Raw genomic sequence first — 288,358 nt, forward strand, 5'->3', positions numbered from 1 at the left:
CACAATGTCATCTGCAAATCGTAAATTGTTTAAGAACACTCCATTCACACTGACTCCTTTCTGCCACCAGTCTAATCTTTTGAAAGCTTCCTCAAGGGCCGTTGTAAACAACGTCGGAGATATTTCGTCTCCTTGAAGAACTCTCCCGAGTCTGTAGCCAGCACTTTAGCATTAGCATTAGCATTAAAATTAGCAAAGGCGCATGATGCAAGAAAGCGATCTTATATAGAATCAGCCAAAAAAAAAAAAAAAAAAAAAACACCTTATTTCACCCATCCACTCGCTCCAAATGTTTGTCAAGTTCTGCCTTAAATCTATTTAAGCAATCAACTTATACAACGACAGATGGAAGTTTCTTCCAGCAATCAACCACTCTCTGGCTAAAGGCAAAGTTCCACAAATCTATCCTACAACCATGTGCAACAGTATCAAAGGCTTTTCTAAGATCCAAATATATGATATCAAAGTTATTCTTTGCATCCAGTTCCTTTGTGACTACATCATAGTATCCAATCAAATTAGTCAGAAAAGCCTTCCCCTTAAGAAACCCATGCAGTGTCTATAACTAAAGTCTTGTCTAGATGATCCTGGAATGCTTCTTTAACCAGTGCCTTCATTAATTTCCCTGGAACAGAAGTTAAACTAACAGGTCTGTAATTACCTGTGTCTCCCTTTGATCCTCCTTTGTGGATTGTGGTCACATTTGCACATCTCCAGTCCATGCGTGCCTCCCCTGAGTCAGGGAAGGTCTCGTAATTATGGCTAAGGGTTTGCTTACTTCCTTTGCCGCCTCCTTTAATATAGATTCCATCCACCCCAGGTGAATTTCTTATGTTTATCTTCAACAATTTCTCCTACACTTTACTCTCAGTTATTAAAAGATTATCTAGCTTACTGCCAGAGTTAAATACACCTCTGGCATTCCCCTCCCTTGTGAATGTCGATGCAAATATTCATTTAGTTTGTTAGCTACCTGAGCAGAATCATCAACAGTTGGACCATCGATATCAAGTGGACCAATCTGATTCTTTCTCTTCCTTCTAGAGTTTACATGAGTAAAGAACTCCTTGCTGTTTTTCTTTCCATCCCTTGCCAAAGATTTGTCGTAATCTGCCTTCGCCTGCCCAACCTCCTTTGTAACTTGGTTACAGACCAACTTATATCTATCATAGGCTACTGTGTCACATGTTAATTTATATGTATCACATGCATTTCTCTTCTCTGTCACATGTCTAATCAGTTTATCTGACATCTATTTAGGCCTAAATTTTGAACAATATTTCTTTGTTGGCATGAAAATTCTAATAGCTTCCAAAATTAATTCTTTGAATGCTTCCCATTTTGAATTTGCTGTTGGCAACATCATTTGTTGGTTCCACTCTATAGAATTTAAATACTCTCTCAGACCACCGTAGTCACCTTTTTTACTAAAGCAACAACCCTTCCTTTGAGTAAATCCCTCTTCAACATATTGTGATGAATGCAACCTAGTGGTTCCTTTATCTGAAGATTCTTTATGCATGAAGAATCACTACTGATAATCAGATCAAGAGTATTACTCCCTCTAGTTGCCTTCCAAACATGCTGATGTAGAAAACAATCATCCAATAAATCGCATCCACAAAAGCCTTGCCAGTGTGTGCGAGTTTCGTGATGACGCGCATCCGACAGTTTCGTGAGGAGGCGCGTGCGAGAATTTCGTGAGACCGCGCATCCAAAAGTTTCTTGAGGAGGCGCGTGCGAGAATTCGTGACGACGCGCATGCGACAATTTCGAGCGGACGCGCGTGCGAGAATTTCGTGAGGACGCGCGTCAGACAATTTCGTAAGGACGGGCATCCGACAGTTTCGTGAGGAAGCGCGTGCGACAATTCGTCACGACGCGCGTGCGAGAATTTCGTGAGGGCGCGCATCCGACAGTTTCGTGACGACGCGCGTGCGAGAATTTCGTGAGGACGCGCGTTAGACAACTGTCGGATGCCCGTCCTCACGAAATTCGTGAGGACGGGCATCCGACAGTTTCGTGACGACGGCGATCCGACAGTTTCTTTAGGAGGTGCGTGCGAGAATTTCGTGAGGACGCGCGTCAGACAATTTGTCTGACGCGCGTCCTCACGAAATTGTCACGAAATGGTTACTGTGCCTTTTGGCGTATTCCACCTGGTTTGCCAGATTTTTTCACACTTATCATCTGCAGTGCGAGAATTTCGTGAGGACGCGCGTCCTCACGAAATTCTCGCACGCACCTCCTCACGAAACTGTTGGATGGGCGTTCGTCACGAAACTGTCGGATGCGCGTCGTCACGAAATTCTCGCACGCGGTCCTCACGAAATTCTCGCACGCGCGTCGTCACGAAACTGTCGGATGCGCGTCCTCACGAAATTCTCGCACGCGCGTCGTCACGAAACTGTCGAATGCGCGTCCTCACGAAATTCTCGCACGCGCGTCCTCTCGAAATTGTTGCATGCGAGTCGTCACGAATTCTCGCACGCGCCTCCTCACGAAACTGTCGGATGCGCGTCGTTACGAAACTCGCACACACTAGCAAGGCTTTTGTGGATGCGATTTATTGGATAATTGTTTTCTACATCCGAAGTCATCAGTGGAGAGATTAACAATACCTCGGAAATAGGGTGGAAGGGGACAGATAGACCTGGTAGAGCAACAGAAAACAACGATAGTTAACCTGAAGGATTACTTCGAGAACAACAGAACACCACTCCACCAGCCATAAGGTAGATAGATAAGTGGTATGCCCCACTCAACCTAAGTGAGGAACTTCTTCTTTGGATTTCTTTTTCCGAATAGGTTTCTTGGGCTTTATCACTTTTAGAAAGTTGTAATATTCCTCGTCCATATCTTGGTCCTGAGCAGTCTGCAGAACCTCAAACTTGTTCTTAAGTTCTAGTACATACTTCTTTTTCTCCTCTTCTGTTTTCTCAAAGATTTTCGTATTATTTACTCAAGTCAGTTTTTTTCCTTTCTTTTCTGACATTTATGCGAAATGTGCATCTTACCATTCTGTGATCACTTCCAACATTTACCTTGTTCAGGACGGTTACATCATTCACGATATATATTCTGTTAGTGAGGATGAAGTCTATTTCATTGCAGGAATTCCCCGACTTACGTAAGGGTTGCGTTCCGCCGAATGCTACGTAAGTCGGAATTTACCCTATGCTTGTGCAGCACTCGCAACTGTGCTCGCTGAATTGATTGAATCAGAAAACGAAATGTTCGACGAATATGTAAATATAATTATTTATTGTATTTATTAAATTTTTTATCTCATGCGCAGGAAAAATTACAAAATCGTGCAATTTAAAAAAATTTCAAAATTATAAAATTACAAAAAAAAAACAGAGGAGACAGGCATAACGTCAGTAAGTTTTACCTCTCGAGCATCGTTGCCAGATTCGACGTCTTCAGCTGATAAGTACGCGGCTGCGGAGGTTGAGGGCTGTGGAGATTTAGAAGGGGTCGGCCGCTCAACCTACGAAAGAACATTTTAATGGATGACTGGACGGTGGCTTTTTTTTTTTAATCCTATATTTCTTTGTAGCAAGCAAGCATATCATTCACTCCTCTGTTAACTTTTAAGAATCGTTCGCTGTCAGGATCCATCTTCTCAAACCCCGCCATTGCCGATGCAATTTCACGAAATGCCATTGCCATCTCTCTGGTGACGAAGCGTCTCGACTCCTCATTTGGTTCATCTTGAGCTTCGTCAGCATTTTCTTCTTTCACTATCGCTGCCTGCAAGTCAATAATTTTTTCGTTAGATAATTCCTTGTCTTCTTCCGCTGTTAACGTCTTCGGCATCAACCTCCAACTGAAGTAGCTCTGCAACCTTTACAATCTTATCTGTAACCTCTTCATATGATTCGTCTTTTTTAAATCCTTCGAAGCCTTTTACGTGCCGTGGGCATATTTTCTTCCATTCGCCATTTAAACAACTTTTTGTAATTTTAAGAGGGCGTGATAAATATTGTAAGATTTCCAAACGTCTCTTAACGTAAAATTTTTCTCACCGTCTACTGCAGACAATGCCTGAGCAAATTTTGTGGGTAAATAGTATGCGCTTAAATTAGAAATAACACCCTGATCCATAAGGTTGGATGAGTGAAGTCGTGTTTGGCGGTAGAAATATGACTCTCACGTTCGAATTTTGTACAAGCTGTTCCAGAACTACTTTTCAAAGCGCTCTGTAGTAGTAAAATCAAAATTTCTTCAGATCACAAGGGCTGTCTACTGGGGTTGTCCTCAGTGCTCTGTCCTGGGGCCCTTGGTCTGGAACATGATACGCATGCGCGTGTCGTGGTGAACATGTGCTCGAAGGTACTCCAGAAATTTAAATGGTTTTGTAAAGCTATTCAATGGTGATTTTTCGTCTACCAGGGACTAAACTCACAGAGGATCTCCAGGACACCTCATCCGACGTAATTTCGAAAATGGAATTCGGCTTCAGTATGATGAAAGCGAACCTCGCAGAACTGCATGATAACGTCACATTTCTGCACCAATGTAACAAGGACATCAAGCTTATTCTTCTAGACACCTACAATAAAATTGAACTGAATAAGTCCGAGGATTCTAGAGAGCTTGCCAACCTTCTCAACACAGAGGACCTTATTAAGATTTATAAAAATTATGAAAAGACCAATATCGTGTTAATTTTTCCTGAGTGTAAAACGAAATCTAGTCACGTTCCTTCCGCTACAAATCCCAGAAGAAGCGACTCCGCTGAGGCATCGATCGACATCCCTTATCAGGCCGAATCCATTGGTCTCCAACAGCCCCCTTCAGAAGGCAAGAACGAAAAGTGTTCTTCCCAAGTAAAAAATCATTCACCATCACAGGAAAAGACAACTGATGAATATCAACCCCCACTGAGGATCAATAGCAAGCCATTCAAGGAACAAACATTAGGAGCGAATAAGAGTTTTCAACGCAATGAACGATTTCCGCCTCCTGGAGTACCAGCGTCTGAACTCCAATCCACCTCCTACCCCTCCTCACATAAATCACATAAGGACAACACCATCTATTCTCTCCCGTCTCGGGTACAAAACTATTCTGTCCAAGACTCAAAAGTAAGCCAATGTGCTACATTTGCAGATGTCCTTAAATCTAATCATTGAACCGTCCGGACACTTTGGAAGAATGCCCCCAGTTTACGGGTCAGGCCGCGCGCATCGGAGGAAGAGGAGCAACTAGTTCCAAGCGTGCAAAGTCTATCTGAGGCACCGGAGCCTCTCTATCAACCAAATCGCACCCGGAAATTTCTGCACCACCGCAAATCATCTCGAAATTATACATTTCACCCCCACATCGAAGAAACAACCAAACTAAGACACCCAAAATTTCCTAAGAAGATGACACCGTGCAAAGGGAAGCAGAAATCTACCAAAACCAAGTAACTGCACCAGAAAAACCAAATTACAACATGAAGCCCACAGTCGGGACTGATAACTCAACGAAAATGCCTGCAATTCCGCTAAAAATCTCTTCACATGAAAAATCAATTTTTGCCTCCAGATATTCTCCACACACAACTGTTGAACAGATGTTGTCTTATTTGAATGAAGACTTAGGTATAGAACAGACGTTACCAGGCTCACGGCCAAACAACCATACTATGCATCATTCAAAATCACTACAGCAGAATCAAACTACAAACTACTCAGCCTTGCACTTCTTGGCCTGCAGGGGCACTAGTGAAACACTTCTGCATTACAAAGTTTACCTCTACCTGGATGCGGCATCCCCAACGGATTGAAACCACAAATAATGAAAGGAAAGCCTGACTCAGATCCGCCATTAAGTGTAAGTTTGGGGAGGAATATTCGTTATACTGAACAGGACCATCTTAAAGGTTCAAACACCTCACAGAAGTTTGCCAGCGACATGATCACCCACCACTAACGCCTGAGGGAAGATATATGAAGATTGAGGTGAGAACTACCTCCCGAACGAACCATAGACGATTGATGAAGGCCATCAGAGCTCCAACAAGGGCATACATCCAAACCTCTTTAATGTGCAGAATTTTCTACCAAAATACTAGAAGTCTGAGAAATAATTATAATATTTTATTCTCTCTGATACAAATGATGTATGACATCATTTGTATCACAGAGAATAAAATAACTTTACCTGATGACTTTTTCAGAAGCTGATACACTCATTTTGGAGACTAAATTCCTCTTCCTGATCATACCAAATACCACTGTTATTAACTGTTCAGACCATTAAATTAAGACCAAATTAGTAGAGAACTTTTTCATCTCGACTGACTCTCTCGAGAATGTCTGTAGAATCTCTCATTCTACAGACAGGACACACATAAATAGTCTCTCACGTGACGCATGTGAGAGAATTTCGTGAGGACCCGCGTACGAAAAATTCCTTTTGGAGGCGCATCCGACATTTTGTGACGACGAGCGTGCAAGAATTTCGTGAAGACGCGCATCCGACAGTTTCGTGAGGAGGTGCGTGCGAGAATTTCGTGAGGACGCGCATCCGATAGTTTCGTGAGGAGGTGCGTGCGAGAATTTCGTGACGACGCGCGTGCGAGAATTTCGTGAGGACGCGCGTGCGAGAGATTCGTGAGGAGGTGCGTGCGAGTATTTCGTGAGGACGCGCGTGCGAGAGTTTCGTGAGGGCGCGCATGCGAGAATTTACTACCCACGTACTCGTGAATTTCATCCATCCATCCCCGCCGTTGTCTTCCAGGTTTTCTTCTAGCTCCTCTTCGGTACCATTCTGTTATTTTCTTAGTACATCTATCATCATGTCTACGAGCTATGTGCCCTGCCCAAGTCCATTTTAGTCGTTTAGTTTTGACAAGAATGTCCTTTACTTGAGTTTTCTGCCTAATCCAAGTCTTCCCTTCTTATCTAACAGTCTGATTCCCAATATAATTCGTCCCATTCTTCATTGTGTAGTTCTTAGCTTCTCTTCCATTCTTTTGGTGACTGCCCAAGTTTCACATCCATAAGTCATCGTGGGGATGACTTATGGAAGTGAAAACATTGATATATTATTGTACGTTTCAGACAATTTGGGATATTGCTCCTCAATATGTAACTATATTTCCTGAATGCTGTCCATCCAAAGTTAATGCTTCTCATGCCTTCCAGCCATTTATAATTATTACAGCTAATGACTTGTCCCACATAATTATATGACTCCATCTTTACAGTTACTGCTCCTTCAATTACTGCTCCTTCAGTAGCATATGCCGATGACATTTCCATTCTAATCACTGATAAAGACCTTAACCAACTTCAATGCAAGATCTCTGCCCTGCTCTCTGAAATGCATAGTTGGCTTCAAAAGAATCAGCTGAAACTAAACCCAGAAAAATCCAAATATATGGTGTTTAGGACGAAAAATAAACCATTAAATATTGATTTCGAAATAACATACAAAGGAAAACAACTGGAAAGGGTGAATGATACCAAGTTTCAAGGAATCTGGCTAGATGACAAGCTGAGTTGGGATAAACCAATGATCACCTTACGAAAGAAAACTTCGTCACTAGCAGGAATACTCGCCCAAGTCTCTGCCTAGGTACCTCCTTCCCTTCTAAGACTAGTATTCCTTTCCTTAATACAGCCTCACTTCACATATGGAATCATCTCATGGGGTACGACCAGTCAATGTAACCTTACGAGAATCAATTCAATTGTCAATCGATGTGTTCGTTCAATTTTGGGCCTTCCCTGGAATGCATCGGTGAGTTCGAGATATAAGGAAGCGAGACTCTTAAGCATCTACCAACTGATACAAAAAGCTGAGGCGATCTTTGTCTACAATGCTTTGAAAACACCAAACTTTCCTCCTCTCTTCAGATCATTTTTTATAACAATAGAAACAGAAGGAATAAGATATAATTTAAGAAATGAAGCGAACCTGAAGGTTCCGCTTTTCAGAAAAGCCATAGGCCAGAAAAATATAAAATACAGAGGCGCAAAAACCTGGAATAATCTTCCTGAAAACATTAAAAATACCATTTCACTAAACAAGTTCAAGAAGCTCCTGACTGCACCCTCACCAGGAATGTCTGATCTAAATCACCTTCCACTCAACTCCTGAACTTTCCACAATGCATACCAGTTGGGAAATTGTGTAAACAAGTTGAAGGAATAGCTGTCAAAAAGCTTGTAACACTCTACGCAATTATTTCATATTTTTTTCTTTCATACTTGTTATTGTAAACGTACTCACAATGTAATTATAGGTACTGTTGTTAACCACGCGACATGTGTGGTTGGTTTACGTAGTCTCTGTAATAGAATGTAGAAACATGTCCGATTCATGATGTATCTGTTTTTATTGTTATCTTTTTCAAAGGGAACACCCCCTAAAAACCTCTTGCTTATGTGTTCTCCCTCCCTTCTTGCTGTTATCTCCCAACAATTGTAACACAAAATAGGGATAAATAAATTATCAAATTATCAATCATTATATCCCATTCTGTGGTTATTTGTTCATCACTACTTTTATTTTAACCATATTCATCTTCAGATAAAATCCTTACTAACACTGCATAATTCATTAAGATCTTCCTCTAATTCTTTAGGATCGTGGCTTATCACCACAATGTCATCTGCAAATCGTAAATGGTTTAAGAACACTCCATCCACACTGACTCCTTTCTGCCACAAGTATAATCTTCTGAAAGCTTCCTCAAGGGCCGCTGTAAACAACTTCGGAGATATTTTGTCTCCTTGAAGAACTCTCCGGAGTCTGTAGCCAGCACTTTAGCATTAGCATTAAAATTAGCAAAGGCGCATGATGCAAGAAAGCGAGCTTATATAGAATCAGCCAAAAAAAAAAAAAAAAAACACCTTATTTCACCCATCCACTCGCTCCAAATGTTTGTCAAGTTCTGCCTTAAATCTATTTAAGCTATCAACTTCTACAACGACAGATGGAAGTTTCTTCCAGCAACCAACCACTCTCTGGCTAAAGGCAAAGTTCCACAAATCTATCCTACAACCGTCTTTCCTCAATTTGAATTTATGCCCTCTCAGGTGATTATTCTCAGCAAGAAGAATAATCCCACCGACATTGACCATGCTCAAACCATTCAAGGCCTTATACTCCTCAATCAAATCACTTCGCAGGTGCCTAGTCTCCAGACACTGTAATTTACAAAACGTAAGCCTTTCTTCGTAAGAGCAACCCTTTATTCAATTCATTAATCTTGTTGCCCTTCTCTGTACTCGTTCCAACAGCTGTACATCCTTCTTAAATGAGGCCTCCAGACCTGTATACAGTACTCAAGGTGTGACATGACCATTGCCTTATACAAGGGGATAATCACCTCCTTATCCCTGCTAGAAATATTCCTATATATCATTAAACATCATGAGATAAAACACCATGAGCTACTCTTGCAGACCGTCTGGACTGCTCAGAAAACTTCTTATCTGTCTGCACAATTACACCCAGGTCCTTTTCATTCTCTGCCACTGTCAGTGTAGTGCCACCGAGTTGATACGGTAGTCTGGAATTACTGCTTCCCATATGTAGTATTTACATTTGTCAATGTTAAACTTCATTTGCCACCTCTCAGCCCATTTGTTCAACTTTTCAAGATCCTGTTGCAGAAGTGCACTGTCATTAGTGTCATTAACAACCCTACCAACCGTCGTATCGTCGGCAAACTTGGACATTAAGCGTGAAATACCATCATCAATATCATTTCTAAATACAGAAAACAATAATGGATCCAACGCTGAACCCTGAGTGACTCCACTAATAGCATTAGACCACAAAGAGCAGTGTCCATTGATTACAACGCTCTGTCTTCTCCCACTCAACCATCCCTTTATCCATAGCAGCAATTTGCCTCCAATGCCACACTGCTCCAATTTGTGCAGCAGTCTTCCATGTGCAACAGTATCAAAAGCTTTTCTCAGATCCAAATATATGATATCAAAGTTATTCTTTGCATCCAGTTCCTTTGTGACTACATGATAGTATCCAATCAAATTAGTCAGAAAAGCCTTCCCCTTAACAAACCCATGCAGTGTCCGAGCTATAACTAAAGTCATGTCTAGATGATCCTGGAATGCTTCTTTAACCAGTGCCTTCATTAAATTCACTGGAACAGAAGTTAAACTAACAGGTCTGTAATTACCTATGTCTCCCTTTGATCCTCCTTTGTGGATTGTGGTCACATTTGCACATCTCCAGGCCATGCGTGCCTCCCCTGAGTCAGGGAAGGTCTCGTAATTATGGCTAAGGGTTTGCTTACTTCCTTTGCCGCCTCCTTTAATATAACTGGATAGATTCCATCCACCCCAGATGAATTTCCTATGTTTATCTTCAGCAATTTCTCCTCCACTTTACTCTCAGTTATTAAAAGATTATCTAGCTTACTGCCAGAGTTAAATACACCTCTGGCATTCCCCTCCCTTATAACTACTCACGTGTGAATGTCGATGCAAATAATCATTTAGTTTGTTAGCTACCTGAGCAGAATCATCAACAGTTGAACCATCGATATCAAGTGGACCAATCTGATTCTTTCTCTTCCTTCTAGAGTTTACATAAGTAAAGAACTCCTTGCTGTTTTTCTTTCCATCCCTTGCCAAAGATTTGTCGTAATCTGCCTTCGCCTGCCTAACCTCCTTTGCCTAACCTCCTTTGATCTACTCAGCAGTGAAGGAGACTACCGATTCTCAACAACTTCAATGTGCTCTCAATAAATTCTCTCTGTGGCTATCTCTGAATGGCTTGTCTGCTAACCCCTCGAAGTGCAAAGTTATCTCTTTCTCATCTTGCTGATCTCCACAACTAATGAATACGGAGTATGGTATTAACTCTGTGATCATCGAAAGGTGTGACCAAGTTAACGACTTAGGGATTCTCTTTTCCAGCAGTGCAAAATTCGATGCCCATGTCCTTAAAATCACCAGCAAAGCATTCAAAACACTGGGATTCATCAAACGGAACACATACAAGTTCAAAAACTACAGATATGCGGTTATCCTTTATAAAACTATTGTACTGCCAATCCTTGAATTCAGTTCACCCATCTGGAATCCTCACACAAAGACTTTAACTAACAAAATTGAAGCAGTCCAAAAAAAACTTTATCCGTTACCTTACGTACCGCAATCCTGTATTCTATCACTCAGTGTATTATGAATCGCTGTGTGATTACTTTCATCTAAGGCCTCTGTGCACTAGAAGAGTTACTGCTGACATCGCCCTCCTAGCCAAAGTAATCACTGGAATTTATGAAGCATCTGATATCCTGAGTAAAGTAAACTTCAATGCTCCCTGTAGACAAGTCAGGAACCTTACACCGTTTCGCCTTGACTCTGCCAACACGGACTTAATGAAGTTCAGTCCACTGAACAGAATCAGCAAATCAGCAAATGACTCTCGCATTGACTTCTTTGACAACTCCCAATCACTGATGAACTCCATCCACAAGTTTGCCTCTTCACTTAAACTGCAAAGTGACTAGCTCACATCTAATTATTGTAGCTTTTTATTTGTTATATTATTTTTCTATTCTCTAACGGATTAATTATTGCTTGTTTTACCGGTAACTTAACTTAATACAATCCTCTTTTGTACATATGCTTTATTGTTTGAATTTGTATCAATGTTTATCGTCCTGTAGGATTTCACATTATTGTTATTATGTTTATTGATCTGATCTCAGATACACTGTTAATGGTTACCTGTTGTGTATCTTTTTATTAATAAAATAAAATAAAAATAAAAATAAAATAAAAGTAACTTGGTTACAGACCAGCTTATATCTATCATAGGCTACTGTGTCACATGTTAATTTATATGTATCCCATGCATTTCTCTTCTCTGTCACATGTCTAACCAGTTTATCTGATTAGACATGTGACAGAGAAGTCTAATCAGTTTATCTGATTAGACATCCATTTAGGCCTAAATTTTGAACAATATTTCTTTGTTGGCATGAAAATTCTAATAGCTTCCAAAATTAATTCTTTGAATGCTTCCCATTTTGAATTTGCTGTTGGTAACATCATTTGTTGGTTCCACCCTATAGAATTTAAATACTCTCTCAAACCACCGTAGTCACCTTTTTTACTAAAGCAACAACCCTTCCCTATACCCTTGGTGGTAGTTACATCTTTGAGTAAATCCCACTTCAACATATTGTGATGAATGCAACCTAGTGGTTCCTTTATCTCAAGATTCTTTATGCATGAAGAATCACTATTGATAATGAGATCAAGAATATTACTCCCTCTAGTTGCCTTCCAAACATGCTGATGTAGAAAACAATCATCCAATAAATCCACAAAAGCCTTGCTAGTGCGTGAGAGTTTCGTGACGACGCGCATTCGACAGTTTCGTGAGGAGGCGCGTGCGAGAATTCGTGACGACGTGCGTGCGAGAATTCGTGACGACGCGCGTGCGAAAATTCGTGACGACGCGCGTGCGAGAATTCGTGACGACGCGCGTGCGAGAATTCGTGAGGACGCGCATCCAAAGTTTCGTGAGGAGGCGCGTGCGAGAATTCGTGACGACGCGCATGCGACAATTTCGTGACGACGCGCATCCGACAGTTTCGTGAGGAGGTGCGTGCGAGAATTTCGTGAGGACGCGCATCCGATAGTTTCGTGAGGAGGTGCGTGCGAGAATTTCGTGACGACGCGCGTGCGAGAATTTCGTGAGGACGCGCGTGCGAGAGATTCGTGAGGAGGTGCGTGCGAGTATTTCGTGAGGACGCGCGTGCGAGAGTTTCGTGAGGGCGCGCATGCGAGAATTTACTACCCACGTACTCGTGAATTTCATCCATCCATCCCCGCCGTTGTCTTCCAGGTTTTCTTCTAGCTCCTCTTCGGTACCATTCTGTTATTTTCTTAGTACATCTATCATCATGTCTACGAGCTATGTGCCCTGCCCAAGTCCATTTTAGTCGTTTAGTTTTGACAAGAATGTCCTTTACTTGAGTTTTCTGCCTAATCCAAGTCTTCCCTTCTTATCTAACAGTCTGATTCCCAATATAATTCGTCCCATTCTTCATTGTGTAGTTCTTAGCTTCTCTTCCATTCTTTTGGTGACTGCCCAAGTTTCACATCCATAAGTCATCGTGGGGATGACTTATGGAAGTGAAAACATTGATATATTATTGTACGTTTCAGACAATTTGGGATATTGCTCCTCAATATGTAACTATATTTCCTGAATGCTGTCCATCCAAAGTTAATGCTTCTCATGCCTTCCAGCCATTTATAATTATTACAGCTAATGACTTGTCCCACATAATTATATGACTCCATCTTTACAGTTACTGCTCCTTCAATTACTGCTCCTTCAGTAGCATATGCCGATGACATTTCCATTCTAATCACTGATAAAGACCTTAACCAACTTCAATGCAAGATCTCTGCCCTGCTCTCTGAAATGCATAGTTGGCTTCAAAAGAATCAGCTGAAACTAAACCCAGAAAAATCCAAATATATGGTGTTTAGGACGAAAAATAAACCATTAAATATTGATTTCGAAATAACATACAAAGGAAAACAACTGGAAAGGGTGAATGATACCAAGTTTCAAGGAATCTGGCTAGATGACAAGCTGAGTTGGGATAAACCAATGATCACCTTACGAAAGAAAACTTCGTCACTAGCAGGAATACTCGCCCAAGTCTCTGCCTAGGTACCTCCTTCCCTTCTAAGACTAGTATTCCTTTCCTTAATACAGCCTCACTTCACATATGGAATCATCTCATGGGGTACGACCAGTCAATGTAACCTTACGAGAATCAATTCAATTGTCAATCGATGTGTTCGTTCAATTTTGGGCCTTCCCTGGAATGCATCGGTGAGTTCGAGATATAAGGAAGCGAGACTCTTAAGCATCTACCAACTGATACAAAAAGCTGAGGCGATCTTTGTCTACAATGCTTTGAAAACACCAAACTTTCCTCCTCTCTTCAGATCATTTTTTATAACAATAGAAACAGAAGGAATAAGATATAATTTAAGAAATGAAGCGAACCTGAAGGTTCCGCTTTTCAGAAAAGCCATAGGCCAGAAAAATATAAAATACAGAGGCGCAAAAACCTGGAATAATCTTCCTGAAAACATTAAAAATACCATTTCACTAAACAAGTTCAAGAAGCTCCTGACTGCACCCTCACCAGGAATGTCTGATCTAAATCACCTTCCACTCAACTCCTGAACTTTCCACAATGCATACCAGTTGGGAAATTGTGTAAACAAGTTGAAGGAATAGCTGTCAAAAAGCTTGTAACACTCTACGCAATTATTTCATATTTTTTTCTTTCATACTTGTTATTGTAAACGTACTCACAATGTAATTATAGGTACTGTTGTTAACCACGCGACATGTGTGGTTGGTTTACGTAGTCTCTGTAATAGAATGTAGAAACATGTCCGATTCATGATGTATCTGTTTTTATTGTTATCTTTTTCAAAGGGAACACCCCCTAAAAACCTCTTGCTTATGTGTTCTCCCTCCCTTCTTGCTGTTATCTCCCAACAATTGTAACACAAAATAGGGATAAATAAATTATCAAATTATCAATCATTATATCCCATTCTGTGGTTATTTGTTCATCACTACTTTTATTTTAACCATATTCATCTTCAGATAAAATCCTTACTAACACTGCATAATTCATTAAGATCTTCCTCTAATTCTTTAGGATCGTGGCTTATCACCACAATGTCATCTGCAAATCGTAAATGGTTTAAGAACACTCCATCCACACTGACTCCTTTCTGCCACAAGTATAATCTTCTGAAAGCTTCCTCAAGGGCCGCTGTAAACAACTTCGGAGATATTTTGTCTCCTTGAAGAACTCTCCGGAGTCTGTAGCCAGCACTTTAGCATTAGCATTAAAATTAGCAAAGGCGCATGATGCAAGAAAGCGAGCTTATATAGAATCAGCCAAAAAAAAAAAAAAAAAACACCTTATTTCACCCATCCACTCGCTCCAAATGTTTGTCAAGTTCTGCCTTAAATCTATTTAAGCTATCAACTTCTACAACGACAGATGGAAGTTTCTTCCAGCAACCAACCACTCTCTGGCTAAAGGCAAAGTTCCACAAATCTATCCTACAACCGTCTTTCCTCAATTTGAATTTATGCCCTCTCAGGTGATTATTCTCAGCAAGAAGAATAATCCCACCGACATTGACCATGCTCAAACCATTCAAGGCCTTATACTCCTCAATCAAATCACTTCGCAGGTGCCTAGTCTCCAGACACTGTAATTTACAAAACGTAAGCCTTTCTTCGTAAGAGCAACCCTTTATTCAATTCATTAATCTTGTTGCCCTTCTCTGTACTCGTTCCAACAGCTGTACATCCTTCTTAAATGAGGCCTCCAGACCTGTATACAGTACTCAAGGTGTGACATGACCATTGCCTTATACAAGGGGATAATCACCTCCTTATCCCTGCTAGAAATATTCCTATATATCATTAAACATCATGAGATAAAACACCATGAGCTACTCTTGCAGACCGTCTGGACTGCTCAGAAAACTTCTTATCTGTCTGCACAATTACACCCAGGTCCTTTTCATTCTCTGCCACTGTCAGTGTAGTGCCACCGAGTTGATACGGTAGTCTGGAATTACTGCTTCCCATATGTAGTATTTACATTTGTCAATGTTAAACTTCATTTGCCACCTCTCAGCCCATTTGTTCAACTTTTCAAGATCCTGTTGCAGAAGTGCACTGTCATTAGTGTCATTAACAACCCTACCAACCGTCGTATCGTCGGCAAACTTGGACATTAAGCGTGAAATACCATCATCAATATCATTTCTAAATACAGAAAACAATAATGGATCCAACGCTGAACCCTGAGTGACTCCACTAATAGCATTAGACCACAAAGAGCAGTGTCCATTGATTACAACGCTCTGTCTTCTCCCACTCAACCATCCCTTTATCCATAGCAGCAATTTGCCTCCAATGCCACACTGCTCCAATTTGTGCAGCAGTCTTCCATGTGCAACAGTATCAAAAGCTTTTCTCAGATCCAAATATATGATATCAAAGTTATTCTTTGCATCCAGTTCCTTTGTGACTACATGATAGTATCCAATCAAATTAGTCAGAAAAGCCTTCCCCTTAACAAACCCATGCAGTGTCCGAGCTATAACTAAAGTCATGTCTAGATGATCCTGGAATGCTTCTTTAACCAGTGCCTTCATTAAATTCACTGGAACAGAAGTTAAACTAACAGGTCTGTAATTACCTATGTCTCCCTTTGATCCTCCTTTGTGGATTGTGGTCACATTTGCACATCTCCAGGCCATGCGTGCCTCCCCTGAGTCAGGGAAGGTCTCGTAATTATGGCTAAGGGTTTGCTTACTTCCTTTGCCGCCTCCTTTAATATAACTGGATAGATTCCATCCACCCCAGATGAATTTCCTATGTTTATCTTCAGCAATTTCTCCTCCACTTTACTCTCAGTTATTAAAAGATTATCTAGCTTACTGCCAGAGTTAAATACACCTCTGGCATTCCCCTCCCTTATAACTACTCACGTGTGAATGTCGATGCAAATAATCATTTAGTTTGTTAGCTACCTGAGCAGAATCATCAACAGTTGAACCATCGATATCAAGTGGACCAATCTGATTCTTTCTCTTCCTTCTAGAGTTTACATAAGTAAAGAACTCCTTGCTGTTTTTCTTTCCATCCCTTGCCAAAGATTTGTCGTAATCTGCCTTCGCCTGCCTAACCTCCTTTGCCTAACCTCCTTTGATCTACTCAGCAGTGAAGGAGACTACCGATTCTCAACAACTTCAATGTGCTCTCAATAAATTCTCTCTGTGGCTATCTCTGAATGGCTTGTCTGCTAACCCCTCGAAGTGCAAAGTTATCTCTTTCTCATCTTGCTGATCTCCACAACTAATGAATACGGAGTATGGTATTAACTCTGTGATCATCGAAAGGTGTGACCAAGTTAACGACTTAGGGATTCTCTTTTCCAGCAGTGCAAAATTCGATGCCCATGTCCTTAAAATCACCAGCAAAGCATTCAAAACACTGGGATTCATCAAACGGAACACATACAAGTTCAAAAACTACAGATATGCGGTTATCCTTTATAAAACTATTGTACTGCCAATCCTTGAATTCAGTTCACCCATCTGGAATCCTCACACAAAGACTTTAACTAACAAAATTGAAGCAGTCCAAAAAAAACTTTATCCGTTACCTTACGTACCGCAATCCTGTATTCTATCACTCAGTGTATTATGAATCGCTGTGTGATTACTTTCATCTAAGGCCTCTGTGCACTAGAAGAGTTACTGCTGACATCGCCCTCCTAGCCAAAGTAATCACTGGAATTTATGAAGCATCTGATATCCTGAGTAAAGTAAACTTCAATGCTCCCTGTAGACAAGTCAGGAACCTTACACCGTTTCGCCTTGACTCTGCCAACACGGACTTAATGAAGTTCAGTCCACTGAACAGAATCAGCAAATCAGCAAATGACTCTCGCATTGACTTCTTTGACAACTCCCAATCACTGATGAACTCCATCCACAAGTTTGCCTCTTCACTTAAACTGCAAAGTGACTAGCTCACATCTAATTATTGTAGCTTTTTATTTGTTATATTATTTTTCTATTCTCTAACGGATTAATTATTGCTTGTTTTACCGGTAACTTAACTTAATACAATCCTCTTTTGTACATATGCTTTATTGTTTGAATTTGTATCAATGTTTATCGTCCTGTAGGATTTCACATTATTGTTATTATGTTTATTGATCTGATCTCAGATACACTGTTAATGGTTACCTGTTGTGTATCTTTTTATTAATAAAATAAAATAAAAATAAAAATAAAATAAAAGTAACTTGGTTACAGACCAGCTTATATCTATCATAGGCTACTGTGTCACATGTTAATTTATATGTATCCCATGCATTTCTCTTCTCTGTCACATGTCTAACCAGTTTATCTGATTAGACATGTGACAGAGAAGTCTAATCAGTTTATCTGATTAGACATCCATTTAGGCCTAAATTTTGAACAATATTTCTTTGTTGGCATGAAAATTCTAATAGCTTCCAAAATTAATTCTTTGAATGCTTCCCATTTTGAATTTGCTGTTGGTAACATCATTTGTTGGTTCCACCCTATAGAATTTAAATACTCTCTCAAACCACCGTAGTCACCTTTTTTACTAAAGCAACAACCCTTCCCTATACCCTTGGTGGTAGTTACATCTTTGAGTAAATCCCACTTCAACATATTGTGATGAATGCAACCTAGTGGTTCCTTTATCTCAAGATTCTTTATGCATGAAGAATCACTATTGATAATGAGATCAAGAATATTACTCCCTCTAGTTGCCTTCCAAACATGCTGATGTAGAAAACAATCATCCAATAAATCCACAAAAGCCTTGCTAGTGCGTGAGAGTTTCGTGACGACGCGCATTCGACAGTTTCGTGAGGAGGCGCGTGCGAGAATTCGTGACGACGTGCGTGCGAGAATTCGTGACGACGCGCGTGCGAAAATTCGTGACGACGCGCGTGCGAGAATTCGTGACGACGCGCGTGCGAGAATTCGTGAGGACGCGCATCCAAAGTTTCGTGAGGAGGCGCGTGCGAGAATTCGTGACGACGCGCATGCGACAATTTCGTGACGACGCGCATCCGACAGTTTCCTGACGAATCGCATCCGACAGTTTTGTGAGGAGGTGCGTGCGAGAATTTCGCGAGGACGCGCGTCCTCACGAAATTCTCGAACTGCAGATGATAAGTGTGAAAAAATCTGGCAAACAAGGTGGAATACGCCAAAATCCACCGCTAGGGGGATGATTGTGTCCGGCTGTCTGTATGATATGCTCCGTAAACGTTTCTTGTTTTGTGTGTTTTTTATTTAAAGTATTAAGTTCCTATTAGTGCCACCACCTATTAGTGCCACCACATAAGGATAGGCCAGGTGCAAGTACTGTATTATTTGAACGGACAACAGATAAGTATTAAATGAATTTCTGCATGTTCATTCTGCTACTCTATACAAGCGCTTTCAGCCATTATCTTGTAGTTCAACTTATACATGTGTCCAACAGACACTTGACCTTGACCAGGCATTAGAGTATTGCCTAGCCGCTCTGTTCTTCCCTCCCTACTTAGACCCCTGCTCCCTGTGGATTTCACTGCAGGGCAACTAAGGCGACCGGCAGGTCACAGTGCCAATTGCTTGCTAAACCACAACTGTGGTGATATTAAATTATCTAGTAACACTACAGCAACTGAATTCAATATGACAAATACTACCTCTTGTCAAAATTCTAGCGTCTGCACCATCTGTGGGACCAGCTCTGACCCCATTGTCCAATGTATTGAGTGCAAAAAATTAATATGCAATGACTGTACCCATTCTGACCTGAAAAAATTAAATAAAATTCGGCGGAAATCATTCTGTTGTGATAGATGTCGACTCAGAAATTCTCAGAAAAGCCCTATAACTGTTGCAACGCCAAACAGCACGGAACCTGAGTCACTTTCCTCCTCTTCCGCTAACAAAGTTGAAATGCCGTACTCTAGTACATTTGAGACAAATATCATGCCAATAACTAGAAATACCAACTCTGAATCGTACATGGATGAAGCCTCTAATCCTTCTTTGTTGTCTTTGGGGTCGCATCAAATATCAGATGCATCAACTCAAACACATATATCTTTGCTGTCAGAAGATCTCAGCGCTAACTCCTTCCCTACGGAAACTCTGAATCCAACCTTTGGTATTCTGCAATCAACTGAATTCCAGGAACTACTCTTTAACACTATGCAGAAAATCCTCATTCAAACTCATCTAATCAGCGCACCTCATACTGCAAACTCTGAAATTCTCCTGGATTCTAATACACTCAATGAAGGAAACAGCGAGCTATACACGGAGATCTGTGGTATAAAAACAATATTAACTAATCAACAGGCCGAAATTTCTGACATTAACGCCCAAATTAAAAATCTCACATCAATTATGTCTTGCCACTTAAGGGAAGCTAGGAAGAATTCTGAACCTACTCTCGAAACCAATGGGCTCAAAGTGAATACGAATTCTTCATTAACTGACGATGCCCTCAGTATTGAGACCAGATCTTCACCTTCCACCGGCCTCAATACTTCTACTGCTGCAAATATTAATTTGCCCAAGCCTGCTAACATTCATGACTCAAGTCATTCAACTGAGCAATTTATTGCCAAACAGACTCTGTTAGATGATTCTTCCGATGTAAATAGAACCACTCCTCCCACCTACTCTCCTCTGCGGAACAGTTCTGTCTGTACCTCTATTTCACAAGCTCAGAGTCACCAAGCGCAATCCTCTTCAACATCAGTTAAGGCAACATATGCAAAAATAACTGCTGCCACATCTAATGAGGTCTGCAAACCTGTCTATAGATCTGCCGCCACAGCGAGTAAACCTGTTTCTAATTGCCAGTCTCAAATATCACACCAAAGATCAAAACAGAACAAACCGTCAGAAAATATTAAAGCATCTATATCTCAAGATACTTTCTCCAAGCTTCCAGCCATAACTCATCAAACACAGAATGTAACTACTGCAGAAAAATCTCAGTTACTCAAACACAAGTATAATATCACAATTATTCCCACAAAAGACCGAATTTTTCTTTCTAGACTTGGACCCGCCACTAAATCTGAAGATCTTATCAACCTAATTAAAGAAGAATATGGTTTCGGAGTAGATGTCCGTTCTCTGAAGACACGGTGTCCCGCCTACTCATCTTTTATAATAACATGCCTTCCATCACAAACAGAAAAAGTGCTGAATCTAAGATCCCTCTTATCAGGGGCTCTAGTAAAACGCTTCACGGACAGACCATCAAGGGAGTCCAAAATCTCCTCTCCACCGGCATAGCAATCAGATACCCTGCTATCTACACATACTATGTTCTCCTCTCGTCATAGAATCCCCAGATCCCTACTGTTCAGTGTTTACCTTCAGAATTGCAGGAGTATAATTAGCAACCTAAACCACTTCAGAGCAATCCAAGGCTCACATATATATGACATTTACCTGCTCACTGAAACCTGGCTCTCCATTGATATTGATGATCGGGAGATTATAGATGGACAATATACAATCCATAGAAAGGACAGAGGATCTCGTGGAGGCGGAGTAGCTATTATACACTCTAACCATATACTCTGTGAAACTGCATCAAATTTCACAAATATTGAATCAGTACACTGCCTTCTTCATCTTGGCAAGTTAAAGGTTTTAATAGTATTGCTTTATTTTCCACCTCCCCTAACTAATATAGACCTCCAGTACTTAGAAAGCTCGCTGGAATCAATCTTCCCACTAATTCAATCTGCCGACATAGCAATGGTTTTGGGTGACTTTAACTGTCAAATGGCCAATTTAGGATCTTCTTCTCCATCACTGCAGACTAGGGCTCTCTTTAATATGCTTCACAGCTATGGTCTGGAACAAATTTGCAACTTTCCAACCAGAGAAAATGCCTACCTCGACCTAATATTTTCCTCTACTCATATAGATGTTCACACCGACAACCCCATATTTCACTCGGATCATTCACCAATTACTTTTGACATCACAGTGACTTCTCATAACTTCAAATGCAGCCCCCGTACTCCTCGATTCAATTTCAGAAAGGCTGACTGGCCTCTGCTCAACCTAGCTCTAAGAAATGTAGACAAGCAGCTCGCTGACACTATGGATGACATCGATGTGCTCACCAACAACCTGATTAACTGTGTCCATTCAGTTATATCTGACATTGTTCCTCAATCCCATCTTACCGCACGCTCTACCTACCCGCACTGGTATAACAGTGAACTAATACGTAAAATTAAATCCAAAGAATTCTACAGAAACAAGTATAAGCAAACAGGTGACAGTCAATACTATGAAATATTCAGCCAACTCCGCAAAGAAGTGAAAACTCTCATATTAAACTCCTACAACATGTATACAGAGTCAGTTCAGGATAGTCTGCTTACTCACAGAGATATCAAACCATTCTGGAATTTCATGAAGCATAAGAACATAACCAGTAGAAAGTTACAACTCCGTAACGCAGATGGAATTCTCTTATCTGACGAATTCAGTATTGCTCAAGAGTTTGCCAAACACTTTTCCAGAATTCAAACAAATGGTACATTGAGACCTGTCTCATTTCCTGACTTCACACCTGTTAAAGATGATATCCTCATTAATCTCTTTATCACTGATGAAGATTTAAATTCGGCATTAAAAAGCATGAGAAATGACTATGCTAGAGGCCCAGATAACATCCCAGGCTTATTTTGGAAAAGGACTGTCACTACATTGAAACCCCTCATACTACGGATCTTCAACCTGTCTCTCAGGCTGGGGAAGTATCCTAAGCACTTTAAGCAGGTCAATATAGTTCCTATTTTCAAAAAAGGTGATAAAAATGACGTATCTGATTACAGACCCATAACCTTGCAAAACAGCCTGGCTAAACTCTTCGACACAGCAGTGCACAAACATCTCTTCGAATTCTTCAAGCCTTTTATTGATCAGAATCAACATGGTTTCTGCAGTGGCAAGTCAGTAGTCACAAATTTACTTCCTTTCTGGCAATACACCTCGGAAGCTCTTGATAATCACCTACAAGTTGATGCAGTCTACACAGACATATCCAAGGCATTTGATAAAGTCCCGCACGAACAACTTCTGGAAAAACTTAAGCTATATGGTATCCGTGACCCTTTGCTCTCATGGCTACGCAGCTATATTACGCATCGTTCCTTGAGCGTTATCATAGATCAAGTGAACTCAGACTGTTTTATACCACTAAGCGGAGTACCACAAGGCTCTCCCTTAGGTCCTCTTCTCTTCATTGTTTTCGTGAATGATCTTCCTTCTTTCATGTACAGCTCCAATGTTCAAGTTGCTCTCTATGCAGATGATCTTAAGATCTACTCAGCAGTGAAGGAGACTACCGATTCTCAACAGCTTCAATGTGCTCTCAATAAATTCTCTCTGTGGCTATCTCTAAATGGTTTGTCTGTTAACCCCTCGAAGTGCAAAGTAATCTCTTTCTCATCTTGCAGATCTCCACAACTAATGAATACGGAGTATAGTATTAACTCTGTAATCATCAAAAGGTGTGACCAAGTTAACGACTTAGGGATTCTCTTTTCCAGCAGTGCTAAATTCGATGCCCACGTCCTTAAAAAAAAAACACCAGCAAAGCATTCAAAACACTGGGATTCATCAAACGGAACACATACAAGTTCAAAAGCTACAGATATGCGGTTATCCTCTATAAAACTATTGTTCTGCCAATCCTTGAATTCAGTTCACCCATCTGGAATCCTCACACAAAGACTTTAACTAACAAAATTGAAGCAGTCCAAAAAAACTTTGTCCGTTACCTTACGTACCGCAATCCTCTATTCTATCACTCAGTGTATTATGAATCGCTGTGTGATTACTTTAATCTGAGGCCTCTGTGCACTAGAAGAATTACTGCTGACATCGCCCTTCTAGCCAAAGTAATCACTGGAATTTACGAAGCATCTGATATCCTGAGTAAAATAAACTTCAGTGCTCCTTGTAGACAAGTCAGGAACCTTACATCGTTTCGCCTTGACTCTGCCAACACGGACTTAATGAAGTTCAGTCCACTGAACAGAATCAGCAAATCAGCAAATGACTCTCGCATTGACTTCTTTGACAACTCCCAATCACTGATGAACTCCATCCACAAGTTTGCCTCTTCACTTAAACTGCAAAGTGACTAGCTCACATCTAATTATTGTAGCTTTTTATTTGTTATATTATTTTTCTATTCTCTAACGGATTAATTATTACTTGTTGTACCGGTAACTTAACTTAATACAATCCTCTTTTGTACATATGCTTTTATTGTTTGAATCTATATCAATGTTTATCGTCCTGTTGGATTTCATATTATTGTTATTATGTTTATTGATCTGATCTCAGATACACTGTTAATGGTTACCTGTTGTGTATCTTGTTATTAATAAAATAAAATAAAATAAAATAAAAGGCACAGTAACCATTCACACAATTTCGTGAGGACGCGCGTCAGACAATTTCCTGAGGACCCGCATCCGACAGTTTCGTAAGGAGGCGCATGCGAGAATTTGTGACGACGCGCTTGCGGGAATTTCGTGAGGACGCGCGTCCTCACGAAATTCTCGCACTGCAGATGATAAGTGTGAAAAAATCTGGCAAACCAGGTGGAATACGCCAAAAGGCACAGTAACCATTCAGACAATTTCGTGAGGACGCGCGTCAGACAATTTCGTGAGGACGCGCGTCAGACAATTTCGTGAGGTCGCGCGTCCTCACGAAATTCTCGCACGCACCTCCTAACGAAACTGTCGGATGCGCGTCGTCACGAAACTGTCGGATGCGCGTCCTCACGAAATTGTCTAACGCGCGTCCTCACGAAATTCTCGCACGCGCATCCTCTCGAAATTCGCGCATGCGCGTCGTTACGAATTCTCGCACGCGCCTCCTCACGACACTGTCGAATGCGCGTAGTCACGAAACTTTTGGATGCGCGCCGTCACGAAATTGTCTGAGCGCGTCCTCCCGAATTCTCACTTACTAGCTCAGCCACTCTAAAAAACAGAACAGTTTGAAGCTGCAAGAGCTTCACTTAGCACTCCAGGCCACAGACTTGACGTGTGCACAGTCTACATCCCCCATCCCACAGTAAAGAACACTTTACAAGAGATCTCCAATTGGATAATTAATCAATACCACCCTAAAGCAACATTACTTGTGTGTGGAGACTTTAATATTAGCTCAGGCCAACACAGTCTTCTAATCTGGCTGCAGTAGGTCTGACCCTCTAGAATTTTACCCCTACCAGAGGCGCTAACCTGTTAGACCTAATATTTGCAACAGACACCCTCACCTTTGACAGCCAACCTGAAACAGCCTTCATGTCAGACCATCTACCAGTAGCCCTCATTCTTCCAATCACTCCCAGGACATCCCGGCAACATCAGGCACCATTTAAGAAGACAGTGATTAGCCCCTCTCTCCTCAATCCAGAGAAATGCTGCTTTGCAGCATGCATGTTTCCTTGGGAAGCCCTAAACCAATGTCATGCACAGCATGGGCTGCACTTTCTTACCTGCTGGCTGCAGTCTATTGTTCAAACTGCATCGTCAAAAACAGTTTTGATCTCCTGTCGAAGCAAAACAGGGTGAACCCAAGATCTCAGCCTTAAATTTCAGAATAAACAAAGGCACATGCAAAATGGAAAGCAAAATCAGACCCACTAGACAGAATTGCATACTCAAGAGCCCGTGCCCAGTTTAATAGAAGCAAAACTGAAGCCATTAAAGCCTACATCGACAAAACAATCAAGATCGGGAAGGCACAGTTTAAGGCAAGGCATGAAGAATTCCCTCAACAACTTAATCCAATCGAATGGCTAGACTACATCACAAGATTTAAGCCAAAATCAGCGTCAGACCTAAAGAGCATTAACAACAGTTGTCAGCGAGATGTCCTCGCTTCCATCGTCATCACAAAAAGAGAGCTTATCCAGGCCATCAATTATATCCCACCAAAGTCTTGCACTGGATATGACGGAGTCCCACAATTCATTCTTAAGAGCGTTAGGGTTTTCATCATTGATGCACTGGTAGGTATCTTTAATGGAATCCTCACAACGCAAAGTTTCCCAACAGCCTGGAATCAATATATTGTCGGACCAATCCTCAAACCACAAGGAGCAACATCAATTTCACAATTCAGGCCAGTAATGAAAGCCTCATGTCTCCTCAAAGTGATGGAAAAGTGCCTTCTCCCCATCCTAACCACCCAGGTTCTGCTATGTGAATCACCATACATTCTCTATGTCTTGAAACGCAGGTCCACCATTACCAACCTACTACAAACCACCAACACCATTCAGACAGAACACACATAAATAGTCTCTGACGTGATGCATGTGAGAGAATTTCTAAAGGACGCGCATCCGAGAATTTCGTGAAGATGCGCACGCGAGAATTTCGTGAGGACGCGCGTACGAAAAATTCGTTAGGAGGCGCATCCGACATTTTGTGACGACGAGCCTGCAAGAATTTCGTGAGGACGCGGTACGAGAATTTCGTGACGACGCGCGTGCGTGACTTTCGTGAGGATGCGAATCAGACAGTTTCGTGACGACGCGCATCCGACAATTTCATGACGACGCGCGTCAGACAATTTCTTGAGGACGCACAACCGACAGTTTCGTGCGGGAATTTCGTGAGGACGCGCGTGCGAGAATTTCTTAACGACGCGCTTGCGAGAATTTCGTGAGGACGCGCGTCAGACAATTTCGTGAGGATGCACATCCGACAGTTTCGTGCGGGAATTTCGTGAGGACGCGCGTACGAGAATATCTTGACGACGCGCGTGCGAGAATTTGGCACAAGTGCGCTTGCGCGAGTTGATGTACGTCGTGTTTGGTTATGCTCTTCATAGATAGCATGTTTTAGTTACTTATCCTTGACCGTACAGCATGATTCAAGTACCAATAGATTCCTCTTCTTCCGCCCAACACGGATGAGCCATCATCTCCATCATCAAACAAACAGGTACTTCATGTTTTATACTTTTTTATGCTATTGCTTCCATTATATTAGCTCTGACCCGTATACAGCCAGCAAACACTAGTGCCCTAAAGGCATATGACGACATCGTGGTCAACCTTGAGAAGTCACAAAGCCCTGCACTGCTGAACCCCCAGGGTACGTTAAACTCTCCTATTCTTTCAACTTTAAAAACTCCCCTCTCAGCAGAAATACAGTGGATGTATCGATACTAATCCTCAGAAGTGAACATAAAGGCACTGTATAACCCGTCTTATTCCGACCCCCCCACAGGCAAACCGTCGTGAAGAGAACACCTAAAATACAAGCGGTTTTAATCCTTCGCAGAAAAGTAATTAGTCGGACAAATTTCAACCTAAAGGCAAAGTATGGCAGAATCAGAAACTTCGACAAGCACTCCCACGTGCTTCCGTTGTAAAGTAGATCCTCAGGAAGCAGTAATCCAATGTACGTCATGTCGGCAATTTTACTGCGCGACCTGTACCAAATCCGATATCAAGCGGTTCAACAAGCAGCGACGTCAAAAGTACATCTGCCCATTCTGCAAAGAAAGTAAAGAACAAATGACAAATGCAACGGAATATGTGGATATCCAGAATGACACGCAGATCGAAAATAAACAAACAAACGTCCAAACATCAAATTTTAGTCAGACTCACGCTGCAAGTCAAACTGACTCAGTAGCAGTTAACCCGGAGTGTGAAATGGACTCAGATGTCTGCATTCAACAACCAATCATCGCGACACAACCAACAAAGCCAAGGGGAAAGTGCCCTCCTTAATGATGAGCAAAACAGGTTCCTGAAAAACATTAATGGCATCTGTACAGAATACATGAAATTGTACCACATGCAAATTGCAGAATTTCTGGAAAACATAATGTGGAAACTGACATCAATTTCTGACAGTCTGCAGAATTTATCTGAAGAGAACCGGCAGCTTCGTGCACAGAACAATGACATGAAACAAGAAATAGGTCTCCTAACCAATAAAGTGTGTCAACTAGCAACCTTATTTATGCCAAATGAAAACAGTATATCCAACGTCCCACACAACATGGCTCAGGGAACCTCGGAAAACAAGCCACAAGAAGTAGAATTGATACACGATTCCAACGCTAAAAGGAATTATACTCCCCAATTTATGTATAATGCAATGCCTCATATGCTTGTCACCCATAGCCCAATGGCAGCCGTTACACAAGGAGATAAGAATCAGCTTAATAGCGGAGATGCAGGGCTGAATGACTGTAACTCACCCAAACCTGCATCTAATAACACTGGGGGGTAGCCACTCAAAGACCTCGCAGGTGGCCCTCTCCACAATACCGACCCAAAATACTACTAAACCTAAAAGGTTAAAGGAGACAATCAATACTGGAAAGGGTGCATCAAGACCCACATTTGCAGAAGTAGTCACCGGCAAAAAAGATGTTGAGAATAACCAAAAGATCCTACCAGCAGGGCTCATAGGCAGCCTCCACTCCCTAGCATCTCTCACCGACCAACAGGTTCACTCAAAAGAAACCCGGATGACACATTCAACATATCAGAACATGGAACATGAAAGACAACATGGCAATAGAGATGCCACAGAACTCTCCTCGAAGGGCACTCTTGCTAATTCGTACAATATCACAGCAGTTCAGACTCGTGGTCGAATCTTTATATCTCGACTGGAACCGACTACTAAACCAGACAGCATTAAGGCCATGTTTACAGAAGTACATGGGATGAATATTGATGTGAGACAGAGAAGAACCAAGTATCCAACCTACGCCTCTTTCATCCTTACCTGCCACCCAGAGAAGATGAGCTTCGTACTGGATCCAAGGCTATGGCCCCCTGGAACCCTAGTCAAACCCTTCCTAGATCAGAAGCCAAGAACCGCAATAAACCTCCGACATCAACATCAAACGCAATAGCAATTAAAGCTACCAAGCTCCCAAGCCAACAAAACGCATGAGAAATCAGATAACTTCACTGAGAACAAACTTACCATAGGAAACAAACTGTCCACATATCATTCACTCCAACTCTCAGCAGATTATAATGAAAATCCAGAGGGCTTCAGACCTGTAAAGAATATCCCCGTACACATCGCAACGCGCAGTAAAACAGTGCGAAGCTTAAAAAGAGACTTGCCACTTGTTCGAACTCCAGTTACTATGGCTACCACCATTCGAATTGTCTATCAAAATGCAAGGAGTATTTGTAACAAGCTAGACACTGTCGAATAGCTTCTCCTCTCTAAAATCTTTGATATTCTCTGCATTGCCGAAACGTGGCTTGGGAATGGGCGGGACTCCCTTGCCTGTGCTCCTCAGGCTGGGTACCAGATGCTCAGTTCCTCCAGAGAGGATCGTAGAGGGGGGGGGGGGGAGTCGCAATATTCTATAATACCACTATCTTCTCATTGGCACATTCTGTGGTAACCAAATCCCTTGCATTTGAAGCTGCTATGGTGTCCCTCAAGCTCAATGCCAACCTGATAGACATAGCAACAGTATACATTCCACCAGGCCCAAACAGTGACATCATTGAAGATGTGATCCACTGGCTGGTAAATCACCTCCATGCCTCTGCTAAGCACGTTATTTGTGGAGACTTCAATCTTCCACCTACTCTCACACATCTTAGTAGGAAACTCATTAGAAGTATGAATTCATTGGGTATCGGCCTACTTAATTGCCACCCCCACGAGAGGATCTAATCTCTTGGATCTGATATTCTCGTCAGCACCATGCGACCTCGAAGACAGTCCTCAAAACCTATTTCAATCCGATCACGAACCCATTGCCTTACTCCTGCACTTAGCCGCACCTAACTTTGATATCCAAGGCCCAAAAAAGAAAAAAGACATCACAGCACCCAAATTCATTGATCCACCACGATGTCTCGAAGCTGCTTCCTCGATACCTTGGGAGGCTCTCAATAATTGTGATCTCGAGCTAGCTGTGGACCTCATGACTAGATGGATTCGAACCATTGCAAGTTATGGTGCTACAAAGACTGTCTGCATCACTCCCCGTTCGAGAGCTTGGTGGACACCAGCACTGAACACAGCTTTCAACGAAAACAAAATCTGCATAAGAGATGGAAAGAATCAGGCGCTATACAAGATCGTATTGCCTTCTCCAGAGCCCGAGCAGTTTTCAACCGTCAGAAAATATTTGCAATTAAAAAGCATTTAAATTCAACCCTACGAAAAGGCAAATCGTTTTATGACTCCCAGTACACAGGAATTCCTAAGACATTGGACCTTGAACTGTGGATGGACCACGTTGCACGGTTCTCAAACACTGTGGCCCCGATGCACCTAGGCAACTTGCCCATCAACAACGTCCCTACTGATATGCTCGCCACCGTTCGCATCACCAGGAAGCAGCTTATAACTGCTATAAATGGATTGCCACCCACTGCAACTGCAGGCCCCGATCTTGTGCCACAATTCATGATTAAATGCCTTAGCTCGTTTATCATCGATCCGCTACTATCAATTTATAACCGTGTGTTAACGCAGCACTACTTTCCCCCTCTCTGGAACAGATATGCTGTGAGGCCACACCCTAAGTGCCAATCTGCAACCCTCATTAAACAGTTCAGGTCAATCTCTCATTCTTCCAGCCTCTTGAAGCTCATGGAGAAGACATTACTCTCCACCATCACCAATCAAATCATGCCTCACAAACCCCCATAGATTCACTATGGCATTCCAGGTAGATCCACAGTCACCAATTTAACATCGATAACCAACACCATTCTCAGTGCTCTAGAAGCTAAAGCAGAGCTTTCTGTCACCTACATCGACCTGGAAGCTGCTTTCGACTCCATCAGTATCCCCTCACTTGTTCACCTCCTAGAAAACTACTTCTACATAAAAGGTGACATGTTGTGGTTTATCACAGCCCTGCTCTCTGACAAAACCATTCTTCTTAAAGCGGATCAACACACAATCTGGAGAAAGATCACTGCAGGAGTTCCCCAAGGCGGAGTTCTCTCCGGAGCATTATTCACCGCAGTTATTCTTCCGTTTGTGCAACAGAGAGAAGACATACTCTGCTATGCCGATGATATTAAGATATATACTCAGATTAACCCCGGCGAACATCTCTCAAACATCAATAAAAAGATCTGTGAAAAATTACATAACTTAGGATCCTATCTCCATCAATTTGGCCTCCTCATTAACCCTGCCAAATCAGCACAAATTGTCTTTTCTCTGAAGCGCCAACCCACTGAAATCCAAGCCTCTCTAGACGGCATTCCCTTCCCAGTGGTCAAGATGCATACAGACTTGGGAGTCGTCTTCGACTATAAACTGAGCTTCAACCCCCACATTGACAAGCTCACAGCAAAATTCTGTCAAATGCGCTGGACCACAAAACAACAACTGCTCCACGTTAGGGATCTGGATGTGACTCGTCGGTACGTATACACCTCAGTATACTCCGTCGTACTGTATGCCTCGGAAATTTGGGGGTCCGCGGCCCCTACAACATCAAGCGCGTGTACTCCGCCGAATACTGACTCCTTCGTTGGATCACGCAAAAACATCGTCGTCCACCCCAGCAAAGGACAACTGCGATGGCGACGTCACTTCACTTTGCCCGCCTTCCAGATCTTGTATTTGAAAAACGCCTTGTTCTCACTGTCAAGATGACAACCGGAATGGTCTCGGAGCCAAGCATCTGGGAACTGTGTGGCTGGAGGATCCCTCTACCCGGACTGAGGTCAGATCCCACGCTCACAGCTCACTATAACAGACTATCGCTCAGTGACCGCTTTCTCCCCAAAGAGATGCTCCCCACAATCGTTTCAATTGACGGCGACCTCTGTAGGTTTGTGAAGGATCGGAGGTACCGAAGACAGATCCTTAAGAGCCTGACCTTGGCCAGGCAAAGTGCACATTGATAATGGCAGCATAATAATGCCCAATATATTGTAAATAATATTGAAAGCACGATGTCTTTATGAATGTGTTGTAAATAAAGTCAACAAAATCTTTATGAATATAAATAACATAATTTAAATATGAATATCTTTATTATTTCATTGTAAATACTGTCAAAAGTATATATGCTGTAAATAATCTGACACTGATTCCATTTTATTGTTGGCTCTGGGGGATGAGCCCGAACTTCGATGTGGGCCCCGTTCCCCCAAGGCTATTGTCCACCAACCAATGTAAAACCCCTGGCATTGCCGCTGTGAAGGGTCTATTGTATATACCATGTTCGTATACAATAAAGATTATATATATATATATACTCAAGGTGTGACATGACCATTGCCTTATACAAGGGGATAATCACCTCCTTATCCCTGCTAGAAAAATTCCTGTATATCATTAAACATCATGAGATAAAACACCATGAGCTACTTTTGCAGACCGTCTGGACTGCTCAGAAAACTTCATATCTGTCTGCACAATTACCCCTAGGTCCTTTTCATTCTCTGCCACTGTCAGTGTAGTGCCACCGAGTTGATACGGTAGTCTGGAATTACTGCTTCCCATATGTAGTACTTTACATTTGTCAATGTTAAACTTCATTTGCCACCTCTCAGCCCATTTGTTCAACTTTTCAAGATCCTGTTGCAGCAGTGCACTGTCATTAGTGTCATTAACAACCCTACCAACCTTCGTATCGTCGGCAAACTTGGACATTAAGCATGAAATACCATCATCAATATCATTTCTAAATACAGAAAACAACGATGGATCCAACTCTGAACCCTGAGTGACTCCGCTAATAGCATTAGACCACAAAGAGTAGTGTCCATTGATTACAACGCTCTGTCTTCTCCCACTCAACCATCCCTTTATCCATAGCAGCAATTTGCCTCCAATGTCACACTGCTCCAATTTGTGCAGCAGTCTTCCATGTGCGACAGTATCAAAGGCTTTTCTAAGATACAAATGTCACATGTTAATTTGTATGTATTCCATGCATTTTTCTTCTCTGTCACATGTCTAATCAGTTTATCTGACATCCATTTATGCCTAAATTTTGAACAATATTTCTTTGTTGGCATGAAAATTCTAATAGCTTCCAAAATTAATTCTTTGAATGCTTCCCATTTTGAATTTGCTGTTGGTAACATCATTTGTTGGTTCCACCCTATAGAATTTAAATACTCTCTCACACCACCGTAGTCACCTTTTTTTACTAAAGCTACAACCCTTCCCTATACCCTTGGTGGTAGTTACATCTTTGAGTAAATCCCACTTCAACATATTGTGATGAATGCAACCTAGTGGTTCCTTTATCTGAAGATTCTTTATGCATGAAGAATCACTATTGATAATGAGATCAAGAGTATTCCTCCCTCTAGTTGCCTTCCAAACATGCTGATGTAGAAAACAATCATCAAATAAATCCACAAAAGCCTTGCTAGTCTGTGAGAGTTTCGTAACGACGCGCATCCATAAGATTTCTTCTTCTTCTTCATCCGACAGTTTCTTGAGGCGCGTGCGAGAATTCGTGACGACGCGCGGGCGAGAATTTCGTGAGGACGCGCATCCAAAAGTTTCGTGAGGAAGCGCGTGCGACAATTCGTGACGACGCGCATGCGACAATTTCGAGAGGACGCGCGTGTGAGAATTTCTTGAGGACGCGCGTCAGACAATTTCGTGAGGACGCGCATCCGACAGTTTCGTAAGGAGGCGCATGCGAGAATTCGTGACGACGCGCTTGCGGGAATTTCGTGAGGACGCGCGTCCTCACGAAATTCTCGCACTGCAGATGATAAGTGTGAAAAAATCTGGCAAACCAGGTGGAATACGCCAAAAGGCACAGTAACCATTCAGACAATTTCGTGAGGACGCGCGTCAGACAATTTCGTGAGGACGCGCGTCAGACAATTTCGTGAGGTCGCGCGTCCTCACGAAATTCTCGCACGCACCTCCTAACGAAACTGTCGGATGCGCGTCGTCACGAAACTGTCGGATGCGCGTCCTCACGAAATTGTCTAACTTGCGTCCTCACGAAATTCTCGCACGCGCATCTCTCGAAATTCGCGCATGCGCGTCGTCACGAATTCTCGCACGCGCCTCCTCACGAAACTGTCGTATGCGCGTAGTCACGAAACTTTTGGATGCGCGCCGTCACGAAATTGTCTGAGCGCGTCCTCACGAATTCTCATTTACTAGCTCAGCCATTCTAAAAAACAGAACAGTTTGAAGCTGCAAGAGCTTCACTTAGCACTCCAGGCCACAGACTTGACGTGTGCACAGTCTACATCCCCCATCCCACAGTAAAGAACACTTTACAAGAGATCTCCAATTGGATAATTAATCAATACCACCCTAAAGCAAAATTACTTGTGTGTGGAGACTTTAATATTAGCTCAGGCCAACACAGTCTTCTAATCTGGCTGCAGTAGGTCTGACCCTCTAGAATTTTACCCCTACCAGAGGCGCTAACCTGTTAGACCTAATATTTGCAACAGACACCCTCACCTTTGACAGCCAACCTGAAACAGCCTTCATGTCAGACCATCTACCAGTAGCCCTCATTCTTCCAATCACTCCCAGGACATCCCGGCAACATCAGGCACCATTTAAGAAGACAGTGATTAGCCCCTCTCTCCTCAATCCAGAGAAATGCTGCTTTGCAGCATGCATGTTTCCTTGGGAAGCCCTAAACCAATGTCATGCACAGCATGGGCTGCACTTTCTTACCTGCTGGCTGCAGTCTATTGTTCAAACTGCATCGTCAAAAACAGTTTTGATCTCCTGTCGAAGCAAAACAGGGTGAACCCAAGATCTCAGCCTTAAATTTCAGAATAAACAAAGGCACATGCAAAATGGAAAGCAAAATCAGACCCACTAGACAGAATTGCATACTCAAGAGCCCGTGCCCAGTTTAATAGAAGCAAAACTGAAGCCATTAAAGCCTACATCGACAAAACAATCAAGATCGGGAAGGCACAGTTTAAGGCAAGGCATGAAGAATTCCCTCAACAACTTAATCCAATCGAATGGCTAGACTACATCACAAGATTTAAGCCAAAATCAGCGTCAGACCTAAAGAGCATTCACAACAGTTGTCAGCGAGATGTCCTCGCTTCCATCGTCATCACAAAAAGAGAGCTTATCCAGGCCATCAATTATATCCTACCAAAGTCTTGCACTGGATATGACGGAGTCCCACAATTCATTCTTAAGAGCGTTAGGGTTTTCATCATTGATGCACTGGTAGGTATCTTTAATGGAATCCTCACAACGCAAAGTTTCCCAACAGCCTGGAATCAATATATTGTCGGACCAATCCTCAAACCACAAGGAGCAACATCAATTTCACAATTCAGGCCAGTAATGAAAGCCTCATGTCTCCTCAAAGTGATGGAAAAGTGCCTTCTCCCCATCCTAACCACCCAGGTTCTGCTATGTGAATCACCATACATTCGCTATGTCTTGAAACGCAGGTCCACCATTACCAACCTACTACAAACCACCAACACCATTCAGACAGAACACACATAAATAGTCTCTGACGTGATGCATGTGAGAGAATTTCGTAAGGACGCGCATCCGAGAATTTCGTGAAGATGCGCACGCGAGAATTTCGTGAGGACACGCGTACGAAAAATTCGTTAGGAGGCGCATCCGACATTTTGTGACGACGAGCCTGCAAGAATTTCGTGAGGACGCGGTACGAGAATTTCGTGACGACGCGCGTGCGAGACTTTCGTGAGGATGCGAATCAGACAGTTTCGTGACGACGCGCATCCGACAATTTCATGACGACGCGCGTCAGACAATTTCGTGAGGACGCACAACCGACAGTTTCGTGCGGGAATTTCGTGAGGACGCGCGTACGAGAATTTCTTGACGACGCGCGTACGAGAATTTCGTGAGAAGCCCGTGCGCGGATTTCGTGAGGATGCGCGTCAGACAATTTCGTGAGGACGCGCATCCGACAATTTCGTGAGGAGGTGCGTGCGGTAGCCTAGTGGTCAGGCGCTCGGGTGCATAAGTACACGTGCCTTGAGTGACCGGGTTCAAACCCGTGACTGCTGAATATGGTGCTGTTTCTTGTATTCTGTCTATCTTGTGAACTCCTCTGACCGTTTGGTCGTCCCGGAGTATAAACAGAAAATTTATTTATTTATTTCGTGAGGACGCGCGTATGAGAATTTCTTGACGACGCACGTCAGACAATTTCGTGAGGACGCGCATCCGACAGTTTCGTGGAGGTGGGTGCGAGAATTTCGTTAGGACGCGCGTACGAGAATTTCGTGACGACGCGCGTGCGAGAATTTCGTGAGGACGCGCATCCGACAATTTCGTGACGACGCACGTCAGACAATTTCCTGAGACGCGCATCCGACAGTTTCGTGAGGAGGCGCGTGCGAGAATTCGTGACGACGCGCATGCGAGAATTTCGAGAGGACGCGCGTACGAGAATTTCGTGACGACGCGCGTGCGAGAATTTCGTGAGGGCACGCGTACGACAGTCTCCCGAGGATGTGCGTTCGACAGGTTCCTTCAGGTTTCTGTATTCCTTCAGTATTTTTGAGTAAATTTAATAGGTTAATTTACGTACCAGAGCTTTTTTTTTTTTTTTTTTTTTTTTATGCTGGCTCCCATGTTTGGGCAACCTAGGAGCGGGATTGCTGGCGCCCACCGGTATTGCACTGTCTCTGGTGGGTGCTAGATTTCGTGCATTTCAGCACTACAGGTGATAGTGGACCAAACTTTGGGCTGACACACGAGTGCGAACATTTTTTCGGGCCCGCTCTGCAGAGGTTCTGCACCAACACAGATGAACAAGGTGAAAATGGGCAAATACCTAGGAGCCACCAGCGCTACCATACACACACAGTATCCTTCAGGCCATTCATAACAGAATGACTTGATGACAGATCTCCACGTCAGTACTTCTTCGCAAACTGAATGCGTCAGTACCTCACATGCACTCCATACTCAGTAGTTTGTCATTTGACAGATTACTCTTTTCGACACAGATATTCAAGTTAGAGTTTTATTATTATTATTATTAAATCTGTTTATTGCTCTGCCAAAGAGCCACCCCCTGGACAGCAAAAAGCTTAGGGGGGTGATATTTACACACAGAGGTTAAGACAGGAACATGTGCTTGGCGGTTACATGGGGCCCATGTATGCTTAACCCGACAGGTACAGAACTTAGTGTTTATTATTTTACATAATTGAAAGAATTAAAGGATATTATTTTCTCAAAATTGCTATAAATTACATAAGCATGAGGGAAATATACAAAATATAGAGAAATGAGGCAGTCCTTCACCAGTTGTTACACATGGTTCTTCAATTCTTCAATCTTGAACGTAATATTGCAGCCAGGCGTCTTTGGAGTAGTAGATTCTAAGGAAGAGAGGACCAGTGATGGCTTCACTTTATTTTCCTTTTCGCCTATCTTTAACGGGATGCATTGTGGTGGAATTTTCCTTCTGGTGGCGTCTCATAAGTGTATGTTTGCATATGTGTCCTTTAGCTTCTGACGTCTGTATGAATGCTGCTCGCAGAATCTATCCAGGTCGATGGCTAAATTGTTCATCATATCTACCGTGTTTCCTGGGAACATGCGTCTGAATCCTTTTAGGTTGTTCAAACTGATTGTGAGTGGGAGCCTTGGGTCCATTTGATTCCTTCCGGCAATGCGTGGAGTTTTTATTAAATCCGTAATGTCAGGGGCGTCGAGCCGTCTTGTGATTAGTCTGGCAAGTGTTAGAAGGTTTGCTGCCACAATCTGTTGTTTCCATGGGGTGACTTCCAGATTTATGTAGAACTGAGCCCTAGAAATGGTGTGTTGGTTGCCAGTCCGCCAGTTGAGCCATTTCAGGAGCCAGTATTCCAGGCTGAGGAACTTGTTGAAGTGTGTTGTGGGAGCAGAGGACCAAATGGTTGCGGCATAGAGAGGTATGGGATAGACACATCGGACAACATATTTCTTTATCAGGTCGGCGTCATGAATTCCCGTTAGTTCCTGGCGGATCGCCCACATAGCGGAGTACATTTTGGTTTTTGTGTTCAGGAGGTGAGCCTGGAATGACAGCCCATCATCCCACACCAATTCGAGATCTTTGTGCGTTTTAACTTTCTGAATGGGCGATCCATTGATGGTAAGATGAATGTCATTGCGTGACTTCTTCCAGGTGAAGGACATCTGAGCTGTCTTTGTTTGGTTAATCTGTAGTCCGATGGAAGCCAAATATTGTTGAAGGTTATGTATGGTTTTACTTGCCTGCAAGGTAGTGCTACGAACCTGAGTTTGGTCAGAGGATGTAATATAAAGTTTCAGGTCATCAGCGTATGATTGGAAGTCCGTTTGGGATGCCAGGAAGGGCTCCAGGGCTGCGGAAAATAGGGTTGGTGATAGGACTCCCCCTTGTGGGACACCCCTATTAGTAATGCAAGTTGTCTGAAATCTGCGATGTGATATGATGAGATGTCTATGTTCCAGGATTGATTTAATGATACTGAGAGTCCTTCCAGTGATGTTAAAGTACTGCTGGAGAATGGTGATTATAGCTGTTATATCTATTTTGTCATAGGCCGCTTTTATGTCAAAGAAAATAACATCAAGCTGTGTCCTGTTGTTGAGGGCTTTCTGGATTCTGGTAAGGGTGTCTAGGAGGTTGCTGTTAGTAGATCTCCCCTTAATCACAGTGTGGAGGTACGGAGGCCTGTGATTGAAACAGTGGTCTGCAATGGTGGACTGGATTGCTTTTTCAAATATCTTTAGGAACCCACAGCCGATGGCAATAGGCCTGAAATCTTGAGACCGCTTGGGGTCCCTGCATTTAGGGACTGGCCGCACAAAGTATGTGTTCCAGATATTTGGAATCTCACCACTTTCTAAGATTTTATTAAAAATATGGACTAGTGGATCTATAATATATGTACTGCAGATTTTGATTAGAAACAGAGGAAACCGGTCGGGACCCACAACAGTTTTCAGTGGAAGTTTTTTGATGATCTCCATCAGATGGTTTCGGGTTATGGTTATGAGTGATATTGGAGGTTTGAAGGGAGGGCCAAAAAGTGTAACAGGGGGTGGAACATGTGACTGGTCGGTCTGTTGAAAAGTAAGCTCAGTCCATTCTTTAAATATTTCTTCCTTCATATTGATTTGCTTATGGCTCTGTTTCTGGAGTCTTTTAGATATTTTCAGCTTATCCAGGGCAACCTGGTTGCAGACAAGTCGTTTTTGTCTTAAGAAGAGAGCCCTTGCCTTTTTATAGGCGCTGAAGTTTTCGGCGTCAGCTGATTTTCTCCATCGTCTGTAAGCCTTTTGTTTCTGGAGAAAAGTCTGCTTGATTGTTTGATTAAACCATACAGAGGTTCTGGAGGTGATGCGTATTTCTTTTGCAGCTCCCTCTTTGGCTATTCCATAAAGCTCTTCGGCTAGGTGGCTTAGGGCTACATCAGGAGGGACAGTGAATAGGTGTGTCCAGTTGAATTCTCTGAGACGTCTGAGGATGATTTCTGGTTTCAGGAATTTAGTAGAAAAGGTGAGTTCTCTCTCAGGTTGGTTTTCTTTTCTGGGCAAGTGATGATTGTGATTTTTTTGTAAGGCGATTTCACATGTGATAGGATTGTGGTCAGAGTAGAATTTAAAAGAAGAGGTGATCATAGATATGCTGTCAAGATTATGGAATACGAGGTCGAGTGTGCTATTACCTCTAGTTGGGCTGGTAATACTTTGTACGAGGCCCAGGGCAACAAATATGGCGTCCAGTTCTTTCTTGGCTTCTTCATGGCGTGGTGTAGGCATGTTGAAGTCACCGGTCACTATGGTTTTGATGTTTGTTTCTAAGTTTGTAGCTATCCAGTTGTGTAGCTCCACTCTTGAATCTTCAGTATGATCTGGGGGAAAATATATTACACAGACTTGAATCTGGGTTTTGACCCATTTCTAGGAACCAACCAAAACATGACACATTCATAGTTTCGTGAAAACTCATTTATGGGAATTTCGACAGTTTCGTGACGATTTGCGTGCGAGAATTTCGTGAGGACGCGCGTGCGTGAATTTAGTGAGTACGCAGTATCTGTAGTCAGTATCTCCCACCACCAAGGCCAAAATTTCATGCATTAAGGCTGAACATTTAAGCAGATTTTTAGCCTTAATGCACGAAAGAGGACATCTGCACCATCAAAATGATCGCTGGGAGAATCTCAGCTTCGTGTGTTGTCGGATCCATCAAGCAGCTCTCCACTCCATTCCCAATATTTTTGCTTTTCTTTCGAGGCTTACATTTTAAAGATCGCTTTCTCCCTTATCAGAAGCCCCATCTAGATCAATCCTTGGATGGGTAAAAACATGTGTAAAATTGTAGATGACAAAAAGTATGGACGTCTCATCTTAGATCTGCATGTTGTTTCCACAATCACCAACTGATTTGAGATCGGTCCGGCTCAATAAGTCTCACGGAAAACACAACTCAAGGAAACCATCTTGTGTTATGTTAATTTATTTTATTATTATTATTATTATTATAATATTTTGTTAATTTTATATATTATTATTACTTTTTTAAAGTTAATTATGTTATTAATACATAATATTCCTTTAATTTAATGGTATTAAAGCTTATGGTATTAATGGTATTATAATTCTGGCGAGATGGTATCTTTGCCACTAGTTAACCCCTGGATTAGTGCCGTGAAGGGTTTTGTAAAGTTAGAGTACCTTCGTGTACCTTTGCACCTTACAATGAAGATCATATTTATTTATTCAGTCGAGAGGTGAGATTATGATCTCTAACTGAATAATAAATAAAGTGGTAAGAAATCCAGCGCTTGAGCATTTCACGTCCCTTCCATCCAGCCTTAGCCATCACGAGTGCCTCACAACATACCGACTTGCTAATTCACCAGTCCATTCATTCAGACGCAGTTGTGGTACACCACCAACGCCCCAACCCTAAATACTATGCCATTACTACTAGTCCATTCATTCGAGAGGAAGTGTCATGGTTGTAGTGTGTGTGTGTGTGCGTGTTAGCTGCTGTAATTCTGTGCTCTTAGTTTTTGCTTTGAAAATGTGATTTTATTTGCAGTTTGTTTTATAATTTTGTGAGATATCTCTAGTTCACAACAAGGTCTACCAGAATTGAGTGTTTTTTTTTTTTTTCTTTTTTTAACCAGCAATAGGTAATGTCTGGATAGTTATAGATTTAAAATCGTTTTGACAGTTGGACGTTTCTGGTTCTGCCATATTGCAATTCCCAATGGGGAACTGCAATATGGATCAGACAGTGCTGTTGGGGAGAAACAGGAAATAGAAAGGGTTCCAAATTTGAATATTTTAGAAGATTAAAGTTACAATTACCAATATTACAAATACAGCTACCAGTACTGCAATTATGATTCAAAAGTATTAAACTTTGAATTGCCGTTACAATAGAAAAGAGGAAATCTAACGTAAATACAAAGAGATTAAATTCTTACTTGCTGACAGACTCATCTTGCCGATACTCCGAGAACCCGATGTGCATTCAGGCAAGAAGCGCTGCCAGCAGTTGAGGGAGTTAATTGATGATTTTTCTCCACTCATGGAGACCGCTTCATCATTTAGGGTCATTCTGGATACACAAAACAAGCAACCGTGGGACAGAATGCTAGATCTAGCAACATCCTGTCCTCTCTGTGCCGAAGGTCTACAGCAATTCAATTGGAGAAGATCCCTGCAGAGAATCTTCTCATTCTGTGGAATCTTCTGCAGGGATCTTCCCTGCAGAAGATATTTCAAATTTCCCTTCTATATACGACATTACCTCCCACTTAAAACGAGAATTAATCATGTATTTCACGCAGGATTCCAACAAGGTAAACGAAGGCTGCAATGCGTTTTGTGCTAGAAAAGCGATCTGAACTGGAAACGGTCACCACGACCCTTCTCATTGAAAATGAGAAGCTTAAGGTTAGGTCAGATGAGCTGCACAAGAGAATCGAGGCTTCTGATCGTTACATTGATATTCTTTCTGATCATATCTCCAAATCTACAAGGCCGTCTTATGCACAAGCTATAAAGACTGGCCATAGGTCCAGGAATTAGCATTAGCATTAGCATTAGTAGAGGCATTTGATGCAAGAAAGCAAGCTTATGCAGCATCAGCCAAAAAAAAAAAACCCACTTCCACTTCACCCCTCTGTTCGTTCATAATACCTGTCCAGCTGAGCCTTAAACTTATTTAGGCTATCAACCTCCACTACAAGGGATGGAAGTCTGTTCCACCAACCAACCACCCGCTGGCTAAAGGCAAATTTCCACACGTCTATCCTACATCTGTCTTTCCTCAATTTGAATTTATGCCCTCTCAGGTGATTATTCTAAGCTAGAGGAAGAATCCCATCAGCATTGAGCATGCTCAAACCATTCAAGGCTTTATACACCTCTATCAGATCACCTCGCTGGTGCCTAGTCTCCAGACACTGTAATTTGCAAAACCTAAGCCTTTCTTCGTAAGAGCAACCCTTTGTTCCATTCACTAATCTTGTTGCCCTTCTCTGTATTCATTCCAGCATCTCTACATCCTTCTTGAAATGAGGCCTCCAGACCTGTATACAGAACTCTAGGTGTGGCCTGACCATTGCCTTATACAAGGGAATAATCACCTCCTTATCCCTGCTGAAAAATTCCTGTATATCATTGACAATACTCCATGAGCTACTCTTGCAGCCCGTCTGCACTGCTCAGAGAACTTCATATCTGCCTGCACAACCACCCCCAAGTCCCTTTCATTCTCTACCACTGTCAGTGTAGTACCACAGAGTTGATACGTTGCTTTGGGGTTGCTGTTTCCCATGTGTAGTACTTTACATTTGTCAATGTTAAACTTCATTTGCCACCTCTCAGCCCATCTTCTCAACCTTTCCAGATCCTGTTGCAGCAGCATAGTGTCAGTAGTGTCCTTGACAACACTGCCAACCTTTGTATCGTCTGCAAACTTGGACATTAAGCTTGATATACCATCATCAATATCATTTATAAATACAGAAAAGAATAATGGACCCAACACTGAGCCCTGAGGGACTCCACTAATAACATTAGTCCACGATGAGCAGTGTCCATTGATTACAACTCTCTGTCTTCTCCCCCTCAACCACCCCTTTATCCATAGCAGCAATTTGCCTCCAATGCCACACTGCTCCAATTTGTGCAGCAGTCTTCCATGTGCAACAGTATCAAAAGCCTTTCTAAGATCCAAGTATATAATATCAAAGTTATTCCCTGCATCCAGTTCTTTTGTGACTGCATCATAGTATTCAATCAAGTTGGTCAGGCAAGACTTCCCCTTAACAAAACCATGCTGTGTCCGAGCTATAACTGAAGTCTTGTGTAAATGATCCTGCAGTGCTTCTTTAACCAGTGCCTCCATTAATTTTCCTGGAACAGAAGTTAAACTCACAGGTCTATAATTACTTGTAGTAGTAGTAGTAGTAGTAGTAGTAGTAGTGGCACATGATGCAAGAAAGCAAGTGTAGGAGCTTATGCAGCATCAGCCAAAAAAAAAAAAAAATCACACCATTCCCTCCAAATGCCTGTCCAGTTCCTCCTTAAATTTATTTAACCTATCAACTTCTACAACGACAGATGGAAGTTTGTTCCAGCAATTAACCACCCGCTGGCTAAAGGCAAATTTCCGCACATCTATTCTACATCTGTCCTTTCTTAATTTGAACTTATGTCCCCGTAGGTTGGTAATCTGAACAAGTGGAAGGATCCCATCAGAATTCAGCGTGCTCAACCCATTCAAGGCCTTATAGACCTCAATCAGATCACCGCGCAGGTGCCTAGTCTCCAGCCACTGCAATTTGCAGAACTTAAGCCTCTCTTGGTAAGAGAATCCCTTCATTCCCCTCACCAATCGTGTTGCTCTTCTCTGTACACGCTCAAGCAAATCTACATCCTTCCTAAAATGAGGCCTCCAGACCTGTACGCAGTACTCAAGGCGTGGCCTGACCATTGCCTTATACAGAGGGACAATCACCTCCTTTTCCCTGCTAGCAAAATTCCTATATATCATTGACAAAACCCCATGACCCGCCCTAGCAGCCTGTCTGCCCTGCTCAGAAAACTTCATATCTGACTGCACAATTACTCCCAGGTCTTTTTCATTTTCTACCACCTTAAGTGTAGTACCACACAGTTGGTACGTTTCTCTGGGGTTATTTCTACCCATATGCAGTACTTTGCATTTGTCAAGGTTGAACTTCAGTTGCCACTTCTTAGCCCATCTGCCCAAATTATCTAGATCCTGTTGCAGTAGCACACTGCCATTACTGTCATTAACAACCCTGCCAACCTTTGTGTCATCTGCAAACTTCGACATTAAGCCTGATATACCTTCATCAATATCATTGATAAATACACAAAACAACAGTGGACCCAACACCGAACCCTGTGGGACTCCACTAATAACATTAGTCCACGAAGAGCAGCACCCATTGATTACCACCCTCTGTCTTCTCCCACTTAACCATCCTTTTATCCATTGTAGCAACTTACCCTTAATACCATTCTGCTCCAATTTGTACAGTAGTCTTCCATGCGCAACAGTGTCAAAAGCTTTCCTGAAATCCAAGTATATGATATCAAAATTATTTTTTGCATCCAGTTCCTTTGTGACCACATCATAATAACCAATCAAATTTGTCAGACAAGACTTTCCCTTAACAAACCCATGCTGTGTTTGAGTTATCGCTGCAGTCTTGTCTAGATGATCCTGCAATGCATCTTTAACCAGCGACTCCATCATTTTACCCGGAACAGAAGTTAAACTAACTGGTCTGTAATTACTCGTGTCACCCTTCGATCCACCTTTGTGAATTGGGGATACATTTGCACATCTCCAGTCCATGGGGACCTCCCCTGAGTTCAAGGATGCTCTCATAATTATGGCTAAGGGTTTGCTTATTTCCTTTGCCGCCTCCTTTAATATAACTGGATAGATCCTATCCACCCCAGGTGCCTTTCTTATGTTTAACTTCAACAATTTCTCCTCCACTTTGCTCTCAGTTATTACAAAATCATTAAGCACAATGCTACAATTTGATAACCTTCTTCCATTTTCAAATTGTAATAATTCCTCACGTGTGAATGTAGATGCAAAATACTCATTCAGTTTGTTTGCTATCTGAGCAGGATCATCAACAGTCGAACCATCGATGTCAAGTGGCCCAATCATATTCATCCCCTTCCTTTTAGAGTTTATATAAGTAAAGAAATCCTTGCTGTTTTTCTTAGCATCTTTTGCCAAAGATTTCTCGTAATCCGCCTTCGCCTGCCGAACCTCCTTTGTGACCTGATTACAGACTAGCTTATATCTGCCACAGGCTTTGTGTCAGCCTTTGATCCTCCTTTGTGAATTGGGGTCACATTTGCACATTTCCAGTCTACGGGTACCTCCCCTGAGTCCAAGGAAGCTCTCATAATTATGGCTAAGGGTCTGCTTACTTCCTTTGCTGCCTCCTTTAATATAACTGGATAGATCCCATCCACCCCGGGTGCCTTTCTTGTGTTTATCTTCAACAGTTTCTCGTCCACTTTACTCCCAGTTATTTCAAGATTCTCTAGCTTACTGCTAGAGTTGAATACACCTCTGGCATTCCCTTCGCTGAATAACTCCTCATGTGTGAATGTCGATGCAAAATATTCATTTAGTTTGTTAGCTACCTGAGCAGGATCATCAACAGTTGACCCATCAATATCAAGTGGACCAATCTGATTCATCCCCTTCCTTCTAGAGTTTACATAAGTAAAGAACTCTTTGCTGTTTTTCTTTGCATCCCTTGCCAAGGATTTCTCGTAATCTGCCTTCCCCTGCCTAACCTCCTTTGTAACTTAGTTGCATATCAACTTGTATCTATCATAGGCTTCTGTGTCACGTGTTAATTTGTAAGTATCCCATGCATTTTTCTTCTCTGCCATATGCCTCATTAGTTCATCTGACATCCACTTAGGCCTAAACCTTGAACAATATTTCTTAATAAATAAATATCTTTTATTGCAGGCAGTGATTGGATACATGCTTGCCTGATGCAATGTTACCCACAACAGCGACAATGCTAGGGGTTTCACATTAAATAACTAATACAGGTAAAATTACATAAGACAATAAACGTATAATTACGTATTTTACATTTAAAATTGATATTAACATGGGAAATGAAAACATATGAAAAGACGATGGCAGTCACTCGGTTGAAGACGAAAGCTGGTCCCTGATGATGCGTCTTCTATACGATTTGTCCTTTATGAACTTTTTGTAGTCCACATCTATCTCCTGGATGTTGTGGAGCATCTCCATGGGCAGGAATCTATCCCCTATTCTCAGCCTCCACGCCACAGACTGCAGAGAGGGGAGGGCTCTTAAGGGTTTAGGGCTCTTAGTTGGTATGTAAAGCCTAGTAGCTTCCAAGATAAGTTCTTTGAATGCTTCCCATTTTGAATTTGCTGTTGGTAACATCATCAGTTGGTCCCACTGTATACAATTTAAATACTGTCTCAGTCCATCGTAGTCGCCTTTACGGAAGCAATAACCCTTCCCTTTACCCCTAATGGTAGTTACCTCTTTGAGTAAATCCCACTTCAGAACACTGTGATCACTGCCACCTAGTGGTTCATTTACCTGTAGATTCTTAATGCATGAAGAATCACTGCTGATAATCAAATCAAGAGTATTACTCCCTTTAGTTTCCTCCCGAACATGCTGATGTAGAAAACAATCATCCAATAAATCCACAAAAGCCCTGCTAGTGTGTGAGTGACCAGCCCCCAAATTCCAGTCAATATCTGGGAAATTAAAATCTCCCATTATAAGACTCTCTGATTTACTGGCCCACTCCATTTCCCTGTACAGTATCTTATTATACTCATCAGAGTCATTAGGCCTATAGCACACTCCTACTCTCAATTTTGATCTCCCAATGCTTATGTCACACCAAACTGACTCAACACTGCACTGTCCAGCGATGTCGACTGGCTTCACTTCCTTGGTTTTTATGTGTTTCGTAACTAATAGCATAACCCCTCCCCCCTTCCTATCCTGTCTATCCTTTCTGTAGACGTTGTACTCCCCAAATTGCAGTTCTGCATCCCTTATATCTGTGTGACACCACGTCTCTGATATCCCAACAATATCTGCCTTTGATGTTTTGAGCAATACCTCAAATTCAACAAATTTATTTACTAAACTCCTGGCATTGGTGTACACGCAAGTATACCTGCACCTGTTTCTATTCTTAGCTACCCTAACACAACCCATGTGTTTACTTGTACCGCAATGGCTCCCAGCAGTCTCTGAAATACCATGCATCTTGTTTTTCAGGCTTCTGCTCATTCTAATAGAAGCAGTGCAAGAATCTCTTTCACCTCTGCCAGTGGCTACTGTCAATCTATTGGTCTTTGTCTCCCCCCAAGCTAGCAGTTTTCCGACCCACCTAATACTGCCTCGATAGCATCAGCAAATATTCTTGCACCCTTTCTATTTAAGTGTATCCCATCCCTGTAGAAGCAATCTCTCCTGTTAACAAGTACATTCCAGGCTGAAAAAAATTCTACCCCTTGAGCCTTGCACAATCCCTCCAGGGCCGAATTGATCGACAAGGCTCTCATCATATACTCCCTCCTATCGTGTCTGGGCAGAATTGCAGACACTTTCAAATTCAACCCTAATTCTCGGCTTTTGTTCAACAGTGACCTGTACTTGTTAAGTAATTCTGCCGGTCTCCTACTCTTAATATCATTAATTCTTCATGCCTTCGTTAAAGGATTTTTACATTTTGACAATTCAAGACAATATTTTGATAAAATGCCAATCCACAACCTGCTCTTAGTCAACACGTTCTTATTTTAAGAGCAGCTGCAGACAGTACAATGGAAACAAGTACCGCGATGCTGATCCCGTTCTGCAAGGGTAGGGATTGGTGTCTGCACTTACGCAGATGACATTAAAATTCTAACGACCATCCAACCGTCCATGACTAATAGTGCATTGTGTAACAAGATAAATCATAAGCTTCTGGAATTATTTATGTATTTAGATAGATTTGGCTTGGCCCTAAATCCACAGAAGACTGTAATGATACTGTACTCTCTAAAAAAATCACCTACACTTGTACAATCAAAACTAAATGGCATAACTATTCCACTTGTCAAAACTCATAGAGATCTCGGTATAATATTTGATACTAGACTTACGTTCACGTTGCATATTGACATGCTTGTAAATAGAATGAACTTCTTACGATGGACAACCAAACAGCACCTTTTGCACGTGAAACAAACTACAACTGCGCGATATTTAAGAACCACAGTGTATTCGGCCATATTGTATGATGCTGAATTGTGTGCGCCAGCCACCCACACCCACATTAGGAAAATACATGCGACCGAATTCTGGCTGCTGAAGTTGGGCCAACAATAAACACCGTCTCCCCCCCCATCAGTTAAGGACCAAGCAGCTTGCTGAACAGCTTAAATTACAGCGTTTACCAGACTTCATTGCCTGGAAACGATTGCTAACCACAATAAAGATGATGATGGGCGTGATCTCTTCACCTTGCTTCTGGCAGCTATTGAGTGGCACATCCCATCATCTGCCTTAAGAGGCACGAAATCCCTGATGATGATAGCCAACAGACTGAAGATGGCCGACAGGTTCTTACCTGCTAAAGCATTGCAGTCAATTCACGGCTTATCACATATGGGAATTGGCTTTGATAAGCTTGTAGATCAAAAATATAGAAGACTTAACTGCGGTGTGATTCGCTGAGGCTACTGTTGCTTAGCAGTTTTGTGTATTTCTGTCAACAATTGTGTACGCAATTGTGTGTAATTATTTGAAAAAGTGTATATCTCGCATTTCAGTAGATGTGATGTTAAGCTGAACTTTTTACTACAACTGTCAGGACTCTAGACAGAAATGTAGACAGATTGTAGATCTTATCTCTAGACAGAGATAAGATCAGTTGTTTCTGATAATTCTTACGATATTGTGTTTACAGGAACCTTATTTTGTACGGAATCATGTGGGGGCAGCATTCAAGAATTTTTTGTTTTCCTACGAGTTACGAGTAATCTGCTCTCTGGTGGACTCTTCCAAAAACAGGCATCATCATTTTCAACCCGAATCTTGATGTCGTAGTTATGAACTCCCCTCTGCTCAAAGAATGCTACTTTTGTATGTGTCACTTCTGTCATAAGCACAAAAGTTTATGGTTGGTAATTAATAGTCATATGGACGTAAAAGTTGTAATTAAGTAATAAGATCAGACAATAAGTACCATCCAACTGGATGGTATCTGAATAAAACGAAAAACAAATAGACTTATGAACATCCTCAGACTCCTTAGTACTTTCTATGAATTTTTGTTTCTGACTTTGAATGTGTTCTTAAGAGGTAGCGCATATAATTTGAGGGTCGGCCATTTCGTTTCAAGATGGTAGATTGAAAATAAAACCAAAAGTACTCTAAATTTAGGGCGGACCTTCAACGCAAAAGTTATTAAAGAGACATAATGGCGATTCTCTGCCAATCTGCGAAATTATCGTGTTGCCAAGTCAGCCATGGCGCTGGGGACGTTCGAGAATCTTGCGGTGGGCTCCATAATTTTTAGTTTTGCTTCTGATTTCAGGCCTATTTCCATTTTTCTAAATTAGCTAATGAAATTAAAATTCAGAACTACTGTACTGTAAAATCCTAGTTGATCGGTTGTGTTGATCCACACAACTAGTTGATCCTAGTTGTTTTTTGTTCCACTGTTTGTTATCACATCACTTCAGATATTGCAGAAACTTTGTGCACACTTTCTCTTGGGCAAAGGTATTCATTGTTTACACATCATCGTTATATCCACACAAATGTTTTGTCAATAGGGCAAATGAAGTCGTGTCTGTCAGAAACAAACATTAAATGAACCCGAAGAAATGGAAAACTTGTATTGATAACTTTTTATCGATGTTAGAAAGTGTTATAGATTGATCAGAATTGTCTTTGGGATTTCAAGTTTGTTTTATTCCACCTGGTAAGGAAATGGATTTTTGCTCTCACCAGGCACTGCTGAGAAAGCAGACTCTCTCTTTGCTTTTTCTTCTCCTCTCTACCTTTTCCAATGGATTTGATTGATCACTCCCTGCTAAGTGGTATTTTAATGTTTGAAATTCCAGTTTGACAGTCCACTAGTTGTTTTTTAATTAAAAGTTCTAAAAACAGAAGTACTCACTATATAAAAGTCTTTATTAAAATTTTTACAAGTGTTAACGGTACTTTCTTAAAGGAATGAATCCCGATGGATTTTTGCCTTGCAATTTCACAGCAAATTGTCTCAGAAAGGCGTCTCCTGGAACTTTATTTTCATCTTACTTTCTTCTTAGGATTCTATGACCCTTTATCTTTTTTTTTTGTTGGTTTTATGTACACGGATGGCTATGGGACAGATTATTATCAATGACCGAGTGAGAAACCGACTATTTCATCGATTTTCTTAGGCCTCGATTCTTCAAGTCGTCTTCGACCAACGCTCCCAACATTTTTGCGAGTTTCTCCGTATAGGCCTGGAGTTCTATCACCTGAAACACAAAAGATTTATTATAAAGGAATTCTAAAAAAAATTGGGATAATTACTGTAATTATCTTAATTTAAATAGTTGCCGCTTTTTTTTCATAATTGGCATACAGTGTGTCCCATAATAAAGTACACCGAAAAAAAGAAATACTCTTTAGCAATCAATGCGACAAATTTCTAAAACAAAAAAATAGAAAAATTCGACCTTGACAGCGGTTAACCCTACAGCCATATAGTCCAAAATAATGGTTGGTTGTTTTACTTTACGTTCTTTTCTTTGTATTTTTATAGTTACTTTTGGCAAGGCTACCGCAGGCAGCCAAATTGAGTTAATATCCTCAGCTGAATTTCATATTACTCCAAAGAGAGTTTCCATTTACCCAGTCTTCTCCATTCATGCACCCTTCTTTCTATTTTGTTTATGTACGTTTACATGCCTGGTACACTGTCCAGGACTGCTGTTCTGGAAAAAGGAGTGCGAAATTTTAAACAAATTAACACAAAGTTTTGTTTTCAATTGGAGAGCGAAAATAAAAGTATGTGTCCATGGACACATACTTTTAGTTTTCTGTCGATGGGTTTATCCGACTGATTTATCGATTGGGACACACTGTGTACAATATAAACTAACATGAAGTATTTATTGAAGTAGAATTCTAAAGGAAAGTCTATTATTAAACCAATTTATTAAATTTGGTCTCATTATAATTTAAATTACAATTCACAAAGAGTTTGTTGCAAAATCGGAAAAATTCGAGATTACGGATATACACTAAAAAGAAGTTAAAAAGAAATAGCACCGTATTTATTAGTCAAGCTGACTTGAACCACAGTCAATGAAGACAAGGCTATTTAGACACCCTAGCGTGCTGCTCCGTGTATATTATCTGTAAATTGCGTGTCTGTGGTCGATTTTCTGCTTGCTGGACAAAAAACTCGTCGAGTTTCCAGAGGAAAAAAACATTGCTGTCCTCGCCTAGACCGACTAACTCGGCCACGTTGTGAAAAAGGTCCATAAAAATTCCTCCTCGTCATCGACGGGACTCGAACTCAGGTCTTTTCCACTCGGGTGGAGGTGCTGGCGATCCGATCGAAGCAGAATCATTCCAATTATGGGTGAATTCCAAATGAGTGAATTGAAACTCCTGATTAGAAACAACTAACGTTCATATACAGGGCAGTTGGAAACGTGGTGTCATCAGGAAATGAGGGGGAGGGACGATAAATTGCACTATGATATGTACAACGATATAGAGAGGATACGGAAGAGAAGAGGTAGTGGAGTATTGCTTTTTATCAAAAGTAGCTTTAGAAGTTACGTACGCCGGTATACTATCAATGCGAGTTAGTTGGAAGCAAAAGTATAATGAGATTGGGAATAATCTACAGACCAGAAGAGTGTGAAGATTATGACGACGGCCTATAAATGTAGATGGGCAAGCAAGCGCTAATATCTAATTATGTGCGATTTGAATTTGTAATAAAATTTAGTGGAGCAAGTGGGAGCTCAAATTACCATGGGAAACTAAATTTTTAAATCGAATAGATTATTTTTATTTGCATTAGCATGTCAGGGAAAATATTAGGAGTAAGAATATTCTACATCTGATTATCACCCACGAACAACATGGGGGGTAACAGTATAGAAACAAATAGCAAGAAGTGATCGCGCAATTCTACTTGGAACATAAAGGCAGAGATTGCATTTGTTAATGGTAAAGGCATGGATTTTAATTTCAGGAAAGGGTACTCCACAATTTAAGGTGCCATACGGCCGCTATCAACTGGACAGACAGTACACGCACGGGACCACATAACAATTATAGAATATATTTATAGAAATAATCACAAAAGCCATGAATGCACATGCGTATAGCAAGAAGGGGATTCAGAGATCAATGAGTACCAAGCTGGCTAGTCTAATAGGGCAGAAAAAATGACATGAGCATCTTGTAGTGGTTTTGGCTTCAGTACTTTTCATCGTGTCATTTTTGACACGATGAAAAGTACAAGAAAAAAACTCAAGTTGATCTGTAACACTACCACAGAAAATCCTAAGCTAGCAAAAAGTATGAAAAATCATTGCTTAAGAGGGGACTTTTCATGTGAATGCAAAGAAGAAGTAAACGAATCAGATTGGACCCTTGCATAATCAGTTTGGAAAAGCATTAGATCACCCAGATGATGCTGCGAATGAAATGAAGAAGTACTTTGTATCAATATTTATAGATTAAAGATCTTCATGGTGAAGAGAAACTGAAAAATGCTAGCGACATCAAAATTACTGAAGATTGTTAATTAAAAAAACTTTTACGCCTAAAAGCAAGTAACCTGAAGTCGATGTCATATACCCAGTAATTTTGAGAGAGCCAACTAGAGAGTGTATTGAACCATTGGTAAATTGTGAGGGCATCATTGGGCTCGTGAGAGATTCCTCTGGAGCACTCACAATTAACCAATGGTTCAATAGACTCTTTTGTATTGGCGATACGTTGGGGAAGTCCAATGTATCGCCAATACGTAAAGGTAATTCTTAGAGCTAAGTTGTAACTACAGACCGGTCAGCCTGAGTTCAGTGTTAGGGACATTATGAAGGCAGAGATAAAGAGAGAAATACAGTGTGTAAGTTGTCTCACGGCACCAGGGATTTCCCCCATCTCCGCTAAGAGAGCAATACAGTGACATTTAGATAAATATGGAATTCTGAAGGGCACACAACACGGTTTTTTTTAAGGGAAAATCATGTTTAACTAACTTGATTAGCACTTTGGCTCTGAGTGGACGTGATTAACGGTTATTTATATTGGGATAATGTAAAAAGCAATGTCCCACCCAAAGATCGGTACTGGGATTACCGGTTTCTGAATTTCATAAATGACATCGATGAATGGATAGAGGGCGTGACGTAAAAGTTGGTAGATGATATGAAGATTGGGAGAGAGTGGTAAATTATAACTGAGCAGCGCTCCTTCAGGATGACCTGGACAAGCTTTAAGTATGGTCAGATCAGGAAAGACGCACTTGTGGGACTGAATTAAAATTTAACGAAAGCAGATGAAGAAAGATATTTGCGGTTTACAATACGAGAGGGCATGAAAGTCTCCGTGCAATCAGTGGAGACAGGTGGCTAGGAGCGACATAACTCCACTGATTGCACGGAGACTTTCATGCCCTCTCGTATTGTAAACCGCAAATATCTTTCTTCATCTGCTTTCGTTAAATTTTAATTCAGTCCCACAAGTGCGTCTTTCCTGATCTGACCATACTTAAAGCTTGTCCAGGTTGGAATCACAAGGAAGATGCTTAGACAGTTACTCTTCATTGATCTCTTGAGACTTGGCTGATAAGAATCCAATGAAAGTTGACGTAAGACATTTTTTCTTCTTGTATTTAACTGTCAAGGCCAAGTATTGATCATCTTTCGATGTTGTTCACTATACCCTTCACTTACATATTTCAGTCACATGGAATTATAATTTTGCGGCGTGTGGTAAGTCCATCTCCTTTCTTCTAACAGCTCTCCATTTCTGTAAGCCTCCAGATATTATCTCCTTTCAGGTGTGTGAAATTTGTTTGTTACTGGTTATTTATTTGAATTTCCAAAAAAGGGCGAAAATTTATGCAGTATAAGTTTCTCCAGTTTTAAACATGGATACCTCTTAAATAGTGCGGAACGCGCAACTTTCTTAAATTCTGCACATGATTGTGAAAAAAAAAAATTCCCACTGGTAAGTGGTAGTATAGGTCGGACACAATACTTACCACGCAGATGTAATTCCACCTCTGAAGAATCAGAGTCCGTACTGTTAGCTTTCCGTAATCTCGAACGTAACGATGGTAGAATTCCATTTCTGTGTGGTTCTCTGTTCTGGCTCTAGAAAGGGAGAGAGAGGGAGAAAAAAGATGTTCATATATTTCATTTCTTTGTAGTTTCCATGCACTGTATTTTGTATTGCAGAATTAAAAGGTATCATGGAAGTTCTAAGTTAAAATTTAAAAAAAAGTGTTCATTATTGATTCATTAAGTTAAAGAAAAATAATTTATTCTGATCACAATGGGTCAAGACATCTAAGAGGTATCATTAACATTATTCCTCTTTAAAATAATGCCCCTTTAGCGCGTTATCCAAGAAAGAGTTAACATTATATTAGCATTTAGTTTAATCAATCCATTCAAAGCCTTAAACATTTCAGTCGGGACTTCTTGCAATACTCAGTCTCCAGGCACTACAATTTGCAGAACTTTCTTTGTAAGAGTACCCGCCTGTGCCCCTAATTAATTCTGTTGCTTTTCTTTGCACCTGAATTGCCTTCTCAAAACAAGGCTTCCAGATCTATTCTATGCAGTATTCAAAAGATGCTGCCTAACCATTGTCTTATACAACGGGATAATCACCTGCTGGAGATATTTCTATATATATTATTGATAGAATGCCATGAACTGTCCTCATGAGCAGACAAACTGCTCATGAGGACAGTTCTCTTTTGTATTGGCAATACGCTGTCCTAGTAGTACGTCTCCTCAGGGAACTTCATATCGGACTGTAAAATCATCCCTATGTCATTTTTGTTCGTCACTAATTTGAGCGTAACACTATCCAATTATGGAATTACTCCTTCCCATACGTAATACCTTGTGTATTCCTCTCATTAACCACCCCGCCAACCCTTCCTATCATCTAAAAACTTGGGACATTAAATTTGATATGCCTTCATCAATATTATAAATAAATATAGAAAATAATAGGTCTAGCACTGAATCCTAGGGAACTCCACTAATAAGAAGACAAGAAGTGCGGTGCCCATTGATAACCATCCTCTCTCCGTGGAAGTAACTTGCCCAGGCCCCACTGATAAAATTTGTACAGCAGTCTTCCATTAGGAACCAAGCCAAAAGTTTAATGAAACCTAAGTACAGGATGTCAAAATAATTTTTCGTTCTGTTCATGAAAATCGCTATGATCCTCCATTATAGATGCTGATCATACCGGTTAGACAAGAACACCTATTAACAAATCTGTACAGTGGTTGTCGTATAACTACAAGATTCTTAAGATGATCTTGCATGACTTCTTTAACCACTGACTTCATTATTTTCCCGAAAAACCGAAGTCAAGCTTTATTGCTCACTTCGCCTTTTGATCCTCCACTCTTTGCGAATGGGACGAACTTTGTACAACTCCACTCCGGAACCTGAAATGAATCCAAGAATACTTTCATAATTATGGCTTAGGGTTTGCTACCTCTTTTTTTGCTTCTTTTGATATAATTGGATAACTTTCGTCAGCCCCCCGATGCCTTATTTACTTTTAGCTTGAACAGTTTCTGATCCATTTTCCTATTAGTTATCACAAACTCATTTAGCAGCCAGTTATAACTTGGCATATTTCTAATATCCACATCCCTAAAAAATTCCTCATGTGAACACAAAAGCAAAATATTCATTGTGTGTTTCCAACCTAAACAGGATCATTAATAGTTTGCCATTCATGTCCAGTGGACAAATTGATTCATTTTTTTATGTTTAGTACTAAATGTAAGGAAAAAATTATTTTCTTCCCATTCATTTTCAAAGAATTCTAATGTTTTACGAGAATTGTTCTCGTAATCTGCCCTAGTTGTTGCTGTTGTTGTTGTGCAGCTTTAGGCGTATCAGAAATTTAGGCCTTATTGCGCCGTATATATGTCTGTAAATTACGTATGTTCTGATAGAATGGACGAAAAACCTGAGTTTCCGGAAAGCCTGCTACCCTCGCCTGAGATCAACTAACTGAGCCACATTGTGAAAAGACCCATAAAAATTCCTCACATCTTTGACGAGATTCGAAATCAAGTCTTTTCCACCCGGTATGGGAATGATGGTGATTATACAAACTGTGATAACCATGATTTGGCTGCATACTTGTTTATACTTATAGGCATCTGTAACCCCTGATAATTTATAATCATCTTGTGCATTTTCTCCCACTAGGCTCATCAATTCTTGAAAGAACTGATATTAGCTGGTCCCTTCTTCTTCTTTAATGCTGCCGAATGGCGTTTGCGACTTCGTTTTGATATTGTTCTCTGTCTAGCGCTGCGTGTAGAATTTGTGCTGTTGTCATGTGAAGCCAGGTGTTGATGTTATCTAGCCATGCCATTTTCGGTCTGCCTGGGCGTTTCTTGCCTTCGATAGCTGGTCCCACTGAAAGGAATTTAAAAGTAAGAATATTGTAGTTACTTTTACTAAAGTACCATCCCTGTCCTTTCCCTTTACGTTTGATGGTGCTCTCGTGGGTAGCACAGTTGGTAGGATCGCCGTGCTCCCCACACCGGATGGAAAAGACCTGAGTTCGAGTTCGGGAGGAATTTTAATGGGCCTCTTACACAACGTGGCTAAGTTAATCGGTCGCAGGAGAGGGTAGAATGGTTTTCTCTCCAGAAACACGGGTTTTTCATCCAGAAAACAGAAAATCGACCTAAAAACACACGCAATTCACATACTATATACACGGAGGAATACCTAAAAACCTTACAACAATCATCTTTTCACATTGATTGGAAAAGGCATAGGTTGGAACATCGTGATGACTCATTGAATTTTTATAGGGTGGTTTCGCAACGTGGTCGAGTTAGTCGGTGTCGGCGATTTTGCATGGGTTTTCTTCATAGAAATTCGGGTTCTCGTCCAGCAAACACTTTAAGTATACAAGCAAATACATGTGCCGATTTGTGTCATGTGTAATGTTAAGAAACAAAAAAACCCTTAAGAATTCCTCACGTCATTCACGGGATTCACACTCAGGCTGTTTCCAGTCAGAAGCGGGAGAGCGGTGATTACAACCACTGCAGTACTCACGAGAGTATGAGTGTATCACTACGCTGACACTTCAGCATTAATTGCTTTGGCTCTTAGGTACCAAATTTGTGGATTTGGGATGCTATTCTTCCATACGAAATGGAAAGGCCTGGGTTAGATTCCTATCAGGGCAGAACTTCTTAAATAACACCTGTTTAAATACTGGACTGGAAAACGGTATTATTTGGGACGAGATGCGGTCTAGTCAATTCTTGGATTCTTCTAGGACTCAGTCTCCTGTCTACTCCGGCATAATGGAGGCCCGAACCAATAAAGGTATTATTGATTAGGCATTTCGAAGGATGACCTGACTGACCAAGGTAAGCTTGTCTTCACGATTACCAGTTGGTCGACTGCATACTAAAAATATTGATCGTACTTATTCAAAGCCCCCTCTATAAAGTAACATGTGATTTATCTATGGACCACATAGAACTATGGTAGCTACTTAAGTGTTCTAACATGCTACAATGGTAACAAAGCACTGAGCAATACTTACGTTTCTCCTTGCCATTGAGCCTCGTCTCCTTAGAAAGTTATTCGGAGTAGGAGTTTGATGATTGACGTAATTCTGGTTTAGCATGTTATTGGGACTGTGGAAATACGAAACATTTAATTAAAAAATCTAAATAGAAAAGATAATACAGATCAAATCTCCCCTTTGAAAGTTAAGGGGATGTCAGTTTTTTTTACATGCAATTCTAAAAACTAATTATAAACTTTAATTTCATTGCAAATTGTAATAATATTTTATTTACTTATCTTAATAATTCTAATTTTATTTTGATTGCTAACTGGTAATAACTGGAGGGTAGAGAATAACGGGAACTCAAAAGTTCCCGTAATCCCCTACCCTCCATTAGAGATTCATCATTTACGTTTATTACATTTTTTTATATTTATGGATAAGAAAAACTTTCCAAACATCCAGCACAGGCTGTTTCTTTTCTTCTAATTCTTTCCTTCAGAGAACTGAACCAACGATATGGCAGTCACAGGATGACAGATCACAAATATAGGCTGGCTATTGCAGCACTTAGTATCTACGCTGCTCGACAAAATTAACAGAACACGTAGAAAACGTAGTGTAACTCGTGCAATTTTGTTGTACACAAAATTTGATATTGTGTACAACAGAATAACGATGAAATGAGAAGACAGCGAGAAACTTCGGACAGGTACAAGGGACATTTACAGGAGTTGTATAATTACCAAAAAGGTCACATTACAGAAGTAGATACAAGGTGCTCGAAAATATGATCATATGACTTCAATACAGCGTATGATCCCCAACAGCTAAGCAGGGGTGACAGTGAATTATGCTCGGTATAAGGATGTGTACAAGATTCTGTGATATAAATCTCATTCTTCCACCAGCGCAGACCTCACCAAGATACTGAGAATTTGGCTGTCGGAATACAATGCGACATCCAATGGCTTGCCATGGCCAGCTGGTGATCATGCTGGCCACGGTAATCGTTGGATATTTTCAGTTTCAAGATATTCCTCCTCCACTTGTGCTATACAGTATATGCAGTGGTATTTTCATACATAAAAAGAAAATCTGGACCAATCGCACTCCTAAAACGTCGCACATAGAGTTCGAGGATCTGTTCTTGGCACCTCTTGCGCAGTAACGGTACTCCTATCAAAAACATGAACAAGAGTGCGGCCGTTAATCATTATTCTGCCCCGCACGAGAACACTGCGTCGAACACCGTAAGTGTCTCTTTATCTGATATTGGAGGGGTGGTATCGCATTCCTGGTTGTTTCCAGATTAAATAACGTCTAGAATCTGTTTGTAGGCTAAAACGGGACTCATCAGAGAACAGAACTGTACCCAATTGTGTCCCGCTTCATCGAAAGCTGCATGTGTTGCATCACATTTTCTACGCGATCTGTTAATTTTGTCGAGCAGTGTATATAGTGGAACAAGTAAATACGTGGGCTCTGTTAGGGCAACTAAGAGTAGAAACAGGTGCATGTATACTTGCATGTACACCAAAGCTAGGAGTATAGTTAATAAATTTGATGAGCTTGAAGTGCTAGTCAAGACAGCAAAGGCAGATATTGTTGGGATATCAGAGACGTGGTGTCACACATATAATCAGTGCAGAATTGAAATCTGGGGAGTGCAACGTGTACAGAAAGGATAGACAGGGCAGGAAGAGAGGAGGGGTTATGCTGTTAGTTAAGAAGCACATAAAATCAAAGGAAGTGCATCCAATTCCAATTGCTGTTGATGGACAATACAATGTTGAGTCTGTTTGGTGTGACATAAGCACTGGGAAAGGAAAAATGAGAGTAGGTGTGTGTGTGTTATAGGCCTAATGAATCTGATGAGTATAATGAGCAATTGTGCAGAGAAATAGAGTGGGCCAGTAAATCAGAATGTCTTATAATGGGGGATTTTAACTTCCCAGAGATTGACTGGAATTTGTGGGTTGGTCACTCACACACACTAGCAAGGCTTTTGTGGATTTATTGGATGATTATTTTCTACAACAGCATGTTCGGGAGGCAACGAGAGGGAGTAATACTCTTGACCTGAATATCAGTAGTGATTCTTCATGTATTAAGAATCTGCAGATAAAGGAACCACTAGGTGGCAGTGATCACAGTGTGCTGAAGTGGGATTTACTCAAAGAGGTAACTACCATTAGGGGTAAAGGGAAGGGTTATTGCTTTCGTAAAGGTGACTACGGTGGTCTGAGACAGTATTTAAATTCTATACAGTGGGACCAACTGATGATGTTACCAACAGCAAATTCAAAATGAGAAGCATTCAAAGAAATAATCTTGGAAGCTACTAGTCTTTTCATACCAACAAAGAAATATTGTTCAAGGTTCAGGCCTAAATGGATGTCAGATGAACTAATTGGACATGTGGCAGAGAAGAAAAATGCATGGGATACAAACAAATTAACATGTGACACAGAAGCCTATGATAGATATAGGCTTGGGATAAATATAAATTAACAAGTGACACAGAAGCCTATCGCAGATATAAACTAGTCTGTAATCAAGTCACAAAGGAGGTTAGGTAGGCAAAGGCAGATTACGAGAAATCTTTCAAAGGATGGAAAGAAAAACATCAAAGAGTTCTTTACTTATGTAAACTCTAGAAAGAAGGGAATGAATCATATTGGTCCACTTGATATCAATGGTTCAAATGTTGATGATTCTGCTCAGGAGCTAACAAACTAAATGAATATTTTGCATCTACATTCACACATGAGGAGTTATTCACGGATGGGAATGCCAGAGGTGTATTAAACTCTGGCAGTAAGCTAGATAATCTTGTATTAACTGACAGTAAAGTAGAGGAGAAATTGTTGAAGATAAATACAAGAAAGGCACCCGGAGTGGATGGGATCTATCCAGTTATATTAAAGGAGGAAGCAAAGGAAGTAAGCAAACCGGTAGCCTTAATTATGACAGCTTTCTTGGACTCAGGGGAGGTACCCATGGGCTGGAGATGATCAGATGTGACCCCAATCCACAAAGGAGGATCACCGGTATTTACGGACCTCTTAGTTTAACTTCTTTTCCAGGGTAATTAATGAAGGCACTGGTTAAAGAAGCATTGCAGAATCATCTAGACAAGACTTCAGATATAGCGCGGACTCAGCATGGGTTTGTTAAGGGGAAGTCTTGTCTGATCAATTTGATTGGATACTATGATGTAGTCATAAAGGAACAGGATGCAAAGAATAATTTTGATATCATATATTTGGATCTTAGAAAGGGTTTTGATATTGTTGCACATGGAAGACTGCTGCACAAATTGGAGCAGTGTGGCATTGGAGGCAAATTTCTACTAAGGATAAAGGGATGGTTGAGTGGGAGAAGACAGAGAGTGTGTAATCAATGGACACTGCTCTTCATGGACTAATGTTATTAGTGGAGTTCCCCAGGATTCAGTGTTGGGTCCATTGTCGTTTTCTGTATTTATAAATGATATTTATGATGGTATATCAAGCTTAATGTCCGAGTTTTCAGACGATATGAAGGTCGGCAGGGTTGTTAATGACAGTACGCTGCTGCAACAGAATCTAGAAAAGTTGGGCACATGGGCTGAGAGGTGGCAAATGAAGTTTAACATTGACAAATGTAAAGTACTGCATATGGGAAGCAGTAACCCCAGAGTAACCTATCAACTCTGTGGTACTACACTGACAGTGGTAGAGAATGACCTGGGGGTAATTGTGCAGACAGATATGAAGTTTTCTGAGCAGTGTAGGTGGTCTGCAAGAGTAGCTCATAGTCAATGATATACAGGAATTTTTCTAGCAGGGATAAGGAGGTGATTAGCCCCTTGTATAAGGCAATGGTCAGGCTACATCTTGAGTACTGTATACAGGCCTGTAGGCTTCATTTTTAAGAAGGATGTAGAGCTGTTGGAACGAGTACAGAGAAGGCAAGATTAGTGAATGGAACGAAGGGTTTCTCTTACGAAGAAAGGCTTAAATTTTGTAAATTACAGTGTCTGGAGACTCGGAACCTGCGAGGTGACATGGTTGAGGTGTATACAGCCTTTAATGGTGTGAGCATGCTTAATGCTGATGGGATTCTTCCTCTTGCTCAGAATAACCGCCTGTGAGGGCAAAAATTCAAATTGAGGAAAGACAGTTGTAGGATAGATGTGCGGAAATTTGCCTTTAGCCAGCGGGTGGTTGAATGCTGGAACAAACTTCCATCTGTCGTTGTGGAATATCAATAGCTTAAACAAATTCCAGGCATAACTAGACAAACAATTATAGCAAGTGGATGGGTAAATGGGAAGGGTGTGTTTTTTTTTTTTTTTTTTTTTTGGCTGATGCTATATAAGCTTGCTTTATTGCGTCATGTGCCCTTGCTAATGCTAATGCTAATATGCTGCGGCTGAGTCTGAATGTTAAACAGCATGTGGTTTTACGATATTGAGGAAGTAAGTCACGCATAAGCTGCCTAGCAGCCTCCACCACGTGTCCTGCTTTAACTCTCGCGCTGTTTCTCTGTAGAAATGGATACTGATGGCCATGGAGCAACAGTAAAAGATCTATCAGTAGCGGTTGATGAAAAAAATAATATTAATATTATTAATAAGGTAAGAGCCACTTTTCTCTGCGTAATAAGTTCGTTTATAGGATCAAAAAGATAACAGGTTTACAAAAAGCAACTCCTAAATCACTTCAAAATACGTACTAAATTAACTGGTTAAGTTTCAGAATTCTCTGGGTGTAAGAGAAACCCCCAAAGTTATTTGTGTTATAAATTGGTTTACAGATACAAGTGAGGTGAAGAGCTACTTAGATATTCCTGTTATGCTGATTTTGATCAGCATAACAGGTGTAGCACGTCTGATATGTATGCATGATGTTCAAAGTACCCAACTTAAGCAATCATTATCGATGTTATTCTATATACAACACCTATACTTGTTCAGTACAAGCTTCGAATATTATATTCATTATGAGAGACACTGAGAGTGGCATTTGCATTATATGCAGGAATATCGAGAGTTAGCACAGGTACAATGGCAAATGCCTCAGTTGCTCTTCATTTCGCTCCAGTTCTTCGCTCTTCAGATAAGGGTCCGCTACATGATGTACGGCCCTAAGAAGCTAACTGGCCTGGTCTCTTCCTCGACTCTCCTGGTTATGTGTGTGTAGTGCATAACCTAAAGGTTTATTCCAAAAGACAGTTTCACTTGAAATGGCTTTTCATGATTCTTATACAAGATTACATATTTATCACGTAACCCATCGTAACCCTTCAGTACACACCCATTATGGGTGTGTACTGAAGTAACTATGGAAAATTAACATATAATGTTATTGGATATGGAATGACATATTTTTAGACAGGTGGCAGAAGGCAGTTTCAGTGTGTTGACAGCGGTATTTGAGGAGCAATATATTATTAGTGCCGTGCATAAATGGATTTTCCCGAGAAGAATGTGGCGGCTTCCAGAAACATTTTCACTTGAGTTCAATGTCATATTTGTAATTCTAAGAGCCAATCATAATAAATATCTAAAGAAGCGGTACCAAATAAGACAGGTGCTTTAACTTTGTTTTTCCGTATTTAATGAAGTACTCTTCAATCACTCTTACCTGGACCTGGGTCTTAAGTGGGACGACAAACTCACCTTTGCTCACCACTTCGCTCACATGAAAACAAAAATATATACTGCTTTATGGGCTGCTAGACAAGAGCTTGTAGGAATTAGGGGCTACCAAGTATGTTTTAAAGTGTATCCTTCCGATTGCAATGAATGCCTGTCAATTTTGGTTCTCTGCTCCTGATTCGCATTATAAGGCCATCCTTGGGATAGAGTATTGGCTGTTGAGATGGTTAACAGAGTTTCTGGTCACCCTTTTACTATCTCAAGGGCCATTATTTACTCAAACGTACCCTACTATATAATTAGCATCCTACAAGTATTTAGCCATCCCGGGGTGGTTCCTTTTGTGGAATAAACAAATAATAATAATAATAATAATAATAATAATAATAATAATAATAAACCACCCTCTGTTGGAACCCCCTAATCAGGGAGAAATAATAATAATAATTTCCATATGGTTGACTGCCGGCGACTACTTTTTCACTCCACCTCGCATATTCCGTTATTTCTAATCTAGAATTCCTGAGATCCTTTCAACACTTGCTGCCTTTTGGTCACACGCAAAAAATCGTGGGATTATGTTTCCATAGTTTGACTTTCGTTTTGGTATCGATGTCATCCAGGAACATTATCTGTCGCCCTCAACAATTCTACTCTAATTTGCTATTCTAGCGAAGTTTATGTTGTAAATCTCACCTATTGAACCTATGTTGGTCCACTCTACTGTCAGGACTCCGTTTGTCACGTTCGTTGAGCCATCCCACTCTTTTTCGTGGTGGTGCTAAGTCTCTTCGGTCTACCCGGTTACGAAGGGGTGGGAATCGGACGCTGTCCCTGTCCGAAGGTGAGGCAGGTACGGAGCTAAAGTTGCTCTGAAGACTCGCGTGGCTATCCGTACGAGGTTCTCGATCACTGGCTGGTCGGGGCCTTTGAGAGAACAGACGATCCTCACGATCACTAGAGAAGAAACAAAAAGCATCACTACAAATGCCATATGCACCACCTCCCTGTCCCACTTATGGCACCTTTAACGCTGTATTGGTACTTCTCGTGACTATCTTGAATGTGTACTAATGGGCAAACTGGGTAGTGTTTTTCTTTAATTTCAGGTGTCGTAGTTTAAATGTTTCAATTAAGGGCCATTCGAAGTTCCTTATGTGACAATAGTTGACGGTCTGCAAAGAAAAAGTCAAATAAAAAAGGTGGATGTTATCGAAATTTTAGAGAAAGAATTTTGGTAAATTATTTCTGTCCATTATATCCCGTTTTAAGTGGGGCATCGATTACACTAGCCAATACGATTTTTACCTCCAAGAACTGAAATGCTGTTTTAAACCAATTTTTATGCAGAGATTTCGAAAATCACCATGATAGTTTCACATCACGTCACAGCTATTAAATATAGAGGGAGTTACGTTTTACCAAAATATGCGCGTAACTACCCAGTAATATATGACATACTGATTTATTTTAGCAGATACGAGGGGTTATCAAAAAGTTCGTACCCTGACCTAGATAAAATAACAGTAAGAAGATGCCGTTTTTAATATAAGTTGTGTACATATTCAATAGTAATATGTGAAATTTCATTCCCGTAGGTAATCCTACACCAGAGGTGGAGCCTGGAATCTGAGGAAGGACGCTATGGTTGACAAAGTGGAGTATCGAGCAGTGATCAAGTTCTTGCATTTGCAGGGCAAGAACGTTCAAGAAATTGGCGAAAAAATGAAAGCTGCGTATGAGCAGAATTGTACATCCTATGACAGTGTAAAAAAGTGGAAACGAGAGTTCATGTGCGGTCTTTAACGAGCCAAGAGAAGGAAGGCCATCAACATCCACAGACAGTGAGACGGTTGCAAAGGTTAAGCAGCTGGTGCTGAGTGACAGACGTGTGACAATTCATTTCATCGTAAATGCAGTGGGAATTAATTATGGGTCTGCCCACTGTGATCATCTGCACATGTCTAAGGTCCGAGATTCTGAAGAAACCATTGCGTGGACGCCGCTTTGATTCGTCTCAGGAAGTCAATGAAGTGGAATCGTGGTTTCAGGCAAAAAGTGCGGACTTCTATGATCAAGGCATTAAACAACTGATCAACAGATGGGAGAAATGTGTTACTAGACATGGAGGGTACATAGAAAAGGATTAAAGTTCCTGTGAAGTTTCACTTTTCTAGGGCTATTATTTCTAGGTAAGGGTACGAACTTTTCGATACCCCCTCGTATAAGCTAATTCTCTTAATTTTAGCAATCGATTCTGGCCTCGGTTTTCTGGTGGTAAACATAATCAGACTTCTACCTACGGTTCAAATTTCGATGCAACAATTTACAATTTGAAGAGAGCACACAGTGTTTTTGGTGAGGACTTTTGTAGGCTGTGGTAAGGTTTTCCAAGTATTAACTGATTGTGACATGTTCTCAGATTGTAAATCTATTCTCCAAACATAAATAGCTCCTCGAGAGTAGGAGGGTACGGCCTGCAACCCTTGGGGTAGCAGTAAAATAATTTCTGGCTCTACCTGTCGATTCGTAAATATTTTTCCTTTCAGTGTTTTCACATGAGTAGAACTAATAAGTTGCCACGTCAGTGTACTCTGTAGTGATAAAAAATGAATTTGTGTTGTTTTTATATTGTAGTGTTCAAAACTGAATTTACGTTTTCAGAAATTCATTTAGTGCTACAATGAATAAGCAGACACATAGGAAGTGTATCAATCATCCAGACAATTTTTGTTGTTTGTGGACGGTTTACCACAAAGACTCAAAGTAAAAATAGCTGTGAAACTACAAAACTTTCGTATTATTTTTATTTCGGATGTAAAATTGGTGAACAGGACAAACCTTGGATACCTCACAAGTGTTGTATTACCTGTACGACAAACCTTAGGAAGTGGTTACATGGAAAACTCAAAGCGTTACCTTTTGCAGTCACTATGGTTTGGCGAGAACTATCTAACCACATTAATAATTGCTATTTCTGTATGACAGATACATCTGGTATGTCTATAAAAAGCAAGCACGCTATAATACATTCAAATATACCTTCTGCAAAAGGTAACGCTTTGAGTTTTCCATGTAACCACTTCCTGACGATTTGCCAGCACCAGTGCCCCCCAAAACTTGGGATAACAGTAGCGGGAAAGATAATAGTGATCAAGTTCAAGTTGAGGATTCCCCTGAAGCCTCTACTTCACAAGATGTCGACTATCAGCCAGTAAGATCAGTTAGTGGGGTACATTTAATCAAACAAGATGAGTTGAATGATTTGGTTCGACTTAAAGTTGTTGAAAGAACAAGCTGAACTGTTAGGTTTTAGGATACAGCAGGGGAATATACTCGCAGTAGGAACAAAGATTTCAGTGTTTCGAAATATTTTGCTACGGAGGACAGTAGATGGTTTTGCAAAGACAAAATTGGACTTCTGAAAGAGAACTAGATGTTGTGAGTAAGTCAGATGTATGGCGTTTATTCAAAGATGCCTCAAAATTAAGTTTAAACGCAATTTTTCTTCATAATGGCAACGAATTTCCATCAGTTCCTGTGTTTCATTCAGTTGGACTTAAAGAAAGTCAGGAAAGTATGTCTAAGGTTCTGCATACTATAAAATTCCAGGATTATGTTGGAACATATGCAGTGATCTTAAGGTCGGTTTGCTTGTTGGTTTGCAGGGGGGGTTTTCACAAAATATTGTTGTCTTTAGTGTTTATGGGAAAGCCGTGCGACAGAAGAACATTATGTTGTGCAACACTGCGACAAGCAGGACGAGTTCATACCAGGACATGTATGTAAAATATACTCCTTTAGTGCAATCAAACAAGGTTCTTCTTCCACCCCTGCACATCAAACTTGGATTGACGAAAAATTTCGTGAAGGGACTAGATAAAGAAGGTAACGGATTTGCATACTTGAGAAGTATGTTTCCTAATTTAACATATGCCAAACTTAAGGAAGGAATTTTCGTAGGACCCTAAATTAGGAAACTCCTGCAAGACGATGTGTTTGAAACCCAGTTAAAGGAGGTTGAATTGGCAGCCTGGCGATCATTTAAGGCGGTAGTGCATGGTTTTTTGGGTAATAGGAAAGAAGAAAACTATGAAACGTTGGTGTCTAATTTACTCGAATGCTACAAAAACTTGGGCTGTCGGATGTCGTTGAAAATTCATTTCCTTCATTCCCATCTCGAATTTTTTCCAGAAAATCTGGGAGATGTGAATGATGAACAAGGGGAGCGGTTTCATCAAGATATTTCCACGATGGAAAAGCGGTCGCTGGGATCCTGTAATGATGGGGATTGCTGCTGTTTCCTTGTGAGGGAAAGTAAGCAGGAATACAAGAGAAAATGCCTTAGTAGCAAACATTTTTAAGGACAATTACAGGTATGCTGATTATATATTATTGAAATATAACTATTTCGCTATGATTTATGACATTTTTTCCGAAGTTAAATAAGTTATAGAGAACGTATAATTTTTTTACACTTGTATTACAAACTTGAGTTATACGTATATATTCCTTTATTTTAATATTAAACGTTGGTACATCTTTTGATGTAGATGCGAGAGAGACTTTTTATGGTGATTTTCGGAATCAGCGCGTTTATTTCCCCCAGAATCACATATTTTCGTTGCGGTGGTATGGCAAAAAAAAATTTTGTTGACTAGACACATTCATAATACAACCAATGTAGATAGTGTTCCTTACGTTCTCTGTGCATATCAGTTTATTTTTCGTCAGTTAAAACAAAACAAGTCGAATGTCTCCTTCCGCAAAATTCGATGATGAAATATGCAGTTCTCTGTCAGTATGTTAACAGTAAATCAAACTTAAGTTAAGTTTTTTTTATCAATATTGAGACAAAACCCAAATGTGAAATATTTTTATTCTCTTTTAAGACTAGTGATATACAGGTGCCATCGTATGGGCTGCACATATGCAATGCATGTACTGTGTTGTAATCCAGGCCCACCTGATAACAGCCCAACTGAGTCGTCTTCGCAATTGAAGGAAATTCTTCAGGGATATTTTTCAAATCGAAATCAGCTACACAGTGTACCAAATCGATTACCTGTAACATCTTACAACTAGCTAAATACTAAACCCGGAAAGTATTATGAGTTGCTGTGATATATGAGGGGTGATCGTTTACTTCGCGGACTGGTGCAAGATCTTATCTTAATTGTCATCATCATCTGAATCTTCTGTGTATTTCTCCTTCTCGAAATCAGCATTAGCATTAGTAGAGGTATATGATGCCAGAAAGTGGGGCTTATATAGCATCAGCGGGAAAAAAAACCCTTCCCATTTCACCCATCCATCCACTCCAAATTTTTGTCTAGTTCTGCCTTGAAATTACTTAAAGTTGTTTAAGTTCCAACACTGCAACAGATGGAAGTTTGTTCCAACTATCAACCACCCGCTGACTAAAGGCAAATATCTGCACATATATTCTACAATGTCTTCTCTCAATTTGAATGTATGCCCCCTCAGGAGAGTAATTTGAGCAAGAGGAAAAATCCCATCAGCATTCAGCTTGCTCAAACCATTCAAAGCCTTATACACCTCAATCAGATCACCTCGCAGGTGCCTAGTCTCCAGGCGTTGCAATTTTCAGAACTCAAGCCTTTCTTGGTAACAGCAACCCTTTGTTCCACTCACCAGTCTTTTTGCCCTTCTCTGTACTCGTTCCAGCAGCTTCACATCCTTGCTAAAATGAGGCCTCCAGACCTATATGCAGTGCTCAAGGAGTAGAAAGACCATTGCCTTATACAAGGGGACAATCACCTCCTTATTCCTGCTAGTAAAATTCCTGTATATTATTGACAAGGCACCATGAGCTACCCTTGCTGCCTGTCTGCACTGCTCAGAAAACTTCATATCTGACTGCACAATTACCCGTCCTTTTCATTCTCCACTACCCTGAGTGTATGACGGATATACCCCGAGACGATATACCCTGAGTGTATATCGCCTGTTCAATCCATATGTAGTACCACCTAGTTGGTACTTTACTCCGGGGTTACTGCTACCCATATGCAGTATTTTACATTTGTTGATGTTGATCTTCAGTTGCCAACTCTCAGCGTATCTCCTCAACTTTTCTAGATCCTGTTGCAGTAGCGTACTATCATTACTGTCATTAACAACCCTGCCAACCTTCGTATTGTCTGCAAACTTAGACATTAACCCTGATATACCTTCATTAATATCATTGATAAATACCGAAAACAACAATGGGTCCAGCACCGAATCCTGGGGCCCTACACTAATAACATTAGTCCACTAAGAGCAGTGTCCACTGAGTACCACTCTCTGCCCACTCAACCATCCTTTATCCATTGTAGCAACTTGCCCTTAACATCATACCGCTACAATTTATACAGCAGTCTTCCATGTGCAACAGTATCAAAAGCTTTCCTGAAATCCAAGTACATGATATCAAAATTATTTTTTGCATCCCATCCAGTTCCTTTGTAACCATATCATAGTATCCAATCAAATTTTTCAGACAGGACTTTCCCTTAACTTGTGTCTGAACTTAACTGCAGTCTGGTTTAGATGACCTGCATTACCTCTTTAACCAGTAACTCCATTATTTTCTCTGGAACAGAAGTTATACTAACAGGACTGTAATTACTCGTGGTCACTCTGATCCCCCTTTGTGAATTGGGGACACATTCGCACATCTCCAGTCCATGGGGACCTCCCCTGAGTCCAGGGAAGCTTTCATAATTATGGCTAAAATACTCTCCCTTGAACTTTACTCGCTTTCGCTACCCTAGTACCCACGCATTAAATGCTTCTTGCAAACATTTTTTCGAAAGACTGCGAAGTGCTTCCGTTGTGGCTCTGCAATTATCGTTATATCAGATGCCTTTCAGAGCTTTATTCAGACGTGGAAACAGGAAAAACTCATACGGGGCTATGTCCGATGCATAAGGGGGATGTGGCAGAACCTCGGCACCTATGGCAGTGATCACTGCCTGTGCAATATTACTCGTATGACATTGTCTTGATGGAAAAACCGTCACACAAGAAAGTTCGGCCTCACCGGAATATGGCCATCCTACCAAGACGCTCATTGCCATACGCTTCATTCATCTCTTTAACTGTTTCCGATGCATTTAAGCTCCGTCTGACACAATAACGAATCACATATCGCCTGTTCAATCCATATGTCTGACACGATAATTGCTTCAAAACGATCATCAGTAACACGCGGCTAAAAGAAAAAAACTCTTCATGCAACAGTAGCTCGACAATTACTGGCACGCGCACACAGAGTCTGCTCAGTAGTGATCAGGGAGAGCCCTTATAGAGGCAGTTATGGAAAGTTCGTGTAGTAAACATAAAACCTTGCACTAATCCTCGAATTAAATGATCACCCCTCGTAGATAAGCAATGCTACTTGATCATGGCATTTTTCATTCAATGCTTGTATGCAGTTTCGAAAATTTAATTTTGTTTGTCAGTAGGTGGAAAAAGCAGAATGAATATCTAGCAAATCGAACATCGTTCAGTAGTCAAATATTTGATCCAAGAGGGCAAAGATTCTAAACAAATCCATGAAAGAGTGATTAGAGTGTTTGGGGATGAATCACCCAGTTATGCTACTGTTGCAAGATATTCGGCAAAGTTCAAAGGAGAATGGGAGTCATTAAGAATGATCTGAAGCAATCTATTCTGAAACAGTTGCCTTTGTTGAAGAAAAAAAAATAGAAAGTAGAAGAATTAAAGTGTTTGAGCTTGAAAAAGTACTTAATATTTCCAATGGAAGCATTTTAACAATAATACATGAGCATTTGGGAATGTCTCCATTTTGTGTAAGATGGCTTCTCAGAAACCTTTCCGTCTATGGGTGGATGGAGTCATCAAAAGGAAACTTAAAATTAATTCTTGCTAATCCAGAGAGATTTTTATTCAATTTAGTTGGTGATGAAAATTGGCTACATTTTTATGATCCTGAATCCATAGAAACCCTGCAGTGGAAGCAAAAGGGTACCCTGCCCCGAAAAAGTTTCGAATTCAACAAACAAATGGAAAAGTTCTGGTCACAATTTTTTGGAAAAAGGGTTGTTTAGTTAATAACCTTACACCTAAAACTTGGGTCATCCGAATTTTCTTCTCCATGACAATGCATTCGAGCACAAAACCCGGGTTGCACAGGTAAAATTCATGAATGTGGATTTGAACAATTAAACCACTCCCCATAAAGACAAGATCTGACCAAAAGTGACTATTATCAGTTCAGAAACCTCAAGTCTCATATTTGTGGAATTCATTTTAAAGATGATGAAGAGCTAAAAGCAGCAGCTGTGGAAGCCAGGTTCGATGCCCAACCTGAAGAATTTTTGGGGGAGAGGGGAATTAAACTCTTTGCTGATTAAACGTAATAAGTGTAGTGAACTTTGGGGTGAATACATAAAAAAAAAATAAATTGTATCTATCTTTTATACTCCGTTCTCCGAACTTTTGAATTTTGCTATAAGAGATGGTGGTTGATATGATGAGTGAGGGACGTTAAAAATCAGAGTATTGTATAGCAAGAAATTAAAAGAGCACCTAAAAGTGTTTTCAGAAGGTCATCCTTCATTCTCAATATCATTGAAAGTCACAGGACATGCTCCTATGGCAATTGAAGACATTTCTTCAGTTATGAGCATCGCCTGCAGTAAATCTGTGACAATCAGTGTATGCATTTTTAAAATTTTGTCTTTTGTACGAATAATTATTTTACCATTGCTTACCTAAAAAGATCTTACCTACTTATGGGAGGCAAACTGTCAGAACTTTTATTCCTTCCAAGGTTGTTGAGCTCCATCATACTTTCACTGGATCCTAGAGGTCTCAACCCTAGCACAGAGCTTGGCTAAAAGAGTAAATACAAAATATCGCTTCTTTTAACTACTGATTACATTAAGTTAAAATACATAAAGTTAAAATAGCAAAATTAGGGATTGACCTAGAAAAGTATAAGGTTATTACATTTTTGAATTGAATTGATTGTGGTAAATCTTTTGTCTACTCCATTTTCTTAACCAAGGTAGCAGTAATTAACGTAGGGGGAAAGCATGTTCATATTCACTATCATAATAACAACAAAGTAAAATATAAAAACATTCAGGCGGAGAAGTGTTTAAACCCTTTTTTAAAAATGCTTCCATGAGATTCTAAGTAATATTACCATCCTTGAATTAAAGAAATAACACCTACACGGTATGGATTGATGGTCAGATGTCTGGTCACCGATTCACGGCCACTGTTAAGGTCTTGCATTTCTTGTTGGTAGATACGGTACAATTCGGACAGCTCCTTCCTTGTTGGAGCTAATAAAATGAAGACCAAAGTAAATCCGTTATTACAATTCAGTAAAGATGTAATTTATCGTTAATGAGGAAATCATGATTAGTCAGATAAAAACGGTGGCTTAATCTAATACTTACATTGTTTTCCTTTTCCTGATACCAAAGCTAGAAAAGGCAAAAACAAATTCATTATGCATTTATATTTTGATTTAGAAAACTTAAAAAGAATGACCCATAATATACCTAATTAGTATAAAAGCTTACCATCAATCAGTGCTCTCTGCTTCGTAATGATTTCGTCACACAGCTGCCTCTGTCTGTCATACCTGATGATCATTAAATCTCTCTGTCGAAGTTCGTGATCTCGTAGCAACTGATCGGCCTGCATCTCCATTTCTGGAACGGTTATTAAGGAAAATACAATTTCAGATTACTCCAGGTAAAATCCCTGGTACAGAAATGATTCTTTTAAGGAGCCTGATATACTATTGAAAATAAAATTCTTGCAACGAGGGCCACTGAAAAGTAAGCCTATTAGATCATACCTAAAAGGTTACAACTAGCTTCTTCGTGTAGCTGATAATCCAAAAAAACAGGAGACAGTCCAAATAAGTAATTTTTCCAAAAACACCTCCAAAGATTCATAATCCAAGACATTCATAGTCCAAGCATCACAAAACGGTACACCCTTCACAGTGAGAAGCAGTGAGAGTGAGATTGAGTAGTACGAAATTAATGATACTGTAATTCAGCTTGTTTATTAGAAAAAGTTTTGAAGTTTTAAAGAGTTCAAAGATCTCACTGCTTAGTGAGATCTATAAAAGGGCAGCCGCATGAGAAAAGACCTCGAATACGTAGGCTCCAAAGCTTGGCCACCAGACATCTTAGAGGGGGAACTGATTGAGGTGTATTATAACATTCTAAAGAAGGATTATTAAAATGAAGATGAAATTTTCACTGTTATACACGATCCTAGAACTAGGGGCCATAAATTCAAATTAGAGGAAGAAGTTCACAATGAATCGTAGGAAGCTTTCTTTCAATCAGTGAGTATTTTACATTCTCTGGTATTGAAACTGAAACACCTTGAAGGAAGAGGAATACAGAGATTATGCTTAGAGTAACTACAGTAGAGAGTTAAGGAACGTACGATAAAAGTTGCAGATGCTAATGTGTGTGTGTGTGTGTGTGTGTGTGTGTGTGTGTGTGTGTGTGTGTGTGTGTGTGTGTGTGTAAGACATTTCATGATACAAAATGATGATTTCAATGGACAGATTGATCTCCATTATAATACAATGAGCTAAGAGTCTCGGAATGAGTCGGTGTCGATTAGCCTCCTGTAGTATTTCCCATCAAACTGATTGCACCTGGTACTGCAGAATATCTGTGTCCTGTGCTGGCTCTTTTATTATTTTTATTATTATTATCTGTTTATTTCTCTTACGAGACACCCATGGACAGCACGTGGCTAGAGGGTGTGGTTACATTATATCAGTATTTACAAGCATATTTACATGAACTTATTTACAATATTTGGAGATGAGAAAACACAGAATATGTGTTAATGGATTAATTGCGAATGGTTGTTAAATGCTAAATATTATTATATAAATTATCAAATTAGTCTTCCTATTATATTTGTACCTGCAGGTACACATTACCAAAGATTTCTGTCCTATACATTTTGTCTGTACATAGTTTCTCTGCATCTATATTTAAATTATTAATATAATTCACAGTATTTGCTGGGAAAAATCTCCCCAGAGAGTCCAATTGAGTCAGTTGGCACATGAGACTTGGTTCTTCTCTGTTTATTCTCGGTCGTGTCATCCGAGGGCGAGTGATCACGTTTCCCACTTTCGGCGCATCTGTTCTCTCCGTTAGTAGCTTTGCCAGAGTTAAGATGTTTCTGGTTGTGATGATATACTTCCAGGGTGTGATATCCAGATTGGCAGACAAGACCGCTCTTGAGATGGTAAACGGTTTCCCGGCGATCTTGTTTAGCCATCTCAGGAGCCAGTATTCTACTCCTAAGAAGGCCTTGATGTTGTTCTCGGGGGCCGATGACCAGATAGTCGATGCGTACAACGGAATCGGTGTAACGCATTTAAGGATGTATTGAATCATGAGATGAGGGCTTCAGAGACCGGTGAGTTCTTGTCTAGTGCTCCAGAGTGCTGCGTATGTCTTTTTCCTAATGCTCTGCAGATGGCGTTCAATCATAGCCCACACGTGCTCGATGGAGGTGAAACCCGAGGACCTGGGCTAGTCAAGGCAGTATGCACATACAAGGAAAACATTCAGACGAAACCGCTATGGTGGGCGTTGTATTTAATAAATGATGTTAGGCACCCCAGTAAGAAAGGAGAGAGCGGCGGATCCCAGAATCTCGGCGACAGAGTGGCGAGAAGTCAGACTGCCGCAGGGCGTACAGTATGGCTTTCATCAGTGGCGCTAGGATGATTCATTCACCACCTCATCGACACCGGTATCGTCACCGTCCTCCCCACACCGGGTGGAAAAGGCCTGGGTTCGAATCCCGTCGATGACGCGAGGAACTTTAATGGGCTTTTTTCACTCCGTGGCTGAGTTAGTTGGTCTCAGGCGTAGATAGCAAGGTTTCTCTCCCCAGTAACTGGGGTTTTTTTCGTCCAGCAAAACAGGCAAATCAACCATAGAGCATACGCAATTTACAGACACAAATACGGGTTAATGTATTTAATTACGGGAAACCCTACAATAATAATTTGATTTTTTTGTATGTGTCTGTCGTTGAGCCCTAAGCAGAAGCGGTATTCATCGCTGATGATCACTTGATGCCATTCTATATTCCAGGTGACCCCTTCAAGATGAGCAAAGGTCGAAGATAATCAACGCAATGGCTGGCATGCACGATCCCCTTCTGCCAGCCGGTGCAATGGTGAGAAGGGTGATAGGATGACAGCCAGCTGATACGTCTGAGCTAGTAACACAGTGACATAGTCACTGTCCTTCCACACCAAGTGGAAAAGGCCCGGGTTCGAATTCTGTCAATAATGCCAGGAGCTTTATTTATTTTTTAACATATATACACAACAGGCATGCGCCCAGTTAACGTGTAATAACAGAACAAAATTCACAAAACATAAAAATAAATAGTAGAATAATACACTTTGTACAATGATTGTTCATTCAAACGGGTAAAGTCCAATTCACTGAAATAAAAAAGGTATTCATGACGTCAAGTCCAGCGCCATGAAAAATCGCAGACAGCAGATTGCTGCAGGAGACATCATCACACACACACACACACACACACACACACACACACACACACACACACACACACACACACACACACACACACACACACACGAATTAATGAGGACAGCTTTAGCCCAGAATTCATCCGTCAACCAGTCAACCTACTCCAAATAGTTCTGTGAAACTGTTTCTTGTTCACAGCCATATCCAAGTCAAACTTGTTCATGAGTGCCAATGTTCTTTTGAAGAAGGAGTTCCTGGATATCTCCAATCTAGAATTACCGATGTGGAATGTAATCTTCTGTCTAGCAGCCACCGCTGGAGCGTGAAGGTCAATATAGTACAGAAGCTCCGGCAGGTAGGTTGAACCAGCGAAGATGTGGTACAACAGTTTTAAATCAAGAACAGTTCGCCGAGTTTCCAGAGATTGAAGCTTGAAGTAGGAACAGAGATTCCGGTAGAAGATTCTGTGGTAAAACATGGGGTTACGTCTGGAAAGATAGTGGATAAATTTCATCTGGAGCGATTCTATTTGCTGTATCAAGTATGCATAGTGTGGGTTACATATAGGAGAAGCAAACTCCAGTATAGGGAGTACAGTTGTTTTGAATAGGAGCACAGAGAACTGAGGATCTTGAAATCTGTACGTCTGCCGTTTAATGAAGCCAATTTGTTTTTTCGCTTGGTTTAATATATTCCAAACATGTTTATTAAACCCACATGCAGCGGTAAAAGTAACTCCCAGAACCCTAACTTCGTTAACTCTGGAAATCGGCATCTCCTTAATGAATATTGATTAACTAAAGCCTTAGTTTTCCTGGAAGCTGCAAAGGAAATAGAGCTGCATTTGCTAGGATTAACTCCAGACCATGGGGCTTTTTTTTCTTTTTTTTTTTTTGCTCCGTGGGGCGGCACCTGGAACGTCTGTTCAACTTCGCCTCGTGTCTCTGTAAAATGGCCAGAAATCTGATTGGTGTAGATTTGTGTGAGTAGTGTGATGTTCTGTTGTTGTGTTCTGGCTACTTGGCTACCCAGAAGCATCAGTCACCTGGAGAGATGATTCTGGGTACTCCTCCACACCACTCGCTCCATGGCTAAGTTAGTCGGTCTCAGGCGTAGATAGAACCCCCCCCCCCCTCCAAATCGGGTTTTTTGGTTGGGTAAGGGCATTGCCGAGGCCGCGTTATGTCACGGAGTTGGATATATTCTTACTGTGTGTACGCCATATGCATTTCATTACTTCATACATGTCTCCAGCTCGCCTTTTTACTTTACTACTGAATACAAATACGACTAGTCAAACTAATAGAACTAACTTAACTGCGAAAAGGTCTAAACTTCCCAAAAAGTTCCCCATTCAGTTCACAAATATACATGCAACTTCAGAAGTTCATATCAATCATGACAAATAAATGTAAACAAGAGATACGAGTCAAGAATTAAGAGAAGTGACACATTTTTACAATTTGGCGTCGTGACACATGAACCATGTCTCACAGAAAAAAAAAAGTTTTTAGATTTGACGACTTGGTCTAAATTATTTTTCAAATTATGTGGTAATAAGAATTTTTCTTAATAGCTAACGAAGCAGCAATGGCTCAATACGTTCTACGTTATAAGTAAATTAATTTAGAAATTGAAGATTTACCTCTATGATGTCTTGTAGAACACCTCACTACAAGACATAGAGGTAAATCTTCCATTTCTAAACTAAGAATTTTTTTATGATCATACATATCAGTATACTTTAATGAAAAGGATACTCTCCACCTCCAGCTCGTGTACCCTCGTTAACAGGTTTAATAATTCACGCTGCTCTTCGCTACTGGCTCTTTCTGGAAGCGACTGGAAGAAAAAATTATAACTGTACTGAAAATACTATTAAGTTGACATTGAAGCAATAATTAACGACCTCGAGATATCTACTGTTCCTTTAGTCTTCCTCGTCACTTAAAGAATTAAGGAAAGGGCACAGATGGGGAAGGAGCATTAAAAAATATCACAGTCCATTTCGATTCTATACTGCACTGTTAAATTTATTTCTGATAAATTAATTTATAAATAATAAGAAACCTAGTCCCTTTCGCATTCTCTTAATTTCACTCCACCCCCGTTGTAAGTAGTAAAGCGTTAGATTATTTATTTTGAACACGTTTTAGCTCTCTTAACGACAAATTGCACACAATTATTTTATACCAAAATATTTTTACACAACCAATTCTTAATGAAATTATTACAAAGTCCATCCTCATTATCTATCTGTCTTGTGATTTTGTGTGTCTTACCTCCGTCAATAAGAATGTCCTCTCCTTACATTCTTTGTACACTGCTTCAGCGTCTTCTCTCAGCATTAAGTACTTTTGGTGTTCATCTTGAACGTATTGCATGTCTTCCCACGCCTGTCTCACGTGTTCGGGCTGATTCTCATCGGGTTGACGAGCAACTCTGTCCCATCGGCGATCTGAATGGTTCATACAACGAATCAAAGATTATAACAGTGTTACCAGTTCATTTCCCATCTAGGAACAAAGAGAGTTACCAGAGGGCCATAAACACCAACAGATCGAACAGAAAAAGGGCCGATAATGTCATTGATAATGTTGTATCTTATCGCTTGTATCAATATTCCTCCGCACTTAAAAGTTTTCATTTTTGTTTTTAAACTCAAGGCGAAATGTTGAAATATTCATTTATAGCTGGTGCTATGGGACTGCTATTGCAGGACTACACCTGAACAAGTCCCAGCCTGCATTATCACACTGTCGTCATCCTAAATAATGGTTCACTGGACCAGTCCACGATCAGCGCCATTGAACAAATAAGTTTTATCATTTTTCTATCTTTAGATTTTGTGGATAGGCCGATGTTTGTTGTCTTTGGACCTCAGGCAAAATTTATTTTCGAGAAACTAATTTAATTAAAAATGTAAAAAAGGTAATTTTTTAAAAATGGAATCGATGAATAAAAACAAAAATATGATGGGCAAATAAATTGAAATATCTTTCTAGAAAAAAAAAGGCCAACTTAAACTATATATTTCAAATATCAATAAGTAATAATAAACACAAATTTCTGTTCACGGATCTTCCAAATTACAAGCCCAAGGGCATTTCTTATCTGGTTAACTACGATAGGCTCTTGTGATGCAGACAGACTCGTAAAAATCTTTGAAGTTCATCGTAGAGAAGTCCAAAGAAATCTATGCGCCAGATGGTGTTCATCGATTTTTTTCATTGGCCATATATTTCTTCTATTCCAAGAAAAAAACATTTGGTGCATAAAAAGTTGAAGTTTCTTTTTAATCGTGCCTTATAAAGAAAGGTTTTAGAAGAAATAAATCCAAAAGCAGCATACCTATATCTCTGCTTTCCACTTCCTTCTTGGCTTTCTCAGTCTCCCATCTGAAAGAGCGTTAATTAAATAAATTCTTATTAATTACTGGAAACACCAAATTCAAAAGTAAAGTAATTACCACTTGGTGATGTCTAATATTTAAACAGCTTGTTTTTAATTATTATACAGTATTGCGCAATAATTATAGTTTATTGTAAATAAAATTTTATTTATTTAGAGTCTACTATACATAAATTGCCGTTTACAAGTATGGTACATATCTGAAATTTTAGTTTTACTATTATTATCTATATTGATTTTTTCCTAGGTTGATGGGATGTTCAGATAATCGGAATGCCTTATCTTCTGAAATTCTTGAAGCAAATTTTACTTCCAATATACACAGCACGTCCTCAGTAGATGTTATGCCATCCTTCCAAAAAAACGGGTTTTACTCCAAACCACCGAAAAGATTATAGGTAAATCTGAAAATATTCATATACAATGGAATTCGAGATTCCATTAGGGAGCGTCCTATCAAATTCATCCATCCATTTTCAATCATTCAGTCACTTTATACTAACAGAGATGAAATTACCTATGGTGATAAGACCATTCAGCAAAGAGACAGAGCTATAGTAGCTATGAGCGTTAACTAACGTCCATAAAAGGTATCGTATTCTTCAACAGTTATCAATGGCAATAAACTCGAGTACATCAAATTGCGTGGCCGGCCTTTTCACATAAGCTAAAATCCAGTTATAAATCCGGAGGCGGGGGAGGGGTACAAAATTATCACTCGTTTGGAAAGGTCTGGATTTGAATACCATCGGAGAGTGAAAGAATTCTTAAAGATTTCTTCAAACCGATTGCAGGCGATCTCTGAAAATCCTATACTACTCTAGTAGCATGGAATGACAGGAGATTTGGAAAATGGAAGAAATCACTGACACAGAAATCGAATAGGTATATAGAATTGTCTGTCCGCCTGTGAACCTTGGAACCTTTCTCTATATGTTTTATTCTGAAAATTTCAACTTACAGCAATTTAAGTCCAACGCGTGAGCAAGTTTCTTGTGTCATAAACCTCCTTCATCCCACCTATGGATTTTCTTAAAGGGATCACTATAAAAGAAAAAAAAAAAGAACTGTATAACGCGGTGGACTGTAAACCGAGCTGGCTTTTTCCAACTTTCACTTTCACTGTCCCTACAATTCCCCGTCCCCACATTTTTACATTTCACGTCTTATTTTTATTTTTTATTTCTATCTATCTATTTATTTCATCTTTGTTTTATTCTTTATTTTTATTTTTATTTGTTTATTATTATGTTTTTTTGCTGGCCTCCTTACCCTTCGCTCGAGGCGGATTTTGCTATGGCCTGGGTTTGTGCTCCCTAGGTATGGAATCGTGGTATCCTCTGGTCTTGCACTCCACCAGTGGATGCAGGATGTTTTTTTCTTTTTTCTTTTTTACTTTTTGAATGATCCCAAACTCGTTTTGTGCATTCGATATGAGTTAGTCGAGGTCTGCTACAGTACATGCGTAGTTATGGCCCACCTTCCCCTGGGGTAGACGGACACTGGGCAGGCTTTCCAGGTGATCTTAGTGACAAAGTGGCCAGAAACAACTAAACAACACATAGACACTGTAGAAACATAACATTACACACATTTCTGGCCTTTTACAGAGTTCTGTATTCATCACAGTGTACCAAGGCGGAGTTGAACTCAGGCGAAGCCCTACATAAGATACCATACATGTGGAACCAAATCCAAAAACATGGCAACTATTTCTCAAAAGACCTGTCCGAAAACTAGAGAACATACTGCGGAGTTTACGATGGAACGAGTTTTGAAGAAGCTTAATCTCACAAAATGCCCTGGAATTGATTTAGTCGAGAATATATTTATAACGAGGTTCTATAAAACGTTACCTAATATCCTTTTATTAATGTATAACAAATGTCTAACAGAAGGGCTGTTTCCAACGCAGTGGAAGATTGCATTATTTAAGTTAGTGAGAAAACCTGGGAAGCCACCTATCTGAACCTAAATCATATCGCCCTATCGATCTTTTGGCAAACCTTGGTAAAATCCTTGAAAGGTTAATGGCATTATGGGTAACCGACCTACTAGTGCAGCAGGATATGATATTGCCTCAGCAATATGGGTTCATTCCTGGGAAATCCTGTGAAGATTGTCTAGTGGCACTTCGAATGCATATTGGGAATTCTACAGCCAAATATGAATTAGCAATGTACGTTGATTTCGAAGGGGCATTTGATACTGTTTGGTGGGAGGCAGCGATGGCTCAGTTAAGAAACGTTGATTGTTCCAAGGAATTATATATGCTTTTCAACAGTTACTTTTCAAATAGATATGTGCTAGTGAAGTCCAAGCACTTTGAGCTACGAAAACAGGTTGTGAGAGGGTGTTCTCAAGGCTCCGTCTTGGGACCCCTTATTTGGAACCTAGTCTTACAGAATTGGTTGGTTCGCACATTCCCTGGTTGTAAGGTGCTGGCATTTGCAGATGATCTGACAATTATAATTGCAGGACGATCTCGCTCACTCTTAGAACAGAGAGCTAGTAGTGTGCTGACAGACTTAAGTTCTTGGGCTCAAAGCTTTCAGCTTGCTATTAGTCCTTACAAAATTAAAATGATGTTATTTAAAACAGCTTTAGATATAAATCGACCTCCTCAGATCAAGTTGAATGGTGTACAGTTACCTATGGTCCTTGATACCAAATACCTGGGAATTATTGTGGACAGTAAGTTATCATTTCACCGGCACTTATTATATTTAAGCAATAAAATCAGGAAATTTTCTGGTGCTATCATTAGAATTTCAAAGTCTGACTGGGGCCTATCACACAAAACACGGTTTCTCTATTACAAGACAGTATTCCTCCCTATAACTACGTACGCTGCAGGAGCCTGGTTCCATAGAGTTAAAATAGCTACGTTTCGGGCTAAACTAAATTCCATACAACGCATCATGCTTCTTGGTATTCTAAGAGTGTGCAGAACGGTGTCCACTGCCGCGCTGCAGGTGTTGGCCGGAGCGCTACCCTTGGATCTACATTTGTTGTATCGTGGTTTTTGCTACCGTATTAAGAGGGAAATTCCTACAGAACTTTTTGATATAGAGATCAATATTCGCTCTGACTGTAGAGGCGAAAAGAAAAGATGTATGAATGAAATAATCAATTTATGGCAGACAAGATGGGATACCATAACTACTGGAAGAGTGACCAACTTGTTTATCCCGAACGTGACTTTTCTGAATGATAAAAAAAGTTCGCAATTGGTTTACACCTAGTTTACAGTCGTCATTTTTGTTAACAGGGCACGGGTCAATGAATGAGAAATTATATGCATTAGGACTAAGTAACACGGACCTTTGTTTTTGCGGGGCCAGGGAAGGCTAGCGGCACATACTATATGATTGTCGAATATATGACAATGCCAGGACAGCGATACGTGAAATTCTTGAGAGTACAGTATAGCTCCAGGAGAAGAAGCTATATTTTTAAGAGACTGTAGTAAGTTTCAGATGCTCCAGGTATTTGCTAAAGAAGTATTTGAACTAAGGAAAAGTATGATTCCAGTGATACAAGGCTGATCAAATCCATCTGGCTGGAGGCATCGAAGTGTTTTTATGCTGCCGTTCTTAATGGTTTTCTTTCTTTCTTCTCTCTCTCTCTCTCTCTCTCTCTCTCTCTCTCTCTCTCTCTCTCTCTCTCTCTCTCTCTCTCTTCCCTCCTTCGGTTTTATCCCCTTTCGCTTTTGGTATATGCGTATGTATGATTGTGTATATATGCTAAAAACCAATATATATATATACTTAGTATATATATTTATTTATTTTTATTTTATTTTATTTTTTGTTATCTTAGTTAAAGTTAATTATTATTATTCTTTTCCTTCTCTTCCTTTCGGGTTCCCCCCCCCCCTCTGGAGTGGGCCCCAGAGAAGGAATTTTTTTTTCTTGTTGTCTCATACTCTGAGACCATAGGTGTCCCATCTACTGGAACTGGCCCACCTTCCCATGGTGTGGACGAGTACCCAGAATCATCTGTCCAGGTGACTGATGCTTCTGCGTAGCCAAGTGGCCAGACACAACAACAGAACACACACAGAATACACACAAACCTCCGTCACACACATATCTGGCCCATTTGTAGTGATACTGTTCTTCACAGAGATAAGAGGCGGAGTTGAACTGACGTTCTAGGAGCCGCCCCTTACATAAACACATGTCCACACGTGTCCGAAAACATCCTTGTGTCATCTCTAAGCAAGATGACCATTATGGGCTCCCAACCGCAAGGCTTCGCAGCATGGAACTTGCTGGATATACCCGGACATACAGAACAATTCACTGATAACAAACTTAAGAATGGACCCCGCTTCTTTATTAAGAAAAAGAAAGGGACTAAAAGGCAAATATATCTATCAATATAAAGGTAGAGTGTACAACTTTTTACTTGTAAGAAATATATGTTGAATTTTGCAAACAGCATAAGTCATTGAGGTTAAAAGAGAATATACGGAACAAAATGAACATCCAACCAATGTCTTGATTATTTTGGAAAACTTTTTACCACGTTCAATAAATTTTGATAGAAAACATGTCCGATTAAAACTCTCCTAATATTCTCCCGAGTGTCTGTAATTGTTATACAAGAAACGCAGTCTCCAGAGACGAATCAATAACCCAGATAATGATGTTCCATTTCGCCAGCAGTGCGTAATAATGCCCATAATACAGTTTAATAATCGAGTCAGAATTTCGATTCGGTACTTGGGGTGTAGTAATAGTAGTTTGGCAGAGAGAGAGACAGCGAAATAGTCGGAATATTTCCCATTCGTATATTGTAACTAAAAATCGAATAAACGCAAATAAAACCATGACTTGGCTCGATACTCACTCATTCATGACTATGTTAAGCCTGTCAAATTCTATTGTCTGAGCCAAAAGGACATTGTCGATCTCCATCAGCCTTCGTCTGAAAAAGAACGAATATGTGAGTTACCATGGTTACTAGCTATCTAGCTGACATAAAACACTTTTTTTCATTTCGGTACTGTTACTGCGTGCTTTCTGGAAGTAGGATGGGGGAAAGTGTTTATCATTGATTAGCCACCCACCTGATTTTCATCTGTGCGTTAAACGAAGATATCAGTTCCCGTTTCAGCAGCCTCATGTCGTCTTCACTGAGCATCTTATCTGTAAAAAGAAAACATTCTTAGTCCTTCGCCTGTCGTTTACTCCAAAGCTATATAACATGTCAGAAAAAAGCTGCGACTCTCGCTGACCCTTCCTCGCTTTTAAAATCATCTGCAAATCCACATGTATGCTACTTTTTAAATAGAGTTGACAAGTATTTCACTTACTGTTCCCTGCTCTTGTATTTCTGTGGGCTTCAGACCCTACTGGGTCTTGCTTTTTGATTTTTTGATTCAGCCGCTGAATTTCCTGCCTGAGCTCAGAGATGATAGTTTGATATTGAGCTATATGGAAGGAGACATCGGCAATGTTGCTCCTCACCTGATTCACAAAGAGATAAAAAATTTTCCCTGTTACATATTAATCAATTTAACTAACTTCTTAATTATTCTATCACCAGCTCACAAAATCGTGGTGTGAGATTCGTCTTTGTTGTGAAAATAAGGAAAACTCTTAAATGATTATACTTGTAAAGCTGCTGATATCTTACGCTAGTTAACTATAACTTAATTTTTTTTTCGTATGCTGATCTTAACTTAAAATCCTTGAACTTAAAAATCGAATTCAGCGGTAAGAAAAATCTTAGAGGCAGTGATTAAGAGTGAAATCCAGGGACATTTAGATAGATATGGCATTCTGAAGGGCACACAACATAGCTTTGTTAAGGGTAAATCATGCTTAACTAACTTAGTAGACTATTTTGACACAGTTGCTCGTGAGTTGGATTTAGGGAATTATTTCAACATATTTTATTTGAATTTTAGCAAAGCATTTGACTTGGTCCCTCATAAGAGGTTACTGTATAAGCTTGAGCAGGTTGGAATTACTAAAAAGATTCTAAGATGGATTGCTGGGTGGCCGCTGGGCAGAAGGCAGAGGGTTGTGATTAGTGGATATTCTTCCGATTGGTGTAACGTCAGGAGTGGGGTTCCTCAAGGATCGTTCTTGGACCATTGTTGTTTCTCATTTTCATAAATGACATCGACGAAGGGATAGAAGGCGTAATGTCAAAATTTGCAGATGACGTAAAGATTGGAAGAGTCATCAATGATCAATGCCAAGCAGGATGACTTTAAAAGACTTCAAGGATGGTCAGAGAAGTGGCAACTATGTTTGAATTCTGCTAAATGCATGGTCTTACACCTGAGGAACAGCAACCCACAAATAAATTAGTGAGGTTAAACTAAAATTTGGAACGTAGAACTTGGTGGGGTTGAATTAAAAACAGTGGAGGAGGAAAGGGATCTGGGAGTTACAATACAGGCAGATATGAACTTTTCTGAGAAGTGTAAACAGGCAGCCAGAAAAGCCCACGGTGTCTTATCGATGATATATTGAACGCTATCCTGAGCTGGGGAGGTCATAATCCCATTATATAAGGCAATTGCAAGACCATTTGGAATACTGTACTGTGTTGAAGTATGCGGACCTCATCTGAAATAGACATCGAACTTCTTGAAAGGTTCCGAAGCTGGTCAACTCTGTGAGATCGGCAGTAGGGCGACCGTATGAGGGAAGACTCCAATTATGTTTGAAGAAATTTAAAGAGCAACTGGATACTTATCTGTGTGAGGATTTGTATTTTCTTATCTATTTCGTTTTATTTTTTTAACTCCTAAGTACAATGCCTCAACAGAATTCTAAATACGAAACTACAAAAGGGCAGTTTCATGATTTCAGTTTCAAATCGAAATCATGATTTTCATGATTTCGATTTGGCATCCCATCTTCAGACTAAGTGGTTAAGTTAACATTAACAGCTACAGCTGACCATTTACAGAGAACGCCAATCTTAGAGGGAAAGGAAGTGTCTTTATTTTTTATTTCTATTAGACCCTTTCTAATTAGCGTGGGCAATAACAAGAGCCTTAAAAACTGACACAGTTTCGAAGCAGAAAGTGCTTGCTTGTTTGTGAAAGAGTGAATGCAGACTTCACCCACCTTGTTGGTGATATTTTTGGCACGGTCGGCATATACGAGAGTGTTACGGGACTCTTCAAAGTGGATGTCAGCAGGACTAATGTGAGCGATCATCACAGTCTGGCAGTTACCGGAAAGGGGTTCTTTTAGTAGTCGAGTTAATTTGCTGTCCCTGAAGTTTACGTATCGGGAACTTCCTTCAGCTGTAAAAAGAATAAAATTAGTATTGCATTATACGATACCTCAGTGAGTAAAATAATGACAACTCAAAAAACTTCAACTAGTCAAAGGTCATGCTGGATTAAAGTGGACTTACACAGGGCATTTATGCAGTTTCCAAGCGCTAACAGGGACTTGTTGATGTGAGCACCTTCAACCAGCCTCTTTCCAGTGTTCTGAAAAACAGCATTAAAGATGGTTGTTTAAAAAGTATCGCTAATAATGTTAATTTTATCCAATTTCTTAGTGACATCAAATAAGGCACAATAGCTCCTATGTTCCAATAAATTTAATTTTTTAAGTTTAATTTTTAAGTAAGAAAGGAGAGTTAAAAAATAATAAGATCAATTCTGCTTAACAGATGCGCATGATGAGTAATACCTGTGTTTGAGCAGCCCTCTCCGAACCAGCCAAATCCACCATGTACAGTTTACCATCTCGAATTTCTTGTACTTCATCTCGCACGTGGCTTTTCCTTTTCACGTGCACCATTAACAGCGCATGCGAACGAGATGAGGCTTTGTTCGCTCCTGTTGGCTCTTGAGTGCGCTGTTTGTTGCCTTTTGTAAGCAGCTTCATTACCTATGAAAAAAGAAAGTCAATTTATGTGGAACATAATACATAATTCAACAACAAAAGTTTCAGAGTGGTTTCACTACAAAAAAAGAGGAACTTTAGAATTTTGAGTTGACTTACGTCTTCAGATGACGTTGTGGATATTTCCGACAGTCCCACTACTTGGTGATTACCCTTCGCATCTTCTCGCAGCTCCAAATGACCGGATGGTGGATTGAGGAGGTCCCTGATGTTCTCATTGTAAATCTAGAGAAAATATGAAATGCCAAGAAGAATGCTGGTATCGAGGTAATACGAATGTAAACAAGTTTGCCATACAATCAACACACCATCTTCAGAATCAAACATTGCAACATTGCTAGACTCAAGTTTCTGAATTTCAGATTCTTTTATCGTGGAAATATACTGATCATGTGATACCTACCTCCAAGTAAGACATGGTGACTTCGTAATTCTTATTGTCCTTATTCCTATCCACCACTCGGAACAAGTCTTTTAAGGCTCTCACCATGATTCCAGGATCGTCGTCTGTCCCTACCATTGTATAGGTCTTCCCAGATCCTGGAAGAAACAAGAAAGATTAATGGAAATGGAATATTCAAGGTAACTTACATTTTCCTATTGGAACCAAACTATATTTGCATAATAATTACTGATTGGGATAAGATATAACAACAGCATAAATGGTGTCTTCCATTTACCATGCACATGAACTCATCCACGGGCAAGTTCGAGCCAGGGTTTAATCCTACAATTTATTTCACAATCGTACTCCAATAAATATAAACATATAAAACAACAGTATCCACTCTGAATATTGTTTATAACATAAAATATAAAACGCGTAAAAGGAAGTTATTTACCTGTTGCTCCATAAGCAAATACAGTACCATTGTAGCCATTAAGAACATTTTCAACTAATTTCAGGGAGGTTTTTTCGTAAACTTCTGCCTATAAACAGAAAAAAATGGATAAACTTATCCATGTGCCTTCTATCTATGTCCAATTTTATAAATTTTTATCAATCTTTTGTCATTTTGATTCTTTTCAGAAACAAATTTAATTCGAAATAAATAAGTTTTCAACTCTTTGAGTTAATCTAATTTCTTTAATATTAAATATATTGCGCGATAAAACGCAAGAAAAATAGAAAACATAATTTTCCCAAACTAATTTTAATCTTCAATGTCCTTCTATAGATATATCTTCCTTCGCAGGTTTTTGTAGACATAATAAAATAAAGGTGTAAATATAGGTCAAAGTTTTGATATATCTTCGTTCAATACCTCATAGATTTTCTTTATTTTGCATATTTGAATAAATATTTTAAAAATATTGCATGGATAATAATCCTAATAAAATATCTGAAGCCCTCGTGAACGCTGGATCTCAAAGCGAGAGCACTTTTTGTCTTTTCTTTCTGTTCCCGCTCCATACTGAAGGCATGCGCCAATCTAAAAGTCCCAAGAGGAAATGCGTTTGCAAAGCTGTTCCACTTCTGTCTAAATATTAATGATATTTAAGACATCGATCAAAGAATAGATAATTAATTCTTTACGATCTGCTATTGTCATATATTCAAATAGATCATTCCAAACAAAGCAGCATCTGAAACCCATTGTCCTGTTCCATTATTCATGATCTTTAATAAAAATAGCTTCTGCGAAAGATATTGATTATTTGACCTTCAGTATTACTCTACGTAGACAAGAGTGTCCAGGGTTTGCCTAGCAAAAGGTTTGGAGTAAGGTAAAAAGTAATGGTGTCTGAACACTTTCAGACACCATTACTTTTACATTACAGTAAAAGGGAATGGAACACTTCCCTTCCAGAAGTCCATGCGCCATACAGGGAATTCAATTGGAACAGCACTTGAGTCTATCTCGTTTATTTTCAGGGTTAGACTCTTTGTTTTTTGACCTTTTTTTTCTCAGTGGGAAAGTTGTTCTCGATCTTGAGTATACTTTTGAAAAATGTAACTGATTTTATTTGAAAAAAAAACCAAAAATAAAGGAAAAAGGATTCTATTTATGATTACTTGACACTTGAAAACTCGCACGAGTCGATTTATTTGACCATTTTCGTTTACAGAGTTCATTTTAGTTCCTTCGGTTGGAGAGTGTGGCCAGAATTTTTTCTGAAGAGGGAATCACCTACGTTGTGATGGCCAGGGTTTGCCTAGCAAAAGGTTTGGAGTAAGGTAAAAAGTAATGGTGTCTGAACACTTTCAGACACCATTACTTTTACATTACAGTAAAAGGGAATGGAACACTTCCCTTCCAGAAGTCCATGCGCCATACAGGGAATTCAATTGGAACAGCACTTGAGTCTATCTCGTTTATTTTCAGGGTTAGACTCTTTGTTTTTTGACCTTTTTGTCGTATTTGGGGGAAAGCTTTGAATATTAAAATTAAACTAATTATCACTGTTCAGATTTTACGATTTATAATTTTTAAATTCTGTCTAATCAACTGCTTTTTTTTCTCAGTGGGAAAGTTGTTCTCGATCTTGAGTATACTTTTGAAAAATGTAACTGATTTTATTTGAAAAAAAAACCAAAAAAAAAAAAAAGATTAATATAAATTCAAAAAAAAAAATTTAAACCCAAATACAACAAAAAATCACACAACAGTCTACACCTAAAAATTAAGGAAACAGAACCGTAATTTTAAAGAAAAATATTGTGTGTATATACAAGGTGCAGCTAAAAAGAAACGAGAAATATTTTTAAAATCATTTATTATTTTAAATACAACAATTTCAATGTTTACCCCCTTCAAGGTACTCTCTAGCCGTGCTTATGCAGCTCTCCATTCGTGATTTCCAAGGTTTAAAACAGAAGCAGAAGTTCTCAGAGATACTACCTTTAATTGCTGCATTGTGTTCTTCTGAATGTCTGCTAAGTCCTCAAATTGTTTTCGTTTGAGTTTTAATTTTTGGGAACAGAAAAAAGTCGCCCGGGGCCAGATCTAGCGTTATTCGTCAGATCTGGATGCTCCAATGTTGTGATCTTGTTTTTAGTTAAAAACTCTCACTGCTGCAGAGGAATGGCATGGCGCATTGTCATGATGAAAAACCATGTGTCAAAATTGTTCTTATACACGATCTCTCGAATTTTTCAACATTCTCGTCTGTCGTTAAAATTGGAAGTCTTCTTGGACATCTTCCTGTCCCTCTCTGAACCATTTGTGCCATTCTGAATCATTTTTACCGAGTTTCACTAAAAATTTCATAACAATTCTTTGCTCTAAATTACGATCACTCATTTTCTCGCCGAAGAGTCAAAACATTGATTTACTTAAAGTGGAATAGTTCAGTCAAAACTTAAACGATTGAAACGAAACAAAAACTGATCTGTACAGGAAAAGAACAAGCTAAACGCGATATGAATGTTGTTGACAAGAGCAGTAGTAAGACGTTGGTAAGCAACGATTCTCTTTTCATTTTAGCCACATGTTCTATATATATATATTCAGATTAAATCATCATATTAGATCCAATAGATGGCCCAGATTTTTTTAGGAACTTCGAAAACAGTAAATAGTAATCCAATAAAAAGGTCTCTGCAGTTCTAATCCCAGATTTTAAATTATTCAACAGGGTTAATCAGAGAGGAGGTAGTAAACCTTTTCCACTGGAACCTCTGATTTTTAATTAAAATATATTCTGTTTATGTGATTTGAGTTCGAGTTGAATTCGAAGGTACAGTGATATAATACGCAATATAAAGACTCTCTAGTAGATTGCCCACCAGATCTCGATGATATACCGTTGGTGTTACAGACAACGGTATTAAGATTGAATATTCATCATTTCGGCTAACTTATATCTGTTTGGCAAATAAATAATAATCTTAGTATTCAGAAGTAAAAACTATAAAAAAATGATATATACCCTGAGCGGACAGAAATTATGTGTTACCTATCTAGTAACGGGTAGACCCACTTTTCGGCGAGGCATTGAGTGCACTAGTTCACGAAAGCGTTCCATAGGTATTTCCATCCACTCTTGCTGTGCCCCGCTGTCCATAATTCCGTCGCATACCTAGGTGGAGAATCCAAAACTCGAATGGACCTTCCCACAGCATAACAAAGATGCTTCACAGGGTTCATGCCCGGTGAACGGGGAGGCCATTCCATGGTGGTAAAATCTGCAGAATGCTCTTCCAACCTTGTTCTAGTCGCCACGGCTCTGTGGGGATACGCAATGTCCTGCTGTAAGAGTCTATTGCCATGTGGGTGCACGATGACCATGAAGGAATGCAGGTGATCTGTAAGGATGGACACATAACCTGGACCGTTCAGAGATGCATCTAGACGTACCAGAGATCTCAACGTGTGCCAGTTGCACACGCTCCAGACGATTACCGACCGTTCACCTGCCTAACTAGTTCCTTGTTGGCATGATGTGTGCTTAGCTTTGTACGGTTTCTGTCACCTCCCTCGTTGAAGTCGCGGTGATTTGTGCCACTGTCGCTCTCCGGTTGGCTAAAACAATGTGAGACAGATGGCCACGTTCGTCCACTGCCTTTCTTTGCCCACGATGAGATATTATTCCGGAAATGGCGTATTTTCGATACACTATTGATACTGTCAAACGGAGACAGTGCAATTTCTGTACCTCCTCCGCGATAGAGTGACCCATGCGTCGGGTACCCACTATCATCCACCTTTCAAAGTCAGTTAGCTCACGACGTTTATTCATTCTGACATTGAAATACCGTGTACGTGAATGCAGTGAAGCAGCACCTATATACCTGCCAAGGGATGGGTGCGTGCACTAGCGAGGGGGGTGACAGCGTCGCGTTGCTAGGAACCAGGTATCCCACGAATTCTGTCCTTTCAGTGTATGTTCTCATTAAAGCTGTTCATAAAATATAAAGAAGGCCTTCCAGTAGCCGAGTGCTCAAGAACGAGAGTGCAGAAGTTTACGCATTGGGAGTTTTTGAGTAACCAATTAGCAGTCACACGATTTTCAATCGTGTGACTACTAAACGATAGAATATTGTCGTGTTCTCTCCATCTTGTGAACATCTCTGATCGTCTTAGAGAATAAACAGAATTATTTATTTATTTTTTTTAGAAATGCTACCATTAGCTGTTAATCTTGAATTTTTGTTTCTTAATTATCATGTATGAAGTAGAGAACGGATAATATAAAATGTTTACTGATATAAAATATTTATTAATATTAGGCGGGGTGGATTCCGCCCTCGGTCCCCTCAATAGCAGCGATACAGTCAATGTCCCTTTGATGTGTTTGTGCGTGAAAAAAAGTCTGGAAATCCCGTTCAATTCCCATTAAGTGTGTGAGATGTATTTTTCGAGCAGGGCTTAATAGGAGGAAAATGGATGCCGCCTATGAATTGTTTAGCAAGGTAATCAAGTATGTCAGCAGATGCAGAGAAAACATGATGCAGAAAACACGATGATCAAATATCAAGGATAAAAAAAAAAGTATCGATTGAATGTTTGCCTGATGTAGCCTCGTCACCGAGTTTCTTTGAAATACCTGCCACAAGTGCCAATCTGTTACGAACATCGTCGTTCATCTGTAATTTCGCTGAAATCAACTCCGTTGGTGTCACCATACCATTGATTGACGTGTGGCATCCCATTGACCATGAAACTACAGACACCGCGTCAAAGGAATTCCCAGAAACCGCAGCAGTGTTAAAAAACTGCGCGTAACCGAGCCTTTTTATGTTCAGCATAAAGGACCTCTTTACTTTTCTTACTTCGTTTTTATGATACATGTTGCATGAGTTTGGTCTGTTCGTCTATGCGATTTCAAAGAAACTATTTAACGGTTAGGAAATGAATCCACTTTTTATCTTATTTATCTTGATAAGATATTAAAAGTAAGGAATATAAACGAGCCAGTTATAAGGAGGATTAATCCATTCTAATCATTGCAATTCGAAATTTTAATTTTGCCTTAAAAAATAAATACACATACTATACTATGAACTAATATCGAATGTCTCGAAAAATGAATTATTTTTAAAGATTTTTCTCAAGGATCCAAATATGCTTTGTAAAGGTTTTTTATTCAGTCAATCGTGATATGTTTGTGCATCCATTAGATTGCATTATGGTGTTGGTACATCTTTAATATTATGGATAACTAATTTAATTTTACTCTCCTTTAGAATTTGACTTGTCGCATTATATTGCTTTTTATGGCGCATGAGCAGCTCAGGCTGCTCATGCCCATAAAAAAAGCAAAACCAAACCTTCAGAATAAACGCAAATATGTGGCGGTTAAAATCAGTGGTCTTAAACATGATGTCCTAAGCCAACTCCATAGCCTTTCTAATAATTTTTCCAAAATTCATTAAATTTATTCAAAATTCCACAACACTAGGTTTGAACTGCTGCGGAAGTATAAATACATTTATATTGTGTTCCTCGACATTAAGGCGGCCTTTGACAATCTGTCCACCCATGCACTGTGTAACTACTTCAAAATCTCTGGCCACATTCTAGTTCTCCTTAGGAAACTCCTTCAGTCCAGGACCCTATGCATCAGAAACCAGAATCATAATCGCCGCATTCTCTGCTCCAGAGGGCTGCCCCAAGGGGGGGTGTTCTCTCCGCCGCATCTTTAGAACCCTTCCTAGCAAATCACGCTAATTTTACCACTTACGCAGATGATATTAAGTTCTTCATCATCACAAAATGCCCCCAGTCTCTCCAGCCGACTGAACTCCAACCGACAGCTACATGAACTGGAAAATTACTTTCATGCGATTGGGCTCTCCATTAACAAAGAGAAAACTTCACAACTCTCTATCACCAAGAAGAAAAACACCAGCGATGTGAACATCATTATAGCGAACTCCCCAGTTAAAAAAGTCACCGAACATAAGGATTTGGGTGTCACCTGGGACAAAGACCTTACCTTCTTGCCTCACTTTAATGCCACTCGAATGAAAACATATTCAGCTTTATGGGCAGTAAAACAGGAGATATCCAACTTCCATAACCCGCACCTTATCATCAAATTCATTCTTCGATGCATAATCCCGTTTCCTTTATATGACTCAACTATATGGTCCTCAGCGACCTCATCATACCAAGCCAGATTCCTTTCCCTGGAATACTGGATTTTGAAATGGCTAAATAGGGTTGCCGGGCTAACACCTACAATCTCAAAATCTGTTCTAGTCACCAATTTTAATACGATTCCCTGGAGGTATCACATCATCTCTAGGAACCTTCTTACCCTCTATCAGCTTCTATCTGGAAAACTGAGCTCACCTGATATATGGGATATCATCGCCAGACCGTCAGACAGGAGAAAATGCCGGACAAATACATTCCCATACAGATCGAAGCTGCGCAGCCTCCCTGGACAACATGTTTCCACATAACTCCTTCCAAATATTGAATAGATTAGCCATAGACGTTGAGAAGCTCTGCAAGGACAGAACCTACAGATCTTCCATTCTTGCAGACATGTATGCCTTAGTCATGCTCCAGGTGGACTCTCCGAGATTCCGCGCTATCCACGCTCTTTGTATCTGTATGTACTTTTATATGTTGTATATTTATGTTTATGTATCTTCTACAGAGGCTGTTTAAGGCCGTGTATTGTATCTGGACTCTGTACACAATGCATTTATCTGTCATTTATATTTAATCTCAGTATGTAACTCGTGTCCTCTAGCTGCATAGCTGTAAAGGGACATTTCTTCGGAAATAAATTGATATAATAATAATAATAATAATAATTTATCCAGCAACTATCCTTTCGCCAATTTTAAGTTATGTTCCATTGTGTATGTCATCTGAGAAAGAGTAAGGATGCCATCAGCATTTAGCTTGCTTAAACCCTTTTAAGACTTCAATTCGGCCACCACAAGTTTCTAAAGATTTAAATTTATATAACCGTAGTATTTCTCAATAAGAAATACTGGGGTTCTATAAACCTTCAGTATTCTATATATAAAAATCTTCAGTATTCTTCAGTGCCCCCAAATGCACTTCTTCATATCCAGTTCAACTGATTTATGTCCTTCCTAAAATGATATTTCTAAACATGTACATGTATAGCATTCCTAATGGGATAATCACCTTTTCATCCCTGTTGGCAAAGTTTGTTCACAGAACGCCATGAGCTGGCTAACAGCTTGTAATCTCAATGTTCAAAGTCTTCTTTCCTGGTAAACTAATTACCTTGAGTTTTGGGCTGTCCAAATGGTACGTTATTCTAGGATTACTGCTACACAAATGCATTTCTTTCTTCTCTAGGTGTCATGTCTTAACGAAGGTCGGCGGCCACCATGGCAAATATCTCTCTGTCTCTGGTAGCTTTGAACAGCTGCTCGGTGTTCAGTCCTGTCCAATTCTTAATTCGTTCAAGCCACGATGTACGTCTTCTCCAAGGCTTTCTTCTTCTTCTTCTTCTCATTCTTTCCATTCTCCCCTCAATAATTAGCCATGGAATTGCGTATTTGTTGTTCCTCATCGGGTGTCTAAGATACGCCGTTTTTCTTTTCTTTATGCCCTTCAGCAATTCTTGGGTTTTTCCAATTTTCTGCAGGACACTCTCACTGGTCACTCCTCTTGCTATCCATGGTATCTTTAAAAAATGCATTTATTTACCTTGAATTTATCGATGTTAAACTTAAACTACCATTTTTCACCCCACTAGGTCTTGTTGGAGTAGCATATCCCGAGTAATGTTATTAACCACTCTGCTCCACCATAAATTATCAACAAAAGATTAGACATTAAATTTAATGTGCATTCATTAATACTGTATCGTAAATGAATATTGAAAACAGCAAGGGGCCCGACACCAATCCTTAGAATTTGAATGTAAAAAGTAACACAATTGTACGAGATCGCATATCAGTTTTTGGCAGGATTTTTTTAATAAATAGGGTAGACCGTGCTTCCATCTCCTTTCCTTCGTCTCAACACACACACACACACACACACACACACACACACACACACACACACACACACACACACACACAGCTTGATTTGATGGGTACTCTTTTTTGTTAAACCCTACCATGCCACCCTCGCGGTAGCACAGTGGTTATAATCTTCGTTCTCCCACACGAAGTGGGAAAAAAGGCCTGAATTCGAATCCGTCAACGTTGAGAAATTTTATGTTCCCCCCCCCAAGGTGGCTGATTAATTCAATTTCAAGGGACAGTTGTATGGTTTTCTTTTTTCTCCTGTAAACACCGGGTTTTCAGGAAACAGCAAATCGACTGAAGAATGCATGCAATCACAGACATAATAGTTACTTAAGAGGCACCTGCCATAACATACATGCCTCAGACATAGCTGCTTTGCCGCTTAACACTGAATAACATGCATCTAGCACATACATAACACTCCTACATGCCTGGGACTTGCTAACTCTTGTGTGCTGAAACAGAAAAACCTCATCAAGTTAATGATTACATCAAGCCAACTCTCCCATAAGAAATCACCCAACACTATTCGACATTACTGATCATATTTTTTCTAACGCTGTTATTAATGTCAAGGGTTTTGAAAAGGTCTTTCAGCTTCGCTGTCAGCTCAGAAAGAGAAATCTTGCTAAAAGCAAGTCTGCAACCTGTTTTACACTCCAAAAATACATCCACTTTGTTACTAAAGCGAATTTTAAGTTACATCATACATGCAGTTAATATCTGTGTTGTGATCCATATCAAACAACCACCTGTTTGATTTCTAAGTCATACACCAGAAATAATCCACTTGAGGTACAAAGTGGGAGAATTACAACTGATATGATATTTACTCAACACTCCACAGGTGTAGTACGTAGACGGAGATCACGACAGAGAGATCTGGCGTGATCTTTATTCACCATGGCAACCGATACTGTATATTCATTTGAATCATAAGGCAACTGCTTGGATTTAGTAACGATGTTAACGCTAACAAAGGTCAGCCAGCGTTACCAGACCCCTGGAAACTTCATCCACATATTATTCTTCATTAATTTAAGTTACCATAGAAGTTCCTAAAATGCTTTATGACCATCAGAAAGAACAAAATCTTTCAGATTAATGGCGACTGATATTGGTGTTTTAAAATAACATCCATCTTGGAGAAGGACGGTTGGGGAGAGAGAAATTTCGAAACAGAGACGGCGAAGTCATTCTCCTGCAAAGTCAGAACCGCTCCCATTCCTTTACGGTGATTAATACCTGTACGACACTGTACTACCTCGTGCTCTCCTTTCCATAGATGGATCGCATGCAACGATGACTCTGTGACCTTGGGAGAAGGCACGCCCACATTCACTATACTCACACGCGCCGGTATAATGTTCAATGTAATTCTCAAATGATTATTCAGTGGAATTAATGAAGAACCGAAACAGCTCGCCACAAAAATTATTAATTGTGTAATGCAATCCGAACGTTTCGACGTAAATATAATAATTCTTCGTCAGTGAGCAAACAGAAACCAGACAAGGTAAGTTAAAAGTTCAAAAGTCGGGTAAGCCGAAAAACACGAGATGAATGATGACATAATCACGTTATATGTGTGGCATCTGGCGCAACTGTAGAACACGTAAAGGAAATTGTGGAAGTGAAGTATTGCTGGCAGCAGAGGTGCGAATTTCTATGAAGCTAAATACACGCACTGGCCAAAAAAATACGAACTTTTATTCAGTATCGAATCGGGCCACCTCTTTTTTTTTTTCGAATAACAGTGTGTGGCGCAGAATGGATTCTATACGATGTTTTAGTGCGTTCTGGTCTAATTGCAACCATTCTTACAGCAAAATACCGGTAGCTCAGACAAAGTTGACAAAGAGGACTTCTTTGCCGAATAGCTCTCTCCAGCATACCTCATTATTCTCGATAGGACTGAAACCAGGTGAATGTGGGGGCCATGGAAGATGGTGGATATTCGTGTCGTGTTCTGCGAACCATTCTTGCACGATGCGCTGTTGCATTGCCATCCATGCAGTGACCATCAACCTGGGGATAAAAGTGTAATATTGCAGGGCGCAGTAGATCTGATACAAAATTCAGGAACTCCTGGACGACACTCGACCTTACACCGCTTTGTATACTGCGAGCTATGTGGCATAGTCCATTACGGATTGAGTCATGATTCAGTGATCACTGATCAACAGTTGGTAGGATCGCCGTCTTCCCCACATCGGGTGGAAAAACCTAAATTCGAGTCCCGTGGATGACGAAAGGAACTTTTATGATGCTTTTTCACAACGTTGCTGAGTTAGTCGATCTCAGACGAGGGTAGCATGGTTTTTTCTCCCGGAAACTCGGGTTTTCATCCAGGAAGCAGAAAATCGACCACAGGCTATATACACGGAGCAATATGGCCTTAGTCGCTGATGCTCCTAAAACCCTACTACAATAACCTATATCCTGCCAATGAAACTGCCAGGGCACTGCCGCTTGACACTCGTTTAGAGTGGCTTCGGTTCGATTCTGGCTGCTACAGCCCCGACTGAAGAGACTTTAAAGCCTCTTCAATGGGGCTGGGTTTCGGGCATATGGTGCAGGTTCTCCATGAGTTATTTCAGGATTTTCAACCGCACAACATGCAAATTGAACAGATAAAATACAGGGCAGGTATTAGGATTAATCAACTAATATGGGAGGGGAGGGTAAAGTAGAGAGTTGACTACAAAACTAAACGGATGCTTCCCTACCCACAGTTGCGGTTATGAAGTAATCATGTCAAGTAAATTTATAAATACCCTGTACATATCGTATATGTTTTATCAGTTCTGAATGACAATATTCGTATGTGCATACGTAAGCACAGAAAGGTTGATGCCCTTTTAGTTTAGTAGGGCATCAACCTTATGGTAACAGTCGGCGCTGCGTATTCAACTGAGATACGGACTTCTGTTAAATAAATACGAATACAATGTTCTACTTTTAGATTTAGTGCATCTTTTAGCGGAGTCTATTTAGCAACAGCTGTTGCCCTTCTTTAGTTGGCGGGGGCTCTGTGGATGTTCAATGAAATTTGCTGTTGCTAAATCCATTCTCATGCTGATGGCATACAACAGCGTCTCTTTGTTCTTTCAGTCGGGAGAGTTAGTGACCTTTCAAGAATAAATGAGCTGTTGTTAACTTGGTGCTAATTACTAAGCACGTGCGTTTCATGGTCGCTGCCATGGCACGGATCTTGGTTAGCACGCAACCCTCTCATCACCAAAAAACTACAAGTTCCGTTTTTTTTTTTATCTTCCTTAAATTCACATGGAATGAGACTCCAAACACCACTCTTTGCCTTAAAATTACAGTAACCACGGTGTCACGCTAAAATGCAGTTTAGGAATAATATAATTCCACAGTTACCACTAGAGGCTGAAATTGTTGCTGATATTCATTTTTCATTAAATAGTTTGGATGCGATGCCCTCTGGTCTAGTCCAGTGGTCTCCAACTAGAGTTCCTTAGAAAGTCCTGTGACTGCTCAAAGATTACGCCAAATTTAGTACTGTAAATCAAAAAGTTTAAAAACTTTAAAAAAAAATCTAATATCATACAGATAGAATACTTAACCATTAAACTATGTTTATAAATGTTTCACAGAAAATTCGACAAAAAAACAACTTAGGAATTTTCTATTTATGAAACATTTTATTCATTATTCATATTTAATTTCATTGCATTAATTTTTTACTTCCTATTTATATAAAAGCTTTCTATTATTAATATTTATTTTAATTTAATCACTGGCATGATTTTTCCAAAAAAATTAGGTGCCATCATGGAATATACTAGAATACATTATTTGCATTTCGATAAATGGAGTTGTCTTAAAGAAACATTAAAGTTAGAAGATGATTTATTTAGAGATAAAAATTCTTACCTGACCAGAACTTCCATCGAATGCCCAGTCGAACACATACTTCTTTTCCTGGGGTCTCTTTGCTCGTAGGACATCAGCGGTATTGCCAGCATGTGGATCAAGTAGTACGATCATCTTAAATGTGCACGAAAGAAAAGAGAAAAACTGATATTAGCAAGGTAAAACAATTCTGGACTTCGAGCAGGAGAAATCAGGAGATTGCAAGAAATATTTCACACGAAAGCACAGCTCCAAGTGGAGGTTAGTAAACTCATAAAATCACCTACAGATGTACAAAGATGATCTGCGACGTGGCATCACAAACCCTCACACTGCATGCATGCCACATAATACGCCCTTGAACTGCACGCAGGAAGTCACTCGTCAGTTAGCCCCAAACAAGACCGAACCACTACCAGGCCTGCCACCAACTTGGTGCTGGGTGCCAAACCGGGGAATGTCCAGATTACCAAGTGCGAGACCGTCAGTCGAAACAGTTCGAATAGGAAGAAAAACACTTGGACGGCCACCGCACTAGTCTCGAAGCTTCAGCCTTTCAAACTGGTTGATTCATCTCCCAGACTTCCCCCCAGCAAGTTGTTTGTCTCGCGTTCGACCCCGGACACGCCAGCAAAACTGGTCACTGATGTACTGTTTGAGGAACTCCAGTTGGATTTAAAGATTCAGAGACTGAACACTCATAGCACATCTTATGTTTCTTTTCGTATCTATTTTGACAGAAGCCAGTTCGAAAGGATTGGAACGTGCACCAAATGACCCCTCAGCACCATCATCAGGCCATTTTATGAAGCACGAAGCAAAAAAAAAAAAAAAGCGATACCCTCAAATACCCCTGAGAGGTGTCCACAACTCTCCAGACTCTGACTAAAAAAAATAACTAAACTATTATATTTAGGCCACCCGAATAATTAAATTCATCTGCCGTGCTGTGTGTTATGTCTGTTAATTGCGTGTGTTCTATGGTCGATTTGTCTGTTTGATGTTCGAAAAAACGCAGTTTCGGCTGAAAAACCTTGCTATCTACGCCTGAGACCGACTAACTCAGCCACGGAGTGAAAAAAGCTCATTAAAGTTCCTCGTGTCATCGACGGGATTCGAACCCGGGCCTTTCCACACCGGGTGGAAGAGGCTGACTCTTTTCAGAAACTTTTAGAACAGTGTAACAAGTGTATTCAATCAAAATGGTGTTTACCTTGAATAACACAAACCATTTTTGAGTTCCTCCAATTTCTGTTCATTTTATCGCCCCAGTCCGGGACTTTATCGCCCCATCTCGTATATACATAAAACAATATACAAAATAGCTATCGTTGCATACTTTCAGTTTGGGTAACTTTATTAAGAGTCAACAACTCAGACTGAGAGGAAAAATAACGATACGGGGTTCTTTGTTTCTGTGATAATCAATCAATATGCAGTATGGCGTTACCAATATATTGATGGGGCCTGAAGGTTAAATACTAGTATAAGGTTTTAATTTCATAAAAAAATTATTAATAAGTACATTGGTGTGCAAAACTTAAGGACCAGTCAGGTTTACACCTGTAGCTTCTCATAGGAGTGGCCGGGATTTGGGAAAAGCATACCAAAGGAACCTCGTGAGGTACAGAAACGATGAAGGAAACAAACCGACACAACAACGGAAACAAAACGGTGCAGAGGGATTTTATTCAAAAATGGCAACATAGCACTGGCTGCCATGATACAGACGCATCACTGCCAAAGGTGGAACAAAGGGAAGAAGTGGTCCTCGGTAGGAGATATGGCCACTCCTAATGTCGATGCACGATTTGCACCGCCTGTCCATACTTAGAACAATGTTGTTGATAAGTTCTTGCAATAACATCGACCATTCCTCTGTCGGTGCCATCTTCAGCTGGTGGACATTTTCTGATAGGTGTGAACGTGCCGCTAGGCGTCTCCCCAAAGCATACCATATGTGTTCTATAGGATTTAGATCGACGGAACGGGCAAGCCAATCCATACGAACAATGTTCTCACTTTTCAAAAGCATATCAACAGCTACAGTGCGATGGGGTGTGGCGTTATCATCCATAAACACGAACTCGGGATCAATGGCACCTCGGAACAGACGCACATGGGGAAGGATTACCTCAGTACAGTAGCGCACACCGGTTACAGTACCGCCTTCCAGTATCTGGAGTTGTGTACAGCCATCGAAGATAGCGCATCCTCAGACGAGAACACCTCGACCGCCATATCGATCCCTTTCAGTGATGTTTGCGGGGTGATACCGTGTGCCAACCTGTCGTCAGATTAGCTGACGTCCAGAATCGCTTCTGAGACTGAATCTACTCTCATCAGTAAATAGTGCCTTACCCCATTGCGCTGCTGTCCAGTCCTTGTGTTCGATGCAGCACTGTAAACGGTGTTTCCGATGGCATAAATAAATAAGTTTTCTGTTTATACTCCGTCACGACAACCAAGTCAGCAGAGTTTACAATAAATCGTCAATGCAAATATTTGTCGTATTTAGTAATCACGGGATTGAATCCTGGCCCGCTCAAGGAACACGTGCTATGCACTCTCGCTACAGCAGGCCTAAAGGGACACAACGTACTGGCTGTCGGGCAAACAGTCCACCGTTGTGAAGTCGCCTTGCAACAGTAAATCACGATATCCTGCGTCCTGTCTCACTATCTGGTGTCGGTCCCTCTTGGCCTATAGGAGTATGAGGGGTCATCATTGGGCGACCACCACTGGTCCTTCGAACAGCCGTATCTGTCGTTCTGAAGGCCGACCACGTACATTAGCAAGGACACATGACGCAAGAAAGCAAGCTTACATAGCATCAGCCGAAAAAAAAAAAAAAAAAAAAAACCCACCCTTATTCCACCCATCCACTCGCTCCAAATGTTTGTCAAGTTCTGCCTTGAATCTCTTTAAGCTATCAACTTCTACAACGACAGATGGAAGTTTCTATCAGCAATCAACCACCCGCTGGATAAAGGCAAACTTCCGCACGTCTATCCTACAACCGTCTTTCCTCAATTTGAATTTATGCCCTCTCAGGTGATTGTTCTGAGCAAGAGGAAGAATCCCATCAGCATTGAGCATGCTCAAACCATTCAGGGCTTTATACACTTCAATCAGATCACCTCGCAGTCTCCAGACACTGTAATTTGCAAAACTTAAGCCTTTCTTTGTAAGAGAAACCCTTTGTTACATTCACTATCCGTGTTGCCCTTCTCTGTACTCGTTCCAGCAGCTCTACATCCTTCTTGAAATGAGGCCTCCAGACCTGTATACAGTACTCAAGGTGTGGCCTGACCATTGGCTTATACAAGAGGATAATCACCTCCGTATCCTTACTAGAAAAATCCCTGTATATCATTGACAAGACACCATGAGCTACTCTTGCAGACCGTCTGCATCTCAGAAAACTTCATATCTGCCTGCACAATTACCCCCAGGTCCTTTTCATTCTCTACCACTGTCAGTGTAGTACCACAGAGTTGATACATTGCTCTAGGGTTGCTGTTTCCCATATGTAGTACTTTACATTTGTCAATGTTAAACTTCATTTGCCACCTCTCAGTCCATCTGCTCAACTTTTCTAGATCCTGTTGCAGCAGTGTACTGTCATTAGTGTCATTAACAACCCTGCCAACCTTCGTATCATCTGTAAACTTGGAAATTAAGCCTGATATACCATCATCAATATGATTTATAATTATAGAAAACAACAATGGACCCAACACTGAACCCTGAGGGACTCCACTGATACCATTAGTCCACGAAGAGCAGTGGCCATTGATTACCACTCTCTGTCTTCTCCCACCCAACCATCCCTTTATCCATAGCAGCAATTTGCCTCCAATGCCACACTGTTCCAAATTGTGCAGCAGTCTTCCATGTGCAACAGTATCAAAGGCTTTTCTTAGATCCAAATATATGATATCAAAGTTATTCTTTGCATCCAGTTCCTTTGTGACTACATCATAGTATCCAATCAAATTAGCCAGACAAGACTTCCCCTTAACAAACCCATGCTGGGTCCGAGCTATAACTGAAGTCTTGTCTACATGAGACGATGCTATGGGCGATACGGAACTCTGCAGCCACACTCCTCACACTTCCACCTTCCTCGAGCCCCCAATTATTCGACCCCGGGTAAAGTCATCCAGATGTCGTCTACTGGCCATTTCGTTGTCTGTAGCACTGTATGAAACCAATCGAAGGTCTGTAACAATCGTGCTCACCATTCAGTAATTAGCACATAACTGCTGAACTGCTGCTTTTATCTGTTTATGTGAGCCCTCTCATCACTACTCAAATTTTTGCATGTGCACCAGCTTTCTACTGAACAGCCACAGGCTGTTTTGTTTGATTTTGTGGTTGCAACCTTTAGAAATAATGTTGGTCCTTAAATTTTGCAAACTAGTGTGCAAGAACAGCAAGGCTCAGTATGCTTTACATTATAAATTAATTAAAAAATGAATAAGAGGGTTACCTTAGTAATTTCGTTTATAACGCTCCAATTGATCGTTTTACAAGAAATTACAGGTAATCTTAGTTCTGTTCTGGTTGTTAGTTGGTATATACTTATTTATTGAAAACCTTGATGCACGAGGGTGGTTCAAATTTGATCCAGAGTTTTGAAAATAGCCTGTCAATAAACAGAATGACCCGTTCATATTAGGGAGCCTTCTATACAACAACGCAATCTTCTTGACATCTCGAAGTTTAATTCTTCTAAATTCAAGGTTTTGCCTTGGGGAAACAAAAATTTAGGAGTTACTTATAGGTGGAGTGGAGTTAAAAATAGTTCAGGTAGTAAACGCTTTAAGGGGTTATGGTATAGATATGAAATTTGTCACACAGTGTAAACAGGCAGCTAGAAAGGTACACTGTGTCCTGTTTATAATACAAGAACCTTCCTTTGTAATTAGGGAAAAGGATATCACATTGTCCCTTTATATAAGTAAGTTGCATTTACAATATTGTAATGAGGTCTATAGGCCATACCTGAAGAAAGACGACTCTAGAAAATGTTCAAAGAAGGGAAACCAGATTGGTGACAGGTGCTATTCGATGTCTACAGTATATGAAGAACGGCTTAAAAGGTGCTAGCTCAAAGTTTGTCGAATGCATATGGGGGGGGGTCTCTGACTGAGGTATATAAGGCCACGAACGTGGGAGATATATTTTCATATTTTCATTCGTAGAGGAGAGAAGAATCGCTTGGGGAGTAACAGAAGGGTGGATCTCGTGAAGTTTACTTTCTGGAAACGTGTTGCAGATCACTGCTTGCTTTTGTGGTTGAGGTGGAGAGTTGGGTAAACTTCAAGGTGGAATTGGATAGTAACTTTTTTTTGTGATTGGGACAATGTGAATGAATCGAAATTTTTTGTTTTTGTTGCCAGATGCAGAAAAATCCGTTTCTGTGTATCATTCAGCTATTATAATACTAATACATATTCCTTCCCCCAAATCTCTGTCCCAACAATATGGATATGAGTGATAGTACTATTCCTAGAATTCTTTAGGGCATGTTCATATGTCATCCCCGGTAACATTGCCATGCTACTGGGGGTGACAAAATTCTAACGATCCCACGAATTACGCATCTGAAGGGTATAGATGTGTATGTTTAGCCAATATTTGTGGAGGGGGGGAGTTACTTCTTTCAACCCATGTCCATGAATTCCATAAAATATATAGGAGGGTGCAGCTTGTACAGCTTTTGTCATTTATAGTGTTCCAAGCACGTGTAGTGGAGCTTGAGTCTTGGAATGGTATCTGTGGTAGGGAATTGCTGCACTTAGACAGTGGTAAGAATTCTGTTGGGTTAGATAATTTCTCTCCTTTTAAAGACTGCTTCGGCAAAGATGATGAAGGGTGGAAGAGCAGTTATTTTTGCGAGAATGACAGCCAGAGAAAGAAAGTTGTTTTTTTGGTGCATTACTCGCCAAAGCAATAACGTTACGAGGTGTCAGTATATTATGTCTGTAATGGCGTGAATTCATCAGCCGTTTTTTTGTTTTCTTTCTGGACGAAAAACCAGTTTTTCAAAAAAAAGTCCAATCAACTCAACCCTGAGACCTGCTCACTCGATAACGTTTTAAAAAAAAAGAACGCGATGAAAGCTTCTCCCAGAAGGTATTCTAGCCCAGGTCTTTCCCACATTGTGGAAGGTAGCAGTAGTAGGGTTTTAGGAGCATCAGAGACCAAACGCTATATCGCTCCGTGTATATTGTGTAAATTGTATATGTTCCGAAGTTGATTTTCTGTTTGCTGAAAGAAAAATTCGAGTTTCCAGGAGGTAAAAATCATGCTACCCTCGCCTGAGACCGACTAACTCAGCCACGTTGCAAAAAACGGCCCATAAAAATTCCTTCTGTCATCGACGGGACTCGAATTCAGGACTTTACCACCCAGTGTAAGGAGAACGGCGATCCACGTGCTACCCACGAGGGGCATTGTGGAAGGGGGTCAATTGCAACCTCAATGCTAATCAAGGGGGAGGGGGGAAGCAAACGCCGATAGAAAATTTGAGTTGCTCAATAAAGTCATTGTTGTATAAAGTAAATTTCTTTTGCATTTCTATCCTGGGAAGGGGTTACAATTAAGAAAATTATGTGGAAGTAAGAGTATATCGATATTAGTAATTGATATACAAAAATATCCATACCAAACAGCAATAAAATTCCTCTTTATGTTTAAAGTGTAAATCAAACTATAATTGAACGTGTCTAACACTACTCAATGGGGCTTAGAGGGGAACAGGAATTCTGGGTGTTATCACACACTCAGTCTAAAACACTGATGGATCCTATCTTTCTATTTTAGAAGATTTAGGAGAAGTCCGATTAGCCTGCTTCCCTAAAATCCACTCATGCACACCTTCTCGATGGTAAGCCCTGTTACGTCACTTTGGTGGCAACGAACACGTAGAATGATTCACTTCAAGACGCCTGGTCAGCGTGAAGAGGAAAAGACCAAACCCTTCAGCACATGACAACACGACGCACAAAACCGAAGGAATTGTAAAGTTGCTGGAGAGGCCTTCATCCTGCAGTGGATTGAAAATGGCTGATGATGATGAACACTACTCAATTAAAATTAACCCTTGTAATTCGTAACTATTACGTACGGGCAGTCGCATATTTCAACCAAACGAAATTTTCAGATGAGAGTTTTAAATGTTTCGAAATATAGCCAATCTATTTGCCTGATTTTGACAGTAATAATAAAATAAATAACACGTAATAAAATTCTTTTAGCAGCTATTACTATTACCACAGGGGATCAGAAATTTCATAAAAGTTTTAAAATATAACATCTCGCATATACATAACAATCTTGATCGCGCCTTATTGCCGCGTGGTGTCGCCCTGATGGTAAAAAAATAAGATATGTTCATAAATTATTAGATTTTTGTAGGAATAAATGAGAAATTAGTAAAGTATTTTGTCCCTCTTTATTTACGACATCGAATCATGATTGAAGTTCCATTAGATAATCAAAACCGCAACTACTAGTAATGTCGTTATATGAATCTGACTAATGTTCTTTTCCTATTGATTACGAAATAAGTATTTGGTTAGTTTTACAATACTAAGGACGAAACTCAAAGCACCTTGACAACCTTTGCTGGGATTAAAAACATTTCGAGAAACAGAGATTTAGCCACACGAAGAGAGTAGGGCTTCTGAATTTGTTTATGAACTTAGTAGGGCGTTGCGATTCGAATGATATAATGAATCTCAATTCCATTATGTTTGAATAATAGATTGGCTCACGAATTTTCGAATTTCTTTGTGTGTTCGAAAACTATTCTTAGACCATCTCTGCTGAAGATTTTGCGAAATATTTATTTAATTTTTTTTATGATATAAAGTCTAAATTACCGAGCATTCCCATTTTTTCCTTCTTATTTTTTTCGTTTCGCCGCCATCCAAGTGAGATGAATGAAAGAAAAAGGGTCACGACGCCGGTAGTACTTCCCTGGATCTGTTTACCGGTGGTGTAATAGGCAAACACGTGGGACATCCTAGATGCTATGTAGGAGCTGCTGTATGTGCACGCTACCATGTAGGATCAATATTGTCATGGGAGCAAATAAACAGCGGTAAATAGCACCAGTTGTTTCTTATCCGATCGAAGTGTAGGTCTCATTACACGTACTTCCGTTATCAGGGAAATTTTTATTGAATTTTTTTTCTTCTGTTCCATAGCAACATTACACCAACTTGAACTTGTTTCTTCTTCATTCTTTCTTTTTGAATACATCTTTCTCTTCCTAGAGCAATTCTTCTCCTTCCCCGTCTCTTCATCTACCTCTACACCAAATTTTCTTGATCTCTGCCCATACTCTTTCCCTAGCTCATTTTCTCCCACCCATTCTCTCTATCTCACATATCGTTTTCTCCATTTTCTCTCTCTCTACTTTTCTCTGCCTTTCTTGCTATTTCTCTTTTACGCTCGCATTTCACAGTGCTTCCTCCATCACTTTTTACAATCAATTTTTTCTCATCCCCATTTCTCTGTCTCTCTCTCTCTTCTAGCCTCACTTTTCTCTTATCTTTGTTTTCTTTTTTTCTTCTGCCCATCGCAGTGGTTATAATCACCGTTCTTGCGCAGTGTCTGAAAAAGGTATAAGTTGGAATCTTATCTAGATGGGAGTATATTTTATTATCTTTTTACACAAATGACCAAGTTAACCGGCCTTCCGTGGTTTAATACAGTTTTCCTCTAGCAAAAAGGAAAACCGACCGAAGAATATATGCTACTAAATAAATACTCTTTTTTTATTGTACAACGAGAATAATGAACACAATTATATTACAAGACCTTCACAGCCAGAAGACCAAGGGTAATACAGACAGTGTTCCTTAGCAAAATCGAAGTTATACATAGACAGACATAGAAAGAGAGTCAAAATAGGTAATGATGCTCTTCCCATTTGCTAGATGAGAATTATATCAGGTTAATATTTTTTTTTTTTTGCCTACGTGGGTAGCACAGTTGTTATAATCACCGTCCTGTCGACATTAGATTGAAAATACCGTCGGTCTCAGGCAAGGGTAGCTTGGTTCCCTCTCCAGGAAACTCGGGATTTTTGTCCACCAAACAGCAATTCTACCACAGAAAACACACCATTTACAGACGTATTATATATGGCTCAATTTGGTCTAAGTTGCTTGTGCGTTTAAAAACTCTACAAAAAAAAAAACAATTGTACTTACTTCTACTCTTTCTAGAGTAATAGAGAAATAAATTAACCGCCAACTTCTAAACTATCTAGAAACCTCCTATCTGATCAGTGTCGATGGTGATATTCTGGCTATGTTACCCATCTATGGACAAATTGATTGGAAAATTTGGTGAAACTCAAGCAGTTGCTCTTGATATTTCAGAGGCTTTTTATCATGTTTGGCATAAAGGTCTTCTAAATAAGACTCCATCTTATTATTTGCCAACTGTTTTTTTTTTTATAATTGGGTATCCAGCTTTCTCTCTGACCTATGTTACCTATATTCACTGTGGGCGATGGTGGATGACTGTCTCTCTTCTAACTTCTCCACTAATGCTGGTGTTCCCCAGGTTCAGTTCTTTCTAAGAAGTCCCACCCTTTTCTCCTTGTATATTAATGACCTTCCATTCACCGGAAATCCTATCCATAGTTTTGCTGATGATAGTACATTGCATTTACCTTCCAGTTTAAGAAACTTTGCCCTGTACGAACAGCTTCAACCTCGAATATCCGCTACCAATTTCTTAAATGCTGATCTCCAGGTAATTCTCCAGTGGAGAAAAGATAACTTAGCTGATTTCGTCCTTCTAAAACTCAGCCCTGTCTTATAACTTTCAAAAATGATTCTTCTGCTTTTATGCGTATCCTCGATGACATTCAATCTCTAGGTAAGGTCATCTATTTGTATTGTCACCTCTCCTTTACTGAAAATTCTATTCCTCTTCTGATCCAACTAAAATCTTCCAAAAAAGTCAATAATTTTACTTCTATGTTGTCCGATACATTCCTACAGGACTGAGGATTAAATATTAAGATACTTTCGTTACTGGCGTATAACTTTCCAGAGCTTCCTTAATTAATGTCCAATCAGAAATGATCTCCATCTAAAAATGCTTTTTCAGCTCTCCCACACATTTTGCGTACTAATGTTTCCCAACTGTACACGCAATTGCTGAATTTTAACCCCCTTTGAATTAAAATTTCATCTTGGGAAAGTTATGTTTCTATATTCAACGTGGCATTCCTTTTGTATTATCAAGATATAGTATAAACGTTTGTGCTTACCCTAAGTCTGAAAAAAGCCAGATGGAATAGCTCATACATTCGCTGGCAGAAAAGGTGGTCTAAATCTAATGAAGGGCTTTTATTACAAGGAAATGTATACCGAACTTTTACTTTTGCCAAAGGAGTTGGAAAACGGTTCTCTCCTGGACTTTACACGTCATTTGTATTGACAGGACTAAATACTATTTCAATTTAAACTATCTAATTGCATTTCCTCTTTTGTGGCAACCCGCAAGGTTAGAGAAGAAACTAAGTTATGATCTGAGATGCCTAGAGGACCACTTACCTCGACCGTGTACTTGAAAGAGTTGTTAGCGAGACAAAGATCAAGAGTGTCCGGTGTGTGATTAGGATTGTCTGGTATTCTGGTAGGGAAATTAGCAATCTGTGTGAGGTTATCAGCAATGGCAAAAGCTCCAACGTCGCGAACAGTCGGTCCATGTGGCTATAAAACGGAAGCCAGCTGAAGTTATGAACATTAAAAATCGCCAAGGAAAATTAACTCACCGTTAGGAAGTTTGGACTGGAAAAAGTTAAGTTTCAAAGAAACGAAGTCAAAGGGTTCAAAGTGATTAGTGGAGTTAGGAGAACGATAGAGGCAACAGCTGAATTTGACAGACAGAATGGGACAGGGAGATTTTAAACCAGAGAAGATCGAAAAGAGGAGATTCCAGGTGTCGGGATTTCACATTTTCGCAACTCTCACGAGATCAATTCCTACAGTATTAAGCGGCACGTGAACTTCCGTTCCATTTCACGCGATGCGCACCTTCTTAAAGCTTAACGTCACGATCATAAAAAAAAATGGGCTCCAAGAAAAAGTACGTGGGAAAACTTAAGCTCAAAAGTATCAAATATAGTACTGTAAGGGTCCGCTAACGATGCGTCCCTCGTGCATTCATCTCATCCGTTCCACCTTCAGTGCGCTTTCCTTGACACCGTTGTCATGACCACAATTTTCAAACATTCACTTGCGCTGACATCACGAATATGTTCAGATAAAAATTTCACTCTCCAGTAGAATTATTAATTAAGCTTTTCTCTTTCTTGTAAACTCACTGCGAGTCTGTGATGAGAAGAAGAATTATTTCCTGTTGTCCTACTGACCTCCTGACATAATGCGATCGCTTTTATAGAATTCTAAGATTTGGTGGAGAATAGTAGTCAAGATCTCCAAACATCAAAAGCATAAAAAAAAACGGTTAACATAAGAATTGTCTCTATACAGATGAAAAATAGAACATCTTTGCATATAATATAATTATGCTAACTTTTTTCATATCTATGTATACTTATAATTATTCGTTAATAACATGAGACAAAGATGAATGATGCTGACCAAACATACAGTAAAATGGCTTTATTATTCACGGAGGTCATCAAGTGGTTAAAAAAGGTTAATTTTAATTACAGAGGCCATCACTAAGGTAATTAAGTTAAAAGAATAATCTCGATACCAGCCTTGTAACTTGGTGACTTTTCTATGGAGCGTGCTAGGCCGACAGTAAGACAATCTATATTGAGGCCAAGGGAAAGGGTGTGTCAGAATAACGAATCTCTCCCTAATTTACAACTGTGTATATCACGCAAACTGGAATGTTGTCTTGTATCACGCCACCCTTCCCTAAGCTACAGAGATGGGTGTGAATCTAGGTAGACCACTGAGGTCATGGCTTTATCAAGAACTACCCCTGTGTTCAACTGAAACTAAACCCACTTTCAGAGTTTTGTATTTTTAAACAAGAAGTTCTAACTAATGGAGCCTATTTTCCATCTATTTTCATATGGTGAAAATGGAAGAAGAAGAATTAACGAGGCCTGTTTCTGTGTTGCTTCAAGGTCTAAGGATATCCTGACAGTGATACTTCATGTTCTATTCTCGTTCAGATACCCTTAGACTGCCTCCTGCATAGAGTAAATTTATTGTGGCTGGAACTGCAAAGCTAGTAACAGTGGGACGTAAATTGTAACATGTTGTTGCAAGATAGCCGATCGAATTGAAGGTACCTAACCCTCAATCAGGATATCCTACGACCACGCACCCTACTGTAAATTTATTTTGGACTAGACTGCAAAAGAAAGTGATATGACAGAGCATCTGTGGTCGGGTATCTGAATTTCTAATTTTATTAAAATATGATTGCATCTAAATGCAGGTATCGATATCATTCAAGAAAATCAGAAACAAGACTGTTCCCGAACTTTCTATATATGAACATTAAAGCTGATAAAATTACAGATATTAATGATAAAATAACATTTCTCTGTCTGCTTAATAAAAGCTATTATTTTACTAGTATTAATGACTCTAAAAGTATACATCGCATTTATACTTAGCATTTGCCCATAAATATAGTTGAAAGATACTTATCAGTGAGGTACATTAAGTACACTAGTTGATGGCAGCTTCACTGACATGAAAAGCTATTTAAGCATAAAACAGAGGTAAAAAAGTACACTCTCATTTGGAATTAAAATTATTTTTGTAAAGGAAATGTTGCGTTTATTAAATTAGAATTGTGCTTAATATTCAATGGATGAATTAACTCGCTAGATAAGACCTCCCTAGAGTATCAATGAAAAATAATGGCTTCTTTTTCGGATTTTTATCAAGAGTGTCCTATATATCTATGGTCATTTCCCAAATCATATATCCTGTTATCAAGTTAAAGTATCTACTCTTTCATGAATGATATATTGTATTAACCTCTGTTGTGTCCTGTAATCTTATCGAGTGGATGACTATTTAAGGAATTCATTCTCCAAAGGCACGAGAACATTATCAGTTGTAAATTACCAAGAAGAGACGTTATTCTTAATGACTTCTTCTCAATTTAGTTCAAATCTGGAAACATTTTATATGCTAATGAAATTTATAAATGGCATTTATTAACAAGATTTTTAAATTTGCCAAAAAAAGTTAGAGGAATATCGCACAATGTTAAGAGATAAATATGATTAATTGACAAATATGAGTAAATGCAATTTCAATATTTTAGTTGTGCACTGTACACGTTATTTAAATTTTTATGTTCAAATTTATGTTCAAAAAATCACTGTGCAAAATGAGCCCTTGAACGGAGCAAAACAGACATACCAACATCCACATGGATATTATTATTAAACTACATGAATCAAACCAATTATCCAGCGTGGAAGAGTTCCTTATAACTGTGTCATCGTGATTGTTACTTGGGTTTCAGGTTGGAGGATGATGGCCTCGTTGTTTATAGTCATTTATTAAACTCATATTAAGGGAGCCAATACGATCTGTGTACTTTTGCCGAGTTACTTGATACGGTTTTAATTTATGGTGAGGTTCGTACGTAAGAATTCTGTAGATGGTGTTCGCAGATACGTCGAAAAATTCTCAACTCGATGAGTTCCAAATCAAAAAACATCTCTGCTGAGTACAGACGACAGTGAACCCGGGCGATTAAACGCTGGTTGAGATTTCGACAAACTGCAAATGTTAAACAGCAAATACTTTGAGCTGTATCTTCTGATACAAATACCAGAAGATTGTTAGATCGCGTAAACGTTCCATCTGCAAGCGTGTAGAGCATATTACATGAACAGAATTTGTATTCATTTCACAATACGGCTATACCAGAATTGTTGCCACAAGATATGAATAAATTTAGAAATTTTTGTGGGGGGCACATTTTGTGATGCACGTGATTTTTAATTTCTTAGACATGTTCTGGTTGCAGATGAATCATCTTTTAAGAGATGGAATTCTCAGCTCTCGAAACACTCATACCTGGGCCGATGAAAATCCATATAGCATTGTCAGTACTCATTATCAGCATATCTTTAAGGTTTTACGTGGTGTTCTTGGGGACAGTCTTATTGGTCCTCATTTTTTAACAGCAAAGCTTTCAGAAATGGCATAGCTGAAATTGTGTTCCCACAGTTTCAGGTATTGTACAACGGCACAATTTGTGGGAACTATTGGAAAAAATACCCTTTGAAAATGCAACCGATGGACTCTCTAAACGACACTGTATGAAACACCATATTGAACCTTGCATCATCTGGCTTCATTCCCCTAGATTACTTGGTGCGGGTATCGCATGAAATTCATGGTTTATTATATGCGCATCATTACACAAGACGAATATAAATCACACTTTGCAATTGCTTTTTGTTTTAAAATTTATGATTAATGTTTAATATCTGGAGATAAAAAATTTTGAGACAAACGTATGGTGACCAAGCTACTTGACACTTTTTTGCTTGTTTGCCATGCTTTTAATCTAAATGGGCATCTGGATTTAGTAAAACATTATATTTTTACTCTGTATTGGATCTTTTTCTTCGAGATTAGACTCTCTACTGGATACTTTCTTCGATATTAAAGAGGGTACAGTAACCGATGGATTCTATATGAGATATATTTCCTTTTTCTATTTCTATCTTAAATCGCACACTGGTTCTCTCGTGATTTAAATCTTAAATTTTCATTGCTCTCCAAATTAATTAGTGCATAATGTATAATTTCTTTCTATAAAGTGTATCTTCATGAATGGCTATGCGTGCCTCTGTCTGGCCAGTAACGGCCTAGTATATCCCACCAAAAAACAACAGGCATAAACTCAGAGAAAGAAATTATAGAAATTAGTATGCCCATAAACTAAAAAGAAATTACCATGCCCTAAACCCTTCTAGCCCCTTTCCGTTTAGGGCATACTGCATACAGTGGAAGTATCCTATGTACCTATCACTTATATCACAAACAGATATATTGGAACTTTTTTTTCTTATTTTTAGCTATAGAATATAATCATACCCCGTACAATTTTGAAAAATGCCAGGACAATATGAAAACATATACATATATACAAACAAAATAAAGAGAATAGAATTACTTTTACCTTGCTGTCAAACTTGTGTGCAATGGGAGTAATGTCCCTATGGAGTTCATGAGGGAACACTGGTCTTATCCGTAACGCCACCTAACAGAACAGGAAAATTAAAAATAGGTTACAAAAAAAATTTCATCTATATAATTTCTATTCGTTCTCTACCACTGTATAAAGTAATGATCTCGGGATACTCACTATGAAAGAAAAAAAATCATTTTTAATAAATATGACTTTAAATTACAGCTTCATCAATGTAAATTCATGAAGGTACTTTATGTTTTTCACTAGTAAAAAGTCCCACCTTCATTCTCATGGTGTGTATGTGTGACAGTTTGGTTTGAGAATAATCCTATATATGAATCAACAAGCTCAGTGCCTCCATGTGTACGCAGTACGCAACAGACCCACTGTGGGCCGTTGTTATTGTTATTATAATAGGGTTTTAGGAGCATCGGCAACTAATACCATATTGCTCCGTGTATACAGTCTGTAAATTGAGTGTTCTGTGGTCGATTTTCTGTTTTCTGGACAAAAAACTCGAGTTACAGGGAGAAAAAAACCACGCTATCCTGAAACAGAATAACTCAGCTACGTTGTGAAAAAGGCCCATAATTATTCCTCACGTCATCGACGGGACTCGAACTCAGGTCTTTTCCACCCGGTGTGGGAAGAACGTCGATTCTTCCAACTGTGCTATCCACGAGGGCTTGCGGGCCGTAAAAGAAAACAATTTAATTAAAACAATCCTTTTTCAGAGGATTGAAAAAAGGTAATGCTCTGATTTCGATGGATATTTTATATTGCATCAGTATCTGGTAGAAAGCACCACAGAGCATACCGACCACAGTATATCACCAGAATGACAATTAATTATTTACAAAGAGAACTATTTGGACATGCCATTAGTTCTAAAAAATTCACTACTGTAATGTCCACAGTGTCCATCAACCCATGAGAGCAATGTTCTTAATGAAACAGTCTGTCGACACACATCAGTTAGCTCGAGGGCGATCATCATCGTGACCTTCCTGAAGTATCGAAATGTCCTAGTTTGGCGAATACGATTTCATGGTCTATGTATCAGACGTTGCTTCTGAACGTGTTTGCTATTATACCTCTATAAGTGAAAAAATGTCTTTTTCTCTCGCTTCTGCACAAGAGAAGCCAAATCGAAATTGGCGAACAATATTTCTTAAAAGTTTGGAATGTACAATGAGTAAAACGCTGTTGTTATAGAAGAAAAATCCAATTAAACAAAAACTGAAACGTATTGAGTTCGTAAGAGCACTGGCTATGATGTACGAAGGTTGGTCAAAAAGTTCTGAGAATGGAGTATAAAAGGCATAGGTAAAAAATTCTGCGTAATCTATGTCTTTCTGTTTTTGATTTTCAGTGTTCACCCCGAATTTCAATGCGCTTAATCTATTTAATCTGCAACCATGTTAGGCATTAAACCAGGCTTCCAGCTGATGGTTGTGTTCGAAACTTTTTCGGGGAAGGAAATCGTTCTGTTTCCATTGCATGCTTTCTATTTGGATTCATGACCATAAAAATGTAGCTACATTTTGACACCAGTCACCAGACAGAATAAAAATCTTTCTGAATTAGCAAGAATTAATTTTAAACTTTGATTGCACTTTCTGATTTTTGTCACGAATGGAAAGATTTCAGGGATCCGATCTTGCACAAACAATCCCAAATGTTCATGTATTATTGTTACAATTTTTCTGTGGGAAAATATTAAATACACTTTCAAGTTCATACACTAATTCTTCTGTTTTATAAAATTATTTTCTTCGACAATGCCAACTGTTTCAGTCTTGACTGCTTCAGATGGCCGACCAGACCTTCGATCATCCTCAAATCACTCTCATCCTCTTCTGAACTCCACCAACCACCTTGCAACAGTAGCATAACTCGGCGTACTTTTATCTCCAAACTCTAGTCATTCTTTCATGGATTTCTTTAGCATTTCTGCCCTCTTTGGTCAAAAATTTTGATTACTGAGCAGTATTCGATTTGCTAGGTATTCATTCTTCTTCCACCAACCAACATATAAAAATAAAGTTTAGAAACTGCATAAGAATATTCCTGAACATACTATAAGAACATTAACATACAATTTTTTCATGTTATTTTATAACGCATTACATTATCAAAACAGCCTATTCCATAATTTAATACATTTTTCGTTTGCAAAACTTTTTGACAACACTTCGTACTTCCCATTTCAGAACAAATTAGGTAATGTACGTATTGAATTACATTTGCAATAGCGCTGGCATATCAAATAATGTGCCTAAAATCTTTTATACTGTTTCAAGAAGTATTTATCAAAACCTCACCCTATGATGTTTACTACCTGTTGGGTAGCTGTGAGATGAGATTTATATAGTGGCCCCTACATTATATTTAGCGCAAAGGCTCAAAGGAATATTGTAAAAAAAGTCTTGAAATTTGTAAAAAGATCAAAGCTGCTGTTAGAAACTTATTGCAATGATTCTGTGGAGGATATCGGATTAGGAAATCAGAATTGGATGTAATGCTCTCCCATAGTCCATCAAAACGTAAGCTGTCGACGATCCGACTTGTTTAGTAATGCCTAACCATCCCCAGTGGATTATATAACCCTCAGATTAATGAAAATATTGAAAATTAATTCTTTGTTCGATATAACGCTAAGCAAAGGAAAAAATACCACCACTTTCCATTTCGCTGTCTGGGTGAAGCTTAGAGTAAAGACTTTTCTGAATGTCAGCCAAGTATTGAATTTAAAGTTAAACGTATTTTTAGATTTTTTAAGCTTCGGAGCCTTTACATTCGCACTCAGTTGTGGAGAAGGTGTCAGTACATTTTTAAATAACACTCAGTAGACAGAAAAGGTTGCAATAAAGGAAATGCTTTTGTGGGTATTGTGCAGGTTTGGGTGGAATGAGAGAAGGCAGTCGTCAAGAAAAGATCGATAAGCAAAACGCTACTTTAGCTTAATGAACACCTCGGAGTTATTTAAAGAATGGAAAGAAAACAGAAATGTTGATTTGATGTTATAATGTATCCGGTCACGTACGAATATGCTTAATGCACTCCAAAGTATGAACAGTTAGTGCATATTACAAATATCACAAACTTTACAGCATTTTATATGATCGATGCTTTTTTTTCTTTATTAAAAGGAAAATTGGCATGTTCCAACCACACTAAACGTACTGTAACCCAATATAGTGTTTAAATTTGTCTCAGTACACTTGATGTCCACAAGAGCACGTTCTGGATTTAATATGAAAATTGTTTTTACATTTTGGATTAACTTCGTGGTTTTCTGTTCAACGGCTAATTATACTTTTTTTTTGCTTTCGAATACTCAAACTTGGCTGTCTAAGTTTGATATTTAGTCATCTGTGCGTCAACTGTCCCATATAAAAGAGACAACAGATGACATGGGTCAGGATAATACTACTATAGGATTTAAGGTGATATTTCAATGCAGTTGATGAAATGAAATAAAATATCTAAGCTCTACACTTGATTTTCGATGGAGATTTTAAACAGTCGCAGTTTCCTATTTATAATTCATATACCTTGTGGATTATACCATTCATTTTCTCTGGTTGCTTTTTTAGCGAGAATGTGAGATTAGTTGAATTGGGGGCTTTTGTGTCATTTAACCAGTTTTGCAACTGATGTTTGCCTCTTAAGACATTATCAAGGTCCTAGGAGGAATGTGATCACAACTTGACTGAGAGTTAATCGGTCGCTGGGAGGGCTACTTGGTTGTATCTCTTGAAAACTGTTTTCTTTCCTGCAAACAGACCAATCGACTATGGAATACAAGCAATTTATAGACACAGTACACTGTTGCTTCATAGCCTTAGTTTGCTTTGGAGCTTAACACACAACTAATTTAAAGTTCTGCATTTGTGGGAGCTAATGATTATTGTCGCTCTCGTGGGTAGCAGAGTTGGTAGGATCACCGTCCTCCCCACACCGGGTGGAAAAGACCTCAGTTCGAATCCCGTTGATGACGGGAGAAACTTTTATGCGTCTTTTTCACAATGTGGCTGAACTAGTCGGTCTCAGGCCAGAGTAGTACGGTTTTTTCTCCCGGAAACTCAGGTTTTTTGTCCATCAAATAGAAAATCGGCCACAGTCTGTGTATTTATGTACCCTAGCGCTGACCACTCGGCTGCCCACAACTTTGCAAGTTGATTAATAAAAAAAAAAAAAAAAAGAGCCCCATGTGTCAATTTGAATGTAAGCGCAAAACAAATTAGTGACTTTAATTTAGCAGCGACCAGTGGTCTCGCGGTTGTGACGGGCCATCACATCCCCACCACGGGTCACCGTCTCCACAACGAGGAGGTTGGTGTCTACTATGTACAAACTGCTTCTACGCCGAAAAACGGTTCTAATAAACCAGCAAACTAGTTAAATTAAATCCATTACATTCCGACTATCAAGGAGTTGCGACACCGTATCATCATACAGAGTGAGAGTCCCTCGTTCAAGCTGAACCATCAAGTCCGGACAATAGAACACAATGTGGAGGCCAATCTCCTGCTCGCCACACGAACACAGGTCTGAAGGAACTAAGCCCAGCTAGAAAAGCCTAGGTCTCAAGCCATATCCGGTGAGGAAGCAACAGGCCGACAGCCCAAAATGCAGCCATGGCCAAAGCTTCTGGCTGACAGTGAGAAGGGAGGGGAGGAAAGCATACAAATGTATTCCCTTCTCAGAATAAGTCCATTGATTCTGCCAAATGATGTCTAACTCACGGACCCGTCTCCGCTCAGATGGCCTGATGACAACATCTGAGAAGGTATCTCCTCACACGAGATACAGACCCTTCCTAAGCTACCGCCGCATATGTCACGATCAGGGGAAAGATGTTATCGTAAAGAAGATGGAGGGCGCTCCTCTTTATGCCTAATCGGTGGGGATCACTCTCCGGAGCTTGCTGTAGAGCCTATTTACCTTCTCTCCAATGTATTTCACTTGAGCAATGAAGCTCAATCGCTCATCTAGGCACACACCAAGATAATCAGTCCGCCTGACTGTCCTCAGCGAGAACTCTCCCCCCCCCCTCCAGAACGAACAATTTGTGATCTCATCACACTGAGCCGCCCTTTCAGCAGCATAGCAGAGGACGTATGCGCCGAATCTTCTAGCTCATGCAGGCTGAACCTAACAGGCCTTATTTTTTATTGTGTAGGACAACCCCCCTTGTGGGAGTTGCTCTCCACAAGGAAATCAAGATCATCCGCATAAGCTACACCACCCACATTATGCGAAGTCAACAATCGTCCAATGTTCCAAAGCACAGTCCCACGACGTACCCCTGAAGGCACCATGCTCAAGCGTCCGCCGATCTTCTGAGAACACCGTCCTAAATAACCTGTTGATCACATAAGTAATCTCTAAGAGGGCGATAGAGATCACCCGGCCAAAGGGACACTCTAACCCCGCAGAGAACTCTCTCCCTATAGGATGTCTAACGCCCTCTTAAAGTTCTCGAACAAGCCTAGGACATATTGACTGGGATGTTCTCTAACCTGAAGTGACTAAGATGTTAATGGCATCCTCAGCCAAGGACCCCTTTTTGCAGCCAAAATGGCTATGAGGCCGATCTCTGGGCACCATAATACTTCATGGTATTATACATACGGTACATTGCTACTTTCCAAAAATCAAACACAGTGAAGCACTTCGCATCTCTTCTCACATGTACACTGTTATTTGCATAGCCAGTTTTCAAACAAGTTCGCCGGAAAGTGATCAGTGCTGCCACCCATACTTTTATTAAGTATGTCCATTATATCATGGACATACTTAAAACTTTTGTTTTAAGTATGTCCATGATATAATGGACATACTTAAAAAAAAATTGTTTTTTTTGAACGTTCAACTTATATTTCAGGAATCTTCATGCTAAAAAGGACTGGGTCCGAAGGGACTGGGTTGGTGGCTTGAAAAGTATTCAATAGCACTGCGGAACACAAGGAATTTCATTAACATTATCCAATATTAATGAAATTCCTTATTTAGATAGTCAGAGACAGCAGTATAAAAATGTGGAGATGCGCCATCCTATAAAAAACCACGATCGTGTCTGATAACCTGCTTCGGATATTGGATACTGCATAATTCCCCAGCAATACTACCACTGAACGGTATGGTCCGATAATCTTACCATAGGAGATTCCCATCACCACAGTTGCATCCTCAAAAGGGCCGATTCCACCATTTTTATGACATTACCACTCACAAAATTGTGTTCGTCAATATGTAGTGTGCACGTAATTTTGATTCTCCATGTATTTGCTAGATAAAATACCTTTATACCACGATTAAATTTTAAACCACCTTAATATAGATACGCTTAGCATAAAATTGGCAAAATTTCCAGATTCCAATGAATCGGTTCTTCAGGCCTATAAAAGGATCGCAAGTTTAGGTAGTATTGGAAATTAAAGCTTTTATAGGCTTGTGGAATCTTGAAATGCTGCCAAATTTTACTAAGCATGTGTACTGAGGTGGTTTCAGTTTTCTTGTAACATTTCTATAGATGTCTTCGACATAATATGATACATACAGTAAGATTTTCTTATTTCACAATATACTATTTAAGACGTTCCACTGTAAAAGGTCCTAATGAAAATGTTGTAAAATCTAACCAAACCAAAATGAGCTATGAAGAATGTGTGCATCCAAGATAGCAAACGAAAATAAAAGTATCCAGCCCTTAAAGTATCCGTCTTTCCCTTTCTATGAACTGGTTTTGATCGGTCTGTAAATACAAAAGTTATTGAGTCATATATACTAGCACACAGACATGGTGAGTTCAAATTGAGCCTGCATTTTGGGTATGAGGCTAAAAATGGTAAATCTTACGAAAATACTTCTATTTTAATCTTGAGAAAATAAATTTCAGATAGTACAAACCCGTATATAACATATACGTCATAAATTGTGGACATGGAATTACAAATTCAGATTCTTTTAATTGATTATTCGATACGTAAAAGTTGGACTTTTAGGATTGCAGCGCCATTATGATATACGATGACAAAACTGTTTATTCCTACTCAGCTTTAAAATATGGCATATCGACTGTAATATTGATGATTTTTATTGACTTGTGTTGGTTACAGTTTTCACAACACAACTGACGAATAAGAAACCTTGATGTTATTCTGGGGAGGTCGTTTAACTCCATTTTTGTGAATGTTGTACTATTTCAGCCACAACACCTGCGTACTATTAGATTATTAAGTCATTTACTAGATGAGAAATTCTCAGAAGCTATTTGCACACAATTTGTTTTACTGTGAAACGTTGAAGCTATTCAGTGAAGTCAGATAATCAGGGATCATCCGATTTCAAAATCCTGACAATTTCATACATTTTTCATTATTTCGCATATCTTAAGCTTTATATTTATCAGTAAAAATGACAAATAATTCAAATAATTTTAATAATATATGAATAACATTAATTAAACCACGTGAGTTCTAATCAAGCGAATTTTATTGTACCAAAAGTAACATTAAGTAAGCTAAATCGCCATACAACAGAATTTCTCAGCTGGAGACATTTCTGCATTCCACGTTGAATCCTGTCATAATGCCTAATCAGGAAAGATTGAATGTCAAGACTAACGTTAGAGGGTAGCTGCCTACCAGTCTTCTGTGTTAATTATTAAGTAATTTCTATTAGTCTTATTTACAATTCACATTACAATTTATTATGAAAGACATCCTAATATCATTCCCTCAGCATATCGACAAATAGTTTCTTGTTAATGAACCCAAACCCTTATTAATGAACCGAAGCCCTTAGACTACACTGTTATAGTCTTTGGAGTTCAATAGATGCTGTAAAATATTTAAAGTACTGTTTTAAAAAAAATTAAATCGCATACAAGATATGCAAATTAATAATTTCTTTTAGGATCATTATAATTAAGAATAATAATCACATGCACTGACCGTCAAGTTCTGCTGCTTTCCGTTTTCAACTTTGCCCTTTGCTGCCATAGAATCCCAAGGCAACCCACCAGCTAAAACACTTCCATCTCCAGGCTTTCTCTCACGAACACGAGCTCTGAGAGCACACACACATGTATATTCGAGCAAGACAGACACCGATGTGACAGGCACAACAAGAGTCAACGTGGTGGCGACCACATGTACCAGCTGGGTTGTGTTATTCCGCCGCAGAATATAGTTCAAGGTTATTGAGTCACGTGTCTACGTCCCTTCCAACTCCGATCCTACACCGATTCAAAAAGAACTAACTATTTCGTTTCCACTGCGAGTTGAGAAGTCCTCGCGGAGAACAATTGTGGTGTGCCTCGTCAGCGATATCAGTATCTGCAAGTCTGTTCGCTTGTTCTGCGTTTTGTGGTGTCGCGTGCGGAATGAATACTAATACACCTATTGCATGGCGTCCCATATATATTATACCTGAACGCTGGTAGCTTAGCGACGTCTCTTGACATTTGTACGAAAATTAAACAAAGTACATGATCACAGGATGCTAAAGATAACAGTAGCTGGTGTTTTTAACTAACAGAATCGACCCCCTTCCAGTTGAAGATGAGTTAATCGTCAATGTGCAATCATAGCTGAATCCCCTGACACTCCCCTGAATCCCCTGACGCTCATTTTAAATCCATTAAAACTGACTGTTTTTATGGAGGCAAGAATATAGGTACGATGTTGGAAAAAATATTAAGCTGCACCATGGTTTGCCAATATTTTAATTATAATGACGAATTAGAAAGTGAAAGTATGTTACTAACTTCAACTCCTCTAAATGTATAATTTATTTTGGTTTTATTATTTACCAAAGGTAAACCTGCATTTTGAAAGGTTAATTTACATAGTTACCACGTATCTGGCCACCTCTGAAGGCTGTCTAAATAATCCTGAAGGGGTTTCTGTTTAGCGTTGGTTATTAACCATTCTTCCAATCTTCATATCACTGCAAATTTTGACATCACGCCATGTCAATGTCATGTAAGAAAATCAGAAACAGCAACGCTCCAAGCATCAACCCCTGGGAGGGCTTCCGCTTCTAATCATAGCTGGAATACTGAGTGACATCACACCACAGCACCTGTGTCATGCAAAGGTTGATTTTTTGGGAGAAATTACCTCATGCTCCGAATTAACTCTTTTCCTAACATCTAATTTAGGATAATTTTTCACAGTTTACATCAATCTTTTCCATCAAAATATCGGATGCCTATTTTTTTTAATTATAGGTTTTTAAAAGATTAATAACATCATTTAAATTTATATACCTATATGAGGAGCTCTCTCTCCTGTTGCACATGGAAGACCTAAGTTGGAGCAGGATGGCATTTAGGGCAAGTTGCTACAATGGATAAAAGGGTAGTCGAGTGGGAGAAGACAGAGAGCGGTAATCAAATGGATAATATAAGGCCTTGAATGGGTTGAGCAGGCTTAATGCTGATGGAATTCTTCCTCTTGCTCAGATTACAGACCTGAGGGGGCATAAACTGAAATTGAGGAAAGACAGTTGTCGAATAGATGTGCGGAAATTTGCTTTTAGCCAGCGGGTAGTTGATTGCTGTAACAACTTTCATCTGTCGTTATGGAAGCTGACAGCTTAAATAAATTCAAAGAAGAACTGGACAAACTTTTTGAGCAAAATGGATGTGTTAAATGTTTTTTTTTTTTTTTTTTTTGGCTGATGCTATATAAGCTTGCTTTCTTGTATCGTATGCCTTTTACCGATGCTAATGCTATTTGACACATGCAAAGTACTACATATGGGCAGAAGTAACCCCAGAGAAACGTACCAACTGTGTGGTGCTACACTTAGGGCGGTAGAAAATGAAAAAGACCTGGGAATAATTGTGCAGTCATATATGAAATTTTCTGAGCAGGCAGACAGGCTGCCAGAGCCAGTCATCGGGTATTGTCAATGATATACAGGAATTTTGCTAGTAGGGAAAAGGTGGTGATTATTCTTTTGTATAAAGCAATGGTCAGTCAACGCCTTAAGTACTGCGTACAGGCCTGGAGACCTCATTTTAGGAAAGATGTAGAGTTGCTTGAGCAAGTACAGAGAAGGGCAACAAGATTGGTGAGGGGAACGAAAGGGTTGTCTTACGAAGAAAGGCTTAAGTTCTGAAAATTGCAGCGTCTGGAGACTAGGCACCTGCGAGGTGATCTGATTGAGGTGTATAAGGCCTTGAATGGGTTGAGCAGGATCAATTCTGATGGGATTCTTCCTCTTGCTCAGATTACGAACCTGAGGGGGCATAAATTCAAATTGAGGAAAGACAATTATAGAACAGATGTGCGGAAATTTGTCTTTAGCCAGTGTGTAGTTGATTGCTGGAAAACACTTCTGTCATCTTCAGATGACAGCTTAAATAAGCTGAAGGAGGAACTGGACAAACGTTTAGAGGGAATGCGTTTGTTCAATTAAATGTTTTTTTGGCTGGTGCTACATAAGTTTGCTTTCTTGCATCACATGCCTCGATTACTACTACTACTATTACTATTTAGGTTTGAAAGTTCTCAAGTTCTATTACTTTCATCATATTTTATTATATTTTAGCAATAAGATAAGATTGAAGCAATTCGAAAATTTATGCTTGTAATACACAGAAATAAATAGTTTTTACAGGCATAGTTAATATTTATCCCCATGACGCCAGAACCTAATATTCCATTATCGTAGTCCATACTAGCCGCTGGGGGCTTGTCCTCAGTCTTAATAATAAAATAATTATTGTTTTAAAAAATAAAATAAAATTTTAGGTTCGTATAAAAAATTAAATGTTAATATGAATGACCCGTTGTCATGGGTAAACATTTACGTGATGTCAGTAGTTGGGAAAGTCATGACTGCCCTAAGCGCCCCTATGTTTTTTTGCGTACATTTAACCGCCATAAAAAGCCTCCAGTATAAAAACTGACCTTTTCTCTGGCCCGCATAATCGTTCTTCTACATCAGTTTATGATTGCTTCTCAGCAGTTTAACTATAAATTAAGAAGATTATGACTGTTATAACTGCAGCTGACGCATCCTTCCACGCTAGGAGCATTAAGCAAAGGCCATTCTTGTTGTCTATCTCGTTCTTGGTAACTCCTCTCTGACTCTATTGTGACACACAAATAAAATGTTACCATATACGTATATATATAAACCTTCATACCAGCATGAATGGACTCTACCTTTCCCCCCCCCCCCAGAAATTGCGTAGAATGTGCGCGGAGGTACGAGACCTTTCGGCCCAACCCATTTCCATTTTTTTTTTTTGATAAATGGATGTCAAATTATGAAAGAGCATATCTTTTTACGTTATGAAATCTGTTTCAACAGAGAAAACCAAGGGAAATGCATTGATATGTTGGCGACGTTAGAAGAACAGCGTCCATATTATTCAACAATCAAATGCTGGGTTGAAAAAAAAAACATTTTTTTTGACACCGAAGACGCAGAGAGGACAGGGAGATCAGTTTCTGTAATAGTGTCTAAATGTGTTAGTGCCATTCACACCATGGTGCTGTCTGATGGACGAATTTCAGCTAAACGGGTAGTTGAGTTTCTAGGCAAGTCCAGGGAACGTGTTGAATTTGTTATTCGTGATATTTTGGACGTGCGGGTGATTTTTGGCAAATGGGTTCCCAAATATCCCAGTGCTGATCAAAAGCGACATCGTCTGCCGTTCTTCACCATTTTGGGAAAGGTGCCAATGATTTTTTGGCGCTAATTATGACCATACATGAAACGTAGTTGTTTCATTATGATACGGAGACCAAAGAACAGTCGATTAGTGGAGGCACGGGTGGTGGTGGTAGTAGCAGTAGTAATGCAAATGATGAAAGAAAGCAAGTTTACATAGCATCAGCCAAAAAAAAAAGAACTAAAAAAAAAAAAAAGAATAATATGATCTGGTACTAATTTGGCCTTTCAGAGGAAACCAGCCAGACCTTCCTCCCCAAACTGCAAAAACACCAGTGCTACAACTTTCCCAGCCAAGGGATTGACTTTTAGTCTTCTTTTGCTTCTTTCTTCTTTCGTGGTTCCCACTTCCAAAGAAGTTCCGAAGCCAGAAGATTGCTGGGAAGGTCACGGCTTCTGTCTTTTGGCACAAGAATGGGATTTTGTTTATTGACCTGGAAAACGGAAAAACGATAATTGCTGAGCATTATTCATTACCTTTGAACAAACTGGAGGAGGAATTAAAGACGAAACACAGGAGAAACCCCCCCCCCCTCCCCTTCAAGAGTGCTGTTTTTCCAGAACAATGCTCCGGCACGTGCATGCGCACGCACACAGCACATCAAGCATGCCAAATTGGCCGAACTCGGCTTTCGGCTTCTTCATCATCTCCCATTTTCACCAGATCTAGCACTCTGAGACTACCTTTTCCCAAATCTAAAAAAAAAAAAAAAAAAAAAAGGGTATAAAATTTGCATAAAATTATGACGTCATACAAGCAATTGAATTCTAGTTTGGGGAGCAACCTTTCGAGTTCTATCTGCGAGATGGTTTACAAATTTGCATAACTGTGGCCGTTCAGTAGAAAGCTGGTGCACATGCAAAACTTTGAATCGTGATGAGAGGGCTCACATAAACAGATAAAAGCAGCAGTTCACATCCTTCCTAAAATGAAGCCTACAGACCTGTACGCAGTACTCAAGGCGTGGCCTGACCGTTGCCTTATACAGAGGGACAATCACCTCCTTTTTCCTGCTAGCAAAATTCCTATATATCATTGACAAAACTCAATGACCTGCCCTGGCAGCCTGTCTGCATTGCTCAGAAAACTTCATATCTGACTGCATAATTACTCCCAGGTCTTTTTCATTTTCTACCACCTTAAGTGTAGTACCACACAGTTGGTACGTTTCTCTGGGTTTCCCAGATGCCTTCTACCCATATGCAGTACTTTGCATTTATCAAGGTTAAACTTCAGTTGCCACTTCTCAGCCCATCTGCCCAAATTTTCTAGATCTTGTTGCAGTAGTTATTACTGTCATTAACAACCCTGCCAACCTTTGTATCATCTGCAAACTTCGACACTAAGCCTGATATACCTTCATCAATATCATTGATAAATATACAAAACAACAGTGGACCCAACACCGAACCTTGTGGGACTCCACTAATAACATTAGTCCACGAAGAGCAGCACCCATTGATTACCACCCTCTGTCTTCTCCCACTCAACCATCCTTTTATCCATTATAGCAATTCACCCTTAATACCATTCTGCTCCAATTTGTAGAGTAGTCTTCCATGCGCAACAGTGTCAAAAGCTTTCCTGAAATCCAAATATATGATATCAAAATTATTTTTTGCATCCAGTTCCTTTGTAACCACATCATAATAACCAATCGAATTTGTCAGACAAGACTTTCCCTTAACAAACCCATGCTGTGTCTGAACTATTGCAGCAGCCTTGTCTAGATGATCCTGCAATGCATCTTTAACCATTGACTCCATTATTTTACCCGGAACAGAAGTTAAACTAACTGGTCTGTAATTACTCGTGTCATCCTTCGATTCCCCTTTGTGAACTGGGGATACATTTGCACATCTCCAGTCCATGGGGACCTCCCCTGAGTTCAAGGATGCTCTCATAATTATGGCTAAGGGTTTGCTTATTTCCTTTGCCGCCTCCTTTAATATAACTGGATAGATCCTATCCACCCCAGGTGCCTTTCTTATGTTTAACTTCAACAATTTCTCCTCCAATTTGCTCTCAGTTATTCTAAAATTATTAAGCACCCTGCTACAATTTGATAACCTTCTGCCATTTCCAAACCTTAACAACTCTTTATGTGTGAATGTAGATGCAAAATACTCATTCAGTTTGTTTACTATCTGAGCAGGATCATCAACAGTCGAACCATCGATATCAAGTGAACCAATCAGATTCATCCCCTTCCTTTTAGAGTTTATATAAGTAAAACAATCCTCTTCCTTGGTCGAGGAAGAGGATTGTTTACTGTGGTTTTCGCGGTTTACTGTGGTCAGGCGACTTCACAAAGGTGGACTGTTTGCCCGACGTTCAGTGCCCCGTCAATTTAACACCTGCCTATCGGAGACATCGTTTACAGTGGTGCATCGAACACAAGGACTGGGCAGCAGTGCAATGGGGTAAGGTACTCTTTACTGATGAGAGTAGATTCAGTCTCAGAAGCGATTCTGGACGGTCAGCTAATCTGGCGAGAGGTTGGCACACGGTATCACCCCGTAAACATCACTGAAAGGGATCAATACGGCGGTCGAGGTGTTCTCGTCTGTGGAGGCGTTACCTTGGGTGGACGTACGCAACTTCAGATGCTGGAAGGCGGTACTGTAACCAGTGCACGCTACTGTAGTGAGGTAATCCTTCCCCATGTGCGTCTGTTCCGAGATGTCATTTGCCCCGAGTTCGTGTAGCACCGCAGCTGTTGATATGCTTTTGGAAAGTGAGGATATTGTTTGTATCGATAGGCCTGCCCATTCCACCGATCTAAATCCCACGGAACACATATAGGACGCTCTTGGGAGACGCCTAGCGGCAAGTCCACACCCACCAGAAAATGTTCACCAGCTGAAGATGGCGCTGATAAAGGAATGGACGATGTTACCTCAAGAACTTATCAACAACATTGTTCTAAGTAAGGACAGGTGGTGCAAAGCCTGCATCGACATTAGGGGTGTCCATATCTTCTACTGAGAGCCACCTCTTCCCTTTGTTCCATCTCTGGCAGTGATGCATCTGTATCATGGCAGCCAATGCTATGTTGCCATTTTTGAATAAAGTCCCTCTGTACCGTTTTGTTTCCATTGTTGTGTCGGTGTTGTTTCCTTCATGATTTCTGTACCTCACGAGGTTTCTTTGGTACCCTTTTCCCATATCCAGGACACTCCTATGAGAAGCTAAAGGGGAAAACCTGACTGGTCCTTAAATTTTACACAGCAGTGTAACTGTGCTGTCCAAGAGGGCATTATGTATGTAATTGGGCTATCTTGTTTCTTTCTATTATAGGTCAAGAACTAATCAGCGTCCCATCGTATCTAAGGCCGTGTGGCGTTCACTATTATGTTTGCAAACTGTAAACTGCATAAGTTCTATGGTCGGTTTGCCTATTTTGCGAGATAAGAATCTCGTTTCTGGGGAAAAAAAAAATCATGCTATCCTCGTCCAGCTGTGTGCTACACTGACTGACTGCCATTGTGTGGCAGGAAAAAAAAAAAAAAAAAAAAAAACACTCAAAAGTTTCTTCATCAGTACTTTCTGTACTGATGAAGGCTGTGCGCAACTGCAGTGACGATATCTACTTTACTACCAGAGAGGAAAATTTTCGACGTTACTAACGGACTTCGAGACACACCGCCACTGTGACATTTTAAGAAGAACAGGGCATCTCATTGTTTCTTAACTCACTTACGAAGCAATTACACATTTTAGAGCGACTGTTGATTCTCTTAAACAAGCTGGTCTGTTAATAAAATTCTCGAGGTTTGCGATCCTCCCTTGAGGAAATTGTGTTTCGCATTCCCGACAAACGATTTTCGTAGAATCGATAACCTAAAGTATCAGTTTTCGTGTCATCGTTACAGAGCTCACCTCGCCTGCCTCGCTCGATAGTGCCTGTTCAACTATTTATTAGCGTGTCCTTTAATTAGAAGGACACTGAGACATCAGGCAGATAAATTGAATGTGGTAAAGGCTCATTCGTTACATCTGTGTCCAGTACAGGCATCGGGAAAAATAGGTGGAGAGGCCAAACTTCAATGAAGCGATAAACTGTAAATTGAACGTAGGTGAAGCAGTTTCCAAAGAAACACCACACGTAACTTTAATTGTATTTTGCCAATTTGTCCCGAAATTGAGTTGAACAGCGGACAATTTTCTCACGACCAAAGTAGTTAAGTTGGCATCGTTTTTAATTGTGCACTAACCTATACGACTGTTTATAGTACTGCAAACACTTGTTGACAACTGTGAGATGAGGCATTTGATAGGTGTTGAAAGAAACTGGGGTGGTGATGGAATTTAAATTCTGTTAACTCCCAAAATTAAGCTCTAGTGGACAGCACAGTTTTTATAATTAACATCCTCCTCAGTCGAGTGGAAAAGATGAGTTCGAATCGCGTAAATGATGCAAATCGCGTCAATGACGCCTATAAAAATTCCAACGTCGCTGAGTTAGTAGGTCTCAGACAAGGGTAGCATGATTTTTTTTTTGCAGGAAACTCGGGTTTTTCATACAGCTAACCGACTACAGAACACAAGCAATTTAGCGAGAACACAAGCATACGGCGAGATATGGCCTTATTGCCTAAGTTGCTGATTCGCTCAAACCCTACAACAACCAACCAATCAACGCAAAATTAAAATTCATCAATTTTACTCTAATCATGTCTTTAGTCTGCGCGGGTAGCGCAGACTAAAGACATGATTAGAGTAAAGTGGTATCGTCACCGTCCTCCCCACACCGGTTGGAAAACGCCTGGGTTCGAATCCCGTCGATGACGCGAGGAACTTTAATGGGCTTTTTTCACTCCGTGGCTGAGTTAGTTGGTCTCAGGCGTAGATAGCAAGGTTTTTCTCCCCAGTAACTGGGGTTTTTTCGTCCAGCAAAACAGGCAAATCAACCATAGAACATACGCAATTTACAGACACAAATACGGGTTAATGTATTTAATTACGGGCAACCCTAAAATAATAATTTGATTTTTAATCATGTCTTTAGTCTGCGCGTGTAGCACAGTGGTATCGTCACCATCCTCCCCACACCGAGTGAAAAAGGCCCAGGTTCGAATCCCGGCGAGGAACTTTAATGGACTTTTTCACTACGTGGCAGAGTTAGTCGGTCTCAGGCGTAGATAGCAAGGTCCTGTCCCCCAGAAATTGGGATTTTCCGTCCCCCAGAAATTGGGATTTTCCGTCCCCCAGAAATTGGGATTTTTCGTCCAGCAAAAACAGACAAATCAGCCATAGAACACACGCAATTAACACACATAAGACACACAGCACGGCAGATGAATTTAATCATTCGGGTGGCCTAAAAATAATATATATATATATATATATATTTTTTTTTTTTAATCATGTCTTTACATGAGAAGACATTTTTTTCTTCGAGTAATGTCCATCAAGGAATGAATTATTACAACAGTTTATTCATATTATTTTTATAAAATTTTTTATACATAATATAAAATATTATATATCATTATCTTTATATTTTATGCACTGTGCTGCCACTTTATTAGGTACACCCCGGCTGTGCACACAAATGGTTTGTCCAACAACGTTGCAAGTCACATGACCACAGTTGTGGATATAAATGAACAACCTTTCTAGTATCAGTTAAGCGTACAAACTGTAGCAAGAATGGGGAAAAGGAGTGATCTAACGGACTTCGAACGTGGCAAGGTAGTAGGTGCAAGACGTGCTGGACAAAGCATCTCTGAAACGACAGTTCTCCTGAACTTTTCACGCACCACAGTTTCAAGGGTGTATCGAGAATGGTGCAACGAACAGAAAACATCCTCTCAACGGCACTCCTCTGGAAGAAAATCGCTTGTTGATGAGAGAAGTCAGAGGAGGATGGCTAGAATTGTGCAAGCAAACAGAAGGGCCATAATGTCGCACACATCACGTCAGAACCTTGGTGCGCAGAATAAAATATCGCAACGGACCACTAATCGCACTTTGTCGCGAATGGGCTACAACAGCCGATGGCCACATCGCGTACCTTTGCTATCAATGAAGAACAAGAGAGCACGCCTGCTGTGTGCACAGCAACACCAGCACTGGACTATCGAGGATTGGAAAACAGTTGCTTGGTCTGACGAGTCGAAGTTCCTGGAGCATAATGTTGATGGAAGGCTCAGAATTTGGCGTAAACAACATGAATCCATGGACCCGTCATGTCTGACGACTACTGTGCAAGGTGGTGGGAGCAGTGTTATGGTGTGGGGAATGTTTTCTTGGCACACGTTGGGTCCATTGATACCCATAGATTCACGTCTGAATGCCACATCGTACCTAAATATCGTTGCTGCCCAAGTGCATCCGTTCATGTGGACAGTTTATCCTCAGTCAGATAGCCCAAAAAAAAAAAAAAATTTCACTAACATTTATTGCTAACACTAGTAATACCCCAAAATTATAACTGAATACCAAACGAATGATTAAGACTTAATTCAGTACCAGAATTAGGTAGTCCAGTTCCTTGGCGCATTTATTTTTGAATTTCTAAAATAAGATTGCAGGGCTCTTGACCAACAATAATTCATTGTTATTGGTCAAGAGTTTCCCAGAATGGAGGAGAGATACAATAAATAATTCAGTGTCACTACCAAGGTTAATAGACTTTGATTTGAGAAATGATTTAAAGATGGCTTCAAGTAAGATGTCCAAAATGAGTACTCCCATGTGTATTCTTCAGTTAAAGGTTCAAGAACCAAGACGGTCTACTGCTGAAGTTTATGGGATCAAAATAGTAAGTGTCGAATTGAGTAAGGAATCAGATACAACGAACGTCACAAGGATTAGGGAGAATTCGAGACCAGTTGTCTGCTGTAGCTAGAAAATAAATTTGTTATTTGTTTTATTTCTGTGTGTGACATTGTAGAAAGATCATGATGTTTTTTTTTTTTTTTTTTTTCTTCTGGCATTTGAGGCTCTGGAGAAATCCTGCCACTGTGCCTCAGTAAATTCAGGCCTAGATGTAATCGCCTAAAAAAGATCTGCTACCTGTAGAAATTTTTCAAAAATCTGGATTATTCTCTTTGCTCCGTGATCAACTTTCCCTAAACTTCCCCTTCGAATTTTGATTTGATTTCCACTACCGCGTTAAAGTCTATATTAAAATGAAGGTGTCGAGATTTTAAAGAATTCTCAGAAAATTACTCATTGTTATATACTGAATTGGTTTTGCATTAGCTAGGTCTACTAATACCTCGTGGGGCTACCTTTTGCCCAAAATACAGTCCGTACACATCTTGATATGGACTTCCACAAGGTAATGAGTTGTGTCTAACGGTAGTGTGCCCCAATGCATTTCACAATGTGTTCAGTAATGCCCCGCGCATTGTCAGGTGGATGGTCGTAACATAGAATATCCTTTTCCAGTAGGTTCCAAACATGCTCAATTGGGTTGAGATCGGTTGAGTTGCGTGGCCATGGAAGACGAGAATTCATTGTCATGTTCCTGAAACCATTTAACAACCTGCCGGGCCATGTGGCATGGCGCGTTGCCTTGTTGATAGATGCCGGAGTTGTGTGGACACCGTCACAGCGAAGAATGGAACGAATTATATTGGGAATCAGACTGTTAGATAAGAAGAGAAACACATGGATTAGGCAGCAAACTCAAGTAAAGGACATTCTTATCAAAACTAAAGAACTAAAATAGTCTCGGGAAGGACACATAGCTCGAAGACATGATGACAGATGGACTACGAAAATAACAGAATGGTAACCAAGAGGAGCTAGAAGAAAGCCTGGAAGACAATGACGGAGATGGACAAATGAAATTCACGAGTTCGTAGGTAGTAAATGGATGGCCATTGCACAAAACAGAAGGAACTGTAAAGTTGTTGGAGAGGCCTTCATCCTGCAGTGGATTGAAAATGGCTGATGATGACCGTCATCAAGAAGGGGTGTACTTCGTCGGCGACGATAAAAAGGTAGGCGTTCCCATCGAGTTCCCAAGTTCTCTGATCAAACCTTGATTAATGGTGACCAGAGAACCCAGGGCATGTCTCAGACTTTGGGACATAAACATGTCCGAAAGTCTGCGAGAGTAGCACAGAAGTATCGTCACCGTTCTTCCCACACCGGGTGGAAAAGGCTCAGTTTGAATCCTGTCAGTGGCGCGACGAAAATTTTCATGGTTTTTTTTTTTTTTTAACTCCATGGCTAAATTAGTCGGTCTCAGGAATAGATAGTATTGTTCCCCCCACGGAAACTTGGGTTTTTCTTCCAAAAACAACAAGGAAAAATCAACCTTAGACCACACTCAGTTCACGAATATAATACATTTGGGCAGATGAATCGATATTGCGGGTGGCCCTAGTGTGACATTTATTATTATGTTCCAAAGTCACAACGATGCCTCCTGCCTGCCGAACACCAACAGTGAATCTAGCGCCAGGAGGGCTGTGACACCTGGATGGGCGTATCATTTTCCTCCAGATGCGGATACATCCATCAGCACGATAGGGTTGGAAACGAGATTCATCAGACCTGGTGTCAGTTTTTCACATGTCGGCGGTCCAGTGCTGATACTGACGCGCCCATGCAAGGCGCAGCTTCTTGTCTCGCAGTGAGCATTGGTGATCATAATGGCTGTATACGAGTTAATAAAGAGACAAAAAAGTACCGTTGTATTGGGTGGTCAGCTGGGCCATTGTGCTGCATCCTCCTGTGTTACAAGAGGAGACACACTACGCTCACCACGGGCGTCGACCACAAGTGCACCCCCCATGTGAGAGACAGCCACGTGTTGTTTATTGGTCCGATTTTAATGAAATTTGGAAAGGCTTGACAAATCTCTTTAAAGGGAGCAAATATAAAATTATATGAAAATCCTTCCAATGAGAGTTGAGTTGTTACGTGCGGACGGACAAATGGACATGGTAAAGACAATAAGTGCGTTAGCATATATGCTATATTTAAAAATCACTCGGGAGGTAAACTTAATGAGCATTAAGTAAAAATTCAATAATGAAGGTGGATAAAAATGCCACTCGTTACATTAACGATAATTTAAAAGGGGTTACATTTTAATTGCGGACTAGCCACGTGTAATCATAAAAGCATTGTCGAGCCATCATTTCTCTGCAGAGCTACTTTAAAGTAAAGATAGAAAGCGGTTAGTAATGCACTTTAATCCCCGTAGAGGGCACGCAATTGTAGACAGGGGCATTACATTAAAAGTAATTAGCGCGAGGTAAAGCTGCGCTACAGGAGGGCCTAACTATTTCCGTTGTTAGGTGCCTGGTTGCTAAGCAACGATGATGTGTCGATGTAGTTGTTACCGAATATAAAACTTCGGTTTTTCTTAAAAAAAAAGAAAGAAAGAAAAAGGGGAAAAAACAAAGGAATTCAAGGAATGCTATGCAAAAGATGAAAGTCTGTGTCAGTGTTCAAAACAAGTTCAGTATATAACTTCAAAAAATATTTATAGCTGGACTTTTTTGTGAATAACAACTTGAATTCAAATAAACAAGAAAAAAAAGAGTTGTGTTTAACAGGTTTGCGTGCAAAGAATACTTAAATAATACGTGCCGACCTCCCGCTTTTCCCTAGTGGGAATCTGAATAACTACTGGTGTTACTTGTGGTTACCCATTCGAGAACCTACGTCTCCATGTAGTTCAAACTGTCCAGCGTTAACCAAAATATCTTTCCCTGGGGAAAAACTGGGCACGCCTTATGATATCACAACTGTCGTCATGCATGCGGCTTACCACAGGAAAATAATTTTATTTTTCTGTGGTAAATATTTTCGAAGGAACATCACTAAAATGAACTCTTAAAAGAACTCTCAGAAAATCAACTAATTAAAACCGAATGAATAAAGAATTAATGTGTGAATTAACTTGATAACTATCGTATATGTTAGTGCAATTGCTTCAGTTTAATTCGTAGCCATCTACCAAAGTAGTTAAGTTGGCATCGTTTTTAATTGTGCACTAACCTATACGCTAGTCATTCTATCAGTAGCATGAGGCTCTTGCCCTAAAATATTTTAGAGTATATACTACTGCACACCATCAGGTATCTATCATATCGTGGAGTTATACTTCATAATTGGATTGTCACTATTGCAACAACCAGGGTACCTGCCCACCCACCGATGAGCGGTCAATAATCTTCGATTCGGTGCCGTTTGGACCTTCTTCACTGGCGAAGTGTTACTTCGAGGTAGTGAAATACCATGGCATCTCGTTGTGAAGGTATTCACAATATGATATATAATTAAAAACGATGCCAACTACTTTGGTAGATGGCTACGAATTAAACTGATGCAATTGCACTAACCTATTAGCTAGTCATTCTACCACGTAGCATGAGGCATTTGCTCTAAAAGTACTTGATAACTATTAAAGTACCAAATAGATATAATGTAAATACATTTCTGGTACTATCTGTTTTTCTTGCTTGTGTGAAGCATTACAAATGTACGTATTTAAATTAATCCATTTAATCCGTTAATTTATAAAGGATAAACACTAGATAAGGATCCGTTATACTTTTACAAACAGAAAGACAAGTTAGTTAATATACACAATCCGTTACCTTTCAGGAGCAAATTATTATGCAAATAGTAATAAATCTTGATTTTTAACATAAATAAATGTTCAGTGCGCCATCTACAATATACGGCATATGGAGAGCCTGTGAGATATATATATTAAAAATGGTTAAAAAAAATAATAATAAATGCGAGAATTTCTATTGGTTCGATTTTAACGAAATTTGTAATGGCTAGACAAATATTTTTAAAAGGCATAAAATATAAATTTTTTTATAAAAATTGATCCATTGAAAGCGGATTAAAAGAAAGTAGAGGATTAAATCAGTTATTAGTGAATGCAATTACTGGTGTCTATTTTCAGTGCAGGTGCATTATCAGGGCCGACGCTAGCATTTCCAACCAGAATGCGTTGAAAAGGCTCAATTCAAATGGACTCTACGCAAGGATGCTAGTGGGCTGTACCCATTAACCCCAAACCACCACGGAGCTCATCGAAACTGGCGCCATGAACATGCGACTTGGATCCCTGACAATGAGGTACAGTTCTGTTCTCTGATTATTCCCGGTTTTTTCTAGACTTTGTTTCATTCGGAGACAACGAAGAATGCTGTACTATCCTTCCAACAACAGAGAAAAGGACACTTACGGTGGAGGCAGTGTTCTCGTGCAGAGCAGACCCCGGGGGCTCACATCTGGTGAGTATGGGCTTGGCAAACCCAGGGTCCTGAGCTGGATATCATCATTCTTCTCTTTCTTGGTGATGCCTCCTACTTCTCTCTCTCTCTCTCTCTCTCTCTCTCAGGAATTTGGGAATTCGGTAACTCGGGAATTTTTTTTTTTTTTTTTTTGGCTGGTGCAGCATAAGCCTCAGGCTTCCTTGTACCATATGGCTAATAATAATAATAATAATAATAATAATAATCAATGGCCGCATGACCTCTTTCTGTAATCGATAGGGTTACCGCAACTGCGCAGAGGTACCGAGAGCAGATCCTTAAACCCTATTTGCGGCTTCTTAGGGGTGCAGTTGGCAGAGATTTTATTTTCATGCACGACAACGCCATTGCACATACAATTCAAATGGTGGAGGAATATCTTGAAACCGAAGATATCCAACGACCGATGTGGCCAGCCCGATCACCACACCCTTGCCCACTTCGCTTTTATGATTACAGCTGGCTTTGGTCCCTTTAAGTGTGAGGGGAGCAGTTTCTTCAGAGTGGCTGCATAAGATATTTGGTAAGGTACGGCTAGATGGCGCTAGTTCTCTAACAGTCTTCTTCCTAGAGCCTGTCTTTGTGGGGGGGGGGGATAAGTCCTTAGGTGTAGTGTTGACTAACTTCGATAAGACAGCATTTTGTGTTTTGGGTCTTTATAAGATGCTCATTTTCAACGAGCATCTTATAAAACAGACACTTTCCATAGTTTCTAAACTCACTATTTTCAAGAAAGTTTCCTTAGTAGTTTTCCTTTACTCCTGCAAGAAAATTTTCAATTTTGTGGTGCAGAATGGCGCAATGCGGCCGTTACTAATACTAATACTAATGTCTAAAAACGATTTGCCATTGTCCGCATTGGGGAATCGCCAGCAGTGATATCCACCAATTTCTTTACCTGGGGTGGGACTTAATTTTATGTAGCTTCTTTACCACTCCTCTTATTCCCAATTTCTTCCTAGTGGGATGTGACACTAAGAATTTCCAGGCCCTTCAAACCCTCTGTAATGTTGTTTTTAGTCAAAAGAAAAATTTTCAACCTGTGTTAATGCAAACAATCAAAATTGTAAACACATTACATATATATAAATGCATCCTGTTGCCTCTTCTGTTGTATTAATGACCTCATGAACGAAACTTTTGCTGGTTTTTCAAGAACACACCAAGCAGGGTTTTAACAGCTGTATTTCAGTGACTCTTCCTTTATTGAGTACATCCGCAACTCAAACCTTGATGTAAGGAATTTTTATTGGCCTCGTTCACAATATGGCTGAGTTAGTCTGTCTCAGGCAAGGGTAAGTTTTTTTTTCAGAAATTTAAGTTTTTCGTCCAAAAAGAGAATATCGACCACAGAACAAACACAATTCACAGACAGTATACACAGAGCAATATCTTAGTCACCAATGCTCCTAAAACCCTACAACAAACAACTCAATTCTTCCTCTGCACAGTGACACCATCACCAATAAGTGCCTTCTGATACCACTCTGTACATTTACATTTTGAACTTGTTCCTGCTTTTGCTGGATGTGTTTTGCATATAACTTTACTACTGATGTTTAATGAAGACTTTTACCCTTTGTGGACTGCTTTGGATGCAATGTATAGAGATATTATATATAGGTAGTGCAGTATTCTTGGCATGAGGTTATGACTCATCTGCCAATAATGAACAGTACCACTGGTTGGGAAAAACAGGCAATCTTCATAGCATCACAATGGTCTTATAGTTGACTCAACAGATGGTGGATCACATCGCTGACATAGCTCTCATTCTGTAATTTATCATATACCTGGTAGAGTATATGATAAATTACTCCACTCCTCTTCATGGGTGATATAAGTGTTTCTAGGAGATATATGGATTTTAATTTCTTACCTGGAGTTTACACAGGATATTATAACCTTGAAGGGTTATGGCTTTACCCTGAGAAGTTCCAGGGTAAAAAGGGCAGGCAACACTGACAGGGCTTTTGCATGTGGAGAATTAACAGCTTGTAATGCAGTATTACTATAATGCACAGGGCCGGCACTAGGGGTGTGAAAGTGAGGCATCTGCCACAGGTGCTGCCTAAAATAGGCTCTAATAGATGCACTACTGCATATATATGCATGTTAAGATACAATATGAATTAGGTGCCATGACAAGGTTTTGCTTCAGGCACCACAAATGCTAGCGTCGGCCCTGATAATGCACCTGCACTGAAGATAGACACCAGTAATTGCATTCACTAATAACTGATTTAATCCTCTACTTTATTTTAGTCTGTTTCAACAGAGTGATGAGAGCACATCCTATTTATTTGTTCAGACAACAGTGCACTATTGGGAAAATGTACGAAATGAGTTATGGTTGGTGTGTTTGTCCTGCACAAGTAGGCTTGTATATGATTGTTAAATGTGAAGCAACCTTTTAAATCATAGCATCTAAATTAGAAGTGTGGGGTTTTTCCTGATTTTGAAAGTAAAATTCTGCTTTACTGTTGAGATGGCCCAAGAATGCCATCTTGTTGCACCTGTTAAAGTATGATGAATACATTTCTTCCATAGGGTAATGGGACAAGGAGTTTGTTGGATATCAGATTCAAAATCCTTCATGGCAAGGTTTGTCATATTGAGGATTAACATGTAAAAATCATGTTAATGTGTTTTACATCTGTAAAAAACATTATGGGACATCATGTAAAAAACATTATGGGAATCCTATAGTCTCGAAACTCCAATGAGACAGGTTGGGCAGTACTTCATTAGACATGTTGAGGATTAATGGGAGAGCCTATGGTTGAGCCATGGGATTGTGTTTTCAAAAATAAAGTTATTCAAGCATATATAGTGCTTCATAAATGTCTGCAGTAGTAAGGTTGGTCCTATTACTTAGGTTATGGCTGCTTTCCAGTCATTCATGAATTGAATACTGTTCAAAGGCACAGGTTATAGGGACAAAGGTATATAAGGAGGTGACATCATAGAGGATCAGGAGGGCTTGTTCTCAGATGTCGTTTTCTCAAAAGTTTTATAAAATCTTTGTATAAAATACAAACAGATACTTTAATTTATTGTATGGTCTTTCGACCAGAGACTTTATGATGGTAAGCATAAAATGTGCATGTTCATTGGTAGGGATTCCATTGCCGGATATAATTGGGCACAAGAAAACATCTGGTTTTCGGACTTTCTCAAATGACCCTAATCAAAGCCAGTATGAAGACTTCATTAATGCTTATTTTTACCTTGATTAAGCCACTTTCTAAGCAATGAATTAACCATATATTAGAAATGATTTATAGGTGGGAGATGAATGAATTTATATTATCACTAAGATGTTTTAAAGTTTTATTTCTGTAGTCATCCTTATCCATGTTAAGCCCTTTATCTGTGAGACAATTATTGCCAGGGTTATTCCTCAGCTCCATAAGATATTGTAACAGCTATTCATTAAAGTCTTTTATGCTGTTCTTAATAGGTTGACTATTTTAAAACATGCTTCTGTTGCAGTTTCTTCAGATAATTGTCAAACTTTCTTTAATCCCATATTGGAAATGATAAAAAATAAATGAGAAAACCTAGAAATTCACAAGATTCACATTAATAGAAAATGAGTAGGATTTCCCTTAACATTGTCTATTATAACAGGATGATAATTATTACCATCCTGTCAAGAATGTTTGAACTTCTAGAGTGGGTGCTTAAGTGCTTTCTTCAGTTTGTTTGTTTGAGTTTACTGGCATCAGTCAATAGCTGTGGCTATAGTCTGCATACTTTATCAGTGATTAAATCAGTGGCAAAAAATGTCCTTCCAATTCCAAACTAAATCTATATAAGCCAACTTCAAAGGCCAGTTCCTTTTTAGATACAAAAAGACAGTCTTTTATCTAAAAGGTATTCGCTTTAGTTTAGTTATTTAGGGGTGAAGGTCAAAGGGGAAATTCTATAGTGTGGTTAGGGGAACACTGCTTGGTTTGGTGTGCATGATCACAGGATGGGCAGTTCACTAGAATGTTATGGATGGTAAGTACTGTATTACATGCTTGACAGTAGAGGTTATTTGGCTTTGGGCAAGTGTGATATGAGTGAGTGACATGTATGCTCCTATCCATAACTGAGCTAGTCTGAATCCTTCTTGCTACTTGGTTTGAAGGCTACCTTTGGAGAACTGTTCTGATAAGCCATAGTTTGTTGTTAATTTGATTTTTCCAGCTACCTTGCCACCAATGTTTGTAGCTGTTTTTGGATTATAACTCCATAGTGAAAGAAGCAGCTTTAGAAATTTGAAAATTGACAACATTGTGTTACAATGTTGTCAAGTATCAAATTTAGGTTTATTGATAATTGTTGGAATTGAATTAAAAGCATTGAAAATAAGAATTGTAATTGAACATTTCAATTGGCTGATATTAAATAATATTGGCAAGTTGGGTAGTTCAGGTAGAGATCACATTTTCGATGCATATTACAATATTAGTTGTCTCCAGATGGAGCATGGTGGCTCATGTGCTTTAGCATATGAGCTATGAAAAGCTTTGCAACCCTGGAATGAAGATACAGGAGCAATGTATATAGGCATGAAGATACTTCAGCCCTGTCATGAAGATACAGGAGCAATGTCACTTGGGTTGCCAAGTGTAAGGTTAATATGGTTAATTTAAATTTTGCAAATTTCCTATTAACCAAGAGACACACTTTGGGATCAGGTATGCCATTTTATAACCTAAAAATTGGCATGAAAAAATTTTAAATTGTTCCCATTTTGATGCCACCATTTATTTGCAATCTATTATGAACACAGTTGTGAATAATACACTTTTATATTAAAAGTACATATTTTTAATTATTTTTTTAAAAAGAAAACCTCCTCTGCCATACTTTAGCCATTTTTTCACATTAAAAATGCCTATGTCTGGGTGTTACAGTTACTGGTGAATGAAACTAAAATCAAATATCCCACATGCTATCGTAAATGGTCCATCACCAAGAGATATAAACAACAGCTGAAGCAAGCCAATGCTTTCACTGAGAGTGCTGACTTGCTTCAGCTGGGAGATGCATGGATCATGGGAGATATGATGGTAGCATGGTTCAGTAACTGAATGTGAGAAAGATGCAGCTAATTTTAAATTCTTGTTTTTTTTTTTGTACATGGGATAATTAATATGCATGAACAGGCTGCTTAACAAAATGCTTGCTTTCATTTTTTTTTAGCCAAACTTCTTCCATAAAAAAATTATGAAGCAGATTGATTGAAAATACAATAAATGAGGAATCATAAATTGACATTATCACTCACACAGATTTTGTTTCAATTAGAAAAAATATCTCTGGCATAGTTTATTTGGTGTTCCCAATGGAGGGTTAACGAAAAAGATGTTTTCCTTTTTTTGGCTCTCTTCTTAGTTATTTTAAGAAATTAGAGCTACTTAAAAGAAAGCTTTTTTTACTGGAAGAGAAAAATTGAATTACAGTAAAAAATGCTCTATAAATTTGCAAAAACTGCTTGGCCATAGAAACACCTGACACTCAGGGCCACTTACTTCAGACAATGAATAAGCTTCAATCAGAGTTGCTGCTATCCCTGACATGAAAAAATTTATTTCAAGCTCAATCATCAATTTTTTTTTTAAAAATTAAAGTTAGCATATACTAATAAATACACACATTTTATGGACAAAATATGTTCAGAATTATGTTATTTTCAGCATTCTTTTTAAATACAGTTTTGTATTAAATTTAAGAAAATACCCATCCATTCATATTAGTTTTTAAACTAGAAAATAAGTTTCAAAAATCAAAATAACCACTAGTTTCTTGTCACTGAGCTTGTCTATAAAACTGTATCATATACACTATCAACTACACTGTATATTTAAATTTTACTTCATAGTACAGTAGCAGTTTTTCATAACATTGTAGTAGCTTGAACAAAATACATACCATATGTATTTTGATCAAGTTTAGCATACAAGGCCTTAAATTGAGGTTTTATAACGGAAAGTGGTAAATATGTGGATTTTGAGCACACACGTGTGTGTGTGTGTGTGTGTGTGTGTGTGTGTGTGTGTGTGTGTGTGTGTGTGTGTGTGTGTGTGTGTGTGTGTGTACGTGCACAGAATGCACACACAAAGATATGAGGTTATTATTAATGTAGAAGGGAACAGGCATTAAACTACACTAGTGCTAATATTTTTCCTTATAACAAGAGGTCCTTGTTTTTTTTGCAAAATTAAGCAAATGAAAAAACAAATTTTTATATTTTTATTTTTATTTTTTTATAAAGCTTGCTTTTTAGAATATACATAAAATACTAAAGTTACATTCGAAATCAGAAAATTGCTACCATCAGTCTCTGATATGAACACAACATCTGAAGAAAAAGGTTGATTGTGGTTCCACGCTTGATTCTCCTTATATAATTCAACAACAGCATGTTTCCATTGCCCTGAATATAAAAATTATGTCAATAAATAGTCAATATATCAATGTTAATGACAGAAATAACAACAAATGCACTCACAGGCACACACAAATTTTAATGTAGGAGTAATCAGTTCCCAGAAGATAACACATATTGAATAGAATAAAAGAGTGGAATAAAACACTAGTAGAATTTGAGGGAATGGACCCCAAGAAGATCTACACCATACTGAAGTAGAGACCCAACAGAATCCTGTGGCAAGTCACAGGCTACCTCAATAGGTGAATAATACTGGATTATTTCAACAACAACAAAGTAAAACTAGACATCATCCGCACAGCCATTTACTGTGCTGCTGTAGCAGCACAGTAAATGGCTGTGCAGATGGTGGCAGTGAAGTTAGCTATAAAGGCCATGCCCCCCTGGATAGATGAAGAAAAGAAGAAAACCAAGGGATGTACAAGGGATGACAGAATGGAAGATTTGGGAGGAAGAAATGCAACAGTCAACCAGGAAGTCCCACAACTGGCAAACCCCAAGAATAGATAACATCCCCAACTACTGGCACAAGAAGTTCAGCTGCACAAACAGGCACATAGCAGAGCAGTACACCCAGATAAAAGGCACTATGGCATAATTCCAGTCTCTAATTCAAGGAATCATCTATCTGAAGACAAAAGACACCACAAACCCAGCTAAGTACAGACCAATCACCAGTCCCCCAACAATGTACAAGATACTGACCAGCTGCACAACTAAGAAGATATCAGACTGCTTGGAGAGCCAGAACATCACGGCCAAGCAGCAAAAGGGATGTAAGCAGATGGGTAAAGGATGCAAGGAGCAATGATCATCGAACACTGCAGTTATGAAGCAAGTCTACAAGAAAAACTGCAACCTGTACATGGCCTACATCAACTACCACAAGGCCTTCAATATTGTGCCCCATAGCTGGCTGATAGAGACACTGAAGATCTACAAAGTCAACATGACACAAACACTTCCTAGAAGCAACACTGGCAAAATGGAAGACCACCAACATCATGACCAGACCAATCCCAATCAGAAGAGGAATCTTCCAGGGAGATGCTCTGAGCCCACTATGGTTCTGTTTAGCAAATGAAAATCAAGAGTAGCTATTGAAGTACCTGTACATCAGATGAGAGAGGGTGTACAGGTTCTTCCTTCCTTCTTTTGATCGCTGAAGAGTTTAGTACTGACATCAGGATGAAATTTGACCCAAACAAATGCAAGACCCATGGATTACAGGAAGGACATCTGGTTGGATAAAACTACCAGCTGAAGAGATTGAAGCCATGACAGAGGGAGAGACATACAAATATCAAGGCCTGCCTGACTGAGAAATATAACCTAAAATCAAAGCTGAATGGTGGGAATATGGTCATGGCCATAAACACTTACGCAGTCCCAGTACTAAAGTATTCCTTCAGGATTGTAGATTGGACCAACACTGAGCTGGAGGAGATTATGAGATCAACCAGGATAATGATGACCAAGAGCCACCAAGAGCACCCAAAGTCGGCCATCAAGAGACTGACCATAGTCTGTAAAAAAGGAGGGAGGGATTTGAAATTGACTGACCTCTTTGAACAAGAATGTTTTGAATAAAAACCTGTGTGATTACTTCTAGGAAAACACACAGCACCAATCTACCAAGCCATAATAAAGATAGAAAAATTGGACACAACACTCAACTTCAACAAAGAGAACTTACTCACAGACAGAAGAAACAAAGGCAGAAAGATGGGCAAAGAAAATACTCCATGGAAGACACTACAGAGACCTCCATGATGACTACACAGATAAGATGGCTTCCAATGCTTGCCTCATAAAAGGAAAGCTCTTCCTCGACGAGACCAAACGATTCATTCTCGCCATCTAAGATCTATAGAAAACACATCACAAGGATCCCATAGTAACAGATGACAAATGTCAACGCCACCTGGCTCCAGAAACAATCAGCACATCACCATAGGATGCAGGGTGATCACCCAGATACACTCACAGACACGACCAGGATAATACATCAGAAGCTAGAACAAAAATACCAGCTGATCAAGAAAAGTTTACTGTATTGCAAGTAAAAGCCTCAGGCCTCCACTCACAAGGACCATGCCATAATAATGGATAAGGCAATCCTACACAATAGACCAGACATAAACCTCATCAACATGAAGGAACTGGCTACCTACCTGATTGACATAGTGGTGCCCAACACCAGTAACCTCCAGAAAACATATGAGGAAAAGATCAGGAAGTATTCAGACTTAAGAGAGGAAGTCAAAGATAAAATGGCATATGGAACAAGTAATGACCATCCTGATCACAGTGTTAACCACCAGCATGGTGCCAAAGAGCCTCCATAAGAACCTAGTAGCAATAGGCCTCCCAGAGATGGAACTCCAAAAAGTTAGAATCCTTAACACCTGTAGGATAGTAAGAGAGTTCCTCAAATAATTATTATGATAATAATAATACTCCTAGCCTATCAGATGTATCTATTATAAACAATGTTAAAACAATAATAAAGATTATTTATTTATCACTTGGCTTAACAGCATGCTTTTTTATTTCAACACTTTATTTCTATAAAAATAATTGTGCAGTCCTTTCCATAATGTATTTTTTTAAAAAGTTATTTAGCTTATTATAAAACTTTTGTTTATATTATATATAGTAGAACCTCATAAGTTTGGCAAAACTAGGAGTTAACACCTGCATTTTTGAAATGTAATACTATATGGATCTACTGGTAATAAAGCAGACAGTTTATCATCAACTACTGTAATGAAAAAAGATTTCATAACATTCTGCAAGAAATTACTAAAATGCATATAAATTTTTAAAATGACCCCCCCCACTTCCAAGTAAATGTTCCTCAGAAAACTTTCCCACAACCATTAATCACTGTTCTGTCAGCAACTGAAAGCTTCTTGAGATGAGAAACATACTAACTGACAAGGATGCAAGGATGCACACTCAAGAAATTGAATGCACAAAAAAATTTATGATGCAGAATTATTATAAAAAAATAAATAAATAAAGAAGCAGATGTCAGTTAGTCAATTAGAGGCAACCAATGAGCAGCAAACATCACGATTTTATTCATTTCAGAAAAAGGTTACTTAAGAAAGCTGCCAAAGTCTAATTTACAGTAGCTGAATTATTTAGGTCATTTGAATTTGTTAAAGAAAGCACAATTTTATGTTCTAAAATAATCTTATAATTACTTAAACACTTCAGTGAAATATCAGTGATATTCACAATCAATAAAATACTACCGATTGTGAACTTTATAGCAGTGGTTTTCCACTTGTATTCTACAAAACACCGGGGTTCTGCAAAACAGTCTTAAGGATCCTTCAAATTCTCTGTAATTTTTTTATTATTTTTATTACTTTGTATACACATATTACTTTTTTTTTTTTTTTAAGATATTGGAATCCAATGAGTTTGTAAAATGGTTGTATGACTGTAAAAGGATGTTGCCTGGTTGCAGCATGTGTTCAGACTGCTTTGGAGGAGTGGGTGGGAATTACAGAAGCCAATTCAAAAGAACAGTATGCTCATGAAAAATCTATAGAAAAGGTATGCAGCAGAAACAGAACATCTAGGATACAGATTATGTATTATTTTCTGTGAAGTGGCAAAGCAGTTAGAAACATGGGCCTAAAAAGAAGTGTGCAGCGATTCATTTCCTCTAGGTGAAAAACATATCAGTTACTAAAATCCACTGGAGATTGGTAGAGGTTTATGGAAATGTGTTAATGGCATGCATCACATCAAGAGATAGCCAAGAATAGCCAATGAAAGATGGAATATTCATAATGAAGGCTGCAAAAGAAGGCCAGGCAATACAAAGCAGACCTGAACACTGTGCATAAAATAGTGCATAACATTGAGGAATAAGTTTGTGCTTGCTGGATCCCTAGACATTTGAATGACAATTAAAGCTCAGTATTTCAAAGTGGATCTCCCATCATATAAGCCTCTACCAGTTACTGGTAGATTTAATCCACTAATTTTTTTTGCTACAGGGAATGAATCACTGCATACATTTTTTCTTTTGTAAATTTTAGGCTGCTTGAAATGAAGGCAAGCAATGTTGGAAAGGAGACATACATTTTCACAAAACCTAAAAAAATTCAAGTCCTCTCGGCAAATATATGCATTCACCAGATACGACTTAACATGGTTAAGAAATAGTTCTTGAATGGTTAAAGGAGTTATTCTCCTGGAGGTCATAACCACACAGAACAATAATTAATGTTAATGTGTACAGCCAAATTTTAAGATGACTACAGGAAGCCATCAGGCATATATAATCTAGCCTTTTGAATCATCATATGATTCTTCAGCATGACACTGTACAGTGCATATCTCAGAGTTTGTTAAGCATTCAGTTGGGAAGTTCTCAGCCACCTGCCTACTGTCCAGATTTTGCCCCTTCCAAATATCACTTGTTTAGGCTGCTGAAGAAACAGCTAAGAGATCAAAAATAAAATTCAATGAAATGCTGAGATGGAAAATGCAGTTAATTTATGGCTCAATCAATAAGGCCTGATTTTTAAAGAAATGGAATCACATTTTTATAGACACTCATATCATATTGGAATAAGTACCTTAGCAGATATGATTCTTATGTGAAGAAATGTAGCCAAAATGTACTAAACTGAAACACCCCAAAATGCAAACATGCTTGTGAGAAAGCACAGGGAACCTTACTCTTTGATGATCCCTTATATTTTGCAATAGAGTAAAATTATTTAAATTTCTGTAAAAATAAATGCTGAAAACTCACCTATGTGTTCATTTCCATGTAATTGACATATAACTTTAAAATCTCCTTGCATTATTATTTCCTCTCGTTGGAAAATGTTTTTCCTTGAGTATCTGCTAGGATTTCTAATATAAGCAGTTCCATTTTCTTTTCTGTCACATGATGATTCTACCCTGAGTACTGAATATTTGTGTGTCAACGCAAGATAATCAAACAGGAGCATTCCCTGCAATAGAAAATTTCAGAATTTAACAACGTATCAATAAATATTACATCTGAGAAGAGATTAAGCAGAATTTCTGATTGGTATATTAAGTTAATAATGCAGAATAACAGTCTATAGAAATAAAAACAAGTTATCTCCCACCCCAAAGTTTCAGGCTTCCTGTACTGATAACTGCAAGCAATTCAAAAATCTGGAGTTGATAAAATACTACTTATTTTAATTCAATTATAAAAATCGCATTGTGCAATCAGTCTTTAAACATTAGCTTCATTGTGTTCAGTAACACACTGTATAGTCTATTTATGTCAGAATACTGCCATTAACATGGACATGTGTAGAGTGTGATTTATACCAACCAGGTAATCTATAACACATTAGTTGGTACTGCACAAAATCAAAAACTACATGTCAGATCGCATCAAGTGCTCTGATGTGATTTTTGGAACTAGAAAGAAAATTAATAACAAAGGAACTGGCAACCTATAATAACCATGCAAAGGGTGGTGCTTAGATCTTTCAAATCTGTTATCTTCAGTGGCGTACAGGTCACAAGCACCAACCAGCCCCTCTGAACTATCACTCTTCCATTTGATATTTTCCCTTTAGATTTTTAGCTATAGTAAGACTTTGTACCTCTAAATGGCTGTTTTATTCCAATGAATCAACATTCTTTTGGTCTTCCTCTAAGTTTATTATCATCACTTTTTGCTCTGAATATGTGTTTAGTTAATATCAGATTCTATATCTAAAAGATATTTCTTGGCTAAATGCCCAAGAGTATGAAGGAGTTTACTTATGCATGGGTAATGCACACACACACACACACACACACACACACACACACACACACACACACACACACACACACACACACACACACACACCATTAATATTTTGGATTATTCTTTTAGATTAAAACACACAGACCATCAGGCACATCTCATATTGTGGAGTTATACTTCATAACTGGGTTATCACTATTGCAACAACAGGGTACCTGCCCACCCACCAGTGAGGAGCCAATAAACTTCGTTGGCACACTACGGCCATAGATGTTGATGCGCCTAAAATTTTTTTTTTTTTTTTGATTTGGTAGTTGTTGGCGCATCGGCTTCTGTGGCCATATTGCACCTCCCAAGGTTTTTGCAGTACTTTGATCCAAGCCCGAGGCGGGAATCGAACCCGCGACCTTTGGGTTGCCGGGTAGGTACTTTACCCACTCGGCTAGCCCGGTCGGCGATGCGCCTAAAATATTCCCAAACAAACAAACATGCTTCAAAACGGTGCCGTCTGGGTGGTGGTGGTATCTGCTGAGAATAAGTAACATTAGTCTTTTCCATAGGTGAAGCGTTTACTTATTCAAGGTAGTGCAATACCATGGCAGCTCATTGTGAAAGTATTTACAATATGAGATATAATTGAAACAATGTATTAAAACTACCTTAGTAGTAGAAATGATGTGTGTGCATTACCCATGTATAAGTAAACTTCTTCATACTCTTAAGTATTTAGCCATGAAATACCTTTTAGATTAAACCACACACACCATTAGGCATTTCTCATATTGTGGAGTTATATTTTACAATTGGGTTGTCATTATTGCAACAGGGTACCTGCCCACCCACCGATGAGAAGCTGTTGTTGTTGTTATTTGATTTTTAGAAGCATTAGCAACTAAGGCCATATTGCTCCGGGGATATGTGGTGGTCATTCCCTGACCTTTCCGCATCCTCCATATTTGGTGGTCATATACTCGAACCCTGGTCTAATCAAGAAGCATGTGCTACGCACTGCTGCTCCTGTCCACCTGGTTACGGAGGCGCCCCGATGAGAAGCCAATAAGCTTCAAAATGGTGCCATCTGGGTGGTGGTGGAATCCACTGAGAATTAGTAACATTAGTCTTCTCCATAGGAGAAACATTACTTAATCGAGGTAGTGCGATAACATGGCAACTCATTGTGAAGATATTCACAATGAGATATAATTAAAATGATGCATTAAAAGTACCTTGGTAGTAGAAATGATGTGTGTGTGTGCGCGCGCATTACCCATGCATAAGTAAACTTCTTCATACTCTTAGGCATTAAGCCAAGAAATATCATTTAGATTAAACGATGCACACCATCAGGCTTCTCTCATATTGTGGAGTTATATTTCATGGGTGGGCGGGCAGGTTAGGCAATGTAGTTATTAAACAATCAAACACTGAAGCTGTTTCATTACAATATAATGCAATGGCATGATTGCAGCACCGGGGTGTCTACTTGCCGACCGATGATAGGCCAACTAGTCTTGAAACGGTGCCGTCTGGGTGGTGGTATCCCCTGAGAATAAGTAACAATAGTTTTCTCTATTGGGGAAGCATTACTTAGTCGAAGTAGTGCAATACACAGTAACTCGTTGTGAAGGAGTAGTCACAATATGAGATACAATTAAGTCAATACCATTTATACTACTTTCATAGTTTTTTCCATTATGGATAAATATATGGTGATATTTCACTGCTATCTTTATAGTATAATACAGAACTGATGCATTGCACTAACTTGTATGTCTAGTAAATTCCATGGTCTGAGGCTTTAGCCCTAAATTTAATGTAGTCTGAAACCTTGCAATTAATCTTAATCATTCAATCTCCCCCCCCCCTTCTCTTTAACATAACTAGGTACTCTACTAACTTTAATATAACTGGTAATCAGATAACCAGTTATCCAAATATCAGTTATCTAAAAATTTTTTTAGTTTTTTTGCTTTTATTTTTTCTCATAATTTCATTCAAAGAAATTGACATAATTCATATTTAACTGAAAGAAACAAACTATCACATGAATATACTACAATCAGATTCCATTTATGCAAAAGTATCATGAATGATTTGAAGAAGAGTAAATTTTATCTGTGCCACTCCTGTATAATACCAACTGCACAGATCTGATGCATTAAATTTAACTGTATTGAAAAAAGCTACAATTTCACCATTATATAAATGACTGCAAATAAAAGAAATAGGTAACAGCAATTTGCAGAAAATTTGTTTTCAGCAAAGTTTTTAGGCATCACATCAGTGCAGTTGGTATTACAGAGAAGTGGTTAATCTACCCAGCCTGTGTGGCAGGTTAATCATACCCTTCCTATTAACTATTCTATTCCTTTTGATCTATCATGGGATACCTCAATAGGAACAGAATACATACTAGCAATTATTAATTTCATTTTATATTCTAGTCATAAATTTTGAATTCTAAAAACCTTACTCTGAATTGTTGGCTAATTCTAAAAATCTTACTCTGAATTGTTGGCTAATTCTAAAAATCTTACTCTGAATTGTTGAGCTCTAAGTAATTCTGACAGAGAGTTATTCATTTGCAGATAAAGAGGTTGCTCAAAAGAGACCAAGTAGCTACTGTTTTTCCAAACAAATAAATGGACAGGATAGACCACTTTGCTGGGTACTGGAACTTCAATATGTTGTACATGGAGACTCTTTTTTAATTCTTCAGTTTGCTGTCTAAAGGAATATATATTAACATTATTTGCAATGGCATGGAAATTCATTTCTAGGAAAAAGAAATAAAAATTTAAAAGAAAATTATAATGTTAATTTTGTACCATCTAAATACTGATTACTTGCAACACACCACATCTGAATTTATTAAAATTTTACAAAAACCATATAGCTTCAAACTACGGTAGTAATCCCAGAGAAACGTACAACTGTGTGGTACTACACTTAGGGTGGTAGAAAATGAAAAAGACCAGGGAGTAATTGTGCAGTCAGATATGAAATTTTCTGAGCATTGCAAACAGGCTGCCAGAGCAGGTCATGGGGTATTGCCAATGATATACAGCAATTTTGCTAGTAGGGAAAAGGAGGTTATTATCCCTTTGTATAAGACAATGGTCAGGTCATGTCTTGAGTACTGTGTACAGGTCTGGAAGCCTCATTTTAGGAAGGATGTAGAGTTTCTCTAGCGAGTACAGAGAAGGGCAACAAGATTGGTGAGGGGGAACAAAAGGGTGGTATTATGAAGAAAGGCTTAGGTTTTGCAAATTACAGCTTCTGGAGACTAGGCACCTGTGAGATGATCTGATTGAGGCGTATAAGGCCTTGAATGGGTTGAGTAGGCTCAATTAGGATAGGATTCTTCCTCTTGCTCAGATTATGAACCTGAGGGGGCATAAATTCAAATTGAGGAACAACATTTATAGAATAGATGTGCAGAAATTTGCATTTAGCCTGTGGGTAGTTGATTGCTGGAACAAACTTCCATCTGTCGCTGTGGAAGTTGACAGCTTAAATAAATTCAAGAAGGAACTAGGCAAACATTTAGAGGGAATGCATGTGTGAAATGTTTTTTTTTTCTTTTTTTTTTTGGCTGATGCTATATAAGCTTGCTTTTTTGCATCACATGCCTTGATTACTATTACTATGGCAAATTTTCCAATTTTCTGCATAAAACAAGAAAAACATATCTTTAGTTCTCTTGAAAGAGCGAAGATAATTATTCACAAGACTTACTGGGTGCCGCCTGCTATCAGGGGCAGACTGGGAATTTTTTTCTACCATGCTCCAGTACAACTGGCTCCATACAACAGCCAAATTAAAAAAATTATGCACATATGTATTTTTTATTTTCATTATAATTATAAAGATTTGTATGTGTATAATAAATATTTTTACAATTATAATTTAATATTTTGGGTTAATTATGATGAAATGTAAAGAAGCCAGTGAAATTGTGATCATTATTATTTGGGCAATCGAAAAATCTTTCAATACTCTCTCTCTTTCAATTTCAGTAAATGTTTGTCCTTTGTTAGTTCTATTTTTCTGTATCTTTTGTTTTTGCAAGACTTGATTTTAATAATTTTTACTATTAAAATTTTCCATTTTATCAGATTCAGTGTTTTGTTTTTCTGACGAAGATGACTCTTCTTCAGCAATTTTTATTACCCCTAAATCTGTTTTTTTACTTGTCCAATATTTATATTTTATGGTGTCATAGATAAGTCTGAACCATATTTGTTAATTTCATACATTTACTTTCTTCAGTGCTACTTTTTTCCTTTTTTGATCATGCAATTTCTCTGCTCCTCCTTTTTATTTTTGTTTAATTTCCATGGCTCTGAAAGTATGATTTATTTTGTTATCCTTTATTAATAAATTATTATATATAATTATATAATAATAATATTACTTTTATATATGGATCATAAATTAAAAAACAATACTAACTATTCACTGCAAACTGCACTGACACACTGGGCACTGAAATAAAATGACAAAAACAATGTGCATATGTGTCATGCCACCTATTACAAAGTTATAATTGAGTCTTAATTGGTTGTATGCTTGCTGCTGCCACAAGTGCATGGTTTAATGCATGGAATTTATATATTTTCATAATTATGTTTCTTTTACTATTTTACTTTTCTCATAGTATCTTACTGTAATAAATGATAAGAAATACAAATATGTAAGTATAAATAGATTAAAATACATTTGTGGAATCTCTTCTACATTTTCTGTAAAGCAGCCCAAATGCACACCGGCCTTTTTTCCATATCACTATTTTAAAACAAGCAGCTCTGCCTACCATTTGAGAGTACAGCCAGGCCTCGCATAATGCGAGTTCGATTAACACGATTTTCAGTTAATGCTATTTGGAAAACTTATACCACTTTTCGATTTACACAATGCAAATTTCCAGTTAATGCAATGTTTTTTTATACGATATTGAAAAAGATTTGAATTGCGCATTAAGCTTACCGCAAATTGGACGGGCGATAAACAAATGTTTGCCTGCTGCCCGCCTTGGTGTGTCCCATCAACCATAGGAAGAAGACGTGTTACCTGTTTATCTCCTGCTAATAAAGTCAATGCGCACTTGCATAAAAATTCAAATTTTTAAATGAGCCAGATGAAAATGTTACCGTGAAGGAGAAAACGGTAAAAGAACTAGATGAAATCTTTCATATTGCATAGAACCTCAAACAAAAGGTTTGAGGTTTTCTGCGATATTTATTTCGCCAGGGCCCAGAGAAGATTGTTGTCGGCTATCGGAAATTGATTGATGAAAAGAGAAAGTCAACACTGTTCAAATATTTCCACAACAGTCATTTCTCCATTGTGTATTTTATGTCAGGTTCCCAAACTTTCTCAGTTCACGGCGCCCTTAGTGTCTCGATAATTTTTTCAAGGTGCACCCAGACCGAAAGAAATACCTAACAGTTCCGTTTAGTAGTTAGATCCAAACACTTAATAAGAAATGTTGGAACTGTGAACTAACTCAAGCTAGTAGTTCACGCGGTGTCCAACAGATGTCGAGTATCGCTGTGTTTCCCTTGAAAATTTAAAATATTCCGCGGCGCACAGTTTGGGAACCGTTGTTTTATGCAATAAACATTTAATTCCATAATTATTTTCATTATCTTTTACATTATATACAGTTAAAAAATTATTTAAAAGGTATTTTTAAAATTCTTTATTGACATTCCAGAAGGTCAAGGGCCAATTATAATTTTTCCTATTTTTTGTTATAATTGATTAAAGCGTTTCCATTTTGCGCAATGCGCTCGCGGGACGAATTAATCGCGTTAATCGAGGCCAGCCTGTACATTGTTACATGGCTGAAGGATACCCAGCTTTGCAGAACACACCTAGAACAGGCAGTGTGAAGATGCCAAAGCTAAGATACATGTTTACTGACAAGTAATGACACAAATAAAAACAGGACTACACTGTGACTTCACTACTGCCAAATTTTACTGTATTACTGCTAAGCATAAATTTTGCTGTCCGGTGAAATGATGTTAAGATGATGGATGAAACAACCCTAGATGTTACTAGATGTTACCCCTAAGTGATATCAAAATTAATGAACACTACTTTACTCATTTTTGATATGGGCAATGCTTGTCGATCTCCACATCTCTTTCCAGTGTTTTTTTTTTTTTTTTTTACTAGTGAATTATCATATGAATACCATTTAAATTTGCAATTACAGAGTTGCTGATAAAAAGCAGAAATTGCAAAACTGAAAAAATATTCATCAAGAGTCCAATTACAATAAAGCTATTAATAATAAATTAGTTCATATCGGTGTACAATTCGTATACAATTTTGTATAAAATATATATATCGAAGCACATGTATCTAGTTTAATCTGAATATATAATAAAATTTCTTAGGAGAAAGACATGTTGGGAATTAACTAATTCTAATAACAGATTAAACGACAGTGCACCTCATGTAAATTTTTTTAAAGGCAAAAAAAAAATTAAAATAAAATAAACAAGTTTATTGAAACAAGCTTGAAAGAAAACTTTTCAGAAAATATTACAATATCTCAACCAAAGCTGAAGTTAAAATTAAACTTTCTCAAGTTTAATTAACTTCTTACTATTCAAATTATTAACTTATTGGTTTAAATAATAATTATAAAAGAGGTGCAGTTAACTCAACAATTCTGCATAGTTATGATAATGTTTTGAACCTGCTTTGGGATTAATTTTCAACATGAAGTTGAAATTCACTAACTTGAATTTGTAATAAAACACTATACGAAATTCTAACTCATGATAACAAATAATTAAATGTGTTATCACAAGCAGAAGAGCATGCAGCAGAGAATATCGCAACTCATATACAATATTTTATTTATTCTCCCGAACATGTATGATATTAAATGTACATGATTCAAAAATATAAATGATTCCTAAAATTTTAATTTCTCACCTAATAAAGCTGAGGAAATTATGACTGTTGGTGAAATGATCATCTGCCATTAGATATGAAGCAGCTTGTATATACAATAACAATTCTGTAACTAATAAAAATAATAACAATTATTATCAACAAAATAACTGCCAGATTATCAATAATGAAGCAGAGTAAAAAAGTGTATTTCACAATGTACACACATAAGAATTATATGTACACTGGTGTGCAAAATTTAAGGACCAGTCAGGTTTTCACCTGTAGCTTCTCATAGGAGTGGCCTAGATATGGGAAAAACATACCAAAGGAACCTTGTGAGGTACCAAAATGGTGAAGGAAACAACACCGACACAACAACGGAAACAAAATGGCACAGAGGGACTTTATTCAAAAATGGCAACATAGTACTGGCTGCCGTGATACAGATGCATCACTGCCAAAGATGGAAGAAAGGGAAGAGGTGGTCCTCAGTAGGAGCTATGGCCACCCCTAATGTCAATGCAGGCTTTGCACCACTTGTCCATACTTAGAACAATGTTGTTCATAATTTTTTGCAGTAACATCATCCATTCCTCTGTCAGCGCCATCTTCAGCTGGTGAACATTTTCTGGTGGGTGTGGAGTTGCCGCTAGGCATCTCCCCAGAGCGTCCCATATGTGTTCGATGGAATTTTGATCGGTAGAACGGGCAGGCCAATCCATACAAACAATGTCCTCACTTTCCAAAAGTATATCAACAGCTGCGGTGTGATGGGTGTGGCGTTATCATCCATAAACACAAACTTGGGGCCAATGGCACTTGAAACAGATGCACATGGGGAAGGATTACCTCAGTACAGTAGCATGCACTGGTTACAGTACTGCTTTCCAGTATCTGGAGTTGTGTATGTCTATTCAAGATAGTGCTTCCCCAGATGAGAACACCTTGACTGTCATATCAATCCCTTTCAGTGATGTTTGCAGGTGATACTGTGTGCCAACCTCTCGCCAGATTAGCTGACGTCCAGAATCGCTGCTGAGGCTGAATCTACTCTAATCAGTAAAAAGTACCTTAAATAAAGATTTTGTGGTTGTAACCTTTAGAAATAGTGTTGGTCCTTGTGTATTATATAATTATATGAGAATCAAACTCCATACAACAGAATATAACAGTACTAGATAATTAAATAGACACAAAAGCACACTTTTGATGCACTTACTATAAAAATGGCTATTTCCCAAAACCATAATTACAACTGAATTAAAAATACAACAAAAATATGAAATTTCAGAAACATCTACATCTGGTTTACTCAAGATACTATAGTCTCTCCAGTGGCATGCTGGGAAATTTTTTAAAACCAGCTAGCAAAAAAAAAAAAAAAAAAAAGACCAAGAATATTATTTATTGTAAGTTTTACTGATTTACAATTTGGAATACAAAAATTTCAAACCATAGTAAAATATTCATTTTTCATTGTACTTTCCGTATAGCCATTTGAATCTCGCCAAATGTTTTTGTTGACTTTTGCTGAGCTCTTGTATCCGTAGCCAATCTATGGTTGTGATTCAACAAATTGAGTTGCATCCAGTGACGGATTTAGCACTTGAGAGGCCCCAGGCGCAATTCAATTTTGAGGCCCCCCCTCTAAATATTTTCGGTACCACTACAGTGTGCATTCTATGCACATGTTTTTACTATAGCACGCGCTCTAGATTTGGTGTTGTGGTTTTATTCATTTTGGTTGCACAATTCTTTCATACATATTTTAACTAATGTTTAAATGAAAAAATGACACAACTACCATCCCTCCCAAATCTAACATTAATACATAAAATTAATACATAAAATCTAGCATTAATGATAATATGTATTCTACCTCAGATTCACTTAGTTTGCATAGATATTTCATATAATATGTGGGGATATTCGCATAAGAGTTTACTAACTTCTCATATTAAATTATAGTTTTATTCAGTAATAGTAATAAAGATGAGTGTAAAAATTTAAAATGAAACAATTTTATTATTTTTTTTTGAGACCTGAGATTTGAGGCCCCCTCGATTTAAGAGGCCCCAGGCACGCGCCTTGTGCACCTGCGCAGAAATCCGCCACTGGTTGCATCCCAATAAATTTATCATCATTAAATCCGATATGTGACGATATCAAGGCGATATATAACGACAATTCTAGAAACATTCTGGCAAATGGGAAATGTCATTAACTTAAGAAGAAGCGGCCCAGGCAAAATTAGGCGGATGTTTGTTGGAAATAATATTCCTGCAAAATTGCCAGTGAAGATAATCCCTGCACAACTGCCATGTAGGGAAGAGGGCGGAGGAAGAAAGCAGAAAGGATGTTGAAAATAAGCACACCCCAGCTGGATTTTCCATGTCATCATATACAAGCTTATTGCCCAAATGCTGCTAGCCATTGGGGATTGAGGTGCATGCCACTCTACAGTTTATAGTCATTGTTGGTTTAACAACTAACTTGCAAAATTCTTGAAAATTTAACAATCGGCTTGAGTGAGTCGGCTCCAGCACACCATTGAGACTCTCCCAGAGTATGGATAAAGCGAATATTTTTTTGCAAATAGTATGTTTCAGAGATTTGTTAGTTATTTTGATTTCTCTATTCATATGTTCTGACTTTGATGTATTTATGATGCAAATAAATGGTTCTCTGCATTGAACCATCAATGCATAGCAATGTTTTTTTCCTCCTTTTCAGATAGAGAAAGCATACTAGAAAGAATTTGTAATTAAAAAAAAAGAAAAAAAAATTTTTTGGCAATTTCTTAGGTGGGAGGGGGGGAAGCCTGCTACTTAAAGATGAATATGACAAGAAACAAATTATTTGATATAAATAATGATTAAGCTGTATAATGCTAATTCTGAATATCCATATATGAAAAGAAACTAATAATAATATCTTACCATTTACTCCAGGAATTTTGCCTAAGAAATCCAATTCTTTTTTTAAGAGAAACCATTGTAGTGGGTGCTTCAGGCCTAAAGAGTCAAATTCCTGATTTTTCCACTGATTAGAATATTTCTGAGTACTAACAAGAGATGTAAATCCATATTCAACAGTTGGAAGCAATACAGTAGCCTCTGTGTAAATAAAAAGAATGGGAGCTAATTATATAAGCAAGTTATTTATGTTTTCTCTAGACACAAAAAAAAATAAAATTAGCTTCGACCTGATCTTCTGCGTCATCAAGTTAAATGTAAATAAATGTAAAGAATTATATTTGTTTGGTTCTAAAATGAATTCTGAATGAGAAACCATAATAGAACTCCCCCCATATTGTTCATAATAAAAGCATAATAATATTTTAACATTCTTATTTCCCAGTATAAACTTAAGTAATATTTAGTGGCCCTCCCCACTCCAAACAGCTTTTACATATATAAGTGTGGCCCTCAAAATAATTTACAAGCTTACTTGGAGGGAATCAGGGCTCATTGTTTGCTTAGGAAGTAACAGCAATCAACTGACCAACAAAAATTCTTAAGGAAACAATTTCATTAAACAACATATATACAAAATATCTGTAAGATGGAAGAATTTGTGGGGCTGTTCAATTAAAATTCTCTATTCCAATATACTAGTTTTAGCAGTTATCACTCATTTAGAGAGATCATAGTTTGAATCCAGTTGGAGACTGGAGGAAGTGGCAAATAAAGTTTAACATTGGCAAATGAAGTTTAACATTGACAAATGTAAAGTACTACATATGGGAAGCAGTAACCCCAGAGTAACGTATCAACTCTGTGGTACTACACTGACAGTGGTAGAGAATGAAAAGGACCTGGGGGTGGTTGTGCAGGCAGATATGAAGTTCTCTGAGCAGTTCTGACGGGCTGCAAGTGTAGCTCCTGGTGTCTTGTCAACGATATACAGGAGTTTTTCTAGCAGGGATAAGGAGGTGATTATTCCCTTGTATAAGGCAATGGTCAGGCCACACCGTGAGTACTGTATACAGGTCTGGAGGCCTCATTTTAAGAAGGATGTAGAGTTGTTGGAACGAGTACAGAGAAGGGCAACAAGATTAGTGAATGGAACGAAGGGTTGCTCTTACGAAGAAAGGCTTAAGTTTTGCAGATTACAGTGTCTGGAGACTAGGCACCTGCAAGGTGATCTGATTGAGGTGTATAAAGCCCTGAATGGTTTGAACATGCTCAATGCTGATGGGATTCTTCCTCTTGCTCAGAATAATCACCTGAGAGGGCATAAATTCAAATTGAGGAAAGACAGTTGTAGGATAGATGTGCAGAACTTTGCCTTTAGCCAGCAGGTAGTTCATTGGTGGAACAGACTTCCATCTTTTGTTGTGGAAGTTGATAGCCTAAATAAACTTAAGGCTGAGCTGGACAGGTATTTGGAACGAATAGAGTGATGAAATGGGAGTGGTTTTTTTTTTTTTTTTTGAGTTGTTCAGCATAAGCCTCAGGCTTCCTTGCACCATATGGCTAATAATAATAATAAAAAAAGTGATAGACGACTGAGTGAAGCATAATGGGAATGGTAAGAGATGGTTTACCAAGATCATCAATACAAGAGTTAGAAGAAAACTAGTATGAGGTAGCAACAGAACCATCAGGTTTTAACAGAGGTGCGAGTACAGATGGCAAAAGTTGTGGCCAATAGCTTTGGCAAGAGACCAGAACTACCAATTGGACAAAAAGAAAATTTTCTAATCTTAGTCTGTTCAAAATCTAGTTTGCATTGATTAATACCCAATTTACAATTGTTGCGAGCTTGGAATGAACTTGGAGATTTGATGCAAGCCAATTGCAACATCTGTATCTTGAACAGCCTTAGCACATTTAATGGCAAATCAAGGTTTAGATAAAGGATAAGACTTTAAAGGGGAGTGTGGAATAAATGATTTTATCATGACAAGAATAATTTCATTGATATGATCTGATCAAAAATTGACATCAGAAGAATTTAAAACAGTAATCCTACTGAGGAAAAGAATAGAAATCTCACAGGTCATCCTATTTTTCATTCTTGTAATACCAAACAACATGAAGCTGAGAACTGCTACAACGTAAAGTTATGGTTATGGTCTCTTCTCCATTGGAAAAGAGACCATAACTATTTTAAGATCTGGGGTTCCCCAGAGGACCACTCACCTCGGCCATCTACTTGAAAAGGTTGTTTGTGAGAAAAAGATCAAGAGTGTTGGCTGCATGGTTAGGATTGTTGGGTATTCTGTTAGGTAAATGAATCTCTGTGAGTCATTAGTAATTGCAAAAGCCTTAGCAGCTTGACCAGCTGGTTCTGTGTGACTAGAAATCAGAAGTTACCTGGAGTTTTGAACATCAAAGTTACTAAGGAAAATTACCTCATTGTTAGGAATGTTGGAGTGGGGAAAAGTCAAGTTTCAAAGAAAGGAAGTCAAAGACTTCTAAGTGATTATTATAGTTTGGAGAAGGACAGAGAATATGCAAATATGAATGAAATGAAAGAAAATATCAATGAAATGAATGAAATGAAAGAAAATATCAATGAAATGAATGAAATGAAAGAAAATATCAATGAAATGAATGAATATGAAAGAATATATGAATGAAATGAATGAATATGAAAAAATATATGAATGAAATTAATGAATATGAAAGAATAGATAAATGAAATGAATGAATATGAAAGAAAATATGAATTTGACAGAATGGTGTAGATAGATTTTAAGCCAGAGAAGAATGAAAATAAGAAATTCCAAATTACTAAGTCACTGAACAGAGAAAAGCAGAGTGGACATATGCACCAGTATCACCACTGTAGTGGTGATACTGGTGCATATGTCCACTCTGTGGCTGTGGGTGGTGATACTGGTGCATATGTCCACTCTGCTAGTGGGTGGTGATACTGGTGCATATGATAATCAACTGATAATTGGGATTCTGTCAGAAAAAGTAAGTGGCGTTTGGCAGACTGTAAGTGGAACTGAGACCACATATATTTGTAAAATGAATGAAGTGTTTGGGAGGGTTAGATATTTTCACAGAACTATCTAGCACCAGGCCTGTAAACACCATTTTAGAGTTGTACTCGCAAAATGTAAGGAAGATTGAATTTTGGCATGATGCTCATCATGAACTTAAAAACATCAATCATACTGCACGATGGAAGAGATGGGGGACTGCCAGAGCTTTGCTCTGGAGACTACACATCAATTTCTTTACTTCAAGCCCTTAATAAACTAAGTTGTGGTATTGCGTTGGTTGACAAGAGTCATCTACCACCTAGTGTTGCTTGGTAACACCGAGTATTCCTCTGTGCGGTATGGATGCCACATCTTGACCTCTGCTTATGTTGCTTCACACTCGGGTAGTCACCCGCGTGTGAAGCAACATAAGCAGAGTGACTAATACGCGGGTGACTAAACATTAGTCACCCGCGTATCTACAATATACTAGGTGCTGTGCTTCAGGACTTACACATGAGGATTATAGTCAGAGTTACTGATGGTCCCACTGTCATGTTATTGTAAGCAGAGGAAGATTCTGCAAAAATAACATATGGTTATTGTTGCAGAATGACCAGACTTAGCTGAAATTTGGTCCCCTTGACTCATGTGTTACCTGAATATCAGTTCCATCAGTGATTTAGACTCCCAGCTTGTCATACTTGAAAGAATGTCTGTGACAGCCTCAAGGATCAAAATATTATTTAAACTATTTTAATTAAAATATTATTCTTAACTATTCATTGCACACCAAACTGTTTACTTACCACTAAAGTCATTCATGGTGGGAAGAAATATGATGTTAGCAGTAGAATTGCTGATATATTTCCACTGGGCATCATAAGTATTACTGGAAATAGAAAGTAAAAATAAAAATTAAAATTAATAATGAAACAAATATTGTGTGATTATATGCTAAGAATTTTATTGAGAACACTTCAATTCATATCTTTAACAACTTCAAGGGTACAATGACATTGCTCACCATCAGGCCAGCAGTAATCAATTCAAGACAACAAACCAACATACAATCTGTCTGTGATTTGTCATCCATTAATTCTTAGCTTGTGTACTGGTGAAGTTATTCAAAGAAATCATGCTTTGAAGTCATCTAAAAATAACTAGAAAATTAACTTCACAACCTAGTCATGGTAGGGGTTCTGTCATTCTCATATGAGCAGCTTTTTGATCAATTAATAAAAAAAGTTAAATTAAATTTCCAATCAGAGAGTTTCCATATTCTGATTAATTGGTCACATACACAGAATATATATGACTAATTCAATCTCTTGGCATCCAGTCTGAATCAGCAAATAGCTAATCTCTCTGGAAATTATGAGTAGTCTACATTCATAAAATAAGATTATATTTAACTAGGCCAATGGGTTAATCAATTTCTGGTTATATGTACTATGTTTCCTTAGCTATATCATTCATGTATGGATTACTGTCACGTAGTTCATTTATTGATTCCTTTAACAATAAACCTTAACAATAAAAAAAATAAATAAAATTATTTCTATATCAAAAACAAAATTTTTCCCCCTTGGTGAGCAACGTATCTTTTGATAACTTAAGTAACCACTCTAATTAAATTTTTAATTTTTTTGATTATTGGCCTGATAATGAGATACAGCACTGTCTTGAACAGTTGCCTTTTAGTCGTTAAGGGTATGTACTGAGCTGTTTTGAATAAAATTCTTATTATATAATCATGTGGTGTAACAGTATTCATTTTATTATTAATTTTAATATTTAGCATAAAAAACCATGTTTCAATACATTAAAAGTAATTAAATTTATTAAAATATCATTAACAAATTAAGCATAATTCCAGACCAAATTCTAATTTAGTATACCAAATACTCTAAGCAAATTAACATCTTTCTTTCTGGAATTTTATTCTTCTTCTATCTTGGAATACACCATTCTGATCATTCCTCTTCACTTTTATTATTATTTTTTTGCATTTCTTCTCAATACCTCATTATGATCATTCCATTTATAGGAATACACCATTCTGGTGTATTCCTATAATCTTCACTTTAATTATTTTTATTTTTTTTTTTGCATTTCTTCTCAAAACTTTAACCATATTCTTCCCCCTCCTCCAACTATGCTATTTTTTACCTTTTAGAACTGTTTAGATGGTTTTTCCCTACAGATTTAGCAACTTTTGTTTTACAACTTTTTTTTTTCTTTTGTTGCATTTGCAAAGATGTCCTACCCATTATAACTGATTTCCCCTCCTCAACTTCATGAAGAATTTTCTTAGTTCCAATACATATCAATACTTCTATTATCCCATATATCACTCTATTATATTTCATTTTCAATATGCCTTCTATTCATCTCAGCATTTCACTTTTTTTTTCTTTAATGTCCATTTATAGTAGTGTATTTTATGGAGCATCTATATAATACACTGCTATAAATCCAATTATTAATCTGTACATATATTAAATTTTACTTTCAGAACATCTTATTATCCCATTTAGACCAGTTAGCTTTGTAATTAATTCTTACACCACTCTTCCTTGGCAGTGTGTTTCATAACTTCGTCATGTGTTAAAAAAATAGTTCTTGTTCTCCCAACATAAATCATCAGAAATCTTCTTTCTAGGATTTGCCATCATTTTGAAAATCTCTGCTTTAGTGCATCAACTATTTGAAAGAGTATCTATTTTACCACTCCCTTTATCTTTCAATATAACACTGCATATTGAGTAAGGCTCCCTAACATCCATATATCTTCAATTTTATTTTCCACTGGGTACCTTTTCCTTCATTTCTTCCTTAAACATTTTCTTTGTTGTATTTTCTAGTTGCATTACCTTGTTTTTGCCTCCCAAAACAGTCATTCATTTCCTCATAACTTAAATGAAAAATCAACATAAAATTAATACAAATATGGTATAAATTAAATGTTATATATAATATGAAACTGATTTATATTTTATAAATCAAGGATAAACAGTTTCATATTCACAACATGAAACTAAATCAAAAAATACAGTGAACTCCCACTGATCCCATTTGAAGGTTATCTGTACATGCTTTATAAATTTTTTCTTTTAATCTTTGTTAAAAATTGAGGCTAATGAAATAGCAAGTTGTCTATAAACTGAATTAAGCTTTATTCTCTCTCTCTCTCTCTCTCTCTCTCTTACATCATACATATGATGTAAGATGGAACAAACTTCCATCTGTCATTGTGGAAGCTGATAGCTTAAATAAATTCAAGGCAGAATTTGAAATGAATTTGAAATGAATGGATGGATGGGACAAGCATTTGAAATGAATGGATGGGTGAAATGGGAAGGGTTTTTTTTTTCTTTTTGGTTGATGCTGTATAAGCTTGTTTTCTTGCATCATATGCCTCTACTAATGCTAATATAGTCTATTTTTAAGTTTTATTGTTCTTTCCTCTAGCTATGGAAAATGCAAAAGGATTATAAGTATATAATTTTTCAATTTTTAAAAAAAATATCATTACTTAATGAATTTATTGAAGGTTTCTGAAACAGCAAATTATTACAAGTACTTGCAATTTTCCTGCTACCATTCCTGTTCATAAGTCTAGTTTTATGGCTTCTTCAAGGTAAAATATGAAAATTATCTTCTCTCATCAATGCTTGGAGATGTTATGAGCTGTATTAAAATTTGGCTAATATTACAATCATCAATAAATTTGTAATTAATCCTAACTATTCCATTCAGCAAGAGTTTTAGACATAAATTACATGGTAGCATGCAATTTATGCCTAAAATATGTTGGTGGTGATAAAAGTAGTAGAATATGATTTATGTAGACATGTATAGTATCTTATGTAGAATATGATTTATGAATAAAATCAATATTAGGAGAATTATGTAACAAAAGTCATAAAATAATAAAATTAGACATATTATAATGGCATTAAAGTAATATGCCATACCAATTTTATTCATTTATAATCTCAGGACCCTGGGTGTGCCAAACCCATACTCACCAGACGTGAGTCCCCGAGGTTAAATTTCATTGTTGTTACAGATATAACATCAATAAAGTATACACAAAGTTATAACTGGAAGTCAGTATACTGTATGTCTTATTAAACTAACAACTCTGAGACATGCAAGCACGGTTGTATAAAAGGGTAGAGATTATTAAAACTTCTAAATACTTACATTTTATTCCATACTCTTGGAATATATTTGAGTGTCTGTGACCATCCTGCACATCCTCTGTTGTCTTCTCCAGGATTTGCAGAAGCTGCCCAAAAGTTCCATGTTCCATTATTTATCAGAGATATTGCCAATTTGGAAACATTAAACTGCAAAAGAAATTAAAAGAAGATCAAGCAAGCAAACAAACAAAAAATAAATGACTTCTAGATAAATACTGCATTTATCCAAACATTATTCAATATTTATTATACTTATGCCATTTTGTATCTTTTTTATATTTATTATGCCATTTTGTATCTTTTGAACATTACTGAACACATTAGTGTTCAGTAATGTTCAAAGATAATAAAAAATATCACAAAAATAAAACAAATTAATTAAAAATGAATAAAAAATTACCAAAGATTATCACAGCTTATTTTGCACTTTCTTTTCACAAATAAATATATTATGAATTTTAGTATATATTTTTGTAATTTATAAAAATGTTTAACAATCATAATGTGCCAGAGAAACTGATTTTCAGCATGCATGTCTGCATGGTAGAAATTGGAGCTCCATTGATGCTTCTATGAAAAAAATTTGACTTTTCTGCACAGATTAAATAGCAGGCAGTGGGATAAAGGTTTCCTCTAGGATTGCTTGTTTTAAATTATTATCATTAAAATAATTCTAATTATTTATTTTTAACTCTTCACAAGATAAAGTGACTTTCAAAATTATTTAGCTTTCCAGGAGTCAAAAATGTGTAGTATATAAAACAAATTCTTCTTGTTACATTGTCTGAAAGGAAGCACAACATTTTACTTATTTTAATTTTTGAAAGAGTTTAATAAGGGGCTCACATCTGGTGAGTATGGGCTTGGCACACCCACAGTTCTGAGCTGGATATCATCATTTTTCTTCTCTTTCTTGGTGATTCCTCTCTCTCTCTCTCTCTCTCTCTCTCTCTCTCTCTCTCTCAAGGTAACTTGGAAATTTTTTTTGGCTAGTGCAGCATAAGCCTTAGGCTTCCTTGCACTATATGGCTAATAATAATAATGAGAGCTAATAGGACTTAAAAGGAATGTAATGTTTTGAATCAGGTTTATTTGTTAATTATTATTTTGCCACTATTACCTAATTATTATTCTTATTTAGCATTTAATTTGTATTAATTAATTCTCTCCATTAAAATGTCCTATAAAGTTTATATTCAGCCATCACCAAGTTTACCAGAGTTACTAGTCAACTTTTTGATGACCAAGTGATTCGGGGGGCTCATATTTACTAGGTATTAATGTAAGTTCAGGAATACTCCATGAAATGCAGTAAAATAAGGAGGAGTAATGACAATTGCAAAATTTGAGAAATTTATAAAAGCTGTCTTTGCTCCATGCAATTATGCTAATTCCATGTTTCTTTTAATTTTAAAATTGCCAAACTTTTGATTCTAATTAGTTCTAAGCAGCTTGCTATTCCTTCTGGCACTAGTTAATGTACTGAAAAATTGGGTAAAATTCATTGTAAGGGATTCTGCAATGTGCAATGACCAAAATGTAAACATTTTGTCTATAAATCCAGACAAGTTCCTATAGTTCTTACAATAGAGAAAAATGGGAATGTTCCTTAACAGCCATAGAAACACCTTCCACAGAGTCCAAACTTCTAAGATATAGTTCACACCTGGCATGAAAAAAGCACTCAGATTATGTGCCAACCCTCATCCCTAAACTATTATATCTGGTATATGATCCTCTTCTATAGCAGGTCACTGATTGAGGCATAAAGCACTCAGGCTATCCTAGGAAGATCATGCAATGCTTATTTACTGTTGTCATCTACAGTGGTACTATACATTTGTCTGACTGGGGTTATATTCGTGAGACAGTTTGCAGGTTTTGTGGGCTGAAAAAAATTCTGTAATAATTCAAAGGAAATGCTACTTTTTATTCACCAGATAACTGCTAACAACCTTGACTGAAAAAGCCTTCACGAATTCCACCAATGTTTGATGGAAATCAACAACAGAACTCTCCAAATGAATAGCAAGTGGTGAAACCAGCTGTAATGTCAGAGAGCATCCCCAAAACTAACTCATTTAGCCATAATATCAAATCAGCACTCCATGATATTTATCAAGATTTCTTTTGTCTGCATTTAGTGCAACTTGTCATTCAAACAAACAGAGCACATGCATTTGTTTCTCTGGCGCATTATAGACTTAGATGCTAATGCGCCAATAAACTCCAAATCAATCAAGCATTTGTTTCTCAGGTAAGCACGATACTGTTCTCATGGGTATGTTTTACTTTCTTATAATACATAGGTTTCTTAAGGAATATGCACACAGTTGATGACAGGTTGTTGCCAAGTAGCTTGCTCCTCATTGGCATTATTTTGCTCAGCCAACATGATAACAAGCTACGAAGACAGGAATTCAACATGTAATGCTTTCTACTACAGTTTTATGTGGGCTTTTCAAAACATTATAAATGGATAACTTCACACTAGAGCAGTGGGTTATGTACTGGCTTAAAGTAAAATCAGCTAAAATAAAGTAGAGTAGGCATATACTTTATTGCATTCAGTGAACAGTTACATGGATGCCTGATGCAACGTGCATAACAGCGACAATGCTAGGGGTTTAATATAAAATTAACCAATACAGGAAAAAATTTACAAAAAACATATGTAAAAACATAAAACATATAATTAGATATATAAAAATTATATATTAATATGGGAAATGAAAGAACTTTTTCTTTTTTTCATGCTACACAGAGCACAATTAAAAAATGATGGCAGTCACTCAGCTGAAGAAGAAAGTTGTTCCCTCATGATGCATCTTCTGTAGTATTTGTCCTCTATGAACTTTTTGTAGTCAACATCCATCTCCTGGATGTTTTGGAGCATCTCCATGGGCAAAAATCTATCACCTATCTTGAGCCTCCACGCCACAGACTGCATGGAGGGGGGGGCTCTTGAGGGTTTTGGGGAGGGGATCCCCCAATTGCACATCTGCTAAAAACTTGCCGTATTGATTTCGCCTGCTATAATTTTAATTTACAGAAGTAAGCAGAGGGTGAAGATCCATTCTGTAACTTTTCTGTAATTAATTAGTTTGGTAATATCTGAAGTGTGCGTGATGGGTGGCAGTTTATGCTTAAAGAGGACTCACCGAAGAAGCTAGTACTCATCAGATGCAATGATTTTTAGTATGGTTATCATCACTCTACCATATTTCAGTCATGCAACTGTTGGAACTGACAGGCAAAAATATCATCAGAATGACTCAAAGGCTTCTTTACTATAAAATTCAAATCAAGAACAAACCTTTCAAATGCTATTTGACTTCTGTCCCCCAGAAAAACACAAATTCTAAGAGGTTGCACCACTAATTAACCATCCCAAAAAAAAAAAAAAAGGACAAAACCTATCTAATACTATTATACCTTCTGATTCATAAGTGAAAATTGAGTGCAAAGAGCATACCAAACATGCAGAAAAGGTATGCCACATTGGTGGGCAAATTAAACTACATAATAAGTGATGCAATTATAATTGGCATCACGCATCTAAGTTATATCTCATATTGTGAATACCTTCACAACAAGTTGCCATGATATTCCACTATTTCGAATAAGTAACACCTCACCAAAGGAGAAGACTGTTGTTACTTATTCTCAGTGGATACCACCACCCAAACGGCATCATTTCAGGGCTATTTTGTATATGTGTGGGATAATAACTCAACTATCCACTTGTCCCTATTAGACTTAGAAAAGCAAAAAAGTAGAGGGAAAGTAATAGTAGGAGTGGAAGAGGAAAAGAAACGGTGTAGAAGAATGAAAGGGATAGTAACTCCTTCAACTCACACCACTCAAAAACTCAAATTCCTCGAATAGGCAACGCTTTCCCAGTGGGGAAGACTGTTGTTACCTATTCTTGGAAACTCCGGACATCATCAGGCTCCCCCTGGTGCCGTTTCAGGGCTATTTGGCCCTTCTTCGGTGGGTGGGTAGATACCCTAGTGATGCAGTGATGACAAAACAGTTATGAAGTATAATTCCACAATATGAGCGATGCCTGATGGTGTATAATATAAATTAAGACTGAAATACGTCAAGGGCTTTAGTTGCGAGAGAGTTAGACAATGTACAAATTAGTGCAAACATCATATTAGTACGCAGCAAAACTCTGAATTAGCAAATATATGCAAAGGTGACATCGTTTAAGTTATATCTCATATTGTGAATACCTTCCCAATGAGTTGCCATGATATTGCACTACTTCGAATAAGTAACGCTTCACCAAAGGAGAAGGCTGTTACTTATTTTCAGTGGATACCACCACCCAGACGGCACCGTTTCAGGGTATCCGCTGAGAATAAGTAACAACAGTTTTTTCCTTTGGTGAAGCGTTACTTATTCGAAGTAGCGCAATATCATGGCAACTTGTTGTGAAGGTATTCACAATATGAGATAACTTAAATGATGTCACCTTTGCATATATTTGCTAATTCAGAGTTTAGCTGCATACTAATATGATATGTTTGCACTAACTTGTACATTGTCTAAATCTCTCGCAGTCTGAGGCTAAAGCCCTTAATGTATGTCAGTAATTGGCATCACTTATTATGCAGTTTAATTTGCACTAATTAATCGCCATTAAAATGTACTTTAAAGTTTATATTGAGCTATCAGCAAGTTTTAGCAAGAGTGAATGAGAACACATTTATTTATTAGAAAGAGACCAGCAGTATTTGGTGAGTGTTTAGGAAGTCTGATATTTTATTGGGTATTAGCATAAATTCACAAATACTCATGTTTGGATGCTGAACTTCCATATAAAAGAAATGCTTTGTCTACAAAAATTAGCAATCTTGAATTTATACTAATACAATAAATACAACAGAGCTAAGAATGCCTTCATGCTTTCTTTTACTTTAGGTATTTCACTAGATATATGAACAATTTGTGTTAGGCCATTAGTGAAAAATATGCTTTTGATGTTTTTAATATATTAAAGTCATTAAGGGAAAAATCAAAAAGTTCCCAATGATTTGTACATTTGAGAGGCTGATTAAGATGGCTCATGAATTTGAAACAATGGGATAAAGAGATTTCAAGCTAAAGAAGGTCAAAAATTATAATTTAGTTACGTTTTGATCAGAGGGGAGTATATGCATATATAAATATCGCTTTTAATACAAAGGAATTGTAAATGAATAATTAGAACAAATAAGATGACTCTGAAAAATCGACAGTTGAAATTATTGAAAAAAGTTGTGTGGTTTAGATGGTTGTAGAAGAGGAGAATCTACATTATCAGAGTCAGCATATCAGTGCAGATGTATGCATAACTGCCATTTTTAAGACAAAGGACTCATACAGTAATTAGGATATGTGGCATGAGTAGTGTTTCAATAAAGTAATAGTTGAGTTAGAAAAAAAAAGGCAGAGGTTGAAAATGACAATAGAGTGCTTTCATTAAAGCCCAGCATGTATATTACTAAAGTGCATTAGGAAATATGCATACAATCCAATTTGTGAAAAAAAAAATAAATAAATAAAATTGGCATTACTTGTCATACTTGGAAACAACCAATTTTATAGTAATTTTAGAATTGCATTAAAAGTTAGTGCAGCTCTAAAATTATGCTAAAAATTACTATAAAATGGAAACACAAATCTGTATGTTTCCAAGTAATGCCAAATTTAGTTCCCCCTCCTTTCACTTATATATGTGGCTAAGTACTGCTCCTAGTACAATTTATTGCCATTTGTAACTTTTGTCATTTTCTAATATATATAAGTTTGTATTAATATACTGAATAAAGTATGCATAAATGGATGTGAAAGTTACACAAAGTGCCAGTAACTAGAAGGGTGTGGAAAGCAGAAAAAGAACAAGTAGATTTTTGTGAAAGGTGAAAGAATGTTAATATCCTAAAGGTTACGTTGAATTAGGAGAATTATGGGCTGAATTACCAAGCTAATAGATAGTGGGAGAACTGTAAAGTAAAATTAGTACATCAAAATACTAATAAAATAAAAATGCAAATAAATAAATAGAAAATGAAAATAAAATGATAGTGTTATAGCTGTCATTAGATATGGGGGGGAAACATATTTAGAAAATGTATTATACCTGATTTGTTAAATCTTTTATTCATTGAAACCATCATCAACAGAATACCTTTTCATCATATGTAACTTTTTAAACATTGCCTTTAAGAGGTTACATTTAATATTCATTTTTATATATATATATTGTAATTATGCCTAATGGCAATTTGATTTAAATATTAAATAGTGTAAATGAGGGTATTGGCTCCTACGTTAATGCTATTGTCCTGTGACAATTATACGTTATTCGTGCATGGGTTATATACGTTCTTAACTTATTTATGCATTACTTATTAAATTATGGTACTACTTGGGAGCATAGGTTTGTAGTGACCCCAACCAACCAGCTAGTTATAAATCTAGCCCAGGTATGGATAACCTTATATATAAAAATATATAACTTAGATATATTTAAAAACAACAAATTAATGTACATTTAAAGAAAGCTGAAGAAATTGGAGAAAATCAGCAAAAGTTAGTGAAAATTAACATTCTCCCTCATGGCCATAATGGCCATATTTCTTCTACTTCCTCAGGGGCTTTGAGCAAACATATAGCCATACTAGAGGAATGAATGAGGGAGAATATTAATTTTCCTTAACTCTAATATATTTAAAAACAACAAACATTAATTTGTTGTTTTTAAATATATCTAAGTTATATATAAGGCTATCCATACCAGGGCTAGATTTATATATAACTAGCTGGTTGGTTGGGGTCACTACAAACCTATGCTCCCAAGTAGTACCATAAGTATAAATAAGTTAAGTACATATATATATTAATAAGTAATAATGTATAAATAAGTTAAGTATGTATATATATAGTAGTAATATTAAACTGTTAAGAAGCAAAATGAGCAGAAAAAAGAAAATAACAAAAGTAATCATATGTCTAATGCTCCAAAATGTGCAGTGCAGCAGTAAAGGGTATAAATAATGTGTGGTTTGTAACATCAATAAAGTGTCTGTGAAAATGGAAATGAAAAATACACAAAGTGCCCGAACTAAGAGAAGTTTAAGGGATAGTAGAAACTGGAAGTGAAGTAGTGATGAAAAAGTGAAAGAATTTGAAAAACCTAGTACAAATATGAACTGGGACTGAGGAAGCAAACAATATACAAAAATAATTTTATACAAATAAATAAAAAATAATAAATAAATAACACACTGTATTCAGATATTGGAGGGCAATTTTAGCAAAAGGTTGAATCAAGGGATGGCAAATATGCAAAATCTGAATACAATAATTGAAAAGATGATACATAGCCAGGAATTTCATCAAGGGACTACTCCTGACCATGTATCAGGCACTGCGTATCCAAACTTGTCTATAGTATTAGAAAAAGGGTAGAAGCAAATATATGGCCTTTATGATAATACTAACAGACAAGGTAGTCCCACGCAGTGTAAAAATTAAGTTAATAATGTAATTTTACCTGATTTGTTAAATCTTTTATTCATTGAAACCATCATCAACAGAATACCTTTTCATCATATGTAACTTTTTAAACATTGCCTTTAAGAGGTTACATTGATACGAATAATTCAATAAAATTACAAAAGTGTAATATGAAATATAATACAAATGTTTGTGCCATGTGGAAGGGGTAAAAAGTAAAGTAATTAGTAATTAAATTAACGTGGTAAAAAATGTAAAAATTTAAATATACAGCAGAGAAATTTGATCAAAAAGTGTTGACAAGCAAATGGTATAGGGAATGGTAAAATTCTTGGGGTGGGGAAGGGGAGAAAAAGATGGTTGAAAGAAGGCAAAAATAGTGATAGGATGCAGGATAGTTGGTTTGTTTGTTTGGTTTTTAGGAGCATTAGCAACTAAGGCCATATTGCTCCGGGATATGCGGTGGTCATTCCCTGACCTTTCCGCATCCTCCATATTTGGTGGTGACGGGCTTGAACCCCAGTCTAATCAAGAAGCGTGTGCTATGCACTGCTGCTCCTTCCCACCTGGCTACGGAGGCGCCTCAGGATAGTTGGAGCATTCGTATCATATCAATATGATACGAATGCTCCGACTAAAATTTAGTGCAACTCTAAAATACATATGAGATAAGAAGTATATATGCAACATATGGGTTAAACCTCAGCAAGAACATAATCATTATCCCTTAGCTGAGTACTGTGGCAGGTTTATTATAAAGCACTGTAGTAACACCTGACACATCTGACTAGAAAATGTACATTGCAGTTCATCACCAGCAAGAACCCAAAGAGTATGATAATCAATTATAGGAAAGAAGAGAAGTGCATTAATTACAAAACTAATAAACTGAATGATGATAAATAACTCTGTTTGATAACTGTTAATTCTTTTTTAAATTTTCAACTGAACCAAATCACTGTACAGCCTGTAAAAATGCACTCAATACATATTTTTGGAAATAGCACACTTTGACAACCTGTAAATCATAACAAATAATAATAAACTAAGAAAAATCCTTTGCAATAATCTACCATTTAACAAGCAAAAGACAAAGCTCCAAATTATACAACCATGGGATTTTAAAGTTATTTGGAAAATGAATTATCAAAAAAAGTTCATCCAGCTTGATACAGCATAAATTATAAATTTACATACCAAAAAACAATAAATCATTAATTATGATTTTTGGTGTGCAAATTTTATTTTGCACACCAAACATTGATGGGGAGAATATACATTAAGAGGTTTCAACCAAAACTGAACTTATTTAGTTTCTCAAGAAATGTGATTTCTTTATTATAAACAGTTTTACTAGAATTCAATAATAATTATGTAACTGAATACACCCAATGGGTCAAGATTAACCTGCCACCAGTCACTGGAAAATTCAAAATACCCCTGTGCATGTGAAAATCGGCAAAAAATAATTCAAAATTATTCATTTTTTTATGCCACTTATAGTTTTATACTTTTCTCAACTTAACTGTGAAAAAAATTATGTTCTACATTAAAATCATATATTTTAAATTAATTTTTGAAAATTAATACTCCATTTAGATCTGTTGGCAAGTCAATGCAAATTTAAAAACTGCCCTTCAATGAAAGCTGCAATTAGAAAACAGCTTGTCAATAACACAAATGCTCACTGCCTGGCGCATGCATGTTAACAGCATGATTCTAGATGATGTGTCAATGTAATGAAACGAGAGAGCATTACTGATTGGAGGAAAGTGAGTAACAGTAAAGAGGGCATACTGTCAATAATTCAACATGACATATTTAAATCAACACATGCATACAATTAAATTTAACTTAATCATGAATTTTTCCTAATTGTGCAATAATTAACAGACATTTCTGGACTTTTCAGTGGAGAATTCAAAGCAAACATTTTCAACAACAGTTGCAAGGAGTTACTTTCGATGGAGTAGATAAAGACAAATTGCTGAAATATTTTTGGTGTTTTGAATTGCTCCTGTGTGACTGATTCAGGGTTAAATAAAATATCAAAGCAATAACTGAGAAAAAAAAGTCAAAACATACCTGATAAATTACTGTATCCAGTGGGAGAGTGTAGGTATCCCAGTTAGGTAATGATGGTGGAGTGGGTCTATATGAATGTGCCACCCAAGCAAAAGTACCATTGAGAAGGGATGTCCACTTCTGCCTAAATATATAGTGAGCACAGAAGCTGATAAATAAGTGTACCAACAATATTTACCATGTTGTTTAAGTATATAACCTATTTATTTGTTTTTTGCTAGTATAGCAAAGTCCATGACTTTAGCTTTCCTGAACAATATGGCCATAGGTCATATTATTTATTAATGCACAGGTCTATGCTATTACCTAACCAGTGGTGTTGTTGAAGAAAATAAAATATTTTTAAGTTAGTTCTATCTTCTTGGTGACTTTTTTTTTAAGTTATTTATTAAAAAAGATGATTTATGCAAATAATATTTGTAATATAATAACACAAATGCATAATACTGGATTTAACTTTGATTTTTTTTTATTTAATAGCACTGATTTAAAGTAGGCTAAACTCTGAATGCACATACATGTTTATAAGTAGTAGTTCTTGGAAATAATTACACAATGAGAGAATGAAACCAAACACTAAATTTCTTGAGTCTTTGTTACAGTTAATATTACAATGGTAAAATGATGGAAGAATGCCACTGCTGATGCATCTATTATTTAATGCATATACACTGCAATTCACTTTATTGGCTGTAAACCGTGCACATTATATCATAGTAAAAACAAAGTGCAGTATTATTATATATAAAATTGTGGAGAATATTTAAAGAAATTAAATAAATAAATACAAGCAGATGTTAAATGCATTAACTATGCTAGTCCAATCACAGAGAATATTCTATTTCCACCAAAGTTAGATTAAGTCTGGTCTTATGCAAACTTCAGACAAATAACTATTCATGGTTCGCTTAAGTTGTCAACATATTTTTAAATTGAGCTGAACTGCACATCTTTCATGTATCTGCGCTGTGGAGGGACAATGGAGCAACGAGAAAACATGAAGTTTTGCATTCAACTGAACAAAAGTGCTATGGAAATATTTAAAATGATGAAGCAAGTGTATGGAGAGAATTGTCTGTCTCGTGCACATGTGTTCAAATGGCATAAAGGTTTCCCCCATGGAAGAGAATCATTGGAAGATGACAAACATCTGGGCCTAGCAAAAATGGTTTGAATGCCACAGTTGATTACCAATGATTGATATGTAATTCTTCAAATTATTTCAGAAGATCTGTGCATTAAAAAGGAAACCATTTGACAAATAATAACCCAGGATTTGAAAAAACAAAGCCCTGTGCATAGTTTGTTCCACATTCATTAACAGATGGTCAATGACTGGTGCAGGTTGAACACCGCAGAGAACTCAGTGAGGCCAATGAACACAAACCCAACTTCCTGAATTCAATTGTTATGGGTGATGAGATGTGGTGTTTTCAGTATGACCCCACAATGAAGCAACAAACCCTAAAGGCAAAAAATGTTTGTCAAGAAGGTCAAAAATCAAAACCATGCTCATCACTTTCTATGATAACGAGGGAATTGGGCACAAAGAATTCATGCCCAATGGCCAAAGTGTTACTGCTTCCTACTATTTGGACATTTTGAAATGTTTGCAGGGAATCTGTCATATGTGGCTGTAGTATGGAGAAGATGGCAGTTGGTTCCCCTTGCATGACAATGCACCACCATGCTACAAGGCTCTCATTGTTTGGGAGCTTTTTGGCATGATGCATTGTGGTTTTTTCTAGAAAAAAACCACAAATTCTAGTTTTTAGCTAGAAAAAAAAGTCTGCATACTGTCGCATCCACCGTATTTACCAGACTTAGCCTCATGCAACTTCTTTTTGTTCCTGAAGAAGCTCAAGGCACCACTGAAAACCACAGCACCCTTATTGGAAATTGACCACATGTAGCCCACACATATTCCGGTAACTCACTATAAAAAGCTTAGCAATGTTTTTCATTATTACACACCATATTCCCCAGGAATTTATTCAAACCTCCCTTCATCTCATGTTCTCTGTTAACTTAAAAAAAAAAAAAAAAAAAAAAAAATTCATTTTCAATTTCTATTTGTTCCAAATTTTTCTCTTTTCATTTTCTTTTCTTATAAATTAAGACATTCCTAATTTAACATAAAAAAGGTTCACTTTCGTCTGTTAAATTAGGAATTAATTTAACAAAAAAAATAATTTTAACAAATAATATGAAATAAATAAAAAAACAAACCTGAATTCATCTGTAGATGCCATATTTAAATAATTTCCAATCCATAAGGGCCTTTGAATACTTTTGGGGATTTTCAGGGGCCTTTTTAAAACGGCTATTTTAACAGAAAATTTTATAAAATATCAACATGTAATATGTAACTCATATTAAAAAAAAATCAAATAGTCAAAATTATTGTTAGGGTTTCTCATGAAATCAGCAGAATTAATTGTTTACTGAGCATGCAATTTTTTTTTTTTTTTTTTTTTTAAGGTTAACTTGGAGAAAGCAATTCCCATTTATATTCTTAAAAATCAGCAAGAAATACAAAACTGTTCACGTTTCGATGCCACTTACATTTTCAATACAACTGTGAAAAATTAATCCATTTTAATTTACTAATCCATTTTGAATACCCTACTGGATCATTTTAAACAACACTTCCTTTGTGCCAATTATCATGGTCCACATTTAGGCATTTTCTGCACCCTTGCTATGGCTAGTGTCATTGAGAACTGACCATGCACTTCAACATTTGGATGCTGTTTGTTATTTGGTTTTTAGGAGCATTAGCAACTAAGGCCATATTGCTCCGGGGATATGCAGCGGTTATTCCCTGACCTTTCCGCATTCTCCGTATTTGGTGGGCATGGGCTTGAACTCTGGTCTAATCAAGAAGCATGTGCAGTGTACTGCTGCTCCTGCCTGCTGAGGCGCCTCAACATTTGGATGCCAGCCATATACTGCAGTCATACATGAGGCCAGAAACCTAAAACCTAAACAATTTGAGAAGGCTGCATACAAAACATGAAACCAGTATAGTTCAATAATTGGGGGGGGGGGGAGAGACAGATGCTGCTAATTTTATATTTTTGTTTTACAATAATTGCATCAATTAGGCTTCAGAAAACATGTTAGTTATTTTTCTGAAACTTCTTCATAAATGGAACAATTAATCATGCAGTGCAAAAAAAATGCATATGAATAAGGCAGGAATACTTATGACGTTAATGTCACCTTAACAGTTATTTAAATTTAAGGAGGTGTTTTGGCAGACAATTACCACTGGCATACCTGGTGAATGGTTAAGTATGAAAAAAGGAAATAATAAATATAAATTAAGAGAAAAATAACAAATACTAACAAAAATTAGTAAATATTAACTGAAAATTCATTAATATTTACTAATGAGTAGATCATCTTCTGGGGGAGATTGGTTGTTAGACTATATTCAAATAAAAACTCAGTTTAGCAGTTTTCATAAACTGCTTGCATATTTGTAACAAAAATAATGCTACATTTCAGTCTCCATTGGTTACTTTTTTTAATTCTAAGCTTTATTTTCAATTATACTCACTTTCACATTTATATCCATAATAATACCTATGCTTCATTTTTATTTTTTTCAAAACAAAAAAAAAAAAAGTTATAAGGATTTTATTCTGCCCACATGCATGCATTAAACTCATTGATCCACATAAAACATCTCATATTATAAAACCCTTAGCCATAATTATGGGAGCATCTTTGGATTCAGAGAGGGTCATATAGACTAGAGATGTGCAAAGGTATCCTCAATTCACAAAGCAGGATCAAAAGGAAATATGAATAATTACAGCCTTGTTAGCTTAAATTCTGTTCTGGAGAAAATAATGGACTTATTGATTAAAGAAGTAATGCAGGACCATCCAGACAGAAATTCAATTATATCCTCAGTCACAGCATGGATTTGTTAAGGGGCATTCTTGCCAGACCAATCTGATTGGATACTATGATGCAGCAACAAAGGAACTGAATGGAAAAAAATTATTTTAATATCACATATTTGGATTTCAGGAAAGCTTTTGATACTGTTGCACATAAAAGAATTTTGTATAAATTGGGCAGTGTGGCATTAAGGGAAAGTTGCTGCTATGGATAAAGGGATGGTTGAGTGGGAGAAGACAGAGAGTGGTTATTAATGGATACTGCTCTTCATGGACTAAAGTTATTAGTGGAGTCCCCAGGGTTCAGTGTTGAGCCCATCTGGTGAGTATAGGCTTGGCAAACCCAGGGTCCTGAGCTGGATATTCTCTCTCTCTCTCTCTCTCTCTCTCTCTCTCTCTCTCTCTGGGAATTTATTTTTTTTTTTTGGCTGGTGCAGCATAAGCCTCAGGCTTCCTTGCACCATGTGGCTAATAATAATAATATGGGGCACGATACCCAGTGGTTAAGACACTGGACTACCAGCCTGATGGATCCGGGTTCGAATCCCGCACTGGTGGAAGCGAATGCGGCTCTATTACACTGGGAGACCAATATAATAATAATATTAAATGATTAAAAAAAAAAAAACACGCAAAAGTTACCCCATTGGACCTTCCTCAAGGTTGGGGTGATGGCTGAGGTAGATAGTGGTGCCATCTGGTGTCACTTGCAAGAACTAACTAAATAAATAAACCACTGGACATAAGCTGAAGCTAAACAAGTCCACCTCCATAGATGGATGATGTTGCAGATAAATATTATTCATATTGCATCGAGTGTGGTGCAGGATAAAGTCACTCGAATTCAGGCCTTAAGCAGAGGAGTCGGTTCGAAAAGTTGGAGACATTCTCCCAAGCAAGACAGTGGAACAAGTGGCGCTGTCCCCTGTAAGGCTACCACAAGAGAACGGCAAGACCATCCAGCCCCACCAACTGGAAGTGTTTCCAGTGCAGTGACCACCCAGGAAGGAAGAAAGAAAACGGCAACGCATGAAGTGAAGCATTGAAATGAATACATACATCATGCGAGCATACTATAAAATAACCAGGCTAGAGACATATGACAATGTACAGATCGCAACTACATACCAAGTGAATGGAATGATACCTGGATATTCAGGTCACCAAACAGCGATTAGCAGACCAAAGAAGAACCATCGTCACGAAGAACCTAATAGCTCCTGCCATCTTGGAAAAAATCAAGCAGGATGTCAGCGATCTGCTACAAAATAAAAAAAAGCACAAAGAATATGGTCAATATGGAACCAGAGGAGGATGCTGTTGTTGTTATTTAGGAGCATTAGCAACTAAGGCGATATTGCTCCGGGGATATGCGGTGGTCATTCCCTTTCCGCATCCTCCATATTTGGTGGTGACGGGCTCGAACCCCGGTCTAATCAAGAAGCGTGTGCTACGCACTGCTGCTCCTTCCCACCTGGCTTCGGAGGCGCCACCAGAGGAGGAATAGCATACCAAGAAGAATGCAACCCAGAGTAGCTGAAGCGGAAAGAGACGAAGTCATGCTATCCAGAATAGAAGACGAGTGGAAGAAGGCCCTAACAGAATTCGAAGAAATAGACCCCCAGAAGAACCCACATGATACCTAAGCAGAGGCCAAATAAAATCCTGTGGAGAGTAACAGACCACCTCAATCAGCAAATAATGCCACATTACCTTGACAACAATGGTGCAACGCTGGAGGCTGTCCACACAGCCGTATACTGTGCTGCCATAGCAGCCACTAGGATTAATGGAAAAGAAAGGAGAGACCAGCAGCAGAAGAACTGAAAACAGAAGGAACCGCCAGTTTGGGAAAGAAGACTTCAGCAGAAGATAGAAGAATTAAGAGTCAAGATAGGTCAGTTGACCCAGTACCAACAGGGTAATAGAAGTAAGAAATTGATTGGAAAAGTGAAGAGCATCCTCAAGAGAGACAGCATCCACAGCAAATATGACACCAGAAATCAGAGAATAGGAGAATAGAAACATTGAAGCAGAACTGCTTCACACTCAGCAAGAGACTGCACCGATACAAAGAGAGCTTCCAGAGGAAAAAAAACAAACGAATCTTCGATGAGGACCAAAGAGCCTTCTACAGGAAACTGGGTGAATATGAGAAAGCAGGAAATGGACCACCCGAGAAGACGACTGAAGAGTTCTGGGGAAATATCTGGAGCAGCAAAGTAAGACATAACAGCAGAGCACCCTGGATAGAAGTAGAACAGAAGAAAACGAAGGGCATACAAGAGATGAGAGTGGGAGATTCGAGAAGAAGTAAAACAGTCGATCAGTAACACCCACAACTGTCAAACCCCGGGAATTGATAACATCCACAACTACTGGTACAAGAAGCTCACCTGCACACACAAGCACCTAGCAGCGCAGTTCACTCGAATGATAAGTCACCCGGAGACAATCCCAAAGTTTCTCACTAAAGGAGTCACATATCTGAAGCCTAAAGATGAAGATACAAGAAACCCAGTGAAATACAGGCCAATCTCATGCCTCACAACAATGTACAGGATCCTGATCAGCTGCATAACTAAGAAGATATCAGACCACTTAGAGAGTCAGAACATAATGGCTGAACAGCAGAAAGGATGCAAGCGGAAGAGCAAAGGATGCAAGGAGCAATTAACCATAGATGCCGCAGTTATGGAGCAAGCCTTCAAGAAGCACCGGACCCTATACACAGCCTACATCGATTACTGCAAGGCCTTTGACTCCGTACTTCATAGCTGGCTAATAGAGACCCTGAAGATCTACAAGGACAATCCGAATAGTGACAAACTTCCTAGGGGCAACAATGGCGAAATGGAGTACCACCATTAAGGTCGAGAACATCACAACCAGGCCAATCCCCATTAGAAGAGGAATCTTTCAGGGAGATGCTCTGAGCCCACTATGGTTCTGTTTAGCACTCAATCCGTTATCCACCATGCTCAACGGCATCAAGTATGGATATAACCTCAAAGAAGGAAGAAAACCTGTACACCCTCACCCACCTGATGTACGTGGATGACATCAAGCTCTATGCGGCAACCGAGAAGCAACTCCAGCAACTACTCTCGATCACTGAAGAATTCAGCAAGGACATCAGGATGGAATTTGGTCTAGAAAAATGCAAAACCTACACACTGCACCGGGGAAAATTAGTTGGCCAAAACTACCAGCTGCTGACTGGTAAAGAGATCAAAGCTATGACAGAAGGAGAGACCTACAAATACCTAGGGATGATGCAGGCTGAGCAGTTAGAACACAAGGAAATCAAGAAGTGCCTGACCGAAAAATATCACCAGAGACTCGGATGCCTGCTGAAAGCAAAATTGAACGGAGGAAATACAGTTCAAGCCATAAACACCTATGCAGCTCCAGTACTAGCATACACATTCGGGGTCATAGATTGGACTAACACCAAGCTAGAAGATATCATGTGAAAGACAAGGACAATGATGACCAAGAGTCGGCAACACTACCCAAAGTCAGCAGTGGAGAGAATAACAATACTTCGGAAAGAGGGAGGAAGGGGCCTGATAGACCTGATAGAACAACAGATAACAGCGATAGTTAACCTGAAGTATTACTTCGAGAACAACACAGCACCACTCCACCAGGCCATAAGGATGATAGATAAGTGGTATACCCCACCACTCAACCTAAGAAAGGAAACCCTTTCTGCCCAGATGGTACAAGAAATGAAGTTAGAAAGATGGGCAAAGAAGACACTCCATGGCAGACACTACAAGGACCTCCATCAAGATCACATCGATAACACTGTTTCCAATGCAGGGCTCACAAGTCGGACTCTCTTCCCCGGGACTGAAGGATTCATGCTGGCCATCGAAGACCAGGTAATCAACACCAGAAACTATAGAAAATACATTGCAAAGGAGCCAGGAATGTCAGATGACATATGTCGATGATGGCACCTGGCCTCAGAAATGATCCAACACATCACCGCAGGGTGCAAGGTGATCACCCAGACTGAGTACACTCATAGACACGACCAGGTAGCCAGGATAATACATCAGAAGCTAGCGAGGAAATACCAGTTGACCACAGAAAGTGTACCATACTACAAGTACGAACTCCAGGCAGTACTAGAGACCCGAACCCACAAGCTGTACTGGGACAGCACCATAATAACGGATAAGACCATCCTGCACAACAGACTGGACATAACCCATGTGGACAAGATGGAAAAGGCTACCACCTACCTGATTGACATAGCAGTGCTGAACACTAGCAATATCCAGAAAACCCATGAGGAAAAAATTAAGTACACGAACCTGAGACATGAGATCAACAGGGTGGCATATGCAAGAAGTATTAACCATCCCAATCATCGTTTCAACCACTGGTATGGTACCAAAAACTCTACAATAGCAGACTAGCAGCAATAGGTCTGCCAGAGAACACCTACAAAGAACTCCAGAAAGCTGCAATCCTGAACACCTGTAGGATAGTCAGAGATTTCCTTGACCGACAGTAACACCAGACATTACAACCACCCTGTGTACTTGGCAGCAGTACCTGTCACGGAGTGGAATCCCCCCCAATCAGGGAGAAACAATATAAGAGCAACAACAATAATAATAATATTGATATTGAGGAGATAATAGGGTCAATGTCCTTGAAAGAATACAAGCAAAGAATCCATCATGCACTCGACAGCCTAGATCAATGCTTGAGCCCATGCTTCAGCATCAGACAACACAGTAACATCCTCCACAGCAGAGATCCTTGGTCCCATACAGTCACCACCAACTAGGTGGTGACTATTGTCAGGGAAACAGGAAATATATGCAGAAAGCATATATTTCCTGGTTCTATTCCACCTGCAAAAAGGACAAGTGGAATAGGACCAGGGTTTGTCTGCCAGGGGCCAAAGTTGTTGTTATTGTTGTGGGGCAACTATGATAGTTTAAGGGCACAAAGGGTGATTTGTTGTATACATTGGTACTAATAATATTAAGAGTACAGGAGCTGAGGATTTAATTAACAAGTACACCTACAGAAGCTAGTGTTGAGGAAAAAGTCACAAATCAAGATTGAAATTAAAATATTCTGCAATTCTGTCCAGACATGTTAGGAAGGAGTACATGATGAGAACCTTGGTAAAGACTGTGCAAGGCTCATTATGTAGAATTTTTCTCAGAGGGGTCTGTGCTTGTTAGCAGGAGAGAATGTCTTTACATGGATGGGATATACTTAAATAAAAAGGGGTGCAAGATTATTTGCTGATGCTAAAGTGGAAGTGTTAGGTGGGTTGGAAAACTGCTAGCTTAGGGGTGGGGATACACAGACTAATAGATTAATAGGAGCCAGCGGCTGGCAGATGTGTAAGAGATTCTTACATTGCTTTTATTGGAACATGAACATCTAGGTTTTCAAGGCCTGCTGGGGGTCCTCATGGAAAAAGCCTAATAGCTGTGATGGGTATAATGAATAACTGAACAGACAGAGTGGGCCAGTATATCAGAATGTCTTATAATGGGGGACTTTTGATATATTAACTGGACCATATGGGTTGGTCACTCACAATAATAAAAAGACTTTTGTAGTTTTACTGAATGAATGTTTCCTACAGAAGCTTGATTTGATTATTAGCAGAGATCTTTCTTGCATGAAGAATCTGCAGATAAAAGATCCATTAGGTGGTAGTGATTATAGTGTATTGATGTGTAATTTATTTAAAGATATAACTACTAACAAGGGCAAGGGAAGGGCCTTTGCTTTTGTAAAAGTGACCACAGTGGTCTCAGACAGTTTGGAAATTCTATACAATGGGCCAACTGATGAAGTTACCAACAAAAAATTCTAAATGGGAAGCACATGGGGATGTAATTATAGAAGCTACTAGGCTTTTTATGTCAACTAAGAGATAGGGTTCAAGGCTTAGACCTAAACAGATGTCAGATGAGACTTGCAGCAGAGAAGAAGAAAGCATGGGATGCATATAAGTTATCAAGTGATAGAGAAGCCTAGAGCAGTGTTTCTCAATCTTTTTTACTCTCGTGGCACATTTTCCAAAGAAGAAAAATTTCGCGGCACACCTACGTAGTCATAGAAGAAGAAATTTCTAAATTTCGCGGCACACTTGGAAAATTTTGCGGCACACTAATGTGACGCGGCACACCCTTTGAGAAACACTGGCCTAGAGTATATATAAACTAGGCTACAATCAAGTCACAAAGGATGTTGGGTAAGCTAAGGCAGATTACGAGATGTCTCTGGCAAAGAATGCAAAGATAAGCAGTGAAGACTTCTTTACTTATATAAACTCTAGAAGGAAGGGGATGAATCACAGTGGTCCACTAGATATAGATATGAAATGCAGAATACCTGCTGCTATGAATGATAGTAAATTTTTCATTTTTTTGGCAGATGAAGAAAAGTTATAGTTCCTGGCATCATTTAGCCATTATAATACTAATAATAATTCTCTATATTTCTAATCATTAATTAAAAATTATTAAATTTTAGCTTCTCTGTCTGTTCCATGATTAGGGTGATAAATACTAACCTTCAAATTCTTCAGGTAGAATCCCACCTCCAAAAAGGAATATCACAGGACTATTTTGGAAGGTCAAAGACATGTTGCTATATGGTATAAAAACTGTATCCAACAGATATTGAATATTTTTATAGAATTCTAATTGCACCTAAAAGATAAAACAGCAAAATATGGTCAAAAAATTTATATTCTTAAATAAGTTTTTTGTTCTGGTTGTATACTGTCAGTAGCTGAATATGAACTGCTATTTTTTGTGGCTTATTAAATTGCATGATGTTTAAAAAACAATTTTGCATAGACTATTAAAAATTACAAAAAAATTAGAGAAAGTTTAGAACACAAATATATATTATGAGGAAAAATAAAATAATATATGATGACAAGGAGAAAAGTCTCATTGGTTAAGTCCTTCATTTCAAAAATGTGTTTTCTAACCATAGCTGTATTTCTAAATTTATTCTAACTTTTTTTTTATCCTTTATTTATGTAGAGCAACTTTGTATATGGAATAATTTCACAGGGACAAGAAGGTGATTATGATAGTGGTTAGGCTGCATCTTGAGTACTGCATACATTGGTAGGTGCCTCCCTTCTACACTGAGGAGAACTAGAAAATACCTTTATAATGGCTGGCTTTTTGAAAAGTCAGTTGATTGATTGATTGTTTGGGAGTTTTGGTGCATTGACTGCATTGGTTACAAAAACCACCCATTAGTATGGTCTTTATTGGTGCACTGATTCTGAACATGTGTATCCACAAGACAATTTGCTGTACAGGCTGAAAAAGTGGAATATCTCAAAGAGAAAATCTGGGAAGGAATAATATATTACCAATAATCAGCAGAATAGCTTCCTCTTTTGAGAAGAATTGTTTATTATAATCCAGCACTAGAGAAATTTATGGAAACAATTTTTATTGCTGAATCACACAGATATAAAATTTGAAATCTATATCAAAGAAATACTGTGAAATTTATTGTTGTTTACTCAATTAATCTATAAAATTAATGAGACAGAGTTTATAATTTCTATTATCCATGCAGTCACTTTTTTATATCAGTATTTTATTTTTCCAAAAAAAATTTACCTCAGCTGAAGACTGGTTTGTCAAATGTTCCTTAAGCCAATGATCACACCTATAAGTCAAAATATATTTGTTATATTCAAGATTTCAGACTATGACAAAAATATAAATACTTATATAAATTATAAATAAATATATAATTACAATAAACAATTAGATGCCAACATGCACATAACAAAGTGTGGTATAGCCTGTGGTTCTGAGCATGAAATGCATTTCTGCACTAGTCAACCTCCTCCTGTCCCCTTTGCTCATTGTCCATGCCTCAGAGCCATAGGTTAGGATAGGTTTGGCGAGGGTGTTATGTATCCGTGTCCTTGTTTTCTTATGCACCAGATTAGATTTGAAAATATGGTTTATAGTTTTAGTAATTCCTATGTAATTATTTATTTTTTGCTCAATATCTTTTTCTTTTTCATATGACAGGTGGTATATGTTAGGTATTTGAAAGTGCTAACTTGTTCGATAATATTATTGTCAATGCAGATCTTGCTTCTTATTGGATCTCTTCCTTTAAATGCCATCACTTTTGTCTTTGAAAATGATTTTGCTATTTCGTTTAATGAGAAGATGGCCTTCTGCAATGAGTTCTCATTGTCTTCTATTAGGACCTGGTCATCAGCAAAAAGCAGTGTGTCCATTCTTGCTTTGCGGCTAATTTCGATACCTATCTTGGAGATTTTCCTCCATTCTCTTATAATATCATTTATATATATGTTGATTAGAAGTAGGGACACTCCACATCCTTGTCACATCCCTGTATTTATTGTCTCCAATTCAGTTGTTTGTGATTCAATCTTAATTTTTATTCTAGGGTTTTTTGTAATCTATGAATAAGAGATGGGTTTCCAAATTAATCTCTCTTCTTTTTTCTATCAGAAGCTTGAGAGTGAAGTAAGTGTCAGCGCATGATCTTCTCTTCTTGAACCCATTTTGTTCTTCTCCAAGGATGTTTTCGTAGTATTTACTAAGTTTCAGTTTTAAGAGGCTTGAGTATATTTTATATCCTGAGTTTAGGAGACTGATTCCTTGGTAGTTATTGCAGTCGTTTATATTGCCTTTTTTGAAAATTGGGACTACCAGAGCATTTTGCCAGCTGTCTGGTGGCCTGCAAAAATCATATTCATCAGTTCAAATAGCTTAATTTCAAAATTTTTTCCTGAGTATTTGATGAGTTCTATGTTAATTCCATCGTTGCCTCCTGGAAATTTTTGATTTTTACTGTTTTTAAGCACTGTTTCCAGTTCTTTGTTGAAGGCTTCTATTATATTATTGTTAGATGCTGTTTCAGCCAGGGAAAGATCAACTGTGGCCAACTCCTGCAAAATAATTTGTTAATTTCTTTTCTATTTCTCGTTGGTATTTCTTCTGAGTTTCGGGATCATTTAGGGAGCTTACTTTATATATACATTCTTGAGATAGATGTTCCTTTTTATGCCTCAGCCATGGTGGAGGGAATCTCAGGGTAGTCACAGTTAAGAAGTGGTCTGATTCAATTTCATATCCTCTAAAAACTCTTGTGTCGAGTATGAATTTTTCTACTTTGCTGTTTGCGAAGGTATAATCTATAATAGATTTTGTTTCTCTTGCGAAACATGTATATTTGTGTGCATCTTTATGTTTAAACAGTGTGTTCATTATTTTTAAATTATTATAGATCAAGAAATCAATTAATCTTTGACCATTTCTATTTTTGGTTGGTTCTCCAAAGCTGCCTACATGATTTTGGATTTTTATGTTTCCTACTCTAGCATTCATGTTGTAAGATGTCAGTCTTACAAATATAGTGATTTAGAGGTTACGGCAAAATTTGTAATTTGGGAATAATTTAATCTTTGATATGGAAAGGAATTTTGACATTTAAGAGAAGCATATATGGGATGAATACTAGATTTAGAGATAAGTGATTACAGATGTGCAAACTGAATAGCAGTCAAATGGAAGAGAAAGTAACGCATAAATGTATATGCATGAGAGAAAAAGGGGTGAAATAACAGTAAACAAAGACAGCCACCCCATACTAGGAAAGGAGTGGTCATTAGTGAACGAGCGGAAGAGGGTTACTAGAGACAGAACAATGGGTTGGTGAAATGCAGGTGATTAAGAAACGTCTGATCTATGTGGCATCTGGACATAAGTCCCACTGGGCTAGCGTTTGGGTTGAATAAGACTAGGTCACTGTAGCGGTTTTTTGATAAGTTGTCAACATTTTCGCAAATGGGAAAAGATGAAAATGGCTATCCTGGGAGACGACGGCAGACATGAAAGGATTGTACTACCCTGAGAACTAAACAAGAAAATTACAGAACAAGGCTTGGTTTTCACATGGGGCAAATAGTTATGGTAAGTTTTTTTAACGAATAAAAAAGAGGGAACGATTAGGTGAATTCCTGGGATTGAGAGTCCTGGGGGAAGGAGGGTCAAACGACGGAGAAAAAGTTAGGGTCGTTAGTGGTGAAAAACAGAAGTGGGAGGAAGAAAAGAGAAGTGGCGAGACGACGACGTGTGGCTAAAGGGGTGATCGTGGCAACAGAGTGAGAGAAGTAAGTTGGGCAGTGCAAAAAGGGCCCTAGACAGTAAGGGGGAAAATAGTTAAAAGTAGAAAAGTAACAGGAAGGCTAAGGTTGATAAGCAAAAGGGTTATGAAAGACAGTAAAGTGAACCAGGGAAGGTAACGATAATTTCAGATAATTTTCTGGAACTCTTTGTACCAAGAGTTCCAGAAAATTATCTGGAGCAGATTCAGGAGAAAGCAGATGAAGGAAAGCCTTAGAAGATAGCCTGGAGAGCCTAAGATGGAAGCCTGAAATCTCCCTGGAAAAGAAAGGAAAAAGATAGAAGTAGGTGAGCGATATATTAAGTAATGTAAGTTAACAAGAAGGACCGTTAGTGAAATAGTAGGGTAATTAAAGAAAAGGGGGTAGCCCTAGAAAGTAAAGTGAAAGATAGTATATCTACCTCAGAGATAATTTAACAGAGTTTGTGTTAAAAAGGGTTAGTGTATAATGCAAGGGAAACTAAGGAATGAATAATAGATGAAATTGATGTACAAATAGCTATAATGTGTTAGAAGGGTAGTAAAGTGTATAAAGAAAGATTCTGAATATGTTTTAAACTGATAGATAATTACGTTATATGAGCAACCCTGAATATATTGTTTTTATTGATGAAGATTTGTTGGTTTATCTGAATGACTAGTAACAAGTAGAGACTTTAGAAAAGTGAAGATTGGTCTACAAGTATATTGTAACAGAGTGGCGAGAACACAGAGCATAATGATGAAAGTAGCATATTTGATTGTTAATATATGAAACAGAATTGTATCCAGGAGTAAATGAAATAAGTATAGTGAATATACAAGTGTTAGGAGGAGTTAGTTAGGGCAAGAAGAATGAATCAGGTGTTTTCATATAATGGTCAACTCAGATTAGCTAGTAAATGGAAACTGTAATTAGAATAATATATGCAAGGTATCTCTGAGTCGACTTTGTATATTAGGACTGTATGCTTTCTAATTCAATTGTATATTATGTTGTGTATGTGTATATAATAAAATTCATGTTTTGTTTTCACTTTGAGTCCTGTTATTCTAACACGCCTTGCTTGCCTAGTTAGGTGTTTGCTCTCCCACAATTTGGAATCCAAAGAGAATGCTGGTCACTGATTAAGGGGAATCAAAAGAAATTGCCCTCGAGATATTGAGAATCTTCTGTGATATATACAGAATATAGCAGTCAGGTGGCAAAAGGTGGGGCCTTAATAGGTGTGAGGGCACCTAAGAAAAAGCTTCTGTGAGATATAAGGTAAATAAAAAAAAAAAAGAACTAAAAGATAAATAAAATAACCCCCCCAACACAATGTCTCCCAGCAGGAGCAGCATGTCATTCTTGTTTACTTTTTCTATTATCCTTTGAAGTTGGCTGTAAAATTCAGAGCTGTCTTCCTCTCTACCTTCTTCCAGTGCATACAGGCCTATTATTGTTAGATGCCTTCTTTCTATTTTTAGACTTATTTGTATTATTCTTTCAGTCCAATAGATATAATTATTTATTCTATCTTTAAGTGATTTATGAATCATAATTGATACTCCTGCTCTTGCTCATTTTCCCTTTCTAACACTACTGTAGATATGGATGTAGTGTGTGTAGTATGGATGTAGTGTGTGTGTGTGTGTGTGTGTGTGTTATGGGGGTTTAGCGGTGCATAAGCTGCTGGGGCTATAGGTTTCTCTTGTTCCCTGAAGTTTCTGTCAAAATAGCTATTTTAATTTTCTTTTGCATCCGAATATCATCAATTTGATCTTCCTTGTGAGTTATACTTCTCACATTCCAAGTAGCAAAGAATGTTTTTTTCCTTTTTCCAATCGCTATCCTTAGCCAGGAGAGGGTCATTTCCATACAAGGCAGTCCTGAACTTTTTCTTTTGAGACTTGAAAGTAAGTGAAGGAACTTGTAGATTGGTTAGTAGCCAGAACACAAGGTGTCCAATTACAGGGTTGCTGCCTAAGCCTGTTGGACCAGCCCAGATATGTTTAATAATAAAGGAAAATGTTTAATTATAAAAAAAAAATAATAAATAAAGAGATGAGCAGGAACGTAAGATGTTGCATAAGCAACATACAACAACATATCACATAATACAGGGTGTTTCAAAAATATTGGTACAAACATTTAGGGGAGATAGGTAACATCTACAGGAATGTGAATCGCATAGGAACCCATAACCGGAAACGTCACAGGAAAGTAGTAGCAGAGGCAAAAGAAGCAGAAATGACACAAGACAGTAATTAGTGACAAACACTTATTTGACATAATATTAACAATGGAGTACGAGATGGATGCATTTCATGATGTTACAACAGATGCTCGAAGGTTCCACCATGAGACGCGATGCATGCGTGACACCGACGCAGCATGGATTGGCAGGCCGACCGGGCTAGCCGAGTGGGTAAAGTACCTGACCGGCAATCCAAAGGTCGCGGGTTCGATTCCCGCCTCGGGCTTGGATCAAAGTACTGCAAAAACCTTGGGAGGTGCAATATGGCCACAGAAGCCGATGCACCAACAACTACCAAATCAAAAAAAAAAAAAAAAAAAAAAAAAAAAAAAAATGGATTGGCAGACACGGTCGAAAACACCTGGAGTTTCTTTGACAGTAGCAGCAGCACAGACGAGTCTCGTCACGAGATCCATTTCCGTCTCCACAGGCGATTCATACACGATAGATTTGAGGGCCTACCACAGAAAGAAATCAAGGCTCGATAAATCAGGTGAGCGTGGGGGCCAGGCAACGGGTCCACCACGGCCAATCCATCGACGCCTGTTCAAATGGTCACAAACACACCTTCCATAATGGGCAGGCATCCCATCATGTTGAAACCAAATGTTGCATCTCACATTTGCTGGAACATCATCAAGTAACCCTGGCAGAACTTGTTCAAGAAAGATCCGATATTTAGCGGAGTTTATGCGGGATGGTAACAGGTATGGGCCGAGTAAGCAGTCATCGACCATACCTGTCCACATATTTATTGCGAAGCTATGTTGTGCCACATGGGGGTGCACACTGTGTGGGCTCTCTGCTAATCCATACGCTAGGTGCATGCCTGCCAGCTCACGGTTTGTATATCAATGCATGCTTTTCGTGCGGCGACTACTGCTTGAATGAGGAAACCAGAAATTTTCCCTCTCACGAACTGATGAACAGCACCGTGTACCAACTTACAGTGACGTTTCCAGTTATGGGTTCCTATGTGATTCACATTCCTTTAGATGTTACCTACCTCCCCTAAACGTTTGTACCAATATTTTTGAGACACCCTGTATATACAGGCAATATGGAAAAAAAAAAAAAAAAGCAGAAAACAAGGAAAGAAACAAATAAATAACGAGGACAGAAGTAAAAAAGGAAGGAAAGTGGAATATGTATCTAAAGATTTTGAAAAATATTAAGTAAAGGCAAATACAGCCAAAGTTATAAGCCAAAAATTAATAAATTTTGACCAGCATCACATGACCATGCCACGGCCAAAAAATAAAAAGTGGAAAGTGTGATGCTCCATGAAAAAAAACTTTTGGTTTTCAGAGATTTTAGAATTTCATTTTTAAGTAGAAAATGAGCAAAGAAACAAATAAATAATGAGGACAGAAGTAGAAATGGAAGGAAAGTGGAAGAAATATGTATCAAAAAATTTTGAAAATTATTAAATGAAGGGCAAATACAGCTAAAGTTATAAGCCAATAAATAATAAATTTATACTGATGCCACCAAAGAAAAATAGATATAGGACAAATAAAGCAAACAACAAAAATAGACGACCATTGCATCCAGTCTCATCAGAGGGGGCCCCCCCTGGTAATACAACAGCTATAACATTACTGCAATTCGAACGTAATGCAAATTACCACAATGGACAGAGACAGACATTAACTGAAATACCAGCCCACTGAAGCAATAAAATCACATTACTGAAGCCCTAATGCAGCAAATGTAAGAACAAAATAGTTTAAGCACTCACTGCTAGACCAAACTGTTGCCAAAAAGGAAAAAAATAAAGTTGATAACAGAAAATAAACAGATTATAGAGGACAGTATGAGCAGTGCAAAGCAATTAGCATTCACTACATCCATTAGAAATAAACCTGTAAGAATAATATATTTAAACTCAGCAGGATATCATCATTCTTCTCTTTCTTGGTGATTCCCTTATACTTTTAACTCACTCTCTCTCTCTCTCTCTCTCTCTCTCTCTCTCTCTCTCTCTCTCTCTCTCTCTCTCTAACATTAGCATTAGTAGAGGCATTTGATGCAAGAAAGCAAGCTTATGCAGCATCAGCCAAAAAAAAAAAAAAAAAAACATAAATAAATAAAAATAACCACTTCCACTTCACCCCTCTGTTCGTTCGAAATACCTGTCCAGCTGAGCCTTAAACTTATTTAGGCTATCAACTTCCACGACAAGGGATGGAAGTCTGTTCCACCCACCAACCACCCGCTGGCTAAAGGCAAATTTCCGCACATCTATCCTACATCTGTCTTTCCTCAATTTGAATTTATGCCCTCTCAGGTGATTTTTCTGAGCTAGAGGAAGAATCCCATCAGCATTGAGCATGCTCAAACCATTCAAGGCTTTGTACACCTCTATCAGATCACCCCGCTGGTGCCTAGTTTCCAGACACTGTAATTTGCAAAACTTAAGCCTTTCTTCGTAAGAGAACCCCTTTGTCCCATTCACCAATCTAGTTGCCCTTCTCTGTACTCGTTCCAGCAGCTCTACATCCTTCCTGAAATGAGGCCTCCAGGCCTGTATACAGTACTCTAGGTGTGGCCAGACCATTGCCTTATACAAGGGAATAATCACCTCCTTATCCCTGCTAGAAAAATTCCTATATATCATTGACAATACTACATTGACTAAGAAATATTGTTCAAGGTTTAGGCCTAAATGGTTGTCAGATGAACTAATGAGACATGTGGCAGAGAAGAAAAATGCATGGGATACATATAAATTAATGGGTGACATGGAAGCCTATGATAGATATAAGTTGGTCTGTAACCAAGTCACAAAGGAGATTAGGCAGGCAAAGGCAGACTACGAAAAATCCTTGGCAAAGGATGCAAAGAAAAACAGAAAAGAGTTCTTTACATACTTGAAGTCGAGAAGGAAAGGGATGAATCAGATTGGTCCACTGGATATTGATGGTTCAACAGTTGAGGATCCTGCTCAGGTGGCTAACAATCTAAACGAGTATTTTGCATCTACATTCACGCATGAGGAGTTATTCAGGAAGGAGAATGATGTAGGTAAAGTAAACATTGGCAGTGAGCTGGATGATTTTGTAATAACTGAGAGGAAAGTGGAGGAGAGATTGTTGAGGATAAACATAAAAAAGGCACCTGGGGTGGATGGGATCTATCCAGTTATATTAAAGGAGGCAGCAAAGGAAGTATGCAAACCCCTAGCCATAATTATGAGAGCTTCTTTGGACTCAGGGGAGGTACCCATAGACTGGAGATGTGCAAATGTAACCCCAATTCACAAAGGAGGATCAAAGGCTGACACAAGTAATTATAGACCTGTTAGTTTAACTTCTGTTCCAGGTAAATTAATGGAGGCACTGGTTAAAGAAGCACTGCAGGATCATCTAGACAAGAATTCAGTTATAGCTCAGACGCAGCATGGTTTTGTTAAGGGCAGGTCTTGCCTGACCAATTTGATTGGATACTATGATGTAGTCACAAAAGAACTGGATGCAGGGAATAACTTTGATATTATATATTTGGATCTTAGAAAGGCTTTTGATACTGTTGCACATGGAAGACTGCTGCACAAATTGGAGCAGTGTGGCATTGGAGGCAAATTGCTGCTATGGATAAGGGGATGGTTGAGTGGCAGAAGACAGAGAGTGGTAATCAATGGACACTGCTCAACGTGGACTAATGTTATTAGTGGAGTTCCTCAAGGTTCAGTGTTGGGTCCGTTGTTGTTTTCGGTGTTTATGAATGATATTGATGATGGGATATCAAGTTTAATGTCCAAGTTTGCAGATGATACAAAGGTTGGCAGGGTCGTCAAGGACACTACTGACGCTATGCTGCTGCAACAGGATCTGGAAAGGTTGAACAGATGGGCTGAGAGGTGGCAAATGAAGTTTAACATTGACAAATGTAAAGTACTGCATATGGGAAACAGTAACCCCAGAGCAACGTATCAACTCTGCGGTACCACACTGACAGTGGTGGAGAATGAAAAGGACCTGGGGGTAATTGTGCAGGGAGATATGAAGTTCTCTGAGCAGTGCAGACGAGCTGCAAGAGTAGCTCATGGTGTCTTGTCAATGATATACAGGAATTTTTCTAGCAGGGATAAGGAGGTGATTATTCCCTTGTATAAGGCAATGGTTAGGCCACATCTTGAGTACTGTATACAGGTCTGGAGGCCTCATTTCAAGAAGGATGTAGAGCTGCTGGAACGGGTACAGAGAAGGGCAACAAGATTAGTAAATGGAACAAAGGGTTGCTCTTACGAAGAAAGGCTTAAGTTTTGCAAATTACAGAGTCTGGAGACTAGGCACCGGCGAGGTGATCTGATAGAGGTGTATAAGGCCTTGAATGGTTTGAGCATGCTCAATGCCAATGGGATTCTTCATCTTTCTCAGAATAATCACCTCAGAGGGCATAAATTCAAATTGAGGAAGGACGGATGTCGGATAGATGTGCGGAAATTTGCCTTTGGCCAGCGGGTGGTTGGTTGGTGGAACCGACTTCCATCACTTGTTGTTGAAGTTGATAGCCTAAACAAATTTAAAGCTCAACTGGACAGGTATTTCGAACGAACGGAGGGGTGAAATGGGAGAGGGTTTTTTTTTTTTTTTTTTGGGCTGATGCTGAATAAGCTTGCTTTCTTGCATCGTATGCCTCTACTAATGCTAATGCTAATGCTAATACACCATGAGCTACTCTTGCAGCTCGTCTGCACTGCTCAGAGAACTTCATATCTGCCTGCACCACCACCCCCAGGTCCCTTTCATTCTCTACTACTGTCAGTGTAGTACCACAGAGTTGATACGTTGCTCTGGGGTTGCTGTTTCCCATATGTAGTACTTTACATTTGTCAATGTTAAACTTCATTTGCCACCTCGAAGCCCATCTGCTCAACCTTTCCAAATCCTGTTGCAGCAGCATAGTATCAGTAGTGTCCTTGACAACCCTGCCAACCTTCGTATCGTCTGCAAACTTGGACATTAAGCCTGATATACCATCATCAATATCATTTATAAATACAGAAAACAATAAAGGCCCCAATACTGAACCCTGAGGGACTCCACTAATAACATTAGTCCACGATGAGCAGTGTCCATTGATTACCACTCTCTGTCTTCTCCCCCTCAACCACCCCTTTATCCATAGCAGCAACTTGCCTCCAATGCCACACTGCTCCAATTTGTGCAGCAATCTTCCATGTGCAACAGTATCAAAAGCCTTTCTAAGATCCAAGTATATAATATCAAAGTTATTCCCTGCATCCAGTTCTTTTGTGACTGCATCATAGTATCCAATCAAATTGGTCAGGCAAGACTTCCCCTTAACAAAACCATGCTGTGTCCTAGCTATAACTGAAGTCTTGTCTAGATGATCCTGCAGTGCTTCTTTCACCAGTGCCTCCATTAATTTTCCGGGAACAGAAGTTAAACTCACAGGTCTATAATTACTTGTGTCAGCCTTTGATCCCCCTTTGTGAATTGGGGTCACATTTGCACATCTCCAGTCAATGGGTACCTCCCCTGAGTCCAAGGAAGCTCTCATAATTATGGCTAAGGGTTTGCTTACCTCCTTTGCTGCCTCCTTTAATATAACTGGATAGATCCCATCCACCCCAGGTGCCTTTCTTGTGTTTATCTTCAACAATTTCTCCTCCACTTTGCTCTCAGTTATTACAAGATTCTCTAGCTTACTGCTAGAGTTGAATACACCTCTGGCATTCCCCTCGCTGAATAACTCCTCATGTGTGAATGTCGATGCAAAATATTCATTTAGTTTGTTAGCTACCCGAGCAGGGTCATCAACAGTTGACCCATCGATCTCAAGTGGACCAATCTGATTCATCCCCTTCCTTCTAGAGTTTACATAAGTAAAGAACTCTTTGCTGTTTTTCTTCGCATCCCTTGCCAAGGATCTCTCGTAATCTGCCTTCGCCTGCCTAACCTCCTTTGTAACTTGGTTACAGATCAACTTGTATCTATCATAGGCGTCCGTGTCACGTGTTAATTTGTATGTATCCCATGCATTTTTCTTCTCTGCCATATGCCTCATTAGTTCATCTGACAACCATTTAGGCCTAAACCTTGAACAATATTTCTTAGTTGGTATGTAAAGCCTAGTAGCTTCCACGATAAGTTCTTTGAATGCTTCCCATTTTGAATTTGCTGTTGGCAATATCATCAGTTGATCCCACTGTATAGAATTTAAATACTGTCTCAGTCCATTGTAGTCGCCTTTACGAAAGCAATACCCCTTCCCTTTACCCCTAATGGTAGTTACCTCTTTGAGTAACTCCCACTTCAGCACACTGTGATCACTGCCACCAAGTGGTTCATTTATCTGCAGATTCTTAATGCATGAAGAATCACTACTGATAATCAAATCAAGAGTATTACTCCCTCTAGTTGCCTCCCGAACATGCTGATGTAGAAAACAATCATCCAATAAATCCACAAAAGCCTTGCTACTGTGTGAGTGACCAGCCCCCAAATTCCAGTCAATATCTGGGAAATTAAAATCCCCCATTATAAGACTCTCTGATTTACTGGCCCACTCTATTTCTCCGAACAGTTTCTTATTATACTCATCAGAGTATAATAAGAAACATGGGGAATTTTTTTTTTTTTTTTTTTTGGCTGGTGCAGCATAAGCCTCAGGCTTCCTTGCACCATGTAGCTAATAATAATAATAATTGGATGGAAGGGATTTGTGACCCTTTTTTGGAACTGGCTGGATGTGAGCAAATTTCCAAGCAGAAGAAAAAACACCTTTTGAATAAGAAAGTGAAAAAAGGCAGCAAAGAACAGGAGTAAATTCAGGAGTGCAGGTTTTGAGAACAATTGGAGAAATACCATCAGGACCTGGAGCATTCTTAGCATCAAGATTCGTCAAAATCCTTCTGACAGAAGACAACAGATGGCATTGAATGGAGTGCGCTGGGAATGGTGAGAGGTGGTATTTTACCAAGATTATTAATACATGAATTGGAAGAAAAATGGGATGCTAGCAGGTCAGCTGTATCCTTGGCTGAAGTGACAATAAAACCATCTGGTTTTGACAGAAGTGGGAGCAGAGATGGGCAAAAGTTGTGGCCAATAGCTTTAGCAAGAGATCAGAATGCTCGGCTACCATTAGGGCAAGAAGCAAGTTTTCTACCCTTAGCCTGTTCAAAAAATCTAGTTTGGACTCATTAATAACTGCTTTACAATTTAAATGAAACTGACGAATTGGAAACAAGCCAATTACGATATGCAACATTCATTTCTTGAACAGCCTTAGCACATTTATTGGAAAACCAAGGTTTAGATAGAGGATGAGATTTTAAGGTGGAGTGTGGAATAAAGGATTCCATTCCTACAAGAATAATTTCACTGACATGATCTGAGAAAACGTTGACATCAGGAGTTTTGAAACAGTAATCTGACCAAGGAAAAGTAGAAAAGAAATCTCGAAGGTCATCCCATTTTGCATTCTTGTAATACCAAATAACACGAGGTTGGGAATAGCCATGAGATAAAGGCTCCATTGGAGAAGAGACCATCACCAAGTTGTGATCTGAGGTGCTTAAAGGACCACTCACCTCAACCGTGTACTTAGAAGGGTTATTTGTGAGAAAAAGATTAAGATGTAGGTATATACAGCTAAAGGAGATAATAGTGTGAAAGACCAGCATGCATGTATAATGTATGGAAAGGAAAAAAGTAGCCACCAGTCAGTGGTAAGAAAGGCAAAGAAGAGAAGCAATAATGTTAAATACAACAGAGAGATAGATAGCAGTACACTGCTGAAAAGTTATAATACTTTGTCATGCAGTGGGTTGTAAAGCCCATCATCTAGTGGGAGGTCTTGGCATTGGTACAAAAGTATGCTAGTAGATAAAAAAGTAGTTAAACAGAATATTTCGTGGTACAGGGAGAGGAACCAACTTGAGAATGGGGAAGGGTTAAAGACAATAACTAAGAGGAGAAGATAAAAAGAATGCTGAACCAATCCCTTGGTTAATATAATAAGTTAGTTTGTGGAAAAAGGTATGCAAAACAAAAAGAGAAGTGATGGAAAGAGTTGCCAAATTGCTTGGGAAAGCTGAGATCACAAGTGGACAACCTACAAGCAAGGCTTCTGGCTAAAAAAAGATTTAATGTGAAATGGGAAGTTATACCATATATATAAAGGAGATTAGGTAATCAACTAATTTGCATATGAGGTAAGTGTGTTTAGGGTCTAACGGCAACAGGGGTTTCCCCCATCTCCGTGTAGTCTATATTGTCGTGTGTTACAGAAAATAGTCTATATTGTCGTGTAGTCTATATTGTCGTGTGTCACTGTAAAGGCCAGAGATTTAAAAGTGCATGGATATTGTTGGATGTAGTGTCGTGTACCGTTGCCCCACATTGTTCACACTTAGCCCCGTGGAGGCAAGCCAGGTACACCAGTATTTTTAAATAAGTATTCTGGCAGGTCCTGCCACCTAATTTGGTTGGGTCAGGCCAAAGGAGTTTTAAGTTATATCGTGTGGAATTAAGAATTTTGGGTGTAGGGCTAGGATAACTTTGACATGGGATGAACGCTAGTTGGAAAGCTAGGGGGGGGGGGGGGTGAGAGGCAGAAGTATAGGGTCGATAGAGTAGATTACCCCAAAATCAGTGAGGCAGGCCCATGCCCCACCAGAAGGAAAGAGGGGTGGCGGGGAGGAGACAAGGGGACCGTCACCTCCCCCCCACCAGGAGGACAGGGGAGAAACAGGACTGTGCAAGGGAGCACGGGTTCAGAATCACCACATGGAATTGGCAGCAATGCTGCGTGAAGTCATAGTTGGCAGAGTCCAGTCAGAGAAGGTCAAATTCGAGCATGCAATCCTAGGACAGACAGGTCCCATCCAGGTGGTGAAGTCATTTCAGTAGAAATGACTGTGGCAATAAAGTTCTTGGACTGGTGCCATAAAAATAAAAAAATGAAGGAGCTCAAAAATGGTTTTATTTTTATTCAAAGTAATTGCCATTTGATTGAATACACTATTACACCACTCTAAAAGCTTCTGAAAAGAGTCAGCAAATGTGTCCAAAGGGATGATGTTCAGTTGTTACATTACATTTTTTCTTCCTCAACACCCTGAAATCTAGTTCCTTTGAGGGTAATTTTCACTTAGGAAAGAGAAAGAAGTGTGCTGGTGCATAACTGGAAGAGAAGGGTGGATGGTTGATCTGTATAATGCCCTTTTTCATCAGAAATGTCATCAGTGTGGAATGGGTGGAGGCATTGTTGTGCAAGAAGAAACAGCTGTCTTTCTCTAAAAATTGTCACCTCACTCAGGAAATGTGTTTCAATAGTCTTTGAAGCACCTATATGTAGAACACAACATTGACCTCTCCCCTTCAGGTACAAATTCCTTGTGAATCACACCTTGGTTTTTAAACAAGGTGATTAGCATCCTGGACTTCTGCAAATGAAACCTTTGGGTCTTGGTAATGATTTTGAAGTCTGCTCCATGCTCTAATGTTTCAACTCAGAGTTGTACTAAAACACCCAACAATCATTTCCAGTGACAATAGAGTTGAGGAAATTAGGATTGTCTTAACAAGTCTGAATGAAGTCTCTGCATGCTGACACTCTTCATTCATCTGTGAGGCTGTGCACAACACAAATTTTCACAGGCCTTCCTTTTCTCTAAATCTTCAAGCAGAATTCAACGAATCACCTTCTTATTCATATCCAACTCATCAGACATCATTCTGAAGGTCAAATAATAATGTCTTGTAACAAATTTCTTCAACTTTTGCAACCTGTTCTCATTTCAAGAGGTCGACAGATGCCCACTTCTTAGGTCATTGTGAATATCCTCATGTCCATCTTTGAATCACTTATACCAAGCAAAGACATTAGTATGATTTAACATTTCATTACCATAAACAGTTTTTAATATTTCATTACCATAAACAATTTTTTACCATTTCACATGTTTCTGTTGCAGATATCCCAGTTTAAAGTAAAATTTGATATTCATCTGGTGCTCTGTTGCAAAATCATGACATGGAATGTTAATGCTACTAATGAAATTGGTTGTTACTTGCAGCACTGTCAGCCTACTGGACAATCGTGTTGAAGTAAGCTTGAATTATATCATACCGTTTCCATTTTTTTCAAACACATCAAACATGATGATTGCAACAGCACCAGTCCAGGAACTTTAGTACCATCATTGCAACCTCATATAATTAATTATTTAAATTATTGAATTAATAAATTAATCATTTAATTATGCCCATCACTAAAATTTCCAGAATACACGAGTACTTTTTTGTGCCCCTGGCTAATTAAGAGTTTAATGAATTATTCTGGGTTTTTCAGTCTGCACAACATGCAAATTGGCCATGTGAAAATATGTTACTAATGCAGACATAACGTATGGGTATAATATGGTGCAAGATGCTGCTGTGCCATAAAGCCAAAAACAATACAGCAGGCCCCCGTTATAACGCGGTTCGCTTTACGCTGATTCGCTATAACGCTGTTCTTACATTATAACCCGTATCTGATTATAACGCTGTCAAAACTCACTGTAACGCTATTTTACTAGCATACAGATTGAATTTTTGGCAAATCCGTCTTCAGTCCAGTCTGTTTTGAGCCTTTTTTTTTTTTTTTTTTTTTTTTGGCAAAAGGATCATTTAATTATGATAGCCACCATGAAATTAACTACAGTAATTATTTTTTATAATTTCTACTCTATGTACAAAATTGACATGTACAATATGCTCTTATTTTCTTGGTGTGGATAGTTTCAAGGGAGAAATTCTTTTTTAGTACTGTACTCAAGTTGAAAAAATTTACCTTCCAGTGTCATATGTTGTTACGAAGTCTGCATTTTCTGTTCTGACCTGTAATAGAAAGATACTAAAAATAGATTTACCCCCTATCTCTTCTTTTGTTTTACTGTGGGAACTATAACTTCCGAAATGTTTTTCACACAATCAATCCCATCAGTGCTAAATGCGGTGCTGTTTCTTGTACAGTATTCTCTTGTCTTCTGAACTCCTCTGACCTTGTGGTTACCCGAAGTACATAAAATTTGTTTGTTTTACTGTTTTGGAAATTCCATAAACATTCTCCATGAGTCACACCATAATTGATTTACAGTACTTTTCCTGCAATAAACAACCATTTGATTTTACTGCACGGTAAAATCGGACTTTTCAGATAAATAAAACATTTGTCACCGTCTTCAGCTCACTTGCCAGAGGAATTCTAGATATCATTCAGTGCATACAGTGTTAGACATACAGACAGTTAACTGTACTCGAACATCGTATCACAATCAGTGCAACGCAGTTACATTTGCAGAGAGTTATGGCGGATAAGAATGAAAAAGCAACAATGTCTGGACACGGTGCAAAGATTGGAAAGGTAAGAAAAACATTGAGTTTGAAAATTAAATTAGACGTTTTGAAGAGAATTGATTCCGGTCAAAGACAAGTGGATGTGTGCAATAATTTAGGACTGGCAGGTTCAACTGTAAGAACAATCATAAAAAATAAAGAATCAATTTTAGCAGCTGGAAAAACAGCTGTTCCCCTGAAGGCAACTAAATTGACCAGGGCTAGGCCGGCTATTATGATTGAAATGGAGAAACTTCTACATAATTTTATTGAAGACAACATTCAACGTAGAATTCCTTTAAGTTCAATTATTATTAAAGAAAAAGCGAAGAGCCTATATGAAGATTTAAAGGAAGCTCACCCCGAAAAAAATGTGGAACCATTTAACGCTAGTAAGGGCTGGTTTGATAGATTCAGAAAGCGCTATAACCTGCACAACATAGCAATACAGGGAGAAGCTGCAAGTGCAGATCAACAAGGAGCCGAAACTTTCAAAAAAGAATTTGTTAAAATTATTGAAGAGGGATGTTATACTGCTCAACAAGTTTTTAACATAGATGAAACAGGTCTTTTTTGGAAATGAATGCCTAAAAGAAGTTTCATATCGAAAGAAGAAAAAAACATGCCAGGCTTCAAAGCGGCGAAGGATCGGTTAACTTTGTTGTTGGGTAGTAACGCTGCGGGGGATTTTAAATTAAAACCCCTTTTAGTTTACCATTCCGAAAATCCAAGGGCTCTTAAAGGTTTAGCTAAATCAAACCTACCTGTAATCTGGAAGGCTAATAAAAAAGCTTGGGTAACCAGGCCGCTTTTCATTGATTGGTATGCTGAGTTCTTCTGTCCTGCAGTGGAAAAATATTGTGCAAAAAATAACATTGGTTATAAAGCTATTCTAATCATGGACAATGCGCCAGGACACCCAAGCAAAGAGAGCTTAGAAGACTTGAACGATCACATAAAAGTTTTTTACATGCCTCCAAACACTACGTCTCTGATCCAACCAATGGACCAAGGAGTAATTGCAACATTTAAAGCGTACTACATAAGGAACACCTTTTCCCAAGCTATTAAAGCCATCAACACTGAAAATGTACCGAGCTTAAAGGAGTTTTGGAAATCCTATAACATTAAAACCGCCATCTACAACATTTCAAGTGCCTGGGATGAGGTGACTCAGAAAACCATGAATGGAGTGTGGAGGAAAGTTTGGAAAAATTGCATAAAGCATTCCCAGGAACCTGATGATTCCGTTGAAAATGTTAAAACACAAATTGTTGATCTCGGAAAAGAAGCAGGATTACACAAAATTAACGAAGACATCGTACAAGAGATGATCGACAACGACAGGGATGGCCTCTCTAATGAAGAACTAATGGAAATTATAAAAGAACAAGAGCTTGCTATTGAGGGAGATGATGATCAAGATACTATAGATGAAGAACCGATGAAGTCGCTGACTGCAAAAGGACTTAGTGAAGCTTTTGAACACTTCGAAAAAATGTGTGATTATTTCCGGGAGAACGACCCTGACATGGAAAGAAGTGCCAAGGTAATAAGAAATTTGAAAAAAGAAATGAATCCCTACATGATGTTGTACAATGAGAAGAAGAGGGCCAAAGCACAACCCAAAATTGACACATTTTTCAGTCCAAAGATACGAAAACTCGAGAGCACAGGGCCATCGAATTAATAAATTCATGATTTTCGTTAGTTAATTACCTCATAATTATATGTGTATATAATGTAGAATATTTTATATGTACAAAATTTTGAATATTAAATATTTTTAATCGACATTGGTGCATATTTTCACTACCATTTATTATTGATTAGAAAATATCCTATGGAATAGACCGCAACTCACAAATACATATGTTACCTTATGGGAATATGGTGCTCGCTTAGCGCGAATTCACTTAGCGCTCTGTTGTCCAGGAACGAACTATCAGCGTTAAGCGGGGGTCACCTGTATTGTGAAAACTTTGTTCATCCTCACTTAAGATTTTTTTTTGAATCTGTACATTTTACATTGAAATCAACAAAATAGAGTAAATGTTAGAAAAAAAAATAAGCATTTTATTCCATACCCACCAATTTATTCCTATGCAGAAATTTCTCAAATAGTACTGTAACTTTTGTATTACACTTATCAATTTTCTTAAGATTATATCACTTGGATGACCTTTATAACCCTGAAAAATGGTTTAAAAAAATTAGTTTAATTATAAAGCAGTTTATTTCTAAAACTTTTTAACTGATAAATATCAAACAAAGCAATCAAACAGTTAAAATTACAACAATTCTAATAGCAGGTTCAAGACTATCACATCAGCCAAAAAAAAAAAAAAAAACTTCCCGTTTCACCCATCCGTTCACTCCAGTTCTTCCTTGAATTTATTTAAGCTATCAACGTCCACAACGACTGGTGGAAATTTGTTCCAGCAATCAACCACCTGCTGGATAAAAGCAAATTTCTGCACATCTATTGTACAACTGTCTTTCCTCAATGCATTAATGAAATGGAATACTCTAGTCTCTGGAGATGAGATTTATTGATGTATTTATTCATTATTGCTATCTCTTACATACGAGGGAGTACCTTTCAATTCCTTTGCATGTGTATCAACAATTAAAGTGTTTAAAGAATATGAACTTTACCATACTCTACAATTAGAATTTTCTCATAAATTGACAAGTTTTATGCACGGCTGACATGCTGTAATAGTGCAGCAATTCAATGGTAACTGGAAATGGTACCAAATATGGTTAATGTCTGGTAGCATTGATAAATCTTCCCAAAAAGTTTATTCAAAGTTTCTATAATACAAGACTAGAAGAACAAGTCAAGTGTTTTTTTTTTTTTTTGATTTGGTAGTTGTTGGCGCATCGGCTTCTGTGGCCATATTGCACCTCCCAAGGTTTTTGCAGTACTTTGATCCAAGCCCGAGGCGGGAATCGAACCCGCGACCTTTGGGTTGCCGGGCAGGTACTTTACCCACTCGGCTAGCCCGGTCGGCCAAGTCAAGTGTGAAGCATCATTTTAGTTCATAGTACAACACCGAAATAGGTGAAATAGCACTTTTTTATTACATCTCATATTGTGAATGCCTTCACAATGATTTTAGCATTTTAGGATTAGTAAAGGCACATAATGCAAGAAAGCAAGTTTATATAAAATCAGCCAAAAAAAAAACACAATCTCCTAATTTCACCAATCCACTTGCTCCAAATGTTTGTCTAGTTCTGCATTGAATCTATTTAAGCTACCAACTTCTACAACAACAGATGGAAGTTTGTTCCAGCGATCAACCATAATTTTATATAGCAATATAAAACAGGCAATGTGCTTTGAATGAAACAGAAGTTAGTTCATCATTACTCACTGTAATACTGAAACATTAGTAAGCCATCTTCATATCAGATAGTATTGTTGGCTTGCAGCATTAAGACAAGCTTCGAGGAGAAGGATCATAGAAGTACAATACAAGGATGCAGCATCTATTCCCTATCACAAGCAAACTTATTAAGATCAGCATCCAAAGACTGGGCACATGAAAGCAGCTGAAAAGGCAGGAACCTATCAGAGGGTGGAGACGACTGTGATGTGGGCACAGAGTTGGAGTTCCTCTGAGGGACTCCAGGAGCACAAGCCCCAGAATGATAGTGCCGAGATCTTGAAAATGATCATTTTGACAGTTGTGGTAAGACATTTCACCCTAATAAGCATGGGGAGCCTGTGAATTTGTATCAAACTGGACATTTCAGTTGCCCTTAGCTGTGGAGGAAGTTTGTGTTTGTTTATGACCAAGTTTAAGATTCAAAACTCAGCAGAAAAAAAGTGGTCGAATTGTGCTAGGAGCAGTGGATGCCCTAACTCTGCAGCATATAAAAGCGGAGAGTATATACTGTGGTTTTTATATGTTTTCTAGTAGTTCTGACTTCGTTAACATAATGTAAATGTTGTTTGGCAATCCATCGGAGTCGTTTGGAAATCCATCGCTGCCAGGTGAGCAACTTGTCTATGTGGTGACTGAAGCAGAGCTTAGGATCAAAAACAACCTCGGTCCTCAGTATGCTTATTGACGATGGGAAGAGTAGAATTACACAGTGTTGGCTGAATATAGGAAGGTGTTTTCTTTAAGATCATCACAAATTCGGACTTTTCAGGGTTTATTTTAATCTGAACTGGTTGAGATATTTTGCAAATTCCATGAGTGTATTATTAATTGATGCTGTTATCACAATAAGATCATCGTGTAGATAAATCAGAGTGAGGAGTTTCATAGCAACTGCATAACATAAAGTATCATGTCTTTATGACATAATGTCAATTTCTACGACAGATGGTAGTTTGTTCCAGCAATCAACCACATGCTGGCTAAAAGCAAACTTCCGCATAACTATCCTCCAACTGTCTTTCCTCAATTTGAATTTATGCCCTCTCAGGTGATTATTCTGAGCAAGAGGAAGAATCCCATCAGCATTGAGCATGTTCAAACCATTCAAGGCTTTTTACACCTCAATCAGAACACCTCACAGGTGCATAGTCTCCAGACATTGCAATTTGCAAAACTTAAGCATTTCTTTGTAAGATCAACCCTTTGTTCCGTTCACTAATCTTGTTGCCCTTCTCTGCACTCACTCCAGCAGCTCTACATCCTTCCTAAAATGACGACTCTAGAACTGTATACAGTACTTGAGGTGTGGCCTGACCATTGCCTTATACAAGGGGATAATCCTCTCCTTATCCCTGCTAGAAAAATTCCTGTATATCATTGACAAGGCACTATGAACTACTCTTGCAGACTGTCTGTACTGTTCAGAAAACTTCATATCTGCCAGCACAATTACTCTCAGGTCATTCTCTACTGGTCATTCTCTCAGGTCAGTGTAGTACCACAGAGTTGATATGTTACTCTGGGGTTACTGCTTCCCATATGCAGTACTTTACATTTGTCAATGTTAAACTTCATTTGCCACCTCTCAGTCCATCTGCTCAACTTTTCTAGATCCTGATGCAGCAGCATACTGTCATTAGTGTCATTAACAACCCTGCTAACCTTCGTATCGTCTGCAAACTTGGATATTAAGCCTGATATACCATCATCAATATCATTAATAAATACAGAAAACAACAATGGACCCAACAGTGAAACCTGAGGGATTCCACTGATAACATCAGTCTATGAAGAGCAGTGTCTTTCTTCTCCGTTATCTCCTTCGCGGTAACATTTTCATTTGGCTCATTTAAAAATTAATTTTTAAATGCAAGTCTGCATTGACTCTATTAGCGGGAGACATACAAGTAACATGTCTTCTTCCGATGGTTGATGGAGAACGCCAAGGCGGGCAACAGGCAAACGTTTGTTTATTGCCCGTCCGACGTGCGGTAAGCTTAATTATGAATCAACAGGGCTTACCTTTATTTTTTGATATAGGAAGCTTCTTTTCCAACTCTCCTTGTCCAACTCGCTAATAATTCATGGGGAAGGCGAGGTAAGCTTAATGCACAATTTGAAATCTTTTTCAACTACTACATAAAAAAAAAAAAAAAAAAGACCACGTTAACTGGAAATTTGCATCGTGTAAAGTGGTATAATTTTTTCAAATAGCGGTAACTGAAACATGCGTTAATCGAACTCGCGTTATGCAAGGTCTGGCTGTATATAGATATATATATATATATATTTTTTTTTTTTTAGTATTAAGTATTATCGACAAGTTTCATTATATAACTTCCATATCTCCTATCAAGCTATATGTATTAATTAATAATGTTACATTTGTAAAATCTAAGTTGTTATATGTATTTGGTTAAAAAAGTACAATTTAATTGACAATGAAGTTTAACAAGATTAATAAATTTTAGTGATTAACTGATAATACTATACTTTGATAATACTATACTATACTAAGCTAACAGATTCTAATACTGTGTTATGTGTTTCGCTATCTAGTTTTACCTGAAACCTTATGCTTATCTAGTTTGGGATATACGTTGTATCGTATAACAATGGTGGCAAGTTACGAACAGCAGTAAATCTATGGACACTAAGTATTAATTAACTTTCAAAATCGTGCTATCTAAATTCAAAATAAACCAAGGAGCTTGACTATGTCTATAAGCTACTTATAGAAAATAATTTCATATAACAATTATGTCAATAAAAACTTAGCGTTCGCTGGAGGTGCAAAAACTTGTAAAACACATGGATTGGATACCCTTACGATATGAAGTAATAACCTACAAAATCTCTATTGAAGTTCGAATTAAACTAAGTATCATAATGAGGAATATAAAGCTACTTCTAGAAAATAAATTAATATGCCAATTTAAGTCAATAAAACAGCAAAAATTTAAGAAAACTTCTCTATTAGCCAGAGCCATAAAAACTTCGCCTGCACAAGGCTACTCTCGTTTCCAAAATCCCATTTGCCTGTTATTGCACTACCTCGAATAAGTAATGGTTCCCCAATAGAGAAGACTAATGTTACTTATTCTTGGGGGACACCACCAGCCAGATGGCACTGTTTCAAAGCTTGTTGGCTTCTCATCAGTGGGGGATTAGCTACCCCAATTATATAATGAGTGACAACCCAGTTATGAAGTTTAACTAAAAATATGAGAGATGTCAGATGGTGTGCAATAGTAAAGTATTAAAAAAAGTTTTATGGCTGAAAGCTTCAGACTATGGGAAATTTACTAGACGAACAAATCGGTGCAAAGTATCATTTTAGTTTGTAATAAATCACCAAAGTGGGTGAAATGACATCATTGTTGTTACATCTCATATTGTGAATGTCTTCACAACAAGTTGCCTGTTATTGCACTACCTCGATTAAGAAAAGGTTCCTAATAGAGAAGACTAAGGTTATTTATTAACAGTGGATACCACTGCCCATGTCACCTACTTTGGTAATTTACTATGAACCAAAATGATGCTTTGCACTAAATTGTTTGTCTAGGAAATTTCTCATAGTCTGAGGCTTTCGGCCCTAAACCCTTTTCAGTACTTTATTATTGCACACTGTCTGGCATCTTTCATATTGTGGAGTTACTTCATAACTGGGTTGTCACTCATTGTATCACTGGGATACCTACCATCCACTAATGAGAGACCAACAAGATTCAAAATAGTGTTGTCTGGATGGTGGTATTTGCCAAGAATAAGTAACATCAGTCTTCTCTACTAGGGAAGCATTACTATTCGAGGTAGTGCAATAAGAGACAACTTGTTGTGAAGGCATTCACAATATGAGATGTAACAAAAATGATGCCATTTCACTTATTTCGATGATTTACTACAAACTAAAATGATGCTTTTCCCTGACTTGTGTATCCAGTAAATTTCCTGTCATCTGAGTCCTAAACCCTCTTTAGCACAGAACTAGAATTATTAGTACTCTTTTATCTCCAATTCTTAAAAAATGCTTGTCTACTATGGAACTTTCCAACAGTTTGTCAGCAGCAGCAAAGTTCAACTTAGCCACTTTTTTAAAAGATCAACTAGTGTTGCTTAATATTCAGAACTAGAACTAATGCTAATCCCTCATGACCTGTACAGATTAGACCTGAACAGTGTATTATGTTTATGTATCAATTGTTCATTCAGTGTTCAACTTTCTGAATGTTTCATCTACACACAGACATCTCAATGAAGACTGTTTTTATTAATTAATTTATTTTATCATTTTATGATCACATTAATTCCTTATTTTGTGTTATGCAATACTCACTTGAAAATCAAATCGGGATATTTTCTTGAATCATTCACAAAATTTATTTATAATTCACCATCAAACAATCTCAATATTTCTCTCTTTTAAGGAAAATGTTACTTTATTCCTTTTGATATATCTGATTTCTTTTGATAACTAAGAGCAAAGGTATAAAATAAAGTAATAAAGAATCAACAAAAGTACTAGTCAGAAGACCACTACAGAGTAGCAATCAACTTACACATTTAATATATAATTTGGATGTCATTAAATGCTAGGAACAAAACACACAACAACTAGTATTAGACTCTAGAGTGTATAACCAATAATAAAGAATTTGTAATATTTCCTAATTTTTATAGAGATTTCATTTAAAACAGACACAGTTTTCAGTTAATGCTTAAAAAAGAATTGTCACTGTTATTCATAAAATAATGAGATTTTTACTTACCCACTCAACCATAAAGCCATCAATACCTGCCACTTTAGCCTGTAGGACAAGGTATTCCTAGAATAAGAGGAAAAAAAAAAGTGAATATACTAAATCATATTTATTGGGAATGAAACACTACTTAAAATGAATGAGATTTTTCAATACAAGGACACATACAAAAATTAACATTACTGACAGGTTGAAAGTCATTAGGGCTTGGTGAACTGAACAATACACTAAGGCAGTGTTTTTCCACCTGTGCACCGAGTATGCTTCAAGTGTGCCATGGAAAGTGCAAATTTAAAAAAAAAATAATAAAATAAATCCAAGTTTTATAATAAAAAGTAATTCAAACAAAAAAATTGTTTATTTGAGCTGTGCTGATCCAAGTGCCTTTTGGCGGTCAATGTCACTTCACATTTGGCTTCCCAGTACTAGATCTATTCACCTATACTACACAAATAATAAGTGTATTATTAAATATACTCAACAGAAATAACTTCCAATTTGTGAATATATGAGTGTAGTAGTGATTGTAGTGTGGCAGAAAATTTTAATGTCTTTAAATGTGTGTTGCAGCAACAAAAACATATTGTAGCAAAGGGTAAGCAACTTGATCACAGTCATGTGATCAAGTAGTATTAGAAGCATGTGATGCAAGAAAGCAAGCTTATGTAGCATCAGCCAAAAAAAAAGAAAAAACCCATTTCACAAGTCCATTCCCTCTACACATTTGTCCAATTCCTCCTTGAATTTATTTAAGCTATCAACTTCTACAATGACAGATGGAAGTTTGTTCCAGAAATCAATTACCAACTGGCTAGAGGCAAATTTCTGCACATCTATTCTATAACTGTCTTTCCTCAATTTGAATTTATGCCACCTCAGGTTCATGATCTGAGCAAGAGAAAGAATCCCATCAGAATTGAGCCTGTGCAAACCATTCAAGACCTTATACATCTCAATCAGATCACCTTGCAGGTGTCTAGTCTCCAGATGCTGAAATTTGCAGAACTTAAGCCTTTCTTGGTAAGATCACCCTTCGTTCCCCTCACCAATCTTGTTGCTCTTCTCTGTACTCACTCAAGAACTCTACAACCTTCCTAAAATGAGGCCTCCAGACCTGTATGCAGTACTCAAGACATGGCCTAACCACTGCTTTATACAAAGGGATAATCACCTCCTTTTCCCTACTAGAAAATTCCTGTATATCATTGACAATACTCCATGACCTGCTCTAGCAGCCTGACTGCACTGCTCAGAAAATTTCATATCTGACTGCACAATTACTCCCAGGTCTTTTTCGTTTTCTATCACCCTAAGTGTAGTACCACACAGTTGGTATGTTTTCTGGGGTTACCTCTACCCACATGCAGCACTTTGCACTTGTCAATGTTAAACTTCAGTTGCTGCTTCTCAGCCCATCTGCCCAACTTTTCTAGATCCTGTTGCAGTAGCACATTGACAGTACTCTCTGTTACCACTCTGTCTTCTCCCACTCAACCACCCCTTTATCCATTGTAGCAACTTGCCTTTAATACCATACTACTTAAATTTGTACAGTTGTCTTCCATGTGCAACTGTGTCAAAAGCTTTCCTGAAATTTAAGTATAAGATATCAAAATTATTTTTTGCATCCAGTTTCTTTGTAATCACATCATGGTATCCAATCAAATTTGTCAGACAAGACTTTCCCTTAACAAACCTATGCTGCATCTGAATTATTACTGCAGTTTTCTCTAGATGATCCTGCAATGCTTCTTTAACCAGTGACTCCATTATATTCCCCGGAACAGAAATTAAACTACTAACTGGTCTGTAATTACTTGTGTCACCCTTAGGTCCCTTTTTGTGAATTAAGGATACATTTGCACATCTCCAGTCCGTGGGGACTTCCCCTAACTCCAAGAATGCTCTCATAATTATAGCTAAGAGTTTTGCTTACTTCCTTTGCAGCCTCTTTTAATATAAGTGGATAGATCTCATCCACCACAGGTGCCTTTCTCATGTTTAACTTCAACTATTTCTCCTCCACTTTGCTTTCAGTTATTACAAAATCATTAAGCACCCTGTTACAGTTTGATAAACTTCTGGCATTCTCCTCCCTTAACTCCTCATGTGTGAATGAGGAGTCAACAAGCATCTTCTGTCTTCTCAGCCTTTAACCCATGTATGATACTACATACTAGGTTCAGTTCTAATACCTCCCCTGTTTGGGGTTTTCATAAAAAAAAAAAAAAAAAAAAAACCAGACAGTACTGTTCAATTCTTTCAATATGATCTTGAAAGAGGTATAATATTATCAATGCTTAAATTATCAACAAATAAAATCAAATATAAATGCTAAAAAAATATATCACTTACTAAATAGTCTAGATCTGCATCAGAAGTAACACCCAATAAGGGGTTTGTGAAAGTGGCAAGATCAGAATGATAACTGTATCCATGATTAAACAATTTCTCATCTATTAGGTCACCATTAAATGTAAATACAGTTTTCTTTGCATGACTTTCATTAGCTGTGCTAAAAGTTAAATGAAGAAAAATTCAAAGATGACAGACAGATGGGCAGACATATATACACAAATATTAGCATAAAATTTTAAACACATCAGTTAAAATTTAAAGAAATTTAAAATTTTTTATGATAATAAAAAATTAAATTTTTATTACCATAAAAATTATGATAGAATGCTGCAATCACATATTTTGTGCAAATCTGCATTTTCATCATCATAATGATAAATAAGTATTTCAATATAGATTGCAAAGTGCAGTTCTGTTTTAGTGATTTTAACGAAAGTATGTTTATTGTGCAATGTCACACTTCCAAAGAAAACGTAATGCTGAAAGATATGAAGGTTAACTGAAAAGTACAGTAGTACAGTGAATAACTGGTGAATAATTTTGAAGGAATAAATATAAATAATAAAAAAAAACATATATGTAGATAAAAAAAAAAACAGTTGTCATTAATTTGATGTATCATTTTTCTACATTACCTAACTCAATACATTTTGTCCAGCACTTAACAAATTTTTCTATTCATTCAAGTGAAATTCTTTAAATATTTTAAAGAAAGAAAATGAGTGACCAACCTCCCTTCCCAAGTGTTTTATTAGAGTGACATCTATTGCTTCAAAGATGTTCTTTGAACTTTAGGGAGAATGCAGAATGACTAAGTCTCAGCAATGAAATTCTTGTCAGTGACATAGCTACAATGAATTTGCACAACACTTGGTATGTTTTTCAACACTGATATAGTGCCATGCCTTACTTATTTCTTTTTTTTTTTCTGAGTTTTTCCAATGTCTCAATGTATCAAAACGAATTCACAGCATTCCCTTTCTTACAAAAATTCAGTGTCAATAACATAAATAGAGTCCTAAAAAAACAGTCAATTTTTCTGGTCGATTATTGCACTTTAAATTTTTTATGGCAAAATTCCATGGACTGCCTCTTTCTGGATCCAGAATTCATGTGCAGTATCAATAACATTTAAAAATGTATCCTTTTTCTGTGTTCAAAATGGGATAAAGGTTGTTGTTGATCAACTTCAGTAAATAATGTTATTTGATTCAAGATGAGAAATGGTAATGTGTAAAATGATTTGCACTTAAAACAGTGCAATAAATAAACAACCACGCAGAAGCACTACTGTGTACATATTAAGTGAAATATATCTGCTACAAGGAGAATCTGGTTGGACTTTGCTGTCACTTAGAATTTAGGTTATTACCTAAGAGGCATTACATTTCAGGTCACGCTTTTACTTTAATATGCTCTACAGAGATTTTGACAGCGATTTTCTAATAAGCTGAGATTATGAAAAAAAAAAAAAAAAAAAAAAAAAAATTCTGATGCAAAATTTAATTAAACTAAACAGTAGTGTTTTACAAGACTAATCCAATAGTTTTTGTTGGCTAAGATTTTAAAAATATCCTACAGAGATGGTTAACCTGTAAAAGAAGCTATGTTGACAGCTACTGACACTTTTCAAGATTTTAAAAATAGAAATAAAAACACTAACACATTTGAATAATAAAAAGGATTCGATTATCAGAGGGCAACTTGAGAAGAATCAAAGCTACTGCACCCAATACACAGTCAGAATTGGCAAGTGATTTGAAAAAATCTATTTTATTCTCATTGCAAGTGGATGAACAGAGAGCCATATCAGACTTTTCTTTGAATTAGTTATTGTTGTGAAGATAGTATTTTCAAATTTCTCTGCAAAGGAAGGAATTTAAAATTCATGTATTAAAAGAATAAACAAAGAGTGAAGATATTTATGAAATCTTCCGAAAATACGTACAAGAAAATAACATTCCATTACAAAATTTCTGCAATTACTACAGACAGTACAACTGTAATGATAAAATAACGAAAATGGCAGGAAGGAGGTTCCATAACAGATGTAGTGATATATCACCATTTGTTTAAGTTTGTTTCATATGGTGGTCTCTTACATATAGACCCAGATGGCTCAGTAGGGGCAAACATGTGAGGTTTCTAGGTCTCATAAAGAAGGTGAAAGCAACTGATATTGAAAATGAATATTATATGCAGAGTTGATCACAAAGCTCGGCCATTGGATTTTGGCCTTCTGATTGGTATTTCAATTGTAAAATTCAACAAAGTGAATTTTATAGATGCAAGAAAAATACTTTACTATTAAAATAAAAATTATACAAATATATGCAAAGTACTGATATTGTGGAAATCTCAACTAACAAGAAATCTGCTATTGCATTTGCTAAATTTAAAAACCTCGTGATGATCTACAGTAAGAATTTTTTCAGAGGTGGCTAGCAAAAATAAATCTATCTTTTGCTACTCTTTATGACATTTAATAAAGTGGTAACCATTTAAATTTGTAAATCCTGGAGTCCTTGATGAAATAATACCCTTTAAAATATGAATACATTATAGTCTTCTAAGATAATATCAAATAGTCATTATTACCCATGAAAAGACCACATTCCCAATGATCCATCATGTACTCTATTCAACCTGCTGGTAGTAAGATCAGCAAACACCTGGGGAGGGAGAAAAAAAATATAGAAGAATTTTAATGAAAAGTAAAATTAACTTGCTATTATGTATATAGTTTAGTATTGATTAGCATGTGTTATTATTGCCGATGCATCTACTTCCCACTTTTATAATAACCAAATTTTACTAATACATAGACTCCTGATTGCATGTAGTATAAGATCATAAAAAAAAAAAAAACATATAATGATCATATAATTATTATAATGAAAGAAAGAAAGAAAGAAAGAAAGAAAGAAAGAAAGAAACAAACAAACAAACAAACACTGTCATCTTATATTTTAGCAATAAGCAAACTACTAAAATTACAATTTTGCTAATAATAAGTTCATTTTAAGCGTTCATCAAAGTGAGCTGTGGTGATTTGTTCACTAAACAAATAACTATTTAAAAATACTATTTTTTTATGATTTAACCCATTTCTTTTCAGAATCAGAAAGTAAATCACAAGATGGAAGTTTACTTAGATGACCTTTATGTCAAACATGAACAAAGTCTTAGAAATATCAAGAGCAATTTCTAGAATTTCTTCAAACTTCTCTATGGAACTTTTCCAAAGATGAGAAATAAAACCAAAATATCATCAATAGATGATCACACTAAAGAAACTCATTTTGGCAATCATTCACCCTCCTTCAAGTGCCAAAAATCTTTCTGCAGGCACAGAGGTAATCCTGTTTGCTTGTGCATGAGGTTTCACACTGTAATCTCCACACATTTATTATATTCAAAGGCCACTACTTTTTCTCAATTGTGAACTATTTCAGTGTAATGGTAACTTGCATTTCTTTAAAAAAAAAAAAATGTATATATATATATATATATACAGAGTGATTCACTACCAGTGTGACAAACTTCCAGGAGATGTAGGGGCACAAAGACGAATCGGAATCACATAGCATTGCAGGGTCCGAAATGCCTTCGTCATGCGGTAGAGGATGTTGAACTGGAGGTTGCGTGAACAGTGATCCCACTGGAAGTCAGCATTTGCGAACCGGTTCCCAAGGCAGTAGGATAGACGAGTATTGTCTATCCTACTACGAGACGGGTCCGAAATGCCTTCGTCATGCGGTAGAGGATGTTGAACTGGAGGTTGCGTGAACAGTGATCCTGCTGGAAGTCAGCATTTGCGAACCGGTTCCCAAGGCAGTAGGATAGAAGAGTATTCAAACGTTGAACTGGCCGACATGCACCTCGCATATGGAGCTGCAGAATGTAATGGGCGCGCCGCTCTTCGCATGTACCAGGAACATTTCCCGTACAGGCATGCTCCTCATCATACGATTTTCGCACGTGTGCATAGAAGGTTACGTGAGACTGGTTGTTTCAAGAGAGGTACCATGAATCGAGAGCAAATGACGAGGACGCCAGACAATGAGGAGAATGTCCTACATCTTGCAGAAGGCAATCCGAGTACGAGTACTCGAGCGATAGGCCAACGATTGGGTATTTCCCAGTCCACTGTATGGAGGATACTGTCAACAAACCAAATGATTCATACCATCTGCAACGCGTCCAATCATTGGGGCCTGCGGATTATCCACTCCGGAGGACTTTTTGCTATTTGGTTTCTTCAAAAGAAATGGTTCGCAAATGCTGACTTCCAGCGGGATCGCTGTTCACGCGACCTCCCGTTCAACGTTCTCTACCGCATGACGAAGGCATTTTGGACCCTGCAATGCTATGTGATTCCGATTCGTCTTTGTGCCCCCTACACCTCCTGCAAGTTTGTCACACTGGTAGTGAATCACCCTGTATATGTGTGTATATATATATATATATATATATGTGTGTGTGTACACAGTACAAACTATACAGCTTGGAATAAGTGTGGCCTTGCTAAAAGGACAATTTATAAGGAAAAGAACACCTATAAATTATATTATATGAAATACTATGCTAATAAACCAAGTTCCATCCTATAAGGGTACAAATATGAGGCCTTCCTCCCCAGTTTTGGACTTAACATCAATCCCAAGAAGTCAAAACAGTTGACTTTCTCTCTCAAATGGAGCCCAACAATAGTGCAACCCATTTTAAGAGGAGCTGTGATTTCTGCCATCCAACAACGTACAGACCTGGGCATTATTTTCGATCAAAAGCTCTCCTTTCTACTGCACATAGATCACTTGCAAATAAAGTTCTGTTGACTCCGGTGGATGATTAAACAACAATTTATGCATGTCAATGACCAGGCTGCAGATATATTAAGACATGTGTCTATCCGGTCATACTCTATGGCACCGAAGTCTGGACTTCAATTGCTACAACCAAGCTTTTTCGCGGGGGAATTCTGGCTACTGAAGTGGGCCGTATGGAAATTTCGGCTTCCCCTGCACCAAGGACCACCCAGATGGAGGCAGCTCTCAACATCAGACATCTTCCTGCCATCATTCCTGAGAGAAGACTTGTCTTTGCCATCAAAATGATGGTCAGTATTATTTAAGTACCAGATTTCTGGGCTAACTGCAGATGGAAGATCCCGGTCCCAAGCCTTACGGCTAATCCAAACCAGTTAAAGCTATCTGATTGGTTCCTACCCATGCAAATGCTGCAAGACTTACAGTCCTTGGACGGCAACCTCTACAAATTAGCAGTCGACAAGGAATATAGGCAGAAAGTACTCGGTCGACTTCCTTCCCAGGACCACGTCAGAGGACAGAACCTGTTCCCAGGGGTCTATTCATCACTACCATGGATCCATCATCCAAGTGTTCTAACATTTCTGGAGTCATAATGCTTTTTTTTTTTTGTGTGTGTGTTTATTACGTTGTATAATTTCTTTTATGTAAACCCCTGGCTTGTAGCCATGAAGGGAGTTGTATACAGCAATATGCCTTCTGCATATAATAAACAGTTCTTCTTCTATATACAGTATAAGAAGCTTGTTATTAAATTTCTCTGCGACAAGAATAAACCACTACAAAATAATTGATTTTGTTTGAAACCTGTAATATTTTACTGAAAGTAAAATATTACAAAATCCGATTTTTTTCTAATGGCTTTTTTGCCTTTTGTCTCTCTCCCTCTCTCATAAAATATTCCTTACTGACTAAAAGGTCAGAAGACAGGCTCTGAAATAAACATTTTACAAGACAGTGGCCCAAAGTTACACTTGCTCACGATAAAATTTTGCTGTTTACACAGTTAAAAAAAAAAAAAAAAAAATTGAATCAAGTTGGGAACTGCTGGTTTTTCAAAAAATATTCTAAATGAAGGGAAAAATCTCATCTTACTTTACAATCTGTGATGTTGTCAGCAGAAACAGCACATATACTTAAAAGGAGAAATCCACAGCATGTAATCGATATCATGATACCGGAACAAAATTTTCTTCATAAAGTAGATTTTTCATTACCATCAGTCCATTCCTAAATGAAACAAATGAGTAAATTTACAATTAATAATAAATATAATATTGTAATACTGACTGATATCATAAAATCCCTTTTAATGTCATTCATTCAAAAGAATAACTAACTTTAATGAAAAAAAAAACAAACAGAAAAAAATGACATGTATTTTGATTGCACTGATAGAAGAAAAACATGAATGGAACAGGAAGTTAAACAAAAAAAGTGGTGATCACTGTGTAACGATATTGCATTTGAAATTTGTTGCACCAGGTCACAAACTTCTAATGATATGCCACTGGGTTAAGTTATTATTAGTATTTAGCTGCATGGTGCAAGGAAGACCCAAGCTTTTGCTGTACCAACAAAAAATATTTTTTTAAAATAATAAATAAGCTACCTATGTGATTTGCTTAACTATGTACGTATTCAGCTGACTTCGAAATTTCTTCAAGCTGTTAGTGTCAACCACCCAAGAAGGAAGTTTATCCCAGTAATTAACAACTTGCTCTAGAAGAAAACTTCATGGATGGTTGAACTACTAAGAAATTCTCAACCACTTCATCAGTAGTAAGAATATCACCACAGAATAGAGGTCCTTATCCAACTCATTATTACTCTGTCCATCTGATAATAATTAGATGGAGGTTGAGACTAAAGTATATTTGAAATGAAGCAAACTTAAGACTAGACATCAAACTCCATATCTGATGTAGTAGTAGTAGTGGCATGTGATGCAAGAAAGCAAGTGTATGAGCTTATACAGCATCAGCCAAAAAAAAAAAATTCACACAACCATTCCCTCTAAATGTTTGTCCAGTTCCTCCTCAAATTTATTTAACCTATCAACTTCCACGACAGATGGAAGTTTGTTCCAGCAATTAACCACCCGCTGGCTAAAGGCAAACTTCTGCACAGCTATTCTACATCTGTCTTTCCTTAATTTGAATTTATGTCCCCTTACATTCGTAATCAGAACAAGTGGAAGAATCCCATCAGAACTCAGCGTGCTCAACCCATTCAAGGCCTTATACACCTCAATCAGATCACCACACCGGTGCCTAGTCTCCAGCCATTGCAATTTGCAGAACTTAGGCCTCTCTTGATAAGAGGATCCTTTCATTCCCCTCACCAATCTTGTTGCCCTTTTCTGCACACGGTCAAGCAAATCTACATCCTTCCTAAAATGAGGCCTCCAGACCTGTACACAGTACTCAAGGTGTGGCTTGACCATTGCCTTATACAGAGGGATAATCACCTCCTTTTCCCTGCTAGCAAAATTCCTATATATCACTGACAAAACCCAATGACCTGCCCTGGCAGCCTGTCTGCATTGCTCAGAAAACTTCATATCTGACTGCACAATTACCCCAGGTCTTTTCCATTTTCTATCACCTTAAGTGTAGTACCACACAGTTAGTAAGTTTCTCTGGGGTTACTTCTACCCATACGAAGTACTTTGCATTTGTCAAGGTTAAACTTCAGTTGCCACTTCTAAGCCCATCTGCCCAAATTTTCTAGATCCTGTTGCAGTAGCACACTGCCATTACTGTCATTAACAACTCTGCCAACCTTTGTATCATCTGCAAACTTCAACACTAAGCTTGATATACATTCATCAATATCATTGATAAATATACAAACCAACAGTGGATCCAATGCCGAACCCTGTGGGACTCCACTAATAACATTAGTTCACGAAGAGCAGCACCCAATGATTACCACCCTCTATCTTCTCCCACTCAACCATCCTTTTATCCATTCTAGCAACTTACCCTTAATACCATTGTGCTCCAATTTGTACAGTAGTCTTCCATGCACAACAGTGTCGAAAGCTTTTCTGAAATTCAAGTATATGATATCAAAATTATTTTTTGCATCCAGTTCCTTTGTAACCACATCATAATATCCTATCAAATTTGTCAGACAAGACTTTCCCTTAACAAACCCATGTTGTCTGAATTATTGTTGCAGTCTTGTCTAGATGATCCTGCAATGCATCTTTCACCAGTGACTCCATTATTTTACCCTGAACAGAAGTTAAACTAAGTGGTCTGTAATTATTTGTGTCACCCTTCGATCCCCCTTTGTGAATTGGGGATACATTTGCACATCTCCAGTCTGTGGGGACCTCCCCTGAATCAAGGATGCTCTCATAATTATGGCTAAGGGTTTGCTTACTTCCTTTGCCACCTCCTTTAATATAACTGGATAGAACCCATACACCCCAGGTGCCTTTCTTATGTTTAACTTCAACAATTTCTCCTCCATTTTGCTCTCAGTTATTACAAAATCATTAAGCACCCTGCTACAATTTGATAACCTTCTGGCATTTTCAAACCTTAATAACTCCTTATGTGTGAATGTAGATGCAAAATACTCATTCAGTTTGTTTGCTATCTGAGCAGGATCATTAACAGTCGAACCATCGATATCAAGTGGACCAATCAGATTCATCCCCTTCTTTTTAGAGTTTATTAGCATTAGTAGAGGCATTTGATGCAAGAAAGCAAGCTTATGCAGCATCAGCCAAAAAAAAAAAAAAAAAAAAAACCCACTTCCACTTCACCCCTCTGTTCGTTCAAAATACCTGTCCAGCTGAGCCTTAAACTTATTTAGGCTATCAACCTCCACCACAAGGGGTGGCAGTCTGTTCCACCAACCAACCACCCGCTGGCTAAAGGCAAATTTCCGCACGTCTATCCTACATCTGTCTTTCCTCAATTTGAATTTATGCCCTCTCAGGTGATTTTTCTGAGCTAGAGGAAGAATCCCATCAGCATTGAGCATGCTTAAACCATTCAAGGCTTTATACACCTCTATCAGATCACCTCGCTGGTGCCTAGTCTCCAGACACTGTAATTTGCAAAACTTAAGCCTTTCCTCGTAAGAGCACCCCTTTGTTCCATTCACTAATCTTGTTGCCCTTCTCTGTACTCGTTCCAGCAGCTCTACATCCTTCTTGAAATGAGGCCTCCAGACCTGTATACAGTACTCTAGGTGTGGCCTGACCATTGCCTTATACAATGGAATAATCACCTCCTTATCCCTGCTGGAAAAATTCCTGTATATCATTGACAATACTCCATGAGCTACTCTTGCAGCCCGTCTGCACTGCTCAGAGAACTTCATATCTGCCTGCACACTCACCCCCAAGTCCCTTTCATTCTCTACCACTGTCAGTGTAGTACCACAGAGTTGATAGGTTGCCCTGGGGTTGCTGTTTCCCATGTGTAGTACTTTACATTTGTCAATGTTAAACTTCATTTGCCACCTCTCAGCCCATCTGCTCAACCTTTCCAGATCCTGTTGCAGCAGTGTAGTGTCAGTAGTGTCCTTGACAACCCTGCCAACCTTTGTATCATCTGCAAACTTGTACATTAAGCTTGATGTACCATCATCAATATCATTTATAAATACAGAAAACAATAATGGACCCAACACTGAGCCCTGAGGGACTCCACTAATAACATTAGTCCACGATGAGCAGTGTCCATTGATTACCACTCTCTGTCTTCTCCCACTCAACCACCCCTTTATCCATAGCAGCAATTTGCCTCCAATGTCACACTGCTCCAATTTGTGTAGCAGTCTTCCATGTGCAACAGTATCGAAAGCCTTTCTAAGATCCAAGTATATAATATCAAAGTTATTCCCTGCATCCAGTTCTTTTGTGACTGCATCATAGTATCCAATCAAGTTGGTCAGGCAAGACTTCCCCTTAACAAAACCATGCTGTGTCTGAGCTATAACTGAAGTCTTGTCTAAATGATCCTGCAGTGCTTCTTTAACCAGTGCCTCCATTAATTTTCCTGGAACAGAAGTTAAGCTCACAGGTCTATAGTTACTTGTGTCAGCCTTTGATCCTCCTTTGTGAATTGGGGTCACATTTGCACATTTCCAGTCTATGGGTACCTCCCCTGAGTCCAAGGAAGCTCTCATAATTATGGCTAAGGGTTTGCTTAGTTCCTTTGCTGCCTCCTTTAATATAACTGGATAGACCCCATCCACCCCGGGTGCCTTTCTTGTGTTTATCTTCAACAGTTTCTCCTCCACTTTACTCCCAGTTATTTCAAGATTCTGTAGCTTACTGCTAGAGTTGAATACACCTCTGGCATTCCCCTTGCTGAATAACTCCTCATGTGTGAATGTCGATGCAAAATATTCATTTAGTTTGTTAGCTACCTGAGCAGGATCATCAACAGTTGACCCATCAATATCAAGTGGACCAATCTGATTCATCCCCTTCCTTCTAGAGTTTACATAAGTAAAGAACTCTTTGCTGTTTTTCTTTGCATCCCTTGCCAAGGATTTCTCGTAATCTGCCTTCGCCTGCCTAACCTCCTTTGTAACTTGGTTGCATATCAACTTGTATCTATCATAGGCTTCTGTGTCATGTGTTAATTTGTAAGTATCCCATGCATTTTTCTTCTCTGCCATATGCCTCATTAGTTCATCTGACATCCATTTTGGCCTAAACCTTGAACAATATTTCTTAGTTGGTATGTAAAGCCTAGTAGCTTCCAAGATATGTTCTTTGAATGCTTCCCATTTTGAATTTGCTGTTGGTAACATCATCAGTTGGTCCCACTGTATAGAATTTAAATACTGTCTCAGTCCATCGTAGTCGCCTTTACGGAAGCAATAACCCTTCCCTTTACCCCTAATGGTAGTTACCTCTTTCAGTAAATCCCACTTCAGCACACTGTGATCACTGCCACCTAGTGGTTCATTTATCTGCAGATTCTTAATGCATGAAGAATCACTGCTGATAATCAAATCAAGAGTATTACTCCCTCTATTTGCCTCCTGAACATGCTGATGTAGAAAACAATCATCCAATAAATCCACAAAAGCCCTGCTAGTGTGTGAGTAACCAGCCCCCAAATTCCAGTCAATATCTGGGAAATTAAAATTTCCCATTATAAGACTCTCTGATTTACTGGCCCACTCTATTTCCCTGTACAGTTCCTTATTATACTCATCAGAGTCATTAGGCCTATAGCACACTCCTACTCTCAATTTTGATCTCCCAATGCTTATGTCACACCAAACTGACTCAACACTGCACTGTCCAGCGATGTCGACTGGCTTCACTTCCTTGGTTTTTATGTGTTTCTTAACTAATAGCATAACCCCTCCCCCCTTCCTATCTTGTCTATCCTTTCTGTAGACGTTATACTTCCCAAATTGCAGTTCTGCATCCCTTATATCTGTGTGACACCACGTCTCTGATATCCCAACAATATCTGCCTTTGATGTTTTGAGCAATACCTCAAATTCATCAAATTTATTTACTAAACTCCTAGCATTGGTGTACACGCAAGTATACCTGCACCTGTTTCTATTCTTAGCTACCCTAACACAACCCATGTGTTTATTTGTACCGCAATGGCTCCCAGCATTCTCTGAAATACCATGCATCTTGTTTTTCAGGCTTCTGCTCATTCTAATAGAAGCAGTGCAAGAATCTCTTTCACCTCTGCCAGTGGCTACTGTCAATCTATTGGTCTTTGTCTTCCCCCAAGCTAGCAGTTTTCCGACCCACCTAACACTGCCTCGATAGCATCAGCATATATTCTTGCGCCCTTTCTATTTAAGTGTATCCCATTCCTGTAGAAGCAATCTCTCCTGTTAACAAGTACAGTCCAGGCTGAAAAAAATTTTACCCCTTGAGCCTTGCACAATCTTTCCAGGGCAGTATTGATCGACAAGGCTCTCATCATATACTCCCTCCTAACGTGTCTGGGCAGAATTGCAGACACTTTCAAATTCAACCCTAATTCTCGGCTTTTGTTCAACAGTGACCTGTACTTGTTAAGTAATTCTGCCGGTCTCCTACTCTTAATATTATTAGTGCCAACGTGTACAACTATATCACCTTTTGTGCCCTTAAAAGATGATATTCGCTCTACAACGTCATCAACCTTTGCCCCTGGCAGACATACCCTGTATAAGTAAAGTAAAGTTATATAAGTAAAGAAATCCTTGCTGTTTTTCTTAGCATCCTTTGCCAAAGATTTCTCGTAATCTGCCTTTGCCTGCCTTACCTCTTTTGTGACATGATTACAGATTAGCTTATATGTGCCATAGGCTTCTGTGTCGCCTAATAATTTATATGCATCCCATGCTTTTATCTTCTCTCCCACTAGTCTCATTATTTCATTTGATAACCATTTAGGCCTAAACCTCAAACAGTATATCTTAATAGGTATGAAACTTTCAGTAGCTTCCACAATTAATTCCTTGAATGCTTCCCACTTAGAATTTGCTGTTGGTAACATCATCAGTTGATCCCACTATACAGAATTTAAAAACTGTCTGAGACCACTGTACTCACCTTTACGGAAGCAAAAACACTTTAATTTACCTTTGATGGTAATTATATCTTTAAGTAAATCCTACATCAGTACACTGTGATCACTGCCACCTAGTAGTTCCTTTATCTGCAAATTCTTAATACACGAATGATCACTGCTGATTACCAGATCAAGAGTATTACCCTCTCTGGTTGCCTCTCAAACATGCTGCTACCGAAAATAATCATCCAGTCTTACTAGTGTGCAAGTGACCAACCCAAAAGTTCCAGTCAATATCTGGGAAGTTAAAATCCCCGTTAAAAGACTCTCTGATTTACTGTCCCACTCTATTTCTCTGTACAGTTTCTTATTATACTCATCAGAGTCATTAAGCCTATAGAACACTCCTGCTCTCAATTTTGATCTCCCAGTGCTTATGTCACACCAAACACTTCTTTTGATTTTATGTTTTTCTTAATTAACAGCATAACACCTCCTCCCTTCCTATCCTTTCTGCCCACATTGTACTCCCCAAATTCCAATTCTGCATTCCTAATATCTGTGACACCATGTCTCTGATATCCCAACAATATCCGCCTTTGATGTCTTGACCAACTCTTCAAATTCATCAAATTTATTTACTATACTTCTAGCATTGCATGTATACATGCACGTATTCTTATTCTTAGTTACCCTAACACATCCCATATACCCACCTGTTTCATGATGACTGCCATCAGTCCCTGAAACCCCCAGCACCTCTCGCTCCAGGCTGCTGCTTATTCTAATAGAAGTAGTGCAAGAATCACCTTCACCTCTGCCTGCAGCTACTTTTAACCTTTTAGTCTGTGAATCCCCCCCCAAGCTAGCAGTTTTCTGACACATGAGCAATTATTACAGCTGTGAATTACAGGCTCTGAAAAAGCAATAAGTGTTTGTCATTTTATTTATATAATTTTTATATTATATATTGTACTTTATAGGTAGTTTTATAGTTCTAGTTACTCTGGTTATTTTTAATTAAGATAGAGTTTTTGTAGATTACTACTTAATATACGTAAAACCATTGTTTCGTTCAAATCTTGCAACCATTGTTTTTGCATAGAGCGGTAGGGAAGTCAAATTTTTAATTGTGGTAGCTAGATAGCTCTAACGTAAAATTATATAGCGTAATATGCATCACTGCATTTAAGATTCTATTAAATAGTGTAGTATTGACAATGAATTAATTAAATTTATTGATCTTATTAATTTAAAATAACATGCCCCAGACTACAGGAGCAAAGCAATGGGGACAAAATGGCAGGAGTGCTGTGACTCGGGGGAGAAATGTGCAACTTGCAAAAAAAAAAAATGTGCAACTTGTGAAATGTTTGCCGAACTCTCTGGAACAGAACATGATCTAGCCAAGGAGGAGGCGCCTCCGTAGCCAGGTGGGAAGGAGCAGCAGTGCGTAGCACACGCTTCTTGATTAGACCGGGGTTCGAGCCCGTCACCACCAAATATGGAGGATGCGGAAAGGTCATTCAGGGAATGACCACCGCATAACCCGGAGCAATATGGCCTTAGTTGCTAATGCTCCTAAAAACCAAATAACAACAACAACAGCCAAGGAGGATGTCTTTGTGTGTGTCAGGTGCAGAGTGTCTAGAAATTAGGCTTTACAACGTCATCAACCTTTGTCCCTGGCAAACACACCATGTTCCTATTTCATCTATCCTTCTTACACAATATATTACCCATCTCCCTGACAACAGAGTCATCAACAATAACTAACTCCTGTGGGACCAGGGCATTCTGCCTTGGAGATTGCCGCTTGGAGAATGACAATGTCTAAGTTGCTGATGATACAAAGGTGGGCAGGGAGGTCAATGGCTACATCGATGAGGGTATGCTTCTTCTAGGAGGTATAGATAAACCAGCAGATGAATAATGAAAAATGGCACTGATGTATAACATAGATAAATGTAAAGTGCTGAACTTGGACAGCAGTAATTCAAGAACAACGTATCATTTGAGTAATATCCAATTCAAGGTAGTTGAGTCTTTCACCATATGTATTTCATTTATATTCACAAACATTTATTATATTCACAAACTATAATAACTACTGTAACACTATACTGCTATATTTATTAATATTATGCCTCATTTATACCGAATTAACTTATTTACAGTCATGTGTAGTACGTGCAGGGAGTGTGAAGAAATTAAGCACAGGGAGTGTGAAAAAATTAGCCGAAATTAGGTGCACTGTGATGAGCATTTATGAAAGTTTGAAAAGTAGGGTAGGTGCCTTTGAAGGAATTAAAATGAGGAACCCATCAAGCTCTCAGCTACCCAACTCAATGCCAGAGCTCACACTTGTGCGGCGCCTCCGTAGCCAGGTGGGAAGGAGCAGCAGTGCGTAGCACACGCTTCTTGATTAGATCGGGGTTCAAGCCCGTCACCACCAAATACAGAAGATGCGGAAAGGTCAGGGAATGACCACCGCATATCCCGGAGCAATATGGCCTTAGTTGCTAATGCTCCTAAAAAAAAAAAAAAAAATAACCAAAAAAAAAAAAATAAAAAATCACACTTGTGCATCAGACAACACAGCAGCAATCTCCAAGGCAGAATGTACTCATCCCAAAAGAGTGGTTATTGTCAGTGACTATTGTCAGGGAAACAGGAAATGTGTTACACAAGAACGATAAGTGGATTAGGACCGAGGTATGTCTGCCAGTGGCAAAAGTAGATGATGTTGAGGAGATAACACCTTTTAAGGGCACAAAAGGTGCTATTGTTGTACATGTTGGCACTAATGATATTAAGGGTAGAAGATCTGAAGACTTACTTAACAAGTACAGGGCAATGTTGGTAAAAAATTCGTAAGTTAGGATTGAATTTGAAAGTGTCTGCAATTCTACCCAGACATGATAGTGGGAAGTATAAGTTGAGTGCCTTATCAATCAATTTGACCCTGGAGAGACTGTGCAAGACTCATAGGGTAGAACTTTTCTCATTGTGGTTTATCCTTGTTAACTGGAGAGACTTTTTTTTTACAGGGATGGAACACACTTGAATAGAAGGGGTGCAAGAATATTTGCTGATTCTATCAAGGCAGTGGGTTGGAAAACTGCTAGCTTGGGGTAATACACAGCCCAATAGCTTAACTAGAGCCTCTGCCTGCATTAAAGGCAAGTTACTGTTATGGATAAAGGGATAGTTAAGTGGAAGAAGTCAAAAGAGTATTTATAAATGGGCACTGCTCTTCATGCACTAATGTTATTAGGGGAGTTTCCAAGGGTTCAGTGCTAGGCCCATTGTTGTTTTTAATATTTATCGATGATATTAATGTAGGTATATCAGGCTTAATGTCAAAATTTGCGGATGCTATAAAGGTTGGCAAGGTGGTTAACAACAGCCATCTGGGTGAACTACTGCAACAAGATCTAGAAAAACTGGGTCGATCGGTTGAGAAATGACAGTGGCAGTTTAATATTGACAAATGTAAGGTACTGCGCATGGGTAGCAGTAACCCCCAGAGTAACTTATCAGCTGTGTACACTCAGGATAGTGAAGAATTAAAAAGACCTGGGGGATAATTGTGCAGTCAGACATGAAATTCTCTGAGCAGTGCAGACAAGACTGCTCAGAGAATTTCAATACTGCCAGGACAGCTCAAACTATTTTGTCAATGGTATATAGAAACTTTGCTAGCAGAGATGAGGTGACTATCCCTTTGTATAAGACCATGGTTAGGCCACATCTTAACAGTGTATACAGGTCTAGAAGCCTCACTTTAGCAAAGATGTAGATCTGCTGGAATGGGTGCAGAGAAGGGCAAAAAGACTGGTGAAGGGAACAAAAGGGTGCTCTTAACTAGAAAGGCTTCAGTTCTGCAAATTGCTGTGCCTCAGAACTAGGCACCAGCAGGGAGATCTGATTGAAGTGTTTAAAGCCTTGAACGGATTGAATAAGCTGGATGTTAATGGCATTCTTAACTTGCTGAGACTACACAAGAGTGACACAAATTCAAGTTAAGGAAGGGTGATTGCAGGAGAGATGAGCAGAAGATTGCTTTCAACCAGCATGTGGTCAATTGTTGGAACAGGTTTCCATCTGTATTGTGGAAGTGGATGGGTTGAATAAATTCAAGGAAGAAATAGATAAATTCTTGGAGGGTAGGGTATGGATGGGTGAACTGTGTACATTTTTTTTTATTTGGCTGATTCTATTTAAGCTTGCTTTCTTCCATTATTTCACATTACTACTACTATTTTGACCTCCTAGAAAAGAGTCTAGTCATAGGATTCACCGCTATATATACAAAGGGTACTAGGAAAGTTTTGAAATACAGCTTTGTTTATTTATTTTTTTCAAAGTAATTTCCTCTACATTCAACACACCTCTCCATCCTCCGAAACCAATCTTTAAACCAGTTCTGCCAAGTTTCACTAGGGAGTAAAGCACACTCGTTGTCCCAAGCCCGTAGAAGGTCCTCATTACTGGAAAACCGCCTCCCTTTTAGCTTCATTTTCACATGCGGGAACAGTGCAAAGTCGCAGGGAGCAAGGTCTGGACTGTAGGGAGGGTGCTCGAGAAGTTTCAGTCCTGTCGTGGTCAAATATTCGGTGCAGGCTTTGGCGCGGTTAGCTGGAGCATTATCGTGATGGAGGTACCAGGTGTCCATTCTTGACTTTGGCCGCAGGTTCTTCATAGATCCAATGACTTTAGGCAGGCATTGTTCAGTATACCACTTAGCTGTGACTGTCCTCTGCGTGTCCAAAACGACACATTCCACTCGATTTGAAAAATACAGCTATCATTTTCTTCTTTACAGATCGGGATTGTCTGACAATTACGGGTGTGTCGTCATCATCAAAGACCCAAACTTTGTTTTGAGCCTTGGTCGGCAGATCGTAATAGTACAGCCAAGTCTTGTCACCTGTCACGATGTTGTTCACATACCGAGATTGTCCCTTATCAAACTTTTTTAACATCTTCCGGCACCAAGTCACACGTCATGTCATCTGCTCTTCAGTCAGTTGATGCGGCACCCAGAGAGAACAAAGTTTCTTCACGTGCAAATGATCTTGCAGAATCGAACGAATTGCTGGTGCATTTAGGCCCAAAGTATCCTCTATCTGTTGGTAGGTCACTCGCCTGTTTTCGTCAAGCATTTTCCTCACAGCAGTAACGTTTTCCTCCGTAACTGACGTTCGTGGCCTTCCCGGCCTCTCAGAATCCTCCAGAGTGAAATTTCCCCTTTGGAATTCTCTATACCACCTGAATATCGTTGTACGATGTGGACAATCATCATCTAGTGCAAGAGTCATTTCTTCTAAGCACTGGTCTATGGTTAAACCACGCACGAAATTATACCGCAAAACTGTCCTTATCTCATTTCGTGACCACGATGCCATCGCAAGCACTTTACACTCTCACTACTAATGAATAACTGAGCCCATCGACTTGGCGCGGCGGCTACTATGCACGTATGAACCTGTCTCAACATGCAGCAACAAGCAGCTTCTTGTGATTCATTGTTGCGTCATATTGCAAAACTTTCCTAGTACCCTTTGTAGTACATTATTCACTTAACTCACTAAACTCTCCATTAAATAGAGTCAAGCATGTCCTGTTGTATCAATAATCCAAACACTTATGAATTTCTCCACAGGTGTCATCTGTTAACTTAACTGAAAATATTAAGGTTTTTTAGCAAAAAAATTGCACACAAAAACCATTAATTACAAATACCTCAGGAGTAATTTTGGTTAGTGAGTTCTGCACATGCCCCCCAGTAAAAATTAACAACTTCACCATTAGAAATTTATTTAATATTTCAAGGGTCAACGTCTTATCTTTTAATTACAAGTTGATTATTTTCATAATTTGCCTCAGGGGCTCACATCTGGTGAGTATGGGATTGGCAAACCCAGGGTCCTGAGCTGGAAATCATCATTCTTCTTTTTCTTGCCTTCTTGGTGATTCCCTTCTACTTCTGACTCTCTCTCTCTCAGGGTAACATGGGAATTTTTTTTTTTTTTTTGGCTGGTGCAGCATAAGCCTCAGGCTTCCTTGCACCATATGGCTAATAATAATAATAAACAAAACTGCATATTTTATGGTTTGCTCAAACCATCTCAAGAGGAAGAGGAAATATTATAGGTAAAATACAATTATCTGGCAGTGGTTTATTGTCAGTTAGCACTAGCATTAGTAGAGGCATATGATACAAGAAGGCAAGCTTATATAGTATCAGCCAAAAAAAAAAAAAAAAAAACCCTTCCTATTTCACCCATCCATTAGCTCCAAATGTTTGTCCAGTACTACCTTGAATTTATTTCAGCTTCCACAACAACAACAACACACAGAGGTTTTTCCAGCAATCGACCATGTGCTGGCTAAAGGCAAATTGTCTTTATGTCCCCTCAAGTGATTAATCTGTGCAAGTGGAAGAACCCCATTGGCATCAAGCTTGCTCAAACCATTCAAGGCCTTATACACCCCAATCAGATTCCCTTGGAGGTGTCTAGTGTCCAAACATTGCAATTTGCCGAGCTTAAGCCTATCTTCCTAAGAGCAACCCTTTGTTCCATTTACCAATTTCATTGCCCTTCTCTGTACTCGTTCCAACAGCTCTACATCCTTTCTAAAGTGAGGCCTCCAGACCTGTATAAAGTACTCAAGGTGTGGCCTAACCATTGCCTTATGCAAGAGGATAAATCACCCCTTCCCTGCAAGAAAAATTCCCGTATATCATTGACAAAACACCATGAGCTACTCTTGCACACTGTCTGCACTGCTCAGAAAACTTCATATCTGACTGCACAATTACCCCAGGTCTCTTTCATTCTGCACTACCCTGAGTGTAGTACCACACTGTTGATATGTCACTCTGGGGTTACTGCTACTCATATGCAGTTATTTACATTCGTCAATGCTAAATTTCAGTTGCCACCTCTCAGCCCATCTGTCAATTTTTTTAGATCCTGTTGCAGTAGCATACTATCATTAGTGTCATTAACAATCCTGCCAACCTTCATATTGTCTACAAACTTAGACATTAAACCTGATGTTAGCATTGGCACATGATGCAAGAAAACAATGAACCTGCAATCTTCTTTAACTAGTGCCTCCATTAATTTCCCTGGAACAGAAGTTAAACTAACAGGTCTGTAATTACCTGTGTGTGCCTTTGATCCTCCTTTGTGGATTGGGGTCACATTTGCACATTTCCAGTCCATGGATACCTCCCCTCAGTCCAAGGAAGCTCTCATAATTATGGCTAAGGGTTTGCTTACTTCCTTTGCTGCCTCCTTTAATATAACTGGATAGATTCCATCTGCCTTTCTTATATTTATCTTCAACAATTTCTCCTCCACTTTACTGTCAGTTATTACAAGATTATTATTTATTATTATTAGCCATATGGTGCCAGGAAGCCTGAGGCTTATGCTGCACCAGTCAAAAAAAAGTTTCCAAGTTATCCTGAGAGATAAAGAGAAAGGAATCACCAAGAAATAGAAGAATGATGATATCCAGCTCCCTGGGTGTGCCAAGCCCATACTCACCAGATGTGAGCCCCTGGGGTTATGTGGCTTCTATGTACCTTCATCAATGTCATTAATTAATAAGGAAAACAACAATGGACCCAACACTGCACCCTCTGGGTCTCCTCTGATAAAATCAGTCCACAAAAAAGAGTGCCCACTGATTACCACTCTTGTCTTCTCCCACTCAACCATCCCTTTATCCATAGCAGCAATTTGTCCTTAATGCCATATGGCTCAAATTTATACAGTAGTCTTCCATGTGCAACAGTATCAATAGCCTTCCTAAAATCCAAGTATATGATATCAAAATTATATTTTGCATCCAGTTCCTTTGTGACTGCATTGTAGTGTCCAATCAAATTGGTCAGACTTTCCCCAAACCCATGCTGTGTCTGAATTGTAACTGCATCAGACTTTCAGTCAATCCCACCTATTGGTTCCTTATCAGATCAAGAGTGTCACTCCCTCTGGTTGCCTCTCGAACATGCTGCTGTAGAAAACAATCATCCAATAAATCCACAAAATCTTGCTGGTGTGCAACCCACAAGTTTAGAAAGGCTTTTGAAGTTTAGAAAGGTCTTAGAAAGGCTTTTGATACTGTTGCACATGGAAGACTGCTACACAAATTGGAGCAGTGTGACATTGGAGGCAAATTGCTGCTATGGATAAAGGGGTGGTTGAGGGGGAGAAGACAGAGAGTGGTAATTAATGGACACTGCTCATCGTGGACTAATGTTATTAGTGGAGTCCCTCAGGGCTCAGTGTTGGGTCCATTATTGTTTTCTGTATCTATAAATGATATTGATGATGGTATATCAAGCTTAATGTCCAAGTTTGCAGATGATACAAAGGTTGGCAGGGTTGTCAAGGACACTACTGACACTATGCTGCTGCAACAGGATCTGGAAAGGTTGAGCAGATGGGCTGAGAGGTGGCAAATGAAGTTTAACATTGACAAATGTAAAGTACTACACATGGGAAACAGCAACCCCAGAGCAACGTATCAACTCTGTGGTACTACACTGAAAGTGGTAGAGAATGAAAGGGACTTGGGGTGATATTGATGATGGTATATCAAGCTTAATGTCCAAGTTTGCAGATGATACAAAGGTTGGCAGGGTTGTCAAGGACACTACTGACACTATGCTGCTGCAACAGGATCTGGAAAGGTTGAGCAGATGGGCTGAGAGGTGGCAAATGAAGTTTAACATTGACAAATGTAAAGTACTACACATGGGAAACAGCAACCCCAGAGCAACGTATCAACTCTGTGGTACTACACTGAAAGTGGTAGAGAATGAAAGGGACTTGGGGGTGGTTGTGCAGGCAGATATGAAGTTCTCTGAGCAGTGCAGACAGGCGGCAAGAGTAGCTCATGGAGTATTGTCAATGATATACAGGAATTTTTCCAGCAGGGATAAGGAGGTGATTATTCCATTGTACAAGACAATGGTCAGGCCACACCTAGAGTACTGTATACAGGTCTGGAGGCCTCATTTCAAGAAGGATGTAGAGCTTTTTTTTTTTTTTTTTTTTTGATTTGGTAGTTGTTGGCGCATCGGCTTCTGTGGCCATATTGCACCTCCCAAGGTTTTTGCAGTACTTTGATCCAAGCCCGATGCGGGAATCGAACGCGCGACCTTTTGGGTTGCCGGGCAGGTACTTTACCCACTCGGCTAGCCCGGTCGGCGGATGTAGAGCTGCTGGAACGAGTACAGAGAAGGGCAACAAGATTAGTGAATGGAACAAAGGGGTGCTCTTACGAAGAAAGGCTTAAGTTTTGCAAATTACAGTGTCTGGAGACTAGGCACCAGCTAGGTGATCTGATAGAGGTGTATAAAGCCTTGAATGGTTTAAGCATGCTCAATGCTGATGGGATTCTTCCTCTAGCTCAGAAAAATCACCTGAGAGGGCATAAATTCAAATTAAGGAAAGACAGAGGTAGGATAGACGTGCAGAAATTTGCCTTTAGCCAGCGGGTGGTTGGTTGGTGGAACAGACTCCCATCCCTTGTGGTGGAGGTTGATAGCCTAAATAAGTTTAAGGCTCAGCTGGACAGGTATTTTGAACGAACAGAGTGGTGAAGTGGAAGTGGGTTTTTTTTTTTTTTTGGCTGATGCTGCATAAGCTCGCTTTCTTGCATCACATGCCTCTACTAATGCTAATGCTAAAGTTCCAATCAATATCTGGGAAGTTAAAATCTCCAATTATAACAGTTGTTGATCTGATGCCTTGCAAATTTCAACTTCCATCAGCACAGTAATTAAAAATGCAGAAATGAAAAAACAAATATTAAATACTATCCTGCAAGAAATAAACCTCAATGAATTAATCTGGCTTTAAAACTAGCTGAATAATACAAATAAATTACTTAGTAAAATGCAACATAACCAGAGGCTGGACTCAACAAAAAAAAAAAGAAAAAAAAAAGGATTCCCTCCCTTCCAACATCTTTTTTTTTTTTTTTTTTCCATAATAATGTCCTGTTTACACTAAAAAAAAATGTTCTTCAAGTAAACATCCATATTATAACATACCCTTTTCTTTCTCAGAAATTTATCAGGATTCATTATCGAAAACACCACGAACAGACAATGGATTAAATTTTATAGAAAAATTAATTAAATATTGTAGGAAATAATGTGTTTCAATCATAGCTGATAACTGCATATGACGATACCGAAGACCCAGCAACTTTTGTTTTGACATGTATATCACGGTTGTAGAGCACCAATGGATTTAGTACTCCATTTACCAATTAGTAAGGTATCAACTGAAATTTAAACATGGAGGGTCACCACTCTCCACCCCTTGTATTCTCGGATATAAATAATGATCAGTTTTCAGAATTTCAAGATTAGAATGGGCTGTTCTGGAGAGCACCAGAATAGCTGACGGTTAATCCTGTTCATCACATGGATCAGTAATATCATGTACATACGTGATCATTAATTTCAAATAAGATATTTTATTAAGAAACATTTCGTTTAAAAAAAAAATTCATTTCGAATCCTGCTAATTTTCATGATCCTTCACCAATACCAATTACATATTTCAGGCAACATTGGTGGTTTCATAATAAGTAGAGTACTAATCATATATCAAACTTCGATACGTATCGAAAATTAAATATTGGTCATTTTTGAATTTACAGGCAAAATTACAAAAACACGTTACAGCGCTCCCTCCTTTATAGTAATAAAAAAAATTAAATAAATAAAGAGAAAAATAAAATAATATAAAATATACGTACGAAACTTAAGCCTCACAACCTGTTCTACAGAAATAGCGGCATATCGTATTGCTGAATACATGATAACGCTAGGTCAAGTGTTCTTTTTACCCGGTCAAAGGTCAGTGTTCACGCATAATCCCTCTCTGGAGGGGTTTCTGACTTTTTATGTAGTTATATTTATAACCACCCCCCCCCCCCACCGAGTGGAAAAGACCTGAGTTTGAATACCGTCAACGACGCAAGAAATTTTTGTGCATTTTTTCCACAATGTGGCTGAGTTAGTCGGCCTCAAGTAAGAGTAGCGTTGTTTTTTCTCCCGGCAACTCGGAATTTCCGTCCAGCAAATCGACCACAATTTACAGACATATTATATACAGCACAATATGGCCTAAAAGCCTACCCTACAACAACAACAGCAGCAGCAGCAACCACTTACTGAAGAACCACGTTTCATTAACCATAAATATGATGGCAGGGCTTGAAGAAGACCGTAATATGATTATGAATGCAACATGTCGCGATCAACTAAGTTAACAGACTTTTATCGCGGAACGATAAGAAGTCGGCATGTACATGCAAAACTTTATCAACGATTGGTGACAGGATCTGTAAATAATAAATAAATTTTCTGTTTATACTCTGGGACTACCACACGGTAGAGGAGTTTACAAGGTAGGGAGAATACAAGAAACAGCACCGTATTCAGCAGTCATGGGCTTGAACCCGGGTTACTCAAGGCACGTGTACTTGCGCTGACCACTCGGCTACGGCGGCCCTATATGGAAACGGACTGGTGCTGAAACCGATGCGAAACGAACAGAAAACCTCCGAAGCTGACGGAACGTGACAAGAGAGCCCTCCACAGAACCGTCAGCTTGGAACGCAGGTCGACATTGCTGCAGCACACACACACACAGGCCCTCGGTGAGACGATTGGGGTATATGTCAACATCAGTCAAGTGAAGGATTGAATGATGCAGGTAACCATGATCGTGCAGCTATCCACAAGCCATTAATCACACAGGCTAATGCTATATGCCATCTAGTTTTGTGTAAGGAATGCTGTTCTCGAAACACACTCCAATAAAAAATTTACTTTTTATTGACGAGTCGTGATATATTCTCTACCAGTCTGAAGTACTGACGGTTATATCTAGGTGAGGCGGATGCAGAAGAAAGCGATTTGCCCTACCGTATCGTCCCGTTAATGAAAGTTGGCAGAGGTAGTGTGGCAAAACCACAAATGCTGAGTTCCATCTGGATGTCCTGATGCATTACTTGCATGTGGCAGCATGTCCGGAAAGGCCCATAACTGCACAGACAGAACTATACTACATGTGTTGTGACAGACTAGTTTCAGGATATGAGTGTCAAAAAGTTAGTCTAGCAAAATCAGAGCCCGGACCTCGGTCCTATGGAGAGCCTCCAGGACGAATTGGATCGTCGGATGCGTGTGACGAGAGACTATCCGAAGAACAGAGCTGAACTTATCATTGCCCTGAAGGCCGAATGGCAGAAAATATCTAAAGTCATTTACAAAACAGTGAATGGAGACTGTTTCATGGCGACTAGGGGGTTGTTAATAAAGGAAAAAGATATCAGCACACATTATTAGTTATTATTCTTATAAGTAAAAGTTATTTGCAGATATGCAGGTATTGGTATTAGTAGTGGTAAATGATGCAAGAAAGGAAGCATATAAAGCACTAGCCAAAATAAAAAAAATATAAAAATAGAAATAAAAAACTTCCCCATCACCTGTCCACCCGCTTCAATAGCTTGTCTAGTTCTTCCTCCAATTTATTCAGTCTACCCACTTCTACAACATATGGTAGTTTATTTTAACAATCAACCAGCCGCTAGTTGAAGGCAAACTCATTCGAGGTGAGTAGATTGGATTACTGTTGATTATTGCTTTTAAATATTTGATTTATTTAGTATATTGTTGGATTATTTTGTTATAGGTTTTCCTGTAACAGTTTGATTTTTATAATATTATAGTTATAATTTTTTACAGTTAATTTTCATTGATATTTAGCTAATTTTATAATGGTAATTACGAGATCTGCCTTAAGCACAGCACAGGGTATCTTGACTCACACGGAAATAGCCGATGGCGATTTACGTGTGAGTCATGATTTAATCCGTTGCGAAACCTGTGGTATGTTTTCCAAGATCGACCTGGTGACTAATGATAGTTCACATGGGGAAGATTCTTTGTGATCGATAGAAGGAGTGCACCGATCTTAAATTACAATTTGGCGCACTGATGGAACAATTTGAGTGACTGAAAAAAACAGGTGCTTGCATTCGAGAATAATGCATCAGGGAGCTCGTCAGGGACTCAAGGCTCCAGCAATCTACCAAGCGATGCACTCCCGATTCGGGCTTCAAAACAGAAAAACCAAGTGCAAACTGGCACTTGGCACAAGCACATTACAAATATTGCTTCCTCTGCATCTAAAAAACTTGGTATTCTCTTTCGCTCTCGGCGCTACTTTTCTTCCAAACAGCTGATCACTCTGTATAAATCGCAAATCCGCCCTGCCATGGAATATTGTTCCCACATCTGGGGTGGTGCCCCCAAAACCTCTTTCAGGCTTCTTGATTCCATTCAGAAGAGGGAAATTAGGTTAATTAATGACTCATCTCTAACAGAGTCTCTCCACTCGCTGTCTCATAGACGTACTGTTTCTGCTGCATGCCTCTTCTACAGATACTTCCATGGGCACTGTTCTTCTGAATTGGCTTCTATAATTCCCGCTCTCTCTTTCCAAACAGTCCGAACACGTGCCGCCACCAGCCAACATCCATTTACTGTCCAACTTCAAACCCACAGAACCAACTTTTCATCTTCCTCATTTATTCATTCAACTGCCGTTTTCTGGAACAACCTTCCTTCATACGTATTTCCTGAAAATTACAATCTACAGAAGTTCAAGTCCAATATCAACAAATATCTTCTTTCGTCTTCTCAACCTCCAACCCAAGCACGGTACTAAGCACTATAGGTTCTAATACCTCTCGTGTTTGGGGTTCACATAAAAAAAAAAAAAAAACTATTCTGGTTCAAAAGGACTTTGTTTTATTGGGAGACTTTGTTTTATTATCAGGGAAACGGGGAATATTTTTTGTAATAAGGATAGGTGGAGTAGAACCAGGGTATATCTGCCGGGAGCAGCTATTAATAATGTCACCAATAGATACAGATTGTTTGATTTTAAAGGGGAGGAGGGTAAAGAGAATATTATTATTCATGCAAATAATAATAAAACGTACACGATCTGCGATTTGTTGGAAAAAATACAGGACCCTGCTGAGGAAATGCCGCGAGCTAGTCCACAATGTCTATGTGTCTACAATTCTGCCCAGACACGATAGGAGGGATTATATGTCAAAAGCCTTGTGGATTAACACAAGACTTGGACTCTGCAAGGCTTTTGGAGAAAATTTCTAGCAGCATGGCCCACACTTGTAGGTAGAAGGAATTTGTTTTGTAGAGACGGGATACACGTAAACAAAGGTGGCGCAAAATGTTTTGCCAGTATTATTGAGGATACCTTAAAGGTTCAGGGAAACTGCTAGTTAGCGGGGATGTGGGTAATACTGACATGCGTTTATCTGATAATGTTGGTCAAAGTAACTCTTGCACTACCTCAAGAGGTATGTGCAAGTCTTGCACATATCTGTTACCCCAACTAGACATATTATCTAGATGTTCTTGGGGCAAAAACATTTCAAGTGAGCGGGTAGCTAATGCCAAGGAAGAGAGCCTGAAAAACTTCAAGGGTTGTTAAATATACATGAAGAGTAAGTCTTAATTGTTTATATAGTAATGGTAGAAGTGTCGTCAATAAAATGAGCGAATTCGAACTGCTGGTTAAAACAAGTAACGCGGAAATAATAGGGCTTACGGAAACGTGGTGACACCCGGAAATAGGGGATTATGAGTTTCAGTACGGCTTGTATAATGTATTTAGGAAGGATAAGGTAGATAAAAGGGGTGGTGGGGTAATGCTTCTTATCAGAGGCAGCCTGTGTGCGACGATAGCTTTCCTGGGTTCAGACGTTTCACGTGCTAGTATAGAATCTGTATGGTGTGAGATAGTTGGAAACGAAAGGTATAATGCGAATAAGAGTAATCTACAGACCAGGTGATTTTGAAAATTATGACGAAAGCCTCTACATGCAAATGGAATGCGCAAGTAAGCGTTAATGTCTTATTATGGGCGATTTCAATTTGCATCTAATTGATTGGAAAAAATGGGAAGGAACTCGACAAGGGGAACATTTTTTAAAAATCAACTAGATGACTGCTATTTGTATCAACATGTCAGGGATAGTACTAGAGAAAAGAATATCCTAGACCTCATCATCACCCATGAATCAGATGACATAATAGGGCTGACAGTAGAGAAAACAGCAGCAGGAAGTGATCACGAAGTTCTAGGTGGATGATGAAGAGAGAGGGGTAGCAGTAGTAAACGGCAAAGGAATGGGTTATAATTTCAGAAAAGGAAATTACGATGCCTTAAGGTGCTACATGACCTCTATTAACTGGGTAATCACAGATGCCTTGAATGCGTATTTACCATTAAAAAAAATATTTCACGAGGAGGGTTCCAAGTTGGATGAATAGTGAAGTTGCCACATTACTTGAACAGAAAAAGGCGGCATGGAAAAGTTACAGAGCAATAAAAAGTACTGAAGCCTATAACAGCTACAAGATGAGCCACAGAAAAGGCTCGACAGTCAAAGGAAGTTTATGAGAAATCGCTAGCAAACAGAGCAAAGGGGGAGGGGGATAAGGAATTCTTCACATATATAAATGCTAAGAAGAGCAGGGCAGGACAAACCAGATCGGACCTTTACATAACGGAAAGGGGATAGTATTAAATACACCAGCTGCCGTTGCAGATGAACTCAACAGTTATTCTGCATCGATATTTACAGAAGAACAACCTTTTCTGGCAATGGGAAATTGTGGGAGCGAAGTTGAAAAAGCTCTACATCCTTCCTAAAACGAGGCCTTTAGTCATGTATGCACTACTCAAAATGTGAACTAACTATATTGCCTTCAAAAAATGAGCTTTCCAGACTTGTAAGCAGTACTTAAAATGAGTCGTGACCATTGCCTTGTAAAATAGGATAATCACCTCCTTATCCCTTCTAGCAAAATTCGATGCAGTGGTCCGGATATTAATGGTAGGGCAGTGTATATCCACTCTGGTATTCCTTGTTAGGGACTTCCTTATCGTGAATCTCCTTTTTTGGATGTCCTCCGGCTTGAAACATTCTTCAACAACTTCTCAAATTTATTTGTTGCCTCTGCATCCATTTTGAACTTTTGTCTTCCTTTCTATCAAACTCAAGTTATTCCAGTCCAATATTCCTAATGGTAATGTAATATTCCATCGTAATTTTAAAATTCGCAAATGCAAGTGCCTTCAGTTTTCCGGTTACTCATACCCAGATGATAGAAATACTGATGATTTTACAATTGCTTATGATCTTACACAACTCATGCATTTAATTACCACATTATGATACAATAGCAACAACACCCAACACTTTTGGTACTTATTATTCAAATGTCTACCTCCTTTTCCACCAACAAAGCAAACCATGGAAAACTGTAAAAGAAACCAAACAGATCGTTTCATTTCGAATTACAGTAATGCGAAATGAAATCATCTGTGTAGTTTCTGTACCAGTTTTCCTTGGCTTGATTACCGTTTAAAATCTTCTGACTCCAATTATGTCGCCGAAATTATTCTTGTAGAGAAGAAATCCTTATTTGATATTCCACCCTAAAATTTCATCCTTTACATAAACCCTGGTTTTCCAATAAATTTCCCGACAATGATTGAACAACACATGTCGTCTCTACATTCTTATCTTGAACAGCTAATGTTGGTCATGATAAGGATATAGCATATTGCAATTGACTTGTATCTAAAATAATGTTTCATTTTATGCTTACAATAAATCTCAATACAAACTCGATTAAGAGTATAATGCATGATTCATAACCAAATGATAGGGAAGCATCCTGATTTAATCACAAAAAGTATTGGTTGCAACTATTGTCAATTTTTACTCCCACCTCTGCTTATCCTATTCCATCCTCAGCTAAAGATAAAGCCGACTAACTGGCGCCTTACGTTTTATTTAAACTCTTGTTCCGATGATCTTAGTAAACTTCCTCTTGCCATACCCAATGTATTTTACTGAATGGCTTCCTTGGTCTTCCAAAAGAAGAATTTTATAAAAACTCTGGACAATCGTGATGCTAAGAAAGCTCGAGGTCATGCTGGTTTTAAGAGTTATACTTGCTTTAAAAACCTGTGCTCTGAGCTTGCTGCTATCCTATATCACCTTTTTAATCATTAGTTTTTCGCGGACAGATTTCATTTGTGATCTGCAATTCGCTCATATCCAGCAAGGTTCTTAAAAGAGATAAAAATTGAATGGTTCTCTGAAAACCTACTCATCCAATTATCGTCCCACTGAGTTAATATCTGTACTTTCCAAAACACTGGGGAATCCCATCAAACAACAAATCTTAACTATCTCTAAATCTTTCTTCTGATGAATGGTCATTAATAGGTCAGTGTTAATCCACTGATGATATATCGAATTATGTTTCTAATCACTGGTGAAATTCAAGCATTTGCTCTTGACATATCCATGGTTTTGGATTGTGTTTAGCAAAAGGTTCTTCTCAAAAAGCTCCCAACTTACATATTACCAAATACTTTTTTGAAATTGGATATTTTTTTCTCTGACTGCACTCCATGAGTAATTTTAAAAAGCTAGAAAGCTCTTTGTCTCTCTATTATACTAATGCTGGGATTAGCATTAGTATTAGCAGTGGCAAATGATGCAAAAAAGCAAGCTTATACAGCATCAGCCAAAAAAAACAAAAAAGAACACTTCTCATTTCACCTATTCATTCTTTCCAATAGTTAGTTTCCCAGTTCCTCCTTCAACTTCCAAAACAACAGATGAAAATTTGTTCCACCAATCAACCACCCACTAGCTAAAGGAAAACTTCCAGACATATATTCTGCAAACAGGTGGAAATGGACATCTCAACGATGTCCATTTCGACTTGCAATCTGCCAAATCCCATGTACTTTTTCTGACAGAATCTCAGTTATCGGTTGATTCAACTACTGCTCATCTCAGAGGCCCAAATTATTCGCTGTATGATTTCTTTACACTCAAAGGTGTACTTGTGCATATGTCCGTTCTGATATTCCCTGTCAGAGACTTGGCAATTTGGAATCTCCTCTCTTTGATCTTCTCTGGCTTAAAATCGATGTACCTCATTGTGTCAAATTCATTCTGTTGTCTGTACCGTTCTCCCAACTCCACTAATCACTTGGAGCTCTTTGACTTCCTCTCTTTGCAACTTGACTTTCTCCAGTCCAACTTTCCTAACAGTGAGGTAATTTTCCTTGGTGGTTTTAATGTTCACAACTCCAGCTGGCTTCCCATTTCTAGTCACACCGACCCAGCTGTATCGTTCTCCCAACTCCACTAATCACTTGGAACTCTTTGACTTCCTCTCTTTGCAACTTGACTTTCTCCAGTCCAACTTTCCTAACAGTGAGGTAATTTTCCTCGGTGGTTTTAATGTTCACAACTCCAGCTGGCTTCCGTTTTCTAGTCACACCGACCCAGCTGGTCGAGATGCTGAGGCTTTTGCAATTACTAATGACCTTGCACAGATTGTTCATTTACCTACAAGAATACCGGACAATCCTAATGATACAGCCAATACGTTTCATCTTTTTCTCAGAAACAACCCTTCTAAGTACGCTGTCGAAGTGAGAGGGCCTTTAGGCACTTCAGATCACAACTTGGTGATTGTCTCTTCTCCAATGGAACCTTTATCTCATGGCTATTCCGAACCTCGTGTTGTTTGGCATTACAAGAATGCAAAATGGGATGACCTGCGAGACTTCTTTTCCTTGGTCAGATTACTGTTTCAAAACTTCTGATGTCAACGTTTGCTCAGATCGTGTCAGTGAAATTATTCCTGCAGGAATGGAATCCTTTATCCCACACTCGACTTTAAAATCTCGTCCTTTATCTAAACCTAGGTTTTCCAATAAATGTGCTAAGGCTGTTCAAGAGAAGAATGTTGCATATCGTAATTGGCTTGCTTCTAATTCTCCAGTTTCATTTTCTGCGTAAACCAAAGCTCGCAACAATTGTAAAGCAGTTATTAATCAATCTAAACTAGAGTTTGAACAGGCTAAGAGTAGAAAACTTGCTTTTGCCCTAATGGTAGCCGAGCATTCTGGTCTCTTGCCAAAGCTGTTGGCCGCAACTTTTGTCCATCTCTGCTCCCACCTCTGTCCAAACCAGATGGTTCTGTTGTCACTTCAGCCAAGGATAAAGCTGACCTGCTAGCATCCCATTTTTCATCCAACTCATGTATTAATGATCTTGGTAAAACAACTCCCACCGTTCCTAACAAGCCCCATTCAATGCCCCCTGTGGTCTTCCGTCAAAAGGATGTCAGTAGGATTTTGACGAATCTTTATGCTAAGAAAGCTCCAGGTTCCGATGGTATTTCTCCACTTGTTCTCAAAACCTGTGCTCCTGAACTTACTCCTATTGTTTTCCGCCTTTTTTCACTTTCTTATTCCAAAACTGTTTTTCCTTCTGCTTGGAAATTTGCTCATATCCAGCCAGTTCCTAAAAAGGGTGACAGATCCCTCCCATCCAGTTATCGTCCCATTGCAATTACTTCTACTCTTTCTAAAGTAATGGAGAAATCAATTAACCGCCAACTCTTACTCTACCTAGAAACTTTCCGTCTGATCAACTATCGCCAGTATGGATTCCGTCAGTGTCGATCCACTGGTGATATTCTGGCTTACGTTACCCATTTATGGACTAATTCAATGGAAAGGTTCGGTGAAACACAAGTAGTTGCTCTTGACATCTCAAAGGCTTTCGATCGTGTTTGGCATAAAGGTCTTCTAAACAAGCTTCCATCTTATGGTTTGCCAACTATTTTTAGTAATTGGTTATCCAGTTTTCTTTCTGACAGCTCACAGAGAGTGTTGGTAGATGGCACTCTGTCTTCTAACTTCACTACTAATGCTAGTGTCCCCCAAGGTTCAGTTCTTTCCCCCAGTCTTTTCCTCTTGTATATTAATGACCTTCTTCTATTGACTGGAAATCTTATCCATAGTTTTGCCGATGATAGCACATTGCATTCCACTTTCCATTTTGAGAAACCTTGCCCTGCTCAATCAGCTTCAACTTCTCGAAAATCTGCTACCAATTCCTTAAATGCCGATCTTCAGGTTTTCCAGTGGGGGCAAAGACAACTTTGTTGATTTCAACTCTTCTAAAATTCAGTTTTGTCTTATATCTCGCAAAAAGGATTCTTCTGCTCCTATGTTTATCTTTAGTGACACTCCGATTTCTAGGCAAAATGATATATCTCTTTTGGGGATTACCCTGACTTTTAATCTCTCTTGGCACAAGTACATTACAAATATTGCTTCCTCTGCACCTAAAAAACTTGGTTTCCTCTTTCGCTCTCGGCGTTACTTTTCTTCCAAACGGCTGCTCACTCTGTAAAAATCACAAATCCGCCCTGCCATGGAATATTGTTCCCACATCTGGGGTGGTGCCCCCAAAACCTCGCTCAGGTTTCTTGATTCCATTCAGAAGAGGGCAGTTAGGTTAATTAATGATTCATCTCTAACAGGGTCTCTCCACTCGCTTTCTCATAGACGTACTGTTTCTGCTGCATGCGTTTTCTACAGATACATCCATATGCACTGTTCTTCTGAATTGGCTTCTATAATTCCCGTCTCTCTTTCAAAACAGTCCGAACACGTGCCGCCACCAGCCAACATCCATTTACTGTCCAACTCCAAACTCACAGAACCAACTTTTCATCTTCCTCGTTTATTCATTCGACTGCCGTTTTCTGGAACAACCTTCCTTCATACGTATTTCCTGAAAATTACAGTCTACAGAAGTTCAAGTCCAATGTCAACAAATATCTTCTTTCGTCTTCTCAGCCTCCAACCCAAGCACGGTACCAAGCACTATAAGTTCTAATACCTCAACTAGCAGCCGGCCTTCAAACACCGTTTTAGAGCTCTACCCTCAAAATGTAAAGAAAACCGAATCTCGCCGTGATGTCCATCATAACTTCAAAAGACATCAATCATAGTGCATGATGAAAGAGATGGTGAGGTTTGCGGGAGCTGTGCTCGAGACTAAACATGGGATTCACCACTTCGAGCCTGCAATAAACAAAGTGGATATTACACTGGTTGATGAGAGTCATCTACCACGTTGTATTGCTTGGTGCTTTGTTAATAATCTGATGTAACTTATGTTTTTCTCATGTATCTTTTGTAAATATGTTTTGTAAACCCCTGGCCCCACCATGCTGTGACGGGACTAATTGTATGTCTATCATTGCTGCAATTAAAGATTCTATTCTATTCTATTCTATAGAGAGCCGGCATTTCTCCGTGAGGTGTGAGCGCCACACCTCGACCCTTGCTTACATTGATTCTCACCTGGGTAATCACCTAGTACGCTAAGTATAGTATTTCAGGACTTGTACATGTGGGTTATACCCAGGGTTACTAACATGCTTATGATTCTATATTTAAAACGTCCAAATGTATATAGACAACTCCTAACTGAAGGCTGTTCAGAATTGAAACAAGCAGAAATAAATTCATTTAATGATAATAAAAATTCCATTATTTTACATTTCATTAAAATTGAGATTTTTTCTCGCCACATATGGTTTTTAAATTTTCCTTAATGCGGCATTAGAAAAACATCGACTTGACAAAAACAGCAACCCGATTCTTTACTCTTTCTTTTCATTTTGTCAATGGTGAAGACTGCTCATACATATGTATTCGATTCCTTTTGTTGGATGGGTTCTTTACTATTATTTGTATTATAATGTCTTATGTACATATTGTAAAATCGATACATTAAGAAAGAAAAAGCATTTTACATGAGTACTCATATCGTGACAAATTCTAAGAACTCATACGTGACACACAACGTAACCATTAATATAATGTGACAAATATAAACTAGCTCCTAGGGACCAAAGAAGTATGTTGTTGGAATCTTTGGTGACCGGAATAAACCATCATATTTGTGCTGCGTACCATTACAGAAAACTTGGTAGGCTGAAACTGGGTCAGAAGGAAGGTTCAACCTAGAAAAAGAGAGAGAGAAGAGCAAAATGCTCTCTGCGTTGAGAATTTCTCTGATTTTCCTTCAGATCACGTGTGTTTTATTCGGTATGTAATAATGGTATAGTTATATTAAAGTACGTAAGCCCTCCACTGCTTACGTATTTGAGCATTATATCACTTGCATAGAGGCAATTCTTTGATAATCCACTCATTGGTTTGAGACAGCAGAAACTGCTTGATGGCAGCTTCTTCTTTTTCAGTCGTTATTGCCCAGCGATTCTCTTTTTTTTATTACTTTTGCAGAAGGTTTTCTTACCACGTCGGAAACCAGATGGGATGTTTCTTGGAGGTGCTCTGCAGTTCGAAGGTTGATCAGGGATGTCTACTCTGGCTACTTAAGTATGGAATCTCACATCCTGATTTTATTTTCATCACAAGCAGGTAGTACAGATTTTTGATAACGAGAGAATGAAACAATTTTTCAAAATTAAAATACCATTAAAACTATAAGATTTCTGTTAATAATAACTGACAGATTCATTAATTATAGTTAACATCTCCATCTCCTTTCAGTAGACTTTACTGAATGAATTAAATGAATTTATATGAAGTTTTAGTTTTAATGAAATGAATGACTCTTTAATATGCATAAAATTGAATGAATCTTTAATTAATATCTTATGATAACTTGTTTTTCCTCATTATCCAACTGTAGAAAGTACCTTATACCAAGAGTTCTCGCACTTTGAGATATTGTGATCCCCTAAAATGAATAAACGAATTTGTGCTACCCCACACGTGGAGAGAACTGAATATATTTTAACTTAATAATAATTAATATATACGAAATACCTTGTACTGACTTTGCTCCAGGACCCCCGTTTAGACTAACGGCCTTAGCTGCTTCCGCTCTTATTGAAACTAAACGAACAACCGACATATCATTCATATGTTTACTTTGTGCAGCAATTTTAATATCAAAATGTTTGATAATCTTGATGTCAAATTATTTTCTTCTGTGTGGCTCTGCCAATCTTTACAGATCAGGATTTATTTACGATCGCATGCATTTCAGAGGAGTTATTCAAATTTGGGATTTCGCTAATGATTTTAGACGATCACCGAGGTTTGACCTTAATCGCAGAACTCTATGATCCATTCAAGCAGAAACGCTTCGTCCTGAACTGCAATAAACTGTTGGTTATTTACTTACCGGGTTCACAGGAGAATGCTCAACACCTTTTGCATCAGGTAGGGCAAACACCATACCATTTAATAAACTGAAATGTATATAGGGTGAATTCTTTTCTAAGTATGCAACTCCAGATACTATGTTTATTGCGTAGACCTTGCTGGAATTATAGGGATGGCCATATATCAGTTTTACTGGTAGTGATATTTAAATATGTACAATTTAAATCTTAGTAATTTTCATGTCCATATTACTAATATTAGCATTATATTCAAACGATGTTCATAATAATTAAAAAGAACTGTTCAAATTATTTACTTCGAGTTTCAACTGTAACATTACGCATTTAATTCTGTAATGAATGCATTTATAATGAAATTATTATGAAATTTAGTTAAGAGGCAGGTTGTTCATTAGTGATTGTAGACATATCTTTAAGAGAACTGCGCGGAAAAGTACTTGGTTCAGTTCTCATTGCCCGTGGATTTTTAGAAATACTGTCCATGAAATGTGAGGAGCTTTTATGGGCTTTTTTTTATACCATAGCCCACTGAGCTGAATTCGGTCGAGGAGTTGAATGTTTCCCTTGGGATTTTTATCCTATGACTAAGGAAACCAATCGCAGAAAACAAGCAATTTACATATACACTAAATTACCATCATCTTAGTTCCCTTTGCGAAAATACAAATAATACAACCCTTCAAAGATTCTTGAGATAAAGATATGTATGCTTTAATGGGCATTGCCTTCAGATCGTGAGACATTTCCTTATTCTCTATCGTTGACCACTTTCTAGAGAGGCTGTCAATATACAGTATTACGTTTCTTATCCATCTTCCAACTATTGGGCACTATTCTCAGTCTAATTCACATCAGAAACGTTTGCACTGTCTTAAAGCAATCCATTCTCTCCTTAAGGTGCAATTTTTATCCTGTTATTTCTGATCAGTCCAGCCGCTATTTCTTTTTCTCAGAAATTGTCGTTCTTAAATTATTTCCTAAATATTCGAAGTGGTTATCATGCTCTTTTATCGTGCAGATGCTACATCTTCTATTATCTCTGGGTTAGATGTGAGAAGTGAGAAGGCGAGATTTCAGTAGTCTCTGAAATCTTGTCAATTCGATTATTATTATCAATTTGATTATCTAAATAAATAAATATATCAACTGGTAACTGAGTACCTTTTTTTTATGCGACTCGTGCAGATTCCTCTGTTTTCGAAGTTTTACCTGAGGTGGTTCATTTTTGTCACTGAGGAATTGAACATTTCCAGAGTGTCAAGTAATTATTCAACACCTGCTGGACTCTACTACACTGTAGTTGTCAACGTTCGTCCCCACATACAAAATGCTACAACCCATGTAAGTATATTTCTTTCTGTCAAGTTTGGAAGTTCTCTTCACTCAACGACTTGAGGAGTCCTCGATTGAAGAGAGCTTTCTGAAGTCCTTGTGGAATCACAAAACATTTTTGTATAAAATTGTGCAAATAAACTAATCGACTTTTTTTTCTTTTGTTTATCTGAAACGACTGGATAAAAATTCACTTGAATTCTAAAAAAAAAACACAGAAAGACGTTTTTTATGAAATAAATCTGTACCGAAAGCCAGTTTTTCCTTCAAATTCTGAGACTTTTCAGAGAAAATCCTACAGGGCAACTGACTTTCTTCCACTGAGATCATCACTGTTCTACCACTGTAAAAATCTCGACTACGCTACGCTCAACATAGTGGAATTTGAAGTAAGTGAATAAATATCATAGTAGGACAAAAGTCTTGATATCTTTTCTAGCTAAATTTGCATAAATAAAGAGTTGGACATATTATGAATTCATTATATTGTTGTTTTTGTTGTAGGAGCATTAGCGACCGAGGCCATACTGCTTCATATATACTGTCTGTAAATTGCATGTGTTCTGTGGTTCATTTTCTATTAGGTGGACGAAAAACCTTAGTTTCTAGGAGAAAAAACCGTGCGTCTGAGACCGACTAACTCAGCGATGTTGCTAAAAAGGCCCATAAAAAATCCTCACATCATCGACGGGGTTTGAACTTGGGTCTTTTCCACCCGGTGTAGGGGAGGATGGCGATTTTGCCAACCTTGCCACTCACGAAGGCGAATTTATTATGTAATAACCCACAGGAAAACGTGATTTTTCCTTTGGTTTCTTAAACCGCAGAATGAGGGGAGAAATTTTTATGGGCTTTTTTTCACACCGTGAATGAGTTAGTCGGTTTCAGGCGAAGGTCGAATGGTTATTTATTTCTTTTTCCTTCCAAAAACTCCGGTTTTTTGTCAGGAAAACAGGCAAATCAACCAAAGAACACAGGGCAATTTACAGACATAATATATACGAAAAAATAAAGTCTGAGTCGTTGATGCCCCTAAAATTCTTAACAAAAACGACGTCTCCTATTTTTTTTTTTAATTTTTTGGCGCACGACGATGAAAATATTTCTTTTTGATTAGCATTTTATTTGGAAAAAATCAGTAAATCAGCAATCATAAATGAACACAGGAAATTATAATCTTAAGACATTAGAGCAAGAAGCATGATTTTGAGGTGCTAAACGCAGAAATAGTGCTTAAAATGGCAGATTGGTTCTTGTTTTCGAAAAAAGGCGTTTTTTATGTTTACACAACGTAGCTTTTTTTGTATGGCAGTAAGATGTAGCTACGAACATACCTGTATCAAACACGGGACCTTTTCTTCTTTCACTTGTATTCAGCTTCGGGAGCATCCCTTTTCAATATCCAACAATAATCGGGTAACATGGCGGCACTCCATTTGCTTTTGTATCTTTGTTCCATCGCTGCGATGTCTTGATCGAAGCGCTCACCATGTTCGTCGCTGATGGCACCACAGTTTGGCGCAAAGAAATCCATATGTGAGTGCAAGAAATGCAACTTCAATGACATGTTTCTCCCCAGTTTTTCGCAAGAAGTAACGTGTAAAATGTGTTCAGTGTCTAACGGTACAAGGGGTTTCCCCCATCTCCGCGTTGCTTTCATTGTGGATGTACCGGTTCACTGGGAAGGCAAGAGATTTAAAAATGCGTGGTTCATGTGAGTGTGTAATGTTGTGTTGTTCTGGCCATTTAGCCGCTGGACCCCTGCTCCGGGCGTCAACGTTGTACGCAGTTTGCCCAGTAGTTTAATTTTGTATTCTGGCAGGTCCTGCCACCTAGTTTCCTGAGATTTCAGTGGCTAGGAGCTTAAAAAAAAAAAAAAAAAAAACCGCAGCGTGGGGAGATTGTGCTAAGATTAGAAAGGCCAAAATGGCACCGAACGGTGTAATTTCGATACGATTATTTTTGGTGTGCGGGGCATTCGCAAGAAGTAATGAGACCTTCCACACGCTGCCTGTAGTTGCCGGCTTTTACGTTTCATAGAAAGCCAGTTGAAACATTTCAAAAGGCTAACCACGCTGTTTTCTCGCTATCCCTAAGGACACATTCGAACTGTTCGTCTTTGAAAAGTTTCCTTACGTGTGGACTAATGAAAAGGCATGCCTTAATCTTCTCTGTACTAAGTCTTGTTGCACGAAGTGCATTGATTAGCTGCCCTACGTTCTCGACATCTGGGGTGAGCGGTTAGGGGTTCATCCCCCTGACCGGCCAAACGGGTACTGAGTTGGTGGGGCAGAGAGAATTTGGTTTAAAATTTGCATTTTGTGCCCTCAAGTTTAAAGCTTTTGGGACCCCCACTCGTTTCACTTGAGTGGGGGGTGTTTTTAAATAGGTTTCCAAATAGATTTTTGGTTACTTGTGTATTGAGTTAAAGTTTGGTCTTAGAGACCTTGTATAAAGTTAAAGTTGTAAATAGTTGGCAATTGTAGCCTTTTAATATGTCCGGTAAAAAGTCGAGCGCTGGCTCTCTTTCCAAGAAAAAAGCAGAGATGGAGTTGGAAGCAGATAGTGATTCTGAGAGTGAAAACTCTGAGACTCAGGAAGAGGTGGAAGATATAGATCTTGAAGAAGTAAATGGAAAAACTGATAGTACTGGGGAATCCCATGATGCAGCTCGTAAAAGGAAAAAGCAGAAGGTATGGACACCAGAAAAGAAATCAGAAATGATAAATAGTATGAAGAAGCTGTTAAATTCTATGACACAAAGTTCGGAACAAGGGCCTGTGGTAACAGGATTAGATAAAATAGCAGAGGCACGAGGGAGATTAAGGGCTCTCCTATTGCAAAGAGAACATCGGGTGACGGGCAATGTAGCAACCAAGATCATGGAAATATGGGATGATTTAGAAATGGCCATAGTAAAGTTGGAGATAGATTTACGTGTTATTAAGGCTGAAAAGAAAGACATTCAAAAACAATATAAAAAGGAATATGCCACCGTGGTAAAAGAAAAGTGCGTTGCAAAACCCAGAGTGGCAGTCATTACTACCAAGAACTGTAACCATAAATGTAGTGAAGACATTAAAAAAGATCTAATTAAAAAAGTGAGACCTGAGCTACAGAATGTCAAGGTACAAAATTTAAGAGCTGTATTGGATAAGAAGATCATCCTTGAAGTAGAGTCAGAAAAGGATATAGAATTGCTCGAAGATTGTCCAAAATTTAAAGAACTGAAATTGTGTGTGGAAAAAGTAAAGAAGCGAGATCCCAAGGTTCTGATTTATGACGTGGAACTAGATGTGAATAAAGACGAGTTGAAAGAACAATTATGGATTAAGAACTTGAAAGATTATGGAGTAAACCATGATGAATTCCAAGAAAGTTTTAATGTTATATCAGCAAATAAAGCAAAGAACAAGAAACTGAATAACTGGATAGTGCAGATAGCAGGTTCCGTTCATAAGCAGCTGATTAGAAAAGGAAAAGTGTTTGTAAATTGGTCTGCCTGTCGAGTTCGCGACATTGTCACGGTGACCCAATGTTACAGGTGCATGGCTTTTGGCCATATAGCTAAGTTCTGTAAAATGAAAGCGTTTTGCGGATATTGTTCCATTGAAGGACATTCATATAAAGATTGTGTTAACAAGGAAAGACCGCCTTGTTGTATAAACTGCAAACGTAGAAAAGTAACAGCAGAACATAATGCAGTAGACCATACTTGTCCCGAGTATGAAAAGGCAATGGCCCTAAGTAAGAGAAGAACAGATTACGACTAAAATTGTTAAGTGATGTCGTCTGTGGCTATGGGTCTGTGTTAAAGGCCTATTGAGATAGTGCTAAGCTTGGAAAGAGACTCAGTGTGAGACTATAGTTTTAATGGTTTTATAAAGTAAAGTTAAATAAATTTTAACCTCGAAACGTGTAGAGGTCTTCCTCCACGAGGAAGGGGCGGTAACTGTGGTCACACGGGATATTTACTTATCTCTGTGTGACCACAGGCTAAAGACCGATTTTCATGAGTCCTTTAATCAACAGAAATGTCTAGAATAATTTTGGCTTAATAATTAATGTAGTGATGATAGGTCACATAAAATATAAATGTAATACAAAAGTTTAAGACTTTTGCGCAGATAGGCTATTGCCTGGGTGGCGCACTGAAGGTTCTGTTGCTTAAATGGAAATGTACTAAGTCTTGGGAATTTCACTTTCAAGTATGTGAATGCAGGACAGTTCGCTTCCAAAGCCTTCATGAAATTTTTCATGAGTCCCAGTTTGATGCGGAATGGTGGAAGCAAAACTTTATTTGGATCTACCAGAGGTTCAAATACTACGGTCTTCATTCCAGGTGTTAATGATTTTCGATGAGGCCAACTCCTCTTCTCGTAGTGCATATCCTTGGCACGACTATCCCACTCGCAGAGAAAGCAACAATACTTAGTGTACCTCTTTTGTAGTCCGAATAAAATAGCGATCACGTTTAAATCACCACATATCTGCCACTCATACTTCTGATAGTGTACAATGTTCTCCACGTTTGCGTATATTTCATTTTTGTAGATGGCATACGCAAGAGGCATTGAAGGCAGCATATTTCCATTGTGTAATAACACAGACTTAAGACTAACTTTAGAAGCGTCTATAAATAGTCGCCATTCTTCGGGAACGTGCCTCATGTTCATTGCTGTCATTAGACCATCAACATCCTTACAAACAGTGAGTTCACCTTCTGTTTGATAGAATTTATCATAGTCTTTCATGTTGTGCCCTCGAGGCCAAAAACTCTGCCTTATTTTTCGGCAGTTCGAGATCCCTGATAAGGTCATTAAGCTCACTTTCTGTGATCTTATTTGGTTCAGAAGGATAAAAGTTTGAACAAAAAGGTGGATCCCTTGAAGTAGACGGCTGCTGTATTTTTTCGTGCATATCAAGTTGATGTTCATCAGTGTCTTCATCTTCATCAGTATGCAGAAAAACGGTCGGGTAGTTCTACACCGTGAGGCACGGAACGAATTGCAGATGGTATATTTGGGTAAGTCACTGTCTAGTTTTTTTTTTTATTGTCATCCTTTTTCTAATAGGAGGCACCATACAGAAGTAACAGTTTGTGAAGTGATTTGTTGGCTCCCTCCATATCATTGGCACTGCGAAAGGCATAAAACGTCCCTTTCGATTCACCCACGCATTGAGTTTTGATGAGCAGGTAGCGCAGCATATGCGTGCAGCCCAGTTCTTGTCCTGGACGCCTACTTTGTACCCAAAGTACGAGAAGTAGGCCTTTTTTATGGCTCGAGTTAAGGGACGCTTTCTTGAAGCTAACATGACTTCTCCATATACGTAACAGAAGTCATCCGGATAATTCACACACTTACGAGCATATTAATATTACGCGACGCAAACACTGCGCAAAAGTAGGAATCTCACAGAGAACAACCGTTAACTGAAAACAAATCACCCCATACCTAGTCGTATTCGATGATTATTGTAGCAGAGTGGAAGACGCATTTGAGGTGACAACAACTTATCACGTAATGCAGAGAGAGGCGACAGCTGCCGATCACGTGATAAGGGCGTTTTTGTACTGAAACTGCGGTGTTGCCATGCGTTTTGCCGAGAGCCGTAGTCGATAATGTACAGTAACTCTCTCGGCAGGACTGGGGTTTAAAAAAGGGAACCCTCAAAATTCTGTACTACACAGTGTTTATTCCAATCGTTACATATGCAGCCAGCATATGGTTTCACAGAACCAAACTTATTAGAGTTCAAACCAAACTAGATAGTGTCCAATGGACCTTTTTTGCTAGCTCTCCCGAGAACTTGTAGAACAGTTTCAATCTCATCTTTGCAAGCCATCGCAGGCTTATTACCTCTGGATTTGTATCTTACGTACAAAGGCTTTGTTTACTATATTCGTAAAGGACATCATCTAACTTTTTCAGATTTGACCTATGATCCCGCTACTGATCCAAAGAATGAGAAAGTGAAATGTTGGATTGAGCTTCATAAAAGATTGCAAGTGAGATGGAATTCCTCGACCAAAGGAGCAATGACTAGATGTTTTATACCTGATGTTAAATTCACTACCTCAAAAAGTAATCAGTTTTGGTTCTACCAAAGCCTTCCAAAAAATGTATGATGGAAATCATACATTCTAACTGGCCACGGTTCTTTGAACGCTCGTCTTCTTCAATTCAATCTAGCAACGTCAGATATCTGTTTCTGTGGCGCCTCCGAAAACTGGAGTCATGTCTTATTCTTCTGCCCAGTTTCGCAAGATTTAAGACAAACATTATCTAGGAGTGTGCATAATTTCTCTCCTGGAAACAAAAAATACTTTATTGCAAATCAAAATGCCTTCTCAGTTCTACAGGAATTTGCTACACAAGTTTTCAACAGACGACGTGGATTGCTGAGCTGACTTTTCACCTCAACAAAGCTACTTTTTTTAATAATAATTATTATTTTAACGTATTATCTAATTAATTTATGATAATAATAATAATAATTATTATTATTTATTCATTTATTTATTTTCTTTTTTTATTATTATTATTTTCTTTATTTTATTTTATTTTTTTCTTTATTTTATTTTATTTCTTTCTTTATTTTATTTTATTTTTTTCTTTATTTTTTTTCTTTATTTTTTTCTTTATTTTCTTTCTTTATTTATTTTTTGAAACGTAATAATATTTTGTCCATTAATTAATTAATTATTTTTTTGCTAGCTCTAAGCTTAGGGAGCAGGATTCGCTGGTCTCCCGTTTATTAGAGGCGGGATTTTAAACTGCTTGTACCCAGATTTGGGCTTCCTCTGGGTACAGGAACTGCTGGCATCCAGCAGTTCCTGTACCTGTACTACACTTTCTGCAGTGGATGCGGGATTCATTGTGGTATTCACCACCGTACGTGATTATAGGAGACTGCTGCACCCATAAGACTTGCGCTTATTCCTATGGGTGCTTGAAATATTACATTTAGTTTAGTACGTGTATGGTTGGGCTCGCCTCCTCATGGCGTGGACGGGTACTGGGAAGCAGCCTTCCTGGTGACCGCTGCTTCCTGGTAGCAAAGCGGCCAGAAACAGCTAAACAACACAATAACACACTACGCAAACATAACACTACACTCATTTCTGGCCATTGTATAGAGTCTTTTATATCATCGCAGAGAATCATGGAGGAGATAAACTAACGTTTAGGGCTCGCCTTTCGTAAGACACAACACATGTCCACATGTAGAGTAATTCGCTAATATGATACCCCATCTGTAATTCGAAAGCAAGAGTCAATCGACAAATTTTAATGTGATTTTCGTGTTCAGCAGCATAAAATTAGTCAAGTTGGGTATTTTCGTTTTCGTAACGTTTTACGCGTTAGTCATATTATTATGTCAGTGTCTTAAAAAGAGGATATACATAGTTTTTCATAATTTGTGTTTTTTTCAAGTGGCCCATGTTCTATGAAACAACAAAAAATGAAAAAGGTGAAAAAGTTCTGTCCAGTGGTACCGATGCATTTTTCTTACAGTTGTATGCTCAGACTATGAAATTCAAGTAAGAAATCATTTAAATTTCTTATCTGTCTATCATAAAGTGTATATGTATTGTTAGACTTTAAAAGAACCAATTTCTGCATACCATTTTTTTTTGTAATTTTTGGTTAATTTTTAAGTGCGTTATTTTGAAAGGATACTTTCTTTTGATATTTTTATTATTTAAATTTTTACTTAAACGTAATTATGGTTTCAGTTAAAAAAAGGAGGGGGTAATCTCACGCTTCTTATCAAAAGCTCTCTGAAAGCGACCAAGCTGTACTCAGATTTGGATGAGTACATTTTTTCATCTGACTCTGAGTATGGATGAAGACCCAGTTCATAATTTGTTCATTTGAACTTCATTGTAGTGAACTTCAAGATGTGTTGAGGTAAAGGAATGTTGATAGCCGGGGCACTTTACAGATCAAACGATTCTAAAGCGTATGACAAAAATCTCTTTAGGTAACTTGAGTAGGCAACCAAGTGGTGGATGCTTTCTTGTGGACTACTTCAATTTGCCTCTCCAAGACTTGAACTTGCGAGCAGGAAATAAGCCATGTGGAAAGATTTTTGAGCCACCTGAAGGATTGTTATTTATTCTAACATGTTAACGAAAGTAGGACTTTGATATCCTAAACTTAGTTCTTTCTAAGGAGATAAATTGCACCCAAAATTGCACGCAGGAACCAATAGCAGAGAATGCTCATATGGTCATAAAATGGGCAATGTCTAAAGAGATTTCTGTGGTGAATGGAAAAGGTGAGGGGACTTTAATTTCAAGAGAGGGGGTCAGTAGTGGATTGAAGTATTTCTTAGGTTCTTGTTAATAATATTAGTTGCTGGATATGAGTTCATTATGAAAAATATTTAAAAGGTTTATTTATATTGGAAGCTACAGATGCTTTTAATTCAGAGAATTTCCAAAAAGAAAGATGCCAATTTGTATGAAAAGGGAGGTTAAAGATTTAATTGAGCAAAAGAATCAAAAGAGCATGGGATAGTTACAGACTATCGCGGAAATCTGATTTATATGAGGGTTATAAGCATATATGTAACAAAATCATTGATGGGGTGTGAAAGGTAAAAGCTGAATACGAGAAATCAGTTGCAAAGCGAGCTAAAAATAGAAGCTTTGTGTTATTTTCATATGGAAATACAAAAAAGAAGAGAGTGAATCACATAGCTCCTTACTTGATCGAATCATAGATTTATGGGCAACCGAGTTGAATAGGTACTGTACTTTGCAATGATGTTTACAGATGAAAGACCATTCGATCCAAGAGGGATCAGTGACGAGGAGTTAAACTGCTGCAAATTAAGTACTATATCAGTCTCCAATAAGAGTGTACTGGGAAAATATTGAGGCTGAGCAAAGATAAGGCTCTGTGAGTGGACTGTATAAATCCTGTTACACTAAAACAATCTGTACATGACTGCACCATTTCATTGAAGATGTTATTGAGATTATTATTTGTTGGGTGTGTATTTAATTTTCGGGCCTTAAAAAGTTATTTTGAGAGGGACGATCATATTCTCAATGAATTTCAGGTGCTGTAAAATGAAATGTTTTGTAAGACCTCTGACATATCAAACAGTCCGTTAAAAAGTAAGAACTTTTATCATTTTAATATCAATTTTAATAATATGTTTTATAACATTGATAATGTTGCTTTTAATGACTCTTATGGTTTTTTATTTTGTTTTTAATCATTTAATGGAAAGGAAAACAAAAAGTACATAAATCTCACCTTAATTAACGAACTGCTCCTGATAAAGAATATATTGATTTATATAAAAAGAAAAAATTCGAGCAAACATAATTTTTACAGGTATAAAATCATCGAGTCAAAGGATGGAGAATATGGAGCATTACGAAACGGAAGCTTTACTGGAATGCTGGATTTGATATTCAGACAGGTAAGATGAACTCTCTTCTTCCACTTTGAATACTTGGTCTGAGGGTATCGTGATCCAGATTTCAGTGTGATTTATAAGTTTATCGCTTATATAGCCTGTGGTATATATTTAAAGTTCATCTAGTTCATAACAAGTTCAATTGATCATTCTTAACTTTGATCTTTGAGTATACTGATCTCAAATTAAAACGTGGTGCTTTACTAGATGAATCTGAGTCACTGAAAAAACGGGTGCTTTCCCTGAAGACAAATACAACTGGAAACTACTCAGAGACTCAAATATCTAGTTACCTGCCAGGAGGTACACCCCAGGCCCAGTACCTAGAACAGAACAGCCAAGTGCGTATTATTCTGATTCAGGAGAAATTACTTTTATTGAGAAATTCCATTGTCAGGGAAACGGGTAAAATATTTTGTAATCAAATTATGTGGACCAGAACCAGGGTATATCTCCCAGAAGCGACAATTCATCATGTCGTGCATGTGGTGTCATTGCATGTGGTGTGAATTGCATGTTGTGTCACCAACTAATTGTCAAGTTATAACTAGGAGTTAATGATATTTGATAGTTGAAGAGAAAGTGGAAGAGATACTTTTGAAAAAAAAAAAAAAAGAATAAATGAAGCTCCTGAGGCTAATGGATTTTATCCAATTATGTTAAAAGGAGCGGCAAGAGAGGTAAGCATGCAACCTCTGCCAACCTCATTTTGCATTTTGTTGAAATAAAACATACTACGTATGTTTTAGTTCAGCAAAATGCAAGATTGAACACTTTGAGAATATCAACCCTAAAATAACTTACACCCTCAGTGAGGGTGAATTAAAAAGAGTAGTTCAGAAAGAGATCTAGGAGTTACGATATGGTGTAACACGAACTGCTTCGAGCAGTGCTGGCAAAGAAGGCCCATTGCGTCCTTTCAAAGATTTATGGAATAGCCTGTGACATAGGGAGGTTATGTATAAGACAGTTGTTATTCTTCGTCCAAATTTGGCGACCACACCTACAAAAATGAAAAAGAAAAAAGAACTTCTGTAGGTTCCACACGATTCCACAGATGGGCAGCTTAGGAAGAGCTGCAAAAGGGCACTCAAATATGTGAGCTAAACAGCTTTGACAACCAGGCCTTCCCTCGTGGTTGGTTTTTGTAGGATTTTAGGCACATGAAGAACTTAGGCAATATTGTGTCATATATAATATGTAAATTGCGTGTGTTCGATTTGCTGTTTTATGGATGAAAAACCAGAGTTTCCAGAGACAAAAACCATGGTTCCTCGCATTATTTACGGAATTCGAACTCTGGTCTTTTCCACCCAATGTACGGAGGACGGTGAATATACTAACTGTGCCACCCACGAGGGCTGACATCCAAGCGCCGTAGACAAAGCTTATTGAGATCAAGGTTTTGCGAAGGGGTGATATCTTCACTGTTATAAACGATTCCAGAATTTGGATTCATAAATTCAAATTAAGGGGAAAGAGATTTAGACTGCACTGAAGTTTTTCTTTATCCAGCGAGAATTAATTACTGAAATGAGTTATTGCTTTGGATAGTTGAGGCTGACAGTTTAGGGAAGTGCAACGCTCAGCTGGATAAGTTAGCATTAGCATTAGCATGAGTAGAGGCATTTGATGCAAGAAAGCAAGCTTATGCAGCATCAGCCAAAAAAAAAAAAAAAAAAAAAACACTTCCACTTCACATCTCTGTTCGTTCAAAATACCTGTCCAGCTGAGCCTTAAACTTATTTAGGCTATCAACCTCCACCACAAGGGATGGAAGTCTGTTCCACCAACCAACCACCCGCTGGCTAAAGGCAAATTTCCGCACGTCTATCCTACATCTGTCTTTCCTCAATTTGAATTTATGCCCTCTCAGGTGATTATTCTGAGCTAGAGGAAGAATCCCATCAGCATTGAGCATGCTTAAACAATTCAAGGCTTTATACACCTCTATCAGATCACCTCGCTGGTGCCTAGTCTCCAGACACTGTAATTTGCAAAACTTAAGCCTTTCTTCGTAAGAGCACCCCTTTGTTCCATTCACTAATCTTGTTGCCCTTCTCTGTACTCGTTCCAGCAGCTCTACATCCTTCTTGAAATGAGGCCTCCAGACCTGTATACAGTACTCTAGGTGTGGCCTGACCATCACCTTATACAATGGAATAATCACCTCCTTATCCCTGCTGGAAAAATTCCTGTATATCATTGACAATACTCCATGAGCTACTCTTGCAGCCCGTCTGCACTGCTCAGAGAACTTCATATCTGCCTGCACAACCACCCCCAAGTCCCTTTCATTCTCTACCACTGTCAGTGTTGTACCATAGAGTTGATACGTTGCTCTGGGGTTGCTGTTTCCCATGTGTAGTACTTTACATTTGTCAATGTTAAACTTCATTTGCCACCTCTCAGCCCATCTGCTCAACCTTTCCAGATCCTGTTGCAGAAGCATAGTGTCAGTGTGTCCTTGACAACCCTGCCAACCTTTGTATCGTCTGCAAACTTGGACATTAATCCCGATATACCATCATCAATATCATTTATAAATACAGAAAACAATAATGGACCCAACACTGAGCCCTGAGGGACTCCACTAATAACATCAGTCCACGATGAGCAGTGTCCATTGATTACCACTCTCTGTCTTCTCCCCCTCAACCACCCCTTTATCCATAGCAGCAATTTGCCTCCAATGTCACACTGCTCCAATTTGTGTAGCAGTCTTCCATGTGCAACAGTATCAAAAGCCTTTCTAAGATCCAAGTATATAATATCAAAGTTATTCCCTGCATCCAGTTCTTTTGTGACTGCATCATAGTATCCAATCATGTTGGTCAGGCAAGACTTCCCCTTAACAAAACCATGCTGTGTCTGAGCTATAACTGAAGTCTTGTCTAAATGATCCTGCAGTGCGTCTTTAACCAGTGCCTCCATTAATTTTCCTGGAACAGAAGTCAAGCTCACAGGTCTATAATTACTTGTGTCAGCCTTTGATCCTCCTTTGTGAATTGGGGTCACATTTGCACATTTCCAGTCTATGGGTACCTCCCCTGAGTCCAAGGAAGCTCTCGTAATTATGGCTAAGGGTTTGCTTACTTCCTTTGCTGCCTCCTTTAATATAACTGGATAGATCCCATCCACCCCGGGTGCCTTTCTTGTGTTTATCTTCAACAGTTTCTCTTCCACTTTACTCCCAGTTATTTCAAGATTCTGTAACTTACTGCTAGAGTTGAATACACCTCTGGCATTCCCCTCGCTGAATAACTCCTCATGTGTGAATGTCGATGCAAAATATTCATTTAGTTTGTTAGCCACCTGAGCAGGATCATCAACACTTGACCCATCAATATCAAGTGGACCAATCTGATTCATCCCTTTCCTTCTAGAGTTTACATAAGTAAAGAACTCTTTGCTGTTTTTCTTTGCATCCCTTGCCAAGGATTTCTCGTAATCTGCCTTCGCCTGCCTAACCTCCTTTGTAACTTGGTTGCATATCAACTTGTATCTATCATAGGCTTCTGTGTCATGTGTTAATTTGTAAGTATCCCATGCATTTTTCTTCTCTGCCATATGCCTCATTAGTTCATCTGACATCCATTTTGGCCTAAGCCTTGAACAATATTTCTTAGTTGGTATGTAAAGCCTAGTAGCTTCCAAGATAAGTTCTTTGAATGCTTCCCATTTTGAATTTGCTGTTGGTAACATCATCAGTTGGTCCCACTGTATAGAATTTAAATACTGTCTCAGTCCATCGTAGTCGCCTTTACGGAAGCAATAACCCTTCCCTTTACCCCTAATGGTAGTTACCTCTTTGAGTAAATCCCACTTCAGCACACTGTGATCACTGCCACCTAGTGGTTCATTTATCTGCAGATTCTTAATGCATGAAGAATCACTGCTGATAATCAAATCAAGAGTATTACTCCCTCTAGTTGCCTCCCGAACATGCTGATGTAGAAAACAATCATCCAATAAATCCACAAAAGCCCTGCTAGTGTGTGAGTATCCAGCCCCCAAATTCCAGTCAATATCTGGGAAATTAAAATCTCCCATTATAAGACACTCTGATTTACTGGCCCACTCTATTTCCCTGTACAGTTCCTTATTATACTCATCAGAGTCATTAGGCCTATAGCACACTCCTACTCTCAATTTTGATCTCCCAATGCTTATGTCACACCAAACTGACTCCACACTGCACTGCCCAGCGATGTCGACTGGCTTCACTTCCTTGGTTTTTATGTGTTTCTTAACTAATAGCATAACTCCCCCCTTCCTATCCTGTCTATCCTTTCTGTAGACGTTGTACTCCCCAAATTGCAGTTCCGCATCCCTTATATCTGTGTGACACCACGTCTCTGATATCCCAACAATATCTGCCTTCGATGTTTTGAGCAATACCTCAAATTCATCAAATTTATTTACTAAACTCCTAGCATTGGTGTACACGCAAGTATACCTGCACCTGTTTCTATTCTTAGCTACCCTAACACAACCCATGTGTTTACTTGTACCACAATGGCTCCCAGCAGTCTCTGAAATACCATGCATCTTGTTTTTCAGGCTTCTGCTCATTCTAATAGAAGCAGTGCAAGAATCTCTTTCACCTCTGCCAGTGGCTACTGTCAATCTATTGGTCTTTGTCTCCCCCCAAGCTAGCAGTTTTCCGACCCACCTAACACTGCCTCGATAGCATCAGCAAATATTCTTGCACCCTTTCTATTTAAGTGTATCCCATCCCTGTAGAAGCAATCTCTCCTGTTAACAAGTACAGTCCAGGCTGAAAAAAATTCTACCCCTTGAGCCTTGCACAATCTTTCCAGGGCCGAATTGATCGACAAGGCTCTCATCATATACTCCCTCCTATCGTGTCTGGGCAGAATTGCAGACACTTTCAAATTCAACCCTAATTCTCGGCTTTTGTTCAACAGTGACCTGTACTTGTTAAGTAATTCTGCCGGTCTCCTACTCTTAATATTATTAGTGCCAACGTGTACAACTATATCACCTTTTGTGCCCTTAAAAGATGAATGTTATAATGGTTTGTTTTAAACTAGTTACTTAAGTGAATAGAGAAACATAATTTTGACTTTTTAATTTTTATTTAGCTATTCATTTTATTTTGGCTAGTGCATTAAAAACCTTAGGCGTTGCTGTACTATATGGCCGATATCGATACTAACATTAACTCTAATTTCACCAAATTAAGCTGGAAAAGTCAATTAAAATAAAATCTGCAAAGAGTTGTGTTTCCAGGAAGCCGACATCAATGTTCCAACATTCGACATGTCGTTTGAGAGCAGCTTGGCTGTTGAACTAATATTTCCGCTATGGACAGTTCCAATAACTTTCATGACGAAGGCCTCACAGTCGATACTAACTCCAACGGCAATTATCTCGCCATTTTCCTTTAATGTAAGTATTTGTTCTTGGGAATGTTATTGATTTCTTTGTAAACGGTTTACTCACTGATTTTTTTTGAATAAAAAATTGTTTTATTATTTTATTAGTGATGAACTGTGACTTGCATTGAGGCACATTAAGAAGAGATTTGGACAAAGACGGTTTCTTAATTGAATACATCTTTAAAATTACTAATTGTGATAATTATGAGATTGTTTGTAATTAAATGTAATACTGCATGTTTTCTTTTTTTGTGTAGTTATGGCTGATACTGTTGTTGGTGCTTTTCTTGTCCAGTTTCTTTGCATATTTTCTTTTGCTGAAGTCCAGTTCAAGTTCTCGCGGGAGAAGAATTACCTTCTTCAAAGTCATGTGGATGCTTTTTGGAACTCTAACCCTCAAAGGTAAATAACCTTGCTAATCCTTATTCTTGCTACTCGTTTTGACGAGTTCAGAAGATTTGAAGAGTATTTATTAACATGATCATCGGTTTTTTTTAATAATGTGGCAAAGTTAATCGGTCTCAGTGCAGGGTTACATGGTTTTATTTTCCGAAAAATAGAAGAATACATTAAATTACAGGCGCAGCATAAGCAGTCTCTTAGTTTTATTTGCTTTGGCTGTTTTCGCTCATAAATGAGAGACTTTCGGATTGCAGTTGAGCTGCGCAGACATTGTTCTGAGTCCTCTGTGTTTGTGTGTTTTACTGTTGTAACTGGATTCCAGCTGATTTGGTGATTGCATGCAATGTTTCCTGCCGATATTTGCATACTTGCACACTGGACATCAGATACAATTGGGTTCACCAATTTTCTAGGCGAAAAGAGTTTTCTTAATACCCTTGTAGAGACCGTCTAACTCGGCCAAGGTGTGAAAAAGAACCAATACAGGTTCCTTGAGTAATTAACAAAATTCGAATCCAAACTATTTCCACACGGTGCAGAAGAACGATGATTATACCACTGCTACCCGCGAGGGCGGCAGGATAATGGCAGAAAAGTCACAAACTAATTTTGCGAGAGTCTTAATTATGTCAAGAATTGACAGCTACAAGGGGTATAATAATTAGACGGCACTGAGTAAGAAAATGGCGATCACCATTTTCTTAATCAGTGGTCGCCATTTTTCTAGTTCCAATAATTATAAGAACTTCTGTAAATCTTTTGATATGACTATTGTGGATTATTGAGGACACAGAGCGAAATGGAGACAGAATAAATAACGACAAGTTTAATGTTAATTGGAAAACATACATATATTAAATTAGATACATACAAAAGCTTTCGGTTAGTTTGTTAACCTTCATCAGTCAAACTGACAGTTAAGAGTGTGGAACATGAGGGCGTGTACTGCCAGTCATATATATGAACTGCGTGATCTAGTGGTTAATTGTTGGATGTTGAAGCCTGTGGCTGCGACTCATGTGAACGTTGCGAAAGTATGTCATTCATCAAAATGGTTGCTTCAATGATAGGGTGACACGACATCCACTGCTCCTGTTGACCGAGGTATTAGAGCATGTGATTTTCAATGACTCCAACCAGGCGCGTTGCCGGTAGTGGCGGGACCTATCTACAATCACGACATCGCAGTGTGGGTCATTGTCGTGGTGGGTTGACCAAACGTGTTTGACAATGGCCGAGTGTTCTAAGACGTTCTAAGTCGAAAGACGTTTTCCGAGCCTTCTCCCAGTTTTCCCAATGTAGCAGCTAGTGCAATCACGGCAAGAGATGCGGTAGACTAGATCACTTTGTAGTAAGGTGGAAACCGGTGTTTTCACTTTAGAGATGAGGGATCGTAACTTTCTGCCTGAGAGTTGTACGCATTTTATCCCATGTGATTTTAGGACCCTAGAAACCTGTTGTGATAGGTTTGGGTAGTATAGGATAAAGGCACTCGCGGTTGAGTCGATGTTCCTGTTGGTCGCTACGTGGTCATGTGTCTGTAGGTCACACCTGTCAAGGGTATTGGTAGGATAGCCACACCTCGTAAGATCCGCCTTGACTTTAGCAATTTCGGTGCGCCTGTCACCTACAGAACTAGAGTGGGTCCAGGCACAAGTTAGCAAAGTTCGTGAAGTTGCAAGATGGTTACGCACGTGTGCTGACGGGAAGTTGGTAAATTGGCCAGCACACATTGGTTTACGATAGACAGTTGTCTTCAAGCGCATGCCCTCTCGTCGGACAAGGGTGTCTAAGTATGGTATGGTGTTGTCCGATTCTAGCTCGATGGTGAATTTTATGAAAGGCGACAGAGAATTGAGGTGGTCTAACAGTCGCTCACTCGAATTTCTCGGGATAACCACAAACACATCATCCACGTAGCGACACCAAAAGGTAATGGGATATGGTACATTCGTAAATGCACGACCCTCTAATTCTTTCATCGCGATATTTGCCGTGACTGAACTAACTGGGGAACCCATGGCTGTGCCGTGCACCCTGTTAGTAAATGGAGTCGTTGAACATAATTGCACCACCTGTTAAGCACAGTTTGAGGGCGGTGGAGATATCGTCTGGTGCTAGTTCGGTCCTGCTATCAAGGGTTCGGTCGTTATCCAAGAATTCCTTTGCACATGTGATGAAAAATTCTACTGGGATGGAGGTGAAAAGTGACACTACATCAAATGATGCCATGATTTGAATTTCTGAGATGGATAGGGTTCGGATCCGTTCTATAAATTCACTACTGTTGGAGACGGTGTTGGTGGTCTTGCCTACTATGGGAGAAAGGAGTCCCAAGACAAACTTCGCTAATTCATAACTCGGCGAGCAACAACAGGAGACAATGGGTCTTAACGGTATACCTTCTTTGTGAACCTTCGGTAGTCCATAGAATTGTGGAATCTGGCAGCCGGAAGCACGGAGGCGATTACGTGTGGATTCTGTTATTTTCTTCTGTTTAAACCAACTGTTGACGAGGATGTTCACTTTCGACTCCCATCTTTCCAAGGCTTTGATGGGAGGAACGGTTAAGTTAGTAAACAGAAGTGTCCTGCAAGAGCAGTAGGGCTTTCGTCTCGTAATTTGTGCGATTCATTACGATTGTTCGTCGTCCTTTATCTTCCGGTAGGATGACGATGGATGAGTCTTGTTTCAATGTTTTAAGGGCAGAAATTTGTTTGCGGTTGAGATTGGAATAAGCAGGGCGAGCATGATGCAAAATTGCTGCAGTTTTTAGGCGACTTGTGTTTGCCACTTCTTCAGGGAAACGTGTTAAACACGCTTCTACGCCTAAAGCAATATCAGTGATTGGTGGGTTTCTTGGGAGAACAGCAAATTTCATACTCAGAGTCAACAGAGCTACTTGTCCTGTAGATAACTGTTTGTTTCTTAAGTTCAATACAAATTGTGTACAATTTGTGGAAGCGGTACAATGCCGAAATTCACGGGACTCACCAATTAAAACAGCGAACTTACGTTTTTGACGTGTACAGTAGCGTTCAGATCTCTGACAGCGTGGGAACACAAGGTATGGATTATATCGGTGTAAACAGGATCAGGAACTAAACTTCTAAGTTCGACTAGCTGGGCTGCTTTACTCGTTGAAGCATTTTGTAAGTCTCGATGTCAAGGCATTGAGACTTACAAAAGTAACCACCAGATCACGCAGTTCATATACATGACTGGCAGTACACGCTCTCACGTTCCACACTTCTACACTGGCCCTCCCTGAAAGCTTTTGTATATATCTAATTTAATATATGTATGTTTTCCAATTAACATTAAACTTGTCATTATTTATTCTATCTCCATTTCGTTCTGTGTCCGCAATAATCCACAATAGTAATAATGAATCCAGAGCGCACGGCCTCTTTAATCATATTCTTTGATATGGTTCTTCATGGAAGGCTGGTATATAAACTGGAAGAACTCGAGCTGATACTAAGATAATGCGCTGGATTGCAGCCTGGCTAAAAGATGGAAACAGATGATCCTCATGGTCAGTCTTCAGGGAGGACCAGTGTAGCAAGTCGAGTCCTTCAGGTTTGGTATTGGATCCACTTCCATTTCTAATTTACCTAAATGTACTGAAGAAGGTATCAAGGGTATCAAAATTGTCTGATGGTTTGCAGATGGGAAAGTTGGTTAACAATCCAAGACAGGCAACGTTGCTTCGAAAAGACTTGGATCAGTTGCATATTTTGTCCGAAAAATGGCAATTAAGTTTAATCTCTCTAAATGTAAGATTATGCATTTGGGAAACTGAAATTCTGGAGTCACGTATAACCCTGCTTGCATTACATGGAATTTTCCATGCAATATAAGCAGATGGCTAGAAAGCCACACGGTGTACTGTGTATGATTTACTGCGCCTTGGCTAGCAGGGAGAGGGACGTTATTATCCCTCATAACAAGGCAATGGTTAGATAGCATTTGATCTAACCATTCAGGTATGGAAATATAAAAAAAAAAATTGAGCTTTCCCAGAGGATACATTTGTACAGATAAAGGCGACCACATTGATGACAAATGCAAAGTGATGCACATATGAGGAACAGCTTAGAGGATGTCGATTGCAAAGTTTTATAACTGCACATCTAAGGGGTGACATTATTGAGGTTCATAAGTTGCTAAAAGGATTGAGTAAAATGAATCAGAAAGGTCTGCTCTCCCTCGTTCATGAGAATGAAAACCAAAAGCCATAAATATAAAATCTCATGGAATAACAGAAGATAGAATCTCATGAAACGCTTATAGGCAGGGGTTTTCAAACAATGGAATAAATTACCTTCCAATGGCAGAAGCAATGAGTCTGATTAGGTTCAAAGTAGAATTGGATGGTTTAAACTGGTATACAAATGGGAACAGTGTGAGTGTGAATATTCTACATTATGACTTTTTTTTTTTATGGGATTTTTTCTACCCTGTGACGGGTATTAATACCAAATGCATGGGGTGGTTGGTAAGTGATTTCTTGAGTTCTTGAGTGAGAGTCTAGGATTGTGCAGGATGCCTTGTGTGTGTGTGTGTGTGTGTGTGTGTGTGTGTGTGTGTGTGTGTGTGTGTGTGTGTGTGTGTGTGTGTGTGTGTGTGTGTGTGTGTGTGTGCTCACCCTGGTATGAAGGATGACTTTAAAAAAAAAAATCACCAGTGCGATGATGGACATTACGGGTGTAATTCAGAGTGCTCCGCTATGTGCCTGCATCTAAGCTTCTCGTACCAGTAGTTGTGGATGTTATCTATTACTGGGGTTCGCCAGCTGTGGGACTTCCTGATAGACTGTTCTACTTTTTCCTCCTCAATCTCCCATTCTGTCATCTTTTATGTCCTTGGTTTCTTTATTTTCTTGATTTATCCAGGGGCACGGCCGTTATGGTTAACTTCACTGCCCCACCGGTTTCTCTGTCCTACTTTTCATAAAATATCCTGTTGTCTGTTTTCCTCTGGGTACTCTCCCTGTAATGGCGAAGACTATTGCTTAGTGCCAGGAATTTCTGCTTGAGGGTGTCAAGGTATTCTTCGATCCTCTGATTATAGGTCTCGTGTATGCTGTGGACGTTGTCTTTCTTGAAGATGATATTCACTCTTTTGAACAGCTTCTTATTTATGTTACCCAGTTTGCACTGGGTCAGTTGGCCTATCTTCAGTCTTATGTCTTCTATCTTCTGCTGTAGCCTTCTTTCCCAGGCTGGTGGGTTTTTTTTTTTTTTTTTTTTTGCGTTTTGGGTTCTGTTGGTCTCTAGTTTATCTTCCATTCATCCTGATGGATGCTACAGCGGCACAACAAATGCCTGTGCAGACGGTGTCTACTGTTACTTCGTCGTTGTTGAGTTGTTTAGCTGATTGAAGTAGTCTGTGACTTGCCACAGGATTCTGATGGATATTTGCTTTGGTATGGTGGGGTCTTTGTTGAGGTTCATTCTCTAGAATTCTGCTAGAATTTCTTCCACTCTTCTTGTATTCGGGATATCGCGATCTCATGTGTTTCTCTTCAGGTGCTCCGGATTGTAGTTCCTCTACTTGGTGTTCCGCCTCCAGTTCTGGTATTGTTGTGTCCGTATTCGGTGTTCTATCTAGTTGGTTGGTCGCTCACATCCTGCTTGAATTTTTCTAAGATTGCAGGAGCTACCAGATTCTTCTTGACGATGATCCGTCTCTGACCTGCTATTCACTTTTCGGTGACCTGAACAATCGGGAATCGTTCCAGTCACTTTTTGGGTAGTTTCGTCCTGTACATTGTCATGTCTGCCTCTAGTTTCGTTACTTTGTAGTATGCTCGCATGATGAAAGTATTCATTTTGATGCTCCACTTCACGCGTTGACTTATTCTTCTTCCTACCTTGGTGGTCATTATTTGCGCAGGAAAGCACTTCCAGTTGGTTGGTCTTGCTCTTCAGTTGGGGTAGCCATACAGGAGAGAGCGCCACTTGCTCCACTGTCGTTCGCTGGAGACTGTCTCCGACTTTTCGAACCGAACCCTCTGCCTAAGGCCTGAGCGCAATTGACTTTATGCTGCGCCACACACCATGCAGTATTTCTACTTATCTTCACGCAACTATGGAGTTGGACTTGTTTAGCTTTGCCGTTTTGCATAGAATGGTGGGTGGTAGTTATTGAGAACGACACAAGATAGCACAACTCTGTTCCTCAGCTGTCACTTCGACCTTGTGCGTTGTAGTTCCGACGAAGCGACTATTATTATTTATTTTATTTTATTATTTTTGGCTGATTCAGAAAAGTCCGCGCCTTTGGGCCACTTCGTACCTCTACTAATGCTTTTATTAATGAAATGTTCAGTCTAAGCTCTGCCATCAAAGTCGTCGATTTTTGAAGAACTCGTTTTTTTCATCAGTTTACTAAATACATAAATAATGAATTATTTTTTTTTATTAAATCTATTACAGCAGAAACTCGGAATATGCGTTAAATATATTTTTAATTTTAATTATTATTAAAACATAGGAGGAAATAAGTAAAATGCATTACAAAAATGTTAACCGCAGAGTACGTAGGCTATTCGTTTATTTTACAATCATAGATTGGTGAAATGCGAGTTGTACATCAGTTGTCATTAAAATCCAGGAAGAAATAAGAGATGTACTCATTTCTATTAATGAAAAAAAAAGAAAAAAAAGAGAAAACATTCAATTAATTTAAGAAATAAAATTAATTAGAACGAGCCTGACATGTAATACGTGGCATATGTTCCTTAAATTGTTTGTGTGCTTCGCAGATTACATCATTGGTTTATTTTGTATCAGGATACACATTTAATTTTTTTGCATGCTCTCCTTGAGTTTTCTAAATGATTTTCTACATCCAGTTTGGTCTGGATGTAATTCCGCAGTAGTTACTTTAGTTCATTTAAATGCAACCGACTTTCCACTTTTCCCCCTCCACATTTCTGTGTTTGTTTGGTAATGTTTCAGCCATACCACCTTCCACATTTCGAAGTGAATCCTTTAGGATATTCTCAACGTCCTGGTGGATATTTACCTTTGTCATGACAACAGCTTACGTCGGATGTCTGCTTTCATTCATTACTGTCACGCACAAGGAGAAACAGATAGATACAATTTATGAGTTAATTCAGGCGGTAGAAAATGGAGAATACGCTTGTGGAACTACAGAGGACTGCAGCGCCTTCTATGCGATAAATGTAAGTGCATCGTTTCAATAAAAACAAATATTTTGCATGATTTATTCAAACAAAAACAAACAATTTCATTATATTTCCTTGTATTTTGAATATATATATATATATATATATAGTATATAAAACAGGTGAAAAAGGTAAAGAAAGGAGAAGAAAAAGGTAAAGAAAGGGAAAGAAAAAGAAAATAGAGAATAGATGTACCTGGACGCGCAAGGCTACAGAACAGGATACAACTATAAAATAAAACATAGAAATAAATGATAAAGGACATAGTAAGATGGGAAAGTTATTAACAACAACGTGCCATGCCTAATGGAAGATATGAGAAGAAAAGAATGTTAAGATCCTAATGAATTAAGTGGAAAAATTGGCTGAATTGATAAGCCAAATGTATAGAAACGCAGTATTTTGGTACATGATCGGGTGTAGTCCCCTGATGAATTACCTGATCTATGTACCAATTGTTATTTTCATTATTTTCATTTCTATTTATTACTACTTTTTAATATGCATTAATTACCACTTTTTTCTAGCTTTTGTAAATATGATTTGGCTTATCAATTCAGCCAATTTTTCCACTTAATTCATTAGGATCTTAACATTCTTTTCTTCTCATATCTTCCATTAGGCATGGCACGTTGTTGTTAATAACTTTCCCATCTTACTATGTCCTTTATCATTTATTTCTATGTTTTATATATATATATATATATATATATATATGCTTTTAAAATATTGAGAATTTCGCTCATTGAGAATTTGTATTGATGGTACATTGACCAAATCTATATTAATCTTATACTGATCGAATCTTATTTCTATTATATGTCTATTTTGTGCTGAAAATCATATGCACTCTGGGATTAATCAGCCGTCTTTTCTCTAACGCATCAATAGCGAAATAAATCATAGTTGGATTTAAGGAAAGTTTTTGACACTGTTGCACATAAAAGACTGATTTACAAATTGAAGTAGCGTGGCATTAAGGGAAAGTTTCTGCTATGGATAAAGGGATGGCTGAGTGGGAACAGTAGCAATCAATGGACATTGCTCTTCATGTACTAATGTTATTAGTGGAGTCCCCAAGGGTTTAGTGTTGGGCCCATTGTTGTTTTCTGCGTTTATCAATGATATTAATGAAGGCATGTCACGTTTATTGTTCAAGTTTGCAGATGACACAAAGGTTGACAGGGTTCTTAATGACAGTACACCACTGAAACGTGATCTAGAGATATTCAGGAATTTTGCTAGCAGGGAAAAGGGGGTTATTATTCCTTTGTATAAGGCAATGGTCAGGCTACGCCTTGAGTATTGCGTCTGGAAGTCTCATTTTAGGAAGGATGTGGAGCTGCAGGAACGAGTACAGAGAAGGGCAACGAAATTAATGAGGGAAACGAAGGGGTGCTCTTACCAACTGAAGTTTAACCTTGACAATGCAAAGTACTGCATGTGGGTAGAAGTAACCCCCAGAGAAACGTACGAACTGTGTGGTACTACACTTAAGGTGGTAGAAAATGAAAAAGACCTGGGAGTAATTGTGCAGTCACATATGAAGTTTTCTGAGCAATGCAGACAGGCTGCCAGGGCAGGTCATGGGGTTTTGTCAATGATATATAGGAATTTTGCTAGCAGGGAAAAGGAGATGATTGTCCCTCTGTATAAGGCAATGGTCAGGCCACGCCTTGAGTACTGCGTACTGGTCTGGGGGCCTCATTTTAGGAAGGGTGTAGATTTGCTTGAGCGTGTACAGAGAAGGGCAACAAGATTGGTGAGGGGAATGAAGGGATCCTCTTACCAGGAGAGGCTTAAATTCTGCAAATTGCAGTGGCTGGAGACTAGGCATCTGCGAAGTGATCCGATTGAGATGTATAAGGCCTTGAATGGGTTGAGCACGCTGAATTCTGATGGGATCCTTCCACTTGTTCAGATTACGAACCTAAGGGGGCATAAATTCAAATTAAGAAAGGACAGATGTAGAACAGATGTGCGGAAATTTGCCTTTAGCCAGCGGGCGGTTAATTGCTGGAACAAACTTCCATCTGTCGTTGTGGAAGTTGATAGATTAAATAAATTTAAGGAGGAACTGGACAGGCATTTGGAGGGAATGGTATGATTTTTCTTTTTTTTGGCTGATGCTGCAGAAGCTCATACACTACTTTCTTGCATCACATGCCACTACTACTACTACCAAGAAAGGCTTCAGTTCTGCAAATTGCAGCGTTTTGAGACTAGGCACCTGCGGAATTATCTAAGAGGTGTTTAAGGCGTTGAATAGATGTGTGGAAGTTTGCCTTTAGGCAACGGGTGGTTGATTGTTGGAACAAACTTCCATCTCTTGTTGTGGAAGTGGATAGCTTAAACAAATTCAAGGAAGAACTAGACAAACTATTAGAAGGAGTAAATAGGTGAAATGAAGTTGCTTTTTTTTTGGGTGATACTTCTTGCATCATTTGTCATTGCTAATGCTAATGACTTTCACATATCCATATGCGTATAGACAAACAGACATCAACTGACCCTAACAGAAGTAAATTTATTAATGAATCTTATCCTCTGTTCACTAACACCTTAAAAAATTTTATCTATTCACTAACCATTTCATAAGCCGTTATTAACAAAGAATGAGTTTTGATTAAAGTTCTCAAACTGTTTATTAGGCAATTTTTGTCTTAGGCATTCATATTTTGTCCAATTTAAACTTAGCTGTCTACAGATCACACATTCGACGTCATCAAAGAAGCTTTCGCAGCCGATAAGTCTTTGGTCTTACCGTTTGGAACAGAAACACGAAGCGTTCAAAAAATTCTAAAGGGGAAGTTTGCTTTTCTGTTTGATGCAGTGACTTTGCAATTGCTGTCCAGCTTCAATGGCGAAGACAATTTCTTCATATCGACAGATCCATGGCATCTGGGTGTGTACAATTTTCTTCTTCCAAAAGGCCATCAGTGCAGGGAGGAGTTCGACATCAAGTAAGAAAGTATTTTATTTCATATACATAAACGATGCAACTATGTTTTGCCAAATATACCTGAAATATTTAATAATCAGAAAATCCCCATCAAAGTAAAATTTATGACTGGAGTTAGAGCATGTTTAGAAAGATACACACATTTGTATACAGCTGATTATTTAATTCACGGAATGGCAGCGCCACCGTACAACTACTGAAATTTCGGGAATTCCTGGTGGATGGCAGGAGAGCGTATATCGAAGACCACGTTAGCACAGTTGCAAGTTCTGACCTGTCTGGGCAGCCCAAAGTGGCTATAGGTATGTGCAGAAAATATGAACCGTAAGTCGCATAATGAATGATCTGAAGAATAAACAACATTTTGTTATTGACTATTGTGTTCGACGTGGCATAAGTGTTATAGAGACCGTGAGAGAAAAATGCCACAGGTTTAAAGGGGCCATTATAGTGGTTGAGGACTGAAGGCTTGGACAGCCGAGGACTCTCAGCACTCCATAGAAAATTGCAAAAGCCAAAGAAATTCCGGGAGAAGACAGAAGAATCATGCTCCATCAGATAAGCAGTATAATGTCAATGTTATAGATGTATACACAATTGTTACTGAGCATCTTAAATGTCCAAATCTGTGCTCTGTAGGTTCCACACCGTTTGATGCATTTTCAAAAATAAAAACTGCGGTTTGTGCTGACACGGTTTTTTAATAAAACAAATTATATACCTACTGTACTTGGTTGATTGCTGTAGGATTTTAGTCGCATCAGAACTTAGACCACATTGCGCCCTATATGTCTACAAATAGCGTGTGTTCTGTGGTTGGTTTGCTGTTTCCTGGACGGGATAAAAAACGTGTTACACCGACTAACTCAGCTACGTTGTGAAAAACCCATAAAAATTTCTCTTCTCATTCACGGAATTTGAACTCTGTCTGAGGCGAGGTATGAGTTAGCGCAGTTAGCACAAGTTATAATCGAGGTACGAAGTAGTACAGTTGGTGATTATGCCAACTGTGCTACCTACTTGGGGTTACAGTACTTAGTACTGTGCATGGGTTAAATTCTGAGAAGAGTTAAGGAATTCCGACTGGTTGCAGCACGTGTTTACTCTGGCTTGGAAGAGAGAAGTGGAATTACAGATGCGAATTCAAAACAACAGTGCCCTGGAAGTTTCTATAGAAAAGACATGGTAGCAAAAACTGAAAATCTATGAGGCAGAGAGTTGTGAGACTTTGTAACTTTCTTCTTTTGAATGGAGTCTAGAACTTTGAGAGAGGTGCGAAACATTGAAGAATTTCTTAGTCGAATAGTGATGAGAGATATGGATCCGTCATTATGATCCAAAAACACCTCACAAAATCATTCGCACTTAAGCATGTTAACTTAAGGCACTCTGCAACTGCTAGGTAAAATGTCAGAACTCGCAATAGAGTCAGCTTATTCTTAAAATGCACTCTGCTGCGATCTACTGGAAGATAGGATTCTATAAGGCGTTTAGGTGCATTTTGGTCTAAATGTAATCATTATTACTGCAAAAATATGGCGTACCTGCGATAAGTGAGGGAAGAGGACTTCGTTGTCCTATAGTTCTCACCAGCATATCCCACACGCCATTCTCAATAGGATTAAGATCAGATGAATGTGGGGGAAGGAGCAGGTAGGATGGCGGACCCTTCTTGCACGATTCTGGCATGATGCGCTCTTGCATTATCATCCATAAAGGGGCCATCACCATCGGGATAAAGTATGACATTGCAGGGTGCAGTAGATCCGATACAAAATTCAGATACTCCCTGGATGACATTGGATCTTTCACGTGTATCAATGGACCCAATCCGTGTCAACAAAACATTCCCCACAACATGATACCACCTCTAGATGCTTGGGTTGTCTTAACAAGGCAAGAAGGATCCATCGCTTCGTGAGGTTCTCTCCACACTCTCTGCCTACCATCAGGCTAAAAGAATACTGGATGTCCTATTTTTCGGCTTCGCCTTTGTAATAAACTGATATTAATAAGTATTATTTCCTGCTACATTTATGCCTTGAGATGCGGAAGAACCGCTTTTTTACAGTCATTAAAGACCTTTTTGATGGATGCTTTTGAGAAACCAGTTATGCCTTTCGTTTCTTGAAGCGTGGCTCCAAATTGTGACTGTCTTAATACAGTGGTTCGTATTAAGACTCACAATTTGGTTAGTTTGTATAAACAAAGTCACAGGAAGATGGAAGAAGACTGCGGTGAATGAACATTTTTAGGGATCTATCGAACAGTCCTCAAATCATATTTAAACAGTTTTCTGTTTACCAATCATTGCGAAAAATTCTGCTGTAAAATTTCTTCGAAAACAATAGATATTATTTCATTACTGCAAAAATTTTAAATAAATTATGGAAAGTTCTAAAATTTATCAGGGGGACGCAAAAAGCATCACTTTGCTTTTCCTTTTAGGATATCCATATGGACACTAAAACACTATGAGAAATTAATGAAAGATACCTAGGTTATAAAAGGGTAATTTTTAAATTAATTTTTAAGCCAGATGCTATATGAACTTCGCTCCATAATATTATATTATCAAAATAGCATAATTAATGAAAAAATATTAGTCTTTTACTGTGACCCTGATATCCTTTGCTTTCATTTATTTATTTATTTTTTTTAAGAACTATGATGATCATTGAGGCTGGTCTGGTGGAGAAGATGGTAAACGAATATAGGCTTCTAGAAGAACTTAAAGGAGTAAAATGGAAAAAGTTCACAGTTCCAGATGAAAATCAGGGAAATTTGATTTTAGAAGTGAAGCACATCCAGATGGCACTGTATTTACTCCTAGGAGGTTATGCTGTGGCAACGCTCATTTTGATTACAGAGATTTTAATCGCAAATTTCACTTCTAAGTCAGTGCGCAGATTGGTGCATAAATCAGTGCATAAATCAGTGTCTAAATCGGTGCATAAATCATTGTCTAAATCGGTGCATAAATCAGTGCGCAAATCGGTACATAAATCAGTGCGTAAACCGATGCATAAGTCAACGCATAAACTAATACATAAAACAATGATTAGAACAATACATAAACCAATGCATAAATTATTGCTTAAACAAACCAAAAGAAACAAGAAGAAACAAAAAACTGGACAATGGTTTTCACAAAAGCCCAATTGCAAAGACCAGCCATTATACATGTGTAATCCAGCGTATTCATGTTAATAAGGAAAATTCAGCTGGTGACTCCTGTTATAATCATTTTGAGAGATATTTGTGAGTTGTGTTTAAACATTTCATTAAAAATAAGTACTGTATTTTTAGTGTGGTGATACCTATTTATGGGTTATTAGACATTCTGAAAGATTACACTATTCTTTACAAAAAGGAAAAAAAAAAATATACTGACAAATATTGATTTTCGCGCTATTTTAAAATTTGGGGATGAAAAATGATAATATGTATTGTAATCATCGTCGACGGCGAATCCCGTGGTGTCAACTCGCTGGTTGTACTCAAGAGGACTGGAAACGAGTGTGATGGTCGGATGAGTCCAAATACCTGGTGCAACACGCAGACGGACGCCTTCGTGTGTGGCACAAGTAGCACGAGTCCATGGATCCATCCTGCACAATGTCCGCTTCCAGGGAGGTGAGGTGGTTCCTTAATATCGGAAACTTTTTTGCTGTCAATAACTAGGACCTCTGATGCGTATGGACGAACCGGATCTCACTGGTGAGATCTACTCGCAGCTCTTAGTAGACCATGTGCATGCTGCCATGTTACATTTTGTCCGGACAGAAACAGAATCTTCCAAGATGAAGATGAGCTGTATCATCGGGCCGCACTGCGCATAAGTGGTTCAGGGAATACACTACTTTGTCACCCATCTTTATTGGCCTCCAAATTCGCCTAAACTCAATCCAACTGAACACTTGTGGGATATTTTGGAAGGGGAAGTGAGTCGTATGAACGCGCAACCGTCATCTATTACAACAGTGTGGCAAGCCTTGCAGGCATCATGGCTACAGATCCCTGCTGACTCTTCAGACTAGTGGAGACAATGCCTAAGTGAACAACGGCTCTAATCACGAGAAGGGTGATCCAACACGGTATTAGGATGGCATAATTCTGTGATCACTCAGTGTGGTTATCGTAATCAGTGGGAAAATATGAATGGGACATACGAAAAATCACAACGCTATAAGAATTTAAAATTGGAATTTAGACATCCCCTAAACCGTAGAGAGAGAGAGAGAGAGAGAGAGAGTGCATAAAACCTATGCACCTCCCAGTATTAATATATTTTCCTAGGGTTTTGCATGCAGACGGTGCTCTGATGAAGTGACAATCATTATTCATAATGCATTAGGAAGATAAATTTCTGTTTCTTAATAGCAACTCCTATTTGATTGCAAATAGGAGCAACTCAAATAGAAGTTGCCTATCAACTCAACCACTAAATCAGCTAGGATCTTAATAGCAAATCCTAGTTGATTTAGTGGTGAAAATGAGAAAGACAAAACCAAGTCCTTCCTGGATGAGCTGATTACATAACAATCGTTTAAATTAAACCATGTGTGTGGAAAAGATTTGTGTTTTAATGTCTTTCACATGTTCTGGATCACCATAAAAAATAGTTTGCAGCTCAAATAAAAATACAACAAACATAAGAGATTAAGATAACAATGTTCTGCCAATCACACTTTATTATAGTTTAGAGCTTATTTTTACAAGAAATACACAGCATATACTTCTCAGGGAAGAATGATTATGATAAAGCTCGACGGAAATACTTCTTCATTCTTCCAGCAGAAGTTGTTGGGCAAGCCGTGTTATCGCACGTGTCATTCCAATAAATTCCTCATTGGTCCTTTTAGGTTCCCAACTGTGCACTGGGTAGATAATCCTGCGACGTGATCTTTATAGAGTTCACTGGACACTTCAATAAAAAGTAATCATCTTAAGTGAGAATTCCAATAATAAGTTTAAATCACGGGTTTCACTAAGGAATGTTTACCAACCAGCATAATTCTCACTTCAAATGACTATACTGGATGAGGTACAATGCATAAGGTTCGTGTAATTGATAGCTTTTATTTATTCCTGCTTACTTTTAACTGCAAAGAAATAGCAAAATACTTCAATGAAAAAAGAGAAATTTCATAATTTTTTAATGAACACCATTCTTCTTCTTCTTCCTGCTCTCATTAAAATATAGGTGGCACGTTTTAGATATATAAAAAGATTGTTTTATTTTATAGAAGTAATCGAATTTTCACGAAGAGGAACTCAATGTGTGGAAATTTACCGACATGCATTGAGCATGTCAGCAGATTTCCACATCAACCCTCCACCCGCCCTATGAGCATCCTCTTCATGGATGGATACGCCAAATCCCAACTACGCATGACATTGTGTAGAAGATAATCTCGTGTCCTACCATCCGCCTAACGGTCATATTCGCTACAACAGTGTGCTGCTAGAATTGGGACTTAACACACCCATCGCTCATCCCTAAAGAACTCTAAAACCTATTGGGGTGGGAAAAAGTGTCTCATGTTAATCATTCTAATTCTAAGGAATTCACAGCTAGAAAATCATAGCTGGTGAATTCTATTACTCCTATTTTAATTCTAAATTCACGACTAGAAAATCATAGCCGGTGAATTGTCTTACATCTATTTGTAAATCTTACTTCTTAAAAATATTAAGATGAAATATTAAGTTTATTTTATTTACTGTAGTTTAACTATTGAAATTTTAAGTTAAAAAAGCAGTTCTCTAATAAACGAAATAGGCCTAACTATGTAAATTAATAATCCTAGAAAATTTAGTTTTCTAATGTGTGTGGGGTCAAGAGGTGAGTTGAAATCTTACCTGGTCTAGAGTAGTGGAACCTTCGGACAGATAGGGACATCAGGAATGACAGACAATGATCCGTTCCCTCCCCCAACCCCACGGGTCGGATGAATGCCACACTGATGCCCCCACCTGCCATCCGGTTCCAGTCTCAATTATTGTGCTCCTGCTTGTCCATCGCTCTTCTTGAACACTGAGGATCTAAAAACGAAATGATAAAAAATAAAAATACTCAATTTAAATCCCTAAAGATAATCTATTTTGTTTTCCATAGAGAGTATTTACAGCAGAAGGGCTGTAGGTCAGCTATGTTGCCCGTAGAGCATCGCCAAAGGGCTAACCACTGCGTCTTCCATCTGAACACACTGACTATTCTTGGTTTGGGTTGTATTGATTTAGCCTCATAGTTTCATTGTGACGTGTCTCAGTAACAATTACTAATTTCAAAAATTAGAAAACTCCTTCTTCGACAATTAGATCGAGTTTTCACTGTTTAGGTGTATGTTAAGCAAATTTGCGTAAAGAAAGAAACATCATTGTATTATATATGAAATTGCATGCACCCTAGGTCTGTGTGCTATTATGGCACGAAAAACTCGATTCATTTTTTGTGAAAAAAGGACTGATACCGACTAACTCAGCCACATTGTGAAAAAGAGCCCATAAAAATTTCTTTTGTCAATTGTTGACGAGCTTCGAACTCAGACCTTTTCCACATGGTGCGGCTGAATATTAGGTTCTATCAGGATAATTCTACCATGCCAGCAGTAACAGAGCAGGAGATGAGTGCCCTTATGCAGACCCTTTAAGTGTACGTCTCCTGGATATTTCTCAGTTTATCGAAAAAAACTCATCAATATGTACAAAATAAATACTCTTTCCACTAAAAATTTAATGCTATTTTATTTTGATATAAAATAGCATTTTTGATGGACCTTGATATAATGCAATTACATCAAGCGCCTCCAAAAGAGAATCATTGGTCCCCACCTCTATGGGAGAGGACTACACATATTATACAAGCTGAAAAAATCTCAGTGTCTTGCACTGAGATAACCTATTAAGGAACGTAGTTCTTTATAACTCCCTTAGGGGTTTTATGAGTGTTTTATTCCACAGGTTTAAGCACTTGTAGAATTTAGTATCAGTACTTTTCCTTTGGTTTTTATCTCTCTGACCACCAAAATTATACGGACTCGAAACACAAAATTCCAGAATTTGTATTAAGGGTATAATATTAAAAATATCAAGCGGTTCCTTTTTTTAATAAAAATTCCGTTAAAAATTTACAAAAAACTTTATTTTTATCATATTCAACAAAACTATTATTTAGAAATGATTGAGCTTTCTTTTAGCAAGTATAAACTTACTGTTTCAAAATCTGTTTTTCTTTCACGATGTCCCTTTTATAAATTTTTCTCCTTTCAATGTTACCAATCAAACCTGCTTCTTAAAGTATGGAATAGTTCCAATAAAATTGGCCAAAAATCACACTTAGTGGGAAGACTATGATATAATTCAAATTAATTGTTATGTTGATTAGAATTAGTATTAGTAGTGGCATATGATGCAAAAAAGCAAGCTTATACAGCATCAGCCAACACACACACACACACACACACACACACACACACACACACACACACACACACACACACACACACACACACACACACACACACACACACACACACACACACACACACACACACACACACACTTTCTAATTAACCTAACCGTTCCCTCCAAAACGTTTGTCTAGTTCTTCCTTAAATTTATTTAAGATGTCAACTTGCACAACGACAGATGAAAGTTTGTTCCAGAAATCAACCACTCGTTGGCTAACGACAAATTTCCGCACATCTATTCTGCAACCGTCTTTCTTCAATTTGAATGTATGCCCCTCAAGTCGTAATCTGAAAAATCAAAGCAGCATGCTCAAACTATTCAAAACCTTAAACACCTCAATCAGACCACTCGCAAAATTGAGATGTGCGATTCCAAACGCTACAGTTTGCAGAACTTAAGCCTTTCTTTGTAAGAGCAGCCCTTTGTAACTATCATCAATCTCGTTGCCCTTATCTGTACTTGTTCTAAGAGCTCTACATCCTTCCTAAAATGTTGCCTCCACACCTGTATGCAGTATTCAAGGTGTGGCCTGACCATTGCCTTATACAACGGGATAATCACCTCCTTATCTCTGATAGCAAAATTCCTATATATCATTGACAAAAAACTCCATGAGCTGTCCTCTCAGCATGCCTTCACTACTCAGAGAACTTCACATCTGACTGCACAATTATCCGCAGGTCTTTTTCATTCTCCACAAACCTGAGTGTAGTACCATGCAGTTAGTACGACACATTGGGGTTACTAATATCTATATGCAGTATTTGCCTTTGTCAATATTAAACTTCAGTTGCCACTTCTCAACCCATCTGCCTAACTTTTCTAGACCTTGTTGCAGTAGCATACTGTCATCAACAACTCTGTCAATCTTTATATCAAATGCAGACTTGAACATCAAGCCTGATATAACTTCATAAATATCATTGATAAATATAGAAAACAACAACGGGCCCAACACCGAATGCTGGAGGACGGCTAATAACATTAATCCACGAAGAGCAGTGGCCATTGATTACCACTCTCTGTCTTCAATCGTTCTTTTATCCATTTTAGCAACTTGCCCTTAATGCCATACTGCTCCAATTCGTACAGTAGTCTTCCATATGCAACAGTATCAAAAGCTTTCCTGAAATCCAAGTATATGAAATAAAAATTATTATTTGCACTCAGTTCTTTTGTGACCACATCGTTGTATCCAATCAAATTGGTCAGGCAAGACTTCCCCTTAAAAAAACCATGGTGTGTCCGAGCTATAACTGAAGTCTTGTCTAGATGATCCTGCAGTGCGTCTTTAACCAGTGCCTCCATTAATTTTCCTGGAACAGAAGTTAAACTCACAGGTCTATAATTACTTGTGTCAGCCTTTGATCCTCCTTTATGAATCGGGGTCACATTTGCGCATCTCCCGTCTATGGGTACCTCCCCTGAGTCCGAAGAAGCTCTCATAATTAAGGCTAATAGTTTTCTTCCTTGATTTGCTGCTTCTCTTAATATAATTGGATAGATACCATCCACCCCAGGTGCCTTTCTTATGCTTAACTTCAACAATTTCTCTTCAACTTTGCTCTCAGTTATTATAAAATCATTTAGCTCCCTGTTAGAGTTTGATAAACTTCTGGCCTGATGTGTAAATGTAGATGCCAAATATTCATTCGAGTTTGTAAGCTACCTAAGCAAGATCATCAACAGTTGAGCCATCAGTATCAAGTGGACCACTCTGATTTTCCCCCACCTTTCTAGAGTTTACAAAAGTAAAGATGTTTTTGCTGTTTTTCTTTGTATCACTTGCCAAAGATTTCTCGTAATCTGCCTTCGCTAACCTCCTTTGTTACTTGATCACAGAAAACTTATATCTACCATAGGATTCTGTGTCGCGTGATAATTTATGTGCATCCCGTGCATTTTTATTCTCTGCCATGAGTGTCATTAGTTCATCTGACATCCATTTAGGCCTTGCACTGTATTTCTTGTTGGTATAAAAAGCCTAGTAGCTTCCATGATTTATTCCTTGAATACTTTCCAATTACTGTATTTATTTACATACAGATATCTCACCCACAGGGCCCACAGAACCTAGATAATTGTGAGAACGCTGAGAATTACAGAATCAATACAAAACAGTATTAAATAGATACAAAATTGGGATTAACAAAACAAAGGAACAAATTCTTGTACATTGACGAATTAAGTGTAAAATTAATATTATAATTTGGTGTTGGTATTATCAGCTAATCATTAGCAGGGAATGATCAGCGGATGACCATGGTTAGACGTAACTGAGTGTTATGTTGATTAACTATGTGATTCCCCTGTATGTAGTCTGGAATGAGGGTCTTTATGTTTGGTTTAATCTTTGCCATTGTCGAATTAAAAGTTCCAAGTAAAGCACAAATGCATCAATAATGGGGATGTTCTCACCAGCAGGACATTCCCATTATTGATCCCATTGATGATGATCACAGGATTCCCTTGATCCCATTATTGATGATATTGTAAAAATACTCTTCTTGAAAACAGTGATTATTTAACCAACTGAATCATCAAATACTCCGAAACCTAGCTTATAATTCGTTATCTAGAAATAAACTCGCGACTACTTTTTTTTGGAAGTTGCAACCATTTTGGAGCAACAGCACTTTGTATATTTTTGATTAGTTATACATTTACTGACCAAAAAATAAAAAAAAGAACCTATGTTCAGTATCGAATTGAGTCAGCTTTGTTTCGAATAACAGAAAATGTGCTACACAGCATGGATTCTACAAAGTGTTTTAGTCCGTTCTGCTCTAAATGTATTATTCTACCAGCAAAACAACGCGTCGCGCAGCTGCCAAATAGTTGAAGGAAGAGGAGTTCGTTGCCAAATAGCTCTCCCCACCATTGAGATCAGGGAAGGTGGAGGTCTTGCACGATTCCTCCATGATGTGCTATTGTATTTTTATCCATAAAGTAGCCACCACCTTCGAAATAAAAGATTTTGCAGGATGCAGTACATGACACAAAAATTCAGGTATGCCCTGGAAGACATTGGATTTTCCACCAGTATCAACGGACCCAATCCATGCCAACAAAACATTCCCCATACCATGTTACCACATCCAGATGCATGACATGTCTTAACAAGGCAAGCAGCGTCCATCGCTTCCCGAGGTTCTCGCCACACTCTCTGCCTACCATCAGTGCAAAACGAAGTATATCGTGATGCATCTGCCCACATGACTAACTTCCATTATTCCACATGACTAACTTCCATTATTCCACTGTCCATTCATGATGTTCTCGGCACCACTACAAGCGGGTTTTTTTTTTGTTTTTCTCTGAAATAAGTAACTTCTGAACAGGTAGGTGTCTGCCAATACGAAACTTCTTCAATTCCTTCCGCACGATACAGCTAGAAATCGGGCAGTTATGGGCTTAGTTGAATTCAGATGTTATTTGGTGCACAATGGATGTCTTATTTTCCCGCACAGACCCAGCTCTTTAGAGTATGACGGCTTCCTTCTTGATGCAGTGTTTTTCTGCCATATTACGCCTTGGAGATGCGGGAGAAC

General features: G+C 38.6%; 3 protein-coding genes and 1 long non-coding RNA gene across 4 annotated transcripts; all 4 read right to left on the minus strand.

Annotated features, from left to right (window-relative positions):
* Positions 1-50,078: 50,078 nt before the first annotated feature.
* Positions 50,079-97,921, minus strand: LOC150076669 (kinesin-like protein KIF19). The gene is made up of 21 exons (XM_090386601.1): positions 97,814-97,921; positions 87,844-87,931; positions 87,405-87,541; positions 87,101-87,226; positions 86,786-86,986; positions 86,502-86,580; positions 86,207-86,388; positions 84,433-84,586; positions 84,187-84,265; positions 83,967-84,044; positions 79,050-79,096; positions 77,981-78,156; positions 77,459-77,540; positions 72,717-72,848; positions 72,591-72,617; positions 72,361-72,473; positions 71,910-72,016; positions 63,847-64,107; positions 57,537-57,630; positions 53,962-54,073; positions 50,079-50,203 (listed from the first exon to the last, which is right to left on the minus strand). Exons 1-21 carry the CDS (start codon positions 97,919-97,921, stop codon positions 50,079-50,081), a joined length of 2,508 nt encoding a protein of 835 aa, XP_090242727.1.
* Positions 97,922-99,895: 1,974 nt separating this feature from the next.
* Positions 99,896-123,095, minus strand: LOC150076670 (uncharacterized). Its single transcript, XR_016547712.1, has 3 exons — positions 122,960-123,095; positions 114,984-115,064; positions 99,896-99,935 (listed from the first exon to the last, which is right to left on the minus strand). It is a non-coding gene; the product is annotated as an uncharacterized LOC150076670 (long non-coding RNA).
* Positions 123,096-127,299: 4,204 nt separating this feature from the next.
* LOC150076671 (uncharacterized) lies at positions 127,300-187,439 on the minus strand. Its single transcript, XM_090386602.1, has 11 exons — positions 187,313-187,439; positions 179,063-179,156; positions 176,834-176,957; positions 167,238-167,383; positions 163,835-163,917; positions 160,024-160,200; positions 157,124-157,214; positions 152,704-152,893; positions 149,180-149,384; positions 144,280-144,381; positions 127,300-127,394 (listed from the first exon to the last, which is right to left on the minus strand). The coding sequence occupies exons 1-11, from the start codon at positions 187,383-187,385 to the stop codon at positions 127,300-127,302; spliced, it is 1,380 nt and encodes a 459-aa protein (XP_090242728.1). The 5' UTR covers positions 187,386-187,439.
* Positions 187,440-188,339: 900 nt separating this feature from the next.
* On the minus strand, positions 188,340-238,198 carry LOC150076672 (uncharacterized). The gene is made up of 7 exons (XM_090386857.1): positions 238,180-238,198; positions 220,964-221,098; positions 217,638-217,711; positions 215,037-215,196; positions 212,691-212,747; positions 206,612-206,712; positions 188,340-188,439 (listed from the first exon to the last, which is right to left on the minus strand). The coding sequence occupies exons 2-7, from the start codon at positions 221,039-221,041 to the stop codon at positions 188,355-188,357; spliced, it is 555 nt and encodes a 184-aa protein (XP_090242983.1). The 5' UTR covers positions 221,042-221,098; positions 238,180-238,198; the 3' UTR covers positions 188,340-188,354.
* Between the last annotated feature and the right edge of the window lie 50,160 nt (positions 238,199-288,358).

This window comes from Mastigoproctus giganteus, chromosome 12 (genome assembly GCF_048544385.1).
Source record: "Mastigoproctus giganteus isolate SK-2022 chromosome 12, ASM4854438v1, whole genome shotgun sequence".
Classification (NCBI taxonomy): domain Eukaryota; kingdom Metazoa; phylum Arthropoda; class Arachnida; order Uropygi; family Thelyphonidae; genus Mastigoproctus; species Mastigoproctus giganteus.

Coding starts and splice junctions, on each gene's coding strand:
- LOC150076671 (XM_090386602.1), bottom strand. CDS start 187,385: ATGTCTTTGACCTTCCAAAATAGTCCTGTGATATTCCTTTTTGGAGGT. Junction 167,384..176,833: donor TGGATACAGTAATTTATCAG/GTATGTTTTGAC, acceptor TTTCTTTTGCAG/TTTAATGTTTCCAAATTGGC. Junction 144,382..149,179: donor ACATGGAAATGAACACATAG/GTGAGTTTTCAG, acceptor TTTTATATTCAG/GGCAATGGAAACATGCTGTT.
- LOC150076672 (XM_090386857.1), bottom strand. CDS start 221,041: ATGATATCGATTACATGCTGTGGATTTCTCCTTTTAAGTATATGTGCT. Junction 217,712..220,963: donor ACAACATCACAGATTGTAAA/GTAAGATGAGAT, acceptor CTCCCTCCCCAG/GTGTTTGCTGATCTTACTAC. Junction 188,440..206,611: donor TTCTGCATAGGAATAAATTG/GTGGGTATGGAA, acceptor TTTGACTTATAG/GTGTGATCATTGGCTTAAGG.
- LOC150076669 (XM_090386601.1), bottom strand. CDS start 97,921: ATGCAACAGCGCATCGTGCAAGAATGGTTCGCAGAACACGACACGAAT. Junction 86,987..87,100: donor CCACAACGTCATCTGAAGAC/GTAAGTCAACTC, acceptor CTTTTTTCATAG/GTAATGAAGCTGCTTACAAA. Junction 84,045..84,186: donor AACGCACAGATGAAAATCAG/GTGGGTGGCTAA, acceptor GTTCTTTTTCAG/ACGAAGGCTGATGGAGATCG.